General features: G+C 35.9%; 20 protein-coding genes and 2 pseudogenes across 39 annotated transcripts; 11 read left to right on the plus strand and 11 right to left on the minus strand.

Moving 5' to 3' along the window:
- Nucleotides 1-8,865: 8,865 nt before the first annotated feature.
- On the minus strand, nucleotides 8,866-12,938 carry LOC121243260 (probable receptor-like serine/threonine-protein kinase At5g57670). 2 transcript variants are annotated; one of them, XM_041141361.1, is made up of 11 exons: nucleotides 12,584-12,935; nucleotides 12,365-12,462; nucleotides 11,859-12,108; nucleotides 11,512-11,766; nucleotides 11,020-11,481; nucleotides 10,667-10,915; nucleotides 10,400-10,563; nucleotides 10,233-10,312; nucleotides 9,928-10,075; nucleotides 9,671-9,820; nucleotides 8,866-9,515 (listed from the first exon to the last, which is right to left on the minus strand). In XM_041141361.1, the coding sequence occupies exons 1-11, from the start codon at nucleotides 12,762-12,764 to the stop codon at nucleotides 9,273-9,275; spliced, it is 2,280 nt and encodes a 759-aa protein (XP_040997295.1). In that variant the 5' UTR covers nucleotides 12,765-12,935; the 3' UTR covers nucleotides 8,866-9,272. The 2 variants fall into 2 exon arrangements, with proteins under 2 accessions (XP_040997295.1, XP_040997294.1); XM_041141360.1 differs by having other exon boundaries at nucleotides 11,020-11,766; nucleotides 12,584-12,938.
- A 14,720-nt stretch (nucleotides 12,939-27,658) lies between these two features.
- On the plus strand, nucleotides 27,659-31,915 carry LOC121243025 (glutathione S-transferase TCHQD). 7 transcript variants are annotated; one of them, XM_041141078.1, is made up of 4 exons: nucleotides 27,692-27,893; nucleotides 28,629-28,663; nucleotides 29,634-29,908; nucleotides 30,979-31,915. In XM_041141078.1, the coding sequence occupies exons 3-4, from the start codon at nucleotides 29,700-29,702 to the stop codon at nucleotides 31,568-31,570; spliced, it is 801 nt and encodes a 266-aa protein (XP_040997012.1). In that variant the 5' UTR covers nucleotides 27,692-27,893; nucleotides 28,629-28,663; nucleotides 29,634-29,699; the 3' UTR covers nucleotides 31,571-31,915. The 7 variants fall into 7 exon arrangements, with proteins under 7 accessions (XP_040997011.1, XP_040997012.1, XP_040997015.1 ...); XM_041141081.1 differs by having other exon boundaries at nucleotides 27,697-27,893; nucleotides 29,706-29,741; XM_041141077.1 differs by lacking the exon at nucleotides 28,629-28,663 and having other exon boundaries at nucleotides 27,659-27,893.
- A 1,260-nt stretch (nucleotides 31,916-33,175) lies between these two features.
- On the minus strand, nucleotides 33,176-65,292 carry LOC121243496. Of its 6 annotated transcripts, none has more exons than XM_041141619.1 (18): nucleotides 65,045-65,290; nucleotides 61,833-64,780; nucleotides 61,416-61,623; nucleotides 59,626-59,792; nucleotides 59,391-59,470; nucleotides 47,355-47,486; nucleotides 47,139-47,255; nucleotides 46,404-46,496; nucleotides 40,561-40,638; nucleotides 40,167-40,223; nucleotides 38,705-39,491; nucleotides 38,559-38,614; nucleotides 37,943-38,022; nucleotides 37,689-37,771; nucleotides 37,489-37,568; nucleotides 36,408-36,487; nucleotides 35,130-35,175; nucleotides 33,176-34,950 (listed from the first exon to the last, which is right to left on the minus strand). In XM_041141619.1, the coding sequence occupies exons 2-18, from the start codon at nucleotides 64,618-64,620 to the stop codon at nucleotides 33,697-33,699; spliced, it is 6,186 nt and encodes a 2,061-aa protein (XP_040997553.1). In that variant the 5' UTR covers nucleotides 64,621-64,780; nucleotides 65,045-65,290; the 3' UTR covers nucleotides 33,176-33,696. The 6 variants fall into 6 exon arrangements, with proteins under 6 accessions (XP_040997553.1, XP_040997556.1, XP_040997554.1 ...); XM_041141622.1 differs by having other exon boundaries at nucleotides 61,416-61,569; nucleotides 61,836-64,872; XM_041141620.1 differs by having other exon boundaries at nucleotides 61,836-64,872.
- A 5,363-nt stretch (nucleotides 65,293-70,655) lies between these two features.
- Nucleotides 70,656-73,248, minus strand: LOC121243512 (agamous-like MADS-box protein MADS9). Its single transcript, XM_041141640.1, has 7 exons — nucleotides 72,861-73,248; nucleotides 72,608-72,677; nucleotides 71,887-71,948; nucleotides 71,698-71,800; nucleotides 71,553-71,582; nucleotides 71,310-71,354; nucleotides 70,656-71,132 (listed from the first exon to the last, which is right to left on the minus strand). The coding sequence occupies exons 1-7, from the start codon at nucleotides 73,046-73,048 to the stop codon at nucleotides 70,989-70,991; spliced, it is 642 nt and encodes a 213-aa protein (XP_040997574.1). The 5' UTR covers nucleotides 73,049-73,248; the 3' UTR covers nucleotides 70,656-70,988.
- A 4,952-nt stretch (nucleotides 73,249-78,200) lies between these two features.
- Nucleotides 78,201-102,572, plus strand: LOC121243510 (NAD kinase 2, chloroplastic-like). Of its 3 annotated transcripts, XM_041141637.1 has the most exons (10): nucleotides 78,201-78,214; nucleotides 93,636-93,957; nucleotides 95,007-96,959; nucleotides 97,704-97,825; nucleotides 97,923-98,064; nucleotides 98,151-98,375; nucleotides 98,608-98,682; nucleotides 100,461-100,562; nucleotides 101,057-101,098; nucleotides 102,125-102,572. In XM_041141637.1, exons 2-10 carry the CDS (start codon nucleotides 93,736-93,738, stop codon nucleotides 102,326-102,328), a joined length of 3,087 nt encoding a protein of 1,028 aa, XP_040997571.1. In that variant the 5' UTR covers nucleotides 78,201-78,214; nucleotides 93,636-93,735; the 3' UTR covers nucleotides 102,329-102,572. The 3 variants fall into 3 exon arrangements, with proteins under 3 accessions (XP_040997571.1, XP_040997573.1, XP_040997572.1); XM_041141639.1 differs by lacking the exons at nucleotides 100,461-100,562; nucleotides 101,057-101,098; XM_041141638.1 differs by lacking the exons at nucleotides 78,201-78,214; nucleotides 101,057-101,098.
- Nucleotides 83,153-91,938, plus strand: LOC121243163 (ubinuclein-1-like). The gene is given in 15 exon segments (XM_041141229.1): nucleotides 83,153-83,716; nucleotides 84,787-84,873; nucleotides 85,136-85,228; nucleotides 85,363-85,438; nucleotides 86,409-86,439; nucleotides 86,501-86,916; nucleotides 86,919-87,097; nucleotides 88,271-88,364; nucleotides 88,464-88,573; nucleotides 88,730-88,813; nucleotides 89,306-89,431; nucleotides 90,260-90,397; nucleotides 90,483-90,530; nucleotides 91,096-91,197; nucleotides 91,293-91,938. Coding segments are annotated over 15 exon segments (2,310 nt in total). The 5' UTR covers nucleotides 83,153-83,467; the 3' UTR covers nucleotides 91,770-91,938.
- Nucleotides 102,573-103,413: 841 nt separating the features above from the next.
- On the minus strand, nucleotides 103,414-104,912 carry LOC121243282 (1-aminocyclopropane-1-carboxylate oxidase 5-like). The gene is given in 4 exon segments (XM_041141377.1): nucleotides 103,414-103,868; nucleotides 103,871-104,022; nucleotides 104,379-104,605; nucleotides 104,725-104,912. Coding segments are annotated over 4 exon segments (921 nt in total). The 5' UTR covers nucleotides 104,827-104,912; the 3' UTR covers nucleotides 103,414-103,428.
- Nucleotides 104,913-121,535: 16,623 nt separating this feature from the next.
- Nucleotides 121,536-124,748, plus strand: LOC121242704 (putative pentatricopeptide repeat-containing protein At3g25970). Of its 2 annotated transcripts, XM_041140636.1 has the most exons (3): nucleotides 121,536-121,671; nucleotides 121,776-124,322; nucleotides 124,599-124,748. In XM_041140636.1, exons 2-3 carry the CDS (start codon nucleotides 122,189-122,191, stop codon nucleotides 124,604-124,606), a joined length of 2,142 nt encoding a protein of 713 aa, XP_040996570.1. In that variant the 5' UTR covers nucleotides 121,536-121,671; nucleotides 121,776-122,188; the 3' UTR covers nucleotides 124,607-124,748. The 2 variants fall into 2 exon arrangements, with proteins under 2 accessions (XP_040996570.1, XP_040996571.1); XM_041140637.1 differs by having other exon boundaries at nucleotides 121,560-124,342; nucleotides 124,599-124,746.
- LOC121242705 (ribosome biogenesis regulatory protein homolog) lies at nucleotides 124,602-130,361 on the plus strand. 3 transcript variants are annotated; one of them, XM_041140641.1, is made up of 8 exons: nucleotides 124,602-124,751; nucleotides 125,137-125,192; nucleotides 125,748-125,810; nucleotides 125,908-126,035; nucleotides 126,288-126,405; nucleotides 129,087-129,270; nucleotides 129,358-129,471; nucleotides 129,586-130,361. In XM_041140641.1, exons 2-8 carry the CDS (start codon nucleotides 125,137-125,139, stop codon nucleotides 129,751-129,753), a joined length of 831 nt encoding a protein of 276 aa, XP_040996575.1. In that variant the 5' UTR covers nucleotides 124,602-124,751; the 3' UTR covers nucleotides 129,754-130,361. The 3 variants fall into 3 exon arrangements, with proteins under 3 accessions (XP_040996575.1, XP_040996573.1, XP_040996572.1); XM_041140639.1 differs by having other exon boundaries at nucleotides 124,605-124,751; nucleotides 125,042-125,192; XM_041140638.1 differs by having other exon boundaries at nucleotides 124,605-124,751; nucleotides 125,042-125,192; nucleotides 125,748-125,799; nucleotides 125,907-126,035.
- Nucleotides 130,362-131,184: 823 nt separating this feature from the next.
- On the minus strand, nucleotides 131,185-132,639 carry LOC121243405 (annotated as a pseudogene).
- A 3,953-nt stretch (nucleotides 132,640-136,592) lies between these two features.
- On the plus strand, nucleotides 136,593-140,408 carry LOC121243164 (amino-acid permease BAT1 homolog). The gene is made up of 7 exons (XM_041141230.1): nucleotides 136,593-136,703; nucleotides 136,855-137,034; nucleotides 137,625-137,744; nucleotides 138,360-138,551; nucleotides 138,872-139,177; nucleotides 139,274-139,456; nucleotides 139,539-140,408. The coding sequence occupies exons 1-7, from the start codon at nucleotides 136,593-136,595 to the stop codon at nucleotides 140,028-140,030; spliced, it is 1,584 nt and encodes a 527-aa protein (XP_040997164.1). The 3' UTR covers nucleotides 140,031-140,408.
- Nucleotides 140,409-148,391: 7,983 nt separating this feature from the next.
- Nucleotides 148,392-152,035, plus strand: LOC121243076 (amino-acid permease BAT1 homolog). The gene is made up of 7 exons (XM_041141136.1): nucleotides 148,392-148,682; nucleotides 148,826-149,005; nucleotides 149,637-149,756; nucleotides 150,197-150,388; nucleotides 150,699-151,004; nucleotides 151,098-151,280; nucleotides 151,359-152,035. Exons 1-7 carry the CDS (start codon nucleotides 148,572-148,574, stop codon nucleotides 151,848-151,850), a joined length of 1,584 nt encoding a protein of 527 aa, XP_040997070.1. The 5' UTR covers nucleotides 148,392-148,571; the 3' UTR covers nucleotides 151,851-152,035.
- A 2,564-nt stretch (nucleotides 152,036-154,599) lies between these two features.
- Nucleotides 154,600-158,108, plus strand: LOC121241981 (amino-acid permease BAT1 homolog). Its single transcript, XM_041139852.1, has 7 exons — nucleotides 154,600-155,249; nucleotides 155,441-155,620; nucleotides 155,928-156,047; nucleotides 156,224-156,415; nucleotides 156,785-157,090; nucleotides 157,182-157,364; nucleotides 157,459-158,108. Exons 1-7 carry the CDS (start codon nucleotides 155,073-155,075, stop codon nucleotides 157,948-157,950), a joined length of 1,650 nt encoding a protein of 549 aa, XP_040995786.1. The 5' UTR covers nucleotides 154,600-155,072; the 3' UTR covers nucleotides 157,951-158,108.
- Nucleotides 158,109-158,667: 559 nt separating this feature from the next.
- LOC121243197 (protein translocase subunit SECA2, chloroplastic) lies at nucleotides 158,668-209,477 on the minus strand. Its single transcript, XM_041141278.1, is given in 37 exon segments — nucleotides 158,668-159,125; nucleotides 159,373-159,562; nucleotides 159,638-159,712; nucleotides 164,017-164,140; nucleotides 164,242-164,431; nucleotides 164,548-164,617; nucleotides 164,700-164,754; nucleotides 164,878-164,957; nucleotides 165,181-165,261; nucleotides 165,410-165,527; nucleotides 165,975-166,030; nucleotides 166,188-166,477; nucleotides 180,511-180,574; nucleotides 180,643-180,738; nucleotides 186,238-186,351; nucleotides 186,543-186,621; nucleotides 187,765-187,850; nucleotides 187,937-188,032; nucleotides 188,179-188,271; nucleotides 188,380-188,463; nucleotides 190,416-190,506; nucleotides 190,843-190,958; nucleotides 191,091-191,159; nucleotides 191,321-191,408; nucleotides 191,484-191,548; nucleotides 191,725-191,790; nucleotides 192,095-192,186; nucleotides 197,789-197,909; nucleotides 198,035-198,099; nucleotides 198,197-198,266; nucleotides 198,356-198,490; nucleotides 204,632-204,760; nucleotides 204,913-205,032; nucleotides 205,480-205,716; nucleotides 205,828-206,097; nucleotides 206,903-206,958; nucleotides 207,787-209,477. Coding segments are annotated over 36 exon segments (5,466 nt in total). The 5' UTR covers nucleotides 209,447-209,477; the 3' UTR covers nucleotides 158,668-159,125; nucleotides 159,373-159,397.
- A 91-nt stretch (nucleotides 209,478-209,568) lies between these two features.
- On the plus strand, nucleotides 209,569-214,099 carry LOC121243196 (protein KRTCAP2 homolog). Its single transcript, XM_041141277.1, has 5 exons — nucleotides 209,569-209,692; nucleotides 209,881-210,039; nucleotides 211,471-211,522; nucleotides 213,276-213,342; nucleotides 213,767-214,099. The coding sequence occupies exons 2-5, from the start codon at nucleotides 209,884-209,886 to the stop codon at nucleotides 213,855-213,857; spliced, it is 366 nt and encodes a 121-aa protein (XP_040997211.1). The 5' UTR covers nucleotides 209,569-209,692; nucleotides 209,881-209,883; the 3' UTR covers nucleotides 213,858-214,099.
- Nucleotides 214,100-215,769: 1,670 nt separating this feature from the next.
- LOC121243671 (probable receptor-like protein kinase At1g11050) lies at nucleotides 215,770-218,157 on the minus strand. Its single transcript, XM_041141789.1, has 2 exons — nucleotides 216,203-218,157; nucleotides 215,770-216,058 (listed from the first exon to the last, which is right to left on the minus strand). Exon 1 carries the CDS (start codon nucleotides 218,020-218,022, stop codon nucleotides 216,217-216,219), a length of 1,806 nt encoding a protein of 601 aa, XP_040997723.1. The 5' UTR covers nucleotides 218,023-218,157; the 3' UTR covers nucleotides 215,770-216,058; nucleotides 216,203-216,216.
- Nucleotides 218,158-228,308: 10,151 nt separating this feature from the next.
- On the minus strand, nucleotides 228,309-232,974 carry LOC121242964 (amino acid permease 3-like). 2 transcript variants are annotated; one of them, XM_041141008.1, is made up of 7 exons: nucleotides 232,797-232,974; nucleotides 230,463-230,592; nucleotides 230,071-230,304; nucleotides 229,871-229,964; nucleotides 229,550-229,764; nucleotides 229,302-229,441; nucleotides 228,309-229,211 (listed from the first exon to the last, which is right to left on the minus strand). In XM_041141008.1, exons 1-7 carry the CDS (start codon nucleotides 232,800-232,802, stop codon nucleotides 228,555-228,557), a joined length of 1,476 nt encoding a protein of 491 aa, XP_040996942.1. In that variant the 5' UTR covers nucleotides 232,803-232,974; the 3' UTR covers nucleotides 228,309-228,554. The 2 variants fall into 2 exon arrangements, with proteins under 2 accessions (XP_040996942.1, XP_040996943.1); XM_041141009.1 differs by lacking the exon at nucleotides 232,797-232,974 and adding an exon at nucleotides 230,830-230,960.
- Nucleotides 232,975-244,348: 11,374 nt separating this feature from the next.
- Nucleotides 244,349-249,332, minus strand: LOC121243531 (chloroplast processing peptidase-like). The gene is made up of 6 exons (XM_041141659.1): nucleotides 248,541-249,332; nucleotides 246,322-246,384; nucleotides 246,163-246,228; nucleotides 245,796-245,882; nucleotides 244,921-244,988; nucleotides 244,349-244,742 (listed from the first exon to the last, which is right to left on the minus strand). Exons 1-6 carry the CDS (start codon nucleotides 248,766-248,768, stop codon nucleotides 244,673-244,675), a joined length of 582 nt encoding a protein of 193 aa, XP_040997593.1. The 5' UTR covers nucleotides 248,769-249,332; the 3' UTR covers nucleotides 244,349-244,672.
- Nucleotides 249,333-253,804: 4,472 nt separating this feature from the next.
- Nucleotides 253,805-256,219, plus strand: LOC121243291. The gene has a single exon (XM_041141390.1). The coding sequence runs from the start codon at nucleotides 253,915-253,917 to the stop codon at nucleotides 256,072-256,074; it is 2,160 nt and encodes a 719-aa protein (XP_040997324.1). The 5' UTR covers nucleotides 253,805-253,914; the 3' UTR covers nucleotides 256,075-256,219.
- Nucleotides 256,220-262,347: 6,128 nt separating this feature from the next.
- Nucleotides 262,348-263,232, plus strand: LOC121243165. Its single transcript, XM_041141231.1, has one exon. It carries the CDS (start codon nucleotides 262,348-262,350, stop codon nucleotides 263,230-263,232), a length of 885 nt encoding a protein of 294 aa, XP_040997165.1.
- Nucleotides 263,233-270,026: 6,794 nt separating this feature from the next.
- Nucleotides 270,027-275,193, minus strand: LOC121243166 (annotated as a pseudogene).
- Nucleotides 275,194-279,657: 4,464 nt separating this feature from the next.
- On the minus strand, nucleotides 279,658-284,580 carry LOC121243292 (cyclin-A1-1-like). 2 transcript variants are annotated; one of them, XR_005936098.1, is made up of 12 exons: nucleotides 284,255-284,580; nucleotides 282,982-283,363; nucleotides 282,675-282,811; nucleotides 282,458-282,550; nucleotides 282,192-282,325; nucleotides 281,698-281,773; nucleotides 281,530-281,606; nucleotides 281,410-281,443; nucleotides 280,576-280,725; nucleotides 280,353-280,487; nucleotides 279,830-279,964; nucleotides 279,658-279,772 (listed from the first exon to the last, which is right to left on the minus strand). XR_005936098.1 is itself a non-coding variant. In XM_041141391.1 (11 exons), the coding sequence occupies exons 1-11, from the start codon at nucleotides 284,450-284,452 to the stop codon at nucleotides 279,902-279,904; spliced, it is 1,479 nt and encodes a 492-aa protein (XP_040997325.1). In that variant the 5' UTR covers nucleotides 284,453-284,580; the 3' UTR covers nucleotides 279,658-279,901. The 2 variants fall into 2 exon arrangements, 1 of the variants encoding a protein (XP_040997325.1); XM_041141391.1 differs by having other exon boundaries at nucleotides 279,658-279,964.
- Between the last annotated feature and the right edge of the window lie 3,778 nt (nucleotides 284,581-288,358).

The following is a 288,358-nucleotide window of genomic DNA, read 5'->3' on the forward strand; positions in this document are numbered from 1 at the left end:
AGATAAAATTGATTAATCACATATCGATGTATAGTATAAGGGATAATAAGTAGAACGTTTAAAAAAAATGCTACTTAGAAGTCATTTCACCTATAGCACACCAGATCTTGGAGAGCCATGTCACAGTTCGGTTGGGCCAAACACCCCTCTCCTGTTGCTTCTCTCTCCCATATGCTTCTCGTCTCTTTCATTATCAAAATGGCTTTTTGAAATAAAATAAAATAAAATCTATCAATCTAAACTCTCTGATCTTTATAGTTCTAGTTGCATATAATGAATTTTTGATTGTAATTATTTGATTTATCAGCTTCACAAACATACACCATAGTAGAGGTGGTTGCTTGAGACTTTGTCATCCTCTTTTTTTCTATAGAGGAATTATCGAAGGAAAGCAGGTCCTCAAATAGATAGTGAGTGGTCTATTCATCACTAGATGGAACCTCATGGTAACTACAGTTATGTACATTGTGATAAATTTGGTAATCCCCCTTCGCATGCTGGAGGCAAACTGCTCATAGGGGACGATGTTGTTCATGGCGAGGAAGCATACACATTGTGGGGGTGGTGGAGAGAAGTATGATCCTTCTAGGCATGACCTTTTCTTAGATGATTCTTTGCACCTTAATCCCTCAAATACTAGGGCTACCCAGGTGGTCTAGAGGGCAGACGAGCATAGTACTTATATTCCCTGACACCCAAATTGTGCATATTTATTTGTACTTTGAAAATCCCTCTTAATATTCCTTGTGAAAATCAAACCCAAGCGTATTGGAAATGTGAAGGGAGTATGGTTTAGAAATAAAGTAGGAGATGCTAGAGGAGAATGTGAAGGAGGAGGAGAAGGAGGAGACACTAGAGGAGAAGAAGAAAGTGTTCAACTGAGACAGGAGGAAAAGAGCTGACATTTGTAGTTTTGAGGGCAAAAATGGCAATTCATAATTGTTGACATGTAATGTGTGCGGTGAGCTCTTAAGTCAGCTTCCGAGTGGCATTTTTCATCAAAAAAAAAATCCTCCAAAATTCAATGAAAAATGCTCTCATAAGCCAGTTTAAGAGCTCACATCACCACTCACCCTACATGTCAACAATTATGAATTGTCATTTTTGCCCTCAAAATCACAAACGACAACTCTTTTCCTCCTGTCTCAGCATGCCAAACACTTTCTTCTTCTCCTATAACGTCTCGTTTCCCTCCAGTATCTCCTTCGCATTCTCCTTCAGTATCTCATTTTCCCATCTCCAGACCATACGCCTTTCACATTTCTAATATGCTTGGGTTTGATTTTCACAATGGATATTAAGAGGGATTTTCAAATACAAATAAATATGCACAATTTGGGTGGCAGAGAATATAATACAGTGCTCGTTCATCCTCTAGACCACCTAAGTAGCACCAATACTTGAGGGATTAAGGTGCAAAGAAATATCTAAGAAAAGGTCATGCCTGGAAGGATCATACTTCTCTCCATCACCCCCACAATGTGTATGCTTTCTCACCATGAACATCATCGTCCACTGTAAACAGTTATGCCTTCAGCATGCACAGAAGAATCACCAAATTTACCACAATGAAGATAATTGTAGTCACCATTATGATACCCTATATGATAAAGATAAGAGTAGGTGGTGTATAGGATCTCATATTGTTTGGGAATGAGAAGTTCTTGCTCTTTATAAGGTTCTAATAGAACTCCAATTGTATCATTGACTAATCATTTTGGAGTATAGGCCATGTGGTTTGGGCCTTCCATTGGAGCGTTACAAATGGTATCAGAATCTATCTCAACCAGAAATGTGAAACTTGAGCCATACCACCTACGACGAACTGGCCCGACGAGAACGCCAGGAATTTAAAGGAGATAGATTGTGATACACCATATGATAAGAATAGGGGTAGGTGATATATGGGGCCCTGCTGCCCACCCTTACTACCAATCCAGCATTTCATGCCCCAATAAAACAGATCGAAATCACTTCGTCTTTTCCAAATAGCTGCTCATGAAGTACCTATCCATAAAAGACCGGTTTGTAGATGTCCTTACAAAACCTTTACATTCTCCTTGTTTTGTCCTGCTATGGTATCAGAACCCCTATGAAAGTGGGCCCGGGCCATGCCTCGACATTGCCCTTGACATGCCAAGAAAGCCTTTTGACACTGTCATTGACACGCCAAGACAGCCCCTGACATGCCAGTGACATGCCAAGGCAAGCCCTTGACACTGTTGGTGACATGCTAGAACAACCTCATTGACACACCCAAGACAGTCCGGCAAGCATGCCACGACACTAGCCTTAACATGCCCTTAATAGCCCCCAGCGCCCAGCAGGCATACCCAGGGCATGGCATGCCCTTGACAACCCCCAGCAGAGAGCAGCAATAACCCATTGAGGTTAGTGGCATGCCTCAGCAAGCATGTCGTCCAGCGCACGACTCCAGCTTGTGCCTTGCAGGCGAGGTTAGTGGCATGCCCACCAGACATGTCATCCAGCACATGGCATCAGCTCGTGACTTGCAGCATCAACACCCAGGCCACCTGCCAGGGCCATACAAAGTCGAAGTCCAGGCCACCTGCCTGGGCCATGCAGCATCAACACACGGTACCATGTCATGCCCATCAACATCAGCGCACGACACCATGTCGTGTACACCAGCAAGCCCACGCATGGCACCATGCCATGCCCATTAGGGATAGCCCCGCTACCCACCCCGCTTCCGCTCCACCCCTGTTTAACAGGGCATAGCCCCTCGTCCATCAGAAGCGGAGGGCGGATGGCCCTACCTACATCTGACCCCCAAGACGGGGGCGAGATAGGGGCGACCCCCACCCCGCCCCACCCCGCTTATATATATAATTATCTATATATAAGTATGTATATATATATATAAAAGGCATGAAACATCGTCGTTTCATGTTGGGTTTTTTTTTTAAATATACAAATAACGAAACGACGTCATTTCGTCAATGAAAAAACGGCGTCGTTTCATTATTTGTTTAGAATCCCCCCTCCCCCGCGACATTACCCTACCCAGAATCTCTCTCTCTCTCTCTCTCTCTCTCTCCGCTCGGTCGCTTACTCTTTGCAATCTACATCTCCATCACCGTCACTGTCACTGTAGCCGTCGTCGTAGCCTTCCATAACTCTGTCTTCATCTCCGTCGCCGAATGTATGAAACCCGAAATCTACTTTAATTTTTCGTGATATTTATTTTATGGAATGGAGATTGGAGGAAGGATGGGGTTTAATCGGAGATGGAGGATGAGATTTTGTGAATTGTGTGCTGTGTGCTGTGGAGACTTGATTGTGCATGTAGTTTAAATGATTGATGAACAATATGTACTGTATAGTCGTGTGTGAATCTATCCGTGACTCCTTGGTTTAATTTTTCATTTTTTTTAAATATGCTAAAATAATTTAGGGGTTTCAAATATTGAAATCCCTAAATTAATTTAGGGTTTCGGACTAGGGTTCCAATCCGAAACCCTAAATTATTTTAGGGTTTTGATTCACCCTAAAATATGGGAAACATAAATATTTCCGAGGCTCTAACGTTTTTAAATGACTATTTTTTTTATTTTATAAATGAAAAATGTTATTATCAGAATATAGTATAAAAGCTAAATGATTTAAGGATGATGAAAAATATCGTATTACTTTATATAGACAGATGAAATTGAGATATTAGAGTCTTTTAGAGGTTTTATTTAAATTTAAATTCCAAATTAGAAAAACATCAAACAATTGTAATTGAGTATTTTTTTATATACTTTCACATTTTTATATGTTTATGTAAAAATTCTTTACAACTTTTATACCCCTTCGTGGCTAGCTAGTCCATATAGAAAGCTATGAGAATTAACCGTAGAGTATCCAAACAGATACATGGTGGGCAAGCATTTGGCATTAGATTATTATTTTTTATTACTTATATTTCTCTAATGTTTTTTTTATTTTTTAAATACTTTTTATTTTTATTTTGATAATGTCCAATAGCATACAATAATGATATTCATTTTCATCAATTGAATCCAACTAAGGGTGTAAACATTTTCATTTTTTTTATATTTGATGTTTGATCATTGATGTTTGATTTTCCAACTTTCAATATATATGTTAATACTTGGATGTTAATTGTTTGACTATAATTTCAGATTTTTTGTTTGCTTGAATTCATGGATATGCCAGCAGATTCTAGTGCAAACTCTCATTTCCATGCTCAGGGTACCCCTACCCCTATCCATACTCCTACTTCTACTCCTACCCCTACCCCTGGCCCAACACCTACTCCTACGGCACTTTGCCCTGTCCCCAAGCCCAGCAAGAAACCTACTTTCATAGTTTGGGCTCATTTCACCAAATTAGAGGGTAGTGACCCCTATAACCCCCAAGCTAAGTATAACCATTGCAGAAAAATTTATGGATGCTACTATAAGAAATATGGCACCTCACAATTAAAGGTGCACTTAGAAGAGCAATGTAAAAAAAGTTTAATATTAAGATCATTACAAGAGAAGAGCTAATCTAAACTAGAAATTGAACTTCAAAAAATGGCGGATGGGACTAGTGGGGGTGCAACTTTGAGGGGGTATACTAAGTATGATTCTGATGAGTATAGAAGACACCTAACTCGTATGGTCATCATGAGCAAGCTACCTTTTCAAGTTGTTGATGGGAAAGGGTTCCAAAAGTATTCTTGCTACTTTGAACCAATGTTTAATATTTCTTCTCGTCACATGGTGGCAAATGATGTAAAAAAATATTTTTGGTCTGAAAAAAAAGAAGTTGAGGGGTGAATTGGCGGGTCAATTTGTTTGTCTTACCACTGATACTTGAACATCAATCCAAAATTTTGGCCATCCATGTTAGCACCATAACTTTAGAGTCGGCCTTTAGCACTGGAGGGCTTGTATTGAATTCATTTTGAAGTTCATTAGCTCTTACCACTGTGGAGGCTTTGATTTACACGCAGAATTGGATCAAGGGAATTCCAATTCATGTTTTGGATGTTCTTGAGTATGAGGAGGTCGACATCCAGGAGGAGGATGGTGATAAGCCTAGATCTGATATTTATTTTAGTTTCATTTTCTAATTTCTTATTAATTTATTTATTTTCATTTAATTGATATTCATTAACTGCATTTCAAATTTAATTGTTATAGTGATATATGAGACGGCCTCTACGACTACCTCCAATATAGTATGACTTTGTATTGGATCACCATTGTCATGGTTTGCACATTTTTTTCCTTAGTTGTTTTTTACATTTATAATTTTATATCATATTTTAGTATCTAATTATTTTGCTTGTATGTTTTTTAGTTTTTATATTCTTAATATACATATGTCGAATCCTAATGACCGATCTATACTCATCTGTCTCATTTTCATCTCAAATTCCAACTGCCCAATCCCTATCTCAGTTTGGTTAATACTTTTAATATTTTGTATTTTATTTTTTTTAATTTTTGTTTCATTTTATAACTTTATAATTCTAATTTGTTTTATTTTTAACTTATTAATATTTCAGGTTTTATAACTTATTAATTTTTATGATCTTGATTTTTAGTCTCACAGCAGTCAACACAACTCACCACTCAGTGAACTCACCGCCACAACGCCACTCCAAATTGATCAAATTGAAAAGTTATGAGTTATAATTGTTAATTTACAATTAAGTGTAATGTTGCTACAATAGTTAATAGTACAATTTGTAATATTTAATATTTTTAGAAGAGTTTGTAATATTGTAATAGTTTATTAGTTCTCTTATAGTCTTAATTTGTGTAATTGTAAATTGTAATTTGTAATAGTTTAGTGCCTTAGTGATAATTATTACATAATTAATTAATAGTTAAAATTTAGTATATAGTTAATAGTTCTATCTCTATATATGTATTTTTCCAATTTTTAAATATATATTTTTTAGTTAAATTCCATGCCCAAATTGGTCCAAAAACAGATTCTGGGCCAAAGTGACCCAAAAATATATTTTGGGTCATTTAGGGCTCAGAAAATTGAGTTGGGCCGAAGGGCCAGTAGAGGGGGCGGAGGGGGGGGGGGGGGGAGGGTAGACGGATGGGGGTCCAGCCCCACACCCCTTCAAACAGACGGGGCACCTCACCTCGGCATGGGCAGGGGTGGGGTAAGGGAAACAATTTCCCACCCCCGCCCATGCGGGGGCGAGGTAGGGGTAGGGGTAGGGGTAAGGGTGGCCTTGCCTCGTAAGGGGTTGGTAGCACCCCTAATGTCCATCAGCAAGCCATGCACAACACCATGCTATGTCCACCAACAACCATGAGCCAGACCAGACCAGCCCAGCCATGGGCCATGAACCACACTAGCCATCCATGGGCCACCATGGCCCTTGCAAGACTATTTTATTGTTTTCATTTATTTTTATTTAAATATTTTCCAATAGACTTTTTGGGGATTTCTACTTTGTAATCTCTATAAATAGGATCCTTAGTCATTTAGTTTACATCTTTTAACAATTTCTCTAGAGGACGACTATATTGTTCTTGAGATCATATTTTCGGTACATATGCACTTCAGCTCTTTTTGGTGCAATTCGTGATCCCTAAAGAGGGAATCACACCTTACAATTTTTGAATATGTGATTCATTTTATCTAATATATGAGATTTCTTTTCAACTTTGTGCAATTCGTAAATCGAAGTTGATTTGTTTATCTTTGTGTTCATTCAAAGTTCTTCAGTGTTCATATATTTTCCATTGTGTTCATACACTTTCTTGCATAATTCCCACCTCCCAAACACCTCCATACGTCTACCATATTGCCAACCCTACTTACCATATTTTGGTACATCCCTAAAACTCCCTTCTTCCAATCCCTTTGACTATAGCCGAAACCTTACTTGCCAAATTAGGATTCTTAAACTTGGAATCCTTATTTCCTTCCATTCCCCACTTGACCTAGCCGAAATTCCACTTTTCATATAAGGTTTCCTAAATCTTAAGAAACCTAATTGCCTTCCACATCCATATCCCTTAATCTTTGGTGATTGGTCATACTTACTGTAGTTGATCCCTTAATTTTAGGAATCATCCTAGAATAACTAATTCTTCATATCAATCAATTCCATCTTGCTATAGTTGAAATCCATCACTCCTAAATTGCCTCCTACAATTTTGGAAACACTCTTCCATCCAAACCCCAATCTCATCACAAGTGGCGCCAACTCCAAAAGTCTCTACTCTAGCCGTGCCACACTATTCAAGTGCTTGAATTCATCACTTAGATCACCATTTTCATCATCATCATACATCATTCCATCACTAAACACCAAACCTCCATTAACATAGGGACCCATCATTGCCACGTTTTGTTCAATGCCAAGTAAGAGGGCTAGCCACTTCAGTGATCACAAGGAGAACCAATACGTGGATAACATAGTATTTAGGGACTAAACCAAGGTCCCTAACATACAGGCCAACCTCACCATCATAGTCTCACCGCTCTACCGTTGAGTTTGCAGAGATGTGTTGAGACATCCTCACAAGAGACTAGTACAAACTCTACAACTGTTCCAAATATCTCTCAGCCAAGCATCTCTCAAGATAAACGTCAATTGCAGCAACAAACTTAGTTGAATTTTAAAAATACTAAGCTTTAATTTTGAAATACTTTTAAATGTTTTTATGTTATCATATCATCTTTTGAATGTATTTACAACAACTATAAATATTTATATAAATAACAGGTACCAATCTCACCTAGATTTGTGACCTTTTTACTTTTACAGAGAACAGTAGATTGAGAAAAAGAGGAGACTGAGGGCATGTTTGAGGATTGTATCACAAAATATGAAGAGGTGAATGTGGGTGTCGGTGGCCATGGTTGGTGCATGCATGAGACCTCTTGACTTGAAACTGTGACAGTAGACCAGGACATCACTACAGAGCAGTAGTTCTAGTTTCTATAGCAGCCGCTTTCGTGGGGAAGACACTCTTCAGACTTTTAGCATCTAACACTATGTTTGGGAGGCATTATTCCTTTGCTGGGTTGCAATTATATTTTCCTGAAAGATGGATTCTTCTGAAAACATTAAGGTATTTAGAAGATGGTGATGGAAAGTGAAGAGACTCCGTGTGGTTGCAATTATAATCCAAAATTTCACAAGGACGTTCATAATCAGGGAGACATATTACATGAGCAAAACCCCACATTAAAGGAATAAACACAAAGGGTTAGAACCACGTGAGGTTCGAACATGCTTTGGGCCCAATAATGTGGGAATGCAAAAGAAGATGTTGATTTAAGTGGAGAGGAGTCCAGGACAAAAGTGGCTTTGGAGGAAAAAAGCAGACACAACGTGGTTCGATAATAATTGCAGCAAGTTGAGGGATGACCATGACTTTTGAAGATAGATTTTTTAAGACGGGATAAGATAGGTTTATTACTCTTCTACCACTATATTACTACTCTATAGTGTATTTGAAAGAGTCCCGTTAAATATATATATATATATTGAAGGTCCATTAAATATATATTTGGATTCAAAAAGTTTTTAAAGATGTTTTTATTGAGATTTGAAAAAAATAGAGAGGCCTATTAAAAGTCTGTTTTGGTCCTTGGAAGAATACTTTTGTGAGAGGTTTTGAGTTTTATGAAAATTGTTTTGATTTTTATTTCTTTTCAACAACGAGATGTATTAACGATTGAGATAGTTTTAGCTGTTTGGAAAGTAAGAAAATTTTGAGAAAATTTTAAACACCCTTTGATCCTGAGCATAACTTTAGTCTAGTCCCAGGAACAGACCTTTCGTGAGCAAAATAATCACATCAAAGTTAGCATGCATCAAAGGTCAGATAACAAATGTACATATGCATTCAAATCATTAATAAATTCAAGCATGAGAACAGCCGAATTTCTCTTATTAGAAATGACTTGTGCTCACTTTAGGAAAGAGTTTTCTAGAATTACAACATGTCCATCCTACAAAATTAACATATTCCACTCTCGATCTGCCTGAGATCTAGGAATAAAACTGACACTCTTTTTGAGTTTTTTTCCTCTCTTTTTCTTAAAGAGTAGACAAACTCCCAACAAATGGGGACAAATTTCTCAACTATCAAGGGAAGGAGGAGGGCACACCCACAAACAACCTCTCATCCAAAACCCTGCAAGATGAAAGAAATCCAGGGGGCCAAAGGCCAATGCAAAGGAGGGGAAAAAGCAAAAGGATATACAAAAGAATCACAGAAACTTTCGATGAACATTTTTTTTTTACTAGCAAATTGCCAGTAATGTGGTTAGTCAAAGCTTGATGAGCGGCTCCACCTGCCTTGTAAGTAGTCCTCCAATGACACACGTTGCTCAATGCTGCTTAAGGAGAGTGAGTCATCCTCCACATCGAGGAGTGCAAGGTTCAGATGTGACTGCAGGTTAGAACGTGGACAAGCTTCACCATCAAGCATGTCTGAATCCTCTGCAGCATTAACTTGTAGTCTTGCCCACTTGGTAACCTCATTATCACCATGAAGGAGCTTCGAAACCTGTGTCCAAGAAGAATACAGGATCTAAACTTGTTAACGATATGTTTGTCCCATGAGGAAATCAAATATTTATTGACAGGGTAAACCAAATTTTATGTGCTAAGTTGAAAGTTCAATTGCTAGAGAAATATGAAGAAGAATTAGAGATGACTTACAAGGCTCATTTGTGGCCGTGCTCTTGGAGCACGCCTGATACAAAGTCTTGCTGCTATAACCATCCTCTCCATCTGGTCTGGATTGTACTGAGTCCCCAAACTCGGATCTAATAATTGTGACACTTTTCCACCATTTAGAATTGGCCTAGCCTGGACAGGGAACGTGGATATATATAAGTGAATCCATCTTTAAGAGGTACTATCAAGAGGTGAGTTCAGTGCTGTTAATAGATCCATGAGTAAAGAAGAGGACATACCCACATGACTAGGCTTTCTTGGCCTTTCGGATAGTCATTGCTTATAGGCTTTCTTCCCGAAAGAAGCTCAAGGAGTACAACACCGAATGAATAGACATCAATCTTGTCATTCACTTTTCCATACATAAAGTATTCAGGAGCCAAGTAACTGCAGCAAGAAGTATTGTTATAAAATAGTTAGTGATAATTTTCATTGTTATCTAGGGGGAAAAAACTCAAAATTGGGACTGTTATTTCTTTTGGGGAATGCTAGGTATTCCAGATAGGACATGGCCTCTAAAACTATTTGAGTAGAAATTACAAACCCAAAGGTGCCAGCAACATCCGTGCAGGTTATGTGTGATGAAGAGGTTGATGCCCATTTTGCAAGTCCAAAATCACAGAGCTGAAGAAACGAAGTAGAATAATAATGAGCATTGCCAAACTCAAAAGAAACAAAGTAAAAGATTTCGATAAATACAATATACACCACCTGTGGCTCAAAGTCATCAGATAACAGTATATTTGAAGATTTAACATCCCTGTGGATCACAGGTCGAGCACAGCCACTATGCAGATATTCTAAGGCCTCAGCTACACCCACAGCCACTTTATACCTCTCACTCCAACCAAATGCAAGCGGGTCTTTCCTATTCCCTGATTTAGAAGGAATCAGAAACGTTCAAAAGTAAATTAAAAACCATTCAGTGATTAAAATAGCCTCATACTTCATATAGTTTAGAATAACTGCAATAGGTACCGTGAAGGTTCTCTTCAAGGCTTCCTCTTGATAAGAAATCATAAACCAAGAGAAGATTGCGATCCTCAAAGCAGAACCCCAGAAGAGAAATAATGTTCTTATGGTTTAAGGTAGTAATAATCTCTATTTCCAAGACAAACTCTTTTAAAACGTCTTCAGATGGCTTTAAGATCTTCACAGCGAGTTCCTTGCCATCAGGAAGACAGCCCCTATAAACCTGACTGCTGCCTCCTTTCCCAACCAAATTATCTGGAATTACAGAGGGAAATCAAACCTTGTTTAAGTAAACCATATTAACAGAAAATGGACCTCAAATAAACTATTTCAAGTACGAATTGTAATCCATGACAAACCTGCCACGAAATTCGATGTTGCTGAGATAAGTTCCTCGTAATTAAACAATCTGCAAGTGGATGAGTATTTCTCATGAAACCCCTCAAGCTCCTTTGGTAGCCTCTTGGAATTGTATTCAGGAGAAGGAGGAGCAGTCAATGTCTCAGTACCCACCGGAACAATTGCGCCACTTTCACTGTCTAAACTCGTTGACTGATCTTCACTTTGATGACAACTAACTTTTTCATGATCCGAATTACTGCTAAATGAATAATGCCTGCTTGGCAACCGCAATGCCCACTGAACCACCGAAATCTGCCGCACCAAAGACCTGTCAGAAGCTTTTCGATCAGGCAGAGTAGCTCGACGGAGTAGTGGCCAACCGGGTTTTAGTTCAGGCAATTCTTTGATCAACATGGAAATTGAACTACACGCAACATCTTCTTTCTGAACTGGCACTAAAGCCAAAGACTTATCTTCACCTCCGGTTAGAGCCAAAGGCTTATCTTCACCACCTAAACCGGAGGGCTCTTCTGCAGATTGCCTACAAGAGTTATCTGGAAATTCAGAGTTAGGTGCACAAATTGAGCACTTCTGCTTTACAGGACTGTTTGTACAAGCCAGAACAACTTTAGCAAAGCTTTGCTCTAAATCGTGCTCTTTTAAGCTCATGTTGGCATTGCCCTCGTTCACAACTTTCAAATTCTTACTCCATGTCCCTTGCATCATCATGCTCATTAAACTATTGGGGCCATATTCTTCATTTCCTGCATTAAGTACATAACTAAGAGAAGTGTACTATAAACATGACACAATTCATTAAAAAGGACAACAGCAAAGTACCAAAGATATACAAAACCTTTTGAGTGACCGACAGTCTTTGGAGAGCCTTCTCTCTTGAACACAACTTTCCCATTATTAACAGCAAGAACCCAACAATCCTTGGACAGTTTTCTAGCACAGTACTTAGCCACCGAGGTTGATGACCGGATTTTATGGTGGTTCCGAGCAGTTCCGACAATAATCTCAGTAGCAGAATAGGATTTTGCTTCCCGAACTAAAATTTTTCGTTTCGATGTACCTCTGCAAATCTTAAGCTTGAGATCCACCTGCAGCATTACCACCAACCCTCTCCACTCATTAAAAGTATACGCTTTCAGGGAGATAACTACAATTTATGTCTTTGTCCAGCATGGGGACCGAAAAGAAAATATATGAGAAACTCTGATTTTCATTTTCTGTTATGCTCGGTTTTCTCACTAAACAAGAGACAGAGCAGGTAAGGTAGAAAACTTCAATGGATGAAACAAGAAACCTAGAAAAAATCACCAAGTTTCAAGCTTAAAAATTTGCAAGAAACCCTACCTGTTTCAGATTGCAGAAACCTTCATAGACAGCAAGAACAGAGTCAAAGGCTTTGACAAGCGAAAGCAGAGACGACTTCCCATCTCGATCCACAATTTCTACACATATTATCAAATTGAACCAAAACCAGTTATTCCCACATTCCAACTCATAAAAAACTATAAATTCAACGAAACGAAAAACAAACTATGAAACAGAACGTTTTTCATTTTCCTTTACCATCCTTCCCAAGGACGTGTAGAGCAACAACAAGGTCACCAGGCTGAGCCACCTTGACAAGAGCCCATGTCAGCAGCTCTCTGCTGGGCGAGTCCAGTTTCACCCCCACGACTACCGTCCGGCCACCGGAGTCGCCCGAAGCCTGGGCTTCCGCTGCTAAGCCTGTTTGCAGCATTTTCATCAGGTGTTTCTTCCTCAAACACCGTAATTTTCCCGGTCCAATTCCGACCACCTCGTCGTTTTGCTGCCGGTGATCACAGTCATAAATATATGCACGCTTTGATGGGTTTGGTTCTTAACATTCAAGTTGGTTTGCTTTTCAAGCTCGCGCACCAGACTACGAAAGAGAGAGGTGGGGGAGAGGGAATCTTTAGTTTACACTCCGTTCTATTTTAGCTACGAAAGATCGCTTTTAGATTAAGATATCATCACCGTTGCTTTAATTAGTCGGTTTACACCTTTTAGCCAATTGATCCATCCGTGTTCATCACCTTTTTTTTTTTTTTTTTTTTCCTCCGAAAGAATTCTCCTTGACAAACAAAATAAAATAAAATAAAATAAAATAAAATCCTCTAAAAATTCTGAAAGATCTCAACCATTGAGATAGCTTTTAAGAAAGATAGTTCCAAATGTAGCGGATCATAAAAAAGACTTCCCATTAATAAAATATTTTTTTCGACTTTATTTATTTTTTTAATGCATCCTCTTGATAACATTGACTGAGATTTCTCATGGGCCAAGGAGGGACCAATAGAATGTGTTCATTTTACCTTATAATTCTTCAGAGTGCGGCGTTTTTAAGGTTTTTTTTTTAACATTTTTATCTTTATTTTTTGCAAGAAATGTTTGATATGGTCAATCTAATTTTCTTTTTTTTTTATTATTATTATTAAGTAGTTGAGAGATTAATTAACTATGTACAACTTGACAACTTTCCTTAGATAATTTTGCATTATATACATGGTTCGTCCATACACCATCATGATCAGTACTTGGTGCCTCTTAGGATATGCCAATTAGCTTTAACTTTTCTTTTCTTTTCTTTTTTATTTAAACATCTTTAGCACCAATTTTCTAAGCTAATTAGCTCCTAAATTTATTCCTTTTGTGACAAAAAATAAAAGAATAACACTACATACAGTCGTGTGTAACGCTCCAATAGAAAGCCTAAACTACATAGTCTATATTTCAAAAGTACGAGTTAATGATACAATTGGAGTCCCACTAAGAACCTTAAAAAGAGCAAGGACTTCACATTCTCAAGTAATGTAAGATCTTATACACCACTTACCTTTATCTTTATCATATGGGATATCAAAATCTATCTCCCTTAAATTTTCGACATCCTCGTCGAGCCAGTCCGTCATAGGTGGCAAGGCTTAAATCCCACATTTCTGATTGGGACAGGCTTTAATACCATTGATAACGCTCCAATGGAAGGCTCAAACCACATGACCTATATTCCAAAAGAACTAGTCAATGATATAATTGGAGTCTTATTAGAACCTTATAAAAAGCAAGAACTTCACATTCTCAAGCAATATGAAATCTCATACACCACCTACCACTATCCTTATCATATGAGGTACCACAATGGAGTGCTCAAATGCCATACAATCGTTTTGAAAAAGAGTAAGGTCCACTTTTAAAAAATTATTTTTTTTTCATGTGAGTCTTATATTTATTCATTTTTTTCAAAAGGATTATGCGGCCCTTGTGCACTTTACGACTACAAATACCATTTTTCAAAATAAAATGGGAGCCAAAGAAAATAAAAACAATAATTAAAAGCTTTTTTTGTGCGTATAAAGGATGCATGTATGAATGAGATTTTTACAAGATGTCAATATATATATATATATACACAGTATTCTCATTCTATTATAGGTATCATATCATTTAAAGTTAAAAGTTATGAAGTAATTTTAATGATACGGCGTTTTATGATAAATTACAAATATTACTTAATTCGAGATTATCTAATAATTTACTTACTAAAATATGCAACTGATAAGGATATTACGTCCAAGTAAATGGTTCCAATATTCTACGGGCTCTCAATTCATATATATATATATATATATATATATATATATATATATATATATATATATATATATATACTAAGTGAAAGTAACGTGCACGTTTATTTAGTTTATAATTTTTTTAAGAACTAATTTATTTATAATTTTTTATCAAAATTTTTTTTATTATTAGTCTATAATCTTGAAAAAATAAAATATTTCTCTTAAAATATATTATCGATTTATTGTTGATTCTGTTCGAATACAATACTGTCCTTAAACACAACACCAACGAAGTCACAAACACAATATTAAACACAAAAGTAATAACTCAAAAAGAGAATTTTTAGATGCTTTTTTAGATGATTTTTACAATACATTCGCAATTTATGTTAGGTTGTATATATTGTATGTTTTGCTTAGTTTTTGACAAAAATCATTTTTGCCAAACTTGTCCAAAACATAGTATGTGACAATAACTTTTCCAAAACACTTACAATTCGATAAAATAGGAAAGAATTATATAACAAATGATGTAACAAAAAAAATAACAACATACACTTAAAAAGATTATAAGCAAAAATGTTCAAACTCAACCAAAAGACCTGAACAAAAAAAAAAACTTAAGAAGTTTAATAATCATTCACCCAAAAAAAAAAAAAAAAGAAGGAAAAGAGGAAGCCATAAAAAACTAAATTGAAATTTTTTACTTTTGAAATATGTTATAACCTTAACTTATTTTACGCCTCTCTTTCTCTCTCGCTTGAAAGCTCTTTTTTTTTTTTTTTCTTGTTCTTCGCAAACAACATTAGATCTAGATGTTTTAGTCTAGAATCGAGAAATTTCAACACCTATTTTTTTGTGTACTGACAGATCTATATCTATTCGTTTAGATCTTTTAGTTGTTTATTTTTTTTTCAACTAATTCGTGTTGATGGGTGTTGATTTGTTGTTCCTTTTTTTTTTTCTTAGGTTGTATATATTGTATGTTTTGCTTGGTTCGTGACAAAAATCATTTCTGTCAAACTTGTCCAAAACACAGTTTATGACAATAACTTATCTAAAACACTCACAATTCAATAAAATAGGGAAAAAATTATATAACAACTAACGTTACAAAATAAATAACAATATACACTTACAAAGATTATAAGCAAAAATGTCTAGACTCAACTAATAGACCTGAAGAAAAATTAATAAGCATTGCAGTAAAAAAAGGGAGAAAAAATACAGAAAATACTATACTTCAAACATAAAATAAATGGGAAAAGAAAAAATTACAAATAAAATTAAGAAGCAAAACTTTTTTTCTCATAAAATCACATGTAATAAAGAACAATATGCAAAAGGAAAAGGCTAGTAATTGACTAACTCCCAGACCTTTTTCATGTGCAGCGTTTTCTGTTCTCTGAATGTGGTGCTGGACTGAAATATTGAAGAGAATCATGGATTGACGCTGACTTAATGACAATTTTTCATTATCCTGCTAAATGTATGAATCTGCCTGAACCGAAGAATATGCAAAGTAGTTTAGTTTTAATTTCTAATTTTTTTACTGTTTAGAAATAAATATACTATTTATTCTGTCAGTGTAAATCTCTATTTTTCTTTCATTCCCGATGATAGTTGCTGCGTATCTTGAGCATGAGTTTTTTTTTTTTTTTTTTTTTTAAAATACAGATGCATGAATATGCCTTAATAGAATAAATATGAAGAGTTTTTTGTTTTTTTTTTTTCTATTTTTTTTTAACCGAGATTGCTTTTATAATGAGATTGCTTTTATGATGGCTGACAGATGGGAATTTTATAGATAACGGACAAATTGACAAATTTCGTTAACTTTAACGGAAAACCAAAAAAAAACGTTAAACCAACAATTTCTATTAGATAATCACTTTATATATATATATATATATATATATATATATATATATATTGCACTGCTATTTGTATATACGATTCTCTATATATAGTTATAAATTATTACTTGATGCCTTCATAGAATTATGATAAATTAATCATTGTTGAGTCGTGCAAGTAATTTAGTTTTTAAGACTTATTGCCCGTCACGCAAATCACGTACAAAAAACGCCTATGTTGTAAATGTGTCATGATGTGTTTGCTTGTGGCAAAAACTAAAGACTAGGAAGATACATGCATTAATATTGTTTTAAGTAAAGTAGTTTTAGTATTCTTTGTCTCTTAGACATATTTTAGAATCATATTATTGGATACAGTCTTAATTTGAGTAAGTCTCGTGCACTTCCTTTAAAAAATAGTAACAGATCCTATGCGAGACTTGCACAAAATAGAACTGTAAATATCATTTTTTTATATTTTATTTTCTTAATATCTTGTACCTCAAAATTGTTTCTATTTATTGTTTCAGATTCATTTGTTGTTTTTCACTAATGTATTTCATTTTAGAGTCAGGCTACTTTGAGCAGCAGAATAGTCCACTCAATCTGACAGCTAGGCTAAATTCAATATTTTATTTTCTTAATTTTTTATTCATATTTTTTTATCATTTTAAAATATTTTAAAAAAATATAAAAAAAATCAATACACAAGTAGTCACTTCCTTAATTATTAAATAAAAAAATTAAAAAAAATAAAATATTTGAGGTGTCAAAATGAGGAGATAAAATGAGTGGGCAAACTAGCATTTTTCTTCATTTTATTTCCTTAAAGAAAAATGTATTTTATTATCCTTTTAATCATAAACATTTTATTTTTTGACCTAAGATTAAATAACTAATAAATAGATCGGTTAGCGTTGCATCAAGGGAGGCAAAGAGGATTGCAACTTCGAAGTAACACATATTGCTGTATTAATGATTTGTTTTAGTAATATCATACATTATTTGTACATAGAGTTTTTTAGAATTCTTGATCAAATTTTAAAACCTAGTATTGAAGAGAGGAAAACATATAAAATGAATCTCATAATATTTTTTAAGTATTTAAAATTATCAGAGAAATTTCAAATCGGTATAAATGTTGTGTGATTCAATTTACGTATCTATCTCTCTCCCACATAAAATCTAATAATTAATTATAAGAAATATAAATTCTTTCGGCTAAAATTTTTTTCTCCATATTAAAAAAATAAAAAAAAATTTGGAAGAAAAGAAAAGAAGAATTCAAATATAAATAAATTTTTTAATAATATTATATACAGTCATAAATTATATAAATATCGTATATTCATATTAAAATAAAAATAAAATCTATTATTAAAAAATTAATTTATATTTATTTATTTTTTTTAAAAAAATATACGATAATTACGTATTTCATGATTATAAATATGATTTCTCAATATTTTTTATTCGAACAATGTTACAATGGCATTAATGGTAGAGTTTGGTCGGTGGAATGGATTGAATGTGCCCGTGAGTGCACCCCACCTTAAACGTACCACGCTCCATTGGTTGTGTTTCAATATTGCTATTCACGTGATTTCCCAATCAGATCTCAGACACGTGGCAATCTTCATTGCTTGTGAGCCCCATCTCTACCTGCCCCAACACGTGCACCACAAGCTGACGGCCACGTGCTCACCTCCAGTAGACAGTAGATTTAGTACACAAAAAATGCCCATGTCACAAAAACTGATCTATTAAAGTTAATTTACAATGTATTTGTTTTTTAAAAAATAATGCCCATGTCAAGTCAATTCCTTTAATACATTTATTAATATTTTTAAAAAATTATGATTTTTTGTTAAATCTAATTTAAAAAGCTGCAATCCCTTCGTTTGGAACTATTATAGAGAAAAGGAGCCAATAATTGTCCAAAATAAATATATTTTTAATGTCGATCCATTGGAAAATTATGAAGGGTGTCGGACCTGTCGGTGGCACTTGGTGTTTTAAGAGTTCTGCTGTATAATCACTTTTACATATATTTTTATATATTTTATTGATATAATAAGTCAAAATAATTATTTTATATTAAAAAAATTATACAATCAATTATATTAATAAAATACGTAAAAAATATATAAAAATAACTGCATATAAAATTTTACATGCTTTAAGTATTTCCTTTTTTATTCATTTTTAACTTGACCATCAAACAACGAAAACTCATGATCTTCCATTTTAATATATTATTCTTTCTCTTTTTTTAATTATTTATTTGTATTACTATTTCTAATCCATTTTTCTATGTTTTTTGTATAAGTCTTATTACGGATACAAAATTTCATAAACTGATGTGACACTGTACCACGTCAATTATTTTTTTTTCCTAGAAGTCGTTAGCCATTCCCACTTCTATCCACAAACCCAATCGCCAACCTAGTTCGTTGTTTGGGTTTCGTCATCTCGCTACTACTATTTTTCCCATTAACTACCTGTAGTATACCCCACCGACCCAAAAATTACAAGAAATGCTACAAAATTAGACCCAGCTTATTTACGTCGCGTTTCACACGTCTTTGAGTCAGACTCTGATAACTCAGGTATTTTATAATGAGCTTGTAAAAAATATGATGAAAGACAACTAGGAGAAAGCAACCTTGGGACTGGAGAGTCTCTAATATCAAAGTTAATAAATTATTTCGGAAGTTTACAAATAAGTGAAAGAGTGTAGGGATTAGAGAGCTTTTTGGAGCTTGCTATTTATATTGTGGGTTGGGGGATATGCAGATCGTGTTTATTTCCACGGAGTTCGTGTCCCTCCTACTGTCAGAATCTTTTAATGTGACGTGGTTCTGTGATGGCACCATAAATTTGATGTGTAGCTTAGTAGTGACGTCATTAATGCAGCATGGTTTTCAGGCTTTACTTTTATCCATTGTGAGCCATAGATGTTCTAATGTCAATGGATCAAGGGTCTTTCACATTTTTCGCTATGTCCCATGTAAGTTCCCAGATTTAGAGAGCGGCCGTGTGATTTCAGGCTGACCTGTCCTATTGGTTACTCGACTCCTTTTCTTGGTAGACACTTTGCTCCTAATACGGTCCTGTGACCCTTGAGCTGAGACCCAGTGGGCTTTGTGAAGTGGAAAAAATCCCATTACACAATAGATCCAGCATAAAAAAAATCATAGAAAATCACAAAAACTATAAATAGAAATCACAAAAACTATGAAAATTATACCCAACATCAAAAATTTATATCTTCAAAACCATCTCGAGACAATATAACTACAAAACCATAAACAATCAAGCCTAAACAATCATTTGAGCAAGCCTAAATTCTCATACCCAATCCAACAACGATGTATAAATTAGGGCAACTCGAATATGGAAAGAGAGAGATATTTGGCGTTGGCGAGGGCTTTACTTTGTTAGGTCTGTTAGCAACGGTTGTGGCAATGGAACAACCCAGGAGACAGGGCTCTAAGTTTCTGTCTATAGGGGTCTAGGAGGAAAAGAGTAATGATAGATACATTTATGGGTTATGTAAACACTGCACATTTCTTTTGAAAAAGAATGAGGTCTATCATTAAAAATTAAGTTTTTCATATGAATCTCGTATTTTTTTAAAAAAAAAAAAATTAAAAATATTATTTTTCTTTTTACAAATTAAGACTTATGCAAAATTTGAATTTTTTAAATTTGTAACTAGTATTACTTGTAATTTAATACTTTTGTGTTTAAGTCATGGACTATAGGCGAAAATAAAAGAGTCATGGACTCGTGGGCTCCACGTAGGATGGATCTAACTGCTCATGAATGTGGGGTCCACCACCTTCCCGTTGTAGTGACCAGTCCCCTTCGGATAATTTTATTATATAGTTTATTAATTTGTTAGCGGGGTCACACATATCAATTATAATATCTATATTATTACTATATATATTATATATATATATATATATATATATATATATATATATATGATGTATTGAATCGTGAACATGAAGGTGCACTGTCGGTGGCTTGAAATATGAGATTTTTCACGTGTCAATTAGGAACAAACATCTCACTTAATTCCATGTACGCAAATAGATCATTGATATATGGTCGTGGGCAGTACTTGTACGTTACATTTGTACATGCTTCTGCCCAATATATACCACAAAATTCAATTATTTTTGCTCTGAAAATGGCGCTGTTTTAGCCAAGGTGACCTGAAAAAGACATATATAGATATCATAGTTATACGTACCTATATAGATAGAAAACAGATCAAACTGTAGAACATATATATATATATATATATATAGAGAGAGAGAGAGAGAGAGAGAGAGAGAGAGAGAGGTCATGTTTTGGTTGATGGTACTTGTTTAATATAAAATATGAGATATTTTTATCATCTTACTTATGAACAGTCTGATGATCAGTCTTAGAAATACAATATCAAGTGAATTAATCGAGATGAATTACTGATCTTCTCAAGACTTTCATGATGTTTTCTCGATCAACTTAATTTGTTAATCCCACTCAGATAAGGGTTTTCGATACAAGTAAAGTGATCATATGTAAGATCAGGTTAAAAAATACATTAAGGTACGTGCGCGTGAGTGATCGGTGAATATATATATATATGAGAAGTAATATATTATCAAAGAGATTCGTTAAAAATAAACTCACAAATTAATATGATTTCATATGATACGTTATATATATGAGAAGTAATACATTATCAAAGAGATTCGTTGAAAATAAACTTACAAATTGATATGATTTCATATGATACGTTAGATTTATTTTATAATAAAAGTAGCTTAATTCACAATATTCTAACATACTACATCAAGTCACGTTAATTTGTGAATTTATTTTTATAAAATTTTTTTATAGTTAAACTATATATATATATATATAATATATATATATATATATATATGCATGCACTTCCATCGCGATTTCATATATATATATATATATATATATATATATATCTTTTATTCACACATGGAAGTTGTTCGTACGGATCTTGGTCCTACCGAGACCACTGCTTTCAGACAAACGTATCAATTTTGATATCAGATCATATATTGATGGGCCTAATAAGATTACATATTAATCTATGGTTCTGATTTTTTATAATAATAATAAAAAATAGACCATAGCTGACCATCAAGCATTGTGGGGTTCCAATAATTTTGGCCCTTGCATACCATCATTTCATGTACGTGAATTTTCTGTGAAGATCAGTGGCTTTCCTTTTCGTCACGGACGGTACAGCCAAAAAAGGCTTTGGATTAGCGGGTAGGTGCCTCCCTCCTCCTCTAAGGCCCCATTTACGTAATGAGTTAAATTGAGATGAATTAAATTTTTTTATAAATAGTAATAAGTTAAAATAGTAAAATAAATTTTGTGTGACTCATTTATAATGAGTTTAGATATGTTTTGATGTTATGATGAGTTTAAATATATTTATGAAAAATTAAAAAAAAGTTATAGATTCCGCGTGTAAAGAAGTACAGAATTGAAAAAGATTGTGAGTTCCACGTGTAAAGAGGTTTTGACTTGAGATGAGTTTAGTAATTTGAGAGTTAGACATTTAGATATCAGACTCAGCTTAAAATTAGATTGAACTGATCTAAGTTCCAAACGGGGCCTAAACAGTGCATGCATCTCACATTTCACCTCACATTGCTTGAGTGATCCATATGAATTATTATTTAAAGTTTTTGTACATCTGAATTTTAAGATTTAGTTATGTTTGAGAATATAACCGTTCTCAGATTTTTTTAGACCACTTCATTACTATTTACAAATTATTCAGTACTATTTACAAACTATTTATTACTATTATTTACAGATCATCTGAGATACTCATATTCAAATTACGGAGCCATAAAGTGGCCGAGAGAGATAAATAAATAAAGTGAATCTTAAAATACTTAAATCTTATGATATATTGATACCTGAAATAATCAAGTCGAGGTTCGGATCAGAAAGATTGGCAACTCAATAATATTGTACATAAACAAAAGTACTACTTCATCTTATATATAATATTCTGGTCAGCCCCAAAACTTTTAACATACATTATTCATGATATACCCCACCAAAGATTAATCAAAATGTTTGATTTAGTTCTTTGCAAGCAATTTCACAGCAATTTGTAACCCTAAACTTCATTAATGTGGGTTCTAAGGGTCCCTTCTCATTGAAGCATTGCACCCACCAATTAACCCACTTTTTAGCCAAGAGGTTACTCCATCAACATATATATATATAGAGAGGGAGGGGGAGAGAGAGAGGGAGAGAGCTGCAAATTTTTCACAAATTTCTCATAAATTTAATTGGATTTCACCAAACCACTACAATATTACTTTCACATGACGATTGATATGAACATGAAAAAACGACATGACTTTGGGGGCATACCCAAATCTCTGCCTAATATCAGGAAAAAGCAATATAAATGAAGAAATTAACGCTAGCTTGCATGAATATGGTTTCTAATTTCTTGTGGCGGTTACGTGTAATGATTCTTGCTTAGATCAAGCAGCTTTGAGTCAGTAGTATAACCCCGACAATGGCCGTTAGAAAAAGGTGAGTTTGGAAGAGCAAAACGACACATTAACCTAAAAAGAAAGAAAACGACATTATAAACTAATGCAACAGCAGCATGCATGCAAGAGACCAGACGTCCAAATCCTCCTAATTTTCGTGATCATCTAATTTAATTCCTGCCCTAACATTTTGATCTAACTAATGCAGATTGCAGAAAACGAAACGTAACTTGACAGTTGGTGGGCGGGCGGGCTAGTTTATAACTTCCCATGCCAGTTAAACTGTACGTTTGTTTCTCTATAATAACAATTAACGTAAGTTGCAGACTTTTCTTTTCTTTTTTTTACTTGGCTAAAACGTAATCTACATGAGAGTCATGAACTATACCTAACTTAGAGTTGGCTGATCTGCCTTTCAGGCAACAAAGTTGGATGATTCATTGCATCTTTATATAATTTATGTAAATGGATGGATGTTGAGTCAATTAAGTTATTTATTGAGCACTTTAGCTTCTTAGATATATATATATATATATATATATATATATATGTTGAGTTTTCAAAGTCAATTAGCCTACAAAATACTTAGATATGTAGGAAGATATTGTAGATTTAATTATTTGTATTATATTCTTAACACTCTCCCTCACGTGTGAGACATATTCCCTCTCAATAAGTCATGTGTCCAATATGTAGAATATTTAACTAAATAGAGTAGAGTATAGAGTTAAGGTTCGAACTCAAGACTTTTACTCTGATATATACCATGCGAAATTATTAATTATTCCAAAAATTTAAGCTGATGAAAATATATAGATTTAATTGTTTGTATTATATTCTTAACAATTTATTTAAGCAAGTAAGAGATTTTTTTTTTTTTGGGGGGGGGGGGGATCCTACAGCCTACAGCTTCAATAAGTTTTTTTAACCAATATTCTTAATTTTTTTTGGAAATCCATTTATTTTTATATTTACAAGGCACTAGAATAATAAATTCTAAAATGTGGAAAAGGTAGATTTCTCAAAGAAGTATTAATACTTTGCTGTAGACATAAAAGTCTACCGCCAATTCAAGCCTAGCCGCAGCATTTGAAATATATGGTCCTAGAACAGTGTCTTGGACCCAAAAGAAAGATATGTGCAGAAGATAAAATTGGTTGGGGAGAAGGACTGAAGGAGTGTTCTTTTTCAAAACATTAGATAGGAGAGGCCTTAGAATCAATGTGACCACGTTTTCGTTGGTTATGGGTCACAGCATGACCTATATTTATTGCCCAAAGCTATCAGTAGGTCTATTTCTTTCTCAATGCATGTGAGAGTTTTAGATATTCTTTTCTAGAAAAATGTTAGATATAATTATAGATAAGTTTGTAAGCGTGCCAACTCCTATTAAAAAAAGTGAATAAATTTAATATTTATATAAAAAAATATTTTTTTAATAGTGGACTTTATTTTTTTAAAATAAAATAAAAATAAAATGCACGACGCTGGCATATTTTATGACTGTATTTAACATTAGTCTTCTTTGTGAGGTTTTGTCCCTCAAAATGCAGCTTATTACTCATATCTTAAAACAGGTTCTACAAGAGAGGATTGTTCATTCTTTATAAACATGCTCAAGACCTTGTCTACATGCAATATGATATTATTCCTCAACAGCCTCCCTCACGTATAGACCAGTATTTTTCATAATTCTTGTTACGGAATAAGTAGTGTGAGTTCCCTATTCGTCCTGTGACAAGTTCTGATGCTATAAAAAAATTTATAAGACTGCATAGCTATGCTTGCATTATTGTGTTTGAGAGATTGATTATTTTCTCTCCTTTTATTCTTCCTAATATTATTATTAAAGAGATTCCCATCCTAATAACCTTATTGAGCCATTCCCTTCCTCTGCTGATGAGCGTATAATTGCATGATATTTGATTCTTATTTCTTATTCTAGAACAGTTTAATGATACAACTTCTTACCTCAAAGTGCACCCTTTTTAACAGGAGTGGATATGAAGAACTAAATGAGGATGGGACAGGTTAAGGTTTATCCAGGATTCATTTTGTGAGGCCTGAGGTACAGCTTTGGAATTCTATCAGGCCCAGTGTAAGGCTTGGGCATCACTGAAAAGCCCATCAGTGAAGCTGCTGCATCTGGGCCACTCGTTAGGACTCCAATCATTGGTTTTGAAACAGATTTTTTTTTTTTTTTTTAAATTTTAATAGCAATTATTGTCACACACAACTCATGGAACTATTTCTCACACGCAAGCTAATTATGAGATATAAGGGCCAACCGCATGTGGTCTGATTGCACAAAACCCACATCTCTAAAATGAAAATCATGGGTTCAACGGCCTTTTCCCAATGTATAAAAAAATAAAAAATAAAAATTATGAGATATAAGACATTATTTATCATTGATTTTAATGATCATTATTGGTCAAAATGTTATTGGTTAGGTATTAATATTTAAACACACATGTATCGATGTAAATATGCGTATTTAAACAGAATAACAAAAATAACAAATCATATGATGTGTAGTGTGGGATGAAAAGTAACATTTCTCTATTTCAAAATGACAGTTTTAATCATTGGGAAACGATTTATACAATTCTATAATGTATAAGATATACACACACGCTTTGAAAAAAATAGGTAAATTTATGATCCACATAAAAAAATCTACTAATTTTAATAATGGTATTATTATTTTTATTTAAAAAAAAAAAGAGTGCGCGTAACATGACTGTATCTAATAATTACTGTAAATAATTTAGAATGAAAAAAAGGATAAATCTATTTCAAGAAAGCAAAAAACTCATTTTAGAAAACAAAAAATAACAAAGGAAATATAGCCACAGGAGAGAATCCATTGAATTTTTATCATTTATTAAGAACCTACCTAACTTCAAGAAGTGTCCAGATTGGGTTTCTTTGACCTAGGTGTTCCAACTTCCCCATATCTCCAATTATCAATAATAATAATAATAATTTAATTGATAGATTGTCACAATAAACCTTTTAAGTCGGAACTTTTACGCTAAGATTGCGTATATGCGCACCCAGAATTTGCCCCCACGATGTTCCACATGTGTCCAAACTCCAACCAAAGCTGTTTGGTGGCCTAGAAAAAGTTATTCCTCCTTTAACCTTTTATATCAGCACTCTGCCATTCTCACTGGTGTTAGCAAAAGAACTTCCACGGGTCCCACCTAATCGATATCATAATCATCATAAAAGTTTGAGATTTACAAGTAGTGTATTACTTCTAGTCATTTTTACGTATTTTTTACGTATTTTATTGATGTGATTAGATAATACAGTTATTTTTTATTAAAAAAGATATGATATAGTCAATCATATTAATAGAGTGTCTAAAAAATATACAAAAATAATTATATATAAAATTTTTAATCCTTCAAACAATATTCCAATCATGACAAAAGCAAGAAGAATATATATCATGACACCATGTGTTGGTTGACTTATTGATAAAAACTTGATGGTAGGAGGTTATTGGATCAAGAAAAGGGTACCTTTTTTAAGTTTTAGGATTTTGAGTTTCTTCTTAAGTTTTGGCATTGACAAAGCAATTACAATCCATTGTATATTTCATGTTTGAACTTCATTTAGAGTTTATTTGGATATAAAAATCATTTCACTTTATATTATTATTATAATTTTTTTAAATTTTTACACAAAATATAATAAATAATTCAACCTTTTTAAATCTCAAAATAATAACAATATTAAAAAATAATATTCTAACAATATTTTATTCAACTTATATAAAACTATCTCATCTAATCTTATATTATCTCACTATCCAAATGAGCCTTTAGGGTACCGAATTTTATATAAAAAAAGTGACGAAATCTATCACATTAGTAGAGTGCGTAAAGAGTATACAAAATTGACTGCACATAGAATTTTTATATTAGTAATTATCATTTTTTTCTTTCAATCGAAGGAAAAGTAAGGAGAAAGTTAGTTCTCTTGACAAAGATTAGGTCTCGTTTAGATTCAGAAATTGTTTCATTTTATCTAATCTTATTATTACAAATTTTTAAATTCTCACACAAAATATAATAAACAATTCAATTTTTTTAAATCTCAATTCAACTTTTTCAAATCTTAAAATAATAATAATATTAAAAAATAATATTCTAACAATATTTTTTCAACTTTCATCTTTCATCTAAAATTATCTCTAATCTAAATACAAACCAGTAATAATATGTTAATGCATGTTTAGATTTCGTTTATAATATAAACTCATCTCAACTTATCATTATAACTTTATTAAATCTCAATATAAAATATAATAAAAAATTTAACTTTTTTAAATCTTAAAATAATAATAATATTAAAAAATAATATTCTAATAATATTTTATTATCTCAACTCAACTCAATTCAGTTTAACATTGAAACGCAGCTTAAACTATCGGAAAATGGTTGGATTTCTGAAGGCCTTCACAGTAGAAGTTACCATGCAGAGAATCTGGCCAACACGTACACGTGGTCAGTCAACCTTAGCGTATACGTCTTGACTACTCGTATCCAAGCGAGTAGCCCTACATTTTCTACCTTCTTGCCTCTTGAGACATTAGCGTATGGATCATAGTAGATTCTCTCGCTTGCATTTGGAAGCATTCTTCCTATTGTATTCTTCTCTCTCTTTTACCTTTTTTTTTTATTTTTGGCGCTCTCTCTCTCTCTCTCTCTCTCAGTCTCTCTCTCTCCTTTTAATGCCTTTCTGAGTCCTCCAGAAAGGGGTCTTTTTACTAACAGCTCTTAAAAGGGGTCTTTCTTTGTGTGCTTATCTCATACCCGTCACCTGTGGACGTTTCCAAGTCTTCTGGGTAAGTCTCTGTCAGTCTCTTGCACAATTTCAAGCCATAGATTTTCCTAGTGGCGATGTAAAGTTGATTATTTTACTACTTGTGTTTCTCGGTTTGTGTGCTTTGACTTGAATTTTGCTGTGAATTTGACTGTGATCTTTGTTTCTTATTTCTGAATCTTTCTCCTGGTTGGTTTGGAGGTTAATCTGTGATTACTTTATTATTTTTCTTTTCTCGTAACCCTCTCTGGTGAAGCTTTTAAACTCTGATTTTGCATTTCTATTTTAGTCTATTGGGTTTGTTTGTATTTGGCTACTTGCAAGTAATCTTTGTCGATCAGTTCCTGCTTATTCGGAGAGGTATTGTGTTTTGCATGATATGCCATTGAATGTATTTCTGAAACGCGGGTGCTATCTTCATTTTGTATTTCACATGATGTGCCATTGGTGTGTATTTTCCGCATGAACTTGCTTTCTGTATTTGCGTTAATGACATATATTATTTTCTTTCTCACTTTGATCGAACTCAAGCTCGTATCACCTAGAAATTCCTCTTCCATTCTGGAGTTGATGCAGGAACTGTATTAATCCTATGCTTGGTTGACGAAAAGTTAAAAAATGAACAGAAAGAAAAGAAGAAGAAGAAGAAAACAAGATTCTTATATTGCAATAGGGTAGATGCATTTATCGTATTATTGACTTATGTTGGTATTCGGAGTCAAGAAGTTTTCTGATTGATCATCCCTGATTGGTGCAGACTCCTTGTATGATCCTATCTTTACTAGATTTCCGGTAAATGAAATCCTTCTTACTCTATCTTCTCACCTTTTGTTTTTTCTTATTAGCCGCTATAAAATGAAGATAGAAGAAAAAATTCTAAGCTACGAAATATTATGATCAATGATTATCTCTTTGTTCAATCTCGAACGATTCTCAGCTTAAAAGTTCATTTGAAAATCTTAACATATACTAGGCCTTCATGATCCCCCACTTTCTGGTTCCTTAATAGAAGCATATTTTATGACATTTTTGGAGATGTAAACTCAGAATGAAGAGATGATCTATGGAACTTGTTCTGCTTCCTCTCCCTCTCACATATCTCTCCCCCTCACTCACACTCTCTCCTTCCTCTTTTCCTTTTTAGTGGTATATCTATTTTTATAAATTTATCTTATGCACAAAAAAGACACAATGAGCACAGCTATACTTTTATTTGTAAACTGTTGCAGTAGTCTTATTTGCAAGCTTGATATTAATTGAGAATGTTGTAGTACAAGGTTGTATGTCTCCACACTATAATTTCTTAGGGTCTGCTTTAACAGAAAGATACAATGAGACCAACTATATTACAAAAGCTCTAACTTTTAAGTGTGCAAACTGTCTCTGGAGTCTACTTATTAACTTAATATTACCCAAGAATCTCATAGTGATAAGTTGTTGGATTCATAGGGGTTGAGACTGATAGAATGCCTTTTTTTTTTTTCTTTTGTGGATAAGTACGATGCCTTTACTAAAACAGTACATGTAAAATGAAGAAAACATTCTTTGTATAATATTTGTTGTTGTCTCCACTGCTACTCTGGAAATGTTATTCCTTAGCTCTATATTTTCTTATTAATATTTGTGGGCTTATGTGTGTAGTATTTTAATTTCTTATCCATTTGCTTGGAGAAAATTATCTGCTAATTGATCTCCCTGTTATCGTTCAGTTGCAGACTTTTATTTACTCTCTTTTCTTGATCCCTGTGTATGACGTCTGAAGTTGATATGAAAGAGCTCGACTTATAACAGTTCCTGTAACGTCATAGGAGCTGATGTTAATAAAATCATGCAGCTATATCATCACCCCTACTCTTTGGATAGCCAAAAGGTGAGACTTGCTTTGGAAGAGAAAGGCATTGATTACACGTCATACCATGTCAATCCCATAACAGGCAAGAATATGGACTCCTCATTCTTCAGAATGAATCCTAGTGGAAAACTTCCAGTTTTCAAGAATGGCTCTCATATCATTTTCAACACTATTGAGATAATCCAGTATGTCAAATCCTTCACTTACCCTTTACTGTTAATCTTAATGTCGAAAATAAACATCATGACATTTTAACTTAGTTATATTTTTATAATAATAATAATAAGTAGTTATATTTTATGATGATAATAAACAAACAACAACAATAATAACCTTTAAAGCCGTTAAAGAGAATTGAAACATGTCGATGAATAGGCATGGGTCTGGATCCTCTCAAGTTAGTCTATAATATGATGAGTCATGTTTGTTGAATCTCTTCAATGTCTTCATACAATGTTAAAACTAAACAAGTCTGTGGGAAATTACTCACCAACAGAACAAAGCTTCACTTAAAAATAATTTCTCCCACCGAAATATACAGTAAAGCATCTCTCTGGTACTCCCTGGCCCTGGAACTTACTCTTATAGACTCAAACTCTGTGTTGCTGTACTTTCTCACTTCACCTCAACCTGCATATTGTGGCTTGCTTTATTCTATTAGAGGTTTTGGACTGGCTTCATTGACTCTGTTGTGGATGTGGTTTCCGGAACTGCAAGTGCCCAGTGCACGTCTTCTTTAATTCTTGATTATGTTAATAATCCAATAGCCAGTTGTCCATCGTGGTTGGTTTCCAGATCTACTATGATGAAGTTGATATCATGGGGAAATCATATTTTCCATGAAACGACTAGATAAGGTCATTTTAAATTAAGAACTTTATTGACAAAGCTTTACCTATAGATAAGCTTTTGCATGGCTGAGATCAACCAAACATGAATTTCTTATGTTATAGGCTAACATGATGACACCTAAATCAATACAGTAACTTTGTGGTTATATTTATTTCCATATTGAATTACCATTTTCAGTAAACTTCTTCTGGGAAATAAGACAAACTTGTTGTGTTAAGATTTAGCTCTGAGTTTCGTTAATCTGTATGCTTGCTATTACCTTTAATGGCTCCCTCTCCTCTCCCATATATCTTGCTTCTTTCTTATTTTAGGTGTGTAGAAGGCATTCATACTTGATATTGTCTCCACTTTTACTTTGCCTTCATCAAAGATGGGGGAGATAATAAGTTAGAGAATTTTTCAGGTATATAGAAAGAATTGCTATTGTCTCGTCAGGCGGTGGTGTTTCCTTTAGTGGCAGAGAAGTTGTTGAATGGATGCAGAAGATACAAGACTGGAACCCAAAGTTCTTCACACTTTCCCACATCCCAGAGAAGTACCGCTTCTACGTGTCCAAATTCATAAGGCGGGTGGTGATTGCTCGGATGGCTGAAGCTCCTGATCTAGCAGGAGCTTACCATCATAAGCTGAGAGAAGCATACGAGACAGAAGACGAGTTGAAAAACCAGGATGTTTTGCGAGTGAACAAGGAGCATTTAATTAGACTTCTTGATGAAGTTGAAACACAGTTGAATGAAACAGCGTATATAGCAGGGGAAGAGTTTAGCCTGGCAGATGTAACGCTCATTCCAGTACTGGCTCGTTTAGTACTCTTGGATTTGGAAGATGAGTATATAAGGAGCCGGCCAAACATTGCTGAGTACTGGCTTTTGGTCAAGCAGAGGCCTAGTTATAAAAAGGTTATTGGGAAGTACTTCGATGGCTGGGGAAGGTACAGAACGCTAATAAGAACATGGTGCTTTGTTCGTATCAGAAGTATGCTAAAAAGATATTGACTGAAGTACTCATAGCTCTGGGTTGATAGAATGAATAGTGAGATAAATGTAAGGGAAAATTCCGAGCTCGATTTTCTTCTTTTATCTCTTTCTCATGGTGTTTCTCTTTGTTGGTGGTAAAACATGGATTTGAGTCAGTAATTAGAGATGAAGTGTGAAAAGGAGGTGGGTTATTAACACCATATTGGAGGATAGATCTTGCAGCAAAATTTTTTATGTACTCGTGAGATTAAATACAGTGAGAAAAAAAGTGCTCGGAGATTATGTATTTACCTTTTTTGTTTTCCTCACAGAACTGAAGAACAGGTGACAATTACCAAAGATATAATCGATTGATTGCTCCAACCTGATGGATCAAATTTCTCTGTTCCCCATCTCCCCCTTCATTGTTGAATACAATCTTATCATCCTTTTAGCATTCATTTTTTTATTAAACATTTGACATATTACTGTTGTGATTGCTATGTGAGAGTTTCATACCAGACAATAGGAATAAGATTGTGATGGTTTAACCCAAAAGCTTGTTTGTATCAAGGTTTGTAGGGAGTTTGAGACTCCTGAAATCTCAAGCTGTCAGCCCTCTCACTTTGAATCTCATTTTAGCACAATCTTCATGATGCTATTCTAAGTTGATTTCTATAGAGATTAGCCTTTCCCACCTGAATCTAACGAATCGAATGTTCTTTGCATATGCATACCAGTAAAGCATGCTTGCCCACATGTATAATATAAAAGCATATAGAAAGGCATTTCCTGAATGCTGCAAGAGTTGCAATGATTTTTTATTTTTTATTTTTTGACAAGGAGACCTGAAAGGTGCTCACATCACACAGAATTGGTGGATTATTGGTTGTTTGATTTGGCAGATTATTGGTTTTTCACCACTCCTAAATATTGTTTGCACTTTGCATACAATGGTTTGAACTTTGAACCACCAAGATTCTTCCCACTTGAGCCAACTCCGGTTAATTTTGACACCATAATTTGAGTTGAGCCTGATTTAGACGACTACTTACTATAGAAAAGTAAAGCGTGGCAAGGAGTAGCAAAGCCTAACGTGAAAAAGTGAACACCCTTATTCATGGCTGCTGATAAGACGTAGAGCGAGCTAGCTTTCTCTATCTTTCGTGTAATTAGGACCGGTTTGTTTTTGCAAAAAATAAGATGAATTGAGATTAAAGGTAAAAATTGAATAAAATATTGTTAGAACATATTTTTTTAATATTATTTTTATTTTAGAATTTGAAAAGATTGAATTGTTTATTTTATTTTATATGGAGATTTGAAAAAGTTATAATGATTAGACGAGATAAGTTGAGTTGACAAGTGTTGTGAAAACAAACGAGACTTTAGTTTCCTTCATATTCTCAGTAGAGAATTGATCAAACGAGAAATGCTATGCATAAGCTATTATTTACTTTCACACCCCACACTTATAATTTTTTTTTTTATAGTAAATGATTTTTATAGAATATTGAGTATTTTTTATAAGGTGTGAGTAGTGAATAGTAACTAATGTCTGATCAAATATATCACAAAAACTATCAGAATAATACACCAGATTAAATGAAAAAAAGGAAAGAAAAAAATAAAAATCAGTATGTTTTGTCACAATCATTTCATTAGACAATAACTATCCTTTTAATCCCTTTACAACAAACGACTCAGTGAACTGATCAATAATACTGTTTTGAGTTTCAACAGGCTATTAGAGATCCAAACTCTGTTTGAAACAAATCCTTCCAACATCACAACAGTCAAAACAATTCCATCTTCTGTCCTGTGCATCATCATGCCCAAAAAAATAGGAGCATAACTTGAAGACACAAAATAATCGATCATGGTCTCTTGTTCTGCTCATCTTAAAAATGCACGAGCCTTCCAAATTTCAATGAGAAAATGATACATACACATGAATGACTCACTTCGAGGTGTGGACTGTTGAGTTTATTATTCGGTACTGGAATTGGGGTAGCTTTTTCCGCCTGGGTATGGTATAACAGACTAAGAGGACTGGAATTCTGAAATTAATTAAGATTTCATTAGATATAAACTTGGAAACAAAAGAATTGAGAATGGAAAGTATAGAAGAAATCAAGTAGGATCTTCAGAATTTGTTCTATAAATCAATGATGATTTTGGTTCTGGGAATGCTGATAAAAATTATTGCCAGCTTTTTCTCCTCCACAGCTCACATCCTCTGGTAAATATGAGTTGGTCGCCTCATTTGCTACATTTCCTATACGTTTGCTAAATGAAGAACCTCTCAAGCTGTCCGCCACGTGTCCCCACCCATTCCTTTTCCGAAGCCATGGGGGCCTTGCTTTTGTAGTATTCCATTTCTCCGGCCTGAAATACCTCCTTCCCGAGCTGTATGAGGATTCCCTTGCTCGCTTAAATGGCTGTTGGCTATATGAACTTGGAATGTCCAAATTTTTAAGGGTTTCATCTGCGTGACAAGGGCTGGGATAATGGCCGTCCCTTTGTCCTACTGCAGGTTGATCAATCGATAAAGGATTAGAAGCATGAGAAGTTGGTCGATCTTTGTTATCCCGGGGAAATGGAGGCAATGGAGGAAAAGGATGAAAAGGCATTCCAGGAGCAATAAACCAGCCATCTACACTTTCTGCATTGGGTGTGCCAAAAGGCTGTACGATTGACAAGGGCATTCCATACGAGACAGGCAAGCGAGAAATGAACTTCCCCTGTGGCTGTCCAACAACTGCATCAAAAGGATGCTTCATATGGCAAACATTTTGTCGATGGAGATCTATAGCAGCTGATGAAGCATATGATAAACCCTGAGCTTGGGGAGATGAAAACCCAGGTGGAACATCGTCAGGGATGTTCTGCCTTCCCTGGTCAGCCCTAAGAGCATCATCTTGCTGAGAGTGATCATCAACACAACCATGGAAATTACTATTCTTTCTGCTTACTGTGTCCGTATGACCCAGAGCCTCCTCAACACTGCCTCCTTGTAATGGCCAGGATTCAAATTGCTGTATCAATGAAGACTCAATCTTCTGTTCCTTCAGGGGTGATCTCGAACCTGGGTTTGTCTCTGCTGGCTGATCCCATCGGCTTTTACGTTTACGTGTTTTTCTCTCACTAGTCAGGCAACCACCTACACAAGGAGCAGAGCAACCCTCCTGGTTACCAGAATCGTATGAGGGCATTGCAACCATTGATTGCTTCACACAATCAATTGCCTCCGTAGGTCTTGCATCTTGATCATGCCAATAGTTGTTTGATGGTAAAAACCTGTTGCAGTTTGAACCTCGTAAAATCTCCATCCTCCCATCATCTCTGTCCAAGTAGCTAACTTTTCGAACGGGTCTAGGAATCCACCTATCTCTGAAGTTCCTTGCAATTTGATGCACCTGCATAGGCATATATACAGTGAATATTCAATCTCACCCAAGAGAATGCATAGACAGAAATCAGTTAATGAATTCTGAAACGATCTGATCCATAAATATAAGATAAGACAAATGACACAATTATCGCATATTAAATGAAATTCAAAAGGCTAAGGAATTAGTTTGCCAAAAAGAAAAACCTGTTTGTCATCATGCTCTGTCAGTGACAAGATTGATTCCCTAAAGCTGCAAGAAACACACGCGTCTCAGGGATATATAATAAGAGCAGCATGCCTATCATAATAATTCATTAAATTAAGTAGGAAAAAAAATCATCGGTTTGAGTTGGCACGGAAAATCTATGATTTGGCCACCCTCAGACCCATATATAAAAGAATTTTTTTTTTTTTTTTTAGCACCGGGTGTCCAGGAACAACGTCCCGACTAATCCCGAGAGTGCACAGATCCTCAGCAAGGAGTTTCCTACAAGTACACCTCGGTTAATTCAAGGGAAAAATCCCCCAGTTCAATGGTTTCTAGAGATTGTTTGCACCTAAGGGGATTTGAACCTTAGACCTGGGGGAGCATACCCCCAAGCCCAAGGCCTTTACCACTTTTCATACATAAAAGTTGTTAACAGAGTCAAATGCAATGTCCTTCCACCAGCCACTTTAATTACAGTTACACGTGAGCATCACAGTGATACAAACTACGAACAAAAACATGTTTCAGGATAATCTAAACAAGCAATAACATTCGAGCTTTTGGAGAGCACTTGGATGCCATCACATCTTGGATGCCATCACATCTTTGCAGAAAAATATTTATATCCGACATTCACCAAAGATCCAGAAATTCTTAGTCCTATTCTATTTTCTTTTTGGCAAACATGTATCTTTACAACCAAGAATAAGCTGGGGAATAATTATAAGCATAAAGAAGTCCATTCAGAATTCAATGGGGGATGGTAATCAGCCTACCTCAACAATTTAAAAATGCTTCAGATACAGTAATTTCAATTGGGCAATTTTTTGTCTCATGCCTTTATGCCTATTTATGTTCAACAGGCTAGCAGTAATTCTTACGTTATGACCATGGTGAAAGAAGCCTATATATAGGCACAAGCATTAAAATATTTCTGAATTTGGTTTCCTTCTGTTTTGTAAGATACAAAAAATTCACTTCCAGATTGGGGCCAATCCCTTTGAAGTTGTCAAAAGCTACATCCTCTCCCCCACGTTATATTTTAAATTTCCATACTCCTTCCCCATTTGGTTTTCAGTTAAATGCCCCTTGAAAAAGTCCCTCCCTCTGTGCATGTGCATGCGAAAAGTGGAGAAAACTTGTAGCACCACAAGTTTTAACCACCGTAATGTAGTTGGAAGGATCTTATAAACAAACATATTAACAATCCAGGGGCAAGGCCAAAACATCATAGTAGGAAGATTCAATTTAAAAATTAGATAATATCTTCTAACCTCTCCATTCCATGACAAGGTGGACCCCCATTAATATGTTCAGGCATAAGTATGTCCCTCACTGCCAAATACTCTAAGACCTGCACAAATGGAACGTCAGTTTTCTATTCCCCATTCAAAAGCCTAAAGACAGCAATCCCATTAATTAGCTTCTACTAAAGCCCAATCAAACTCTTCAAAAAAGCCACAAAGACAACCATACATGCACACACGCAGAAGGTTCCCAGCGACAAATTAGAACAGGCAAAATATTGGCCAGTCATTTGAAAAACAGTTTAACCCTCCAGATTGAAGTCTGACCCATTTACAAACAGCATGCATCATTTAGTCCATTGGTAAGGTAAGACTAACACAATCTTTAAAACAATTATTTTACAAGTTCATTATTTTTTATGTAGTGATGGAGTGGCTAGCCAGCATTACACTTTGATACCATCAACTATTATTATGAAAAATGGAATCTTATCAACCTAATACAATGGTGGTCATAAAAGATTCCTTCATCATCAGAAAACATAGTACGATGCAACATTCATTGCATCTTTATTCTGCCAAGCTATAGAAGACATTCATATTTTGACCACTTTGGTAAAAGGCATGCTTATGTGATGTTCGTTTTTTGTTTTTAATAAGTAACCTCATGTCATGTTCAAAAAAATGTTCTGAGATGGTATTATAGGGTCGAAAAAAATGCAAAAGAAACTTCTATATTACCTCATATAACTTTTACAGCCATAAAACCCCCCTTTTTTTAATGATGAGGAACCTTGGAGACCGAGCAAACACAACATGTCTTTTCCTTCCAGGTAATGTGTCAAAGTCTATCTTTTTTCATTCTTTCCTGAATTACCCCTTCTTATAGCTTTCTTTTCTTACCAATTGACAAAATGATAGAATTATGAGGTATACGCCAGGAATCAAATTTCCTTGAGAATTGTGCAATTTCCAAAGGCGGCATTAATTTCTCAATTAACAGATGCCAACCAATTTTTCATGCAAAAGACTCTGCTATTCTAATTCCATAGTCATGATCAGAGAAAACTAAATCCATTGAGATATCCAGGGTCCCCAATGGAAGCACCTTGAGAAGCTTCCGGAGGATAGGAATCTTTTTGAAATCCCTCCTGTAATGCTTCATCATGTTGTGCAGCATCCGCAACCCTGAAAAACAAAGCAGCAGTAATCCTTTAAAGGAATGCAGGCACCACTACAGTATCTTTAATTCCCCCAACAGCACAGAAACTAGTTGTAGAGTATGTGACAAAGCACAGGATGGACTACCGTTTTTGTTGATTATATCAATCAATACTGCACGCGATTTTGTTTTCAGAAGACCATCAAGGATCATTGAAAGATCTCGATTACTACAACAACAAAAAAAAAAAAAGGAAAACAAGTGATAAAAAGTTATCAAATAAAACACTTGCACATGCGCACACACACACATATATAAATCAATGACCTATATACCATGAGAAAGTGAAGTAAATTACAATGTAACAAAATCCAATGAAAATGAAAAATATAAAATTTACCTCTGAATTGCTTCACCATTGCCGCTATCACCTGATGCTGCAGTGAGAAGCAGAAGCTTCAAATAGCCTTTAGTGGCATCCTGCACGAAAATAACATCGCTTAAAACATCGAGCACCCACGACTTTACATGCATATATGAGGTACAAATGAAAAAGATGTACGTATTAGTTGTAGTGAGACTAAATGCTTCAGAGAAAGGAAGTAAATGCAGGGTTCAGCAGATTAAAAATTAATAAGTACTAAGGGTATCAAATTACGAGTTATACAGAGTAACAGGACATGGAAACACACATTTTATTGTCAATATAAACGCCCTTGAGGTGTAATAACGATTTTTCAATTATTTAGACACATAATGGTCATAAAATAGTAAAAAAAAAAAAAAAAACAAATGATGATCATAAGGGATCTAAAGAATGAAACAGGAGATAAGCATACACCAAGAACCACCCAGAATTCTTCTGCCAATATTTGAAGTGACTGAACCAATAGTAAAGCGAGAGACACGGCATAAAAACAATCTTCTATGCAAAATTGTAAACATCATCCTTTGAGCTACCTAAATCAAATCTATCAAATCAAAGTATCAACTTGAATAACATTAAAATTGCATACCTTTCGTTTGCTAATCCCTCCATCATTATCCAGCAACTCATTAAGTTTCTCTTCAACTGTGAGCATTGCAGGGCACTAACCATTAATATAGTATCCCTTTTGAAATGAACGAATAGTTGAGACAAGTGAAATAGAAAGTTGCAAACCTGCTTCACAGCGGCTGTTAGAAGAACTTGCCAGTAATTTTTTTGGTTTAATAGACAGCAGCTGAGATTTGGTGGCTGTCATCAGAACTCTGTTGGTATTCAGAGAATTGCTACTCACTTTCCCTTTTTTAACAGAACTAGATGATCGAGAAACTCTCATCTGAGAACGTGATTTTGATGAAACTCGCTTGTGTTCAACTGTGTCAGATTTGGACTTCATATTAGCATCAGCGCCATCAAATAATGATCTGCTAAGAGTCAATGTTGGAGAAATTTCTAATCCATCTGCATAGGATGAGGCTTTGTTCACAGTCTCCTCTTCTCTGAAATTCTCTTTCTGAACAGCAGGCATTGGTTTGCTTGTTACATCTTCAGTTTGTTGGGATATCTCTACTGGTTGAACAAAAGATGGTAACCTTTCCTTGGATACCTCCAGATCCAATGAGCTGGGTAATTGGGAAGCAGCAGATTGATTCATAGCATCCTTTTCTATGGTACCATCCAATTTCCCAACATCATTTGTGGCTTTATGCATTCCACGTCTAGCCTTTAATATACTCTTGGCAGTTTGAATCTTGGTACAATCAAAGCTATCTACACTTTTACCATCTTCAAGAAGCATCACAGGTTCTGGAAATTCCTCATCCGAATCACCTTGAACAATTACTTCAGAATTAAGAAGATCACCCCCAATATAGCCCCTACATTGAGGTGCACCACAATAACACTTTTTGGCAGCAGCCCCAAACACCCTGACATAGTTGTAGTCAAATGTCACCTCTTCATCCTGACACAACATCTCAAGCTTAATAGGGGATGATAGTTATAAATGCAAATAACAAAGGGAGAAAACGATTAGGCAGTAACAATGTCTCCAAAGGAGAGACCGTGAAGAGCAGCATCAGACTTCCAAATGTGTCAAATACAATTATAACCTCTCAGTCTCAATTTGTCTTCTTCAGGGCACCCTCAATTATTCCCTTGAAAAACATCTTTATTGTATACAGATTTCACTTGTTTCTTAACCAGAATATTTTACAGAAAGATCCTAGCACTGATCCACATCATATACTTAAATTCCTTGATGAATTCTTGGTTGGTTTCGATGTCAAAAAAGTGAATCTTGATGGCTTTTCTAGCAGCAGGTTGTTTGAAACTAATTTGGAAACAAAAGGAGAATCTAGCCAAGGCAATCACACCGAGTTGTCCTAGGCAATCAAACCTTAAGGGCGAGGAAATCACACCTTAAAAGCTTCGGAAAATTTTATAAGTTCTTATCTGAATCACACATATATAGCTCAAAAGTAAAATTTTCTGAAACAATCCCTGCTGATATGTGGTTGCAATCTGTGGGATTGAGATATGGCTATACAGAAATGTCAACATAGAAATATAGCGTGTTCATGGGGACAACAACCAAAGATCTAGGGATGAAAGTAACTAATGCAAGGTGCAAGCATACCTTCTTAATATCCCTTAATGCAAATAGTCCAATGCAAATTTCTCCATTCACCATCCACTGCTCAGAAAGCATTTAAAAAAAATAAGTATTTATAAGAGAGTAGGAAAATTGATTAATAATAACATTTGGGGATTCAAGCTCAAGCACCTGAGACTAATGAAATGAGGTTGAGGTGCATTTCAAAACAACAAGGAAACCCAATGTTCTTACATTTCAAAATGCGATAATAGAAGGGGGGGAGTGCATCACAAATAGCATTTATGCAAAGTTCATCAGTGACAACCGTCAGCTACCTTAATTTTTTGTGATAAGGAAAGTTGTTGCAGTATCAAATAACAAGAATGTAATAGCAGAAAGTTTCTTCATCCTTAAGTCAGAATATAACACAATTCACCTTTTCTGTACGGCAATTAGGGTCACAGCTATGGTTAATGAAACGGCCCAAATTTCCTTTTGCACATGCATCTATTACCTGAAATAATGGAAATCATGAATGACTGATAATCACGAGAGAGAAATGAACTAAGCACATTTTATGCACAACGTGATGCAGATCAAGATATGAATAGCTAATGCCAAAATATGTTATTCTTATATTGATCCGCATGTAGAAAAGCAAATGGTGAAGAGTAGCTGTATTGGAGGAGTATAATCTAGCTGTTAGCATTAGCTGTTCTTACTTTGCTATCAATGTCATATGCACAATTTATCCACAATGTGATGCAGATCAAAAGAAGAATAACATATACATACTACTACATGTAGTAAATGCCATGGTGGAGATTTGACTTCAAGAGAACTTGCTATCATTTTCATGAAAAAGAGGATTGTTAACAAATATATGTTTTCTAGCCCAAGGTCCATGTAGCAAATCTCAATCCATGGTCTTACCATTGTGATTACACATATGACAGCAACCAACAATATGATTCATATCTTTTTTTCAAGTACAATATGATACATATCTTTGAAAGTTTTCTATCATTAGTAGCTTGCCTAAAGAAACTGTCCACATGGATAAAGCTAGGTTGGACTCTTACACATATATAGGTCCTATGTTGTCCCCATCAAATACTAGTATTCAACTTGAACCTGCTCAACCTGTCACTTATACAAAATGTCCAAACAAGCATACCAACTCTAACCAACAACTCACACCATCCTCACCAATCTCAGACCCCAATAAAGTTTTCCCACGTGACCAACTCAGTAATAGTCACTATAACATCCATAACAGAATCAAATAAGAAAACACCACAACAAAACATAAGATCCGGCTGAGAGCTCCAAATATATTGCCCACTGCTACCAGTGCCTGAAATCTTAGCACAAACTTAACCTTCCTAATACTTGTCTCAAAATTACTAAAGTTGACAGCAACATGCTTATCTCATTTATGGGAAAAATAAGCATTTAACCAACAAAAAAGGTCTTTGTGCAATGTCATACCCCCAACTACCACTTTTGACTCATTGTGCCCTCAAAATCTCACTTTTGGTTCAATATCACCCTCAATCCAATTTTGGCTGTTAAGATACAGGGAAAATACGTGATGCAACACAATTTAATTGTTGGATCTTAACGCAGGGTGCATATTGGAACTTTTGTGCCCCATACCTGTGCCAAAAGGAGAGTCTCCCCCTAGAGCCTACTGAAAAGCAGGGTGCATATTGAAAAGTTTGCTGAAAAGCAGGGTGCATTTTGGATCTTAACGCAGGGTGCATATTGAAAAGCTCTTCCCCTGAAAAGCTTGGAGAATCTTCTCCATCCAGCTCTAATATTTTTCCACAATCCCACACCACGTCCCCCTAACTTCATTAGAACACCAACACCCCCCCCCCCCCCCCCCCCCCCCCCAAAACCACCCTCTATGACTTCCTTCCACAAACCCTCCCCTTCCATATCTCCACAATCATTTCCCTAAACGCGCTTTGTTGAAGACCCTCACATTTCGCACCCCCAACCCACCGCAAGGTATCGGTGAGCAAACTTTATCCCAACTAGCAAGATGGAACTTACTTTCCTCCCCAATACCTGCCCAAAGAAAGTTACGAAAAGTTTTCTCCATACGAGAGGCCACACTTGCAGGTAACAGAAAATAAGTAGAGAGGTTAGATAAAGTGCTCTTGATGAGAGTTAATCTTCCACCCTTAGACAAAAATAATCTTTTCCAACCATCCAATCTTCTTTCAATTTTTTCTAGATTTTGCTTTGAAAACAGCCCCCAAAGGAAGACCGAGGTATTTCAAGGGCAGCAAAGCAACCTTACAGCCCAAGATATTTGCCAACCCTTGAATATTGTACACATTACCCACAAGAACCATTTTAGACTTCGAGAGATTTACCTTTAGGCCTGAAACAACTTCAAAGCAAAGTAATACAGCCCTCAAATACTGCATATGATCACGGGCTAGCTCACAAAATAGTAGTGTGTCATCAGCAAAAAGAATGTGAGATATATTAACACCTCCAATTGAAAATCCAGCAAGGAAACCTCCATTAACAGCCGCTCCCAACATACGACTCGATGCTTCCCTAACAATGACAAACAACAAAGGGGAGAGGGGATCCCATTATCTTAATCCCCTAGAGCTGTTAAAAAAGCCTTCCAGTGCTCCATTCACCAAAACTGAATAACGAACAGTGGTTATACAATGCATAATCCAAGAAATCCATCTATCCCCAAAACCACACCTTCCAAGTAAATAAGACAAAAAATCCCAATTAACATGGTCGTAAGCCTTCTCCATGTCTAGCTTGCACAAGAGCCCGGGTGTACCCTCCTTGATTCTATAATCTAGGCATTCATTGGCAATCAAAACTGAATCCAATATTTGTCTCCCCTTCACAAAAGCATTTTGAGATTTTGAAATAATACTCATAACAGAGGGCACGTGACTTTTGTCTCCATGAAATTTCTTTCATTAGTAGCACCTTTTCCAGCTCTGAAGTGATAGATAATTTCCTACAAGGGTCCTCCTCAGAAAGAGGAGCACTCACCTCCACTTCCTCCAAATCCTTTCATTTTTCCATAAGGGGCCATTTTTACTATTAATATGTCCAAAGACTTCTGCATTCCACCTCTTCAAGTCCCTCTTCAATGCTTTCAATTTCCCAGCCAATATAAAACTTGGTGAACCTTCTAAAGAATACAAGGACCACCATGTCCTAACTTTCTCCACAAAACCCTCAACTTTCAGCCACATATTTTCAAACTTAAAGTATCTTTTACCCTCATGAATGCCTCCGCAATCTAGTACAATAGGGAAATGGTCCGAACAAACTCTATCGAATCTCTTCTGTAGCAAGGTAGAGTGATGAGCTTCCCATGAAGGAGACACAAAAAATCTGTCCAAACGAGACCAAGCCCTATTATTAAACCAAGTGTGCACGCCACCAACTAGTGGTAAATCCACAAGGTCCCATATCGAAGATAAATTAAGAAAACTCATTCATTGCCTGGCTATGCCAGACTTCTCCCAATCACTAGGGAACTAAGTGATATTAAAGTCACCACCAATACACCATGGTAAGTTCCACCAACTGCCCAAACCCGCAAGCTCCTCCCATAAAACCTTCCTATGTTTGTTCACATTTGGCCCATACACACCAACGAAAGCCTAACAAAAACCATCCGCCACATTTTTAAACAAACACGCCACCATATAGTTTCCAACACACTCCTCGATAGATCCAACCACCCTTGAGTCCAACATAATAAGAATACCCCCATATGCTCCCTCAGAAGCAAGGTACACCCAGCTCACAAATGAACAACCCCAAATACTAGTGATGATGCTACGATCCATGAATTCAATCTTGGTTTCCTGCAAACAACCAATATCCAATTTCCAGTGGCGTAAAAGATTCTTAACCCGAATGCGCTTATTGGGATCATTAAGACCCCAAATGTTCCAAGAAAGAATTCTAGGCTTCATGGGAAGAAATAAGCTTTACCTTAGATCTTTTTTTGCTCGTACTCCCCTCCCATCGGTCATAATTGATTGAACAAGTGAGACGCTTCAGCTCCTTCTTTTTCCTAGAAGCAGATTTAGGGGATTGAAAATGACCCGCCTCAACAACAATGAGTAATGCCTTGAATCGCTCCTCAAACTCATAACAAGAAATCTCCACACAATCTTGAATATCCTTCACTTTCTAAGTCACCCAAACCGATGGTGAACCTTCTGTTACAAGGGAGACAAGGTGCACAACAGCTCTAGGTCCACCTCGGTCTCCTTGTACACCATCTGAAGAATATAGTTCACGTGCTCTAACTCAGACAAAAAGTCAAAAGTCATTGACTTCTCCTCCCGGATCCCCATACCATTCTTTGCCCTAGGTACCGTCCCTTGAACTACCTGAAGTTGCCTAGAGACCTTCACTGGAGAGAAAAACCCCTGAGCCTCTTCCCTACTGGTGGGGAGGGGGGGTGGTTTAAGTTTAGGGTCCCCCCCCCTGCGAAGTCACTTCTCTCTTTCTTCCCCCCCCCCCCCTCTTTTCTCTCTGGCTCTCTACGCCGCTACTCTCACGCAATCGCCTTTGCGGCACGGCCCGCGTCCTCTTCTTCGCTCTTCCCCCCCCCCCCTCCCTCTCTCTCTCTCTTTCCTCTCTGGCGGCGTGGCGAGAATCTGACGACATTTGCATTCGAAGTCACCAGATTGTGTATTGTGTTTAGGTTTTTTTTGCTAGTTTAGTTTTTTTTCTTGTTGTTTCCGTTGTTCCAATTCAATGTGTATTGTTGTGGATTTTATTTGTATTTTGTAACTTTTTTCATTGTTGTGTTGTCGTATTTTGTGGTTTCCAGTGTGTTTGAATTTATTTATTTTTTGTGATTTTTTAGTTGGGACAGTGGTGGGTAGGTGGTAGATGGGGCGGGCGGACAGACCATGGGTCTGCCCCCCCATCCTGACACACGGATGCGGTGGATTCAAAGAGGCCAAACACTCCCCCCCCCCCCCCCCCCCCCTCCCCCCCCCCCCCCCCCCCCCCCCCCCCAACCCAAGGATGCAGGTAGCACCCTTATGCCCAACACACAACAAGCCTACCACCCCCACCTCTCCACTGTGCACTTGCTGTCCCAAAGGTAGGTGGAGCCTTTCCACCCCTGTTCTGCACGATGGGATGTATAGGTACCTTTTGCTACACCAAAGCCTCCCTATACGAGTGACTCTGTGGGTGGTTCACCGTCACCAATGGCCTGAGGCCTCTACACTACCCCTCCTCCCACAATGCATCCGCCATTCTCCTCCAGTCCTTACCTCCCAACACTTCAAGTATGAAAATGAAACTGCATCTGCCACCACCACCGTACTCCACTAGAGACACGTAGCAGCTACGGGGCATTTGAACACCTTTGTGCAATGAAGCTTCCGCTACCCTCCCTTGAGGTTGTGTAAAAATCCTCATTTTCCCCCTTCATGCATTACTCTAGTGTTTTGGCAAACCATTGCACCGTAGGAATTCCAAGCCTCATCTCTTTCACCACCCTCCAATTCCTCTCAATAATGAACAAGAAATTTCCATCCTTCAACAAGGCAAAAACCTTTTACTCATCAAAAAAAAAAAAAAAAAAAACCAAGGCAAAAACCTTTTGATTCTATCATTGTGTTTCGGAAGCCCCAGAATCCCACTAATCTTGCTTAAAAAATTCAACTCAATAGTAATCTCATCGTTGAAACCCAACAAACCTCATCGGAAACAAGGTTGTACGGAGAGAAAATCCAACTCTGAAAGACAACATTGTTAACCTAAGAAACTGAATATCTAATTCCAGGAGCCATAGTGTTAAGTAGCAAAGCAATTGGACATCATGAAGAATGATAGATAGATCATTGCTTAAGTTTTTTTTTTTTTTTTTTTTTTTTTTTTTGACAAGTAAAATAAATTTAGGCATAGCCCAAGTACATTGGTAGTATACAAGAGAATGCACCTAGTTAGAGGCTACATATAGATACGAGGAAATCATGGAAACTGAGGCCATTAAAATCTATAGCAAAAGCCCACATAAATAAAGTCTTAAAGAAAATACTTTTGCTGAAGCTTCCACATAAATGTAAGCATTTAGAACTTAAGGTAATGAAACTACTCTCATTGAGGACTAAACCTTGAGAAGTACTAAACATGATATAGAAGAATTTTGAATCACAACATGCTACCAACAAATTTGAATCAAACAAAAAATGTACTTGAATTAAAATAATAATAATAATAATAAGAAAGAGGACAGATCCAAACCTCACTGCCATTCAATGTCATGAAATAGAAATGTCTATGACCCTTAAAAGCATAATCCTTTTGCCGTGCTTCATAAGCATGCATATCAAGCACCTGTAACCATATAACAGAAATCTTTGTCAGAGAAAGCTATGTTACAGATACACAATACACCTCCAAGTCTACATGTGAGCGCACACACATCAAAGCATTTGAGTAGTTGGCACTTGAGTGTATATAGCTGGGTCAAAGATAAATTCCTATCCCTTAAATATTCTGCTCTTATAAAACACTAAGAGATTCATTCCATTAAGGAAGAAAGTCCAGTTTTGTGCCAACTTAACTAAGCCTTGACCCACTTAATTGGGCTACATAAATTTCTCCTTTCGCCAATTGATCTGTCTGGTGCATGCAGGTTGACTGTGCAGAAAAAAGTGAGGGGGTACGTCACCACCAAGTTCTCATTCTACTTATAGACAGGTTGGAGGGAGAGAGAGGGACAGACAGACAGACAGAAAGCTCATGTGGAAAGCAAACAAACCTTCATATGAACTGGTTTTGTTCAACGTTTGCAGAAGTATAGCACAACCACGTTAAATTAATAATTAGTGCAAAGAATCAATATATTGTATTTCATCCACCAATAAATTCGATGTAAGATTTTAATCGAATGGCAGCCCACATCATCCACTCCATACTAGTGGGGACTTATCACTAGGAAAAGACATGGAGAGAGAGAGAGAGTTCCTTAATTACCTCTCCAACATATTCAATAAGAAACTGCCCTTTGGATATATCCTCCACCAACTTTAGCCCATAACCCTTCTTCCCACTTCGAAACCATTCCAGCTTAGCATACCTCTGTTTTTGGAACTGCAATCAAGCATTTGGACTAAATAATGCCCCTTACATGCAATTAATTTCACTAAGAGAAACAAATACATTGCTAGCAGTAATAAACAGCTAAAATACCTGTTGATTTGAACAAAGCTCCCCACATGGGCAGGTACCTTGGACACATTCAATATTAAGCACTCGGTTCAGGCATTCATCTCCACAACCCAATAGGCCTTTCGAAGATGGCTTGCAGTGACAAACCATTATCTGAAGAAATTTTAAAATATATAAACATAGAAAAAAATAAACTGACCTAAAGAGCCATGCCTTTTGCATGTAACAAAACCATCATATCAGGAGCACACACCCAAGTTTAGACAATGGGAAAAATAATTAAAACAAAGTAAAGTTTGTGATGTAGTCAGGATAGATAAGTGGTTGTTGACTATGCTGGAATATAAAGAATAAAGAACATGTACAATAAAACTAACAATATCAGGAAATCAACATCATTCACAGAAAATTCATAAGTAGAGAATATTCAAATGTCCATGAAAAGATAAAAGAATTAAGGCAATTGAGGATGATCTGAACCAGTAGTGAAATTAAACATTCCACACAGAGGAGGTAGAGAGAGAGAGAGTAATTGCATCAAGCACTATATTTTCTGCAAGAGGGGAAAAGGAATATCACTTATTTGTATACAAATTTAAAGCACTGATACTGTGAAGATAATAAATGTAAAGCAGATCACATTAACCAAAATCTATTGGTACCAGCTTCATTAGTTGGGTTCAAAATTAGCCCATCAAATTGCCAATTAAGTGTACCTTTTTTATTTTTTTATCAGTAAAGTGTACCTTTTTATTTAATATTTTAACAATGCAATATTTTAATTTGGTATGCCATAGGACATGTCAGTCCACATAAACAATAACTTATACATATTTCATTCAATAGAAAAATAATTCTCACAAACTACACTAGTTAAAATGGAGGCAATGTTGAAATGTTTTGTGCAAACATTGGATGTTGAAAACTTTTTTTTTTATCAGTAAAAGATAGATATTATATATATGAATGAAAAAGGTATAGCCCTTGTACACAAGAAGTATACATAAGTGCTCCTAAATACATTCTAAGAACGATAAATTATAGACAAGAAATCCTGAATATTGTCCCCATGCAAAACAATAGTGGAAAACCAACACATTAGAGTGTGGAGAAAAAAATTCTTCAACTCGGTCATTGTGCGTTCCTTATCTTCAAAGCACCTCGCATTCCTTTCCATCCAGTGGATTGGTGCTATAATACGCCTTGACTGTACATATCTTGTGATTATTAGACCTCCACTTCAAGCTATCTCGTTGTGCCATAGGAATCTCCGTGGAATTTAATAAGCTGAAAAAAACTGAGACACTAGGTAATTCCCAATCATGGAAATCCCTATTAAACAGAATATTCCACTAGTGCGTACCATGAGAAAATAACCACACATCCGCCACTGAAGCCTCCCTATTAGCTGCAATACGGTATAGAGCCAGAAAAACCCTTTCCAATGCCCGTTCTCCACACCACACATCTCGCCAAAATCTGATTCGATTGCCCTTACCAACTACAAAACGAATTTGATTTGCAAAGCATGGCCACCCCTTCCTTATATACTTCCATAATCCTACACCATACCCCCCTCTCACTTCATTAGAGCACCAACCACCCAGACCAATACCATATTTAGCGTCAATAATATCCTTCCACAATGATCCCCCCTCCAAATGATATCTCCAAAGCCATTTTCCTAGTAAAGCTTTATTAAAGGTTCTCAAGTTACACACACCCAACCCCTCATTCACAACTGAGCCACATACAGTCTTCCAACTCACCAAATGAAATTTTTTCTCCTCCCCCATGCCTCCCCATAAGAATGCCCTAAAGAGTTTCTCCATTCTGTTCACCACCCTTACAGACGTAGGAAACAAAGATAAAAAATAAGTGAGGAGGTTAGTGAGAGTACTCTTGATAAGAGTGAGACGGCCCCCTTTTGATAAATACACTCGTTTCCAGCCAGCCAACCAGCCAACCTATTCTCTATCTTCTCCACTACCCCATCCCATATAGCTCTATTCTTGAAAGTTGCTCCCAACGGAAGGCCCAAATATTTCATTGGTAAAGAATAAACCTTACAATCCAAAAGGCTTGCTAAACTATAGATATTAGGGACCACACCCACAGGAACCATCTCAGACTTGCCCAGATTCACCTTTAGCCCTGACACTGCTTCAAAGTAGAGTAACAGTGCTCGTAGAGTTTGGATCTGGCTTCTATTCGCTTCACAAAAAACTAGCGTATCATCTGCAAAAAGAAGGTGTGAAATGATAGTAGAACCACTAGAACCATTGCCCACCTGAAAGCCAGATAAAAACCCTCCCCCAACAACAGTCTGCACCGTCCTACTTAAAGCCTCCATAACTATAACAAAAAGAAGAGGAGATAGAGGATCTCCCTGCCGTAGACCCCACGAACTGTCAAAGAATCCAGCCGGTGTGCCGTTAACCAGAACTGAGAATCGGGCGGTTGAAATACAATGACGCATCCATAAAATCCACCTATCCCCAAAACCACATCTCTCAAGTGAGTATAATAGAAACCCTCAGCTCACGTGATCATAAGTGTAACATACGGGTCTAAATTTAGGGTTTAAAATTAGTATTTTATTTATTCATTTATTGGTATTTAATTTCTTTATATTTATTTATTTATTTTAGATTTTGTGATAACAGATAGATCGAGTTAGTGATTCCTTTCCTTTTAAAACTTCGAATATTCTATCCACTTAGTCCCCGTGCGAGTTTCGGTTTCCAGAGTTTGAGCAACTCCAAGTCAAACTTTTCAAACTCTGTCAGAAACGGTATCCACGTGAGAATAGGTTCCTAAAGTCTAGGCAATTTCAAATTTCAACCAATCTCTTCACGTTGCTTCCTCCCATCGCCTATAAAAGACTCTCAAGCCTCTGTGATTCATACGTTGATATATCGAGAGAAACAACATTCCCGCTTAAACCATACCTCTGCCCAACCATCGTCGACCACCCCGGGACGTCGGAGCCCTACCCACGGTGCCAGAAAACGCCGGCCAACTCAACCCCGTTGAACCCACCCCCTCAGGTAAGCCCCTGCCGCCGCGCGCCACCTTCCTCCCTTTCGGTTGTTTGAGTTTCAAACCCATCTCTCTCTAAACTCGCACTGTTTATCTCTCTCTCCCTCTCTCGGTGTCGCACCACCATAGGGACTCCCCCAGTCACGTCGCCGGTCACTTCTAGCCACCTAGAGCCGCCGACGCACTCTGCTCTCCCTTGGTGAGCATCGCACAGCTCTCTCTCCCGTAAGCCTTTGTTTTACTTCTTCTTCTTTTATTTTATTTCTTTTCTTTCTTCTTTCTTCTTTCTTTTTCGTTCTTTCTTCTTTCTTTTTCTTTCCTTCTTCTTGTTTTATTCCGTGTGCTTCAGTTCCCAAAAAGCCCCCCATTAATTCTGTAATTCCATGCATGCCCTTTTGACCCGTGAGGGTGTAATTCCCTGAGTCTCGACTTCTTGGGGCCTTAAGTCAGTCAGATAGTATTTTCTTTAAGTGGTTAATCTCTGGGTCGACAGAAACTGGTTTACAATTTTAAAGAAGGCTAGTATATTTTCAGAAATACATTACCTTTACATGGGCTTTATCTAATTGAATAATTATCAGCATTTAGACACAATTTCTATAAAATATTTTTAAAGGATTTCAAAGCATTTGTTGGAGTCTATTAGTAGTTAAATTCCTTATACGTATTTAATTACGTAGAGTATTACGACACGTTTTGCTAGGAAGTTATTAACGTCTAGAATCTCGTTTAGGTAACGCGCTACAAGTTGGAAATCAGGAAGCAGCGCTAAGAGGTAAATAGTATAATCATATTAATAAATACGTATTGTGAATATTATTATTATGTATAAAAAAAATGTGATGTGCTTATGATTGTTAACTACGCTACACTAAGAGGCAAGTCAAGGTTAGTTTACTTTTCAGTCTTGATGAAATATGAGATTATACTTGAGTGAATGAATTTATTGTTGATTGATTTAATGTTACTAAATTCACATGAAAGCCATGAAATGTTGAAGTAGTAGTTCAAAGTCAAGTATGCCATGTAATAGTCAGATTATGCAAGCCATGTTCATGAAATGCTTAGGCTATATATATGCCATGTTTGTGTAATACTTAAACCATGTATGCCATGTTCAAGTAGTACCTGGATCATGTATGCCTTGGAACGTCATAAAACATTCATAGCATGTTATGTAATATCACGTTATACTATGCCATGCTAAATCATACAAGAATATGCCATGCTAAATCATACAAGAATATGCCATGTACAAAGATATGTCATGCTAAATCATACAAGAATATGCCATGTACAAGAATATGCTATGCCATGTCATGTTACGCTATACCATGTACAAGATTATGCCATGTTAGAGATGTTCATGAAGCAAATCTCATGCATTAAGAAAGATAAGAAATGTAACGGTACCACGGACTCAAGCGTGGTTAACCACAAGTTTAGTGAAACATGGACTCAAGCGTGTTTCACTTCATGATATGCAAGTTTAGTGAAATACGGACTCACGCGTGTTTCACTCCATGTTATGCAAGTTAAGTGAAATATGGACTCAAGCGTGTTTCACTCCATGTTATGCAAGTTAAGTGAAACACGGACTCAAGCGTGTTTCACTCCATGTTATGCAAGTTAAGTGAAACACGGATTCAAGCGTGTTTCACTCCATGTTATGCAAGTTAAGTGAAACACGGACTCAAGCGTGTTTCACTCCATGTTAATACAAGATAACTAGGACGTTATGCATTCACAATGACATGTTTTGATTATATATGTTTCCGCTTATGTTAATAATGAAAATGTATGCCATGTAAATCTGTGATGATATATGTATGTAAAGTCTTCCAGAAGATCATGTTACGTATTTGATTGAAATCCATGAAGTTGTATGTACGTTCTGAAGGGTATCCTAGAAATGAATTGTATGTTAGGCAAGGACTATATTTTACGATACGATGTACTACTTACTGAGTATTCAACTCATTATTTTTGTGTGTTTCTTGTTTCTTCCATGTCTAATTCTCGCAGATGATGTCTATGTTGATGAAGAGCTGGATGGCCAGGAGTAGATCTAGTACCAAGACTTAGGAATGAATAAGTGATTTTATCACCAGAATTAGATTTCTTTTATGTCATGCATAGGATTAGTTATGTTTCTTTATATTTCGTTCAGTTTCCAAAACAATCATGTTCAATTCAGTTTTAACGTTTTGATGAAATTCAATAAATGAGGTAATTCAGGATATGAATCTCTTTACCGGGCATTGTGTTTTAAATGTTGGTAATATCTCTATCCTACGGGAATGGGGTGTTACAATAAGCCTTCTCCATATCAAACTTGAACAACACACCTGAACCTCCCTCCCGTAATCTGTGATCCAAACACTCATTTGCAATGAGTACTGAGTCAAGAATTTGTCTCCCACGAATAAATGCATTCTGAGACTTAGAGATAACTTGTTCCAACACCGGACTAAGCCGGTTAGCAAGAACCTTCGAGATAATCTTCTAAACACTACTAACCAGGCTTATAGGCCGAAAGTCTTCAATAGTCAAAGCCCCGTGTTTCTTAAGAATGAGAGCAATAGAGGTCGCATTTAAGGATTTTTCAAACTTTTGAAGAGAGTAAAATTCATTGAAAACCTGCATAACATCACCTTTCACAATGTCCCAACAAATTTGAAAAAAACGTATTGAAAAACCATCCGGCCCCAGCGCTTTATCTTTAGCCATTCCAAATAAGACCTTGTAAATCTCCTCTTCAATAAAAGGTCTCTCCAAAACACTCACACTCTGCAAGTCAATTGCCTCAAAGTTCAAGGCATCAAGCTTCGGCCTCCAAGGAAAGGATTCTATGAGGAGAGTCTCATAGTAATGTACTATATGGTTTTCTAACTCGGGAGGAGAAGAAAACACCTGAGAACTTGATTGGAGTGACTCGATAGCATTATTAAGCCGATGTGAATTAGCCACTTTGTGAAATAACTTTGTACACCTATCACCTTCTTTCAACCAAAGGGCTCTTGTAATGACCCGATCCTATATTTTTAGGGATAAATTACGGATAATTTTTTTAGCTCAATAAATGAGTTAAAGTCCATATGAGAATTATCAAATGATTTTTTTTTAAAAACCTAGAGTTAAGGCTTTATTATTATTATTATTTTATCTTTTATTTATTTATTTTATTTTTTACTCCAAGCACGTGTGTTAGAGTCCAAACACTATTACTATTCTTATTTCCTCTTCATATTAAAACTCCTAGCTACCGGATTTTATTCTATAAATTTCAAACACGCACGAAATCTAATCCACTTCCATGCACGTACGTTTCATCTTCTTCTTCATTAGGGTTTTCATTAGTCTATATATAGAGGCTTATTACGTCCAGTCCGAACCATTATTTCCAGCGTGATCAACCGGCCTCTTCCTCAAGCTGAAACCAAACCCAACAACCCACGCCTCCTTCCCCACGCCGTACTCAGATCCGCTCCACACCAACCCAAACAGCAAGCCCCTCGCCGCTACCCTCCACCACCGTCGCTCAGCCAAGCCTTCACGTGCACCACACAGAACCACTCAACCCGCAAGTCCATCTCCGAGAGAGTCTAGTTTTTTATCCACCTCCAAACACAACCAACCACTGCACAACCGCACAACCGCACACACGGCAGTACACCAAGAACCACCAGCTTTACCACACGTAGCAACCACCACACGGCAAATAGAGTCTTTCCGCAGCCCATGTAAACGGCGCCAACCACCGAAACGTTTAGAGAGGGTGCTCTGTTTTCACCATCGAAAACAGGGGATTTTTTTTTCTCCCCACCGTGAGCCACAGCCCAACCACCCCACGGCACCAACTCCCTACACGTCTTCACCACACTGCACAGGAAGTGCCGCCGGGCACCTCATGCCAGCCCAAGCCACCGCTCCCTTTCGGTAAGCTCACGACGTGCCCACTGGTTCTCTCCGATCCCTCTCCGATCCCTCTCAGATTTTCTTTCTTCTTTCTCTCTCTCTCTCTCTCAAGCTTTATGTTTCTCTCTATCTCTCCAGCCTTGAGCCACCGAGGAACCACCCAGCTCCGCCGTTCAGCACCACCAAGCTTGAAAGCCTCACACCTAGCTCTCGGTAAGCTCTGCTGTGTGTCCGTCTACGTAGTTGCATGGTTACGTTTCAAACAAAATGCCAATAATAGGTTCTAGTTTGTAACAATGACAATTTTGCCCTTTTGAGTTTAGTTTGTAATGTAATTAGCCTAAGCAGGCGTATTAGGATCTTAATTAGAATTGAGTTATTTTTTAATTATCATGAAGATAAACATGTATGTTATTAGGCTATATTCGGGTTCTAAATCATTTTGGGCTTGATAATATTTTTATTAGAGCGACAGTTATATTACTTAAGTGGGATAGACTTGTTTCTTAGATAGACTTGTATTGAATTAAATTTAGGGTAAGTGAATATCATTTATATGTCAATGAGTTTAGGGAAATGATGGTATTTTAGGGATTAGGAGAATTTTAAGTATTGAAGAATTAAAATAGGTTAATTTTAGCTTTTCAGGGTTAAATATTTTAACACATGTTCAATTGGAATATTTATGGAAATTACACGCTCATTGTATAGGTGACTGATTACGTGCCGAAAATAGTGGATTAGCGCTGCAAGGTAAGTAGCATGATCATACCCTTACATGTATGTACGGTAAACGGCATGTCTTTTATAAAAATATTATGCATGTACGCCCTCCATTGAAAGCCCCTTTTTACATACCTAAATCATGATTTTATGTGAAGATTTATGCATTAAAGTATTTTATGAAAGTCATGATTTTATTTGAAGGTTTATGAAAATTAATGATCTTATGTGATAATTTATGCAGTTATGGAAAGTCATGCATGATTTTATGTGAGAGTTATGCATAAAATTATTTAGGAAAAGTCATGGTTTTCTGTGAGAGTTATGCATAAAATTATTTATGAAAAGTCATGAATTTATGTGAGGAAACATATATCACGACATTTATGAGAGAATGTTATTTCATTTGAAATTTATGATATGATATGACAAGTATGTATGTGATTGCTTTTGAAATCTATGATATGAACAAATATGTATGCGATTTCCTTTGAAATTTATGAAATGACAAGTATGCAAGTATGATTATGATAAGATATGTAACGGCCTATGTTATGATATGAAGACGGTACCTATGTTATGGGCATATTGCATTGTCAGGTCGTGCATGCTGGTAGTGCACCCAGTATGTCTTCCTTATGTATGGATTCCACAACCCGCGGCCACGGGCGGAATCAGAATCTACTTAGATTCGCTAACCCTAACTCACGGGGGTCAACAGTGGGTAACGGCCTATGATAAGTGAAAGATAAGTTAATGTTCATGCTCATTTTCATGTTATTTATGTATGTATTTATGAATATGCACGTTTTTCAAGAAACCTTATATTTATTATGTTTACTGTATGATGTGTTGTTTATTGAGTATTCGACTCATTTTAGTTTGTTTATATATTTTTTAAACCACCACAGGTGATGACATTTATGAGGATGGGACTGCAGGACAGGACTTAACCCCGGGAGGCGAGACAGAGGCCTAGACAGATTATGCTATGATTATTTTTATGGTTTAAGGTTTAAATAAATTATTCTGATCAGCACATGAAACTTCCGTATTTTTTTTTTTTTAATAAGTGCTTCCGCAGACTATTTTGGATTTTAAGTATTTATTAAATTTTGTTTTATTTATGGAATCTTTCGCATCTGGCGCTTTATTAAAAAGAAAAGTTTTTAAGTTCAAGTTTAGTAGTAGCACACCTGCTCCTCAAAAATTCTAAAACGTCTTTTTGGGAAGCGGGGTGTTATAGCTCTGGATTTTTGACGCCATGAAGTTTCCTCTGACAACAAAACCCTCTCCAAATTTGCCATAACCATGCCCTTCCTCAATAACATCTCCTCTGAATTATCTCCCAATAACTCTTTATCCGCCAGCTCTTGCAGTTCCTCCAACAGTGTAGCCTTCTGATTGTCAATGTGACCAAAAACCCCCAAATTCCACTTCTTCAAATCTTGTTTCAATGCCTTCAACTTACTTGCAAGAATGTAACTTGGGGTATCAATGAACTGATATGAAGACCACCAAGCACGCACCATCTCTACAAACCCACCAGCTTTTAGCCACATGTTTTCAAACTTGAAATACCAACGCCCCCTATGTATACCCCCACAATCCAAAAGGATAGGAAAATGATCAAAACTGACTCGAGCTAGTCATTTCTGACTAACTTCCAGATATTGAGCTTCCCATGCAGGAGATACAAGGAATCTATCCAATCTCGACCACACCCTCCCATTTGACCAAGTGTATTCACCCCCTACCAAGGGGAGATCCATGAGGTCAAGATCGAAGATGAACTCGCGGAATTCATCCATGGCCAGAGAATTCCGACAATGCCCTGAACGCTCACTAGGAAAGCGAATAGTATTCAAATCGCCCCCATACACCACGGCACATCCCATAATGAGTATAGACCAGCCAACTCCTCCCACAACCTTCTCCTATCCATATCCACGTTAGGGCCATATAAGCCTGCAAATGCCCATTCCCAACCATCCACCACATTTTAAAATCTAATCACGACCGAGAATTCTCCGATACACTCCTCGATCGACTCAACAACTCTTTTGTCCCACATAAGTAACACTCCACCTGAGGCTCCCAAAGAAGCCAAATAAGTCCATCCCACATACGAGCACCCCCATACACTTCGCACAATTTTCCTATCAATGAAACGCATCTTTGTTTCTTGAAAACACACAACATCACCCTTCCACATCCGCAATAATGATTTGATACAGAGGCGTTTATTGCGATCATTAAGCCCCCGTACATTCCATGATATAATCTTAGGCTTCATAAGAAACTATATTGCCCCTCCCTTTCGATCTGTCCCTTCCACCGCTCCCTTCTTTCACATCATAATTAATGAAACAAGTTAGCATTTTAAGCTCCCTATCCCGCTTTGTGGCTGACTTCAAATGACTAGCCTCAAGTGCTATAAGAAGAGCCTTAAATTGTTCTTCATAACCTCCAAAAGAAATCCCAATAACATCTTGAATCTCCTCTACCTTCTTAAACACCCAATTTGACGAACAACTCCCATAAGTAGAGCTAGGAGGGAGTGTACACAAAGGAGTTAGGATGGCTCCCTCCTCACCTGTGCTAACGGGAGAAAATAAAGCCAGTTCTAATCCATACACTGAATTTGACTCCTCACTGGAAGGAGCAAGACCCATCAGAGACCCCAATGATGAAAAGCCATGTTCCGAAATGACTGACTGCACTGGATTCACCACTGGTCCTCCATCCACCACGCACAGACTTGTCTGTGTATTTTCCAGCAATAGCCCAGAAGGCAGCGACGTGAAACCCACCAAAAACCCCTCCTCTGCCGATGGTACCTGCACAGGAGCAACATCTACTCCTTCGACCACCACTTGCGGCTGAGACTGAACACTCTCCAACAAAAAACCAGCTGACGGCGACGGGAAAACAGCCCTCGAAATGAGTAGCTCCTCTGTTACCTCGCCGTCGTCCCCATCTTCCCATCAAAATGGCCCTACCGGCACACCATGGTGGTCGACCGCCACCAGCGGTTCTTTCTGTGCTGGTGTGGGAGCCGGCGAGACACTTATCGGCACTGGCACAGTTTGACTCGGGCCAAGGGCCGAAATCTCGGGCGTCACCCGATTCCTCTGTTTCCAGCGTTGTTTGGGGCCTATGACCTGGCCCACACCAGAGCCCATGCCAGAGCCCATCACAGGCTTCCCCTTTCCAGCACCCAAGCCCAAGCCCAAGCCATCTCCTTCACGGCCCATCCCAAACTACAGCACCTCCTTCCCCTTAACACTGCGTTTCAACCAGAGAATTTCATCCAATAAAAACCCAACTTTTTCCTCCATATTACTCAACACCCCTAGTATACTTTCCTCATTTGACCCCAACCATACGTTGCCAACTACCCCACGATTCTGCACAATCTCTGGACAGGCCACGGCTGGCACCACAGCACTCACATCACGCGACTGAACCTTTTGTGTTTGAAGCACCTCATTGTACGACCGTGAACCACCTGCTATTAACGATGGAGCACCACCTTCTTGCCTTAACAACTTCAAGTTTCCTGCCTGAAAAGCGCTAGGTGCTCTGTTTCTCACCTTCGAGACAGAGGAAGAGAATGGAGGACTGAGCTCCTTCACTGTATCTCCAAAATTTCTCCAACCCTCCCCCTTCCTTCCTTCCGGCACAACAATCATACCTCTTCTCTTGTCATGCCCAAATTCCGAGATGGCAATAAAATTCCCATAATAATTACTACCCCTCCGTAACATCAATACCATATTTCCTTTTCTACGAGTTCTCAGGAACTCTGCAGAACCCAGTGATGCTGCACATTCCTTCACCATAGAGCCCAACCATGCCATGGTTTCATGATCCAAAGAAATGTATTTCACCACACGACGACTGCTCTCTGTGATTCTCCACCACCTTTCATTCTCCTTTCTAAACTCAAAAACCTTCTGATCAATAACAACCTCCCTGCACAACCCCATCAAGACCAACCAATACGGTGCCCAAACTGGACTAAAAACTCAAAACTCTCAAGTAACCTGTTGCCATTAACACACCAGTACCAACAAACCAGAAAAAAGAAAAAAAAAAACCAACGAAAACAGGAAGTGTACGGAGAGAGAAGTTTTTTAGAGAGAGAAGAAAAGAAATTGCATGCTATAACCATGCAAAGCAGAATATAAAAACTGGATGTTGAAAACTAACAAAGGGTTTGCTTTGTTAGCAGCATAGATTATGCTACTCAATTACAGTACATATCCTATTTAAGGAGAGCTAGAATCTTGGAAGATCTACTGAAAAATGATACATGAGTATTGAAATGAAAAATAGCCCAACAATTCAAATTAAATGTCAATTACATACCTCGTCAATAGTCTGAGTTTTACGCCTACGATGCAAAAACTCATTAGTAGAAATACGCTTAAAAGTTGACTCTTGGTAACCTGAGGGCAATAAAAATAAAAATAAAAAAAATAAGAAGGTGGTGTCACAAATCAGAATATATAAACAGAAAAGGATGGCATGACCTCAATATAATCCTGGCTTCAAGCTTGTATTTTAACTTACCAATCCGCTATCACTAGCAAATACCACATACCTGTTGAACGCTTACATTCCAATCCCTTATATTTTATAGGTGCATCATTAGAATCTTCTTCACCAGAGGCATCAGATATATCCAACTCTACATTAATATCTGCATTTGACTTCTCTTGAGGTATTGAGCAATCAGCAAAGGCTTTATCCAGGTTGTCCTTACATGTCCTTTAAATATAAAAATACACAAAGCAAAATCAAATGCTCAATTCTAAATATAAGTTTGAAAAGACAATAATATACTGGAATCGATATTAACTATGTAAGCCTTAAAAGTTGAAGGTAGTACATATAGCATACTGAAATGATGGACAACTAATGATTCCATGTACCAAAAGTGAGAGGCAAAAACATATAACAAATAGAAATAATGAATTGCATCTGATTGGATGTACAAAAGTACTTAAATGAATGAAATGACATCTTCAGGCTAAATGGTACCAATAGTTTCGGAATGGCAATGAGATTTGGAAGTTCTGAAACGGGTGAACTCCAACCAGCAAGGAGAAAACTCTCTTGTGCCCAAGAAATTCATTGTTTGAAACTTTATTTTCTTTTTGATAGGTAACATTGTTTGAAACTTTATATGCCTAGCTTCATTTTAACTCTAGCTCCAAGCATTTTTCTTCCATGAGAAGCAGACACTCCTAACGAAATTCTCCTCCCCCTTAAATGAGATTTATAAAATTATAGGAATGGGTTGCCATTATGGTAAGATAACACATTATTTAATGACCTCGCTTCAAACGCCCCATGCTTTGAAGGGGCCCAACAAAGTTTGTCTTCACCATTCCTTCTCAGCCTCCCAATCTTGTGCAACTCTGGATAAATCCAAATCCCACCAAGAAAAATCACTAGGAAACTGCAAGTGACCCACCACAAAAGCTTCCTTAAAACAAGCACAGTTGAATAACTTCGTTTACTAGTAATGGGCTTCCTTACTAAAAACATTAGGTGTCCAAATCCTATTGAAGGCATATCCCAAGCCAAGATTTTCTTTTTTTTTTTTTTTTCTTTTTTTCTTTTTTTTTTTTTCTTTTTTTTTTTTTTTTTTTTTTTTTTTTTTTTTTTTTTTTTTGCATAGGGTGTCCTATGTAAAGTCCCGACTAAATCTAGAGGGTGTACAGATTCTCGGCAAGGAGTTTCTTGCAAGTGCACATTGGGTACATCAAGGGAAATTTCCCACAGTTTGATGGTTCCTAGAAATTGTTTGCACTCAAGGTTTCAGACCTTAGACCTGGAGGGAGTATACCATCAAGACCAGGCTTTGACCCCTTGAGGCAACCCCTAGAGGTTAAGCATATCCCGCGCCTAGATAAAGCCTGTGTGATAGGACATTTGACATACTGAAGTTAAAGAATTTCCAGTATTATCTAGCTACATCATGAGAAAAGTGTTTGCTTGCCTGGGCTTTCTTTTATTCAGTTAGTCAATAAATCATACTTGCGTTCAGAAAATTTTCAGCCATCTCTCATGGATTGAAAGGATGTAATTGCCAGCACCAAACCAAACCTGAATAGAATCAAGTTATTCACATATCTTCCCTACCAAGTGATTTCATCCCAAACATTTTTTGTTAAGTAATCACTAAGCCTTTTTATCCCAAACTATAGATAAAAACTCATCAAAGATACTGTCTCAATGAATAAAACATGTATGACAATCTACTTATAAAAAAAAATGTATTAGAATCTAATACACTGATAAAGATGTGAATACCATGCTTCTTAAGGTTTCTACATTACTATAGAACGTTTGTAATGGTAAAGACAGGTATAAAAGATGGTGTACCATGTGCAATTTGTTTTATCAATTAAATCTGCAAGCAGAGCTGGTATACGACGCCATTTATGACACACGTCACATAGAACCCAGGCCCTACGGGGGGGTGGATGCTGCTCCTCTAAGCCACCTGGTACCACGTCCAAGTTAGATTTGTTTGTGACTGCAATATTGTCACCAGTGTCAGTTTTTCCTACGCTATCAAGATTGTGATCACCTACAATATCAAGTCATGCTAAGTAAGAAGCAGACTTTGAACTGCCTAATTTAAAAGTATCTCAAAGGGAAGAGTTAAACAACATCTATTGCTGAGCACGTGTACATGGTGACGACACATTTACAAAATTATTATTCATTCAGGGGAGACATTGCCAGTCCTAAAAAGGATAAAAAAGAAAAAATACATGGCCACAAGCAGAGTATTACCACCTTCTGGCTGACTTTCCACTTTGTGAAAGATTTTATTACAAACAACCTTCTCCTCGACTTTGCACTTATTGGCAGACTTCATCTGCTTCTCCCTCTTCTGTCTACGCACATTCCCTCTCTTGTCAGCTGATTCAGAAGCTTTGGACCTGCCTTTGCTCACTCTACCAGATTTTGAAAGTTTACACCCCATAGCTTTCGTAGGAGGAGGCAAATTCTTGGAATCATGTGACTCTGACATTTCAACATCAACAGGTGGGATGGAATGCGTTTTGGCTTCCATAGCACTTTCCTCTTTCCAAGCCTCTCCAAGCATTCTGTGTTCTGTCTCTTTTGGAAAAGCCAATGGTTCCATAGACAATTCCTTGTTGCTTGACGAGTTGCCTGAAGCAATTGTGCTGGTTAGTGAGGTGAAAATCTCTCCAGAGCAAAGTCTATCGCCCATATGTTGTCTGCATCCTTGTTTCTTCGATGTTTTAGCTTTGTTTATGCAAGTTGGACCAGGTGGTCCATCCTCCAGAACAGAGTTACGTGAACGAGGGATCCTGTTCTTCTTACCCCTCTTACTTTTAGTATGATGTTCTTGAGCAGCAACATCTTTGGAGGAACTCAAAAGAGCGTCATGCAAATCTAAATGATGTCTTGTAGTGACTTGGGCATCTGGAGTCAAATTGATTACTTCTGAATCAGGCGAAGTTCCAGAATCTATACACCTATTCCCAATTGCCCCTCCCAATGCATCGACCAATACATGGGAAGGAACCCCAAGATAATTGTCTGCATCACCAGGTCCCATATCTATAATATTGGCTCCCTCAGTGTCTTTATTTGCAAGTTGTCCATCTTCCTGTGATTTATCTTCAACAGCACTGGAAAATTTCGGAAGTTCTAAACCTGCTCCAGAAAACAAATCAGTCCCATAATCACTAAAGGTAACATTGGAGGATACTGAAGTATCAACAAACTTTGGATCTATATTTTTCAGACAACTTTGAGCTGCTACTTTTCCCACTTTAACCTTCAAACGAACACGACTAGTTGAAGCACGACAATTTCCCCTTGACCCTTGTGAGTTTCCACTTGCTTGCCTCTTGTTCTGCTTTCCACTTCGTCGGCCACCCCTTGCTTTTCCCAGTCCTTGCTTCTGTACTTGATCGACCCCATAGATCCCATTACTCCGCTCAAAAAATTGTGTGATATTCTCCAATGATCCCCAAATAGAAGAACGAGCTGGTTTTGACAAAGAGCTTCTTTTCAGTCTTGCAGCCTCCAAAACAATTTTGATACTTCCACACGGGTGTAGAACATGGGATGTGTTCTTACGTTTCTTTTCAGCCCTCTTTTTATTAATCTTTTGGCTTGATTTATTTCTCTGGCCCTTCCTTCGAGAAGATGAGGACACAACTTCAGGACATTTGGTTTCAAAACCACAACCAACACCGACAGTATCTTTTCCTTCATTATCTGTATGTCCAGAACATTCAGCCACACTGCTAGAATTAATAGAAGCAATAATATCCTCATCTGTCTTGTCCTTTGATGTATTAGGATTGGCAATACTAAAGGGTTGACAAGATGGGGGAGAAATTGATTTCTCAAAAGTACAGTTATGAGTTATATTGGCAGCACCCTCCTTAAAATTGCAGGAATTTTCTTCTAATGGTAATATAGTGGTACACAGTTCAACAGTTGCAATATCACTTTTATCCTCCACAACCTTTGGAACCCTTTCTACATAGACACCACAAACACCATTATCATTCTTCCAATCATTTTGTTGGGCAGAGATACTTGGTAATTCAGACGTATGTGAACTTTCCAAGGCCCTTTGGCATCCCTGTGGAGGCAATACTTGAAAGGATGTATCAATATCACTTGTTCTTTGAAAAATCCCACTAATACTTTCTACAGAGAGATCGCCAACAGTCTCTTCATCACTCTTATCACACTTCTGCTCGACACTGCTCGCCAAGTCACCTGCATGTAAGACTTGCAAAGGAATTTCACCACCCTCTGAAGGCGAAATCCAGTTGCGAACATCAGCTTCTGTCCTTGCTGACGAATCACTTTTCTGATCCATAACCTCCAAAGGAAGATCACCAATGTTCTTAGTGTCCTCCTGCTCCTGCTGCTGAGCATAGCTGTTTGGGAAATCAGTCGTTGGTATTAATTCCAAGGGCATTACATGACCGTCTGAAGAAGATATTTTATTATGAGCATCAGTCTCTAACCCAGCTAAATCACCACTCTTCTCATCGATAGCCTCCATGACACCTGGAGATGAAACGCTGACACTCCTATTATCTATCTCATCCAGTTGAGCAAAATTCCCCTGTGAACCAGTCATCTGTACAGACACGAAGGGCATTTCACAGTCATACTCACCTTGAGATCCTCTATTCTCTAGGCACGATGCACCATTTTGAGTCTGAATCTCAATCATACAGTCCCCCCTTACACTACATTCACTGCCCTGTACATTCTCCAGTATCAAATCGCGCACATTCTGTCTCTCAATCACCAACCCATCGCTATCAGTAGTAAAAGCCTCCTTCGCCTCCGTAATCTCACTGGAGCTCACACCAGTATCACCAACCATACAAAAATCCGGGCACCTATCCACAGCATTTGGGGGGTCAGCCTTAGATTCAAACAATCTGTAAGCCACCTCCAAGCCAGACCGCTGCTCCGATACACATGGCACTGAAAATTCTAGGTTCAAATTCTGCATAAGAACTGACCCACATAACGGTTTCTCTATTATAGCCAAATTTTCACATGAGCCCATCTCAAACTCAAGAAATTAATCATAATCCAATGCAAACCCAGTACTTTATTGGAAAATCCGATCAATATAATATTCCGAAATCAATTATAACCGGGGCCCAAAAAATGCAATGCCCCAATCACCGTCCAATCAAGCCGTGACCCTGTTAACAATCACCAAACTTCTTCAAATTCAAACAAAACCATAAAATCAGTACCTGCAACGAAGCCGTTTGAATTCTAACCGCATAGAGAAAACCCTAGAAAAATCACTCTGCACATTTAAAAAAAAAAAAAAAAAACTGAAGTCGGATTGTCACCATAATGCGGTTACTAATATCGACATATGTATACACATGGAGATTAAAAAATACAAAAACAAAGCCCCACCAATCCGAAAAAGAACAAAAATATGACGCGCAAATAGAATTGAGAGAAGCAAATACCTGTGCACCGTGCAGGCAATAGATTGAAAGCAAAAATAACGAAACAAACAAAATGGGTTTCCTATATTATGCTATCTCTTCCTTCTTCCTTTCAGCGCGCGCGCGCGCGAGCTCGAGCGAGAGAGAGAGAGAGAGAGAGAATTGGTTGGGGTGGGACGTCGGGGTCGTCGACAAAAACGGTCAGAAGAAAGCAGAAAGAGAGGTCTCCGACCGGTCACTAAATTCTGAAGCTGAATCTGCAGATAGACCGTTTTAGCCCTATACAACCAATTTCTTTAGGAGTGTCTGCGTGGATTTTGGGACTTCGACGACACGTGTCCTACAAGGGCTTTCCAGGCACTGCACTTTATATCATTGTCTTCGACCTTCTTTCTCTTTTCTTTTTTTTTTTTTCTTTTTTTTTCACTTTTTGTTTGATGGCGTCAATTGTCAAATTCCTTTGAAGACTTTGAGAAAGTCATAAAACAACGAATGAAAAGCTCCTTTTATTTAATTAATTTTAAAATCTAGAATAAAAGAAAAACGTAATATATATCAAGTAAAAGAAAAGCAAATAAACTTGATTAAATTTATCTAATTCCGTTTGTTAACGTCGTATTTTTTACACCTTTAGACCAAGTTATAACAATTTAAATTTTTAGAATTAGGCCTGCAAAAATAGAAAAGAAGACAATTGTGAAAGGGTAGCCTTTGGACTGGAGCCTTCGATGTCAAAGCCAGTAAAGTTTCTTGAAAGTTTGTAAATAAGTAAAAGAGTTTAGAGATCAGTTTCTCATACTTGAGAGTTACTATTTATACCAGGAGTCTGGAGGGACAAATCGTGTCTGCCCCTATGGAATCCATGTCATTTGTAATGTTCATTTTGTCAGAATCTTTTATTGCGGCGTGACTCTGCAACAGCGTCATTAATGTAGCAAGTAGCTCGAGTAGTAGTGTCATTAATACGGCGCGGTTCCCTGATTTGCTTTATCTTCGGTGGTCTGTTGATATTCTCGTGTCAGAGGATCAAGGGTTCCCCATCTTTCTAATTTTGCCCTATACAAATCTCTATGATTAAGGATGTAAATTTAAACCAGAAAACAGAAAAATCGGTCCGGATCGGACCGAACCAGACTGGTTGGTTCGGTTTTGAATTGGTCCGGTCCGGAATCGATTCCTATATTATGAAAACCAGTCGGAACAAGTCCGGTTTCGGTTCCGTAATTTCTGGGACCGGACCGATTGGAAAAAATATATGTAAATTAATTTTATATATTATACAAAATATTTATATATATAAGTTTCATATATAATATATAATTATATATTATATATATAATATATAATTATATATCATATATGAAATAATTTCATATTATAATTTATAAAATAAAAGTTTAATCTTAAATATGAAAATTTAATTGATCATATGCTTGAAACTTAATATATATATTAAATTATAATGACATTTTATAATAAGAAGTAATAATTTATTATATATTTTTTACATTTTAAAAAAGTACAAAAAGGGGATTGGACCGGACAGAAAACTGGTAAAATCGGAGAGATCGGTTTAGGAGGGTAACCGGGGCGTAATCGATTTTGAAAAATTCAAAACCGATAAATACCAGTTCGGTCCTACATTTTGTCCAAAACTGAACCGGATCAAACCGATTACACCCCTATCCATGATCAGATGTGGCCGAGATTTGTCAAGCCTATCCATTCCATTAGCCACCTCTTTACCTTTTCTTATAGGTGTCTTGCTTCATGGGTAAGCTTGGACCCTAAAGCAAGGTATCGGGCTAAGGCACAGTGGACTTGTGAAGTGGAAAAATTCCCTTACATCCTTGCTTCCTTTTGTATAAGATATTCATTCACTATAAGTAAAGACTAATCAATAAAATTGGAACACTGCCCTCTTTTTAAAAAAAAATATTAAGTAAATACTTTTAATTTCTTTTTTTCTCAAAAAATAAACATTTGTTTCTTGAGAAACATATAACTCTTTCATAAGTTGAGAAGAGACAAGTCATTAAATTCTTCCTTTCTCTCTTTCACACCTCTCGCTCTCCCTATGTTACATTATTCTCTCTCTATTTTCTCAATTTACCTGGTTTGTGCTAATCCATATATTATTTTGGTCGAGGTTTATCAAATTTGGCATTGCCTACACTTCACCACCATACACGCTTATAGGTTACATAATCCCCTCCTCTCAATATATCAAAATGGGTCAATTTTGTTCCATTTTGGTCAAGTGAGGTTCACATGATTAATACTGTTCATCTAGGTTCTGACCCGAGAACTCGGGTTTCAAAATAGAAACCTGGATTGAAACTAGTTTTTAAAAACTCAGAACCCACTTTTTTTAAATCAAAGCCTACATGTTCTGAATATTTTTTCATGAAAAAAATGTTGACGCAACATTCAAACTCTATTTATTTAATTTTTTAAATCAAAACTTACATGTTCCTTGACCACAATAAAAAGCCACATGGATAAAAGAGCAAAAAAAAAAAACATAAAATGGATGATTCATTGGATATAATATGCATTTTCCTTTTGAGTTTATGTCCATTTAGTTGTTTGAAAGGAAAAAAAAATAAAACATTCAAACCGGGAAAAAAAAAAAGTTACGGGTTTAAAACCCAGTACCCAGATTGGGTGTATCTGGGTTTTTCTATAAGGGTACCGGCTCAGATTTGTTCCGGGCCGGAACTCGTAACCGGAACCCAGATGAACAGACCTACATGTGATCATTCTTGTGAAGATCATCATGTATGATAGGAAGAAACACCCGGATAGCTGTTCATCCGGACCGAGTTGGAAAAAAATTTAGCCCTGATGAACAGGCCTACACTTGATCACTCTTGTGAAGATCATCACTAAAATTTTTAACATCGTGTTTTGTATGTCTTTGGACCAAGTTCTAGCAATTCAAGTCTTCAGAATTGGGCATGCGAAAATATAGAAGAATGCAACTGTGAAAGGGTGGCCTTGGGGCCGGGAGCCTCTGATGTCAAAGCCAGTAAAGTCTCTTGGAAGTTTGTAAATAAGTAAAAGAGTCTAGAGATCAGAGAGATTAGTTTCTCATACCTAGGAGTTGCTATTTATACTAGGAGTTTGGAGAGATAGATCATTTGTCCCTCTGGAACCCGTGTCCTTCGTAATGTTCCTTTTGTCAGAATCTTTTAATGCAGTGTGGCTCTGCGACAACGTCATTAATATGACATGTAGCTCAGGTAGTGGTGTCATCAATACAGTATGGGTCTCTGATTTGTTTTATCTTCCATTGTCTGTTGATATTCCCATGTTAGAGGATCAAGGGTTTCTCATCTTTCTCATTTTGCCCTGTACATATCCTCATGATCAGAGTGTGGCCAAGATTTGTCAGGCCCGTTCGTTCCTTTAGCCACATGTTTATCTTTTCTTATAGGCGCATTGCTTCATGGGTAAGTTTGGACACTAGGGCAGGGTATCGGGAAGTGGAAAAATCTGCTTACACCCTTGCTTCCTTTTATATAAGGTATTCCTTCACTATAAGCAAAGACTAATCAATAAAATTGAGATATTGTCCTCTTTTTTAAAAAAAATATTAGATAAGTACTTTTAATTTCTTTTTTCCTCAAAAAATAACATTTGTTTCTTGAGAAACATATAACTCTTTCATAAGTTGAGAAGAGACAAGTAATTAAATTCTTCCTCTCTCTCTCTCTCTCTCACCTCTCGCTCTCCCTATGTTATATTATTCTCTCTCTATTTTCTCAATTTACCTGGTTTGTGCTAATCCATATATTATTTTGGTCGAGGTTTACCAATTTTGGCATTGCCTACACTTCACCACCATACATGCCTATAGGTTACATAATCCCCTCCTCTCAATATACTAAAATGGGTCAATTTTGCTCCATTTTGGTCGAGTGAGGCTCACGTGATTAGTACTGTTCATCTGGGTTCTGGCTCAGGAACCCAAGTTTCAAAATTGAGCTGGAACCCGGATTGAAATCGATTTTTAAAAACTCGGTACCCTTTTTTTTTTAAAAAAAATCAAAACTTACATATTCTGAATTTTTTTTCATGAAAAAAATGTTGATGCATCATTTAAACTCTATTTATTTAATTTTTTTAAATCAAAACCTATATGTTCCTTGATCACAATAAAAAGTCACATGGAGAAAAGAGTAAAAAAAAAAACATAAAATGAATGATTCATTGGACATAATATGCATTTTCCTTTTGAGTTTCTGTCCATTTAGTTGCTTGAAAGGAAAAAAAATAAAACATTCAAACGAGGGGAAATAAAAGTTTCAAGTTTAAAATCCAGTACCCGGATTGGATGTATTCGGATTTTTCTATGAGGGTACCGGCACGGATTTGTTCCTGGCCAGAACCCGGATTTGTTCCAAGCCAAAACTCGTAACCGAAACCTGGATTTGTTCCGGGCCGGAACTCGTAATGGAAACCCAAATGAACATGCCTACACATGATCATTGTTGTGAAGATCATCATGTATGATAGGAAGAAACACCTAGATAACCGTTCATCCAAACCGAGCTGAAAAAAAATCCGGTCCTGATGAACAGGCCTACACATGATCACTCTTATGAAGATCATCATGTATGATAGGAAGAAATTAGTTATCTTTCAAGATGGCTATATATATAGTGTTACATATATATATATATATATATATATATATATATATATATATATATAAAAGCTTTATTCTTGGTTATATTTCGATCGACCAAACTTTGAGTTGACTTACTCTTGATCATCAATTAGCCATTCCTAGATTACAATTGATATTATGATCTAGATCAGATTATTAATTAGTCTAATGGACAACTTGGAGCTAGGATTCTAATTGGAACAGTTTAAATATTACTTATATATATATTAATTATAAGCTATACATACTTGGATCAATAGATTGGAGATAAATTTTCATGAAATCCTCATTCTACAACAAATAGATTGGAGATTGGCAATGCAGAATTCTACAACAAATATTTGAACAAATAAATTATGTGAATACTTAAATGTTTTTGGGTCAACATGATCAAGCTGATTGGCAATTTTTCTGCGACTGCAATCAAAATTACCAGGAAGACATTCAGAATATTTAAGGACATGACTTCCACATTTGTGTGGGTGCATATTATATACTAGTAATTAGCTAGAAACAAACTGCATTTCAAAGAAAGAAAAACTCGTAAAAATTAACATATATATATATATATATACACACACACACACAGCTCTCGCACATCGATTAATTATGAAGGTGATGATCATAAAATCAATGATGGGTAAATGCTTGATCTTAACCAATAGTTTAACAATTGATCAAGCTGTTAAAATATATAGCACAATAAATGTATATATATGCTATATCTTATTCCACTCGATCCTCCTATCAATCTGTATTGACGTGATATTACTTACCATCTCTTAAATTTTTATTTTTATTTTAACATCACTTCAGCATGGTACGTATAATATTAGGAGTAGTACGTGATCAGCTACAAGATATGAGGATATTATGCGTAGTTCATGTCATATATATATATATATATAAGTAAGTAGCCCCAAACAGGTTCATATATAATTAATCTAGATTATAAAATTAGGTTGAACATATATACCAATACCATAGTAGGTCTACATGATGAATTAGTAGCCGTACGACAATCCAAGTTGATCACACACTTTAAATATAAGAGGCTAGCTGGGACGTTTAATTTAGTGCTAAGTACTTATAATAATTATAAGCTTAATTATAAGCTAGCACAGCAGCTAGGCATGCATGATCAAGTCTAGCTAGCTAGCTAGCTATTACAAACCATGGAAATTAATAAAGCTATTTTAAAGTTATTTTTCAAGATATTATAGCTAGCAAGCTAGAGATCGGAGCTTAGATCCATATATGCCATCAGGAACATGAGTAGTACTACTCCGATTACATCCTTTCCTGTAGATTTGGCTGAATTGGCTGCACACGGAAGGCAAAAGGCATCTGAGAATTATAGTCCCTAATCACTCGCTGCTCATAATCATCCGCCACATCTCTGCTAATTGTTCCCATGGCAATCTCCTGTTGGTGCTGCATGCAGAAAATTAAGCAGGGAATTAGCTAGCCAGGGTACTGTTAAATATGGAATTTGCAATCGATATGAAAGTTTTTATGTTCATGACAAACATGAACAAGGAATACTTGATAGATATCTGCATATGCGCAGACATGCTTGAAGAAAAATGGGGATCTCAGAATAATGAATACCAGAATCAAATTAAGGTGCTTATTCTCCTCTTCCAAAATCTTCTCCTGCATGCGCAATATCCAGGTAGAAATGTCAAGGACAGGCCAGCAAAGATCATGAGCAAATATTTCATATACATAGTACTTTAGGAAGATTGACAAGCTCTTTTGCATAAGTAACTTCAACAACTATCATTCATAAGATATAAAATAAGCTCAATCGAGGCAATATGGTGAAGTCGTTCATTGATGATCTTCACGTACATTTTTCTTAGCCATCTTCAAGAAGTCCATCTGCCATGCATGCACAAAAAAAAAAAAAAAAACAAACGGCAGAGTTAAACCATCTCTTTGATCTATGCCCTATAATTAAGACCTTAGGCCAAATAACTGGTATTTGGATTCTAACCTTCCTCTCGCGGATACTGGAAAGACCATTTTCAAGGGCTTCCTCCAGGAGCACGAGCTCTTTTGCGTCGTTCATTGATGAGATATCCTCCCCCTTCAAGTGCCTGAAACACACTTCAACACGAATAAGTGAGAGAAAGAGAGAGGGAGAGCTAAAGCCATAAGGAAAAAAAAAAAAAAAAAAAACCACCTCAGCTCAATCTGCATGTTGTCGTTCTCTTTCTTGATTCTATCAATTTCATTGCTGAGGTTCTGTGAGTTTGACACGGTTGCAAACCCTAAAAATTAGTTTGTCTCAACGGCAAAAAGGAAAAACAAAAATAAATATACAAATTCTTGGAGAGTCAGACTTTATTTATCAGATCCGCTGGTTACTTTTTTTTTTTTAATTTTTTGAAAGACCAAATTGCAGATCTGATAAGTAGAAGTTGTGTATCTGCTAATGTTTACTATGCTTCTAGTCAAGAAACTGCATAAGACAGACGTAGATCATCTTGTCCACGAATTTAATACATTAATTATTATATGTAACGGCTATCCTGCATGCATTCGGTTGTTGCAATGTTTTAGCAAGGAAAAGGAAGGTGGGGAATAATGTTTTGTTACCAGATCTGTTTATAGATGTTACAAATCATGTAGCTTTTAGTTTTCTTTCTCGATCGGTGTAAAACAATGGAATATTGTGCTTGTGTGTGTGTGTGTGTGAGAGAGAGAGAGAGAGAGAGAGAGAGAGAGTGCATATCATTTGTGGATCTGTTCATAAAGTTCGTAGTTCATGTTTCTTAACATACTTTTAGCAAAAAACCAGGTCATTTTCCCATGGACAAAGCAAGAACCATGCATTAGAAGTTTTTAAGTAAAAGATTGACAGAGAGTACCGGGGGAGAGAGAGAGAGAGTATCGAAACCCACCTCATGCTTCGCATCCCACAACCTGATCTTCCCAGACTGCTTATGGTAATTCTCCAACAGATCGACCAGCCTTCATCATCAAAATATAATATTTCCCATATACCCCAAACCCCCAGAGAGAGAGAGAGAGAGTCAGAAAACACCTTTTTTTTCATTTTTCTCCGGGAAAACAAAGATCAAAGAAAACCCAAGCACCCAGAGATCAATATATATATAGGAAAACAAAAGTTAAGAAAGAGGCCGGAGTTCATACGAAGTTGAAGGGCTGCAGTAGTCATGCATCTTTCCGGAGCTCCCTAAGATAACAAGGGAAACTTTAGCATCACATAGAACACTGATTTCCTTGGCCTTCTTTATGATCCCATTCCTCCTCTTTGAGTAGGTGACCTGCCTGTTGCTTGAGTTCTCTATCCTCTTGATCTCAATCTTGCCTCTCCCCATATCTCACAATCTTAATTACTTCTCTCCTCCTCCTCACTAACCTTTTCTTCTTCTCCTTGTTTGTGAAATGTAGGAAGGAGAGAGGAAGATATAGAGAACTTAATAAAGATCAGAAAGGCCAGAAAGCAATAGATCAGGACCATTTCTAGTTTGAGTTGGTGGACAATAAACTTTCTAAGTGATACAGAAGGGGAGGTTTTGTTTATGGGTCCTGAAAAAGCTAAGCCGACTGCTTTTATCTGGTGTTCATTGGCCTTGTTAGTTTCACTGCACCTTCTTGACCATTGGTCTCTTATTCTCTCTACCTGACTCTTTCCCCTTAACTACGCGGTGACTGATATCAATTTGATGGTTTTTTAGGGTTTCAATGAAACCAACAAAAAAAAAAAATCCCCCTTTGACTGAAACACTTTTTAGTTTTTAGGGCTTTAAAGTCGGGCTTTTTAACGTGTCAAGTTGGGAACTAAGACCAGGACAGGTAACAAGTTTATGTTTGGTACGGAAAACGTGGAACTACTGCATGTCGTACATCGAACTAAATAAGGTGATCAGGGGATTGTATGCATTCTGTGAAGGTGATCATGTCTTGCGTTTGAGTGATGGAACTAAATAAGGTAGAACAAACAGATCTAAACCATCAAATCAAAATGATCATTTTGTACACTAGTGACATTAATATTAGTGAAGTGATAAAGAAAGGGTATATATAAAGATGAACGCCTAATTTTAAATGAGAAACCCCAAATTCAAATGAGAACCCCAACTTTAAAAAATCCCCAATAAATGTTAGAGCACAGTAATAAAATTAATAAAATTAAAATTTGGCCAAATTTTACATAGATCGCATAAAAAGAAGTTGTAGTGAACTCGATAAAATTACAATATTTTTAGTTCTTCTTCAATTTCACTTGTCAAATCTATTAAGCTCCCACTTCTAGTTAAAATATTATTTTAGCATAAAAAATTCATCTCTCGCGTGCTTTCTTTCGTGCATTACACTTGAAGAACGAATTTGCGAGGCTTCCAATTTCTCAGAGATGATTTAATATGCTTGGGCTTGAAGTTGTTGATCTTTTTCGATGTTGTTGATGTATCATATTTTTACCAAGTTATTGTGTCTATGACTAAAGGCATAAATTCTTCATCTCCCACGTGCTTTCGTTTCACACATTCCACTTGAAGCACGAATTCGCTAGGCTTCCACTAAAAATTAATACAACAATAAATATTAATATAAAAATAAGCATTAATACAACCATAAACATTAATACAATCATAAACTTTAATACAATCATAAAATAACGAATAAATATTCAAATTACAATTAGAATTAAAATAAATGAAAATATCAAAATTAATATTTTAATAGAATAGTTATTGAGTCTGTTATTTTGTGTTGTTGACAATTGACTAATTAAATTTATAAAAGTGAATTTTTTAACTAAATTTTGGCCAAACTTTGTTGATTCCACTACTAGTGCTCTTATTTGTAAAACTTTAACAGTGGTGACAACGTGATGAGAAAAAAATTATCGAAAATTATATATATGTGGCCATTTTGCTGCTATTTTTGGCGACTTCGTGTGGCCGAGAAAATAGGTTTTTCTTGCAATTTTAGATTACTCAATGATACAATTATTGTGAAAAATGATGACAATAATTGAAAGTAAACACGAAAAGAACAATCACACAACACAGATTTACGTGGTTCGACAACTTGCCTACATCTACGGGAGCTGCAGATGATTTTTATTACTTAAGAAATCACAATCCAATAGTGGGAAAACTACTGTGCAAGCACTGTACAGCCACAGTAACACAAAACACAAATATATAATAGGGTACACGGCGGAAACCCTAAAATTTCATAGAAAGCGATATTCGCTCGAGCGGCGTGTTGAGTATGCATCGAGCGAATATGTTTCCCGTCAACTGCTCGAGCCATGTGTTGAGTGGCTCACGAGTGAAATTTCTGACTTGAATTCAGCTCAAGCGATATGTCAAGCGAGTGTCGAGTGAACTCTCTATATCGCATCCACTCGAGCTGCCTATCGAGCGGATCACGCATGAACTCTCTATTTGATGTCTCCGCTCGAGCAGATTGAGCCCAGCTTCATAATACTCAACAACAATTATATCAACTTCTTTGAAATTATTATAAAGAGTAATTATAACTTATTATTCTCAATCATTCTCAATCATGATAAGGGTAGGTGGGATCTCATACACCAAGTATCCTAACCTATCACTTATCAATCAATATGAGGTATCACAATAAAGATCACCTAATTAAACCGTTTGGTTATTGGCAACCCCCTAGCAAAGTTGTACGTTCATGTCCTGTAATATCTATGGGGGTTTGAACACTGTGCAACCCTAATTAGTAACACTAACAAATGGATTGGGAAAGGTCCCAGATTGTTTTCACATAAAAGATAAATAACACATGATGTAAATGGAGAGAAGAACACGAGGAATGAGCGATATATGTTATGTACCTAATTAGAAGAAGTTTGCGCCCACGACATGCATATAAAGCAAGCCTAATGATTAATGAACCACATACGTCTCGATTAGTTATTGGTACTTAATTGATGTCTTATAAGTGAGTATTAAGACCCACCAAATTTGTGCATGTCAAAACAAAATGTTTACATTGAAGGAAGTTATATATGCAAAATAAATGGAAAGAATTAAACCGAAATTATAACTAAGAGAAAATTGGGGGAGAGGGATGGCAAAATAAATGAGCTAGAAAGTACTGGAGGCAATTGAAGATAAACTCCGGAGTTATTTCTAGTGAAAATAATTATTTTCTGTCAAAATAAGTCTATTTTTGTCGTAAATAGTCGTTATTATCACAAATAATCCGTCACAAATGTTTATTTTTATTGTAATGCGATCCTCTCAATCCAACTTGCTTCATTTAAGGAAAAAAAAGTGCTAGGAAATTAATGAGTTGAATATTTTCTACAAGGGAAAGTATGTTTTATATTCATTCATGTGCACTTTTAGGCTTTGAAACCCTGATTCAAAAATCAAGGGTTCATTTTGAGATCCATTTTTACCTTTGATTTGTTAAGCCTTCCACGTGTTTTTTAACTCATAAATCATGAAATAGTGTTAACTATCCTCTTTATAAAAAAAATAATTTAAAAAAATGACTATCTAGACACCACTCATTAATGAACAATGTGGACATTCTTTGCCACCTATCAACCCGTATGGCGAGTACTAGTGTTGCATGAGGTGGGAGCTATATATATATATATATAATATATATATATATATATATATATATATATATAGGTGGGAAGTGGGGTCAGACTTTTCTTTGATAAATAGACAAAATATTTAGAATATCGGATTCGATCGAATGAAGTACGGAGTCAATATTCGAATTGAAGATTATTACTCTAGTATATAATTGGGAGCCTAATTCTATTTTGTGTTGACCCAATTTGATGACCCGACCCGATAAGAATACGGGTTGCTACCATTCTTTCTCCTCACGAGACTGATGCAATTCCTCAAGACCAAGTTTCCGATTTTCTCCTGTTTGTTGCACTTTTCTTCGATAAATAGACATAATATTTAGAATATTGGATTAAATAAAATGAAGTACGGAGTCGATATATATTCAAATTCAAGATAAGTACTCTAGTATGTTGGGAGCTAGCCTGGTTCTATTTTGTTGCGACCTAATTTGATGACTCGATCGGAAAAGAATTTGTTGTGATTTTTTTGTAAATTTTCAATGAGGCTTGGGCTATGAAGCGCAGGCTTGGGCCGATAATTTGTTACTAAGTTTTAGCTTTTGGACTGGTCCAACCCGACTCTTAATTAGGGTTTACACCTTAATAATCCTAATTAGGGTTTCACCATATATAAAATTTTGTACGATCGCATATTGTACTGCTGCACTGTGTATTTAACTTTTAAGATAATAAAATTTTCTGCAACTCTGTGGATATAAGTACGTTGCCGAATCACGTAAATCTTATATTTGTGTATAATTGATTTTGTTTTTTGCTTTACTTTTTCTTTTTGTCCTTCCTAACATAATATTACAAAGTAATGAGTATTTTTACCATTTCGTATCAATTCCAACTACTCCCCTTAGTTGATCATAACACAAGTAATCGAAACTTCTGATTTTTTACCACATTCCAAAAAAACCCAAATGATCGGAGGAATGAACAGTGACGGCTAGAGATAGCATCTTCCGATACTGCAACAAATCGACCAGAAAATTGAAGCCACAAAGTAAGCAAATTGCAACACTGTAGGCACCTGATGATTTCGTGGTTGCTGGTTCAAAACTAGATTACAGCAGTGATGATTCTCAATGTGTAAGATAAGAGCAAGAAATTTCTCAGTGCCTCTTGTGGGTTTCGCCCAAAATGAAAGTATGATAGGGAGAATGATGAGAAGAGACGGGAAAAGTCCTGCGGGTTGCATTTTTCTCTATTTATATAACCCATTTATAACAGCGAAAGCTAATCGTCACACAAAGATGCAGTCATCAATATAAAGGGAATGATAGTTGCGGCAATTGTATATGTTGCTATAACACATAAAAAAAGGCCGCAAATGACTTCTCTCAGGTCAAAATTACTTGTGTCATTATTTTTTTACCGATAATAATAAGTATTATTGACAACTTCATCCTCAGTTTCTGGAGACTTCAATATTGTGAATAAATGTATCTATTTACGGCAAGTTTTTGTCCATGCAGGAAAAAAAATGGTGGCAAAAAGCCCAATATTTTGTAGTGTGTTTACATAGCAATTCCACACATATTGGAGAGTTTAAATTGTAATAATTTAAATAGAAAGATAATGACCAACATAATAATAACATAGATTTGAACTTGAAGCTTGTTTATTAATGTGCAAGTTTTGAATTTCCAAGTATCTTCTTGATCATGAGCTTTTTTACATGATCTTGCTGGATCGTCGGGATTACTTGCATGCACTTGTCACACACGATCTGATCCTCATTTACGTGCGAGACATGCAAGAACTCCCTCCCATGGCGATTCTAACTCCACATAAGGCCAAGTGGCTCCCTTGCGTGCATGCGTGGTGAGACGTGACCTCTATGACGACGTTGGTGGTGCACAGCAGATCATTAGATATTGATTTTCCCCCACCCATATATATAGTTTGGCCACATGATCATCATGTGGAAGCTGGTTCGCATGTGAGGTACGTAGGTCGATGAATAATTCGATGATAGATATATGCCCCTTCCTCCAGTCGCTGCCCATCCTATGAAGTAACATAAACGTGGAGGAAACCGCCTAAACCAACATATATATGACATCTCCATCTGGCCATTGCAGATTATGGCTTAAAATTAGGAAGGTCGTGCATTTGAAATCCGCAGAAGGAACGTCATCGCCATATATATAGCTGTCGATCGCTACATCTTCAGTACTTCCTTTTCCAGTCAATATAAGATCTAGCTAGCTTCTCCAAAGGGACCTGGGAATATAAGAAAGCTCAATCCTAGCTTTACGTGCAATCTCAACTTTATCAGAGTTATAAGGACGAGTAGTACGTACTTAACTTGCTTGTAGTTTACGTACTCAGCATGCAATATTTCTTCCTGGTTTTCTGCTTTTCTAATCAGCTTGCTGATTCCCCATGCACTTGCCTCGCTTATTAAAGCCAGCCTTTGAATCTAGATCGATCGATACTCTTCATTGTCTTCAAAACCCAGATCGAGCAGATCAATAACCCATGTTTCTTTTCCTATATTTGAAGTGGTTACGAGGGACAAAGCCATCTTCTGGAGCAAGGATTTTTAAGGTTTTTTTGTTTTGTTCTGAAGTTACTTAAGTAATATTTATGAAGCTTCTTGGAAAGTGCATGCTGTCTTTCATGTTGCGTAGAAAATAGGTTGTTTTCTTTTCAGAACTACACCAAAATAGTAAATGTTTTTCACAGATAACAAAAATCATGTTAGTAAATTCTCCCAAACCGCTTAAAAAATAAAGTAAATTAGCTGTCTAAATCAGGCCCATCACAAATTGGAAAGTTTTAGATAAATACTCATGTAGACAAATTACTGTTTCGACCTATTTTTATATATAATTGTCCCCTAGCTCATGCAGATTTCGCACTGTTTAACTCGAAAATGAAGACACATGATGATGATATTCAGGCTAGGCTGACAATTCCAAATCAACTGAAATTCGTGCCACTCTTTTTCTTACCAGCAACTAGTCGGAGATCAAATAAGTATTAATTAAGAAAGTGATTAAAATATATAAACATAGAAAAATATTTTAATAGTAAAGAGATTATATAAAAATAAACTCATAAATTTATGTAGGTTGATGTATTATATCAGATTATAAAATTATTTTTATTATAAATTAAATTTAACGGATTTTATGAAGTCACGTCATCTTGTAAGTTTTTTTTATGTAATCTTTTTATGTCTATAGTAGTTCTCATAAACATATATAAGAGATGATTAGATACTACAGAGTATGATCTTGATTTTCCTTGGTATATTATATGTATATAATCTCTTTACCATTGAAGCTAGCTAGCTTTAAGAAATATATATATTTATATATATATATATAATATATATGTCAATTTCACCTCACATACATAACCCAACGTGAAACTTAGGCCTCAAAACCCACCTCAACTTCTCATTACAACTTTCTTAAATTCTCACATAAAATATAATAAATAATTCAACTTTTATTTTACTATTCACAAACCATCTCAACTTATCTCCGAATCCAAACCACTCCTTAATTAGTACTGCAACTCTCAAATGTTAATAGCATATATATATATATATATATTGTATTATCAAGGAAAACTAATTATTTATGAAGTGTTATTTGAGATAATAATAGATTTATTTTAATAAAAAATGATCATTTTTATTACAAATAGTTAACACATATAAGTATTTTTTTTTATAGTGATATATGTGTACGTATATACACACACACGACGTTAGTTTTAGCTTTGGTCTGCTTGTAAAAGAATAGCAATGAGGTTTGTCAAACTTTTTTGACTACTTATATATAGCTCCAATATATATGTTCAAGTTAGATTAAGAAGTAAATAAATTGGGAATGTGTATATATATATATATATATATATATATATATATATATATATGGATTTGCTAGAAGAATTTTAATGACCTTGAGCACTTAGCTAGGGTTTTTATAACAAATTTCCTTGGTTCAAAGCATCAACTACATGCGCACTCTTGAGAGCTCTCCTGATCCTCCTCGCATGTCTTCGTTCGTCAATATCTGAGGGTAGGTAGGGACTTTTACTGGTCTGCATATTGAATATGTCTCCTTGCTCAAACCAACTTTTGTCGAAATTTTAAATATTTAAAAATAAGAAATATTTTAATTATAAAGAGATTTTATAAATATATATAATTTAATTTAATATGTTAGATTATAAAATTATTTTAATCATAAAAAATATAACGTATTATATAAAATTATTTTTTTATAATTATAGTACTACTATTTAAAAATTTTATCCTATGCTAGTTGACGCGGGATTTTATGTTTTATCATATTTGTTTTTAAGGATAAAATTCAAAACTTTAGAAATTTTAAAAACTTTCCATCTCATTACTCCAATTTTTTTAAATTTTCACATAAAATAAAATAAATAATTTAATTTTTTTAAATCTTACAATAAAAATAATATTAAAAAATATATTTTAATAATATTTTATTTAATTTTTTAATTTTAATCTTCATTCATCTTATCTCTCAAAACAAACGTATCCTCTTTACCATATTTCAAGTTAAATACGTTATTTCTTGCATTGAATGCTCCACTTTTCGACTCTCATACTAAATATTAATACTTTATTAATTGAAACATCATGAGTCCATCATGCCCTGTTAAATTTTTTAGATTAATTCTAGATCTAATCATGAAGTGCATAAACATCACATAATCGTTTTGAAAAATAATAAGATTTATTATTAAAAATTTAATTTTTTTTATGTAGATCCTATATTTTATTTATTTTTTTCACAACGATTGCGCTACGATTATATAATTTACAATTACAAATATCTTTTATCAACTTTTTATTACATTGAGATCCATTTAAATAGTAAAAATATCTCATCTCACTTTATTTTATTATTATATTCTTTTTAAAAATTTTCTATAAAAATAAGAAATAAATTAATTTTTTAAAATATTAAAATAATAGTATTAAAAAATAATATTTTATCTACTTTTAATTTTAATTTCAACTTTCTAACAAGACGATATGTTATCTATATCACGGTTTGCCTATTACAAAACTCCCCTTCGCTTTTGGGCCAATGTCTGGTGACCTACTACCTATAAAAATATAAATCCATTGATATCAATCTAAAATAACATACATAACTGAAAAACTAAGAAATTCAGGATACAAAGCTAAATGGAATTGAATAAAGTGTGGAGTTTGTTTACCATAACACAAAGCTGCTATTGCTTCCCAACCCAATATTAGAACATCAGAACATAATGTTACATACAACATAATGTCAGAAATTTGGTTTGGTCGATTTTTCCGGTTCAGTCCGATAGTCTTACCTTCATAGTGACAAACATACTAAATAGCCGTTGATGTGTTAAATGAAGGAGGAGAAGAGAAAAAGAATAGAAGATGGCGAAGAAGTTGGAAAGGAGAGACATGAGAGGAGAGAGAGAGAAATGTAGTATTTATATTTGGGATTTTTTTGTTTGTTTTGTTTTTCTAATCTATATGATGTATATTTTATTTATATATATATATATATATATATTCTTTTTTATATATTGGGTCGGGCTTTTGAGTGAAATTCGGGTACGCCCAAGGCCCAACCTCGCACCCTTCCCTTGGCATTTCAAATCGGCTTTAAACCGTTTGTTCGCCCACTGTATGCTAGCGGATGCCCCTGCCTGCCTCAGGTGGGGCCAAAAGGGATGGATGTCAGGGCCCGCCTTGTTGGCCTAATTCTTAGGGTGTGTAAGTCCTGCGTAGTCTTTTAGAAAAAAAGTAGGTAAAACTGGAATCTACATAAAAAAAACTCAAGTTTTAATGGTGGGTCCAATTTTTTTTTTTTCAAATAAAGTGAGCAAAACTTACATACTTCATAATTGTATATAACATTATTTTAACTTTTAGTCTCAAAACAATTCCGTGTTACCTACTTTTAAACATTTTTCATATATTTTAACCCTTAGAATTGGATGAAGGTGCTACTTATTAGTTTTTAGTAGTTTCGGCTTTGGTGGCTTGTAGTGCAAAGTTTACATATCTATTATTTAGACATCGTTTAGATGTTGAGGTGAAATAAGATGAGATTAGAAATTTGTGAATGTAGAATAATTTGTAAATAATAGTGAAAAAGTTTGGGTTAAAATATTTTATAGAGTTTTGAGCAAAAAAAAGTTGAATAAAAATATTATAAAATTAAAATATTGTTAAAATATAATTTTTTAATGTTAATTTTGTTTTGAGAATTGAAAAAGTTAAATTATTTTTTATATTTTATTTGTAAATTTGAGAAACTTGTAATAATTAGGTAATGATTATATAAAAAAGTTGAAAAATTTAAATTAAAAAGTACTGTTTGTCTTTATATTTGTGGTATTTAAATATTGAGTTGAGATGAAATCGGATGGGATGAGCCATCTTGCAATCCAAACAGGGCTGTGGAAAGTGTGTGTCCATTTCTTTAAATAATTCAAGGTTGTTTAATAATTTTTTTTTGGCCCATAGTTTGGTGTTATGTTAGATAGAAGTTTTGAAATATTTAGGATATTTTTTGGAGTAATTATTAAAGTACTTTTTTCCTTTTGAAAATTTCAAATTTTCAAATCAACGAATAATATAAAAAACTTTTATGGGACATAAAATTTATAAAATTTTATAATAAAATATAAAAAGATCTTCCTTATTCACTTTTTCAATGGCTTGGAAATTTTAAGAAAGAGCTGTTTTTTTTTTTTTTTTTTTGTTTATGCTGCAATCAGAACTTTATTTATTTATTGTATTTATTTACTTTTTGGATAATAAAAATATGTAAGGGCTTATATTGGAAGTTAGAAGAGGCCGAATTCTGACCGGGTTTGGACTTTGGACCTACCCATTGCCTTGCCCCATTCTCACTTTCTCGGGAAACAAACGGCAAGAAAATGTTGCAGTTAAAAATCATTTTAATACTCGTTCTTTATTAATCAAAAATTAAAACCCTCCACTAAAACATTTTTGTATCCCGCGCAATCTCTCTCAAAACCAATTGCCTTTCCCTTCCTTTTCCTTCGGTCTACCTAGGGCTCTCGTATGTCGTCTCGTATACCAATTCTCGAACCTTAGATCCGGACACCATAGAATTCTTGACCCGCCGCCGTCTGTTTCGTTTTTATGGAGGAAGAGAAGGCAGTTGGCGGTGGCGGTGGCGGTGGCGGTGTTGAGTCGTCGAGGGCTTCGTCGTCGTTCGTCAAGGCGGGAGACCGGCAGGTTTTCACGGTGGAGCTCCGACCCGGAGAGACCACCATTGTATCGTGGAAGAAGCTTCTGAAAGACGCTAACAAGGTCAATGGATCTACCTCCTCCTCCGTTCCGGAGCCGCCCGCCAACGTCCACCCCGCTCTCGAGTCTTGCATCGTTCCGGTGGGTCCCTCTCAAACTAATATCTGCACATACATGTAATACATACATACACTCACACATATAGATTCATCCGTGTAATGTCTATAATTGTGTACATAATTGGGTTTTTGTATGTTTGGCATGGGTTTGCATGGGGATACGGTGTAATTGAGCTTTGTCCGGAAGACGTAATGTTTGACTTGTTTTTGTGAAACATTTACGCCATATTTACCGTTAATTGTGTTGCTGTTGATGGGGTATGGGCGATTGTTATTCTCATGTATTCGTTTGGATGAAACTAAGTCCAATGCTTAGTTTGTTTTGTTATTGTCTCCGAGTACGTGTAGTTTTAAGGTATTGTTTTGAACTTAACTGGAGGGATTGCTGTTGTTAATAGCGGGGTTGGGATAAAGAAAATGCCTTACTAGATTTTTTTTTTTAATTTTTTTTATGGCTAGCTTAAACTCAACTCAGCTTCACTCAACTAATACTTAATCCCAACTTATTGGGGTCGGTTTAACAAATATCTCTTCAAGCAATCGGTGTCAGTTGCATATATCTTCATAAATCAAGCTATTTCAGGAACTGATTTCAGCAATTATACTGTTGATCCTACCGATGGAGCTTGATGGCTGAACTGGAGGTTGGTTTGGCATGTTATGTCCATCGTGATCGAGTAGTTTTTTTTATAAGTTAGTGATCGATTAATTACTGCATGGTTCTCTAGAATTTTTTTGGACTAGATATTCCCAAACTCTGAACCTAATCCCACTTTCATTCTACATAATATCTTCTCAAATTCTTGCCTCATGATTTGTTATACATCAGGTATTGATGTCTTTACTTTGGATGGCTATATGCATATACGGCAGCATGAAGACAAGCATTTGGTCTTTTCACAATTCTATATGGTTGCATGCTCGACCTTGTGGGTGTTAAGAGTGTGAACTCATCTTCATTTACATCAGCATAGACTCCATATTGGTTACGACAAACATTGTTGTTCATTCATCGGCTTTTGTGTCTTCACTGCACATGAAAACTTGGTTTCATTATGCACTTTAACTTTTTAGTTGTGCCTCACCTTCTAGGGACAGCCAACTGAGAATGAAGAGAATGATGCAGCTGCTCCAAATCGTTTTAGTGCCGTCATTGAGAAGATTGAACGTCTCTACATGGTATGTGCATGTCCTTTGCATTTTGTTCCCTTTGTTATTCTTTTATCTAGGATGCTTTTGCAGAATCATTGATTCTGAGACATATAAGATGAACAATTGATTCCAAGATATTTATCTTTTGTCTGATGTGCAAGAGAATATTAGCATATGTGCAATATAATATGATAATATGAATATGAATAATTAACTATCCAAAGAAAAAATATATATATATATATATGAATATGAATAAAAAAATAATATGAATATGAATAATTCTCAGGGTAAGGATAGTAGTGATGATGAAGATTTACGCAATCTTCCTGATGATGATCAATATGATACGGAAGACTCTTTCATAGATGATGCTGAGCTGGTGAGTATTATCATTTTTTTTGTATATCTGGGTTTATTGTCTTGCAGCTCTAAGTGGTAGGATTCTTCTTATGACATTGATGTCTTAAAAGGTATATAATGCTTATGTAATGTCTCTCTCTATCTTTTCTGCAGGATGAATATTTTGAAGTTGATAACTCAGCTATAAAACATGATGGGTTTTTTGTTAATAGGGGAAGTTGGAACGCATGTGAGTTTCTATGAACCTTTTCTTGACTCTATTACTCTTATCAGAGTCACATTAGTTAGCTATACTCTATTTTTTTTCCTGCTTTTAGGTTAGGGCACATTACCCAAACAGTAGGTCCTTTCCAATGCATTAGTATGTAGCCTTAAGTTTGAGGTTACATTGCCCAAACAAAGAAGAGGGGGATGTTGAAGATTTAGTTTAGCTATCAGGTACAGTGGAGCAGAGTGGAAGGTTGAGGACAGAGCAGATTCACCACTGAATTGTTAGTTTTGCCCCCTTTTTTTCGCTTAAATCGACATATTAAAAAATTTAGGGACCTGTTAGTTTGTCAAAAAGATAAAAAGAAATCCTGGTGTGCCTTTTGTATGACAAATTATAGTCAATGGTCAATGTGTCTATTTCGGCTGATCGGATCTATGTGTGCTTATAATGGTATATGATCTCTAGCTGCTTTCCCCCCCACCAAACATAGATGATGGATGGCCATATATTACCATGGTGGACATTTTTGGTAAAAATAAAATCACTAAGATAGGCTATCCTATGCTCACACAAGCAATAAGCTTCAAGTACAATAAATCCTTAACCATGGGGAATTCACAAGGTCTGAAAGAATGATTCAATTCCTCGGCACCCTACAAGCTCTATACTTGAAGCTTTCTCTACAAGAATATGGCGTACGCCTTGCATTCATTGTTCTCCTACATCTCTTCCCAAGCGTAACAAATGGGAGCATGCAGAACTCCTTGTCAGGAATTAGTATTTCAACTGGCAGACAATCATTTCAAATCACCAGAGTTACCATCATTCATCTTTTTATGTTTCCTTTATAGTTGAGTTTTGGTTAATTTATTATATGTCATTATTTACCTAACTCCTGGAGTTACTTGTTGGTTATGTTACGAATGTTATTGGTTTTTCTTTTCTGTTTTTTTAATCTTTACCAAGATTCTGTTTGACAATTTTTTAGATTCTGAAAGAATCAAAGAAAGTGAAGCTCTGTTATCTTTGGCTTTTTTTTCCCCATATAACTGAACTGTTTTTTTTTTTTTTTTATACAAGAAACGAACCTACTGTATTACCTAACCAGCAACCAAAGAAGAGGCGCAGAAAAGATTTGGGAAAGGGTCATGGTGGAAATGATGAATTTCACGCATCATCTAAACATGTAAGGAAGGACAAGACGGCAGCTGCAAATATGAAGGACTCTTCTAGTCCCTCACAAAGTTTGGCTGTAACAAGTGAACATTTTCAAGATGTGAAAATCCAGAATCAATTGGGTGCTACTGGAATTTCTTCCAAAAAGAAATCTGTTGATGTTGATACCAAAATGATATTTGATCCCTCTGTATCTCAAAAAGTTTCTAATGGTGATGCTTCTGTATCTCTAGCTGAAGTAAGGGATGTTGATAGGCAGAAGACAGGAGTCAGTCAATCTAGGAACCTTGTTGACAAATTGAAAGAAGCAAGTGCATCCTTTGAAGCTTCCAGCAGAAATACCTTGACAATAGTGATCATGTACAATCTAAATCTCTATCTGGAAGGCCATCAAACAATGATGATCAGTTGGAATTGTCAATTAGGCCGAAAGAAAAGAATGGCATCCGTGAACCATCTGACAACAAATTTTCTGTGGATAAGTATGCCATGCAAATGACAGTAAGTTACTATTTATCTGATTAAAACAAAAAATTACCCTTTCCCTTTATTAATGCATTGATTGCCATCATATACAGACCATGCATCATGATGGGGACATTTTGTGCCAGGCTAGGCAAAATCTGAAAATCTATGTACTGGGATGAGGATTCATTTGTATGCACTGCATGTTTGCGTGCACACATTTCTATATCTCAAACACGTTGGTATTTTAGCTGGTGTATGCTTGATCTAAATCCATTTGGCAAATAAGAGAAGGGCATACAGACATAGCCGTTCCAGTGTTTGACAGTGCGGTCGTGGAGGTTAACATGTCTTTTTGAGATGTAAAAATCTCATATTTTGATCTGATCTCTTGATGCATTGGTTGATTTTTTATGTTATTTAAAAACATCTGCCATTTATATTTTTGTTTTTGGTGGTTATAATTCTGTTTTAATTTCCAAACTAAAGTGTGGAAATAATTTTTTTAATTAGATTTGAAGCATAACGAGAAACAGGATCATAAAACTAGTGCATCAATTTGTCAGAAGAGAAACTAATATATGTTATTTTTATGAACCTCGTCTTCCTTTTTCCCCTGTTGATTAGGCCACATTTTATGAATGATGACTAGAGAAGATGAACATTTATGCAAGGTTTCAAGAGGAGCTATTAGTCTTATTTTTTAGCTAGGTCAATTTTCTTTGGATTAAAATCATCTCCTTCCTCCATATGGAAGGGATGGAAAGTGAAGCTACAGTTTCAATCCCATATGGTTCCATGAGTCATATTTACTTATCAAAATATTTATTTTTTCTAGGCTTTACAGAGAGCGACTGAGGTCTGAATAAATTGACATATGGAAAACATGTAAGGACAATCTTGTAGAAGTTTAGGTTTTGAACCCGACCATGGAAAGAGTACGTGAAGCTGCATGAGCCATACTTTTTACCTGGCATTTCCTTGGTGCATTCTTGAAATAAGCTTTTTTATTTTTTTTATTTTTTTATCTCCTTTTCTTTTATTTGGTTGAGTTCAAGGAAAACTAGAAGATGCTGCAAATAAGTTTTGGATATACTGGCTCTTTCTGACAAAGTGCTACATTATATTCTTCTTCAAAAAATCATGGTAGTTTTTTCCTTGTATATCATGTCTGTGTTAGTCTTGATTTTGTTTCTTAACTTTATGCAGAAATCAACCACACATAGAAAGGATAATACTAGCGCTAGGCCAAAAAGTTCACTAGAAAAGGCTATCCGAGAGTTAGAGAAGATGGTTGCTGAATGTAAGTCTTGAAATTATCATGACAACTCTATCTTTTACAAAAGGTAATTTTTGGAACTTCTTGCATATAATTAATTGCTGTTTGTGTAACTTATTACAGCGAGGCCACCGGCTATTGAAACTCAAGAGGCAGATTCTTCATCCCAGGCAGTTAAAAGGAGATTACCTCGAGAAATAAAGCTGAAACTGGCAAAAGTTGCTAGACTAGCGGTATTTAAAAAAGAGCTAAAATCACTTTTAACTTTTTGGCTCTTGGTTTTGTGCTGTTCTGGGAATTTTCATCATGGCCGTATATTTGTATACCCTAAGCCTCTGACAAAGTTCAATAAGCTTATTGTTATTAATAATATTATTTGGTTGCAGCAGGCAAGCCAAGGGAGAATATCCAAGGAGTTACTTAACCGCCTTATGAGCATTCTTGGACATCTAATTCAGCTCAGAACATTGAAGGTATTGCCATCTGTTATAAAAATGATATCGCTCTTGGTATCTAGTGCTCCATTTTCCATTTGTCATGTAAAGGCCAGATTGTTTACGTGTTTATGTTGTATACTCTCTGTGTACATTGATAAAATCTTTATATTATTGATAAAGTCTTTCTTACCTACGACTTATCAAAAAAATTTTCTTACTTCTAAAAAAAAATAGCAATTTTATGTCTCTTTTACTATCTACCTATCAAAAAAAGATTTTGGATAGACTTCTTTGTTAAATTATGGAACTTTTTGAATTTGTTAGATAATAAAGTTTCTTTGTTATTGTTGTTTCTCTAGATAAATACAGTTGTATTGTATTAATCTGCATGTGTGTGTGTTTGTGTGTTTTCCTTCTAACTAGTGGTATTCTTTGATTTAACTCATTTGGGTTTTATGATATGGGTTTTTAATTCTTATAAAACAACTGAAAAATGGCTAGCACTTATCCAATGCTTTTCTTCTACAGAGAAACTTGAAAGTCATGATTAGTATGGGTTTGTCAGCGAAACAGGAGAAAGATAATAGGTTTCAACAGAGAAAGAAGGAAGTAGTTGACATGATTAAAATGCGGGAGCCCTATTTGGAATCGAAGGTATGATTGTTTTGTAATATCTCCCCCCCTCCCAACCCGCCCACCCCCCCCCCCCCCCTCCCCCCCCCGGCGGCGAATTCTCCCATCTACACTTGTGCCTAGGAGTCTTGACCCATGTGGTGTGTTTTACTGCTATAGCGTTTTTTTTTTTTTTTTCCAATCTATTTTCTTTTAGACGGATGAGAGTTAATATATGACAGATAATTGTGGACTGAGCTTCTTTGTCTTTACGTATCTATTTACTTTTGAGGTCCACTTAGCTCAAAAGCATCTCATGGTCAGCATCAATTCTTTTTTCCCCTTTTTGAGCTTTATGTAGGATCCTGCTCTTATGCTAAGTTAGAGGCTTTTGTGTCTTTCACAGTTGGAATGTCTTCTTTCTGGCTTTTTTTTTTTTTTTTTCTAATCCTAGAGGAGTGTCCAACATTGTTTTCCCTTGCTGGTGCGGTTATTACTCTTTCTTTCTCCTGGCCAAACCATCTTTTTGTTATAGTTACAACTTTTTATTAATAGTAAAAAAATTAGCATTGTCCAAGTACATAGGATGTATAGAAGAGAAATCACCTATTTAAGAAGGAGAAATAGATACAAGAAAATCATGAAAGTTTAGCCCATCGAAATCAATAACTACTGCCCATAGGAATGATGTATTGAAGAAGAGTCCTGGCCAAACCATCTTAAATTTCTTTCTTTCATTTATCACTAGTGAAGTAATAATAATTTTATTTTATTTCTCCGTAAAAAGATGTGTGTATTGGAGCAATGCCGGATTGATTGTTTTCTTTGATGCTTGTGCTGAAATCTTAGTCTTGATTTTTTTTTTCTCAGGCATTTGTGCAGCAAGCTGGAGCATCAGATGACTTTCAAGAATTTTGTTCTGAAGAAAAAGGAGTCTTTAGAAAGAAATTTAGTATGGATGCTGCATTAGAAGACAAAATTTGTGATCTCTATGACCTTTTTGTTGATGTACAGATTTCTCTGCCCTTGCCTGCTAAATATGTTGATTGGTAGTGGAGGGAACTTTTCTTATTTTTTCATATGCTTAATCTAGGGGCTGGATGAAGATGCAGGTCCACAAATTAGGAAGTTATATGCAGAGGTAATTCAATTTTTACTTTTAACTGTCAGTTTCACTGTCAGCATTTCCAGACTTGTGCCTATCTTGCTGCTTCTGTCACGTTATGTCTGAAATTTTAATGAAGCTACATGAAATGACCATAAAAATGTGCAGAGAATTAAGAAGTCCAAATCAGCTCCTCTAGTTGTTTCCTTGTGAGTTTATACAGGTTTTGTGTTTCAGCTTGGTTTACTTGCACAAAAAATGTCTTTTGCTTGATATGGAACAAATGGTCTCTCTTCTCACAAAATTTGAATAATGTTGACTGGCAATTTTGTTTGACAAGCTTTCTGATTTCTCTCTCTTTCTTCATTTCTTTTTGTCTACCTGTCACCTAAAATTTTTGATACGCTTAGATTTGTTTTTTTTGGAAAGGAAAACTCACTATACTATCATTTAAATACTCTTGAAACACTTAAGACTCCTTCATGTTATGATTTCTGTGCTTTTGAAGTTGATTTCTCTATGATTATAGTGTCATTATGATTGTCAACATTCCTTAGTAATTTCCAAGTTTTTTGAGTCAAGAATCCTCTCTGTGGTTCAGCTTGCAGGATTGTGGCCAGTTGGTTTCATGGACAACCATGGGATCAAAAGAGCGATTTGCAAGGCAAAAGAGAGGCGGAGGGCACTGCATAGCAGACATAAGGTATGTGTTCTGCATTCTGTCTTGTTGGATGTTTGCAAGGCTATTCACGCTTCAAGTTGATTAAAAAAATTGGTATGCTGTTAATATGTATTCAGGATCAGGAAAAAATCAGAAGGAAGAGGATGCTGGCACCTAGAATAGAGGAGACTGTTCGAGCGGAGGGTAATTCAATTGTGCAGCCACAGTCTATGCGTGAGCGCATATCTTCAGAAACTGGCAGCCATGGTTTAACTTCAGCAGACAGGCCAGTTTCTAGTTCAACAGCAGCAGTCAGGATGCAGAGCCCCTCAACATATGGTCCTCTTATCTTGGACAGGATAAAACAAGAGAAGTTAAAGGGAACCTCGAGCAATTCCCTGGATGATGCAAGGGTGTCTGATGGTGGAATGATAAAGAAGAAGGTAAAGCGGAAGCCAGAACTGGACCTAAACGAAACCCATTACCGGCCCGAGAAGTTACCTTCTCAAACGGGAGAGGAGAGACACAAGTCCCTCAAGCAGGCTGCTGCAGGTCTTCCCGGCCATAAATCAAACCTTCAGACAACTCCTCCAAACGTTGAGCAGTCAAGCTGACTTTGATTATAGCTCGATTAGAAGTTTACATCTTAATATCTTCGTGTAACACAAGTATTTTTCTTTTCTTTTCTTTGGTGGGTGCGTCATTCATTATCATGACCATCAGATTTTTACCATTTTTGTAAGTATATGTTCTTCGATGGAGCCCTGTGGATTAAAGATTTTATCTTCAATAGAGATAGCAGCAAGCTATGATTTTCTTATGCAGAGATGATCTTTTGTTATTTTCTCCTTTTTTACATGTAGCTGTTCATATCATTTCATCGTTTCTTTTTGGAGTATTTGTAGAATGCAACGGATCGCTCATATTTTTGCAAAAATAGAATCATTTGACAATTTTTTTAAGATCCCTTTTAAACGTATATGAGGTGGGAGCTTAATGACTTCCCGTTTGGATAGTGAAATGAGATGAGATGAATTGAGATGTTTTGTAAATAATAATGTGATTATAAGTTAAAATTAGATGAGATGAAGTGAGATAGTTTTATTTCACATTTGAATCCAAACAAATCGTTTAATAAAAAAATAATACCAACTATAGAAAGATTGCAAATCCTATCAATAATGTCAATGACTATACCAAGATGTACAGAAATAATGGTCAATAATTTCATTCTTGAAAATGGTCAATAATGGGATAGACACGTGCTTTTATTTAGAGACATGAGTTTTTGTTTAAAGATAAACATATAAAAAAGATTATTATTATATAAATTTACTAAACAATATTATATGCTTAACAAAATTTATAAATACAATTTGCCAGTTTTGATACAATTCGCGAACTTTTTTTGATATGAATTATGAATTATAGTTGAGGACTCTCACCGGTTTCAATTGAATAGATCAAATTAATATGTATAATTATTTACTTCAGTCTATAGTCACAGCACACCATGTGCTGAGTTAAAAAAAAAAATATATATATATATCATGTGAGGTGTGCGGAGAGTGCGGCTGATATATAGCCGCACTCAACTAATATAAACTTATTTAAACTCAATTCAATTTATAATTCGTTTACAAATGGATCTCACAAAATAAATTTACAACTTAACGTAATTTAATACAATATATCTAATCTAATTTCAGATAATCAGATCAAATCATCTGAATTCATATATCTAATATTTCTCTTTCAAATTATAAATTTTTATTATTAGCTCTAGTCTCGTTTGTTTTCATAACCATTCTTTCATCTCATCTAATTATTATAGATTTTTTAGTTTTTTACACACAAAAAATTAAGAATTTAACTTTTTCAAATTTTAAAACAAAAATAATATTAAAAAAAATATATTCTAACAATATTTTATTCAACTTTCAATTTTTATCTCAACATATTTCATTTCATCTCATTTACGAAAACAAACGAGACATTAGTCAATGTCCCGTCAACAATAATAAATGTATAATCTTTTGATAATTTTTTATATAATAATATTTATATATTATAAAAAATTATAAAACGATATTATTTTTATAAATTATTTTATAAAAAATATACTTTATTTAAATAGGATTATGTAAAATATCGTGAAAATTACGTGCATTATTTCCCTTGAAACAAAGTTCGCAGTTTGATGATCTGAACGCAGAGACACGTATGTATGACCCGTGGTTAAGGAGCCGAAAGCATCACGTCAAGAGACTGGATAATGCCAATCCGAAACTCGAAAGGAAGGAAGAATATGAGAGAGAGCGAGCCAGAAAGCAACGAAAAGAAATCAACCAATAATGTTACAAATCCAACCGCCAAAGATATTTTCCACCACATCTAAATTTTCTCATCTTCCAATCACCGAATATTCTTACCATATATATATATATATATATGGAAAACTCTATATACATATTATAAAGACTAAACAAAGAAAAAAGAAAACGAATATAGAAGTTGATTCACAAATCACACGTAGTGGCACGTTGCTTTTTGTGCCACTTGACGATCTCCGTCGTCGACATGAACCACTCCTCTCCGGCTACCGGAATTTCATCACGATCATCATCTCTAGGATCCCATTTTTGTCCATCTAAAACATCTCAGTTTTCGGTTGGTAGTCTAAAGCTTTGCGGGTTCGGGTTCGAGTTGAAGAGAAAGGACTTGTTGAAGAGACGGCTTAAGTTCGTAGTCAGTGCGGAGCTCTCGAAGCCATTCTCCCTCAGCTTCGGGTTGGACTCTCAGGTTTATTGCTTTCCCTGCCACCCATTCAGCTGTTTGTTGTTGTGTTGTTGGGTTTACTTTACACGTTCTAGATCTTCGAGCTCGTGGATATTTGATTAATTGACTGAGTGAGCTGAGGATGATATTTTTGGGAAATTTTGTTGCTTGAAGATGTGGATTGTGTTTGTATTGTGAAATTGTAACGGGTTCGATCAAGCCTTTTTTTTTTCTCGTTATTGTGGGCGGAGAAACCGTTGGCGGATTGGTGCTACCGGTTTTGGTGACAAGATATGATATACTTGTGGTCAATTTTACTAATGGAGGCCATGGTTGGAGAGCAGTTTTGAATTAAAAAAACCCACTCGTTTTCCAGGCTGGCGCTGTAATTGGATGTCTTTGCATTGTGAATTTTTGTATTGCATTAGCCGATGTTCTGTTTTTTAAATGTTTGGAAGCCCAAATTGAGCTATTACGCCGCTTTGCTTTGCTTTGAATTGTTTTTTATCATCACAAACTAGAGCAGTTGTCTGTTTTTGTTATTTATTTTTTCTGCAATTAAGTCGCAAACAATATAATATGGCCTCTATATCTGATATAAAGCGCAATCTCCATTTGGTCTGACAATAAAGTTTGCCCTGCTGCGTCTGTGCCTTATAAATGCCATTGTTGGTAAGCCCTAGGGTTGGTCAAGTGGTAAGGGCCTTGGTCTTGTCTAAGGTTCGAACCCTTGGAGCAAAAAATTCTAGGGGCCACGTCCCATTTGTAAAAATTTGGTAATTTACCTGATCCGTGTGGTTTGGGCACATTACATGGATTCGGGGTTTGATTAGATAAAAGACATGTTGCACGGTCTTTGGGTTTCCTCATCATAAAAAAAGAGGACTACAATGCTGTTGTTGGTCATTTTATCTTAGTTTTAGCACTCATTTCCTTCCTCTGAATGGTATATCAGTTTCCGAAATTTCCTGGTTTGATACTTGATCAGTTGCTTTCTTTCATATGTTTAATGGAGATTCAATCCCTAAGATGAGTTTCATGTCATAGACTGACTGCTTTATTTGCATGCGAAGACCTTTCGGTCTCATGACCCATCACAGGCGCCTTGGATTGGTCCAGTTCCTGGGGATATTGCAGAGGTTGAGGCATATTGTAGAATCTTCAGAACCACTGAATGGCTTCATGCTGCGCTAATGGATACATTGTGCAATCCATTGACTGGCGAATGTAGCATTTCATATGATTTCACTCCAGAGGAGAAACCACTATTGGAAGATAAAATAGTCTCTGTGCTTGGTTGCATGGTGTCCCTTCTTAACAAAGGGAGAGAGGACGTCCTTTCTGGAAGATCCCCGATTCAAAATTCCTTTCGGGTTGGAGATGTAAGCTCAGTTGAAGATAAACTTCCTCCACTTGCCATTTTCAGGAGTGAGATGAAAAGGTGTTGTGAGAGCTTGCATATTGCTCTTGAAAACTATCTGATGCCTGACGATGATCGAAGCTTGGATGTATGGAGGAAACTTCAGAGACTGAAGAACGTCTGCTATGATTCTGGTTTTCCTCGGGGGGAGAATTATCCATGCCATACGCAGTTTGCAAATTGGAATCCTATTTATTTTTCGACTTCTAAAGAAGACATATGGTCCAAAGATTCCGAGGTAGCTTTTTGGATGGGTGGTCAGGTAACAGAAGAAGGCCTGAAGTGGTTAGTGAAGAAAGGATACAAAACAATTGTAGACCTTAGAGCAGAGACTGTAACGGACAACTTCTATCAAGCAGCCTTAGATGATGCTGTTCTATCTGGGAAAATTGAACTGGTCAAAATTCCTGTTGAAGTTGGGACCGCACCTTCAATGGAGCAGGTCGAGAAGTTTGCATCTTTAGTTTCAGATTACAGCAAAAAGCCCATATATCTTCACAGTAAGGAAGGAGTAAAGAGAACTTTGGCCATGGTCTCCAGATGGAGGCAGTACATGTCTCGCTGTTCACAGCAGTTTGTCTCTGGTCAACACGTAGCTTCCAATGGTTTTTTATTACAAGATGCTGATGGAATGAGAAAAATGCAGGAGTCTTGCATTGTTGAAGAAAGCTCTCTGCTGGGAAAGGAGAGTGGGTTGATGCAGGAGTCTTTGGGTTCAAATGGTGTACCCTATGAAAAAGTCTCTCCATACAAGGGTAAGAAGCATCAAAGCAGTAATGGGGCCCTCAGCAGCCTTGTTTCTGTCCAAGGTATGCCATCAGAATTAGCTGATAATGGAGTAGGATCCCCAGCAAACTTCACCATAGATATTGACCCTCTGAAGGTTCAGGCTCCTACATGCAATGTTTTCTCCAAAAAAGAAATGTCTAGGTTTTTTAGGAGTAGAAAGATCTCACCTTCTACTTATAAAAATGACCAATTGAAAGGATTCCAAATATTACCAATTTCTAGAGATGCGCATAATGGAACAATGTGGAAAGGTGATATTGTTCGTACTGACACTATGTCCCAGCCTCTGGAGTCGGGAGGTCCCAATGGGTCACTCAATGGAAAGACTCTTTCTCCAGAGACCCAGAAATCACCTGCTGATGATGAGAAGAATTTGATTGGTGATATTCTGGTCTCTGTTGGTCCAGTTGTGAATGGACTGGACCAAGTGGATAGGCCTTTTGTGATGACAGAAACTAATATCTCTACCGTTGTGAATACTAACTTTGATGAGACTGTGAGATCCCAATCAATACTAAAGGATCGGAAGAGTAATAGCGGGGCTGCCTTAATTTCAGCCAATGATGATCTGGGGCCAATTGAAGGTAATATGTGTGCTTCTACAACTGGTGTTGTAAGGGTCCAATCAAGAAAGAAAGCAGAGATGTTTTTAGTTCGGACAGATGGACACTCTTGTGCCAGAGAAAAGGTGACAGAATCGTCTTTGGCCTTCACTCATCCTAGTACCCAGCAGCAGATGCTTATGTGGAAATCAACACCAAAGACTGTATTGCTGTTAAAGAAACTAGGGCAAGAGCTCATGGAAGAAGCAAAAGAGGTACCATTAGATATCTTATTAGTAAATGACATTCTGTTTATGTACAAGAATATGTTTCTGCTCCTTTGATTATTTTTTCTCTTTCTTTCACTTTTATGTCTGTAGATTGTTAACGGAATTTCTCTTCTTGGTATAGTAGGTTTTTTTAAATATATGTTTTAAGCTTCCAGTCATAGATAGAAATGTACTCACTTCATCCCATAGTTGATGGGAGTTCACAAATGGCATACAGTTTAATAAAGAAAAATAAACATTATATTCCTTAAAATACCTATCAAAAAATAAAAAAATTCTGCGGTTCAAATAAAAGGAGTGTTCATAACTGAAAAAATTGGGTTCACTTTTAAGGGTAATATGGAAAGTTAAATGGAGAAATATATCCATTTTTGGAACCTTGATATATTTTGGGGCACCTCAAAAAGTAAAGCACCTCATTTTTGTTTGGAACAGAGAGGGTTGGATACACATATAAAACAAATCAAGCAATAGGGATGTGACCACTTTATTTGTAAAATTGAAATGAAGGACTAAATTAATCAGCAAAGGTTCTTAGTGGTACTTCTCTCGGGTATGGGTGTTTTGCCTAGCAACTTGGTATTCAAGAGGAAACACCATTACCAAATTCTGCGGGTCTAGTGAAAGATATCGGTCTATTTGTGCAAGTGGTCATGGTTTCTTCCACATTCACCTATTCAGTCTTTTCATGGCTATTTCTTAACTGTATTTATTGCATTGGGTTTTCAGGTTGCCACTTTCTTGTATTACCAAGAGAAAATGAACGTTCTTGTGGAACCTGATGTGCATGATATATTTGCTAGAATCCCAGGGTTTGGATTTGTTCAGACCTTTTATAGTCAAGACACCAGGTAGGGAACTCTTTGATTTAATAACAAATAATTGAAGATTTTGTTAAGGTCCCTGTACTTCTGGAGCTTGCTGATCTGTTGGATGCCCTTAATCTAGTGATCTGCATGAGAGGGTTGACTTTGTGGCATGCTTGGGTGGTGATGGGGTTATACTCCATGCATCAAATTTATTTAGAGGTGCTGTGCCTCCTGTTGTCTCATTTAATCTTGGATCTCTTGGATTTCTGACTTCCCATGGTGTAAGCTTCTGAACTCAACTTTTGTGTTTTTCTTTTCCCACAATCAGCTATATTTTCTGACTCCTAGTATATTTCTTTTGTTATAGTTTGAAGATTATAAGCAAGACTTAAGACAGGTCATCCATGGAAACAATACTCTGGATGGTGTCTATATAACTCTCAGAATGCGTCTTCGATGTGAAATTTTTCGAAATGGTAAAGCGGTGCCTGGGAAAGTATTCGATGTTCTAAATGAAGTTGTTGTTGATCGGGGTTCTAATCCATATCTTTCTAAAATTGAATGCTATGAACATGACCGACTCATAACCAAGGTGAGATTAGTGAATTCATTTCTTAAGTAGGAAAAAGAAATTCATGCCCTTGACTCTTATGTGAACTGAGGAGTTGTTACCTGCTCTCTCCAATTATGAAGTCCAACATTCACTTAATCTAAAGCAGTGGTCAACATTTATGCCACATATCATGTTTAAAACTTTGATGCAAATAAGAAAAGATAAGTTTATGAAATTGCCAGGCTTTTAATGACAAATACTATTTCTTTAGGTACAAGGTGACGGAGTCATTGTAGCCACCCCTACAGGAAGTACTGCTTACTCTACAGCTGCAGGAGGTTCCATGGTAAGCTGTGCTTTTTATTCGAGTCACGGTTATATTATTATTGGTAAATGGATATATATTGATTGCAAATTGTCTTTTTAGTTTTCACTAGACCTAAGCTTTTAAAACAGCCATTTGTTTGTTTTTGTTGACCTGAAGATAAGAGGTCAGAACTGCCATCTGTGTTAGAAAAAGCTATTACATTGTGTCGGTGTATAATTTAAAAGCAAAGTAACATCATTTAGTCTGGGAGCCATCAATTTACTTTGGTGGGTAGAAATATGTTCTTAATGCAAATCTCCCTCCCTGGTCCCCCTCTCTTTTATGATTATAATTGGTAGCTTCATAGTTGGTAATGACATTGATGTGGTGTTTGGTGCACGGATTGATTGGGTTGGGTTCAGCTTACTCCTAAATCTTGTTTTTTTTTTATAAGTAAAAGGTAAATTTCATTGATACGAATGAAATAGGCATAGCCTGTGAACGCATGGAGTATACAAAAGAACACCTAAATACATTCTAGGAACTATAGATTAAGGACAAGAAGTCCTGAGCATTGTTCCCATTAAGTACAATAGCAGAAAACCAAAGCAATAGTGTGTGTATAAAAAAATTTTGAAGCTCCGCCATTGTGCGCTCCCTATTTTCAAAGCACCGCTCATTCCTTTCCGCCCAAATACACCACATAATGCACGACGGAATCATCTTCCACACTGCCGCCACTTGATGTCAGCCTTGAATCTCCTTCCAGCAAGCCAATAAATCAACCACCCTTAAAGGCATTACCCAAGCGACGTCAACTCTTCTAAAGATCTTATCCCACAACACCCTTGTCACCTCACAATGCAATAATAAGTGATCCACCGATTCTCCTTGCTTTTTACACAAGTAGCACCAATCCATCACAATGAGTCCCCTCTTTCTCAAGTTGTCCGTGGTCAAAATCTTCCCAAGAGCAGCAGTCTATACGAAGAAAGCTACTTTTGAAGGCACACGAGACCTCCAAATATTACTCCTAAATCTTGTTTGGTGGCTATTAATCTTAATGGCCACAAGTCCTTGATGACATCAAAGATATCTAACCATTATAGGAACCCCAGTGGTCGGATGTCTGCAGAAAATGCCTTCATCCTCCTTATGCACAGGCTTAGCAGATATTTCTCTTCTAGTTGATCGATCATCTTTTGTTACATTGTGAGGTGGCTAGTGTTTTATGGAATGCTATTTTTGGAACGCTCTGAAAGATCAACCTTGTAGGGTGGTTGATCTTTCAGAGCGTTGGAAAGATGGTCTTGTCTTGCCTCTTGTGGTGTCTTTGGAGAGAAACCAATGGCTGAAATTCTAGGACAATGAGAAGATGGTGGTGGAACTTCAATATTTCTTCTATAGAACCCTTTACATTTGATGATTGCTCATTCCACGTTGGACATGTATCTGCATCACCAGTCAATTTCTACCTTAGGAAAAGCACATTTTTCTTAGAATTTATCATCCGGAAGGTCTTGAATTCTCTGCAAAGTAGGAAGGAAGAAGAAATATCCCTTCAGCAGCTACATATCTACTCTGTCATTTTGTCACATTCTAATTGCATATATTAAATTTCAGAGGCGTTTGTTTTACGTAATTCAATAAGTAAATTCCACTATTGGTGTGCCTCTCATACTCATTGCAATGTAAACAAATGTTCTTATTGAAAAATATATAAGTTCGATCCGGCAATTACAAATACTATCACTGGTTGTTGTTCGCTCTTTCACTTTGTTCCTATTAGTAAGGCCATTATGAAAATCTAAATGCAGGTGCATCCAAATGTTCCTTGCATGCTCTTCACACCAATATGCCCACACTCCCTCTCATTTAGACCAGTTATACTTCCAGATTCTGCAAGGCTGGAATTGAAGGTATGCTATTGATTATCTAGGAACCAGATATTTTTGGATCTTTAGCTCTTAATCTGGAGATATCTTAATGAAAATTTTGGCTTTAACTAAGTACTATCTTTCTTTTTGCCACCTCTAGTTCTTAAACTGTAGAAAAAGGGATGTTGCTTTTGTTGAACTGAGTTGGCACTTAGAGAGCATAGTGTGCTTTTGATGTCGAGCAAGAAAATTCTCTCTACTCATTTCTGTTTATTCATCTCTTTTCGAATTGGAAAGCTTCTTTGCAAGGGTGATGTATGCACTTACGAGAAAAATGGTGGTTATGGAAAATCAATATCAGATCACAGTGGTCCCAAATCCCAAACCATAAGAGGGGAGCTGCTTTATTTCGTTCAAGGAAATGCCACATTTTGGAAGAAGCAAGAAGGAACATAAATATTTTGTTTTCTTTACTTTTCTGCTATTTCTGTTCTTTTGTCATGTTTATAAAGTTCTGTTAAATTTCTGCATGTTAGATCTGGGGATTCAATCTTGGAGCTGCCCTTTCCGATGCCCATGTACGCTAACATCTTTTTGAGGGGATCTTTTCCAATCTCTCTGATTCTGATGTTGCTTGTTTCCATACTGAACCATATATCAGGAATCGATCAAGTGTTGGAGAACCAAGCTAGTTTGACTTGGTTACTTAAATAGTTCTAAACAGTATGCATTTAGAGCTCTAAATCATACAATGTCCGTATTTGTTCCTGGATTGCAAAAAGGTATATACAATTATTAACATAATGACAAGTGCAATTTTGAAACTCAACTTGGGAGGTGGTGGGCTTTCTGAGGGAGGCATGTTGCTTTATGGGAATTCCATGTCTAGTTGTGGATTTTCTGAGTTAGATATATGCTAAACAGTTTGGGATGAATCCAGAAGTATGTCCTTCTGTCAGTCATCTGCCAGATCTGGTTTTCCCTTGATCCTAATCCCAGGAATTTCATAAAAATATGTTCTAATAAATTACGTCCAGTATCTTTGTAGATAGTCGTCAGCCAAATTTAAATAGATAGTCATTTCACTCTCTTTTTTTGGTTGTGGAGTGGTAAAAGGTTTACGATGAGGGTGGGACAAGCAGTTATGACTTGGTTCCTCTCTCTATGGAAAAAAAATGACCATGAGGCCTAATGAACTGTAAGAACAAAGAATCACCTTTTGTTTCTTTGTGAAAATTAAGAAAATGGTTAGAAAACAGAAGGCCAAATGGGGGTGTGACCCCAATACACAAAAGAGTAGTTCAAAGTATTCTGTGTTCTGTTACTTGTATCCATATGTTAGTTGTTATACTTGTATTCGTGTCCGTTTGGTAGTTCTATTTCATCTTTTGTTTCTTTAAGACGGTCTCTGGGAAGAACAAAAACTTTTTATGCCAAATTTGATCTCAGGTCTAAAACCATTCCACATCCCATGAAGTTGCCTCAAATATGATACAATAACTTGCTATTCCATGTTTTACGTTGATAGGAAAGTTTGGCTCATTGATCATGTTCTTGCCAGTTATATTCTTTGTTAGTAGTATTAAAATGGTTGTATTTGACAGATTCCAGAGGATGCTAGAAGCAATGCATGGGTTTCTTTCGATGGGAAGAGAAGGCAGCAACTCTCAAGAGGAGATTCTGTACGAATACATATGAGTCAACACCCACTTCCGACAGTCAACAAGTCTGACCAGACATGTGATTGGTTTCACAGCTTGATTCGCTGTCTAAATTGGAATGAGAGGCTTGATCAAAAGGCCCTTTGAAGAAACCTAATCTCTTGCCATACCAGAGTACTGAGGTTCTTGTAAACATACTGTACATATTATAAGTTGAGATTAAAGAAAGAGAATTTGACTTTACAAATAGTAAATACGATCCATTCCCACATTGGCTCCCACATGAAGGTAGGGTTTGCCACTTACCTCAGTTTTCCTCTTTCCAGTATGACAAAATGTAATTCATGTTAACTGCCATGATCTGTTACACAGCAATAAAGATCTAATTTTTGTATGTCCTCTATGCAACTGAGAGTTGATCCATGTTTGTTTGATCACTTCCTGTATCATTAACTTACTTTATTTCTTTGTGAAATGTTAAATAACACCACATAAGGATCTGTGGACTATTATTATACGACAGGGGAAGTTATTTTCATGAGGTTTTTTTTTTTTTTTTTTTTCCTTTCAGTTTCCTCCCATCCAAACAGTTTTATCCGATTATTATATCTAGTATTTATGCAAACTGAACAGAGCTGATTCATTTTCTATTCTCAGTTTTTCCATATTTCTATTGCTATTTTTCAAATTTTGGCTTAGCTGCAAGCTGACGAGGTACTGGAAGAAACACAACTTGTTCAACAAGTGGTTGGCCAGGTACAACAGTTTTACCATGTCTTCCTAGAAATAGACCAATTAAATTTGTGTTTAAAGACAACATACTCAAAAGAACTGAATGTACGACCAGTCTTTATATATTATTGCTAATGAAAGAAAACGACCTTAAGATGGTCCTTTGAGCATTATTCCATCTTCTGTAGCAAGAAAAAGAGACCCTCGAAAGCGATATATACCCAAAAGCTCAATTTATATAATTATATTATACAAAGCATGCCTTGCATCATGTGGATTTAAGCATCCCATGATTACATAACGAAGAAAGAAAAACAGCAATCGAAAACAAACACACTAATACCCACATTAGCTTTCTGTCCTCCCTTAACGAACGTACAGAGAGACAAGCCAGTGGTATCCTTTGCCTGTTGGCAAATCTTCATCACTAAGCCCATAATAAACTAAAAAAAAAAAAGGGTACATATAAGTGTCATATATATGTAATCTTGTAGGAAGATTAATGTTTTTGCTTCTTACATGGCCCTCACAGCTTGGAACCTTGGTTCCTTTGGGAGGAACTTCTGCTCAGCATACACAGACATATAGTCACCAAACACAAACTTGGGGTAAGCTTGATCCACCTCTTTCTTAAGATTCTCCACCAGCTGAGTTGCAGGGGATATGGTGGCCTTAAGGGAGGGATTGTAAAATGAAGCAATTGATCTTCTGTTTCCATCTGGTGTGGCCAAAACTTGGTGCCAGACACTCTTATATCGACCATTGCTTAAGACCTCAATCTGATCTCCAATGTTGATGACAATGGCATTTGGCAATGGCTGAACATCGATCCATTCTCCGTCTTTGAGGATTTGAAGACCTCCCACCTTGTCATCTTGGAAAAGTAGGATGACACCTCCAGCGTCGGTGTGAGCTCGGAGACCATTCACCAGCTCTGGATTTGGACATGGGGGTAGTGGCTTACCTTGGTGCCAAAGAAGGCACTGCCTTCTTCACCATCAAATGCTTTCTTGATGGATCCCTTGGGTAAACCTAAATTCTCATCCATCACTTCCATGACCTTCACGCCCAATTTTTTCAGTTCTGTTCGGTATTCAGCCATGGTTTCCCTGTCATCAGTGTCAGAGGCAAATGATATCAGCATACTACTGCACAAGTTATTCGAGGATGAGTCATTTCTAACTACTAAAATGAATTCCTATGAAAGTTTCCATGCATGGTTTTGGCTAGAGTTGAATATGGCCATATTGTATCATTATTAATTAACAAATTAATGAAAAAAAGTTAATACTAGAATTTAGAGTTCATAATTTTGAGCCTTTTAATTTCAATCTGTCAGCAACCAAGTTTCTGTGAACTTGGAGAGAAATGATCAGAATCTTCACTTTTCAGCCATACGTGTTTCTTTACTCAGTTCCAGCTCAGTGATCATTAAGAAATACATGACGCATGCAGTACTGCTTACTTGAATCCCGGGGTTTCAGATGTCCGCTCGTTATCGTCTAGGAGAGTGAAGACATCTTCCCAGTCCTCATTTTCCAACTTGTTGCCGCTCTTCTTTTCAACTATCTCATTCAACAGCTTCACTGGTGTTGAGTTCTTGAATTTTTCTTCTCTTTCCTGCTTATAGCACTCAGAACAGACCTTCTTCACCCTTTCAAGGAGCTCCTCTGGAATTCCATGGTTCACCAGCTGTAACAATAATGATGGTGATGAAACCTTAAAAATTCTTGTGACATGTGATGTGGGGCATGTGGTAGACTCATTGCAGATCATGAGTAAGCAGTGATAGAGAAAATTAAAGCACCAACCTGGAAGAATCCCCACTCCTCGCATCCGTTGGCGATCTCAGCCATTGTCTTGGCCCTCTCCTCGCCGTTGAGCTTTGAAAAATCAATCACTGGGATCGTCATTGAAGCAAAACAAGACTAGGCAAAGGTAGAGAGGGAAGGAGAGAGATCTAAGTTGCAGCTTGTTCTAGTAAGTAGTACTGTATGTGCCTAGCTAGCTCTATTAGTTTGCACAGTTTTGTGGTTTGGAAGAGAGGGTCCTTGAGCCTATTTATAACAAAGCTTCCCGCCAGCCATGCATATTACCACTTAATTTTTAAGCATTTTTTGGTTTATTTTTTTAGAATTAAGTTTATTTAATTTGTTAGGGGAAAGGTGGTGTGGGACGGTGACACAATACGTTTTAAATAAGATACAAGAAGGTCAATGCCTTTTGAAGTACTACCTGGTAACCCACAACACAAGCATACTCACGATCTGCTTTAATTTAATCCATAACATGATGATGCAGGTCATTTTCCTTAATTAGGTCATTAATTACATAAGCCAATTTGATTAACTGACACGTGGAGATCAATATATATCATGGTAATTTTCTTAAGGTAGTTCATTATATATATATATATATATATATATATAAAACAACGGAAAGAAAGAAAAATCGAAGCTGACCGAAGAAGAAGAGAATGAAGGAAATGGAAAAATCAGAGTAAATTACACAATAATTAAATTATGCAAGCACAAAATAAGCAGGCGGTTAAACCGACCATATGCATGAATGAGTATGCAAAATTAATTGTAATAAACATATACGCTTTATTAAAATTAACAAGTTTAAAGTGATTACAAGCACAAGGTAGTGCAGATTTGCACTTACAAAAATCAAGGTAAATAAGGAGATTCAGTTTTAGAGGAAGATGATCACTCTAATGGGGGTGCATGCATGGACGTTACATCTAATATTGGATTTGAGCCCTCTTTTTCTGATAAAAATGGCTTGAATAATATAGAACTAATAGAGATCAGAAAGTTTCCCTAATTACCAACTAATTATTAAGAAGTGTGAAGCCATGGATCAGTTACATGGCACAAACTTAGGAATTGGTTTATTATTATATATATTGATCTCTTGGCATGCTGACATGCATGCATGTATAGCCAATTTCCAAAGAATCTTTTCATAGGATTTTGCTATTTATCATCCCCACACACCACATATGTAGTATTACACTTATTTTAATTATTTTTTTTCTTTTTAAATTAGTTGAATTCTTCTACTCATCATCTATATACTACACATTTAGTAAGAGAAAAAAAATTAAAAAATTATGTATGGTGTGTGATGTGTGAATCGGGATGATAAGTAAATTTTTCTAAAAACAATTAGTGTAATATAGTACACACACACATACACACACACCATTATTAATCTTGATCTTGCTCAGGATAATCACCATGGATAAGCTTGGCATTCCATACATTAGACGATGATAGATGTTTTCTTTTCTGGGATTTGTTGGCACACAAGTTTTGTTTATTTTGTAAAGTCTCAGGTGTTTTATTTTGTTGCCACGGTATTCCTCTTCCATATATAAATGAAGATTTTTTAATAAAATTGAGAAATGATCACTATTGAATAGGTGACCTCGATTCTTCTAAAAAAATAAAATAAAGTCACCATGTTCAACTTTTCAAGATATACACATATATGTAGTTTTACTTGCAGTTTAAACATCTGCCGACTAGCTAGATCAGCTAGGGTTCATCGATCGTGTTGACTACTTGCATGCATTATATATATCTTGTAAATGCTAACCTCCCTCTGACTTTTTAGGCAATATTGAATTTTTTTTTTGACGAGGATCAGTTGTTGCAATATCATCAAACTGACCTTATACTGATTTGTAGGCATTGTTTGTGGGTTAAGGAAGGCAGCAGCATTAAGGTGAAGACTTTATATATATAAATATATATATATATATATATAAATAAAGCTATATATATAGCATCCACAGCCCTAATGATCTAATTCATATATAGATAGTCAACTTAGCTCTGTATAATATTATATATATATATATACAAGTACTTTTTGCGGGAGAGAATATTTCTTTTCTTTTCTTTTGTTTTAATTAATCAGAAAATTAAATGATCTGCATCTTTGTTCGAAGCAGCGCGCGGTTGAATGCATCATGACCAATTGGGCAGCGTATCGTTGGCCATGTTCGGGTACTTGTAGTAGTACTACTAGTCCTCCTCCAAAAACCATATATAGTTGACTAATTCGTGGCGTCACGGATCGAATATCCTATATATATATATATATCTGTTGACTTGTTCCACGTTGCATATATGTTCTATCTCTCGTGAGATCATTATTGGAACGATGTTTATTCCTAAATAACTGTATTATTTCTCCAACTTATAATTTAAACCTAGCTAGAATGATGTTGGGGGCATTGCTCAGTTTGGAAGATGAATCTCACTCATATTAACTTATCTCCAACTAATTATTGATGTCAGCTTCTATTTTTTCAATTTTTTATAAAAAAAAAACTAAATACATTTGAGCCTACTTCATACATTTCATTTTAAAATGTTAAACACATATCAACGTAAACAGAGTTAAATCCATTTTAATGGGACGACCTACAAAATATTACTATTCATAACTCAACTCATCTTAATATTTAGTAAGATCATGAGATCAATATATAACAAATTAGAGGGATACTACTCATCAATCGATAACAGTTTGTCAATTACATCAATGGATCATCATCATGCAGATCAGATAGAGACGAAGTAGAAAGTTTTTTGCGGCGATTTTTCGATAATTTACGACGATATACGTCGTCGTGTTTGACTTTTCCCAATGATATTGCACCAAACAGAAATGCTCTTTTGCGGCATGGCTTGACATTATTTGGGGCGAATAAAACTCGCCGGAAAAAGTGGTTTTCTCAGCGAGTTTTGCCTTTCGCTGCGATGTATCAGAAAATGCATCTTTATTTCGTCGAATGACTAGCGATCAAAATATCGCTGGAATTGATCACCTACAGCGATTTGGGCATGTATTAGCAGCGATTTTGAACGCTGCAAAAATCTTTTTTTCTTGTAGTGTACGCAATCTTTTGCAGTACATGAGACTTTCTATGAAACTGATCAGGACATGATCACGAGCTTCCTTTTGTTGATTCTTAAAGTTATCTACTTTGGTCATGATGATTAATTACAACAACTAGCTTATCGTTTTCTTCCGATTCCGAGGCATATAATAATTTGTTTGCCATCAATGATTTATATATATATTAAAGTCTCATTATTTATATTGTTTATAAAGTATTAATTGGTTTCCGTCTACTACATTTTTTTTTTTTGAATAATTGTCTACGACATTGAAAATGACAATTATTGAAAGAATTAAGCTAGCTGTTGGTGTAGAGCAGAAAGTCAAGAGATCGATGCAACCTTTTCATTTTTTTACTTTTGGTATTTTTCTATTGATGGATGCCAAAATCAGATTAAGGATACGATTGGATATTAATGAATAGTAGTAAAATAGTTGATAAATAACAATAAAATAATACTGAATAATAGTACTGTACTGTTTAATTGTGAATATAATAGTGAACTGTTTGTAAATAATAGTGAAGTATTCTGAGATGGTCTTGCCAACCAAACACAACCTAAGGCTTATTAGAGTTTCTCTTCAAATTCTAAGGTTTAAAATAGGAGAGAGATAAATATACACATAAATAATGCGAGGTACATGCATGATATATTTTTTGTATTTATTTTAAACGCTATATCATTTCGAGCAAGAATTTTATATTAATTAATCCACCAAGATTTTACCATACGAGATCATTAAATTACAGCTAATTTTTTTTCAACTTTAAACACAAACCATGCATTAATGTCATGCACCAAATTATTTTCATGGCATTCAGATTAATTTTAATGATATTCTTTTTTAAATTACGTATTCTTTCAAGGAAAAATTCTTAAATTTCTAGCTAGCTAGTGATCTCCCTTCTAATAATAAAAAGGGTAAAAATATATTCTTTTTGACATTTTAAATTAGCTTTTACAAAATGGTGGTCACTCCTCCTAAAAAAAATGCGAGTGCAGCTAGCCTGCCTCAGCTTCTCCATTAAATTAATTTCTACCTAATTATCATGATCTCTATGATCTATATTAATATCGTCACAAATATTAGCTAATACGATATGTATCGTTTTAGCCACCTGAAAACTAAAACGATAGCCATCTTAAGTTTTCATTGAGCGAGAAGCTGATAGTTACAAGCCATCCAATATAATAATCTTCCTCTATATATATATTATTATTTTTATTATTATTTACTACTATTTACAGATCATTTGAGATCGATCAGTATATAAATCCAAACTGGTTAGCTTAATTCATATAATTAATTCATATAATTATTTTTATAACAATATATACAATAAATAATTATCATGTTCTGAGAGCTAGCATGCATATGGCACGTAGGTAGCAGGATCGATCGATCATAATATTCAAACGATCTCATGAATTACTCCCAAATAGAAATGCTTTTGTTTATAACCGAGTGGACATGCAGTACTGCGTCATGTACTACGTGAGTGCCACTTCAACATCATGCATGGTAGAGTTCAAATCTTCTCATGCATGGATGATCCACTATATAAAAGAAATAAGTCTATTTCCAGCTATCAAAGTCGCTGGAAATACTATCAAAACTCGCCGCAGTTGATTAATTCCGGCTAAAATAGGCTGCCATCCAGTCACCGCTTCTAAAGAATCAAGCAAAAATTTTTCTACCAACTTTTGAAATTGATGGAAATACTAACCGTTACTGGCGATTAAACTAGACGGAAATAATTAAGATAAATGATCACCAGAAAAAAGTTTGCCACTATTTTCTAATTAGTCGCTAAACTGTATTTTCGGCGATTATTAGGCGCTGAAAATAATCTATTCAACATTTGCGACGAATATGTGTCACTGAAAATATTTCCCACACATTAAGGGCGATGCTTGCCTTTCGCCGCTAATGTATCAAGATAATTACCTGGAGCTTATATATCTATAATATTTGGTAATTAATTTATTATATATACTTTTTTGTACCAAGAAATTTTATTTAATAAAGGACATGAAGATCATCAAGATAATTAATATATAATATGATCATCTCTGGCGGCCAAAGGCCGGTAATTAAGTAGTCTCATGTTATATGTATATATATTGTTCAGATCGTGATGATCGTGATGATCTCTATTTTGTTCATATCATGATGATCATACAGAAATGAAACCCTAGCTAGTCTAAGTTAATTTGATGCATGGTCAAAGATTAACTCAACTCGAATTAATTATTCATTTTATATATTCCATGACCAAATTACACACACATTCACACATCTTATAATTAAGATATATATATATATATATATATATATATATGTATATGAGAAAATCTTATAATCAGTCCGACCGTAGGCTTTCCATTTGAACTACAATGTGACCGCACCCTAGGAAACACTCTCACACTCAGATCTCAACTTCCCCCTTGCTCCCCCTCTCACATCTACAGCCCATCTCAGTCCCTTGCAGCCCATCCCAACCCCTCACAAACGATGGTGAACACAGAGATCTAGAGCCCCTCGCCGGCGGTGTCTCGAAATGGGTCTCGTCGAGGAGTACTTTAGAAACGAGGTCTTGGAGCTTGCAGCGCTTCTCCTCGGAGAGCTTGGGCTCCCGGTGCTGCTCCTTAGACTCACGACATCTAATTGTGAGAGACCCTCTTTCTTTTTCCTCTCTCTCAATATTTATTTCCAATAAGCTTATTCAGCTTTCAGATTTTCAAGGAATCCAGAAAGTTCTTAATCAAAGAACATTTTTTTAATTTTTATTTTTAGTTTCCGACAAGTATATGAAAATCTCTCTGCTGTATATTTCTTCTTATGTCCATTTTGGAATTGATCTTATTGAATTTAGTTTACGTTTTTCCTTTTGTCTCTGATTGTTGTTTATGAAAATATTAAGGAAAAAAAAAATTAAATTAGGATTTCTGTTTCAGCTTCTATGACATAGATTTTCCCGCAGTATATGTATTTTATTTGGTGTTTGGATATAACCGTTCTGTTTGGTTGCTGAGAAACTGGAGGAACACAAGAATTTGCATTGGTGTTTTGTATTTGGGGTGGTGGCTTTTTCCTTTGTTTTTTCATGCCCAAAACCATTGTCGTCGGATTGGTGGCGGTGAAACTTTGGATTTCTAACGTGCGGCGGTGCTAAGAAAACTAGAAGCACGGAGGATTGGCGTATCTCCTTTTGTTTCCCATGTGAATGAGTGTATTGTAAGTTTGGTATAATTTCTGAGGTGGCAACATATGTGTGGAAGGCTGTTAAACAAAGAAAATCAACTTGACTACTTTGAAGCGAATATATATACACGTGCAGTTTGATCGGAAAACCCTATATTCGAGGTAAATTAACCAAGCTAGCTTTGCGCAAGCATTCATATATGTTTCCGAAATGAATATCATGCCCAATCCTTATATTAAAATATTAATTCCCGTGGACAATGGTATGTTTTCATGGAAAGAGATGCATATAGTACTTTATATATATATATATAGGGTATTCTGCATGCGCAGATACATTCCCCTAAAGGATAGTTAGGCTTTGAAAGATGTGATCAATTGAATAAATAAGATAACGAAGCAATGCTAATTATAAATTGGTTTTATTTAATTAATTGAGAAATTATATAGTCATAAAGAAATTACGTAAAAATAAATTTATAAATTGATCATATAATTTCATATAATACGTTAGATCTATTTTACAATAAAGATAATCAGCTTACTCATGTTAACGTCCAAAAACGCGCAGCCTAGAAGAGAAGAAAGATCCATTTCTAGACGTGTTGAGGTGCGTTGAGCCTCGATCGGTATTGTTGGGAGCCTCGACAGCGGTCCGTTGCGGCTATACGGTGTCGGTACTACCATATCAAATCACATGATTAGTTTGTTGATTTAATATTCTTACTAAATCATTAACGTGGTTCGACTAATTAATCATTTGTACGTCTAATTCATTATTGTAATTCAATCCCTTACGTACATGCAAAGGACTCTCTACTTATAGATTTCTATCTCTGTCTCTGATGATCTTTGATCTCTCTAGCTGATCTCACCCACGACTCTCACACATACATGGTGCTGAGTAATATTTGTGTGTCTGAGAAGGTATTGATCGAGGGTGACAAATTAAGAAATGGCCTGGGGGACTGTACATGTATAGATTTGGTTTGTGGTCTTTGTCATTCGCTACTTTTTTTTTTTAAACTAATTAATGATCTTGACGCAATCATTGGTAATATTTTATAAGAGACAGAAAAATTAATTAAAAAAAGTAGTCATGTACATATATATATATATATATATAATATATATATATATTATTTATAATTAAGCTAGCAAATCAATCATGGCATGGCCAGCCAGATTTAGGTCCCATTTGGATATAGAAACAGTTTCATCTTATAATCTCATATCATTATTATAATTTTAAATTTTTTAAATTTTCACATAAAATATAATAAACAATTCAACTTTTTCAAATCTCAAAACAATAATAATATTAAAAAATAATATTATAACAATATTTTATTCAACTAATTTTAACTTTTATCTAAAATTATTTCATTTCATCTTACTATCCAAACGTGGCCTATATATGTTTTTTTTTTAAATATTTCTCTGCTAAATTTTCAAAAATCATTGTATCAGAACCATTTGCGTTGGATTATATAACCATATTGGTTTAATCGAAAAAAGCAACATATATATTTAATCAATCATGCATTAATCTTGTTTGTAAATATTAATCAATGAAAATACTTAATTCAATGGTTATTATGAAAGAGTTCTTGATCACGTACCGAAATGCCCTAGTAACTAGTTTGAAGATTTCGAAGTTATTTTTTTTATTAAATTTAAGGCATCGTTCGTTGTTTGGTAACCTATATAACTACCCATGACAACCGTTAATGGAGTTTGGTAATATTGATTATGAAATTAGGCTATACAATAACATAGATAACCTATACAACTACCCATGACAACCGTTAATGGAGTTTGGTAATATTGATTATGAAATTAGGTTATATAATAATATAGAGAAATTATACATGAAATCTGACTTTTACCACACATCTCCACCTAATCAATATGTGATTAATTTATCATTTTTGTCCTTTTATCTTAATGCTTAAATATGTGTGTGTTTAAATAAAAGGACAAAAATGACAAATCACATATATATTAATTAGATAGTTATGTGGTATGTGGTGTAAAGTTAATTCCTTGTAGCATTTATCTCAATAATATATAATGTCTTTTAATTAATTAAAGGTGATATTCATGCATGCCTCCAAGCTAGCTGATCATCGATGGAGATTAATGTTTTATTTTTCTAAATTTCATTGTTATAAAACTTTCATATATTATAATTAATTTACTATTTCTATATATAATCTTCCGCGCGCGAGACGACTTTTCTAGAAATTCTTTTTTAATTTTTTGATTAAGTTGGATTTTAATCAATCATAAGATAGAGAGGAAAAAGAAAACAAAAAAACAAAGACGTACCCTTGACGTCGATCTCTTCATTACTAGGCTAGGAAAGAAATAATGGGGTTTTTTTAATATTATTATTTTTTAAATCAGATCATTATTGTTAGACATTAATATTTGAAAGCTTCCCACGACTTTATTTACATAAATTAGATGATGTTAAAAAAAAAAAAAAAAGACTTCCTTTTCATTTAGCCCTAGTTTGGATTGGAAACTTATTTCAACTCATCTCATTTCATCATTACAACTTTCCTAATTGGAAAATGATTTACACAACATTTTTTGCAATACTTTACACGGCTCTGTTTTAAATGAAGGGTATTTTTGTAAAATATATTCTAAAAGTAACATCATTTTACAAAAATATCCTCATTTTATAACATTGTTGTGTAATGTAGTGTAGAATGTGTTGTGTGTATATCATTACTCAATATTCTAACAATATTTTATTCAACTCATATAAAACAATCTCAACTCATCAATAAAATTGCAATAAGCAATCCTTTTACATGTACATGATCATACTCATCACGATTCTTATCTAGCAACTAAGGCTCTGTTTGACAATAAAATCATTTTCAAGTATTCTCAAATAAGTAATATTACATACAGTCGTAGAGTACGCAAACGCCGCACAATCATTCTGAAAAGAGTGATATCCACTATTAAAAAATTAATTAATTTTTTCATGTGGGTCTCTTATTTACTCAATTTTTTCAAAGAGATTGCACGATTCTGCATATTCCATGATTGTAAATATCATTTCTCTTATTAGATATTCTCAGATATTTCATTTTCAAACATCATTTTAAACACTACAAGAAATTATATTTTTTCCAGCGATTTTAAGATCGCCGCAAAAAAAATACCGCTAAAAGTACTTATTTGCGGCGATCTTTAAATCGCCGCTAAATTTTAGCGCAAAATTGACGAATGCGGAATGAGAGTTTCTTGCTTATTTTTTACAGCGACTTTTTCTATCTTTATTTGTGTCGCCGCAATAGAATATCGTAACTGTAGCGACTTTTTATTTCCGACGAATTAAAAATCGCCGCCATAGTTACTTTTGCCAATGAATATTGTTGCTGCAAAGTCATTTTCTTATTAGCGACGAATCAGTTGCGCGCGGAAAAAACTAATAAAATTAAAATCCCGTGTTTTCCTCTCATTCCTCTAATTCCCTCCAGCCATCTCCTCCCCCCTTCCCATCTCTTCCCAAACCCTATTCTCCCCGATTCCCACTCTTCATGCCTCCACGCAGCAGCCACTGCACGCCGCGGTCAACTCACCCTCACCGTCCACCTCCATCGTCGCCGGCCAACCCAGCCAAGGCCCTCCCTCGCGGTTTCTCTCTCCCGCAGTTCTCCCTCGCTCTTCACGATCGAAGTCCTTCTCCCTCGGGTTCCCTGTGCCGCGGGTCCTCAGCCGCCACACCACCTCCATATACCGGCGTAGCTACCCCCCCAAGGGTCCGCAACCCCTCCACCGAAGCTTTCCCTCTCTCTCACCGTCGATCTGCTCTCCTCCTCACGGATCTCGCTCAAGCTCCTTATACAAGTCTTGAGCTGCCTTCCTCCACGGTCGCGGGACCACCCCATGCTCCCCTGCCTCCCCTTCAAAGCCGTAAGTCAACCCAGAACAGAGCACTATTTTTGTTTACCAGCATATAGGAAAGTAGCTTTTATCTCAAATTAAGCGAAATTGTTAATTGGTTTGGAGAAATTCTTAACTGTTTACAAAGTTTGTATCTCCCATTTTACTCAAGTTGTTGATAGCAAGTGATGATTGATATTGTCGTGGAACTTTGATACCTCCCATTTTACTCAAGTTTGTATCTCCCTCGCTCTTAACTATTTTTGTTTACCAGCATATAGGAAAGTAACTTTGATGGGGAATTTGTAGCTGCATATCAATCATTTTTCTTTTGCAAAAAATAATAGAATTTTTGTAAACAATCTAAACTAGTGTAAGATTCCCCACTTGTGCTCTCAATTATGTACACGGGTCTATCTTCTCCCTTTTCTTTTTTCCATTTGATTTGATTTCTTTATCTCGGACCTCTAATTTTTTGTCTAGGTTTTGTTTGTGCCGTCAAATTTAGTGGGTATTTCCTCTATTTCCCATATCTTATTGTTGTTTTACATACATCCATGTGATGAACCGTCCAATATGCTTTCTAAAAAACATGAGTTTTAGATGTAGTTGCCCAGATCTAGGTTTTGTGTGCTCAGATTTGGGTTCTTGATAACCTTTTGGGTTCTAGATGTAGTTTGCTCATATATGGGTTCTGTGTGCCCAGATCTGGGTTCTTGATAAATATCTATGGGTACTTTTTCTATAACTTTCTTGCACTGAGTTATATTCAAACAATGAAACATGTTAATATTGTAGTGACTTGTCTATGGTGGTCGAGGATCTAGATCAGACAATGAAACATGCTAATATTGTAGATGGAAAGCATATAGCAAGGTAATATTATATACTCACTGCTTGTTAGGTATTCTGTTTGGGTATTCATACGCTGACATTGGACAAAACTTCTTATATTACCTTAAACCATGTCAAATAATTACAAGTGCTTGCTTTGGATGCCTTTCTGTCAGATTGTTACACAATTTACAGCTCTTAATTGCTATTTGGACAAGTGAGAGCAAAATAAAGTTCCAGTATAATGTTTTGATATTTTAATAGAATGTTTTATTTTGTTTTTATATTGAATTTGAGTCACTAACCTTAATAAATACTACATTTTGTCTTCAGGAACTATTGAAAGCTCTATTGGTTTTACAATACTGGATATATATATATATATATATATATATATATATGATTTTGATCGAAAGAGGGTATAATCTTGTACTCATTCTAACAGTTTAATTGACCTGATCTTTTTTCAAGGACTTTGGACTTAGGGTGCCATCATGGCCTCCTCTTTCACCACATTTTAGTACTTATGGCATCCAAAAATATTACCATTATTATCTGCATGCACGAGATATTAACAGATGAAATCATTTGACGTTGTGTTACAATGATTAGCCAATATGTTGCAAGAAATTTTGTAACCATATAAGCTTCAAAGTGGGAAGCAAGGATTCACATTCAGTTGTGGGAGATTGCATGATATAAATAAATCTGCTGCTTGTTCGTAAAGTTTGAGCAAAGAAAGTAAGGCATTATACCCACGTGTCTTCTCGGCCCAACATTTGGTCATGTACTGTACCGAATGTGGCCCAACCAAATGAGGCCAGTCTTTAACCTTTTTGTAGGCAGGGGGTTCAATAATGTGCCATACACCAGGAGCTAGCTCCTCATATAGAAATTCACTATACTTGATGAAATTTTGGATTTGATTTGATTTGATTATAGGCTTCTTATGCAACTTAAATAGATTTTATCAGTTAAACCAACTGCTGCCCTTGCTTTCACTGTAGTTGGGATCTTTGCTTTTATTTTGGTTGGTCGATTGACGACGTGCATGTGATAGTGTGACATGTTCAGATAGTGACTGAGATCTCCCTTTGCTGAAATGTAACAGTGCTGACGTATCAATAGGCAGTGAAATGTTTGGTGGTGCATCAGATATCACTGTGGAGAACCTTCTTGTCTGGAACTCAAGGCGTGCTGTTTGTATCCAGTCAAAGGTCGAGGCTTTCCCTGTAGTATTCAACCCAAAAAAAAGGTAGAGTTCCCTATATGTATGCAGGGCCTAAGTACCACGTTTCCCCTAATGGGTACAACTTATTTCTATTTCTTTCATTTATGTTCTATTGCTTTTAAAGAAATGATTGTTGATTGGTTGTGCCACAAAATAGGTGGAACTTGCGTAGCTATTGATAATAATGCTTATGTGCATATATTTGTTGAGCAGGTTCATACGGGAAGATAAACTAATAATCCTCGTGCTTTTTTCCTTCTAATTTTCTCTAGCAAGTGTTTATGTTCCCAGAGGAAGGTTAGACCTCACGTATAAATCCTGCACATGTTTATGTATCTGCCCAACCCATCCTCCCAAGTCCCAAGTTTGAAGAACTCTAATGAAAAACAACTCTCTCTCTCTCTCTCTCTCTATATATATATATATATATATATATAATGACGTTACTCAGTAAGTTATTTAAGCATTTATCTGATTAATATGAGCATATGAAATGATTGTTTGTATCTATTTTAGATCTTTGTGAGGAAAGTAGGCATTTAGCTGATCATATGGGTTCTAATCTCGTAACATCGGCTCAGGTAAGCTTTATTTATTTTCTTCAAATTAGAGAGGTGATGTGAAAATGTCAGCTACTTGCTTAGAACTGTTGAATGCTCATAACCAGTTTTGGGTTGCTGCTTATAGTTGTATAATTTTTTATTTATTTTAATGAATAACTAAGAGGTTCATTGTCTTTGGTTTGTACTTTTTGGTCTAACCTTGTCCATTATCGGTCTCTACAATTGCTGTTCTGCTATGCAGAATACTGGCTCTTACCATTGTTGTGGTTGTCATGATCTTTTTGACATTTCTTGAATTTTTCAAGTCTTTTGTGATTTTATAGATTAGAAGAATAATATTATCATCATATGGCTTATTATAATAGACATATATTATATATAAGGATCTCTAATATGTATAGTTTGGGTATAGTCATCAGGGTTAATCTTGTAGAATTTTTATTTTTAATTATTTTGTGAAATATCTTTTCCGGCGATTAAAATTCACAGGAAATTTTTTTTTGCAGATTTAAATTATTTCAGAAATACTTTTTAACGGCGCTTTTTATACTATTTGCGGCGATTATAAGTCGCCGCAAATAGTTTTACAGCGACTTCAGTTATTCGTTGGAATAGAGCTTATTATTAGTAGCGATTAATAAACTTTTAACGACAACTATAATTCGCCGCAAAAGTTTTCCCGGAGATTTAATAGATAAACGAAACGGGTATTTGCAGTGTTTTATTTGGAATTTGTGGCCAAAAAAAATCACTGGAAAAGATAGCATTTTTCACAACGATTTTTGGCTTCCATTGTGGTAGATCAGAAGCGGAGGGATAATAACGACGAACATGCAGCGATTTTTTAAATCGCTGGGTAAAGTCAATGACGGCGATTTAGGAACTTTTCCCAGCAAAAATAATCACTGGGAAAAGTCACTTCTCTTGTAGTGAAACATAAAACACTTTCAATTTCAAATCTTTATCCTTTTCATTTATATTATCATTACAACTTTCCTAAACTTTTAAAGAAAACACAAAAAATAATACTAATTTTTCAAACTTTAAAATAAAAATATACAATATTAAAAAAAATTATATTCAATCGTTTTTATTCAATTTTTTCTCTCTCATTTTTTGAAACCTAATAAAAACATTTTAACTCAAATTATTTAACTACTATTTATGCGTAGATATATTGAGATATTCTAAATATCCAAACGGGCCCAAATACAATATCTAGAAGAAATAAAAATATTAATAAATGCAAGTCAACAACTAATTAATTCTTTATTTTGCATTCTTAATTTATATACCGATTGAGATCAGACATTGATTGGAAGTATATATGGTCTCGCAGCCCTTTACATCAATCGATCATTTTCATTGATTTGTCATGATCGTCAAGTTGATCTAAATAAAAGTTTTGTACGTAAGCACTCTAGATCATTACATCATGGCATGGCTCGAATATTATTCACTACAAAAAAAATAGATTTTTGTGATTAATTTATTGCAACCAAAAGACTTTTCGCAATTAATTTTAATTGTAAATAGTCATTTCGCTGGAATTAACTGACTGCAAATATACAGTTTTCTTGTAATGATTTTAACATGAGTACCATTGATCGATCTCCATTTCATGTACATTCTTGAATAAATGATATTTATATTTAATTTGAAACATGTGCATGATATCTTTATTTTTTTATGATAAGTTTTATTTAAATCGTGAGAATTCTCAACAATTATCTTCCTGATCAAATGCTTTATACCTTATTTGGTTTGAGAGATATATGTACTATATAGTCTAAGCATTGGATAGTACTGTAGGGTTTACATGTTGTATCCATCTCTCTCAAAATTATATATAGAAAGTGTTAGAATTAGAAATTAATTGTAATAATATTAAATATCCTAATACGCTAGATTATAGCCTAATTAAGCCCTTTTTATGTCAACAAATATAATTTTGTTATTAAAGAAAAAGAAAATACATGAGAAGGGGGCGGGGTTCCAAAAACCACCAAGAACACTAAAAATAATGCAGAAAATAAAAATCAAGTTGTGCCACGTCAAGAGGATCGTTTGAGTGGTAAGTTTCAGATGATCGAGTAAAATCATTCTAATAGGATCGATTTGGTTGTTGGAACAATCTATTAGCTAGAACTATATTTACTATTTAGCATTACGTATTCCAATTTTGGGTGTAGAGAAACACGGTGAACTATAATAGTGCGGTGAGTCAGGATCTAACAGTGCTATCCTTTTATTGACTGGGAGTGATTTGAAGGTACATCAAATTCTATTGTTGTGAAGCCCAGCCCCAGTTAGAGCCCAAGAATCCTTAAAAGAAGCCCAGCCCACTACCTTAAAACAAGCGTCGTTTTACCATTCGTCCCCTTCCCTCCTTCCCTCTCTTCCCTCCCCGACTCCCTCTCTATTTCTCAGTCTTATCTTACTCCCTCTGTTTCTCTATCTCTCTCTCTCTCTCTCTCTCTAGCCAACTGAAACTTGTGTTGAGTTGAGTTGAATTGATCTAAATTTTTTATAAAAAATAGTGAGTTAAAATGATTGAGTGAGTTTTATTAAACTCATTTAAAATGAGTTTAAAATATATTTATATATTAGGATGACTTTAGATATATTTATAAGAAGTTATAAAATTATTAGGATCTATCATAAATATCTAATGTTTACTGACATTACTGTCTCCCAATAGTGTGCCGAACTTGCAAAAAAAAAAAAAAAAAAAAAAAAAAAAGTAGTTTTCTACACTTTATTTTGGCACAAGGATTAAGGAACAAATGTCATACTGTGGGTTTGAGTTGTGGGGCCAACAACACATGTTAGTGAGTAATGTACTTGAAATGCACTGTCCGACCGATGTCAATTATCAGCTCATGTTTGGGAAACCATAAAATCCCTTCCGGTAGTTGCCGATGCTATTTACGTGGGACCTAGTCAATGAGTTCAAATTAAACTGCACTCATTTATGTATTTATATGTCCAAAACAGCTTAAAAATGAAGTACACTCAGCTACTTTTTACATCCAAATGCAGCCATATTCAGCTCAAATTTTATAAGATTGACATACTGCAACGTAACAAACAGACATTACTTTCCGACTGCCACGCGCCTCTCCAATGGTCTCCCAAGCTACCGATCTGTTGGACGGAGGAGGAAAATATCCAGATCAGTGGCGCGTATGGCTCATGCACGGCTTACATTGCGCGTTGTCCTCACGCGTCGCCACATCAGAAGGGATTTCCAGTTGCCACGGCGGCACCACAGTGGCCAGCGGCCTCAGATCTTTTAGATTCGCTTGCTTCTTTCTCGCTCAGTGTGGCGAGTGCCATACACTCGCCACTGCCATCGGTGGCAGTCTTTTGCCGGTGTATCAGGTCTTCTAGTTGCTATTCTCCTATGTTCCTGTTTTTCCTAACCAGCGATTAAGATGATGTGATCGTGATAGTCTCCTACAGTTGGACCAGATCAACAAAACGCAGTGCACCCCTCTCGACTACGGCGTTTAGTCACAGGTTTATAGTCTGTTTATCAGACTATGTTAAAACCGCTTTTGAGCGGCATCCCCTTGTGGGACTGAGTTGGAGTCAAGCCTTTGACTTACCCCGTTTTTCTTTTTATTTTATTTTTATTTTGGTGCTACTTTTTGTTTGTTTTGGAAAGATTGTCGGGGACTCCCACTCCACTGAATCTTGTATCCTTGTAACCGCTTAGTTTATCTATGCTATGTTTAACTTGCTAAAAAAAAAAAAAAAAAAAAAAAAAAACAGATACTACATGACAAAATAGATAACAGGCTCTGATGTTGGGCTGACTGGTCCATTGGACTAAAAACATAAAAGATAACTGGACTTAAAATACTTGGACCTACTGCAAATAACATGGACTAAATTTATAAAACAGCCACCACTCGTCGGCCTGTGAACAAGCCCAGCCCAGAAGCCCGCTTCCTCATCAGACGACATAACCCTCAACTCCCTGAGTTCTCTTGTCTCGAACTGAACTGCCCTTCGAAGTGTGACACCAACCCAACCAGAAACGCCGTGCCTTCGCCGTCTTCCGTCTGCCGTTGGACTTAAGGCCGCCGGTAAGTACTTCAATCTGCCGTCTTTCTCTCTTTGTCAAGTGTCTCTCTCTCTCATACTTCTCTGCAATCCCGTTTCCGTCGCCACTCACGTCGCCCGCCCTCAGTTTCCGTCGGTCTGTGCACGACGCCTCAGAGCCCCCTTGCGTCGAGCACCTCTCCCCGCCTTCCAAGAAGACAGGCCCCACGCCGTCTGTCTCGGTCTCTGCCACTGACTTCTCCTCTGTCCCTGCGCCGCCGTGTGCCACCAGGCTGTCGCCGGGCTCCTCTGCTGCCGTTATTTACTTCTCTCCGTCCGCCTCTTTCCCCTCTCTCTCTACCCTCTGTTTGTCCCCTCTCCGGAACCGCGACTGTGACCAATGGAGGCCGCCACAAGCTTCACGGCAGCAAATGGGAAGCACCACCCAGCTCCTTCTCACGGCAAAGCCCATATTAATCAGTGAATGAGTTCTTTGATATATTGCTTTGGAAAGTTTCTCGTGTAAATTGTAGATTTCTGCCTCTTTATCTATGCTAATGAATGAGGCCATTCCACTCTCTCATCGAGAGCTCTGCGTGTGCTTTGTTCAAGGTTTTAGAAATCCATTGTTGGGCAATCAAATTAGGTTCCATAGCTGACATCTACACCGCGAACAATATTCTAAGTTTGTATGCGAAATCCAGGGAGTTATGTTTTGCCCGCACGCTGTTCGCGGAAATGCCCCGCAGAGACACTGTTTCTTGGAATACAATGATCGCTGGGTATGTACATTGTGGGAACTTCGAGACTGCGTTCGAGATTCTAAGAACCATGAAGATATGTGGCTTTGATTTTGATGGGTATACATTTGGAAGCATACTCAAGGGGGTTGCTTCTGCTTATCGGCTTGATATTGGGGAGCAAGTGCATTCGATGATAGTCAAGATGGGCTATGCTGCAAATGTTTATTCGGGTAGTGCACTTTTGGACATGTATGCGAAGTGCGGGAGAGTTGAGGATGCATATGTGGTGTTTCAGTGCATACCAGAGCGTAACTCAGTTTCGTGGAATGCACTGATAGCTGGTTATGTGCTGGTGGGTGATCTTGGGACTGCATTTTGGCTGTTAGATTGCATGGAGCGGGAGCATGTGGAACTTGATGATGGCACATTTGCTCCGCTTTTGACATTGCTCGATAATACTGAGTTTTACATGTTAGCAATGCAGATTCATGGTAAAATCATAAAACACGGGCGGGCGTTTGACAATACTGTATGCAATGCCTTAATCACTTCATATTCAGAGTGTGGGTCCATAGAAGATGCCAAAAGAGTATTTGATGGTGCTATTGGCAACCAGGATTTGGTGACATGGAATTCCATGCTCGCTTCTTACCTTGTACACAATAAAGAAGAACTTGCATTTAAACTCTTCATGGATATGCAATGGCTTGGGTTTGATCCAGACATCTATACTTACACTAGTGTCATTAGTGCTTGTTTTGATGGTGCACATAAAAACCATGGGAAATCCTTGCAGGGATTGGTAATAAAAAGGGGACTGGAACAATCAGTACCGATATCTAATGCATTAATAGCCATGTATCTCAAATCAAATAACAGATCCATGGAAGAAGCATTGCTCATTTTCGAAGCCATGGAGTCCAAGGACCGTGTTTCTTGGAATTCTATTTTGACAGGACTTTCACAAATTGGCTTGAGTGAAGATGCCTTGAAATTCTTTGGACACATGAGATCTGTGGTAGAAGACATTGATCACTATACCTTTTCAGCTGTTCTTAGATCTTGCTCAGATATAGCAACCCTCCAATTGGGTCAACAGGTTCATGTCTTGGCACTTAAGTCAGGATTCGAGTCCAATGAATTTGTTGCAAGCTCATTGATCTTCATGTATTCCAAGTGTGGGATCATTGAAGATGCTAGGAAATCCTTTGAAGGCACCCCCAAAGACAGCTCAATCACTTGGAATTCGATCATTTTTGGGTATGCACAACATGGGCAGGGAAATGTTGCACTTGACCTCTTCGACCTAATGAAAGAGAGTAGGGTGAAACCTGATCATATAACATTTGTTGCGATCCTAAGTGCATGTAGCCATATTGGCTTGCTAGAGGAAGGATGCAGGTTTCTGAAATCTATGGAATCAGAATATGGGATTCCACCAAGAATGGAGCATTATGCCTGTGGGGTTGATCTATATGGGCGTGCTGGGTGTCTCAGTGAGGCAAAAGCTTTGATTGAGGCAATGCCTTTTGAACCTGATGCAATGGTATGGAAGACTTTACTTGGGGCCTGTAGGATTTGTGGTGACATTGAATTAGCTACTCAGGTAGCAAGCCTTTTGCTAGAGATAGAGCCCGAAGAGCACTGCACTTATGTTCTTCTCTCGAACATGTATGGGCGTCTTAGGCGGTGGGATGCTAAGGCTAGCGTGACCAGGCTTATGAGAGAAAATGGGGTGAAAAAAGTCCCTGGTTGGAGTTGGATAGAAGTTCACAATGAGGTGCATGCTTTTAATGCAGAAGATCATTCCCACTCCCATTGTGAAGAGATATACCTTGCATTGGGTGGACTAATGGAGGAAATCAAGAGCTTGTGTTTTGTTACTAGTTCAAAGGTTTTGATGCATGATGTTGATCACGTGGATGAGTGTATTGATTCAACACTTTGTTTGGGTTAGCTGCTGTGACTAATGGTAGACAAGTTGTAGTTCGGAAGATACTATTCGTGTTTTATTTGAAAAAAGATCGTTCGAAGTTCAAATTTTGGAGCTTAGAGTTCAACAGTGGGAACTGTTTTTGATGGCATTTTCTGCAATAAAGTTCCTCTTGTTTACTTTAAGGAACAAAAAAAAAAAAAAAAAAGTTGCTCTTATGCATAGCGTGTGGATCAGCGGATGGGGTGCCTCTCCATTAGTGTTCTGATTTAGTTGCTGCTTGTTTTCATTGTAGGGCTCTGATTTAGTTGCTGAACTACAGAGCTAAAGCAAATAGCACACCAAGGAAGAAGCGGTCGGAGATGGAGGCGTCGCAGTTCGAGATCGACCTTGGCAATCTCTTTGCCTTCAATCGTCACCACCAATTTCCCTCCCTACCTTCATCCAGGTTAGGTTTTAAGGAAAGAAGCTTCTCTATGCACATGACGATATTGAAATCTATTACCTCGTGTTTAATGCCTCAAATAACGTGCACATGGATGTTTAACCTCTATGTGGTGATAACCCTTTTTGTCTTACATTTTTTAGAGTTCTGCAAAGTTTTTTATTTTTCAGATCCTCATTCTGCGTGGAACGTTGCTTCTTTGGTCTGAGTCGGGAATTTTATATATCTGTTTTTAATTAATATTTTAAACCCTATTACACTTATCAAAAAATTAATATTTCCAATCATCATAGAGAGGAGTTAGTGAAGGAATGTCTAGAGAAGGGCACTGAGTTAGTTCAAGCCATTGCAAATACTCTGTTCAACTTACCTTCAACTGTGGACGTAGATGGTCCCCTGGTCAAGTTGCCCCCACCAACAACAAGACTGCCCAGAGAGAAGCCTGTGAGTTCTTCCTTTTATCTATATATGTATCTCTATTTTGTCTTCTAGATATATGTATTTCATATATCCGTACTGCATCTTTGCCATGTAATCGATACCGTTTCTGTGCGTTCTTCGGTTGGGCTGAACGTGAGAAAACATAGATCATAACTTCTTTTCATAAGTTATCCGTAGTTCGTATATAAGTAAGATGGCTTATAATTGGCATTGTTAGAACTGTCTACCTTGTTGGATTTCTGTTGCCAAAATACACTATTACAGTAGCTTCTGCAACTTTCTAGTTGGGGAACAAGGTTTTTGATGGCAACTATTTTGAGAGAGAGGTGGATGTGTTAATGGCACATGGTTTGGTTGCTTAGGAAGCTTCAAGACCACTGAAGGAAACTACTTCTGCAACTTAAAATATGAGGAGATGCATGTTCCTAGTAGAGGAATCTGTATTTGTTCATCATCTCATTTTTGAGAACTAAATTGTACAATGTGCCATGCAGTTCCTAACTGTGTATATATAGCATATACACTTGATTGATTATCTCAAATACATTGTATTTTCAGCTTCCAAAGCCTAAACCTCCTACAAAATGGGAACTGTTTGCCAAAGCGAGAGGTTAGCATCTTTATAATCACATTCAACCTATATGGGTTATCAATTATGTGATCTATCATGGGTAAGTTTTGATGTCCTTGGTTATGAATTTTTGAGATACCTTGCAGGTATAAAGAAGCGCAAAAAAGACAAGATATCATATGATGAGCCAGCTGGTACTTGGAAACGTCGTTATGGATATGATCGGGCAAATGATGAGGAAAATATACCAATCATTGAGGCCAAGATAACTGATGGTAAATAATTTAACAAGACCTTACTGTGTTAAAGAATCATTTGTTGCAATTAATAGCTGTCTATTGGTACTTTTTTTTTTCTAAATGGTGAAAATAATTACAATATAAAAAAATTAAAATTACTGTACTGAAGTTTGATATCTAATTGTGATATCATAACTATAAAGCAAGAATCTTTTATCCACTAATTTACAAGCATCAAAATATCATATCACATTTTTGTGTTATGACATGGTAATCACCTTTTTGTAGAGCCAGGGGAGGATCCTTTTGCTAAAAGGCAAGCAGATAAAAGGAAACGTGTTGAAAAGCAAGATAAAAATCGGCTACAGAACTTGAAACAAGCAGCAAAAGTTGGTGCTTTACCAAGGTTTTCCATTTTATAACCTTTCTACAGATCTGAAAGTATATATATTTTCTTAGTTGGAAGTAAATTGGGATTTCCTTCTATATTTACTGGGTAGGTGTGGTTTTGGTGAAAGTTGGAGGTCTTGGACTAGCTGGTGTATATCTACGGTAAGGTTCTTTGTGTTGATCAATGGCAGTCTTGAGGGTTTCTTCTAGGGTTCTCGTGGTTTGAGACAAGGGGATCCGTTGTCTCCGTTACTTTTTGTTATTGTTATGGAGGCACTAAGTAGGATGATCGCGGCTTTGTTGGCTAATGGGTTTGTTAGTGGTTTCCAGATTGGATCTCCGAGCAGGGGTATTATCTCTATTTCTCACTTGCTTTTTGCAGATGACATGCTTATTATGTGTGAAGTTGATCGAGACCAGTTGCGGGTTGTGAAGGCATGTTTGCTTTGTTTTGAAGCAGTGTATGGTTTAAAAGTGAACTATGATAAATTCGAGTTGGTGCCGATTGGAGAGGTTCAAAATATTAGGGAGTTGGTGGACACGTTGGGTTGCAAGATAGCATCTCTTCCGATGACTTACCTGGGACTACCGTTGGGTATAGCTTCGAGGGCATGCTCGATCTGGGATACAGTGATTGAAAAAATAGAGAGGAGACTAGCAGAGTGGAAGAGAATGTACTTGTTGAAAGGGGGCCGGATCACATTGATTAAAAGTACACTTTCTAATCTACCCACTTTTTTTTTATCCTTATTCCCTATACAGGCAAGCGTGGCGGGTCGTCTTGAGAAGTTACAAAGAGATTTTTTGAGGGGTGGCTTAGGAGAAGAGTTTAAATTTCATCTTGTCAGGTGGGAGATGGTGTGCCGTCCTATCTCTAGTGGTGGTTTGGGTATTAGAAATTTAAGGTTGTTTAATCGGGCGTTACTTGGCAAATGGTTGTGGCGATGTATCAAGGAACCAGAAGCCTTATGGAAAATTGTGATCGAGAATAAATATGGTGGTTTAGGGGAGGGTTGGTGTACTAGAGAAGTTAGAGGGGCACATGGAATGGGGCTATGGAAGCATATTAGAAAAGGGTGGGAGGTCTTTCATCAACACACTAGGCTCCAGTTGGGTACAGGCTCCAGGATTAGATTTTGGGAGGATGTTTGGTATGGCAACAGTGCTCTTTAATATTTGTTTCCTATACTTTTCTTGATAGCAAGTGCCAAAGATGCCACAATGGCGGAAGTTATGGGAATCTTAGAAGGGGGTATTCACTGGAATATCAACTTCAACCGGGCGGCACAGGATTGGGAGATGGAGAGTTTTGCAGATTTTTATAGTCTCTTGTATTCGTGTCATCCAAGTATCCAGCATGAAGATGGCTTGTGGTGGATTTCTGCAGAGAGAGGGATATTCACTGTTCGGTCCTTTTATAAGGTCCTCACACAAGTGCCGGAGATATAGTTTCCCAAGAGAAGGATCTGGCGACACAAGGCTCCTCCTAAAGCTTATTTCTTTGTGTGGACAGCATCATTAGACAAGATTCTTACTACAGATAATCTGAGAAAGAGGAGGATAATCATTGCAGACTGGTGTTGTATGTGTAAAAGAGGGGATGAGTCGGTGAACCATTTACTTTTACATTGTGATGTAGCCAGAACTCTCTGGAATGAAGTGTTTAAAAGGATGGAACTAGCATGGGTTATGCCGGAATCCGTAGTGGATATTTTGGCATGTTGGACCTCTATTCGAGGTGTGTATCAGATCAAAGTGATTTAGAAGATGATCCCTATTTGTATTATGTGGTGCTTGTGGCAGGAGAGAAATGAGAGGACGTTTGAAGACAAAGAGAGATCTATGGAGGAGCTAAAAGTTTTATTTTTCAGAACTCTTTGTTCTTGGGCCATTGCTGTGGACTTTAATGGCATGAACCTTCATGATTTCTTAGTTTCTAATGTGTCTACGTAGATAGGACATACTTCGTTATTGGCAATTGTTGCCCATTCTTGGATTAATAATACTTATTTTACTTATAAAAAAAAAAAAAAAAAAATTTCTTAGTACAAGTAATTTGCTTTGATTTACCCCTTGTCACTCCTCTTTTCCATTGCTGGACTCCCCTAGACACAAATGGTGCTTTCACCTTTGCAATTTAAGAGTGAATCAATGATCGTGCAATCTCCAATGTTGTTGGTGCTTATAGTCTAGTTGTCAGCCTTTCAAGAAAATTTCTTTGATGAGTAGCTGAATTCTGGTTGCTTCCATGTCACCCTATTGGTTACACTCACAACCCACATAAGACAATGCAATTATTCTTCAGTATTATGATGGAATGCCTAGATCACCTCCACTGAACACCATAAATCCTTTTCCCAACTATTCAAGAACAACTAACTTGATTTTGTGGAGTATCAATTTGAAAACCCTGTTTCTTGTCCATTCTGATGGCCTAACTATCCCAATTGATCCTTTGTCTTGACTTAGTAAGGACTATCCCAAGTTCTTGTGAATCTAGTCATTGTCAGCCCAGTCTTCCTTTTCTTGCCCATAATATATATCTCGTTGGCTTTTGGCTTTTGTCATCTTGACAATGCTGTAGGAGCAGTTCTTGGCTTAGTTACTTTGGTCAAATAGGCTTTTATGTTGTGTTTTCTTATTATATTTCCGTTTCTTGTATTGCAACACTGGACCTTGAGGAAACTTTTTCTGCAGCCATGTCCAACTAGCTGCCACAGCGTTGCCTATAACAGGAACCCAGACTGCACCCAAGAAAGTCACTAAAGATGAACTAGTGAATGTAGCAGGAATAGCAGCAAGTGCAACAGCCAGTGGTGGGAAGTTTGACAAGAAGTTGCCCGGAGAAAAGCCTGCACAACATAAAGGGAAATATCGCAAGGTTTGTTAAGTTTACCTGCAAATGCTTCTCCACCAAAAGTTGTACTCGGTAATGGAGTGGTTCAACATCTTCTATATGTCCTTTCAGTTCCTCCCTGTTGTGGAAGGAAAAGGGATAGGCTCACAAGAGGAGGAGCAAACTGAGAAAGTCCTGAACAAGCTAATCTCTAAGAATTCCCACGAGATACTCAATGTAGATAAGGTAATCTTTAGCCATTCGGGGTTAATATTCCCTTGGTAGTTTAAATCTTCAACTTTGTTAGTCAAATGAAGGTTTGCTTATCATATATGTGGACATGTAATGCTTGGGATCTAGGCTGTCACCATGTACAACGTGAAAAAAGAGAAGCGAAAGAACCAGAAAGGGAAGTCTTCACCAACCTCAAGCAAGTTGAAACCAAATTTAAAACCTCATAAGAAGTCCTTAAAGAAGGGATCTTCATCCTCAAAGAAGGGATCTTCCAAGAAAACAAAGGCAAAATGAAAGTAATTGAGTGAAACTCTGGAAAGCTTGTAGAGTAGCTTTGAGCCAGGTACTACAAGTTTGTTTATTGGGGACGAGATTGTTTAATTTTTATATACTTTTTACTGCAGGTTTTGTTCACCGAAATTCTGTCATTGGGTACTTTGGAGGAATTTTGTAGTGCTGCATCTTATCTGTACACGAGGGTTGGGTTTCTATACCCTCGAGGAATGTCAGAGAGGTTTTTATACATTTTCAAATTGTTCTATCCGGAGAAATGGTGTGGAAGATCACACTTATAGTGGTGTTGGAATGGGATTTTGTTGTAACTTTTGATTGAGTGAGACGGGTCTCACCCTTTCCTATGGCCATGTCCCCCTAACATCTTTCTGAGGGGATATTTCCCAATCTCTCTTGTAACGGATTCTGATGTTGCTTATTTCCATATTGAACCACATATCAGGAATCGATCAAGTGTTGGAGAACCAAGCTAGTTTGACTTGGTTACTTAAATAGTTCTAAGCAATATGCTGTCAGAGCTCTAAATTATACAATGCCCGTACGTGTTTCTGGATGGCAAAATTGTATATTTAGGATTTATGCAAACTGAACAGAGCTGATTCGTTTTCTATTCTCAGTTTTTCCATTTTTCTAGTGCTATATTTGTAAATTTGGCCAAGCTGCAAGCTGATGAGGTACCGGAAGAAACTCAACTTGTTCAACAAGTTGTTGGTGAGGTACAATAGTTTTACCGCGTCTTACTAGAACTAGACCAATTAGATCTCGGATTCAGAAAGTGTTTCGTCTTATCTCATTATTATAATTTTTTTAAATTTTCATATAAAATATAATAAACAATTCAAAATTTTTAAATTTCAATTTAATTTTTTTAAATTTTAAAATAATAATAATATTAAAAAATAATATTCTAACAATATTTTTTTCGACTTCCATTTTTTATATAAAATCATTTTATCTCATTTCATTTTTGTATTAGTCCTTAATATGCTCAAAAGAACTGTATCTACGGTCAGTCTTTTTTTATATTATTGCTAAGAGTAATGAAGAAAACGACCTGAAGATGTGATCATTTTAGCATCCCATCATCTCATGTAGCAAGAAAAAGAAACTACCCAAAAGCTCAATTTATATAATTATATTATACAAAGCAGACCTTGGCATGTGGATTTAAGCATCCCATGATTATAACAAGAAAGAAAAACAGTATAGCAATCGGAAACAAACACACAAATACCCACATTAATAGCTTTCTGTCCTCCCTCACCGAACGTACTGAGAAAGACAATCCGCCGGTGGTATCCTTTGCCTGTTGGGAAATCTTCATCACTAAGCCCATAATAACATAATAAACTAAAAAAGAAAAAAAAATTTCCATATATATATATATGTTATATTTATGTAATCTTGTAGGAAGATTAACGTTTTTGCTTCTTACATGGCCCTCACAGCTTGGAACCTAAGTTCCTTGGGGAGGAACTTCTGCTCATCATAAACAGACATATAGTCACCAAACACAAACTTGGGGAAAGCTTGATCCATCTCTTTCTTAAGATTCTCCAGCAGCTGAGGTGCAGGGGATATGGTGGCTTTAAGGGAGGGATTGTAAAATGAAGCAATTGATCTTCTGTTTCCTTCTGGTGTGGCCAAAACTCGGTGCCCTACACTCTTATATCGACCATTGCTTAAGACCTCAATCTGATCTCCAGTGTTGATGACAATGGCATTTGGCAATGGCTGAACATCGATCCATTCGCCGTCTTTGAGGATTTGAAGACCTCCCACCTTGTCATCTTGGAAAAGTAGGACGACGCCTCCAGCATCGGTGTGAGCTCGGAGACCATTCACTAGCTCTGGGTTTGGACATGGGGGGTAGTGGCTTACCTTGGTGCCAAAGAAGGCACTGCCTTCTTCACCATCAAATACTTTCTTGATGGATCCCTTGGGTAACCCCAAATTCTCATCCATCACTTCCATGACCTTCACGCCCAATTTCTTCAGTTCTGCTCGGTATTCAGCCATGGTTTCCCTGTCATCAGTGTCACAGGCCAAATGATATCAGCGTACTAGCTAATGCTCAAGTTATTCGAGGATGAGCCATTTCTAACAACTAAAATGAATTCCTACGGATCGAAGTTTCCATGTATGGTGTTGGCTAGAGCTGAATATGGCCATATTGTATCAGTATTAACCCACCAAATGTTATTCTAGAATTTTGAGTTCTTAATTTTGAGCCTTTTCAATTTGTCAGCAAACCTAGTAGTTTTTGTGAACTTGGAGAGAACTGATAAGAGTCTTCAGTCCTACTTGTTTTCTTTCCTCAGTTAATCCAGCCTAGCCATTGATCATTAAGAAATACATGCAGTACAGCTTACTTGAATCCTGGGGTTTCAGATGTCCGCTCGTTATCGTCTAGGAGAGTGAAGACATCTTCCCAGTCCTCATTCTCCAACTTTTTGCCGCTCTTCTTTTCAACTATCTCATTCAACAGCTTCACTGGTGTTAAGTTCTTGAATTTTTCTTCTCTTTCCTGCTTATAGCACTCGGAACAGACCTTCTTCACCCTTTCAAGGAGCTCCTCTGGAATTCCATGGTTCACCAGCTGTATCAATAATGATGGTAATGAAACCTTAAAAACTCTCGTGGAAACACAAAAAATATGCATCAAACAAAATAAATCTACAAGCAGAGGCTACATCCATGCATGGAAGAGACATGTGATGTGGGGCGTGTGGTAGATTCATTGCAGATCATCAGGAAGTAGTGATAGAGAAAAGCAGTACGTACCTGGAAGAATCCCCACTCCTCGCATCCGTTGGCGACCTCAGCCATTGTCTTGGCCCTCTCCTAGCCGTTGAGCTTTGAAAAATCAATCACTGGGATCGTCATTGAAGCAAAACAAGAGGCAAATTAAGGTATATCTAAGTTGCTTGTTCTAGTAAGTACTGTACGTGCCTAGCTCTATTAGTTTGCACCGTTTTGTGGTTTGGAAGAGAGGGTCCTTGAGCGTATTTATAACAAAGCTTCCCGCCATGCATGCATATTGGACGTCAACCACTTAATTTTTAAGCATTTTTTGGTTTTTTTTTTTAGAATCTTATTTTGTTAGGGGAAAGGTGGTGTGAGACGGTGACACATTAGGTTTTAAATAAGATACAAGATGGTCAATGCCTTCTGAAGTACTACCTGGTAACCCACAACACAAGCATATATACTCATGATCAGCTTTAATTTAATCCATAAGCCCATTTGATTAACTGACACGTGGAGAATATATATCATGGTTCTCTTACATTTCATCCTCGATCTAATGGGGGGTGTGCGCATGAATATAATGACTTCTGCCCTGTTTTCTGATCAAATATATCTTGAATTAATATAGAATTAATGGAGATCAGAAAGTTTCCCTAATCAACTAATTATTAAGGAGGGTGAAGCCATGGATCAGTTACATGCATGCATGTATAAAATAACGATCGAGCTAGATGAACCTCTTAGCTAGGCATGGTGACATGCATGCATGTATATATAGCTAGCCTGTTTCCAAAGAAATATCTGATCTCATAAAACAACGAGTACTGGTACTTAAATATAATACACACACACACACACACACCATTAATTAATCTTGATCTTGCTCAGGATAATCACCATGTTTAACTTTTCAAAATGTACATATATATATATATATATGTAATTTTACTTGTAGTTTAAACATCTGCCGACTAGCTAGAGCTAGGGTTCATCGACTATCGATCATGTTGACTAATTGCATGCATTATATATATATATATATATATATGTATGTATATTTATATTAATGCAACCCTCCCTCTTGACTTTTTAGACATTGAATTTGTTTGTTGATGAGAACTAGTTATGTTGCATCATTAAACTCATATACTGATTTGTAGGCATTATTTGTGGGTTAAGCAAGGCGGCAGCAGCAGCAGCTGCAAGGTCATGAAGACTTCTTTTATAAATAAAGCTATATATATATATATATATATATATATCATCCACAGCCCTAATCTAACACACACACACACACACACACATACACACACATATAGTACGCTCAACTTAGCTCTGTATAACATACACACTATATATATATATATATGTGTGTGTGATCATGATCAGGTTTTTTTTTTCAAGTACCTTTTGTGGGAGAGAATAATTTTGTTTTTGTTTTTGTTTATGTTTAAATTAATCAGAAAATGATCTGCTACTTAATGGCCATGTTCGGGTACTTGTAGTAGTTGTCCTCCAAAAACCAAACATAGTTGAATAATCGGCGTCATGCATGCAGGATCGATCCTATGATCTGTTAAGTTGTGCCACGTACGTTGCATGCATATATATTATATAGTGGCTGAGATTGGAACAATAATGTTTCCTGAATTATAATATTATTTCTCCAACATATTTACATATTATATATGATGGCAGCGTCTGCATGGATTCTGGTCTAGGGTTCATTAATCTTTAAATTCATATATACGTAGTGAGAACATGATCATGAGCAAGTTGTTAAAGACCTAGAATGATGTTGCGGGAATTTGGTCTCTCTCTTTCACTCCATTGAATGTTAAAGACTCAACCAATGATCCAAAAATCTTTGGACTCATGTATGTTGGATACTAATTTAGTTAAACCTTTAACCCTCAGGATCATAACATTCTACCACGCTTCCGAATCAGACGCGTCCAAGACGACCCACTCTATTAATACTGACCCAGTGGTAGCCCTTTCCTTTTTGGCGGCTTTAGTACTCATCTATCAATATTCAATGACTTTGGTACTATGTTTGACCATACATAATACCAAAGTAATTTAATATAGCTTACAGGTCGCCCCCTCCGTGACCTAAACTCGTGATGTGGTTCCTACTCTGATACCAATTGTTAAAGACTTAATCATTAATAAAAAAATCTTAAGACTATTGGATACTAATTTGGTTAAACCTGTTGGAAATATTTTCAAAATAATATATATTATATTTATTATTAATAATATGTTGGGATTTATTTTTTGAAGTTATGAATTATTTTGGAAAAAGAGAATTATAAGCTATGAATTATGCTTATAATGAATTGGGTCTACACAAGTCAATGGCTCGATGATATTGAGTAACACCATTGATCCTCATGGTGAGAGTTCGAATACCCCTTTTACAAATGAGATTTTTAGTGATTTATTAAGAGGATGGACCCCAAGGTGCAGCCAGCAGTTGAGAATTAAGGAAGGAAAAAAAAAAAAAAAGGTAAAAGAAAAAGAGTTCATGCATGGTAGTACTGAAAATTGTCTGATCCTTCAAGTCAGGTTGTATGGAATTACAAAGATAATGACCACTGAAGAATATGGTTGTTAAATATATTTATGTAGTTATATGAAAAGAAATGATTACTTTTGCTTAGTTCTTTTCTATCCAAGACAATAGCTAGCACAAGTACAAAACAACTTTGAAAGCCAATGGTTTATAAGATCCCGAATCCTTGAGCTGAATACAAAGGGTCAAACACAACTTCAAAGGTTATTTTTCACATCTTTGTGCTACAACTCATCCTATGAGTTTTAGTTAAAAAAAAAAAGTGATACAGATATAAAATTTTTATAAAAATAAACTCACAAATGAACGTAGATGTTTCATGTGATATGTTACATTTACTTTACAATAAAAATAATTTAACAATTTAACGTACTACATCAAATCATAGATAAATCATTTCTTTTTAATTAATTTGCTTGAGCTATTGGTTCAAAGGCCCAACATGGTTATAGGCCTAAATCATTCCCCAGATGTTAAGGGTAGAGCTTTGTTTTTTTAGGACACATTTCCATCCAAATTAACAACAGTACTTTTTGACTATGGGGGCAAAATGATACCCAAACTTTAATAAGAGAAATTTAAAATTTTTAATCTAACATATCAAAGATGAAAATGATGTGAAGTTTTCAAATAACAAGTTTTGCCGGCCTTTGGATTATTACAGTAAACGAGAGTCTACATATAAGACAGAAATTACAAGTGGCGAGAATGGCGTTCGGTGCATATAGGAAGTTGAGTCAACTAAGCAACAAGGAATATTATTTTACTCTCTCATATATATATATATATATATATATATATATATATATATATTATATCCTCCCAGAGTAAAAGTCTTCATGTCACATGACATGCTGCATGCTGCTGATCATGACTGATTCATCGTTTACTTTGATCTTTTATTCAAATAGGCTGCAGAGATGAGTTTTATTTGAATGCAACCTTAAATATCTGCCATTGATAAGTTTTATATATTTTGATGCAACCTTGAATTACCATGCCATTGATCTTAATTAGTAAAATAATAGCAGAAACAGAAAACAAGCATGCACTTAACCAGGCCAAGTTCTGCCATAAACTAGAAAGCTTGTAAATTAAAATAATCAGTCTCATTTGGCTGAATTAAAGTTCATTGAATAATATTATAATTTCTCTCAATTATTCAGTCAACTTTCTTCTTCTCTCTCACAGCGCTTACTGCACGTGCAAATCAGGTGTGGGCTTGGTACTTGTATTGGCTAGTTATAGTACAATCTTCTAAGATCAAGTTTTATGTTCAAATTAGATTTATTTGACTTTTCATACACTTTAATTTGTAGGCCCCAACTTTTTGGGCAAAATGATACCCAAATTTTGATAAGAGGATTCTAATGAGAAGGTAGAGAACCGAGTCATACATGCATGAGAGTTCAACTTGGCCGGGATCAATGCATGCATGAGAGTTCAACTTTCTCCCATCTTAACATGTTTTGGTAGATAAGATACTTCTACCCATTGAAGCACAGCCCATATGGCTTTTAGAGAGGCACATGTTGGCTTGAATCCCAGAGCTATGGAGATTGATTCAGGAGAAAAGCGGCTAAACGAGCTTGGATACAAGCAGGAACTCAGAAGAGAAATGGTATATGACCAGTTTTTTCAGTCCTTTTATCTGTTTGATTCCTTTTAATTACATGTTTTCAAGATTATTAACATGGACCCTGAAATGTTTTCAAGATTATTGACATGGGTTTTGCTCTCTCTCTCTCTCTCTTTTTGGGGTATTAATGCAGAATTTATTCAAGACATTTGCGATAACATTTTCGACCATGGCACTTTTCATTGGAACTCCACTGTACGGATCTAGCCTACTATATGCAGGCCCTGCAAGCATGATATGGGGTTATGTTGTGGTCACCTTTTTCACCTGGTTTGTAGGATTTGCCATGGCTGAGATCTGCTCATCTTTTCCAGTATGCATCATTCTTCTTCTTCTCCTTCTTAAAGAATCTGTTGTTTTTAAGATTCCATATATTCTCATTACCATGTCTTGATTACTAATGATCACTCAATCATGACATCTATAATTAATAAAATAAGAGAAAAGATATTTACAATCCTGAATTATGCAAATATCACGTTATCACTTTGAAAAAAATGAATAAAAATATGACACCAGATGAAAAAAAAATAATTTTTTAGTATATTCTACCCCACCCCACCCCCACTCCCGCACGCAAACATGACATGACGTCAATAAACAACTTACAAAGGGAATTTTCTACTTAATCAGATGCCATGACTTACTCAAATACTACCAGTTTTCCTCATTTGTTTCTCAAACAGTTACATGAACAGGGGATTTATCATAATTAATGTAACAAGCAAGGAAGCAAATTTATAGTGGATGTAGGCTTTTGATTCAACCGAATCGATCGCTCATATCTCCTGGTGTAATTTTTCTATCGGCTGTTTGATATTTGTACATATATATTCACTTTCTTTTTCATCTCAAGAGTCACGATTCTTCAGATATATGAACTGATTGTAAGTCATTAAACAGACTACTGGCTCCCTTTATTTTTGGGCTGCACACTTAGCTGGACCCCGGTGGGGGCCATTTGCATCCTGGTGCTGCGCTTGGCTAGAAACTATAGGTGTCGTTTCTGGAATCGGTGCAACGGTATGTGCTTAATTCTCCCCATTCAGCACTGAAGTCTAAGGTGAAAAACACACTTTACATTGTGTGTCCCAATCGATCCCAATCTATCAAAACTGATACATTGCATCCTCAAAACTATTATATAGTCACAATGTGTCAAGCCCGTTAACATAAAATGGTTAAGATTGTATTAAATCACTTTTTTCTATGGACAGTGATGTTATTTGTCAGGTTTTGAAGTTGAAAGATGCAATGTATCAGTTTTAGTAGTTTGTGATGATGTCAAATGCAGACATCTAAAAGTAAGAGGAGGGAAAGTGTATTTTTCAGGAAGTTCGGTGATAATGTTAAGTAGTTAGTTATCGATGTGTTCATGATTCCAAATAGAGAAAATATTTGCAACCATGAATTGTACATCTGCCGCATAATCGCTTTGAAAAAAGTGAATAAAATATGGAACTTACATGAAAAAAAATAATATTTTAATAGTAGACCCCACTCTTTTTCAAAACGATTACGCAACGTTTATACATTTCACAGTTGCATATAGAATTACTCAAACAAATATGATGTTTGGTTCTCATCGCAAAGTTTCTATATTGATCTTCATCTTCTTTTTTTCCTTACTGTTATCAGGCCTACTCTGGAGCACAGGGATTGCAGATAATAATTCTTTTGTCCACTGGGACAAACAAGGGTGGAGGCTACTTGGCAACAAGGAGCGTATTTTTGTCTATGTATATAATCCTTACCTTAATATGGGCAGTGCTGAACTCCTTTGCATTGCAAGTCGTTGCATTCCTCGACATGATTTCTGTATGGTGGCAGGTGTGCTCTTAATTTGAGGTTCTGCTTCTACATACATACATACATACATAGATACATATATATATATATATGTTAATATCATAAATATTCTGCATGATCCAACTCTGACGAAAAACAAAGTGGAAAATGTTGTTTGTGTGTAGCTTAAAATAATGGATATTGCTCTCCAACAAATCAGTTATGTTTCATATAATAGAATATGTTTTTAAGAGTCTAAAACTGATCAAAGTAATTAAGACTCATATACAACTTGAACTCTTAATTGGAATATATAAGCAAATTAGCTTTTCTCACAATCATGTCACCAAAGCAAATTGCAGGTCATTGGCGGATTTGTTATAATAGTAGCTCTTCCCATGATAGCAAGCCCGACACAATCAGCATCATACGTTTTTACTCATTTCGAAACATCTCCCGAGACAACAGGCATACATAGCAAACCTTATGCAGTAATAATGTCAGTACTTCTAAGCCAATTCTGTTTGTATGGCTACGACACTGCGGCTCATCTCACTGAGGAAACCAAAGGCGCTGACAGAACTGGTCCCATGGCCATTCTTTGTAGCATAGGAATCATTTCAGCATTTGGATGGGCATTTATCTTAGCCCTTACTTTTAGCATCCAGGTATATATGCTTGGTTTGAAGATTCTGGTAGATGATTTTTATTTCTATTTTTGGGCAGAGAACATTATATAGATAATATTAAGGTTAATATTGCAGGATCCTGCATATTTATATGATCCAAACAACGAAACAGCAGGTGCACTCGTTCCTGCACAGATAATTTATGATGCATTTTATGGAAGGTATCACAGTGGTACTGGAGCAGTAATTTTTCTCTGTATCATTTGGGGAACCTACTTCTTTGCAGGGCTCTCAGTCACTGCTAGTGCTGCTAGAGTAGTAAGCAAACCTGAATCTCTCTCTCTCTCTCTCTCTCTCTATCTCTAACAATGACCATGCACGTATACTCTCTACTTTCTAGGTCTATGCACTATCCAGGGATGGAGGAGTTCCATTTTCAAAAGTCTGGAGAAAAATACATCCAAAACAGAAAGTTCCAATAAATGCAGTGTGGTTGTGCACAGCCATTTCCATTATCATAGGACTTCCCATCTTGAAATCCAATGTAGTTTACACTGCTGTCATTTCCATTGGTACAATTGGATGGGTGGGAAGCTATGCTGTCCCAATTTTTGCCAGGCTGGTCATGGATGAGAAGGATTTTAAACCAGGTCCCTTCTATTTGGGAAGAGCAAGCAAGCCAATTTGCTTGATAGCTTTCTTATACATATCTTATACTTGTTCAGTCTTTCTGTTGCCAACTCTTTACCCTCTACAATGGGATACTTTCAACTATGCACCTATAGCTATTGCTGTATTATTGACACTGATAATGCTTTGGTGGGTGTTGGATGCAAGGAAATGGTTCAAGGGACCAGCGAGGAATATTGAATTCCAGAATGGAGCCATTTAAAACTGTTCTACCATTCATAGAGGACAAAATTTCATATAAAATAGAGAAAGAAAAGAAAGAAAAGGTTGTAATATGCAGTAGATGTACTTCATTGTCTTAAAATGATCTTTTCTATGCCTGCTTTATGTAAACTGGTTGGATAGATTGGCATTACATCTACACTTTGTACTATGGTATTTATTGGATTTGGGTTCCTATTTTCAATGGTGATATGATGATCAATTTTATATTTCCCCTGTTCTTCTCTCCTTATTCTTTTTTGTTTCTAAGTAAGATAATGGAAAACCTCACAAATTTACTTTAGTGGAGAGAGACTTGAAATTCCAAGTCTTAACATAGTCTGCGAAATAACAGATATTAAAAAAACAAAAGTAACAAATTTTGAAACCATCGGTTACTAACTAAGAAAGCATCAGCCGAGAAAACTAAGGCCTCGTTTGTTTTCAGGAAACATCTCATTTTATCTCACTTCATCATTACAACTTTCCCAAATCTTCACACAAAATAAAATAAACAATTCAACTTTTTCAAATTTCAAAACAAAAATAATTTTAAAAAATATATTCTAACAATATTTTATTCAACTTTTTAACTTTAATCTCATTTCATCTCTGAAAACAAATGAGCCTTAAAACAACACGTACTAGGAAAATTACAACCCTTAAATGAAAATTACTAATGTAATTAGATAAACTCTTAAATTTAAATTACTGATGTAATTGGATATATTATTTTTCATTTAATTTTTTTTATTTGAAGCGGCCTCGAGTGGCAGTAGTCACGGAAGGGGAAGCTAAGGGGGTTCCAGGGATGATCCCAACCTCTGTTGAGTCTCTATCACTAATCAAAGGAGGGGAAGCATGTTTAAGGTATGCGCATGCGTGGCACTGAAAATTGAATGCTCAACATACGAAGGAGCATCTCTAGTGGAAAAGATTAGGACCCACTCGTTTAGGCCCCGTTTGGAACTTGAACTGAACTCAGTTCAGTCAAATTTTAAGTTAAATCTAACATCCAAATGTCCAACTCTCAAATCATTAAATTTATCTCAACTCAAAACCTTTTTATACATGAGACCCACAACCTTTTTTCAACTCAATACCTCTTTACACGTTTTAGTTCCGATGTTTAAATTAGTTTCGATGTAGGAGATAAATCAGGAAGATAATAGAAATGTGTGTAGATGTAAACCTTTTCGTCGGTTGTAGGAGTCGTCTATTTATACCTGCAGGTCTGGTCTCCATGGTAGTGGGGTGTTGCTCTGTAGGAGATCAGATATTTATGTTGCCTACTTGTCGTGCTATAAGGCACTTAGGTTTGACGTGTGCGTTCCGAACTCTGGGTTGTATTGAATGCGACATACTTTCTTCTCTAAGTCTCTCCTATCTCATTAATGCGGCGTGCCTTCCTCTCCAAGAAACCCTCATTAATGTAGCGTGTCTTCCTCCCTAAACTTCTCTGTCTGTTATGTTTGAGCGGTGATATTTTCAGTCGGCGAGCACATCTGTTTGTTGGTTAGTGGTTTCTGTTTGGCGTATTATGATTTTTCAATAGATGGGATAATTAGGTTTGAATATTTTAGTAAACCAAGTAGATTTTCACCTGAAAAATTTATGAGACAAGTGTAATTTTTTTTAGGTTGAGTTGAGGTCCAAAACTTAGAGAAAAATGCCATGCGTTAACCCCGTTCAAGATCCAAGTCGTGGGCCAATTATTTTCGGATTAAAGAGCCCTAGCCCGTGAAAATAATTTCGAACTCCCCGTTCTACACTTTGACGTCTGTTTACTCACTGCATGCACGGCTTCGATCACGTCCGTTTACTCACTACATGCACGGCTTCGATCACGTTTCGTTTTCCCTCGGCATGCATGATTCACGTCTATTTCGTTCACGTCCCTCCTTCCTTCATCTCTAGGGTTTTGCTTTTAATTTTTCAACCACTTATATATATATATATATATATATATATATATATATATATATATATACACGCTTATCCCTCATGCATGATGAAGCCCCAAGTTACCGCTACCCTCTTTTCATGACCTCGGCCAGGCAAACTTTCTAGAGCATCTACCCTCCTTTGTGAACCACGACGATCACCCAAACTCCTTCTCGAAATTGTTCCCAGCCATTGGGCATCGCAGTCGAGCCTAGCCCGACAAGCAACCGGTAGTTATTCCGTGCATTGTTTTCTTAAAACCAACTCCCGTGCGACCTCACCATCAGCGGAAGCAACCTGGGTTGTCCACCGCGTGTAACCAACTGCCTAAACCACCAAGACCGTCGCCCAGCTGTTAAAGGAAACACCACCCACGAAATACTCTATTTTTTACCTCCGAAACAGAGGAAGTAGTCTTCTCCCATCGTGTGCAACCAACCTGCCACCTTACGCCGCCAACCTCTTCCTCGACATCGCCTCCGCACAGAGAGCATCGCCGGGCGTTGCACTCCATCCAAGTCTGTCGCTCTCCTCTCGATAAGCTACCCCTGAACTCACCCACTTTCCTCTTTGTCTCTTTCTGTCTCTCTCTCTTTTTCTACGTGAGGTTCCTTTCTCTCTCTCATTAGTTGGTCTCTCTCTCTAACGATGTTCTACCGCTGCCCCCACCATCGTAAACAACCGCCCAACTCGCCGCCTTCGTGCCCTGTATCGCTCGGTGAGTATGGCTCCATACAAAGTTATACTATTCGTAACATGAATCTCTGTCATTCCAAAAGAGTCCTTATATGTTTTGTTTAATCCCTAAAACACCCTTAACATCATACTAATTATAGGTTTATCATGTTTTGGTCTATATATATTAGTAGGTTTTGTTTTAAATACAAGATTTTATAAAGAAAATAGAGAAAAATTTGAGATATATTATTAGTGATAATATATTTTTAGAAGCACATAGTAAGTGCAAGATTTTATTTTTAAACCCTTTAAAAAAAACTAATTAGTCTATTTTTATTAAATGAAATTTTTACTTTCCTAACTTTTAATCAGTTTTGTTGTAATTATGTTAAGAGAATTTTTAAACTAGAGATGTATTTTTATGGCATAGTTGTATTTAGTATAATATTATTATGCAATTTAGAAATGACTTAAGAGTATAATAGTGAGAGGAATTAAGTGGATATTGATGGTTTTAGAAAATGATGATATTTTAGGAATTATGAGAATTTTAGGTTTTGTGGATTTAAAATAGGTTCTTTTAGTATTTTAGGTTTAAATATCGAAATACGTGGTTGATTGGAAATTTACGAGAATTAATTGATTATTTTATAGATGACGATTGTTAATTGTTCGATATTTTTTAGGAAAATTTTGAAAAAACTAAGAAGTCCAGGTAAACGGGATTCCTATGCTAGACTTTACATAAAAATAAAATGGGCTAAGGTTGATTTTTGAATAGTATGCATGTTTTGTTATAAAAAGAAATTTGAGCTACCTCAGTTATTTGTTATGCATTATTCATGAAATTCTGTATAAGAATAAATTATTTTCTGACATGACTGGTGTAGACATGAGCTATTTTGGCATTTTGTTTTTAAACTTTGTGCCTAAATTATATTTTTGTGATAAGATTCTATTCTATTCTAAAGATGTTATGTACTTTGATATAATATGATATGATTTCTGAAAACCTCTGACATAACATTTTGTTTATGTTTCTGTTCTGTTCTGACCTGACCATGGGTGTAAAACTGTGGCCTCTGTTCGGGTTGGTACCAACTTTTATGTTTCTGGTACACCCACTTTGGAAACAAAGTTGTTTTATGCGTGGTCTTTCCTATGTGCACACTCGGGGCTCCGAGAATGAATAAGGAGAATATTCACATTCTGTTTCTACTCTGTTAGCTATCGGGGTTTGCACAACCCTATCACGATGGTTAAATATGGTATCTGTTATGATATGATAAGATAAGATGAATATGTTCAGTTATACTCTGCCAAATAAAATTTTGCATAAGAATGTTTTCTGGAAGTTTCATTCTTACATTTTTGTTAATATGTTATGATTTTGCATTCTGAAAATAAGTATTCTGATTCTGCATTCTGAAAGAAAATATTTTGTTCAGCATTCTAAATTCTGATAGATGCTCATGTTTACACACTAATATATGTTTTCTACTTACTGAGTTGTTGATAACTCACCCCTTATCTCCAAATATTTTTTCAGATAATTTTGCTAGTTCAGCTGCAGAACAAGAGTGGGAAGTTTTAGCAAGGTGTGATGATCGTAAACTCTAGAACTTATGCATCTCTCTATTTTGTGCAGTCCACTTTGTGTATACTAACCACATGGGTCATCTTGACAAAGTTCATTTACAAGCACTGTGAGGAACTTATATGTATGTTCATTATAATTAAGTTTCATACTTATTATTGAGATGCTCACCATAGAGTGAGTCTATGCCTTGAATTGACTAATACTAGTTAAACTCAATACAATAATAAAATAAATCTTCCCTTGCCAAACACAAATGATTGATCTATTTAGAAAAAGTCAGTGTTGAATCATTGCAGAAAAGGATAAACACCCTACACGAATCTGTCCCATAAATCTTTATAGAAATAATCGCTGCGCAAATCATCGTGAAAAAATATGAGTAATAAAAATAGACATAAAAAAAGGGTTGTGCAAACTAGTGTTTAGAAGAGATGCTCATATATCTATACCCTAGCATAAAATTTGACTTTTAAGATGAGTGACGATCTCTTTAGAGCATCTATAAGAAGAAAATACGTACAAATAACATTATGAAAAATATATTGAAAAGAAAAAGAAATAAAGAGTTAATATTCTATGTAGGTTTGCTCACTCACACACTCACATGAATTTTGACATTGATGATCTTATGAGGTATGAACATCCATAGTAATTGTTGCAAATAAGAGGGTGTACTCTATTGAATTTTGTTTATGAGTAACACTATGTTTGAACTAAGATACATCTAGGCATGTTTCTTGTCTCATTGCTTATATATTAAATTTTCTTTGTTTTTATTTTTTTCTTTATTTATTTTGGAGTATATAAAATAAATATGAAAATATAAAATATATTTTGGTTTGGGTCGGTGTTGCATTTGCTTCTTCTTTGTTTTTATTTTTTTCTTTATTTATTTTGGAGTATATAAAATAAATATGAAAATATAAAATATATTTTGGTTTGGGTCGGTGTTGCATTTGCTTCATAAGTCTAACAGACATAGAATGGGCATTTGTTTTGCGCCTAAGTCCAAATGGGACTCTAATGCACATAGCACGTGCACGGCTGCTAGTCACTACAAACATCCCCCCTACTTTCGGGAATTCACCCAAACACATAACACTCTCCATTCTCAAACCCTAGCTATATCCCACTTCACAACTTATCAGTTTCGTGTTTTTCGTGAGTAAGACATAGAATAAATACTTCTAATCTATGTTTTTTCATCACGGTAAGGTTTTTATCTTAGTCAAATCCTTCTCACTCTCAAGTTCTAGGGTTCGGCGTATATCTATGGAAATTGGATTGTTGAGTTTTGTTATTTGGAGTTTGGGGCTTGGATTGTTGTTGGGTTATATATGCATTTATTTCTATGATTACATGAATCTATATTTTGCATGTGTTGAGGATGATTTTTGGTGGGTTGTGGCATTCTTGATTTTGGCTTTTAACTAATGCCCACCAAGTGTTTGTGTTTATTAATACTTATTTACTCATAATTTTTTGTGATTCTCGTATTCATACATTTAGAACATAAGAGTGGTTGGTTTTTGTGGAGAGTTGAGACACTTCGTACTTCCGAGTGGTACATCATGTCATGTACTTAATGGTTATCGGATTCCTCTAATTCTGAGCATTGTTATTTTTATTCTGACCTGTTGGTATAGTCAATATGACATATATCATTGGAAATACAGCAGGTGTTGGATATTATCATTGGAAATATAGTGATTTTGTCAGATTAGTGACAAAAAGGAGTGGAGAGAAGAGCTTTAATTTTTTTGGGAGTTGGAGTAAGTGTGTTGTTGAGGATGAGTTGATTTTTTTTTTTTTCTATTTAAGATAGTTTAATATTGAGGGGGAGAACTAAATTCTGATTTGAAAAAATTACTATAGAAACTTTTACTTGATGGATGATTTCCTTTAAGTTTATTTTTCTGGACATAATTTTGATGTTGGACCAGAAATGCTTAGATTTTAAATTTTGTGAATTTTGATAGTACTAATATTAGTCAATATTCTATGTCATTATTTTTTATTCTTGATTATTGTCTTGGAATTTTTACTCGGTTTCTTGGTCTGCTGATTATGTTGATAGGTCTATATTACATTCTTCAAAATTGATTTTGTCACCAATCCGCCAAAAAGGGAGATTGTAGATGAAAGAGTTTGTCACCGATCCACCAAAGGGAGAGATGGTAGATACAAGAATTTGGCTAGGACTAGATAACTAAGTTGATAAGTTTGGATAGGATTAGATTACTAAAATGATAAGATTTTTCCTATCATTGTGTTTGTAATTGTGGATGAATGTAAAATATTTATTAACTTTATCTATAATAATATTAAGTTTATCTGAAAGTCATAGAGTTTGTTTAGATAAGTCATAAGTGTGAAAATCGAGTCCCAAAGAATCTGCTCTTATCCAGAAAAGAAGTTGAAATGGGTTCAGTTTCTGAGAGAGAATTTATCACAGGTGTCAGCATTCCGTCAGGAGAATTCTTCACGACAGATTCACTCCATAAGCAGAGTCCTACTGAAACTAAAACTTCTTTCAGATTGTTTATTTAAAGAATCATATTGGTTAAGATCTATAGAGATTCAAATTTAGATATTTTCTAGAGTATTTTTCAATGCATATTTTGGTGAGAAAATTTCTTTGAGTATTTTCATATTGTTTCTCTCATAAATTGTGATCATGCTCCATATTGGAGATTGAGTGATTGTAATTCAGCCAGTGGAGTTCCAGGAGGGAAGTCAATAGTTTGAAGATCGCCAGAAGTTATGGCTGCTACTGCGGTAGAAGACAAACGAGTCGTTTGTCTGGTCAAGTAAGAAATCAAGTTATTAAAGTTTTGTAAATGAGAATTACTTGTAATTGTTTTTCAAATAATAAGATTGATTTTTCTGAATTTGGTTATCTCAAAGGGTTTTACCTTTAGAAGTTCTTCAAAGGATTTCCCTTTAATTCGGATCTTAATGTTATGCAATTTATTTATTTTACTTTATTGATTAATTATTAAATAATTACATGATTAATAATTAATTAATTTATTGAGTGAATTTATAGATATTTTTGCTACATAAGATCTAAATACAGAGACAATTGGATAATTTCACAAATGGCAACAAGAGAGAATGGCGTTCGGTGCATATAGGAAGTTGAGTCAACTAAGCAACAAGGATTATTTTTCTCTCTCAGATATATATATTATATCCTTCCAGAGAAAAGTCTTCATGTCACATGACCTACTGCTGATCATGACTGATTCATCGTTTACTTTGATCTTATTCAAAGAGGCTGCAGAGATAAGTTTTATTTTAATGCAACCTTACATTTCTGCCATTGATAAGTTTTATATATTTTGATGCAACCTTGAATAACTACGCCATTGATCTTAATTAGTAAAATAATAGCAGAAACAGAAAACAAGTTGTGAACAGTAAAATAAAATATTATAGAATATTATTTTTTAATATTAGTGTTGTTTTGGGATTTGAAAAAGTTAAATTTTTTATTATATTTTGTATGAAAATTTAGAAAAGTTATAATGATGAGATTTGATGAATTAAGATGAGTTGGAATGACTTTAGAATCCAAACAAGGTTAACCAGGCCAAGTTCTGCCATAAATGATGGAGCATCTAAGAAGGAAAATTCAAAAACTAGAAAGCTTATAAATTAAAACAATCAGTCTCATTCGGCCGAATTAAAGTGCTTACTGCACGTGCAAATTAGGAGTGGGCTTGGTACATTTTTTTATTTTTATTTTTTATTTTATAGAAATAATTTCATTCAACCATTCACAGTCTTACAAACAAAAGTGTAGGAACTGCTTAATAATTATAAACAACAGGGTGAGTCTATACCATTATGGAAATTTAACAGCCATGGAAGAATTGAGATGAGGGGTATTTTACGACAGAAACTATTGGAAGTTGTTCATTGTACAATAGAATGCGCGCATCGATTGAAATCTCGATGTATTTTTCTGATTTGTCAGCTTTGGAAGGACTGTAATGAGTTCATGATATCTTGAAGTAGTATCTGGGCTTGGTACTTGTATTGGCTAATTATAGTACAATCTTCTAAGATCAAGTTTTATGTTCAAATTAGATTTATTTGACTTTTCATACACTATAATTTGTAGGACCCAACTTTTTGGGCAAAATGATACACAAACTTTAATAAGAGGATTCTAATGAGAAGGTAGAGAACCGAGTCATACATGCATGAGAGTTCAACTTGGCCGGGATCAATGCATGCATGAGAGTTCAACTTTCTCCCTTCTTAACATGTTTTGGTAGATAAGATACTTCTACCCATTGAAGCACAGCACATATGGCTTTTAGAGAGGCACATGTTGGCTTGAATCCCAGAGCTATGGAGATTGATTCAGGAGAAAAGCGGCTAAACGAGCTTGGATACAAGCAGGAACTCAGAAGAGAAATGGTATATGACCAGTTTTTTCAGTCCTTTTATCTGTTTGATTCCTTTTAATTACATGTTTTCAAGATTATTAACATGGACCCTGAAATGTTTTCAAGATTATTGACATGGGTTTTGCTCTCTCTCTTTCTGGGGTATTAATGCAGAATTTATTCAAGACATTTGCGATAACATTTTCGACCATGGCACTTTTCATTGGAACTCCACTGTACGGATCTAGCCTACTATATGCAGGCCCTGCAAGCATGATATGGGGTTATGTTGTGGTCACCTTCTTCACCTGGTTTGTAGGATTTGCCATGGCTGAGATCTGCTCATCTTTTCCAGTATGCATCATTCTTCTTCTTCTTCTTCTTCATCCTCCATATATTCTCTTTACCATGTCTTGATTACTAATGATCACTCAATTATGACATCTATAATTAATAAAATAAATATATATTATAAAGGTTTCCAAATCCTTATTACAGATAGGTACTTGGAATTGAAACGGGTAACCCTACAGCTTTCATGAGTTGAAAAGTACAACCCAGTTTTTAAAGTTATTTTGGCTTTGTGAACAATCCATTGCATGCTCCTCTTCCCGAGCGTGAACACAATGGATATTCTATTTTCAGTATATTCTACACCACCCCACCCCCACGCACGCAAACATGGCATGATGTCAATAAACAACTTACAGAGGGAATTTTCTTCTTAATCAGATGCCATAATTTATTCAAATGCTAATGTTTTTCCTCATTTGTTTCTCAAACAGTTACATAAACAGGGGATTTATCATAATTAATGTAATAAACAAGCAAGGAAGCAAATTTATAGTGGATGTAGGCTTTTGATTCAACCGAATCGATCGCTCATATCTCCTGTTTGATATTTGTACATAAATATTGACTTTCTTTTTAATCTCAACAGTCACGATTCTTCGGATATATGAACTGATTGTAAGTCATTAAACAGACTACTGGCTCCCTTTATTTTTGGGCTGCTCACTTAGCTGGACCCCGGTGGGGGCCATTTGCATCCTGGTGCTGCGCTTGGCTAGAAACTATCGGTGTCATTTCTGGAATCGGCGCATCGGTATGTGCTTAATTCTCCCCATTTAGCACTGAAGTCTAAGCTGAAAATCACACTTTTCATTTTGCGTCCCAATCCCAATCTATCAAAACAGATACATTGCATCCTCAAAACTATTATATAGCCACAATGGGTCAAGCCCGTTTACATAAAATAGTTAAGATTGTGTTAGATCACTTTTTTCTTTATCTATCTTAACAATAAGAATTGGACAGTGATGTTATTTGTCAGGTTTTGAAGTTGAAAGATGCAATGTATCAGTTTTAGTAGTTTGTGATGATGTAAAATGCAGACATATAAAAGTAAGAAGATGGAAATTGTATTTTTCAGGAATGTTAAGTAGTTAGTTATCGATGTGTTCATGATTCCAAATATGATGTTTGGTTCTCATTGCAAAGTTTCTATATTGATCTTCATCTTCTTGTTTTCCTTACTGTTATCAGGCCTACTCTGGAGCACAGGGATTGCAGATAATAATTCTTTTGTCCACTGGGACAAACAAGGGTGGAGGCTACTTGGCAACAAGGAGCGTATTTTTGTCCATGTATATAATCCTTACCTTAATATGGGCAGTGCTGAACTCCTTTGCATTGCAAGTCATTGCATTCCTCAACATGATTTCTGTATGGTGGCAGGTGTGCTCATAATTTGAGGTTCTGCTTTTACATACATACATACATATATATATATATATATATGTTAATATCAGAAATATTCTGCATGATCCAATTATGACGAAAAACAAAGTGGAAAATGTTGTTTGTGTGTAGCTTAAAAGAATGGATATTGCTCTCCAACAAATCAGTTATGTTTCATATAATAGAATATGTTTTTAAGAGTCCAAGACTGATCAAAGTAATTAAGGCTCATATGCAACTTGAACTCTTAAGTGGAATATATAAGCAAATTAGCTTCTCACAATCATGTTACCAAAGTAAATTGCAGGTCATTGGCGGATTTGTTATAATAGTAGCTCTTCCCATGATAGCAAGCCCGACACAATCAGCATCATACGTCTTTACTCATTTCGAAACATCTCCTGAGACAACAGGCATACATAGCAAACCTTATGCAATAATAATGTCAGTACTTCTAAGCCAATTCTGTTTGTGTGGCTACGACACCGCGGCTCATCTCACTGAGGAAACCAAAGGTGCTGACAGAACTGGTCCCATGGCCATTCTTTGTAGCATAGGAATCATTTCAGCATTTGGATGGGCGTATATCTTAGCCCTTACTTTTAGCATCCAGGTATATATGCTTGGTTTGAAGATTCTGGTAGATTTTTATTTCTATTTTTGGGCAGAGAATATTATTTAGATAATATTAAGGTTAATATTGCAGGATCCTGCATATTTATATGATCCAAAAAATGAAACAGCAGGTGCACTCGTTCCTGCACAGATAATTTATGATGCATTTTATGGAAGGTATCACAGTGGTACTGGTGCAGTAATTTTTCTCTGTATCATTTGGGGAACCTTCTTCTTTGCAGGGCTCTCAGTCACTGCTAGCGCTGCTAGAGTAGTAAGCAAATCTGAATCTCTCTCTCTCCCTCTCTCTCTCTATAACAATGAACATCCACGCATACTCTCTACTTTCTAGGTCTATGCACTATCCAGGGATGGAGGAGTTCCATTTTCAAAAGTCTGGAGAAAAATACATCCAAAACAGAAAGTTCCAATAAATGCAGTGTGGTTGTGCACAACCATTTCCATTATCATAGGACTTCCCATCTTGAAATCCAATGTAGTTTACACTGCTGTCATTTCCATTGGTACAATTGGATGGGTGGGAAGCTATGCTGTCCCAATTTTTGCAAGGCTGGTCATGGATGAGAAGGATTTTAAACCAGGTCCCTTCTATTTGGGAAGAGCAAGCAAGCCAATTTGCTTGATAGCTTTCTTATACATATCTTATACTTGTTCAGTCTTTCTGTTGCCAACTCTTTACCCTCTACAATGGGATACTTTCAACTATGCACCTATAGCTATTGCTGTATTATTGACACTGATAATGCTTTGGTGGATGTTGGATGCAAGGAAATGGTTCAAGGGACCAGTGAGGAATATTGAATTCCAGAATGGAGCCATTTAAAACTGTTTTACCATTCATAGAGGACAAAATTTCATATAAAATAGAGAAAGAAAAGAAAGCAAAGGTTGTAATATGCAGTAGATGTACTTCATTGTCTTAAAATGATCTTTTCTATGCCAGCTTTATGTAAACTGGTTGGATAGATTGGCATTACATCTACACTTTGTAATATGGTATTTATTGGATTTGTGTTCCTATTTTCAATGGTGATATGATGATCACAAATCAACCAGTGGGTGGTGGATATTTACCCTTGGTGGAGGAGTAATCTCTTGAGATCAAAGAAGCAAGCATGCATAACTTACTCAACCATGACGGCTAAGTTTATAGCATTGGCTTCTTGTAGCAAAGAGATAGAGCGGCTAAGAAATTATTGATAGAAACCTCGGATTTGGCAAAAATCAATGCCACCAATATCTTTGCATTGTGACAGTCATGCTATATTATCACAGGCCTAAGCCATATATATAATGGCAAGTCGAGGCATATTAAGCCAATTACTCACAGATGAGTAATTACAATTGATTTTATGAGATATTGTCGGAAATGACATATCCATTAACTAAAAAAAAAAAAAAAAAAAACTTGCAAGAGATTTGATGTGAGACATCAAAGGGATGGGTTTAAAACCAAAACAATAAAATCACCAATAATGAATACTCAACTCAACTCTTGAACATATCTGAATTCAATGAGCAAAGTACATTATATATTCGTGGTTTGCAAGCATTGTGATATTAAAATTAGTTTTCAAACTAATTTACCATCCCAAGGTTTTAAGTGCTTGGTACTGTAATGAAAAATGAGAGGCTCAGCAATAAACTCTTAATATACTTATAACATGGTTTTGTTAAAGTGTTTAGTTACATGACACTTTCGATAAGTCTACATATATGAGGTTGGGGGTGGTGCCGCCTCCTATGCAAATTAGGTTTTGTCTTTATAGTGCTCGTGAAACCAAGATATAGACACAAGACCAATCCATGTGTCGGCTTTTATGAACTACCCAAAGAAAAGAAAATTTATATGTGAGATATTTCCCGCTAATCGTATAGAATCGCTAGTTCAAAGCATGTCGACTATGTGATTCTAGTTAGCTTTGATGTATTTTCACTATGTGAAGGTTCAAGTCCAAAAGACACATTCATTTATATATAAGTTTTCATATTTTAACCAGGATGTATTTTGAAAATGGTTGGAGATTGTTGGATATATTTTCAAAATAATCTATATTATATTTATTATTAATAATATTTTGGGATTTATTCTTGGAAGTTATGAATTATTTTGGAAATTGAGAAATTAAGGAAAGTTTATAAGCTATTGCCTATGGTTATAATATTTGGGATCAAACTGTGCGGTCTCCTTGGGAAGACGCAACATGACCGTTGGACTGGGTCCAACAATTATGTCATTCGGTAACAGGTATAGATATATACCCTTTCAGAACAGATTACAGAAAAATGAAAAGTTACAACTTTTCATTCACATCCTTTGACCGTCTATAAATAGACTCATTGGCCTATGAATTGGAGTATGACAGAAGAATGAAGAAAGCAATTTCAAAATTCTCTCTCTCTCAAAAGTCTTCTTTTCTTCAAAACTTATCATTAGGATCTGTTCATTCTGCATTAATTTCTTGGTTGAATAGCAAAATCTGAGGATATTCGAGGTCTAATTTCGTGTGTGCATAACGTAGTTAGACAAATATACTTGTTCTGGGCTTCATTGTATTTTGGAGGCAAATTTACTTGTAACCCGTGTGCATACCGTTATTGATAGAGGCAAATATTGTCTTAAGAAAAGTGACATTGTAACGCGCATTGAAGCAAAATTTTCTCTCGCTATTTTCTCTTTTGCAGCCCCTTTTGCACCAACATCGAGATGGTTGACATGGAGCATCCTTGTAATGAACAAGCAAGGAAAAGACTCTGATCAAATGTAATAACAATGCATGGCTGCCATCTTTCACGCTATCTTCTCAACACTTGACGCTGCTAATTTTGACACCCCATGCTTTTGTTGCCACCGCTTTGTATGCTTGTCATCACCTACGTACCTGCTTGAGGAATAAAAATCTGGAACAAACAAACTTCACCTGTTTCCTTTACACTGGGACGACATGATCACCAGTTTCACCTGGTTGCTCACCCAAACTTCCATCACCAAGATTCTCACACACCTTCGTAGATTTAGGCAAATCAAGAGAGCAAGTTTATGTTTTATTTAATTGCTTACATTATCAAATTTTAACTTTAATGACAAATAGTAGGAGGTGAATAAACAGGAGCGAAGCTGATCTGATCTTCAAGATAATATCTAAAGGGTCTTTTTTCTATTGATCTTTTCTATTTGACTTGGCAAATAATAAATGGTTGCAAACCTTTAGACTTCAAATTTATGTTAAAAAAAAACTTAAAATAAAATCTGCTTCAAAAGAAGATAGATTTTTTACTAGATTTCATTTGGAAAACCAAACAACGTGAACGGCCCGGCATTGGAATAATTTACACATTTTTCATAAGCAAAAGTGCGAAAAGTATTTTCTTTCTTCATGAAGTCATACGATGTTGATATTCCCTCATCATGAACTCCAGTGGCAATTTAAACTCTTTTAAGGGAAAGAGAGTAAACCAGTGTGCTGACCAAATCCAAGCATGTGCTTTGAATTTCAAACTGTGACCACATACATACATACACATATATATATATGCACACACTTCTGTTGAACCTTATTGCTGAATTCTTTAATGATATTTTTGCTCCACCGCTAAGCTTTCTTCATCTGAGTAAACATGGTGTAGACTCCTTTCCTTGGCCACTTCCATTTTTTTGGTCAAAAAAAGCAACTGCAATTCTACCGCTTATACTTTCTTAGTCAAATAAAGCCACTACGTTCCTTTCCATTTTTTGTTTTAACTATGATCAGCTGCTTCCACTTTCTCATCCTGTTCTGACCTTTTCTAGAAACTTGAGCCAATGTAATATGGTTAATTATATTATATCAAGCACTGATTCTCGTGACTACCAACGAAATATGGAACTTAGTCATGACTCATACACTCGAATCTATACTCTAACAGTAGTGTTAATTAATGATTTGTTCATAGATTTCCACCTGATCCTCCACCATTTCTGTTTTTCTGATTCATACATTGACTGGAGATGCTGACTATTTCAAAACAACCAGTCTTGTTGTCTGACTTTCCCTAGAGCTTGGAAATGTATTTAACGATTTTCCTGTCTGTTTGCCTAACAAACCTTGGCAATAGTACTCCAAGTATGAGTTCCAGAGAAGGACATGATCAATTAGGCGTCAGTCAGCAGGCTTTGGAAATGGATTCTGGAGAGAAGCGTCTCAATGAGCTTGGATACAAGCAAGAGTTGAGAAGAGAGATGGTTTTCTCAATTAAACCTTCCTTTTCTTGATAGTTTTATATCATTTTAATTCGAAGACTACCTGGAAAAACTTTCAAATGTTTTTGTTGATGATGAAAGATATAAGCTTGAAACTTCCCAAGTCTTGTAAAGAATCTAACACTTAAAACGTACTCGCTCTTCATTTTTTTTTCACTCTTGGGTTTCTTCAGACTCTATTCAAGACGCTTGCAATAACATTTTCGAGCATGGCAGTTTTTACTGGAACGCCACTATATGGCCCAAGCCTACGTTATGCAGGTCCTGCAAGCTTAATATGGGGATGGGTGGTGGTCACCTTCTTCACCTGGTTTGTTGGACTAGCCATGGCTGAGATATGCTCCTCCTTCCCTGTATGTATATCCACCAATTAGTAGTGGCCATTCACAACCCACATACACACATAAGAAAAAAGGAATGACTTTGATTTTCATGAATAATCAATCGTTTAGATTTGTGGTAGAGAATCTTACAGTTCCTCCAGACAAAATTCTTCATTTTTTTATCATTTTTTTTTTCAAATGAATATAACAATCTCAACTTGCGCGCCCATGTTGGTCACCCGTCAAGGAGTTGCTTGTTTATTCTTTTTTGTTCTTTTTTTAAGGTTTCTTATTTCCCCAGTTTGGAATTTGCTTAAGTTAAGATGATCTTGAGCAGACTACAGGTTCTCTATACTTTTGGGCTGCCCATTTGGCTGGACCAAGGTGGGGTCCATTTGCATCATGGTTTTGTGCATGGCTCGAGACCATTGGTCTTATTTCTGGAATTGGAGCACAGGTTTGGCAACTTCCTTTCCACATATTTTCAGTACTGACATAACTGCATTACCAAATTCTGAATTTTTTATACAATAAGTACAACAACAATCCAGAATAGAAAACAATAGCTTGCAATGCTATCAAGAAATGTTTCTTTCTCCACTTTAACTTAATGTCCTCTTTTCTCCACATTAGGCCTATTCAGGAGCGCAGGCACTGCAGATGATCATTCTTTTGTCCACTGGAACAAACAAGGGTGGAGGCTACTTTGCATCAAGAAGTGTATTTTTGGCCATGTATATGAGCCTTACCCTTATATGGGCTATACTCAATTCATTCGCCTTAGAAGTAATAGCATTCCTGGACATAATTTCCATATGGTGGCAGGTGAGGCCATCTAACCATTCTGTTTCTCAAATATCTTGTTTGTAGGAGCATGTTTAACTTCATACGAACAGGTTCATAAAGATCAACATTTATTTGGCTGGTAAATAACTTCTTTTATCTTTGTAATCAGTATAAGTTCTAGTGTCATTGTTTATTGTTTTCGGAATTACAGCTCCATTTCCTTCTGCCATGTTTGATTCTTAGCAAAAGGAACAATAACCCATGCAGAACTAATGCTGTGCTGTATTCATCTTTCAGAAAAAATTATCAAAGAGCAAAATAGAACCAACTGCATCAAGTAATGCTAGTTATAGAGTTCCTTACGAGATTCTTGTGGTTTTCATTCTGTTTTCAACTACGAGCATACAGGTAATCGGTGGTTTAGTGGTGATTATAATGCTCCCTCTAGTGGCACAGCAAACACAACCAGCTTCTTATGTGTTCACTCACTTTGAAACATCCCCTGAGGCAACTGGAATACGCAGCAAACCTTATGCAGTGATACTATCTGTGCTTTTAAGCAACTACTGTCTATACGGTTATGACACTGCAGCTCATCTAACTGAAGAAACAAAAGGGTCCGACAGAACTGGTCCTATTGCCATTCTTTCCAGTATTGGGATCATTTCTGCATTTGGGTGGGCTTATATCTTAGCTCTTACCTTCTGCATTCGGGTATGCCTTTAATGGGGGTCCTTTTCTGTTTTTGTGATAAATTTGGGGAAATACAGCTTCAAGATGACTGGGTGTTGTGATTTCAATGCAGGATCCAAACTACTTGTATGATGAGAACAATGAGACAGCTGGTGCCCTTGTACCAGCACAGATCATTTATGATGCATTCCATGGGAGGTATCAAAATTCCACTGGAGCTGTTGTATTTCTGTGTATAATCTGGGGATCATTCTTCTTTTGTGGGCTTTCAGTTACTACTAGTGCTGCCAGAGTTGTGAGTATAAGTGGATCTCACTTCATCCCTCTGTGTTTTTTTGGCATATTTTAGGAATGAAAATAAACAACAAGGTTTCTTCCGTCCTTTCTAGGTTTATGCACTATCTAGGGATAAAGGAATTCCATTTTCACCAATATGGAGGAGAGTTCACCCGAAGCATAAGGTTCCGAGAAATGCTGTGTGGCTATGTGCAGCCATATGCATGATCCTTGGCCTACCCATCCTGAAGTTAGATGTAGTTTTCACAGCTATCCTTTCCATAAGTACAATCGGATGGGTTGGTGGCTATGCTGTCCCAATCTTCGCCAGGTTAGTCATGGCAGAGGAAAATTTCAAACCAGGACCTTTCTATTTGGGTAAAGCAAGAAGGCCAATTTGCTTGGTAGCCTTCCTGTGGATATGTTACACCTGTTCAGCATTCTTACTGCCAACTCTCTACCCTCTTCAATGGAGAACTTTCAATTATGCACCAATAGCCCTTGCTGTAGCTTTGACTGCAATAATGCTTTGGTGGGTCTTGGATGCAAGGAAATGGTTCAAGGGGCCGGTAAGGAACATTGATATACAAAATGGAGACATTTGAATGTTAGTTTCTGAATTGAAAGCTTTTCCATGGAGAAGTCTGATATAACCAAATTCAAGAACTCATCATCTTGATTGAATCACAACTCAAGTCCCATAATTAATTTTGCAATAATGTTCAGTCTTTTATTGTACTTTTAAATTAGGAGCGGGGGTTTGTTCTGAACATCAATTTCTAGTTAATAAGCACAACAAATTGTCTACCAGCATTTTGTTGAAGCTGCTGATAAACTCACAAAGGATAATACCTGATAAAAAATAGTAACAAAATGATACATTTTAAAAGTTTTACAACACTGCCAAAGAGAGAAAACCCCATGCTAATATATGAGGAAAACTCTTGGCACATATCTGGGGCAGTGGGGCAGTCAACATAGGTGAGATTGTAACTTCTGCTAATACAAGTTTTGACACAACCAAAGCTATAGCAAGACACTGGAAAGACACTAACAGTATAGTGTGGCATTTGATTTTATAGCTGAGCTGAAAAACCAAAGAGTCAAAATAAGACATAAGACACATTCTTTTGGCTAAACCATAATTACATAGGCAGATAATGTATCACGAAGGTAAAGGCCAGCATGCACAGCAGCTGCAAAACCGCTTTGAAGCATTGCCATGGCCCATGACAGAAACCCGTATCTTTGAATTAACAAAGTAACTTGACCAGATTGTCTGATCATGTGGATCAACATTATCCTGAGCTCTCTTATATTCATTTACCAACCAAAAAAGGAGTAATTCTCATTGCAATCACCTTCACTCTAAATCCTAAAAACGAATTTATTTTTAAAGGACAACCTCAATTTTGTCACCCCAATATCCTGTTGTACAAAATTTCCTTGAGTGTGGGGTGAAACTTGGTTTGAACTACGTTCAGAATACAAGAGTACCAGAAAGACTTTTTTTTAGGACATTGAACCTCACAAAAGCAGAGCCCTTGGGACCCATCCTTGGCAAGTAAACTCCAGATACACGACCAGGTAATGCATGGCAATTCTTAGTGCCACAACGAATCCGAGATATGCAAGTCTACAGTTCATTCCAAGCCCACCTTTTGACCACTCGGCTCCACCCTGCCAGGTACCAGCAAGAGAACTACATGCATTTACAGAAGAATATAATCTGAGGCACGCCATCCCACCAAGAACATCCCATTAAAATCTCCAAAGCATCCTGCCAACCAAGAAGTAATGGTTCTCATCCAGACTATGACATGAGCTTTTGATATGGGTCATGCAGAGAAAAAGAAAATGAAGGGTTAGCGTCCTTTACTACATACTTCATATAGAATGAACCCAACTGACAATATTATGGGGCACACTAACAGAAACATTGAGTTTAGACGATCTTATGATAATTTCTATTTGCAAAAAATAGAGACAAAAGTAGAAACTTAGGTAGAAGAAGCGCATATACATGCTAATAGCATGGAAATTATTCTGACTTTATGAGAAGAATAGTTCTTGAGACTCCGATGGTGATGACCAATATCGCAAGATTGATTCTACGGTTAGCCTTCGAGTTGCACTGAGCATGGAGATGAAAAATCGACAGCCATCAATTTTGTATTCTTCAAGAGGATTCCGGTGCCCAAAACTCCTTACATTTACCTGCCACAAAATTTATGTAAGCCTTGTGCTCACAGGGAAGTCAAAGAGATCCAAATTAACAGGAATGTACATTACCGCTGAGCTAAGCCTGTTCATGTTTATAAGATGATCTCTCCAAAAACAATCTAGAGTCTTAACAAGAACTGCTCTCTGCAATTCAAATTAAAAAAATTATGGAAATGATAAAGAAAACCTATAAAACTTCTTCAAGCAGGAAAAACAACAATCAGCAGCACCTCCAGGAGCAAGAAAGTTTTTATCATCCTTTATTTTCCCCTTTCAAGGCTTTCTGGAAGTTGTTACAAAGTCACTACGCAAAACAAAACTGCTTCGCTATAAATTGGCAATCAATAGATCACCAAATTCATATCTCAATAGTTTTAGAGAAAAAAACCTATTGGAACATGTTCTAACTTTTTTATGTTTTCAGTAATTGTTGAGACGTGCACACCAATTCCAGTCTGAGTTTAACTCATTTCATCCAATGGAAAGATGCTAATCTATCTAATACATTATAATTTCCAAAGCACGGAGCTTTGCTCCAATGAAGCTGTTAGTATTTTTAGTATTGGCTAAATTCGGTTTCAAAACAATGGTTAAGGTTTGTTTTTTGGTTTGAGTTGATAGATAAGTTTTATCTGTAAGGATAATGGTTTGGGTTGAAGGCCTCAAGTGCGTAGGCAAAGGGCATTTCGACACCATTACAGATAGGGTTGTTGGTCGCCGGCAACACCATTCACGCCAGTGTCACTCAGGACATCAGTAGCTGGTCTTCTAACTGCCCTCAGTCACCAATTGCAAATGGGGTTGGTACTTTTTTCCAGGGTTCACTTTCAGTTGAAGATGGGGGTCCTTCCAGGGTCTTAAGCACTTTGGAAGAAATAGACGAACCATTTTTAGAAGATGAAAATGAGGTAACAGAAGGTAGTGCTTCCCCTACCTGTTCTATGCCTCCTGAGGGAGCAGTAAGGTCTGACAAAGTGGCACAAAAAGGATCGTCAAGGGGCACAAAAAGGATCGTCAAGGGGTGGAGCACATACAAGCAATGTCCTCGTCGATGGAGGGGAGGAACCTTTAATGGTGACAGCAACAATGGACAGCAACCATATAGCTGTTGAGGAGGTTTGGGATTTGAATGCAGGATATAGCGGGGAGGAAATTATGGGTTTTCCGTTGGTGCCTTGTGAGGAGGAATGTCTAGGATCGGGAGTGCAGTTGGGTACTATGTCAGGGGATAATGTTGTTCCCCTGGTTTCTCTTCCGATAAATAATATAGCGGGTTCACCATCGGATTGGGTTCTACACGAGGTTAACGAGATTCAGCATATCGTGGGGCTTTCATATGGAGGATGTGAAGACCAATTTAATGCACTACTCATTGCGATTGAGGCGAGACACTCGCTTGAAATCAAACCAAGTTTTAAGAAAAACAGGAAGTTAAAGCGTATTTCTTGGGCAATCAACTACGACGCTTAGGGTGGTAGCTCTAGTCGAGGGCTAAAGGGAGGGCATTATTAAGACGTTCTCGTAGAGGGAGTTTCGGGTGGAGTATTAGTCTTACGGGAAACAACGGGTTGGGGTTGGGGTTGGGGAGGTGTGTTCTATTCCAATTCGGGCTTGGAGTATTTTGGGTAGTTTTTCACAGGCTTTTTGGGTCATTAGAAGCTCTCTAGTATGAGCTAGGTGTTTTCTTGTATACGTCCAGTGTACTTCATTATTCCTATTGATATATATATATATATATAATATTTTTACTTATAAAAAAAAAAAATCTATAAGGATAATGGGTAAGGTTTGATAAGAGATCAAATTTCTCACAATGCTCTATTTGAAGAGATAAATTTGAGTATTGGATTGAGATTGCAAAATTCGAAATTTGGATAAAGGCCACACTATCTGGAATTCTGAAGAAGAGTTAATGGTCCAATGGGAACCTGTCACAGCAGGCCATCTGTAGATTTTCAAAAATGTGATTTTGAAATTCAAAAAGAGTTTGATCAATTCAAGGACCCTTAAAGGGGCACGAATTGGCCTATAAAGTTACCCAATCAGATATTGATATAGTATCCAAGTGTGCCAAGAGAGAAAATGAGTTTTGGGACTTTTACAAGAATTATCTCTCTTAGAGCTTTTGTAAGCCACACAAAATACAAGGATATTGATAGTGTGCTTGGAGAAGAATTCAGCAACTAGAGGTTCTAGGAGAAGAAGCCAAGTTTGAAGATTGCCAGATGTTCTGGTTGCTACTACAGCAGGGACAAAGCGGGTTGTTTTGTCATGGCAAGTAAGGGATTCATATTACAAAGGGTTTGTAAGAAACTTACTTGTATAAATCTTCAAATAGTGTAATCGGCTTGTTCTGAGTAGGCTGTCCCGGAGTGGTTTTATCTTTAAAGAGTTCTTTTTAGGGTTTCCCTTTGTCACCAGAAATCATTGTCTTGTGGTTGGCTTGTTTTGCTTTATCATTCATATTTATACTTCTATTCAATATTGCGATTTGATGCATGTGAGCTAATTCAGAAGTTCATAAATTTTATTAATCTTGACATGAGTTAAATTGGACAAAGAATTGTGACATTCACCTATTCACCCCCCTCTAGGTGTTATTTAGGGTCAATCTTGTAATTTCAGAAGCCACGTTATTAACTATCCCATCAAATTGTTATTAAAGGAAAACTAGTGCTATAAAACCACATCATCCACTCCCAATTAGTGTTATTATTAAATGAAAATTAAATAATATATATTAAGTCAAACTTATAAAATGAAAAATGATATATCGCATTATGTTACCAATTTTTTATTTAAAATTAGTATTCTTTAGTTTTCTCATCGCATATCTTTTTTGTCAACTTATGCCTTTTAGTTTTATAACCAATAGATTCAAAAATGTTATTGAATTCTAAAAAGGTTAAAGAACCTATACACTATGAGTCTTGATGATCAGAGTTACTTTAGCACACTATATAAATAGCTCTTGGTCTCTCTCTTCCTTCAACCAAAGTTTGTGAGGTTTCTCATCATTAATATTGAAAAAAAGGAGAGTAAGAGGATAGAACACCAAGTTTCTCAACTAACATTTTGGAGATCAAAGTGATAGCATTGACACTCTTTTTTTTTTTTTTTATAAGTAGCACTGATTCTCTTTTAAAGGTTCTATTTATCATATAATGCCTCAAGGTACACTAACTTTCATTTAACAAATTCGACTATTTTTATGCGTGCTGCAGGTCTACGAATAGTTACATACAACTATAATGTACCAACTATTTCCAGATCCAATTTGCACCAAACATTTCACTTCTAGTTGGCCTCACTCATGAATGATCAGGAAATAGCAATTAGCCAGTGTTGCATGTGCAAACCCATGGGGAAGTCTGTCAATAAATTCTTCTAACTTACATGGTTGCTAACAAGTTTCAGTCTTTGCTTTTATATATATTTTTCAGTCTTTGCTTTTATACATATATAGTGTATCTTAGATTACTCCAAGATCCTGAATGATTTGAAAGCTGGAACGGGCCCAAGGGGATGGAAAGAGTAAGGAGGTATTCTGTAGTGAACTGCACTGTTATGCTTGATGTGGAGCATACAAAATGAGCAGAATAACAGAGATTTTAACGGCTTTGAGATTATCGTGCATCCAGCACATAAGCTTGAGATTTTTCTTCTAACCATTTCTTTCTTGATTTTCATATCATCCCAGATCCGGCTCCTCATCAATTTCAGGAATTTTTTGATTATCTACAATTTAGCAGTTGTCAATATGTATTCTCACCAATGATACATTGCTCCTCTTAATTGTTTGCACCCAAGGGTTTGAACCTTAGACCTGGGGTTTTGGGGGGTGGAGCATACTCCCAAGACCAAGATCCTTACCACTTGAGACAGAAAACCCCTAGGGATTATCTATACATACAGATAAAAAAAAAAAAAGTTCTGTATTGATTCACATGCTATATTGTGGGATAGAGACAGATTGGAGAAGACAGAAGATTTCACACAGTATTTATGAGGTAAAAGGCAAACCTATGAGACTTAAGGAATGATGGAAGGGAATTTGAAAAAAAAAATTGAAAAAGAAAAGAGAGGGAAAGTATGAGGAGGAACTGCCAAAGTGTAATATTTGTACAGATAACAATACCTGGACCAGATTCTACAGGATCTAGCCTAGGAAACTTAAGGAATGATGGGAGGGAATTAAAAATAAAAAAGAAAAGAGGAGTAAAGTATGAAGACGAGCAGCCCACATTTAATATTTATACGATTAACAAAACCCAAATTGAACAAAACTCAAAGACAAAAATTTTAAATTATACCTACTACTCTGTTAGGTTGACTGACTATAATCCGCATGCAAATCACAATCAATTCTTGGGGGCATGGTCAATTTTCACAAAGGAACTAACTTTTACTCCATCAGAAAGAGTGCATTGAAAAATGAAGGACCTTACCTCAATTTCCTTCACATATACATCATCATAACCTGATTCTTGTATAGCATTTAAATATGAAGCAATTAGAACATCTCCAAGGTACTTGCGAAGAAGATTAATAGTAGTCCGATACCTTCCGTTCCTATATTATGCATAACAGTGTATTTCAATAAATTGTAAAAACACACAATTGAAAGGGAAAAAAAAAAACTCAATTATCTGTATATTATCAAGAGTACTCACATAGTCAAATCATCAGAGCATATAGCGAGCCAACGTCTCAATGAAGTGCTCTTCCTGCGTATTCCCCTGAAGGAATTTGGAGGTCTTGGCAAGTTTGGAAGAGAAAAGTTATCAATATCAATCGATCTAACTTCATGTAGTTGTCCAAGAGATTTTAGTAACGCATCCTCAGTTACCCCTGCAAATGAATCTTCAAAAATTCCATTGGTTGGCATATTTTAACAAAGCATACCGCCTTTCATAATTAAAAACAAAAAAGTGAAAAAAAAAAAAGAGGACCAAAATTATTGTAAAAAATCATCTCACCATCCAACTGTTTCCCCACTATTGAGGTGAACTCATTCAAGAGCTTACCCAAGCTCCATCTCCTTGGATGCTATCAAACATAAATAAGGAGATAAGTAAAAAGCATCAGCACACAGCAGTATATAGAACAGTCACAGGAAAATCTCAACTACCATCTGTGGATCAACATTTCCAGAAACAATTTCATCCACCACTGCTTGCATGTACCTATACACAAATTCTTTCAGAGAACTCAAAAGAAAAATAATCTGGAAAACCAACATCAAAATAAATATACAGCGATCAAAATTCAGATCTCCTAGGACTGATTGAGAACCAAAAGGCACTCACTGGATAACGTGTTGGGAACAACTTTCACTGTCGCCAGTTAAAATTAATTGCCTAAGGTCATAGACATGCTTTCGCTGCACCTGATTAAAGAAAATCAAATAAATTAGTAACCCACCAATAGGTGACTGGAAGAACTTCCTAAGAAGCCAATGTCGAATCAAAAGATTGTTTTGCAAACTGTGAATGAAAAATTTAGGGAAATTAAGTATCTTTTGCAAAGCAGAAGTCATATTAATTAAAAGAAGAAGAAGAAAAATAAAAAGAGGTGTATGTTATATCCAGAAAAGGCACTGCCATGCAGACCTCTAATACTTCATCAAATTCAACCAGGTTCTTCCTTATGGCAAAGAAGAACTTCTCCACGTTGATTTGCAAGGACAAGAGCTACAAGTATTTGATAGTTTCATGTTAGAAGTAAAAGAGTGATTCTAATCAAACATGAAACAATAAATTAATGAAAAAATAAGAAAAGAAAGATAGTATACGAGAACGAGTAAATGAAAAGGTAATGATGGAGAGATAGGACTATAACCTGCTTAACAACTGCTTGGCCCTCAATTGGTACATCCTCATCATTTGTAATCTTGGATATAAGTCTCACTGCCCATTCAGTATCCAAATCAAACTTTTGAAACATCTCATCCTGCAAGCTGTCACATGAATACATAAGATGAGACTTTATCTAAGGTATGTCCCAAAAAAAAAACCAAGAAGAAGAAGAACAAATGGTAGATTATCAGGAAGACAGGAACATCATGGACCCCAAACTTAGATCCTAGAGCTTTACAACTTCAAAGCATTAGCCTTGAAAGCTAGTATAGCACTAAACATATAGTACTAAGAGTTTGAACCCCTTTTAACTCAAGAAGAATTTTTCCCGTTTCCATCTTGTTCAGTGCTAAAAAGAAAATGGCAAAAGCAGAACACATGTAACCAGCTCCAAATCTTAGGGTAAGGACTTGTTGACTAGCACAATAAAGTCACCCCTTTTAGCCCCAAGTTAATAGTTTATATTATGAAGTTGGGATCGGTATTATAATCACTGACTAAAGCCATGTAGATTTAGAGGAAAATAAACCCATTGAACAGTACACTACCTCACCATAAACCGTGTTGATCCAGGATCCCCTTGCCTTCCTGCTCTTCCACGAAGCTATAGAGATGTATCACCATTTACATATCAAAACCATGTCATAATATGTAATGCATGACAAAGATCTAGGATATTATGATTTTTTGGGGAGTGAATAAGTCACCGGAAAACACCTGGGCACAACCCAAATATAAAGATAGCACAGTTAAGGACTCACCTGGTTATCTATTCTCCTTGATTCATGCAAGGACGTGCCAATCACATGAAGCCCTCCTAGTTTTTTCACCTCAGCACCTTCGCAGGAACAGTGTACTTCACTATCCTTCAGGACTGACAGGTAAGCTAGTGCTATAGTAGGGCCAAGAGGATACATCTCAGCCTCTTCATGAGCAAGTTTTTCTATTTCTTTCAAATCCATTGACTGACTCAATTCCACAGCTTCTGAGATCAAAGACTTAGCCTTCTGATATGTCCAGCTCTTACCCTCACTTTTGCGCACATATTTAGCTGGGTGACTCAATTGAAACAAACAAAACATATCAAGCTATATATACTTGCACAAAAAGGTAATACAAATACATATTTCATCCAAAATGAGCCTTTAAAATATTTCTTGGATAAAGAATCTTTTAACTAGCCTTCTGATATGTCCAACTCGTCGCAAGCCACACGTGCAACGCTAGTGAAGCCCACACCGTTCCCCACCACCAATCCAAGACACGGCTGCGAACTCCGACCCCCCAACCCTCGGGAGACCATCCCTCAAGCCTCCTCTCCTTCTCTCAAATCGTGTTCCATTGCCTCCCTCACCTCCAGATCTACCCTCCGTAGCTTTTAGGAGTGATTTTCCCCTAGCGCCGCTATGAGCCACCACTCCTGGCCGTGTTCTGCAGCCGTGCGACCACCTTATGGTCCTCCCCTTCCAATTCCCGCCTTCCTCCTCCCCTGGTTCCACCCAACCTGTGAGCTAAAGCTCACCGCAGCCACTACCTCGCCATACCCCACCACGAAAATCCCCTCCTTCACCCACTAGCACATCAGATCTGCCACCCTTTTTAAAAGAACCCCTCCCCCCCCCCCCCCAATTTTAGCCCCCCTGTTCTACCCAGTTTCACCATTGCTACCGTGCGCCGTCACTTTCGCCGTTGTGCTTCACCCCTCTAGACGCCACAACAATAAACCTTTATGCCTCTTGCCGCATGCTTTATTTTTTAGTGTGTTCAGATTTAATCTAACCAACTATGTCCATACGCGCAGCAACATGAGCACACACTCAATTGCAGATACTTTAAGCCATCACGCTCGATCATCCAGAATTTTGCCTTCCGCGTGGTAAGTAAACCTCCATATCGACCCTTGATTTTCTAACGTGGAATTATCGCTAACTTTGTTGCAGTCTAGTTGTGATTAAGAAGTGGCTAGGGGCCCTGTGAAGTGTTGGGATAGTAATGACGTAGTTGTCGGAAATATGTGCCAAGGGCCAGATGGAGACGTGTGTAGTTGGGATTTGTGGAATTGTGACTTGTGTTGTTGTGTGGTTGACTGTTTTGTGCTATGTCATGCCATCCAATAACTGCTTGTCATGCATCTGCATATTAATTGTCATTAATATCTGCCATGATTTATTTAACTGTGCTATGTTCTATGTCATGCTGCGTAATCTGAAAATTGGAGTTTTGGTGTCATCGAAAATATATTTTTGTGTGGGTGCGTGCGTGTCATGACCCCAAGCCGAAATAGGGTATTATCTCGGTGGAGCTCCTCTAATCACTCGGGAGCGTGTAAAACTGAGTGGCATCCCCAAGACTATCGCCAGGCGACGTCAAGCTCAACCAAGACGGTAACGCTCTTGGTACGACTCCAGAGCCCCTTTACTGACGGAGGCTAGAGGATACCTAGTCACATTACGCTCCGGGAGTCACGCGCGATTGTTACCTGTGGTATGGCGAAGGGAGCCAGGGTGTGCAGTCCCAAGGGGAGACCATGGTGTACACTGTAATAAATGGTTGTGAACTGGGTACAAATGGGATTTTTGGAGTGAGTGGCTGTAATTAAATGATTTTTGGGAAGGTAGTAAAAATGGATATTTTTGGGTAGTTGCTTTCATAATTGCTGAACACGTTTGCTTGTATAATTTCATGTTTGATGGAAGATGGACATTATCTGTTTGCAAGAAACAAAGTTAAAGATTATTACAGGAAGAACCATTCAGAGTATTTGGAGCTGCCCATATGTGGGATGGACATACTTACCTTCAAAGAGGGCTTCGGTTGGAATTTTGGTCATGTGGGACAAGAGGGTAGTGGAAAACATTGATAAATTTGTGGGAGAATACTCAATGGGATGTTCGTTTAAAAATTCTGTAGATGGCTTAGTATGGGCATTTGCTGGGGTGTATAGCCCCAACTTGGATAGTGAACGACGGTTGCTTTGGGATGAGCTGGCAAGCCTATGTACTTGGTGGGATGTTCCTTGATGTATTGGTGGGAACTTCAATGTGACAAAATTTCCCAGCGAAAGATCGGGGTAGGGGCGATAAAATCAAGCTATGGTGGAATTCTCAAATTTAATATTCGAACTAGACTCATGAACTTACCACTTATGGGAGGTGACTATACCTGGTCTAACAACCAAGCCTAGTCAAGGCTGAACAGATTCCTCATTTCTACTTCATGGGAAACACAATTTCCAGAGTTATGTCAGAAAAGACTTCCTCGGGTATGCTCGAATTACTTTCCCATAATGTTAGATTGTGGAGGAATTGCAGTGAGTAGAAGACCGTTCAAATTTGAGAATATGTGGTTAAAAGTGGAGGGGTTTGTGGAATTGGTTAGGCAATGGTGGGATTCATATCAATTAGAGGGCACTCTGAGCAAGGTCTTGGCTGGAAAATTGAAAACTTTGAAGGTAGATTTGAAGACATAAAATGTACAAGTATTTGGTAATGTAACATTACAAAAGAAGAATCACCTTCAAGAATTGCAAAGATTGGAAGGTGTGGAAGAAGAGAATGAACACAAAGGCCAAGTTGTCTCAGAGGTAGAAAGGTTGCTATTAATGGAGGAGATCTCGTGGAGGCAAAAGTCAAGGGCATTGTGGCTTAAAGGGGGGATAAATGCACAAAATTTTTTCATCGGGTTGCAAACTCACATAGGAGGTTTAATATCATAGAGTCCATGACCATTGATGGAGGTTTATCATCAGAACAAGTAGAAATTAGAGAGCATGTGGCTGGACACTTTGAACAACTGTTGACGGAACCTCATGCATGGAGACCAAAAGTTGATGGCCTAGCTTTTGAGGTCATTGATCAAATCAGCATAGCTTGGTTAGAGACCATTTGAAGAGGAAGAGGTACGACTAGTGATCAGAAAAATGAATAAGGATAAAGCGCCGGGTTTGGATGGCTTTACTATGGCATTTTTCCAAACTTGTTGGGAGGTGGTGTTAAGGGAGATTATGCAGGTTTTTCAGGAATTTTTTTTGTCTGGAAAATTTGAGAAAAGTTTAAATGCTACTTTTATTGCACTTGTCCCTAAAAAATTTGGTGCAATAGAGGTGCAAAATTTCAAGCCCATTAGCCTTGTGGGCAGTATGTATAAGATAATTGCCAAGGTCCTTGCCAATAGGATGAGCACCATTATAGATAAGATTATTTCTAAGTCCCAAAATGCTTTTGTGAGAGGTAGACAAATTTTGGACTCAGTTTTTATAGCTAATGAATGCTTGGACAGCAGGCTTAAGTCGGGAGTACCGGGTATTTTATGCAAACTGGATATGGAGAAGGCTTATGACCATGTCAACTGGATTTTTCTATTGTATTTGTTAAGTAGATGTGGTTTTGGGGAAAGATGGCAAGGGTGGACGCAGCATTATGTGACAACAGCTCAATTCTTTGTTTTGGTAAATGGTGATCATGTGGGCTTCTTTAATAGTTTGTGGGAGCTACGACAAGGTGATCCACTATCACCACTCTTATTTGTGCTTGTGATGGAGGCTCTTAGTAGAATGGTGTCGGTTGCGGTAGAGGGAGGGTTTTTGTCAGGATTTGCAGATGATATGTTGCTATTTTGTGAGGATAGGGCAGAACATATTCAATCTTTGAAGGTCATCTTACTATGTTTTGAAGCAGCATCCGGATTAAAGATAAACCTTGCTAAAATAGAGATGGTTGCGGTGGGTGAGGTAAGAAATATTAGAGGATTGGCCAGCATATTGGGCTATGTGGTCTCTTCACTACCATTGAAGTACCTTGGTCTTCCGTTGGGAGCAAATTTCAAAGCCAAGACAATTTGGGAGGAGGTGCTAGAGAAATTAGAGCGAATGTTAGCCAGGTGGAAAAGGTTATACTTATCGAAAGGAGGGCGAATCACACTTATAAAGAGCACGCTTTCTAATCTTCCCACTTATTTCTTGTCTTTATTTCCCCTTCCGCCGAGCATTGCATCTAGGATTGAGAAACTTCAATGCGATTTTCTGTGGAGTGGTCTAGGGGATGAGTTCATGAGTTCAAATTTCATCTAGTTGGTTGGGATAGAGTGTGTACTCTGTTGAGAGATGGTGGGTTGGGGGTCCGTAATGTTAGGTCTTTTAATAAGGCTCTATTAGGGAACTGGTTATGGCATTATAATCATGAAAGGGAAACCTTATGGAAAAGGGTGGTTGGTGCGAAGTATGGGAGTGCAAGAGGGGGTTGGTGTTCTAATGATGAGGGGAGGGGGGCTTACGGGGTTAGGTTGTGGAAGCATATAAGGCAAGGGTGGGGGATTATTCGAGAAACACTCAGCTGTGTTTGGGGGATGGCAGAAGAATTAGCTTTTGGGAGGATGTGTGGGCGGGAGATTCAGCTCTTAAGGATGCTTATCCTAATATTTTCAAAATTGCACGAGATAAGGAAGCTATGGTGGCTGATGTGATGGAAATTAGTCATGGTTTACAGGTGTGGAATATTAACCTCACTAGGGAGGCACAAGATTGGGAAGTGAGTGTGTTGGAGGAGTTCTTCAGCCTGCTATATAACATCTGTGTGGGAGATCCAGCTGAAGACACGATGGAATGGAGACCTTCTAAGAAAAGAAAATTCTCGGTTCGCTCTTTTTATTATATGCTTTCAGCTCAAACTAGGCCCTATTTTCCATGGAAGAATATCTGGGGGATTAGAGCACCTCCCAGGGCTGCATTCTTTGTTTGGACAACAGCTCTAGGGAAGATCCTAACCGTTGATAATCTAAGAAGGAAGGGAATTATAATTATTGACTGGTGTTGTATGTGCAGAAAGAGTGGGGAATCGGTAGACCATTTACCATTACATTCTGATTTTGCAAGGGAGATATGGAGCTACTTTTTCAGTAGTATGGGACTAGCTTGAGTAATGCCAGGAAGAGTGGTGGAACTACTAGCTAACTGTCGAGGGATCACAGGGACACCACAGATTGCAGCAGTATGGAAGATGGCTCCTATTTGTATTTTCTAGTGTATTGAAGCGAATGAAATGATAGACTTTTTGAGGATCATGAACGTTCCTCAGAGGATTTTAGGAGTATTTTTGGAAGAATTTATTTATGTGGGCAATTGCTTTAGAGTTAAATGGTCTCAGCTTCCAAAACTTTCTTGTAACAGTTTCTAGTCCTTAATTTGGTATATTCTTATGTATACCTCCGGTGTACTTGGGCTATGCCTATCTATATCAATACAACTACTTATTACTTATCAAAAAATAATAATTTCATGTATGTATCTCTTGGTTGTTGTTCTGTTGATTTATTTACTGAGATTGCAAAATCTCATTGTACCATGGAACCGTAGACTTTGATGCAGAGGATGGGTATGAGCAAGAGGGACCGACCCCACCTCAGGAGTGATGGCTTGGACTTTACATGTCGTTGTTGAACCTTTTTATTCATTTCTTTGATACAGCTGGATGATTGTATTAAGCTCTTGGAGGACCTTTTGTTGGGTTGTATTTGCTTAAACTTTTCTGATACTTAGTTTAAGACTGCTTTATTATTTTCCTGTTGCATTATATATTGCACACATATTGCATGTTCGCACACACTTGCACTTGGCGATGGGGTGTGTGAACCGAGTGGCCATCATCCTGGTGTCACGACTCTCACCAAATCACACATGGGGGTTGAGGGCGCCACAATTTCCAATGTTTGGCACTTTCCATACTTCATGGGTGCAAGGATTTTAGTAGTAGGCGGCATCCCCTCTTAGTTTTGAGTAGGTGGAACCATTCTGTTTTGGTTCTCCACATTCTAACCCAGTGGTCAAGGCCAATGATTTTTTCAACTGAGGTTTCGATATGAATAGTTAAAGACATATCTTAATTTATATAAGTTACTTGGATTGCTTCACCTCTCTAGGCTCCACAATAGCCCCCCTATAAAGAATGAAAAATGAGTCTTCTCCCCTCCACTATAAGAAATCCAAAAGGAATTTTCAATTCCGAAGGATTACCCTTTTGCTTGAGCAGGGGGCTCCGAGTCCTGTGTTGATAAAGATCAGATAAGATCCTGCTATGATCTTCGATCTCTTCCTGAATATTGATCAACGTTCTATCGATATTAAGGAATTGCCCACATGACCCTCATCCATTAGTGCATCCATCAAGTCAGAAATGTTGTATTCAGAACCTCGTAAATCAAAGCCTTACTAGACTAGATAGGGGGCAAAGAGGAGCTATGAAATCATCTTCAAACTTTATAGGATGAAGGCATACTGTGACATACCAGTTTTGGTTTTAGGGTATATAAGTAATTTTTCCTAGTAATCTTATATTTTTAGAATTTATATTTGTTTTTATGATTATAGTTTTATCAGAATTTATATGTACTTTATCTTTATATCTTCTATTATAGTTGCGAATTATGATTTGTTAGAGTTTTGTTTTAATAAGGATTTCTAAAGTGTATCAGATTTTGTTACTACGGTTTTGTTTTGAAATTTAAAGTTTAATTTTTCTTCTAGTCACCGAACCTCATCACTTTGTTAACCTCTGTTGAGAACTTCAAACCACCCAACCCATATGTTTCTCTCGGTGATTTTGTTTGTTTTGATAACGTCCTAGTGGAACACCAACTCTGTTGCCCAGTATCTTCTATACATGCACGTCTCCACTCTCTTGCACGTGCACGTCTATGCTCTTCTAGGGTTTCTCTAATTCTCTATCACCTACCATTATAAAACGTGCTTACCTGTACATGAGAAGACAAACTTGTGAGTTGCGAAAAACCCCTGTTGCCGAACCAGTGCCGTCGCCCCTTCTCCTCGGTGGCCACCTCAAGAGGCGCCGAACCTCTCCTCGACGACACAGAAGCCGCCGACCCACAACCCCCGTCGAGCCACTCATTTCTCCGGTAAGGCCTCGGCCGCCACAGCTCTCTCTCTCTCTCTTGGTTTCGGTTTAGTAGTTCCTCTCTCTTTCTCTCACTAGGTGCCGCACCACCATAGGAACCCCCAGTCGCGCCGCCGGCCACTCCCAACCACCCAGGGCCGTCGCCGAGTCAGCCCCTCCCTCTTGGTGAGTTTCGGACCATCGCAGACCCTTTCTCTCTACTCTGTGTTATTTTGGTTGCCGTGTACTCGTGTTCTTGAAGAACCCGTAGGTTTCTTTTTGGTGGGCCTTGGGCCTTAGGCCCGTATGAGGTTGGGATGGGCTTATTTCCTGTTTGGGCTCATGTAGTACAGTATTATATTTATGGGCCAGAGTTTTGACTTTTTGCAGATTATAATAATGTTTGATTGAACTTATATTTTAAGTTAGACTTGATCTTATTTTGTTTCATTAATTATTTTAGTGATTTTATTGAGTTTAATATTACTTGTTGAGTTTATTTTTGTTAAATAAATATAGTTAGTTAAAGCTTCATTTTAATAAAATTTCTATGTTAAGAATTTAATGGAATTTATTAAGTTTCTTATAAGATTTAATAATTATGTTGAGAAATGAAACTTAGTTTAAGAATTTAAGTTTTTGTGAATTATTTTAAAATAGCTCGAGTATTTCTACTAAATTATAAATTAGTATTTTAAGTAATTTAAATACTATGAATTATTGATTTTAGTGTTAAACAAATATTGGTTTGACTATATTTTAGAATTTCGAATTTAGTTAAGTAAGATATTAGCATTTATTTATTTTCCAAACAATTTAGTGATAGTTATTTATTGAATATAGGTCTCAAGTTACGAAGTATTATTCAAGAAGACACGCAGCGAGGTAAGTAAATTTGATCATAAATTAGGTCATCACATTTAGCTTATATGTATGTATTATTCAAGCCAGTTCTTTGATAGCTATTATTTATGAACCGTTCATGTCATATGCAAGCATGTCATCTAGCATAGCATACGACCATGTCATTCCGCATCATGTTTAAATTCAGAATTTATGATTATGTATGTAGTATGTCATGCATCTCATGTGTATAAGACACGTAAACCATCTTAAATTCAAGTGTAAGATAATATCAGATCAGTTAATAAGATGGCCATTCAGATGCATGGTACCAATGCAGTTCAGTTCAGTTCAGTTCAGGGTGGTGTGCAAGCCATGAACTTAGTCGTGGTCCACCATAGTATGCTAGAATACTATCAGAAGTTCCCCTTGCTGCAGCGGGATGTGGGGCTGGTGCACAACCTTGCACACAGGGTTAAGTGTGTTGGCCAGTCAGATAAATCAGTTAAATCAGTCAGATCAGTCAGTTAATTCAGTTAAAACAGTCATACATAGCATAAGCATCAGTATGAACAGTCATGAATTTTTAAGCTCAGCATGAAAGTTGTTATGAAAATCTTATGTTTATTACATTTACGTTGTGATAGATTTCTTACTGAGTCATCGACTCATTTTAGTTTGTTTTCATGTTTTTTTTAACCACCCAGGTGAAGATGATGATTACGAACAGGCAGGCCAGGAGTAGAAGGAGCATTTACTTTTAGTTCAGACTTACTAAAATAAACATGTTTTTATGACATGAATTTATTTCAGTTTATTTTATTTAATGTTTTGGAAGACAGTTTTACTAGACATTTTTCCGCATAATAAAAGTTCAGTTTTTTTTTTAAATTATGAAATCATGGGATCTATTACCGGATTATTTTTATGGAAAATACGTGGCACTCCTAGCCTACGGGAAGGGGGTGTTACACATACAATCGTCTTGAATGGGATTTACTGGTTGCAGTCATGGGTTAGTTTGGTTTCTCAAACACTTTCATTGATCTCGTAAAAAAAAAAAAACACTTTTCTATATTGGTCAATGGATCATCTTATGCTTTCTTTAAAAGCTCAAGAGAATTTTTTCAAGGTTTGGATTTCCACAAGAAGTACTTCTTGATACTGTATTTGAAGTCTTGAGGTTGATGATAAGTGGTATGCTCCTGAAGGAGGTGACTCCGAGGTTGTTAAGCCATGCCCTTTGGGTTTTGACGGTGATATTCTACCCAATGGTAGTGGAAGGGATGGGTTGTTGTGGGGCCCTGCTTATGAGGATTATTGGTGGGATGGCAATCCCTATTACCCTGTATATGACGAGAATGGTTACTTGGAGGAGACATATTGAACTGTCTCGCTCTTGGACCTTTTATTCCTAGGAGTAGAGATTTTAGTAGCACAAAACATGAGATTCTTTCATTTTGTTCATTCAGTCGAGGTAGGCTACTAACTCGCTCATTAGAAGTAGTTAACTAACGGAAATAAGGCCATTGATGTCTACAAGTGAAGATTGGATGGATGCCCACTCCTTGGGCATGCTTTCAGAAGAGAATAAGATGTTGCTCCCTCCCTCTGTCTTTTCTCGCTTTGCTAATCTTCCCCTCTAACGCGGGCTAGGCGTCAGCGGGCGCGGGCGCGGGCGTGGGAGGAAGAAACCTAAGGCCTTGTTTGTTTTCACATCCATTCTCATCTCATCTAGTCATTACAACTTTTCAAATTCTCCCACAAAATAAAATAAACAATTCAACGTTTTCAAATCTCAAAACAAAAATAATATTAAAAAATATATATTCTAACAATATTTTATTCAACTTTCAACTCACATCTCAACTCATCTCATCTCATATCATATGCGAAAACAAACAAGGCCTAAGAGGAGCGATAGACATCAAGAGGTTGATATTATCCCCCTGGGACCAGAACTTCTTGTTTCAAAGGGCGAATCTATCAAACTTGATCAACCATTAACAAGTAATCCTAATGTGAGGATTTCGTCAGGGGGATGCTAAAATCGTACTTCAAGATCCATTACCTGTCCAAAGCCTTTTGTTCTTCTTGGCATCTGTTATGAAACAAAGGAGGTAGATTCGTGAAAAATCTTGGAACAAGGGCAGTGGTTGGGTTTAGGAGAAAATGGAAGGAAAGTGGCTTGGGAATGAAAGTAGGTTTTTCTATTTATTCTATTTTTGTTACGCTTCCGAAGAAAAGACTTGCTTACATTTGCTATCTAATTTTGTAACATAAATCGTACCAATTGTTAGAATCAATAGATCTTCAAATCATTCATTTGAAAAATGGAAACCCTTCTTATTGGATGATCATGATACTACCCAGAAATCGAGATTCTTGATCAATGGAGGAACAATATCTCCATTTTTGTTCAATAAGATACCAAAGTGGTGGATGATTTACTCATTCCATACTAGAAATAATTGCAAGAAATCTTTTGATAACAGGGATTCCTATTTCTCAATGATGTCCCACAATCAAGACAATTGGTCGGGGTTAAAATCCCCTCCGTAGCAAGAAGCGAAAGTTAGATATCGCAACCAATTCCCAGATCTTGAAGATTTAACTTCGTTACAATTTGCCCCCTCTAGAGCCATCATCTTAGCTAGCTCAGTATCCCCAATGCCTAAAATGATGGCTATTGCAAAAACTCCACAACAGCATCCGAGTCTTTTTAGGAGAAGGTGGAGCCCCTTTCCAAGTAGGAGGGATTGGAGTTTTTGCAATAGGCTATTGCAATCTAGTCCAAGTACCCAAATATAAAAATAAGATAGACCGAGTACGATTAGAAAACTTGAGAATATATAGAGAAATCTTTGTTCAAGGAGCTTTGTCATGATATTAGGTTGGATTTATGTTCATTCTCTCCTCTCGGAACGGCATACCAAAAAAAGAAAATTTGAGAACCAAATTACACTAGTCTCTCTATATGGTTGGTTTACAGGTACAACCTTTGTAACTTCATGGTGTACACACGGATTGGCAAGTTCCTATTTGGAAGGCTGCAACTTCTTAATCACTGCAGTTTCTACTCCTGCTAATAGTTTAGCACACTCTTTGTTGTTACTATGGGGTCCAGAATCATATTGAATATTTGACGATACATTTCGTACCTTGCTAAAATACCGATCATTGTTTACCAACCACACATTATCTAACCAAATCCGATTCTCTCTCAATATGTTCCTCAAAAGATAGTCCACGATCAAAGTATACCAACAGTCGTCTAAGTACAGGTGGAATAGCTCATTGTGGAGGGCACATAACGTGGTAGGTGCATTGGTGACTCCAAAAGGCATAACCAAATCAAATGCCCCTTTATTAGAAAGGTTGCTTGCTTGTCACGCAGGTCATCTTTGGCTTGTCTCCTTCTGCGATATACACTTGGTAGTAGCCCGACTGTAGATCCAACTTCGATAAGTCTCACACTTATTGATTAGGGAGAAGAAGTCTGCAATGAAAGTGGATACTTGTTCTTGATGGTTAGGTTACCTTGTTGAGTGCTTGAGCTTATTCCGTCACCCGAGATCCAAGGCAGCACCGGCACAGATCTCTTGATTCCTTGCGGCCAGACCAACTTGGAAGCAAGCTACCTCTCGCCTATCCCACCCCCTTTCTTATTATTAGTAAGATAGGTTGCCCCTTTCCCCTTTCTCTAATAATAAGGTAAGCTTTCAAAGCTCCTTCCTTCAACTAGGTGAGCCTCTGCTTTTTGGATCGTCTTCTGCCCAATGCGGTACCCCCCTTTTTTGGTTCCCATTGGGTTTACCTTATTTACAAGTCGACCCCATGGCAGCAAGAAAAGGCGATCTTGTGCTATACTTTGGTGATCTCTTTCCTACCGAGGCACACAAACTCCCATCGTGTCCCAGATCACATTCTGTTCGGTAAACTATTTCTGCAACAGCCTATAAAATCATATCACGTATTTTTGAATATTTCGTTCCGTCATATTCAGTCTTAAATTTTTATGTTTATGCCATGCCTAGACAGAGGATGGGCACGACTCCCCCTCTCCTCGTTCTACCGTCCAAAACATGTCTGCCATTCCAGGAGATGCACATGTGCCTTGTTATGGCAGTCTAATTTGTGTCAACCAAGAAGGTGAAATTCAAGTGAAGGAAAAGATATAGCTATGATTACCTTTGCAAGAAACCTACACAACGATTTTTCAGAGTTTCACTTATCTTTTCAGAACAACATTGAATAGGAAAAAAATGGGGGTGAATACAATGGAAAGTGATTTGAATATGTTACCATTTAATGTGAGAAGGCATAGTATGAGGAGAAGAGCTTACATGCAATGGTTAATTGCTTTCGTCAGCATGCAATGGCATGCCAACAAGTAGCACAAAACTTTGCTAGGTAGGGAGCAGGGTGTTGACCAGGGAATCAAATGGTTACGCATGTATTAGTTCATATGGTTACGCAATTCTTTTGTACCAAAGAGGTGGCGACCTGGGAATATAATGAGTGCCTTCAGCATACTCGGGGCACCTAGGAGTAGGTAATTGAGGTACTCGCTGAGGGATCCAAATAGGGGGCTAGCGGGCATTCTGTATTTTTGAGTGAGAGATCTCATGAATCAGAGGTGCTTTTGGCCAAGCCTATGTTGTGGGCTGGGCTTAGGGTAGGGTTACTTCAATGGGTCTAAAACATTATGTTTCCTTGTGGAGGCAATTGGAATGAGGCAACCACCCTAGAGGGAGGTTAACAAGGAGATACTTTATATGATACACCATATATTAGTTGTTGAAAACAGCTCCTCTTCTTCTACGTACTCAAAGACGAGCAACAGCTCCACCTACTGCATATAGTAGTTCCTTTGTGGATCGGATCCATATAAACATTTCACATTGATAATTGCGTAGAACGTGTCACCTCTCTGAGGTCAGATGTGAACCGATTAGGGTGCTCACAAGGGTGCGCATAGGAGCATCATGAACTACCCACACGTAGCCTAGTATTAAAAAGCATGGCGGGTGACAAAGCTCCATGCCAGGATGGCTTCTCTATGGCTTTTTTCCAAACATGTTGAGAAGTGCTCAAAGAAGACATATTGGGAGCCTTTCATGAATTTTATGAAAGTGGAAGGTTTAAAAAAAACCTTAATGCAACTTTTATTGTGCTCATACCAAAAAAACCTGGAGTTCTAGATGTAAGAGATTATCGTCTCATTAGCTTGGTGAGCGGGATATACAAGATTTTCTCCAAAACTTTGGCGAATAGATTGAGCAAGGTAATGGAGAAGTTAATATCAAAGCCTCAAAATGTCTTTGTCAAAGGTAGTCTAATTCTTGACTCGGTGTTTATTGCCAACGAATACTTGGATAGGTTTTGAGTCAGGAGAGCTGACGCTTTTGTGCAAAGGAAACTTGTGGACAAGTTTATGAAGAGTATCACTACTCAAGGAAACTTATCAACAAGTTTATGGTATAGCAAGTATGAAAGAAGCCTCAATTGTGGACCTCTTCATACTCTCTAATAGCATTCCCTAATGGAATGTTACATTCCTTAGAGATGCATAAGATTAGGAAATTGATGCTTTTTCAGAGTTCTATGACCTAGTGTACTCCACTCGTTTGTTGGAGGGAATCGAAGACAAGATCTTTTGGTGCCCTCTATTCTCTAAGAAAGGGAAGTCTACTGTCAACTCTTTTTACCATGCCAAAACAACGCACAATACAAATCCATTCCAATGGAAGAGTATTTGGAAGAGAAAGGCGCTCTTTAAGGCAAAATTTTTTGTATGGATGGCTTCCTTGGAGAAGACCCTCACTCTAGACATCCTAAGGAAATGTCAAATCATACTCATGGATTGGTGTTGTATGTGGAAAAAAAGGGAAGTCTTTTGACCATATACAACTTCATTGTGAGATTTCAAGGACATTGTGGAATTAAAAGTCCTTGCTCAGATGGGATTAGCTTGGGTGATTCCGAGACAGGTAATTGACCTCCTAGCTTCTTGGAGAGACATTCAAGGTAACTCTCAGATTGCATCAGTTTGGAAAATGGTTCCAATAACTTTATGGAAGTGTATTTGGAGGGAGAGGAATGAAAGAAGTTTTGAAGATCAAGTGTGGTCAATGGATGAGCTAGAAATTTATTTTTCAATACTTTACTCCATTGGTCGATTGTAATTGATTTTCTTGGCATGTCTTTTCATGAATTCCTTGTATCTCTAAACTAGCACAATTAGGCATTGCTCGTGTATATGTCCCGTATACTTGGGCTTTTGCCTATTTTTTTTTTATCAATAAAATCTTGTCTACTGATTAAAAAAATATATATTTCATGTATGGTCACTCACCCATTAAGGTTGTCTTAGCTAGCAATGCTGCTGATGATGATCCAACCTTTATCTTTGACAATACCTACACCAAAAGATTGATTAAACACATAATTTATAGTCTACAGGTGCTAAGGGACCACAGTGAATTACCTTTTGTGAAATTGCTTCACCATCAACTTCAACATTAGGAGCTTCTCGTGTCAAAGATGAAAGTAAGTGGTCCTCAAGAATTTCTTTTGCAAGCATCTTTACACATCACAGCATAAAGACAACTCATCATCAAGGTGATACTCCAAACAAGGAAATATGAAACTAAAATTGTGTGTACATAAATAAATATGCCCATAAACTTCAAGTTACCAAGAAGTGATGCTATGATTTATGCTTTGCATTGAACATTGGTGATAATTATGTAACAAGCACACCTTTTTTTGATAATTAATAAGAAATTTTATTACCAAGAATAGGCACACCACACACCAATCAGCTATACACAAACCACGTTTTCTAAGGGGTTATGCATGGTTAATACTTTCCCTAGAGCCACCACCCAACTGAAGAACGCCACCTTAGTAGGTACCTTCACTCTCCAAATGCTTTTCCAACACAGCTAGAATGACAAGTAAGCAACTTATAAAAAGAACTAACTGAAAACCTGGAATTTCCAGCATGGTCCCATAGTTTCTGTCCTCTCTTCCCTGCATCACTTTTGAATTATAAATTCTTCCCAAAAATTCTGAAACAACATTCACTTCCCAGTCATTTGCATCTCTAATAAACTCAATATTCCACAGAATATTATTATCCATATGTTGAAGATAATCTGCCACAGCAGCATTTTGATCCCTTGCAATCCTATAAAGAGAGGAAAAATTAGATTTGAGAGCTGATTTCCCAAACCAAATGTCATGCCAAAAAATAATCCTCTTCCCTTCCCCCACCTTAAATTTAATATGTTTAGAAAACTCCCCCCAACCTTTCCTAATAAACTTCCATAAACTCACCCTATACGCTCCTCTAACTTCATTAGAACACCAATCCCCCCACCTACTCTCATATTTAACAGCAACAACATTCTTCCATAAAGCATCTCTCTCTACATGATATCTCCAAAGCCATTTTCCAAGAAGTGCTTTATTAAACAACCTCAAATTTCTCACCCCCAATCCTCCACAAGAAACCGGTTGACAAACCTTGTTCCAACTCACCAAATGAAACTTCTTTTCCTCTCCTATTCCTCCTCATAAGAAATTATGATAAATTTTCTCAATTCTTCTTGCTACCCCAGCTGGCAAAGGGAAAAGTGAAAGAAAATATGTAGGAAGATTAGACAACGTACTCGTTATCAAAGTAATTCTTCCCCCTACAGACAAATATAACTTTTTCCATCCAGCCAACCTTCTCTCAATCTTCTCAATCACCCCATTCCATATCAAAATAGATTTGTGAGAAGCACCCAAGGGAAGACCAAGATACTACAGCACCCACTCATACAATTTCAGACTTGTTAAGGTTAATCCTGAGACCCAAGACAGCTTCGAAACATAACAACAAAGCTCTCAAGGTTCGAATATGTTCTCGGTTGGGCCTACTGAAAATAAAAGTGCCATCAACAAAAAGAAGATGAGATAATTTAATGCTATTTCGATCCTCATTTCCACCTCAAAACCCAACAAGTGCCTTCCTCTACCGCCGCTTCAAGCATTCTACTCAACACATCCATGACAAAGACAAAAAGAAAAGGAGATAGCGGATCTCCTTGTTTCAGGCCACGTGAACTATTAAAAAACCCAATCGGGGTACCATTCACCAAAATGGAAATCTCGACGTCAAAATGCAATGTTTGATCCACATACACCATTTCTCTCCAAAATCATATCTCCCAAGTAAGTACAAGAGAAAATCCCAACTAACATGGTCATATGCCTTTTCCATGTCCAATTTGATCAAAATTCCAGATTCATTTGATTTAATTCTGCTATCCACGTGCTCATTAGCAACTAAGACCAAGTCAAGAATTTGTCTCCCCTTTACAAAAGCATTTTGCGATTTCGATATAATTTTTCCCAACACCACACTCATACGATTAGCTACCACCTTAAAGATGATCTTGTATACCCCATTCACCAAACTAATATGCCGAAAATCCCGCATCTCCACAGCCCCTACCTTTTTGGGAATAAGTGTGATAAATGTAGCATTGAAGCCTTTCTCAAATTTCATAAATGTATAAAATTCAAGAAAAACCTTCATAATATCATCCCGCACTATATCCCAACAAGCTTGAAAGAAAGCCATTAAGAAACCATCCGGACCTGGAGCCTTATCCCTTGCCATTCCTCTAACCGCATCAAGAACTTCATCATCTTCAAAAGCTCTCTCTAACCATTCTGCACTTGCCTAATCAATGGAGTCAAAAAACAGTCCACCAAGCTATGGTCTCCATGAGTATTCTTCCCTGAACAACTTCTCATAGAAATTGACAATGTGATCCTTAATGACCTCTTGATTTGAAATGATGTTTTCACCATCATGAAGAGCCTCAATAGCATTATTTCTATGATGAAAGTTTGCCATACGGTGAAAAAATTTCATGCACCTGTCACCTTCCTTCAGCCAAACGACCCGGGATTTCTGCCTCCAAGAGATTTCTTCCTTTAAAATGATCTTCTCTAATTCATCCACCACCACTTTTTTTTCTCTCCAATTCCTCACCGGATATGTCCCCCAACAGCTCCCTTTCCTCCAAACTCTGCAGTTGCTGCATCAAAAGTTTCCTTTTATTTTCCATGTTCCCAAACTCCTCCACATTCCACTTCTTCAAATCTGTTTTTAAGGCTTTAAGTTTGCCAGCCAGTACAAAGCTCGGAATACCAGAAAGAGTACGAAGACCACCATGACCTCACCCTATCCACAAAACCCTCCGCCTCCAACCACATATTTTCAAATTTAAAATACTTATGTCCCCACTCTCCAACATAATAGGATAATGGTCAGAACACATTCTCGGTAACCTTTTCTACCTCAAATCAGAAAAACAAACCTCCCAAGAAGCTGAAACCAGAAATCTGTCTAGCCTAGATCATGACCTTCCATTGGACCACGTAAAATCCCCACCAACCATCGGTAAATCAATCAAACCAAGCTCAAAAATCAGATCTGAAAAAGCGTTCATCGCATGAGAGAAATAATTATCCTCCACTCACTCGCTAGGGAACCATATAATGTTGAAATCCCCTCCAAAACATCAAGGAACATCCCAACAGCAGCAAATACCTGCAATTTCATCCCATAAATTTCTCCTACTATTATCCACATTAGGATCATAAATCCCCACAAAAGCCCATTCAAATCCATCATCCACACTCTTGAATTGACAAGCAACCATAAATTCTCCCACATAATGATCTACCATCTTCACTATCCTCCTATCCCACATAACAATAATACCACCAGAAGCCCCTTTTGAAACTAATTCAACCCATCCCACAGATTGACAGCTCCATAAACTATTCACAATTGTTTGATTAACCAATTTCAGCTTGGTTTCTTGGAAAAAAATAACATCAGCCCTCCACTTACGAATCAAATTCTTTACCCGAAGACGTTTTCTATATTCATTCAGCCCCCTCACATTCCAAGAGATGATTGTTAGTTTCATTGATGACTATAAACAACCCTCTCCTTGCCTTTATCCCTAAAGGCACTTCCTCCCTTTGTATTATAATTAATAGAGCATGATAATCTCTTCAATTCCCTTTACTTCTTTAAAGCGGATCTAGCCAATAAAGATTGACCGGCCTCTATAACTATTTTTTTTTTATCGGTACCGGCCTCTATAACTATTAGAAGTGCTCTAAATTGTTCCTCAAAACCGACATGAGATTCCCACGCAATCCTTGATTTCATCCACTTTCCTCAACACCCAATCAGATGATGAATTGGGCCAATCAATTTTAGGATGGACAGAACACAACAGATAAGGATCCAATTCATCATCAAACTCCCTCAGCTCCCCTGAGTCGCTTGCCTCAGTTTCCTCCTCCCCTCCAAGAATCATCTGCAGCTCTAAATTAAACATCTGGGTGCAAGGGACCCCAGAAGCAAACTCCTCGATAGACCCAGAGGCATTACCTCTCATTTCCACAACTCCCTCCTCCACTTCCACCCCCTCTGGTACCTGCTCAGTGCCTCCAAAACATAGCTCAGTAGGAGCCAGTAACAGCTAAGATGAGAATCTCCCATAGCCGAGATGAGAATCTCCCATCAAAACCTCGGGCTCAGAGGAAGTCAACAATCTCCCTTTCGGCAAAGTTGAACTCACCGCCTGAGTACCCCCAGAAGATTTGACAACCACCCTCGTCCCTTTCTGTGAAGAAATCACAACCTCCTGAGTCATCAAGGGTTTAATCTAGACCTCCTCAGTGTTCCGATTCTCAGATCCATGTAAACGAAGATTCGTCGTAGGATAAGCCCCCGTCGGATAGCCTCTCAAAGACTGGCCTACTGCCGACGACCTTGTTTGTGACGTCAAAGTACCTGTTGGAGCCACTGAACCCTTGGGCTAGGCCTCCACTCCTCTCGAGCTTTTGGAGCCCTGTTTCTCACGTAAGGGCTTTGCCCTCCAATGACCAGGTCTGTTTGCTGGGCCTCGATCCAGCCCATCTGCTTTCTTAACTTTAACACACTCAAGCCCACTCCGCGACTCCCCCATCCTTTTTCCCTCTTCCTTATCCACTAAATTTAGGCCCAAGCCCATAAATAAAGCCAACCCTTCATCTACCTTCTTCAACAATAACTCCAACCTCTTCTTCCATCCAAATTACACTGCCCTTAACGTGTCATAGAGACCCTTCGACTTCTCCAACTTTTTGCAACACCTCAGCAGGCCAACCATTCTTCCTTCCATCAAATTGCTTCCACCACAAAATATCATTCCTTTTGCTACCATCTAGCACCGACTCATCCCTCCAGAATTTACCATTGCCATAATTCTGTTGAGGATAAGAACCCTCCTGCCCTGGATTCGTTAAAGCCAACATATAAGAAACTTCACGATGATGATTAACACCTTTCGAAGATGTATAACAAATCACCTTCTTATTTTTGGAATCCCATTCACCACCACCATTCATTAGGACAACTCTATTTTCAGAAACTAAGACAAACTTCCTAGAATCAACCATCTCTCTCATTAATCTCACAAAACCTGCCCAACCACCCCTTTCCTCCCTTCTAGAATCACTATGATTCCATTCCCTGAACCAGTGCCAAACTCAATCAGCTTCACAAACCTTCCAAACGCATTTTGACACTTTTGAACCATAAAAACTTTATTACCCTCCCTTTTTGTCTGAAAAGAATCCTTATTAACCTTCCAAATAACCATTCCTCCACTGAGATGAAGGGACTTGGACATCTTCCTGCTCCTCTCAGTAATACAGAAAAAGTTACCACCTTTCCTACTAAACACAAACCTCTTAGCTTCAATCCAAAAACTACGATCCATCTTCATCTAACTAATGAAAAAACTAAAAGAAGAAAAAGGGAAAACGAATCAGGGAAGTAAAGAAAGATTAAGGATTATCCCCGGCGAGAAGCACCAGGAATGGAACATGAAAGATCATACCGAGAGAGAGAGAGAGAGAGAGAGAGAGAGAGAGGCAGATTATGAGTAACTTACTAATCAAAAATTAAAATGAGAACTACAAATTGAAACGAGCGCTATGTAACAAGCGCACCTACTTTTGGATTTCCTCCTAGGATTATATCCGTGCCTCTACCAGCCATATTTGTGGAAATGGTGATCGCATATTTTCGCCCTGCCTGCGCAACAACTTCAGCCTCCTTTGCAGCATACTGATGAAGAAACAGAATTGAAAGGTAACAGGAGTATTCTTAAAAGACAGAAAAAACAAAAAACAAAAAAACAAAACAAAACAAATAAACAGGAGTATCCATAAAGATAAAAGAAATGCCACATAAATAAGCATCATTTCTCAAAAAGGAAAAACTGTGCATTTAACTCTAAGGTCATAAAATCAACAAACCTTGGGTCGTGCATTCAGGACATTGTGAGGTATATTCCATTCCTTCAGCAGATCACACAAATGTTCAGAATTCTCGACACTGCATTGAGAAGATTAGAGTTCGTAGTCAATCAGCTTTCCTTGTAAGTTTTAAAAGATTATATTAACCAACACTTGAATCTTTTTTCTTCTTCTTTTTTTCGATAAGTAATCAAAGATTTTATTAAAAAAGAGGCATAACCGTGGTGCATTGGACATATACAAGAGAAACACCTGATTTTTAACAGAAAAATATATACGAAAATAATAGAAAAGTCAGCCAATTAAATCTAGAGAGGCTGCCAAAAGGAACAAAGTATTGAAAAAGAAAGTTTAAAACTTTTCAATTGTCCACTCGCGATCCTCAAAATTTCTATTATTCCTCTCCCTCCAAGTTCACCACTCTAGATAGACTTAAAATCTTACACACAGTAAATGCATGAACGGTGGAGTTTCATTATCCAAACTAAGCCCAAGTAGCCTCCAGTAGTACCAAGGCAAAAAAGCATCCACTAATATAGCTTGATGGGCCTAAAGGTAAGAACTGATGGCATGAAACAGCTATATATGACATATCCATTAGCAATTCATTATTTAAAAATCAATAACCTGGAAAGGGATCCAATCATATCACAAAACGCATTATCATATCAAAAAAGGGAGGAATGTCGTGTTTTTCCTTCCTGTATATTCCACTTCCAGTCAATTTTGTTTTAAGGAAATCCTATAAGTGCTATTGATGGGGAAAGGATCCACTCATGCAATGTTCTTCCTGTTGATAAATGTCTTATGCAAAAACGATTTCAAGATTTAACTTCACAGTATCACAGGAACATCAACCTCATCTTATACTTGGTATTGGTGGAAGGCACTCATGAGGATATGGGTATTCTTGTTGCTGCGACCAAGTTTTTATATTGTCAAAATTGGATAGCCACTATGTATAGAAGGGCTGGCATTCCATAAAGACCTTATTTCAAGGGATACAAGTTATCAATATATTTCAGAACTCACTTAGTCCCCTTATACTGCCTTCTGCGGAAACTAAATGCAGCAGCATGCAACATACAGTATATTGCAATCAAGTTAAGAGCTCCAAAACATTAGGATATAAACAACATTGAGGCAGCTTAAATTAGTCACATTCAAAGCCAGGTGTAAGATTATTAAACAAGTTATATTGACAGGTAAGCCAGAGATTTACCTTGTGGTTCCAACTAAAACTGGACGGCCCAGTGTAAACATATGTGCAACCTCTTGACGAACATGTTCCCATTTTCCACGGGCAGACTAAATAGCATGTGACCCAATGGACTAGTCAAGTTTAAATAAAGCAAACCTAAAACAAAATCAAGTATAAATGTGGAATGCCCTACAGCAAAAGCTTGGATTGGCAAATCTTTACGAATATTTGGAAGATTAGTGGGCACTTCAATTACTGGTGTCTGGAACATTTTCAAGAACTCTTTCTCCTGCAATGATAAGAATGCAATTCTTTTACATGAGATCTCTATCACAAAAATAAGCAAAACGTTGGATTCAAAAACTGGTTAATTTTTTTTATAGATAATTCAAAAAATGGATAAATACAATGTCATGATCCATATAGAGGCCATACTTCCGTTTTTGCAGTCCCAGTCATCCCTGAAAGCTTTGGATAAAGCTTAAAGAGTGATTGATAGGTGATTTGTGCCACAACAACTGAATCAGCCTAAAAAAACATACAAAAATTAAGCTTGAATCAGATAAGCTTTCATATATATATCATGCTGTGTACGTGGGTTATACCTATCATTTTCATCAATAAAATTCTTGATACCTGAATCTTCAGACCTTCTTTAGCCTCTACAGCCTGATGAATCCCCTCAGACCATCTCTTTTTTTCTTCAATTCTGCCTGTCAGCTGCAAATTGTTTATGAAAATTCCGTTCAGTCATAAAGGAGATTCCTTCAAATCCTATTTGCCATTGATATATCCCACCAACATTATCACAATAATAATTTGTAAAATATTTAATGCCTCAATCGCCAAACTAGGTAACATGATTCAAACTCTCCAACCAAGCAGATAAATGGAGCTATTGTTAGTAAGTTGCATTTGAGATCTTCAATGTAATAATTATATCATTTTAGATATAGATGAAGAATACAATTACAGAAAATGGTCATAATTTACTGAAAGAACCTAATCAATCCAGTTTTATGAGAAGACTTTGGAGCTTTTGGGTGATGGTAATGAATAGTCTGCACAAAACTCCATTACCTTAAAAAGCAATGATCTAGTGGTACAAGTCGAGCCATCAGAAGTATTAGCTCCAATCGTCTAATTCATACCATTACTCTCTATCTCTCTCCATGGTTTTGTTTGAAAATGCTTCCACATCCAATTTTATCCCACCTCCTTGATCAAGGTCCAGACCAAGAATTATACCCCTTACCGTAACTAGCTGAGCTAAAGTCAGAGTCCTAATAGAAGAAGCCCTCATTCTATGAGATCAAATGAATCTATCTGCTGCAAACCTGCAGTTCATTTTGAGCAACAAATTCTTTGCTGGAAGATTACCATGAAAGTATTTCCTCTTAGTTTAACTGGTGCATATTGTTCCTCTCATGCATATGGGATCTCATTCACTACCCTCCTATGCTTAATTTGGCATATCATACATAGTCTCGTAAAGTCCCAAAACTTAACCTTCTCCAGATTTCAAAGGCTTAAATTAAAGAATACATAATGTATACTTACAAAGTATTGTTGCATCTGGAGCAAAGTCTAAAGCTCAAGTGACTTTCAAATTAGGAAGAGGGCATTGTTAAAAAAACATGCTTTAGCATGCATATTTTGTTTCTATTATATGCTTTGATTAGTTTCCTTCTCATTTTCCTTAAACTAGGGGACCAGCTGTCATTCGTCAGTGCTTAAGCCTATCGCATTTGATGTTTATTATTATTATTATTATTTTATTGGCATCGGGTGTCCGAGAACAATGTCCTGACTAATCCCGTTAAATACATGCGCCAACTAATTTTTCATTAAAAAATTATCACTGACTGCGTACTAATATTGGAGATCTTCGTATCCCTCCTGTAAATGTCTACAGAAATTGGTTATCAATTAAAAACTTTGGACACTGCTACACCTACCGAAGAAAGCCACCGAAAGTTCCTACCGAATATGCAATTTTTTTTTTCAAACATTTTTTAAACCCCTTGGACATTTAAAAGATAAAATCACAAACTCATTAAAAAACACTTCCTTAACCATTAAGGTCTCGTTTGTATTCAAAACCCACCTTAACTCATCTCATCTCATCATTATAACCTTTCCAAATTTCCATACAAAATATAATAAATAGTTCAACTTTTATTCTACTATTCACAAAACATCTCAACCCACTTCAACTCATCTCTGAATCCAAACCACTCCTAAGTAAGTAAAAACACAAAAAAAAAAAAAAAAAAAAAAACAAAAACAATTGGTAGGTTTTGTCGGTGATATTCCTCGGTGGGAATATCATTTCCCAAAATCTTTTTATTCACTGATGCTGTGATGAGCATATATTAGGTAGACTTCAGTTTAAGGTAGGGTATTTAGAAGTGGAGTTAGATTCTTGATCACTCTTACTAGAAATATTCACTATACTGTAGTAGAAACACCTCAGAAAAATGTGTCAGGCAAATCTAGAATAATCTGAGCACATGCATGAAATTTTATTGTAGAGAAGTTACGGTAACCATAACTCAAAACACGAAGACAAGCAAATAACACGGGTTAAAACAAAAGGCATAGCAGCTGATTATCTGATAAAATAACATTCCAACGAAAATTAAAAATGCTGAAATACATATAAATAATACCTCATTGATTATGAGAGCCTTCCCATCTCTAACAATATATTCGACATTGCGCCGATAGAACTCTTTAGCCTTCAAAGCATTCATCACAAACCTGTGATAATTCAAGGCTAACTAAAAAGTTGGAAGTTGAAATACATAACCCATATTTGCCGATTGATAAAGCAGCTAGCGTGCAATACATGTTCAATTAAGTTCAATCACCAAGGGATTGTTAATCAAACAAATTAAGAGTTGCTTGAAAATCTGAAGGAAAAAGGAAAAAAATACTTGGTTTATAACTACGAAACAGAACAAGCCAAAAACAAAATAGTAGAGAAAGATGCAAGAAAGAACATACAGCGGAGGTGATGTTGATGTGCAACAAAATATCTATCAACAACACCAATAATACTTAGTGACCACAAAAGCAAGAGAGATCAATCTTCACCTGGCCCAGGGATCATTTTCATCCCATAGGTCATTGGTATCAAGAGCTGTCTCTGCGAGTGCAATCCCTTCCTCAGTCAACTCCACAGAATTATCTTTAAGCACCACTTTGTAATGCTATCAGAAAAATTGTTTTAGAGAGCAGTTTTGTTAACATGTAATATGGTGCACTCCAAAATGCAATTCTGCTGAACTGCTTGAGAACAGCAATTTTGTAGTTTAACAAAACATTAAAGCAAAAAACTGGACTCACAAGCCCTGCACAAGCAGCTCAGCCACTTTCGCAGCAACAGGATATCGTGCGGCATCTTCACTAGCCTGAGATACAGGAAACAAAGGATAAAGTTTCTTTTACATCAGGAAAACAAAGGATCAAATGTTAACAACATACTTTAATAAGTTTTACTATTGCATTGACTTCTACAATTATACATTTTTTTATTTAAATAGCCCCCACTAAAAGAGTGTCCCAGTATTACCTGCCCACTGATTAGCAAAGGATTTCTTCCGTCATCTATAAGGACTGAATCAACTTCATCAACTATTGCAAAATGAAATGGCTTTGGCCTGTTTTGCAGAGATTATTGTGCAACTTCAATAACACAAATAAAGATGAAACTGAATTAATTTCATGAAATATACCATCTCATCACAAGTTGTCCACTATTTCTCGCAAGATTATCTCGCAGATAATCGAAGCCAAGTTCCTGAAAGCACATTCAGAAAAACAAAAGTCAGAAACAAGGAAAATAAATAAAGGATATACAAGTCATTAATCAACTGCACGAAGAAAATTTCAACAAGACTGTCAATCAACCACTGCAAAGCTGTGAAACACCAGCAAAAACCATTGAAGTTCAATATGAAAGTGGATACGACTTACTGAGTTATTGGTGTATGTTATATCACATCCATAGTTGGATCTTCGCTCTGAAGATTTCATTCCCCTCTATGTATGCAAGCAACAAAAGATCAAAGCTAATATTAAGTTTCAGTATCAGAAATATTAATAAGTTGCAGTATAGATGTACATTTGTGTAGTGAACTACACCTATCCTCAATGTAAAAGAAATTTACTGTAAATCAGACCCCTTTTTAGGTCCCAACATTACATCAGTACGATCCAGGTCCAAGCCCAGCTTGCCCCAGCACTTTTGAAAATTCACATTTACTCATAGGAAATCACCTTTTCATTTATCATCTCTTCTTTTCTTTTTTCTTTTCTTTTTTTGGTTGGATTCACAGGAAATTACCTGAATAAGACCCACAGAAAGACCTAAGAAACGATGAACACAACCCATCCACTCAGCATCACGTTGAGCTAAATAATCATTAACAGTTACCACTGCGGATAGAGAGAGCAAATAACAACATTAGCATGACCTAGAGACAATAAAAAACATCATCCACATTAATTTAAAGAAACGACCCAATGCAACACCTATCCCGCCAAAGCCTTGAAATGATCATAATACTAAATCTTTTCTTTTTTTATAAGTAATCAAGAAATTTTATCAATGAAAACATTAGGCATAACCCATGTACACAGAACATATAAAAAAGTTACACAAAGTACCAAATCATTTCTTCAAGACTGCAGCAGAAAGCATTCAAACAAATTACCTATAACTTTAGTACCCATAAGAAGAGAGACACCAAGCACTCATCTTAAATTCTTCTAAAAATTAAGCACTTACCTTCTTTTTATAAGTATTAAGCACTTGCCTGTTAAAGAAAATAATGAACACACATGCACATGCATTTGGGCTTTTTTTACATAAACTTATCTCCACATATGGGTATTCGTGTGTTTCTCACAGATTCTTCTTTTACAAAACTCTTATCAATAATATGCAATAGGAGCCTAATACCAGCTACATTAGAAATCTCAATGCAATCAATATATATTAACCCTAATGCCTCATTTGTTTTTGCAGATGAGATGAGATAAGATTAAAGTTAAAAGTTGAATAAAATATTATTAGAATATATTTTTTTAATATTATTTTTGTTTTGAGATTTGAAAAAGTTGAATTGTTTATTTTATTTTATGTGAGAATTTGGGAAAGTTGTAATGATTAGATGAGATGAGATGAGAATAGTTGTGAAAATAAACGAGGCTAAGGGTTGGCTCAAGTGGTAAGGGCCTTGGTCTTGGTGGTTTGCTCCCTCCAAGTCTAGGGTTCGAACCCTTGGGTGCAAACAATTTCTAGGGGTCATCAGACTGGGGGAATTTTTCCTTGAATTACCCGAGGTGCACTTGCAGGAAACTCCTTGCCAAAAGCCCATGCACCCCCGAGATTAGTTAGGACTAGTTCCCAGGCAACTGGTGCCAATAAAAGAAAAATAAAATAAAATATAACAGCAACTTCACTTGATGGCAACCCTGAGGAAATGCATGTTTCTCTTTCCATTCAACAGCATGGAAGGAACAAATCTAGGCAATTCTTCTAACTCATGCTTTAGCTGATAGCACTCAGAAAATCTAAAATTACATCTATCTGATAACAATACTTACTCCAAGGAAGCCTATATAAACTGAATTAATTTTTTTTATAGGTCTACATAAACTGAATTAATTTTTGTTATAGGTCTATATAAACTGAATTAATCCACAATAACATTGAGAAAAGTACTCGCATAAAATTGCTTGGACTTTCTTTACCATGTTTTTCTGGCATAACAAGTGAATAAATAATTGTCTTGATTTTGAGGGAAAATGTTCTCATTGTGTGAAAAAAGCATGCAAAAAACATTCAAATGCTAATGAAAAAAAAAATTTGATAAGTAAAAGTAAAATTTTATTGATAGGAAAAGGTATGGCCCAAGTACACAAGGAGTATACATCGATTATGCCTAATTACCACTAAGCACTTGTGAGAGATACAAGCAAATCATGAAACTTGTTCTCATTACAAGAAAAGGTCGAAGTCCAATAGAGTAAAGTATTATTTAAAAGATCTCTTCAACTCATCCAAAGAACGTTCCCTGTCTTCAAAGCACATCTTGTTTCTCTCCATCCACAAACACCACATAATACAATGAGGTATCATTCTCCTCACAGCAGCAATGTGTGGAGAATTGTCAGAGATGAGAATTTTCCCGAAAGAGATGCAATCCATATAAAGAAAGCAATCTTAGGCGGTACCTTACAATTCCAAATAGCCTTTCAAGGAAAACAATGATCATTAGAGAATCCCAAGAGAGTGTTATAGAAGGAACACCGAGAACTTATTATTACCACCAGGATTCCAAATCATCCTATCCTCCAACACATTAGTAAACGAAATAGCATACAATGAGTCCAAAAAATCAGCAAACATATCCAATTCCCAATCATGAGCCGCTCTTGAAAAACTAACATTCCAATGGACAGAACCATTGGAAAACACCAATAAATCAGTCACAACAGCCTCTTTGTCACTAGAAATCTGGAAAACCTGGTTAAGAGCCCTTTCACCACACCAAACATCATGCCAAAAATAAACACCATGACCTCTTCCGATTGCAAATCTGAAAAAATTGGAGAATCTCTCCCATCCAGAGCAAATATTTTTCCACAGCCCCACACTATATGTCCCCCTAACTTCATTAGAAGACCAGCCCCCCCAATACTCCTGTATTTTAAATCTATGACTTCTCTCCACAAACCCTCCCCTTCTCGATGATATCTCAACAACCATTTCTCCAAAAATGCTTTATTGAAAACCCTCAAATTACGCACCCCTAAACCATCACAAGATATCGGTGAACATAGTTTATTCCAACCAACAAGATGAAAATTAGTTTCCTACCCAATAACTCCCCAAAGAAAATTACGAAAAGTTTTCTCAATATGAGAGGCCACACCTGCAGCCTACAAGTAATGGAAATAGAGAGATAAAATATGTAGGGAGGTTAGATAAAGCTCTTGATGAGAGTTAATCTACCACCCTTTGACATATAGATTCGTTTCCAACCCACCAATCTTCTATCAATTTTTTCTAACACTCCATCATCAAATAGATTTCGCCTTGAAAGCAACCCCTAATGGAAGAGCAAGGCATTTCAAGCAATGATTTGAATACCGTACCGGTACCGGCCGTACCAGCCGGTATGTACCGTACCAGACAGTAACCAATATAGATGAGATAGGAGTTTTGAACCGGATCAAATACTGGCCATTTTGGCGCATTTCGGTCAATACCGCCTAGTTTTCGGTATATACCGGCCGAAATTTTATATTTTTGTATTTTTAGAGTGCGTTTGGATGTTGAAGTGAGTTGAGTTGAGTTGATAAAATATTATTAAAATATTATTTATTATTATTATTATTATTATTGTTTTGGGATTTGAAAAAGTTGAATTGTTTATTATATTTTGTATTGGGATTTGAAAAAGTTGTAATGATGAGTTGAGATGAGTTGTGTTTCCAAACGAAGCCTTAATGTATTTTCATAATTTTCACTCTAATTCTCACATCTAAAGATTATTTTCTTAACTTTTTTTAATTCTCTTTTCTCGAGAACCGAAAATCAAATCACTACTCTCATTTTTGTGATGAGGTGGATGAGTAATTATTTTTTTAATAGTTGGATTGAGATCTTACAAGTATTATTGAGTTTTATAAATATGTATTTTAACTTTTTAAGACTTGCGTTATGTTATCTTGAAATATAATTTATACATATATAATTAATTTATCTATATATAGACTATCCCAAAATGTTACCGGTACCAAAACATTTTGTTCCAATATCTTAACCGAAACGGTCACTGAAACGGTATTCAAAACTTTGATTTCAAGGCCAGCAAAGCAACCTAACAGCCCAAGATATTTGCCAAGCCCTCAATATTGTACACTATACCCACAGGAACCATTTCAGATCTTCAGGCCCGAAACAGCTTCAAAGCAAAGTAATACAGCCCTCAAATATTGTATATGACCACAGTCCGTCTCACAAAAAAAGTTAAGTGTCATCAGCAAAGAGAAGATGAGATATATTAACACCTCCCACTGAAAAAACAGCAAGGAAACCTCCATTAACAGCTGCGCCCAACATGTGACTCGGTGTATCCATAACAATGACAAACAGAAAAGAGGAGAAGGGGTCCCCTTGTCTTAAACCCCTAGAGCTATTAAGAAAACCATCCGGTGCACCATTCACCAAAACCGAATAATGGACAATAGATATACAATGCCTAATCCAAGAAATCCATCTATCCCCAAAACCACACCTCTTAAGTAAGTAACACAAAAAATCCCAGTTAACATGATCATATGCATTCTCCATATCTAGCTTGCACAAGAGCCCATGTGTACTCTCCTTGGTTCTACAATCTAGACAGTCATTGGCAATTGAAACCAATCCAAGATTTGTCTCCCATTCACAAAAGCATTCTGAGATTTTGAAATAATACTACTCATAACAACACTCATACGATTTGAAAGCACCTTTGAGATAATCTTATATACCCCATTAATGAGACTGATAGGTCGAAAATCCTTCACCTCCAATGCTTATAAATTTCCTCGACGCTATGTTTACCATATATTCATAGCATGATGTGGAGTGCATGGACCATTACAATTGCAGCTACAACATGTGAAATAGTTTTTTGATGCAGTTAGCTAGAAATATTAAACTAATTTTCTTCCAGAAGCAAAATTAATCATGACTTGTTTTTCAGGAAATGGAATCTTGCAAAACAAATGGAAATGGTTGATGATCGATAGTACAAACTCTTCCTATGTAGCTAGTTTTTTTTTTTTCCTGTTATCACTATTATTGTTTTTGTTGTGATAGTTGTTGCTGTTATAGCAATATTACCTTTTCCTTTCCCAAGCATTTAAATTCAAATAACTTGCACATAAAAAAAAAACCTCTAGATAATGCTAAAACTATGCTTTATCACTAGTATGTGGTGAATTTACTAGCCTATTGGATGTATGTTGGGCGGCGTCTACCCATTGCAGCCATTTGGAAAATGATTCATTCGTGCTTGATGTGGTGTTTAGAGCATTAGTAATGGACTAAACAAAGTTTGAAATTTGGCTAGAGAATTCACTTTTATAAGTTTAGCTAGCCACTTTCAACAACACCAAATAACACTTTCCAAATCTATTACTATTCTATTAAATTATTGATTTCGATCTTTTCATTTATTTTTATTATAATTGTAATTTGAATACTTATTCATTATTAAAAAACTACACATTAATTTTCTAACGTTGATATTAGATTTTAAAAGAAAACATTGGCATCAACTAATCATAATATTACAGAACTAGAACTTGAAGCACTCAAGCAAGATGATGCCATATCATTGAAATGATGATTGATAGAGACTGGCCTCCTTTTGTGGTTGAGTTTGGACTTTGGGCGCTTCATGCTTTTGAGACGAAGAGAAATTTTCTGGAGTTGTGAGCTTGCGCGAAACGAATAGCACTCCGGAGAGGGAATTTTTTATGCCAAAATAATATTTGGCCAGCAACTTGGACTCAACAGATTGTCCAGTGAAAATTATCAAAGTTAAAAATATTGTAGCTTTGTTAAGTCCACTACAGTGAGTTTTTATGCAATATAGTTAAACTTTGGCCAAAATATAACTTTGTTGAGTCCACTACTAGTGCTCTTATGGCTAGAAAGGAATGGGAGATGTTTTGAAGACAAAGAACGATTGATGGAAGAAATTAGGGAATTTTTCTTTAAAACTTTGTCTATGCGCTAAGGCTAATGTAATGAATGGTGATGATGTGTTGGAGTTAATCTAGTTTTTTCTATCTTTTTAGTCGTTGTGTATAGATATTTCCTCTTGTATACTTCATGTGTACTCGGGCTAGGCCAATTCATGGTAATAAAATTCTTATTAATTATCCAAAAAAATTTAGAAACTTTCCATACCATAATCTAAATTCCCAAAGAAAATAAAACCATCTGCTAAACAGATTATGATAGACCACGTACCATGAACACCCTCGCCACTCAGGGCATTAAGATATGCAGCTAATGTGGATACCAATGTCTTTCCCTCCCCTGTTTTCATCTCGGCAATAGATCCATCATGAAGCACCGCTCCACCAATAATCTATCGTGAATGTGAAACATATATAAGCCTATTCGCACATTTTAAGCAGATATACCTGCATGTGTGCCAGAGAGAGAGAGAGAGAGAGAGAGAGAGAGAGAGGGATGTATGTGTATAAGAGAGACCTGCACATCAAAGTGACGCATTCCAAGTTTCCTCCTTGCAGCTTCACGAACAACAGCAAATGCCTCTGCAGAGATTATAATTAAACAAACATCAATACTATTTTTATAAAAAAAATTAAGATTCAGCTGTCTAAAAGTGTGAAACTCAAACAGAAGTTTAACCAGCTTGAATGTGGGCCAGCGTCTCCCCTTGCCTCAATCGGCCTCGGAACTCCTCAGTTTTTGCAGTCAGCTATCACAACAAATGCAACCCCCTTATAAAGTAGTACACCAAAAACAAAAAACATAAGGCTTGGCGAAAACCAATTTAAACCCAGAAACCTGCTCATCGGAAAGACTCCTAATCTCTGGCTCGAGAACGTTCACGGACTTCACTAGACGGACATAGTCGCGCACAACCCAGTGGTTTAAACTCATGATATCACTCCATGTCTTACTGAGACGACCCAAATGCTCCTAAACAGAACAAACGGAGCGGTTGAATATATACACAAACGTATGGACAAACAAATGGTGGGCACGAACAGAGTAGAACCTTTACTGACGCAGCAATTGGTCTAGTTGCAAGAACTCGTTGTTGCAGCCGACAAAAAGAACGACGAGGAGGAGGACGAAGAGGTAGGGTGAGAAAGGGGTTGGGAAGGGAGAAAGCGGTTCTTCTCTCGGGAGGTTTTGGGGAGAGGAAAGAGGGGTTCAGGAGAGCATGCACCGTTGCCATGCGTGCGGAGCTGGGTTTCCTTCTTTTTTGTGCGCTTCGATGGGCGGCCAACTGGGAGTAATAAGCTTGAAAGCTATAACCATTGCTTCACAAGTTCCTTGGTCCCATTTTAGTTGGGTGATTTTCCATCTTTTGGAAATTTTTACCGATTACTATTTTCTTCCTTTCTTTTGATGAATAAAGTTTTTATAATTCGTCTCAATTCATTTCATTTTATTTTATCTAATTATTACAACTTTATCAAATTTTCATATAAAATAAAATAAACAATTTAACTTTTCAAATCTTAAAATAAAAATAATATTAAAATATATATTTTTTAACAATATTTTATTCAACGTTTAATTTTAATCTCAACACATCTTATCTCATCTGCAAAAACAAATGAAGCCTAAATTGATGAATTCTTTTTTTTTTTCCTAATCAAGCATATATTATAGAATAAACTGAATCACAAAATGTTCAAGGTGGATCATTTTCACTATCAATAAGTAAAAAGCATCGAGAGAGATTATCTAAAGGTATGCATCCAAAAGCTTAATTGGTTTCTGCCCATTGCGCCACTGAGTGTGCAAATCGATTTTGAAATCGATGGATTTTGGCTACTTCCATCTTTGATGATGGCGGAAGATTTGCAGAAAATTTGCAATGATGGGGGAGATTGTCCAAAATGTGGACGGATCCGAGCTTTCAATGGTTGTGATGACAGATTGGGCGTCGCCTTCAATTATTGCTAAATTTTGTTAATGTTGTGATGCCATTTTGGAAACAAAAAGTGTCGCTGAAGCTTCGGCTTCCAAAGGGTTTGCCATTTTAAATTTTTTCTATTCTAATCTCCAGGATGTCCCCATTGTGGTCCCCGCACTGATGTTACTAAGAACTCATCTCTAACTATAGCGTCGAAGGAAAAGCTTTGATAATTTGGTGGCGGAGGCTTCTAGGCTTCTTCTTACTTTTTTTGTTTCTCTTCCCTTACTTTCTTGTATTCTTCATATATATAGTTCAAATGATTTTTTGTCGTCTCAAGAGATAGGGAAGCATGGTTATGAACTATATCATTTCGTTTCCTCATATAAAATCCATTATAATTACTGAAAATAGCTGGAAGTAGTACTTTTCTGTGTCCATAGTCCCAACTCATGTTCTCGGTATAAGATCATCTTTATCCAATATGAAATGGAGCGTATGGGTAGATTTGCTAAATTTAATGGCCAAGGACTTTGTTGCCATAGTATTTGATTTATTGGACACTCTATGAAAAGATATAGCAAGGTTTCTTCTGCCTGATTGCACAATGGACATTCTTAGAAGCCAAGTTAGGGAACGATTGCGCTTAATATTGATTTGGTGAGGAGGATGTTCTAGAGTATTTTCAAAGTAGCAACCTGTGATGGTCATGGATTCTTAGACTCCATAGGGGTTTGAAAAGGGCTAGTGTGGGAATTTGTTGAGCTAAGTCTTGGTATTGATCGTTATGTGCTAAGTTGTTTTAATCAAGAAATTTTCATTATGGTTCAGTATCCCAATTATCTTGTCTTGTCTTTGAGAGATTGTCGACAATGGAATTTTTTGAATTTCTATGATGCTTTATTGGTTGAATAGATTTTGCATTTTTTGCGTATCCCAAGACCGTGGATTTTCTATGATTATATCTAAAACCTTTAAGGAATGGTAGATCTGATCCATTCCTTGGATCGGATTTGGTTTGAAATTTTCCATTGAGAGAATCCACATTTCTAACCATATATTAACCGAAAGCCCATTATTGATTTGGTAGCATCTTCCTTTTTTGAGTATGTCTCTTGTCTGGAGAAAACCTTTCCACAAGTAGGAGTCTAGTGATTTTGGTGCTGCGTTCTAGAAACTCGAGTTTTTGAGATATTTTTCCGAGAGAATTGAGTGCCATAGACCATTTTGTCTTTCACTTATTTCTCACCCTGTCTTTGCTAATAAAGCTTGATTCATTTTTTCCATCAGTCTGAATTTGAGCCCTTTTAATTTTTTTGGTTGGAAAATTAATTTCCATGATTTTAGAATCAAGTTGTGGGTTTTGTCTTTTGGGAATCCCCACCAAGAATTTGTGAAGCTAGTGTCGAGAGCCTTGCATACTGATTTGGGAGTTGAAAATAGGTCATATGGTAAGATGGGATGGTGCTTGCTACTGATCTGATCAACATTATTCTCCTTGCTTGTGATAAAAGTTTTGATTTCAAACCTTCTAGTTTTTCCCCACTTTACTAAGCAATTCATTGTAGTTTTCTTTTTTGTTCTTACTAAAGGAAGTTGGCAAGCTCAAATATTTCATTCTCACTGAAGATGCTTTGTAGGTTTGTAAGGAAGCAATTGAGTGATGGTTGATTTGGTTGCTGAATATGTATTCCGTGTGATGAAGATGGAGGATTTGCTCAAGTTTATTTTTTGCCTCGACCACTGCTGATACTTTGCTAAGTTTTCAGAGATAACTTGAGCATTTCTTTCAGTAGATTTCGCAAAAATGATTGTGTCATCCACGAAGAGTAGGTGCGAGATGGGTAGACTATTTCTATTAATTTGTATTCCTTCAAGTGTGGTGCGAGATGGGTAGACTATTTCTATTAATTTGTATTCCTTCAAGTGTACCTTGCGCTTCAGCTTTTAACATAACTCTTGATGATGCCTTTGTGACTAGTATGAAGAGAAAGGGTGAACTCGGGTCTCCTTGTCTTAGTCCTCTTTGTGTTTTAAAAAAACTCCTTGGTGAGCCGTTTATAATAATAGAGAAGTTGTAGTTGTTACACACTCTTTTATTAGATTTATCCATCCTTGACTGTATCCCAATACTGTCATTACCATAAAGAGAAACTCCCATACAACAAGGTCGAAAGCCTTCTCCATGTCGAGCTTTATAGCTATTAAACCTTTTTTTCAGTTTTCCTTTTGAGGTGGTGAAATAACTCGTGGGCAATTATGGTATTTTCTTTTATGTTGCGGCCTGGGACATGTCTAAAGGGGAGAGATAATATTGGCTAGTGTGGCTTTAAAGCGATTGGCCAATATTTTGGTAATGATTTTATAGTTAACATTTGTGAGATTGATTGGGCGGAATTGGCTCGGGAACTTGGACTTTGAGTTTTTGGGATGAGAGCTATATTGATGTGGTTGATCTGCTTCAAAAGTTTCCCACTTCTGAAAAAATTTTGCACTGCCTGGATGACCTCTTTTTTTATAATACTCCAATAATATCTATAAAAGAGGGTTGTCATACTGTCTGGACTTAGCGCTTTGCGATTTGGAATTTGTTTTAAAGCTCCAAATATTTCTTATTCACTTGGCACCACATTGAGTAATTAATTGTCTTGGTCTGAAACTTGCTTCTCAAAAGGATTTTCTATTTGCTCCGAGATTTGCTGATTTGGTGAAATATATATTGATCTAATTCAATATGAAACAACATGAAATGGTGGCTTCAAGAAAATGAGAAAAACTAAGGAAAAATGAAAGAAAATTAAGAGATGAAGGGAAAGAGAGAACTGTTAAAGGAGTAGAAAGGATGGATTCTTCCTTCCTCTGGCTGGGTTGCTAGTGGTGAGGGTTTTGGGTTTTTCTTTTTTTCTATTTTTCTATTTTTGGGGGAGTTGTCTTGATTCTTCCAGCGTTCTTTGTGAGGTTCTTTCTTGCTTATATTTTGCCAGGGCGTTCAAGGTTATTTTCTGTGAGTAATCCCTTCAATACATGCAGTCTCTTGTTTCACATGCGTAGGATAATTGGCCAGATCATGAAGGTAGTCCTAGAATATTATAATGCAATTAAAATCTCAAACTCTTTATCTACATTATTTGAGATGTTTATCTAGTCTCGATTTGTTCCATTTTTCCTTAAAATTGTTCCTTTGTTGTTGTTGTTGAAGCCCGCTAGGATTGGTCTTTTTTTGTTAATCATTTCTTTGTGCTTGCTATTATTTCTCAAGGAAGGGAGAAAAAGGCCGGAATTAGAGTAGCATGCAACAACATGCAAGGATGCCAAATACGATCACTGTTAATGGAAAGAGTAATACTAGATACAATCATAGATTGTAAAAGTACCGTGCACTTTTTAAAAAAAAAGAGTAGAGTCTATTATTAAAAAATTAATTTTTTCATGAGTCCCATTTTTACTCATTTTTTCTTAAAGGAATGTGCATCACTTGCGCACTCAGATTGCATCAGATTGATTCAAATGCCCGTATCCTTATTTTTTCCTTTTTGTGCATAAATGTTTAAAGATTGAAAATATTCAATAGCCTAGTAATGAAAAATGGGAAAAAGAATAAAAATATCGAAAATCTAATGAGAGACTTTGAGGCTTGAAAGGTAGGCTCACCTATGGGTGAAACAGAAGAGGTAGTCTGTATAAAAAGAGCAACATGGATCTTTTCTAATTTTCAACTATCAAGCCAATGAGTCTATACAATCTTTTATTATTTTCATGGTACACTTCATATTCACAATAGAGGAATGTTTGTTATTCATCCTGAAATTTTATAATCCTCAGTCACACCGGTTAATTTGACACATTTTATGTGACTTTCTTTGAGTGATTGACATAAGAAACCACCAATGATACATTGAATTGCTTGACCAAATTGGAAAATCCAATGAAGAGAGAGATAAAGCATAGCAATTTAATGCTCACGTAGAGTCCATATTGCCCGAAAATCCTTTACGGCAATTTTCGGACAACATTAAATATTGTAGAATCTACATATGTGTCTATTTCTCTCCAGAATTGGAATATCCAATTTGGTTAGACAATTGAAGAAGATCTCTATTTAATTTGGAAGCCATTTAAAATGCCCCACATTAACCGGTGTGACTGGAAATGATAAAATTCAGAATGAGAAAAATACCTCACACTTTACATCTTAATATATTTTGCTTGTGGAAATAATTACAGAACCTGGTATTACGCTAAAACCCACCGGATCTAGTGATCGTCTTTCGGTAACATCATCAGAGTGCATTGATCGCATTCGACATAATAACCTGGGGAGTCAAACTGGGATTCACAAATCCAGCATGACACCAAAATTGAGCAACTCAATGAAACTGCGAAGAACTGAGGCTGGCACTGCTCGATGATGTAAAGGAAAGAAATAACAGCATACTAGGTGACACTATGATCACTTTCCATAATAATACACCTGGGACAATCGAATTAAGATTTAGTGACTTAGCATTAATATATGGCAAAATCAAATGTGAATCTCTAATAGAATGGCTATATGGAATGCTTATCTCAACCAAAAATTATTGAAATAAAAAAGCTCAAATAGTTTTTTTCTTTTTGAATTCCTTTTCCAAGCAAACTACAAGAAATTAACAATGAAATTGGTTGTTTCTTACCACGAGCTAAGAATACAAGCTCAGGGTATGCATTTCCATCTCTATTTCCTATGTAGTATTAACTCTCTCTCTCTCTCTCTCTCTCTCTCAAGGTCTCTCAAGGTCTTTCCTTTGAACGGATAGTCTAAAGACTTTCTCTTGAACACCAAATTAACCAAAATGGAAGGACTATTTCTTCAAATGATATTTAACTTTAGCAGAATAAAAAAAACTCCAATATGAGCAGTTAAAAGGAAAAGGACAGAGAGACAAAGAAAAGGAAAAATAGAGAAAAAACAAAGCGTGTAGAGTTACGATCAAATTCCATGATCAGATAAAATGTATAACATATTGATTAGTTTCTAGAGGACACATTCCACGAAGGGAAAAATAAATCAGAAACCAAGAACATTTGTTATGGTCATCCAGGAAAAAAATGTAGGTACAATATCTGTAGATATTTACATCTCTTTTAGATTGCCCAAGAATGCCTGAAGTGTGAGTCTCTCGTAAATTTATATGGCATAAAATGTAGCATACCTTCATAGACCTATCAGCATATCCGACTATAAGCTTTCCTTTCCAGCAAAACAAAGCTGTAATCACAGAATTGCAAGGGATGGATCCAGTTGGTATGACATCTATTTGAAACTCATCTCCTGATAATTCCTACAAGTCAATACCAAGTTAATGAGTCTCAAAAACCCGGAAAATAACTCAAATTCATGGGTGAAAGAAAGCCAACAGCAACAATGGATCAGCTACATTTGAGAGTTCATTCTGTAATATTTAGTGGCATCTGGAAATTCTTTTATGCGTACCTGTACTTTGACATTTTCGTCCCAACCTCCTGTAAATAGCCATTTACCCTCCACACTAGCAGTAAATATAGCACCATTGTGTAATTTTGTCGATTTCATTAGTACATCATTCTTCCAGACCTGAGTGGAGTGGCAAAAGCATATGATTACTTAGCAATGAAGTCCATCAGTTTAAAAAAAAAAAAAAAAAAAAAAAAAAAGGCAAATCCTTATTGGCTTTGAAGGGGATACTAATAGGCATACCAGTCAACAAAATGCAAATATTTATGTTTTAAGTGCTAGAAATTTCCCATCTGTTCATTAAAGTTTGGGCATAGAAGAAAGTTTCTACTTTGTCTCATAATTAATCTGAAATGAGTTTAAACATCTTATAGCACTTAAACAAACCTAACTTTCTTTGAATGTATGTATACAAAGCAATTTTAGGATGTTGACAAATGGAATGACTAATTATTTTAGACAGGCTATTAAATGACCATGTTTCAAGTCTAAATTCGCATCCAAGTGATGTCAAACTACCAAATGACTAAACTAACCCAGCTCATGCAAGGTTTGAGAATATAAAACCTTGATACATCCATTTTCATGAGCTGCAACTAGCATGTGCCCATTAGCAGCAAGGGCCAGGACAGAGGTCACATTTCCAGGCATATCTTCCCCCAATACTGCTAATGGACTATGATCACTAAGACTCCATAATCGGATTGTTCCATCCCAACTTCCACTGTAAAGAATCCCATCACATACTGCAAGAGTGGAAACTACTGATTTATGTCCAATCATTGTGCATGATAGAGTGCCATCCTGGGAAAGACCAAAAAAGAAAAAAAAAAAAAAAAGAGTTCATATATCTTCACATATCATTGAAAAATACGTATGCAAAATCACATATCACGTGATAATACAAGGAATCACCCGCAATGACCATCCTTTTATTGATTTATCTCCACTGCCAGAATAGATATGGCCATTTCCTGAAATGGTCAGGGCATGAATACCACTATAGCGCCAATCTTTTTGCTCATACCATTTCTTTAAAGGATCCTGCCCTAGAGGGACAGTACTACTCCAGACAAATATACCACCGCCACTATCACCACTTATGCACAGTTGTTCTTCATCCACATAAACTAGAGCCATGACTCTATGTTCGTGGCCTCTAAATGTGTGTACATGAGAGAAGTCCTGCATGATATAAATGCCAAAGAAAATTATTAGAATTGCAATCACGAAAATTTAAACATAAGATTAAAAATAAAAAATAAATCAAATCATTTTTTTTATGTAAGTAAGAGTAAAACTTTATTGATACTTATAAAAAAAAAAAGAGTAAAACTTTATTTATAGAAAAAGGCATAGCCTGGATACATAGGAAGCATACACAGAATACACCCAGCAACCACAAAGCACTAGCGATAAGTTTTTTTTTGTAAGTTTTATTTTGCAACATAATTCCAGCTATTATACATGGTTTTCCTGAGCTAAAGACGAGTTGCAAGACACTGAAAAAGGATCTAAGTTAAATGGTCAAACACACTTTCAAATTCACGTAAAAAAGCAATCAGCACAGATGCAGGCAGCATCAAGACCCATTATAAGCCTTCTGTTCAGGTTGAAACTCTTTCTATTAATGCAAAGCAAATCCCAAAAAATGGTTCTCATATTATGTTCTAGCTTTCACATATCCAAGTTAGCAACTCCCTCTTTCATTCTGGAAAGGCAGTGCCCCCAATTAATGTGCAAGAACTCATCACTAAAAGAAAGTAGACAACCATATGCCAATACTTCATTTTATTTTGTAGGGATTTACTTACTGAATCCACTCGACTGAGATGCCGAATATTACATGTCTAAGACAACTGAAAATTTTACTTGATAAAAATAGTTAAGTGGAAACTAAAAGTAAAATAAATTACTTAATATGATTCCCTACAAGTTGAACTAGTAGTAAAACTGGTAACTTCAAAAACTGTGCCTTTAGAGTCTTTACCTGCAAAGACCATACACGTACAGTTTTATCAAATGAGGAGCTAAACAGAAAATCCCCTACAAGATCAGAAGAAAAGTAGTCATTGAAAGCAATATACTTGAAACAACAAAAGCAGTGAAGCACCACAGTGACCCAACATTATTCATTTTCCTCTTTCTGCGAGCACATAAAAGTTTCGACACTGTGAAGTCACAGCTTCACACCTTAAAGGATTAATTATATGGGTTTGAAGTAGAATATTCTAATTATGCTTAAAAACCAAGCTCAAAGCTTGCATTTGTATCCATGTAAGTTTCATTAAAATTTCCAAGCTCTGAATGCAAAATAAAGAAAGGTGGGTGATCTCCTACTTAGAAGCCTCTGATTCATCCTGTTTCTAATAAAGGAGAACCACCCCATGTCAAGACCCACGTAGCTTTTCCCACACTTTCACCATAATTACAGACACCAATATAGTCCACAACTTAACCCTGAGGGGTAGCTCAGCTGGTCCAGCCTTGGATTTGCTCTCCAATGGTCACCAATTCGAGTCCCCCTAGGGCCACTGGAGATTTACCTGGTCGTTAACTTTAGGGCCCCATGGGATTAGTTGAGGTGTGCACAAGCTGGCCCGGACACTCACGGTTATAAAAAAAAAAAAAAATATAGTCCACAACTTGTCATAGAAAGTAAGGGGAACTAAGAAACCTCATAGTCACGACCCTGTGCAAACATCTGAATGGGTATGCAGATTTGCAAACATCTTAATTCTCAAGTTCCAGATTTTTTAAGGAAGTCTTAACAGCCAAAACAACTGAATGGGTATGCATGGATTCTTGTCTAGTATTGAGAATAAACTTGAGATAGCATATTTGGAATCATACAAATCCACTTATAATTCATACCTCCAACTGCTAAACCTGTAATACAATCAAGATGGCCCTGAAGATCTTTAAATTTGGTAGCTCCTTTAGAGAGAACTTCAACAAAGTTTCGGTCAACCCCCTCATCACCTTGATCAATATCTTCCCCACCATCTTTTTTGTACATTTCTGCACTTTTAGTGGGCAACCGACACAGTTTCCCAAGAATCAAGCAATGCAAAGTTCTGTCCCCTTTTACATCCTCAAGACCACCTAAGGCATCAAATTGAGGCTTGATTAACAATTCCCTTAGGCATCTTCTCACATCAGTTGCAAGTGGGCGACTTTCTGGATCCAAATTCAAACATTTACAGAGGATCTGACTGGATGAGTCATATTCTGAACCCAAATTTTTCTCGAACAAAGAACTAACCTTCTCCACCCACCTCAGGTAAAAAGCAGAATAATCAGAACCTTCTATGCTTATTTCTGAAATCTGTTCTGTGAATGATTTTCCAAGTATAACCATCATTAGCACACAAGCTAATGACCAAACATCTGAGCTAAAACTTAACGAATAACCTGAGGTTCCACATTCTACTGCATTGCCCTCTTTTTGCAATAACTCGAGCAACAGCTCCGGGCTCAAAAAAACCTTGCTTTTTAACAAACTACTGAAAATCACTCCCAATGCATTATCATCAATTCTTGACCTACCAGAAACGGCTTCTATAACACTCTCATGAACCTTCATTCCTGCCATCAATACCCCACTCAAATCAACATGAACACGACTGAAATTGTCGAAACTAAAGCATGAAAGATCCAAACTACCCAAAAGCAACCCTTCCAAATGCAAACTAATTACTGCCTCACAAATTCCCGCACCGACCAGCGAAAAACCAGACATCCCATCTTTAGTTAAACCCTCCCCATTACTGAATTCACCCAACTTCTCCAACAAATTCCCTCTCTGTCTTTCACACACTAAATCCAAGAACCCACCATCCAAATCACCCCACAAGCCATAAACTTTATGCATCCCACTCTGTTGTCCCAAAGATGCTCTCAAGATCAAACCTAATTCATCTCTTTCCGTCTCTTCCATTCCACTCAAACAATTCATAATCCGCGCAACATAGTTATAATCAAACACAGAAGAGTCACTCACAGTAGGTAAAGAAACGATCCGTACAAGACTCACCATTTGGTTCTCTCTGAACCCGCCTCGAATCGACAATGAAGAAGCAGAGGCAGTTCTCCCATGTACCACAGCACAAATACCTTTGCCTTCGTCTTCATCGTTTGGTTCAACCAAAACGGAATCGTACGGGAGGACCCAGTCCTTCCAAAGAGAATAGAACTCTTCAGACCAAAATCGAGGTAAAAACTGGTGGCGATCACCGTAATTCTGGGAGCGTTCCTTGTTTTCAATTTGGGGTTTGGGATTCGGGATTTGAGGAGGACAGATACGGAGGAGGTCGATGTTCTTGGGCAGAGCGGAGGGGCCTTGAGCAGGGTACTTGACGAGCTGGTTACACGCCGGGCAGCGAATCGTCTGTGGATACCTTTGGGGCAGGTTCCCGAGGCAAGCCTCGCAGGCCGTGTGCCCACAGCCGAGCACGCGTGGGACAACGCTCCCGTCGTCGTAGTTCTGGAGGCAGACCGGGCACTCCGGCCATTCCATTACACACGACTCCATTACAGCGGAGGAGGGAGGCAACGATAAATCTCACAAATACGACGCCGTTTGCTAAATCAATTTAGATTTCCATTTGGCAAACGACGCCGTCTGTGGCGCTTTATCATCTTGGACGCATTTGCCCCCCTACATCTCGCTTAATTTCGATACAGCCTCTTAATATAGAAGAGAAGGGGATCTGGGATTCTGAGGTACGATCCTTCTCGCTCTTCCTCGCCAAAAACCCTGTTTGGTTCCGAGAAAAATGTAAGTCAATAAAATTGACAAGCTATTGCGTGAAATCTCGTATCTCTGGCACTCTATTGGGCCTAAAACTCTTTTTCGTGATTATTGCAGCTGGTTCTACTAATATTGGAGTTGCTTGTTATAATTAATCGTCATTGACTGAGATGTGTATTTTTTTTTTTTCTTTTGATTGTCTTTGCAAACCGAAGTCCATGGCGGGGCCAGGGAGTTCTATGCTTTATTCCATCCTTCTGTTCACAGTCATTCTCTCGCTTCAAGAAGTGTATAGAGGGAAGTTAGCGTCGTCAGAGTTGTTCACCATACTTGGGGGGTTCACCAGTTCTCTTCTATTTCTCGTTCTCCTAACGGTGAGTTCTGAAGCTCCTCATTGGCTTTTGTATTTTCATGAGTGACAATATCACACTGATGTATTCGTATGAAACCAAATTTATTTCTGATTTGAATCCGACTTTATACAATCAAAAGATATAAGAAATTAATTGACTTGTATTATTACTCATCAAAGAAAAATTTAATTGTGTTGTCGTTTTCATGGGCGCTTTTCAGAATCACATCTTAATGTGAGATTTAGTTACAAGGTCCATCCCTCGTTCTAAGTTAATATCAAAGTAACAGATTATAGAGGCGGGTGATGGGATAGAAAATGCTAATCAGTATATATTTTGATATGTAAATGAAATATTTTTTTTTTATATGTAAGAAAAATTTATTAATCCTCATGATTAGGCAAAACCCAAGTACACAAGTAGTATACAAGAGAATATTCCTAATTACAGCCTACTAGCAAAGAAAGAAGCATACAAGTCATTTAAGTTAGCCCCCTCTAATACAATGGCCTTAGCCCAAAGCCCAAAGTAACAAAGATTGATAAAAGAATATACAAGAGAATATACCTAATTACAGCCTACTAGCAAAGAAAGAAGCATACAAGTCATTAAAGTTAGCCCCCTCTAATACAATGGCCTTGGCCCAAAGTAACAAAGATTGATAAAAGAAAGTTCTAATACACCCCCCCCCCCCCCAAAGTAAATGAAATATCAATTATGGCAGAAACACTAATCAATATATCTTTATCTGTTAATTATATGAGATTTGTGCACCCACCACCATGCATGTCCTGCATGCTAATCTGTTAATCTTGATACTAATAATTTTGATGGTGGGATAAACATTGCAAGTTAATAAAAAACTAAGAGTGCTTTACTTATCAAAAACAAATAATGGCGTTGATTGCAAAATTTTTGTTTTAGGGGTCTCATTGCAATTAACTCCGTGCTTTAGGTTGGATTGTTGTAATTAACAATATATTTTATGTTGTATTGTATATTTTCTATCTTAATGAAAATGTTTATGTTTAGAAAAGAGGGAAATAGGGGGGAAGTGGGGGGAATCGCATGTACACAAGTTAGAAAGCTGTTACCCTATCGTTCTTGGGAAGTGTGACTCCATGCTGCGACATTTTGAATGAATGTTTAAGAACGGAAACAACAAAATGCTCATTGCCGCACTATATACAAGTACATGCATGCATGCATACGTATTCGTGTAGTTAAGAAGATGTACATGCTTTATCATGAATGCGTGTGTTTACTTTTTTTGTTCTACATTATTTGTTTGCATTGTAGAATAAATTGGTTTCTATTGCCTTAGTCCGTCACAAATAAAAAAACTGAGCTTGCATTGTCTTTTATTGTGTATGACTCAAATAATTGGTAGAACATATTGATGTGTGTGTGTGTGTGTGTGTGTATATATATTGATTGGTGCTGTTCCTGCAGTTCATTGGAAATTTCCAGGAAACATGTGGCATGAAGACTGGGTGGGGTGCTGGTGAGTGTGCTTTATCTTTGTATATTGTTTGTGCATCTTATTGTTAATGAGATAATATTATGAAACCCTTCTAAGTGATATAGAATGGAGCCTTTTCAGTTTCCTACCCATGCAGTTTCTTTTGTCAAATCAAAGAGATTTGTTCATGCAACGTTACTCAAGTAGGGTCTTTGGCCCCGTTTGGTTTCACAGATAGTCTCAACCCATCTCATCTCAACTTCCAAACACCATTCAAACACAAACACTTTTCAATTTCAAATTTTCAAATTTTCAACTTAATCATTACCTAATCATTACAACTTTACCAAACTTGCAAACAAAACACAAAAAACAATACAACTTTTTCAAATCCCAAAATAAAAATTATATTAAAAAATTATATTCTAAAAATATTTTAACTTTATAATATTTTATTCAGCTTTTTATCTCTCATTTCTCAAAACTCCATAAAACATCTTAACTCAAACCATTTCATTACTATTCACAAACTATCTCACTACTATTCACAGATTTCTCATCTCATCTCATATGTGTAAACGAGGCCTTACTTTTCTGGTCTGTCGGGGATCGCACATGCTTGTCTGCAAGCATGGTGCATGTATTTCTGACTGGACTGACTCGGGGAAGGGTCAATCTCCTCCGGAGCATGCTGCACAGCCACTCATTGGTCCCGAATCACATCTGTGAAGCCCACTTTTCAATCCAGGGTTTGTTTAGTGTATGTTTGTATGCGTGTGAACCATCATCCATATGCCTGCTTTTCTGTCCGTGTGCGAATGTCTCTAACTATCTGATCAATATAACCAATATAACCAAGTTCACTCGTGTGCCTGTCTCCACCTTTTTTTTTCGGGGACAAGTATTTAGTCCACTTTCACCATCCTACTTGTTCTAGTTTCAGACAACTTTGTGCATGACCTGGTATTCTACTAACTTTTGTGTACATTTGCATTCTGGAGTGGGAGGTGTTAAAGATGAGAACTACTCTACAGATTCATTAGAACAATAGTAACACATACAGACTACAGAGATTTTTCAAAGCATGAAGACCTTATATATATTTCAAGCTGTTGGGACCGTTGCCCCAGTCATTGTTTGCTTGTGTTGAGGCCAGTTGGTTCTTAAGTTTTAGAATTTTTATGATCCCAAGTACTCAAGAAGAATGGTGTGAAATAATTGATTTTTTCCAGTTGAATCCTTGTATTTATGATCACTGGACCTCTAAGTTTGTTTCAAGTTTGGCCCACTTCTGATAAATATGAAAGCAGCTAGAGGATACCTTTGCAGGATGAAATTGTCCCAAAATTCAAAAGGCTGAGAATTAATGTTGTCATCCATTTTTCAATATTGATTTGTCATTAATGCTCTTTCCTAACATCTATTACACGCACCTCATTTCCTTGAATATACTATTGGGGGAAAGAAACTAAATTGTATTTTGCATATGCATTCAATAGCAACTGAAGCATCAGCCACTATTTGCTACCCCACACCCCACACCTTATGAAAAACACCCCCACACTCTATGAAAAACACCCCTACACCCTATGAAAAAGCTGTAGGTGTGGAGTGTGAGAGTGAATAATGGCTGACGAGTAGAATTCCTCTACTTTCAAATATCACTACATACAGTCAGGAAAAGGGGAGAAAATGTTTCACCGTGTACAGACAATTGTTACTTGTAGGCTTCTGATAGTAGACATATTATACTTGGAAGAATAACTGAACCAGTCCTGTTTACCTCTTTTTGCAGTCATTATAGCAGAAGCCATTGCTCTGATTGCTGCTAGCACAGTCCATCGAGTTTGCATCACAACATGGTATGTAATAATTTTGGGACTAGATTTTACTACTTGTTCTTAGAAAAATCTATAATGTAGAAGTTAGTTATTATAGAAAAGAATAAAATGGGAGCCCTTGCAAAGAGTGAAAGTCTCTATTTAAATTGACTTGGAAAATTGTTGGCTGTTGATTATGTCCTAGTCCTCATTTTATGTGCAATCGTATCCTTGAGTATGAATAGATTCACGTCATTGTAAATGCAACAAAGCAATGTCTCTGTATTAGTAATTGAACAAAAGGGGTTACAACTTACAACATGCTACATTCTAGAAAAATAAGGCCAAGCAGATGAACTGGCGTGGGATACTCAATCAATTGAGTTTAGAGCATCTGTTGAAAATTTGAGACTAGGAGATATACATATGTTAATGAAATATTTAATGTTTACATTGCTTGGTGCAGTTTCCTGTTCTCAGCTGGATTGTTGTATGAGATCAACAAGCTTTCTGTGATTACGCTCTCCAAAAGTGACTCAAAAACAAAAAGGCTCTGAGTGGGGAACCAAGGTTATGACGATCTTGTCTTTCATTTTTGCCGTTCCTCTTTGGTTTCAAGTATCATATGGACATTGTACCCAAAAGGGAAGGAGAGTATATCTTAGAGATGTATAAGATTTTTATCAGCTATGACCATTTTTGCTCGGAGGCGATTACCGACTCCGGGAGAAAACTATATCCACTCTTATTTGTTTTAAAATTATGGATCATCGACAGGTTGATAAAGAAGTCATTTTTTTATAAGCTCCTTGATAACTCAATAATTAACCTTCATAGCCGCATACTTATGCGAACATGATAAGTATAATAAGGCTTGATATGGGTGAACAATGAACATGGCCCTACGCGAGCTAGCGATTGGTGGCACGCAATAAAGCGGGTGCCTGACATGGTGCATGAGTGAGATGTTTGAAAAAAGAAAGATTACTATTGTAAACCTGAAATGAAGAGGAGTAAGCAAATAAATCAAAGTTGACCACAAATCAGAATTTAGTGCAAGGTTGTGGTTTGGAAGAGAATTGTGTTACCGTTGAGTGAATTTGCGTTGCCTTTCCAAAGGAGGTGGGGATGGTTTATCTCTGTTTTATACAAGAATGATACTCTCAGTTGAGAGTTTTTAAAAGTTAAGACCATATCCGTCGTAAAGAAATTTGTGTGCAGGAAAGCATATAACAGATGTGTAGTTTGGCTTATATCTTGAGTCACAACTGTACCTTATTTTCTTCATAGAATGAAATGATGTCTATTTTCTATAAAAAAAAAAAAAAATCAGGAATGCAACAATTTTAACGGAGCTTGGTCAAGATTAAATATGTAAATGAACCAGAGATTTGTAAATCGAGTGATTGTCTCAAGAATCAAGAGTACTCGAAGCTTTTCGCAATAAATCTGTGTATTTATTCACAATTCGTGCTTACCATTGGATTGATATATTAACGTAGGGGTGGCAATAAGTGACACGATCTGTGAATCTAATATAAGCACGACATGAATTTGATAGGTTTAGGTTTGATATAAATGAATTCGGGTTGACCCGTTAGGATACTATTAATAAACGGATCAACTTGTTTAGTCTGAAATCAACTTGTAATAACTTGTTTAAGTTTTATTTCAAAATTAAAATTTTATTATTATTGAGTTATACTATTGATATCTCTTAATATACTTATGTTTTATTGTTAGGATTATAATTTTGGACCTATGTTGTTATTATTGTGCTTGTAATATTAGTTTTGTTATAGATTAAAATATGAAATATTAATATTTTTTGTGAGTAGGTAGTCTTATTTTATTTTTTTAAGATATTGTGGTTACTAATAAATATAGATTTTAACTTTTATGCGAAACTATATTAATCAGGTCAAAAGAGTTATTCGGATTAGTTCAACCCATTTACATGAAATGAGTTAAAATAAGTCGTGCCATGTTGACCAATTTCTAATTAAATATTAAACAAGTAAAAATGGGTGACATAACACGATCCGTCATTAAAATTGATCGTGTTAGAGTTTGAAGTTCTGACCTGTTTAACTTAATGGGTCGTGTTTGAATTGACCCATATAATCGAATATTTATAACTTAACATGACATGAACACAAATTATCACCCCTATATCAACAAGTGAAAATAGTCCTATAAATTCATTCATAAATTACAGTATTCCCTCCTGAATGAAAGTTCCCTCGTTCATATGAAGAGATGCCTAATGTCAATTTGAAATATAGAAAGAAAATATGAAAGAAAAATGATTTGTATAGTTTTGGTGTGTGTAAGCCTGCTGCGCATATTTTAAAAAAGTTGATAAATTTAAGACTTACTTTAAAAAATTTCTTTTTTAAAGACGTGGCCAACTTTTTTTTAATAAGAATATATAGAACTTAGACAATTGTATCTAACATTAATAGTATAAAAAATAAATTCCATTTATTTGATTACATATGAAAAGACACTTGAAAAAGTACAGATCTTCGTAGTTCACACAAAGACATTCGAAGTTTGTGCGAGTTACCTGTCACATTGCTTGCTAACAAAGGACAAACCCAAAGGTAGTCCAACAGTTTTGAAATCCATTTTATTCCTTCCTATCTCTTTATTATTCAGAAGCTGTTCTTATAGTCGCTTCAGATGTCTAACTTACTGCTCCTGTCCAATTGATTACATGCCCTGCAGTGTCATTGCCGTGCCATCAAACAAAGATCTGTTAGAGGAAGCATCCATTGTTAGGATGATTTCATTACTCAAAACCAACTTCAAATTTCACTGAAAAGTATAAAAACACAGCAGTCCAGTTAAAAGTATTAGAGGAAGCATCTATTGCTTGAGCTGAGCTTTGATCTCTCACTTGTTGATGTACTGTTACTGCAGAGAAGATCTAAATGACTGGTGACCAAGTAGCAATGGCCTGTCTGGTAATCTAGGAATATCAATGTCACCCTCCAACATTTTAAGCGCCTCAGATATAGTAGGCCTAAAAGCAACCATAAGATGAGCACAAAGCATTCCAACAAGAACAAAGCTCTCCATGACACCTTTCGGCCCTTCTTCCCTTATGGACTCATCATAAATTTCATTCACATTTCCTGATTTTGCAAGCATCCAAGCCCAGTCAGTGATCAATGGCACTGTGGAATTTGATGTTTCCAGCACTTTCCTTCCACTCATGATTTCAAGAACAACAATTCCAAAACTATAAACATCACTCTTCTCTGTTAGTTGCCCGTAGAGAGCATACTCAGGTGCTAAGTAACCAAGAGTGCCAGCAACTCTGGTGGTGAGATGAGATTGGCCTTCACTGCTTTGCTTGGCCAACCCGAAATCGGCCACTCTAGCTTTCATTTCTGAGTCTAGAAGTATGTTGGTGGCTTTTATGTCTCGGTGATAAATGGCAGGTTTGATTCCATAATGCAAGTATTTAAGCCCCTTGGCCACATCAAGAATTATATTCTTGCGCTGAGGCCATGTTAATTTCTTCCTACCATGTTCATGAGCTCCAGAAATGCACAATTGATCGCTGAGATTACCATTTAACATGAAATCATAAACCAAAAACCTCTGATTCCCTTTCAGAGTGTCGCTTGTAACGCAACAACCACGAAGAGATAGAAGATTTCTGTGCTTTATTTTGCCAATGATCTCAACCTCATTGCAGAACTCTTCTTCCCTTTTCGAGTCCAAATCAAGAATTTGCTTCACTGCAACCCAAGTGCCATCTGCAAGAGTTCCTCTGTACACAATCCCAGATGAGCCTTGACCAATAAAATTCATCTGAGAAAATCCATTGGTGGCTTGTTCAAGCTCCGATACATGAAACCATTTTGCACCTGTGTTGGGTAACACGCTCGCTTTGAAACTACTCACATAGTCTTCATGCGCACCATTTTGCCTTTCTTTCTTGTCCCATCTCTTATACAGCATGATCACTATAAAGGCAATCAATAGACCAATAATCGCACCCAAGCATCCAAAAATCAACATCGTTGAAGTTTTTCTGCTCCAATGGGTTGATGACTTGTCCGCTGAGCTAGACAATGGCACTGCTAGAATGCAAGAAGCAGTCCCTGCATCCTTTGGACCGAACTCGTTAACAATCCCTGCAGCGTATAAGATTGCAAAGTAAAAGCAAATTGTGCCATTCGGGTCTAGACGTTTCAACATGGAAGTCACCTTCATGCCAGCATCCAAGCAGGCGCCACACCGAGTTAGCGCGTTCATGTCTCCCCGGCAATTTTCGTCCAATGCAGTCATTGGACCGAGCTTTTTAGTCCAATCTTGGGTTGTCATGATTCCAGCACAAAGGGAAGGATTAGCAACGAACTGGGTTGAATTTTTAAAACAGATAGGGACCCAAGAGGGCTGGACTGACAAGGCGGCGAGCTTGGTTTGGAGATTGGAAAGGCAAGAAGATGAAGAAGCTGCATCAGGGAGTCGGAACATGGATGTGTCTTTGAGGTGCTGGGCAATTCCCATGCCAAGAAGGCTGCGAAGGGTCTGGCAACAGTGTTTCCCATTAGGCTGTTGGCACTGTGAAGTGTTCCATGGGAAGGTTTCGACATAGCTGAGATCTATGGGACATGAGGAAGTGGCTGAACCGTTTGAAAAACCGATGCAGAAGAGGAAAATGATAAACGGAAAGGAACTAGGAAATGAAAAGGACTCACCCATATCCTCAAACTTTGTGTTAATGCAAAACAAAGTGCTAGGACAACTTGAAATCCTTGAGTTAGAGAATGGGCTTTTGAGCAATAAACTATCAACGTTGACTTGTGTAGACTTGGGATATTCCTTACAAAAGCACAATTTCGGGCAATATCTAGTAATGTTTTCTGTTGAGAACAAGATGGAGATTTTTTCAAAAGATTGAGCAGACTTATCGTCAACCCACCATTATTGCTTCCCCCTCTGCGTCTTTCCATGAAAGGGAGGGAATTAGATAGTCACGACTCACCGCCAGAATTCATTTCCTTGACAGGGAGGAAAAAAATGGAAAAGCCGATATTCACATGCAAGGCAATTTGTTTAATGGAAATGGTGTAAATTGAGACGAAAATAATTTTTGTGAGATAGATAAATTTTTTCTTGTTCTTTCCAATAAAAAAAAATTATTTTATTGTTGGTATGCGATTTAGTGCGCTAAACTGCTTGTACCTAGCAATGCTCAGAAAAAATACGGTATCTTGGCATAGTTTAGTAGACTTATGGCTTGTTTAGAAATATTTCTCATTTTCAAATTTTCATCTCATCTTATCGCATCTCATTCTTAGACATAACATAAATATAAAATTTTCAAATTAATCATTACAACTTTTCTAAACTTTCAAACAAGAAATTAAAAACAATTCAACTTTTTCTAATCTCTAAATAAAAATAATATTATAAAATAATATTTTAATTTTATAATATTTTTTATTTAACTTTTCCTTCTCATTTCTTAAAATCTAAAATATACTAAACTCAAACTATCTTACTACTATTCAAAAATTATCATTTCATCTCACTCCTCAAACGAGCCATTTGTTTGGAAATAATCTCATTCCAAAATTTTCAATTTCATTTCATTTCATCTCATCACATTCCCAAATATAATTTAAATACAAAATTTTCAAATTAATCATTACAACTTTTTCAAACTAATTATTACAACTTTTCTAAACTTTCAAACAAAAAATAAAAAATAATTCAAAATTTTCAAATTTCCAAGCAAAAATAATATTATAAAACTATATTTTAACAATATTTTAATTTTATAATATTTTTTATTTAACTTATTACTATTTACAAACTATCTTACTACTATTAAAAAAATTATCATTTCATCTCACTCCTCAAATGAGCCCTTAATCTCATTCCAAAATTTTCAATTTCATCTCATCTTCTTTCCAAATATAATTTAAAAATAAAATTTTCAAACTAATCATTACAATTTTTCAAAACTTTCAAACAAAAAATAAAAAATAATTCAACTTTTTCAAATCTACAAACAAAAATAATATTATAAAACTATATTTTAATAATATTTTAATTTTATAATATTTTTTATTCAACTTTTTTTTAATTATTTTTAAAATCTAAAAATACTCTATTCAAACTATTTCTTTATTATTTATAAATTATCTTATTATTATTTATAAAATTCCGTATCATTTCATCCCACTCACAAAACGAGCCCACTTGTCGGTCCCCTGGTAATAAATTTCCTATGGCTATGGTTGCCTCCCTCTCGATCAGGGTCCCTGACTTTTTTGTCCCAAGCTCACTCCATCTTTTTGACGCGGTGTTACCTAGTTTATTTAAAAAAATAAAAAAATATAAATGTAAAATAAATAAAAGAGATGCTACTCTGTGGCTCACTATCGCTATATTTATCGCTAGTTCAATAGTTTTTTTTTAATTTTTTAATTTATATTTTTTTATTATTTTAAAATATTTTTAAAAAATATAAAAAAATATGAATACATTAATAATCATTTTTTTAACTATTAAATAAATAAAAAAATTAAAATATATGAAGCGTCAAAATAGGAAATATTTTATTATTAAGAGTATTTATATATCCGAGATTAGTCAGGATTTTTATCCCAAACACCTAATAATACCAAAAAAACAAAAAAAAATGGTATATTAGTTGAAATTTCTAACCATACTAAAAGCAACACAAAACACTACTAATTCCACCTTACTTCATGTCACAATTTAAGTCTCCAAACTTGATAAGGAATTAGATAAGACTGAATCACTTAAGATCTCGTTTAGATGCAGAAACGGTTTTATCTCTTCTCATCTAATTATTATAATTTTTTCAAATTTTTACTCATAATATAATAAATAATTCAATTTTTTCAAATTTCAAAACAATAATAATATTAAAAAATAGTATTCTAATAATAATTTATTCAATTTTCAATTAAAGTCATCTCATCTCACTATCTAAACATGGCCTTAATCTCACTCTCCCCCTTTGTTATTAGCTTGGATTTAGTTTCAACTGTGTGAGGGATTTTGTGGCTGAAAAAGGCTAGTGCTTTCTAAAGGTGCATCACACTGTTGTTCATCCTCACTTAGGTTCATCCATTTTTGAGAGATCACTTTCTTCTATTTTAGGGGGTCTGACTAGACAAGTTATTCAACCTATTATGTGCAATTAGCTCTTCTGATTTTGCTAGTGATAGAGATCTCTTTAAAGTAATGTGATGCCAAGAGAAGGAAATAAAATCTAAGTAAACAATAAAACTTTTAAGTTACTCTACTTTGTGCCTGTTTGGGTTTGGAAGTTTAAAAAATATTTATAATGGATTAAAAATTCTTTTAAAGAAAAAATATGGTATGGATAATAAATTTATAAAAAATGCTTTAAGTACCTAAAAAAAACTTGAAATTCCATTTTTTTAAAAAGTACCAAAATGGCTTTTATTTAAAAGTTTCACAGATAACTGTACTTTTTTTTTTTAAAACTACCGTAACTAACTTTGAAATTGTTTTAGATGCATCTTTATCAAATACTAAATAATTTTTTTAATTATAGAACTTTAAAGTAAAGTTATAAAAAGATGAATTATAAATAATAATAAAATAGTTTGAGTTAACTATTTTTTATATTTTAAAAAAAAAGAGAAAAAGTTGAATAAAAAATATTATAAGTTAAAATATTGTTAGAATATTATTTTTATTTTGGAATTTGAAAAAATTGAATTGTTTTTTATTTTTTGTTTGAAATTGTTGGGTTGTAAATGAACCAGTCTGTTTGATAGCCCGCTCGGTACTCACCCGATTAAACTCGAATCGAACTCGACTCGTGAAAAAAAAATCTCTCCCGTGAAAGTAGATATTCATTAAGGCCTACTCATTTATGCTCAAGTCGACTTGTTAGCTCAACTCGATTAAAATTCATTCATATATTGATAAATATATACATACAAATATATGTATACATGTACTAACTAATAATATAAGCATAACACTTTTATAATTAAATATATAATATGTAACCTAATTATTTATGTCTATATATTGAATATATTTCATAGCTATATTTTATAATTTGTATAATAATTAATCGATAAGATTAATAATTTCATATACTAACATGTAGGAACCATATATGAAATGGATAAATGCTATCATATTATGTGTATGTATTAATACTTTCTATAAGTATATAATATATTGTTATTATGGATAAATATCAACTAGCTAGATATTAATTATTTATAAATTTTTAAAATCTTATAATTCAATAGAGATTCTACTTATTAGTTGTATAATTTTAATATTATATTTTTTTTTATTTTTTTTATCTATCTAATTTATTAATTATTAAATTTTATTCAAAAAATAAAAAAAAATAAACAATTCGAGCCGAGCTGAACTCGTTTGAGCTCATTTTTTACCATTTTTGGAGGAGATCGAACTCAAGCTCGAATTGAGAATTTAACTTATCGAGTCAATCGAACAAAGAATACATAAAAATCTCGAGTTAGGCTATTTTGAGTCGAGCCGAGCTCGACAAGCCATAGACCGGCACGACTCAATTTGATTACAATCCTATTTGAAAGTTTAGAAAAATTAAAATGATTATTTTGAAAAAGTTATAATAATTAATTTGAAAGTATTTATATTTGAATTGAGTGCGATTATACATCAGCCGCACTCTCCGCACACCTCACATGATATATATATATATTTATATATTATTTGTGAACTCAGCACATGGTATGCTGCGGCTATAGGCTAATGTAAATAATTATACATTTGAATTATATTTGAGAACGAGATGAAATGGATGATTTCAAACATCCGCCGCAAAGAAACAGAGACATTGCTGTGAGATTTAGATCCGAGAGAAGTTTCTCCTACAAATCAACATTCCCTATCTTTCTTCATCACCCAATTTTCGGCAGTCATTACTCGCCACCTGAAGCCCCGAAATTCTCTCCCTGTCATTCATCTGTAACTTCGTAAAAAAAAAATTAATGATTCTCTTTCAGATTATCCGCGCAAAGATTACTCGCACCCATAATTCAGTTTTTTCATCTCAGACGCAAGATCCTATGGCTTTTACACAACCCATTTGTCAAAGTTTGGTTGAAGCACGTGGGTCCGTTGTCATTTAGTCTTAAATTACGATCTAATTCTCGATAACTCGATTCACAATGACCAAAAACATGAACGAGTTTGGCGTCTTGACAGCGTTTCTGCTTGAAACCTCAAGGGAAAGCTGCTCCAATGGCAGCTTCAAAACTACCCACCAGCTCCAGTACTGTCCAAAGCCAAAGTTTCAGTTTTGATTCCGGCGTAAATTCCAAACCGCCCTCCTATTCATCGGTATCTTCTCATCATGTAAGTATAATAACCCGGAATCCTGGAGGGTTTGATGATTACAGTGATTTATTATTTGAAAGGCCCAATAAGACAACGAAGCAATCAGATAATTTATTCGACTTCGATTCCTTATTTTCCATTAGTTAGAATCGAAAGTCTTCTTCGTCGCCTAGTTATGATGATGACGATATATTTGGTGGAATGCCCGGGCTGAGGAGCTCGGTTTCTGATCACAATGACGATATGTTTGTCTTTCGCCTCGCCGCCGAAACAGAGTTCTCCAGTTAACGACCTGTTGGCCGTTGGGTATTTGGGTGGAGTAGAGGCAAGATCGAATAATTCGAGCAGGAATGGATCGGTTAAATGAGATTGAGTTCGATGATTTCATTCCCGGTTTTGGTCCTCATAATGGGTACGTGAAAAGTCTTATCGAGTATTTGAATGGCCAACTTTAATTTTAGAGTGATATTACGGACAGTTCTAAGAATCGCACAGTCGTTTTGAAAAAAAATAAAATTTATTTTTTTATTTTTGTATTGTATTTATTTATTTTTTTTAAAATAATTACGCGATACTTATACAAGCACGACTATAACTATTATTTTTTTTTATTTTAATGGCAGAGTGTGAATGCTTTTAATGTCAACGCTGCATGATTTTTGTTCTCAGTAGCAGTTTCGACACTTTAACTTTGGAGATGACCATGACGACGACGACGATGATGATCGTAGTAGCTTTATCTAAAACCTCGTGAAGAGATTTTGATTATTGGATAAGTTGTTGAATTTGCTACGTATGTTGGGGAAATGTGGCTGTCAATAATTCCAGACGTATCGAAGAGAATAAAGTGCATCGCTATATTGTTTGGCAATGGGGTTGGGTTTCAAATTCTCTCCCTCTGGGGCCTAATTCACCTTACCGAGGCCCACGAACATGTAACCAAAAGCCCAATAAATAAGAGGTAAAGGGACACATCAAACAACCACATAGAGAGCCTACCAAACTCCATTCCTATCAACAGCGGAGAAAAGGCATAACCGCATGATTAATCATCACGATCTTCCTAAAAAGGATAGCCATCCGAGATACTCGCCCAAGATGGTAGCTCCTTTCAAGATTATTATCTATCTAAAGCCTGATATTCAACACTCCTTAAATCATCGGAGATGATCATATAGCTATACGATTTTCATTGATTAAATAATCGTCTATATAAATGATAAGAACAAATGATTCAAGGTAACATCCAATGACCATACAAATTCTACCTTCTTTCAATTCTAAGCACTAACTTAAGCGTCGGATGTGTCATTGACACACCAAACCTCCACGCCTCTTTTGATATAGGTTGATTGAGACCATTGACGGTGGTGCGAAGCACGTCCTCAACAGTAAATGTCACATCTCGCAATTGACACCATCACTTATAATATGTTTTCTTAACCTCTGGATTAAAGTATTTTTGTCTAAATGCTGCTTATGTATGCATATATGTCACTATATTTATCACCTTGTGGTCACATGTTTGTAAGGTGGCACTTGATTTACAATGATTTCACTATAAGAAAACTGCTTATTTGTGGCCAATTAATTCTAATGAAATGACTATTTACAGTCAAAATGAGTCTGTTTTGATCACAAATGGTCTTTTCGCCACAGTTAAATGGCCACAAAAGCCAATTTTTCTTGTTTTGTTTATTCGTTGATTCAAGAAAATTGGATTTGAAATCAAGCAAAAGAAATTTCTAATTACTAATTTAAACTAAACATCTTTTTTTTTTTTTTAAAGTTATCATATCTCAAGTTCCACAACACTTATTCTTCACAACTCTCACATGAAAAATAGATAATAAGTGGATGCCATAGCATGTGCACCTAACACTAGTACTACCACATATAATAGATTTTCTTAACCTCTAGTATTAACTCCATTGTTTGTTTAAATGCTGCATATTGTGCATATATGTCAGTCACCACATATTGCATCAGTACCTAGTGGGCACTCTGTGGTAAGGTGGAAAATCAAATTTGCAATGATTTGTTCATTGATTCAAGCAAATACTCAACTCAGCTTCAGACTATTTTCTATGAATCAGTACCTTGGTTAAAGAAAAACCAGAAAAATGACAAAATGAGTCGATCATCATGATCTATGCTTTGGCTTTATTAGAACATTAACAAGTTCCAAGTCAAATTCTACAGTACATTTGGAAAGAAGTTCTAGCTTTCCCTTGAATCTTGGAGATTCTTGTTTATCTCTCCACTACTAACAAGTAATATTTATGATAATTAAGGAAAAGAGAACAGAACATGACTTTTTCATCTTTGCAGGCAAAGGAGGAAGATACTTCCTAGAGAGCCCACCCAACCAACAACCCATTAGTTGTCACGAGCTTGGACCCTTTTAGAAAAGTATTAGAAGAAATCTTTGGATACACCCGATGTCTACTACTAGAAACACACCACTTGTCTTCCAATGGCGGCGGGGTTGGCCGCCAGCTTTCAGCACTACCGCCTTTTCCACTACAATCAAGGAAATCTTTTCAAGTTCTAAAGCAGCACTTGAGGCACGCACGCACTTTGATTACATTATATATACCACTTTATCTTCTTTTTCTTAAGCTCGTGTTAAAAAGGGCAGCTCTTGCACATGCATGTATATCATTAAAAGATATTTTGGTTGGTGTATCTCAAAGATTACATTGATAAACTCTACATACACTTGTATATTCATAATCTCCCTCTACCCCCTACTTTCTGATTGTTTAATGGGGAAGTACCTTATCGCAATTTCATGCATATCCTGATCCATATGCAGTGCGGATCGAAAGGGTGTGCTTACTGAATAAAACTAATGCAACTATCACAAGCTGCTTCTAATGCAACTACCACGAGCTGCTTACTGAATAAAACTAATGCAACTATCACGAGCTGCTTCTAATGCAACTATCACGAGCTGCTTACTGAATAAAACTAATGCAACTATCACGAGCTGCTTCTAATGCAACTATCACGAGCTGCTTACTGAATAAAACTAATGCAACTATCACGAGCACTTTGTGCCAAGGCCTGAGGGAGATATTTTGAGTTTAGAAACCGGAGAGATGATTTTGAGTTTGTGTAATATTAAACAGGAAAAACTGGTCTAAATTTCCACCCATTAACTTTTTCTCTCCTTTTTTTTCTTGTCAAATAGTACTTTAGCACAGACACGCGGGAATTATTATGGCCATGACGGATGTAAATGAGTTGGCTAGATTCACTGATCTGAGGGTTCAACAAAGAAAAGGTGGAAGTAAAGATTCCAAACAACTATATACCTTGTTAGTAAATTCTCCATATATTTTGTAATTTGCTGTACGTGTACAGCAAATTACAAAATGTCTCGGGCTAGATTCCTGAACCTGTAATCTCGATGAACATGTACATGGAGTAGTTGACTGTAAAGTGATCAGTACGTAGTGCTTTCATGTCTCAAGATCCACCACTCAATCGAAAGATTCTTCCTTTTTTTTTTTTTTCATTTCTTTGTTATATTTTATGAGTATACAATGCTTTTTAAGCCGTTCAACTATGATTAGAGTTCAAGGCCATTGTCAGCTTGGAAAATTATCATCCCTAAACGGAAAGCATTCTCTAGGTGTGCTTTGTTCCATGTATGGAATTTCATTTTCATGTGGTCTTTCTCCACCACCAAGATTCATAGTGGTGGTGGGGCTTCTCATTTTAGACGGATGGTTAATGGCTGCTGAAGCTGAGCCGTCTCTTACTGTTTGGGGCTTTACCAAACGACCCACCTCTTGGATTCTCCTGCAGTAGTTATCAAGTTGTACTTTCGGTCTTAAGCTTCCTAGTCTAGACCCATCCCTTAAGATCCTATCACTTGTCCATTGGTCTAAAATCGAACGAGCTTTGTTAGTATTCATCAAATTGTCTTGACTCTACAAAATTTGCACTTTAAATGGTGCTTAAGGAGGTGCCATTAATTCTGCCACATCTTTACATTTATGTTGGCTATGTGATGGGACCTTAATACATGACTCAAACATACCGTGCTCATTTGGATTAAGAGATGAGATGAGATATTTTAGATGAAAGATGAACGTTAAATAAAATATTTTTAAAATATTATTTTTTAATATTATTATTGTTTTAGAATTTGAAAATGTTGAATTATTTATTATATTTTGTATAAAAATTTAAGAAAATTGTAATGATGAGATGAGATAAAACACTTTCCGAATCCAAACATAACCTAAATTACTCTGATATTTGTTAGATATTTTATTCACCCTTCTCCAATAATTAGTACCAGTATAGGAATCAGCATCAAAAGGTTTAAACCAGGACATAGTTGAAACCCCACCACCTGAGGCCAAGACAATGAATAATGCAACTAGACCACTCGACTTAGTGTTTGCAGTCACAACACTTCTTTACATCCTAATTTTGTGGCTGTATGGACTATGCTGCTTTCGAAGACATCAGTATGACTGGAAACCTCCTCGCTGATTTCTGATTGACAGGGCAGATCATGCTGCCATCGTAATACACCTGCAAGGTGCATGCCATGTTCATTGCCAACCCCTTTACGCCTTCATCAACAGAATCAAACCAGAAAGATTAGCTATTTGGATGAAGATTAGTGCAATGAAAATTGCTCAATAATTCTAAGACAGGGAAATACTTGGTCCTTAGGATTTCAATAATTGTTATACTGTTAATAACTCAACACTGACCCATTTCTTGGATGCTTCGATAAAGGTTACTGATCATAGTGGTACTTATGGTCTCAGCCAGCCAGGCCATCCCCCACCATCAGATCATGACATGTTGAATGGCTTCATCATCGATCAGTTTCTGTTTGATCGAACAAGCTTTGGCGGCCGTATACATTGGATGGTCTTGATTGTTCATGCCATGTCCCCTTGTTTGTTGGTGGTGCATATAACACTTAGGATAATGATACCCTTACACCTCATTCATTACTATTTTACTATCCACATATATTTTTTTTCTTTTACTATTTGAATCTAGATTAAAAATTTCAGAATATAACTTTCTTGCATAATCTAGAAGAAAATAAATTCAACCAACCAACGTAATCATGTAATTTAATTTAAAATAAATTCAATTTTATAAAAATTGACTTTCCTTTCAAGAGTGTCATGTTATAAAATTTTTAATTCAAATTCAAAGAGCAAAATGGGGAAAAAAAACAGTTGAGTAGTCAACCAGTAGTAAATGAGGTGTAATGATATCATTACCCTAACAATTATTGCACTTTCAATAATGATAGGCTTACTACCTTCTACCACCCATTTACTAAGCCTATCATTATATACCAATTCTTCCATATATATGTAGGTTGTGGGCTATGGGATGGGACCTTTTAGCCTTTTAGGATTGAAACATTGTGTGCACATTCAACTACTTTGATGACTAGTTGGATTAGTAGATCACCACACACCACCAATTAGTAGTAAGAATCGAGCATCATATTCCATGTAATCTTGTTACCTGCACCAGCAATTTGATCAAAAGGATCTGAACCGTTTATTTCATGGAGAAGGAATCTTTGTTTTTTGGAGTTGTGCAATGGTAGGTATTAGACATTGTTGGTGATGATAGTCTGAAGGAAGTAATTAGATTTGGACAGAACTTTTGCTTAATTCCAATATGTTACATACAGGGTGACGTCTTTCTTTCCTTGAAAACAGTAAAAAGAAAAACAGAAGTCTGCTAAGCAATAACCTTGATAGTTAACAACATCCATTTAAGCTTGTCATGAGCATGAACAAGAATTGAAATTCGAAAGGCTGTTTCTTTCTTTGCTTTAGATCAGTTGATGTGCAATGATGATTGCGTTGAACTTCAACCTAGTAGCTGGTGGCGAAGGGCTTATAAGACTTGAGATCGAGAACAACCCCCGCAATTGAGCCAGCAGCTGCGGCTATGGTGATGATGAGGCAAGCACCACTCAGGATTTGAAGGCAAAGCCATTTTGTGCTCCACTTGGGTATCTTCTTTTGCACTATATACATCTCCACAGGGAAGTAAACTGTGAGAGGCCAAAAACCCAGAGCCCCAAGAAGTCCTACCACATCATTAAAGAAGGGTAGAAGCATTGATATCACAGTGGTTATGATCACAAAAATTGTCCTCCAAAACAACCGGAAGAGGTTGAGTCTGTAGGGATGATGGAAACCAGGGATCGGGATTATGATGTCTTTGTTGACAAAATCACTATCCGGGAATCTTTCTTTAGCGCTTTTCTCAATGAATGCGTACAGGGGTTGGCAATAAACTTGGTATGCACCAACAAGGTGGATTACTATGGCAGCATTTGCTATGTCCAGAAGCCAATATGGGTTATAGAAACCAAAACCGGTGAGGAGGTTTCCGGGGGCGAGGTCCCCAAAAGCAGCATAACCCATGCACCCACAGAGCATGTAGAAAAGGGTTGTGACTGCAACACTAAGTAGAGTGGCCTTCTTCATTGTCTTGGACTCTGAAGGTGGGGATTTAACTGTGTCCTGTTTTTAGCCAGTATTAGTTAGTTCAACATGTAAACTCAACTATAAATAGAAAATAGAAATTATGAAAATTTTGGCACAAAAATATACCTGAATTTCAATAAGGATCATGGAGTAAGAGTACGCAAAAGCTATGTCCCCCAGTGCTTGGAAGCTCCTCCATATCTTTTGTGTTTGAGTCACAGTGCCAATGCTTATTCCAGTCAGACTTCCCCTGAACTTTCCAGTTTCTGATGATTGATCAAGTGCAGAAAAAAACCCAAGTTAATAAATATGTCAAGTTTCTGGAAAATGGAAAAGTAAAAAAAAAAAATGATATGAAGGAAGTTAATATGTACCTGCAACTTTGGCCACACCAAGGCCAAGACCAATTGTTGAATAAGTGAAGGACATCACAGCTGCCACAATGGAGAGCCACCACAACTGATCGAAGTCTGGAATTTGAGAGAAAAGTATTTCAACAACGCCAAAAGCAATCATGTATGGGTTGCTGTTGATTTGGCATGGATCATTGCCTTGACTGCTGTGGAAGCAATTAGACCTTTTGATTGCCCTGTTTGATCAAAACCAAAATGACCCATTAAGCGCGCCCTATAGAGTTCCAAACACCACTATTAACAACAAATGGAAATCCCATCTCCACATGATTTCAAACTTACATCATGCTTATGGATGATGCTATGGTGTAGCCAATGGCTACTCCAAAGAGGTTCAAGTACTGAACTAGCCCACATATCTTGACCTTTGCTCCACCTAGAATATTAAAAAAACCACAAACAGATTAAGATTTAAAACTTCAAAAACAATCGCCTTTTTTAGTTTAAGCCAAAAAGAAAAAGACAAACACTGGAAAATTTACCAAGGTTTGATCGCACAGCATCCATGTAGGTATAGTTTCTCTTGCCAGTGTGACGGTCCCCAGAACGATAACATGCAGAGAGGAGTGTGGAAGTGTAGTAAGTGACAAAAGAAAACAAGAACATGACTGCAGGGCCAGCAACCCATCCCAGCTGACCAATGGCCCAAGCCAAGGACAAAACCCCGGACCCAATCACAGCTGTAATTATGTGAGCACTAGCAGTCCAAACCGTCCCTGGATGAGTAATCACATGGAAAACAATCGAACAATTAGTAACAAACACATTCAAACTAGAACTATTTTTGTTTAGCATTTATGGGAGGTACTTTTGCTGCTCCAAAGAAAGAGCCCAAATATTTAAAATTACTGAAGATTGTGCTATGGAAATTTACCCGTTCGCTTGAGACGACCATCGTCGTCGAAGCACTTGGAGCCGCCTTGTGGATGGACGTCGACTGAGACATCGAAAACTTGGTGGTGGGAAAGCTGGTTTTTTGCTGCAATGTTCTCACCCATCTTTGTCTATGAAAGGAAACCAACACGAAACAAGCCTTTTGTGTGAGATACAAAAGAAGCACCAATGTCCCCCTTTTTATTTTATCTCTAAAGTAACCTCAATAAAAGTCTGTGCACTGCTTAATATGCAAGTGAAAGAGAGACAGAAAGACAGAGAGAGAGAGAGAGAGCAGAAACAGTTGGCACTGTATGTATGTTTTTAACTCTTCACTGATATCAACTGACACTGAGATTGATACACACCCCAAGAGTCACAGAAACCCAAAGAGATTCAGAAAACTTGAAAGGGTTTGCTGTAAAGAGACTCGAGACCAGCTTGGTGTCCCTGAGACTCTGCTGTTGAAGACTGAATTGAATTTGGCGAGGGGGGAGGGGGTATATATAGCTGTAGCTCTGCTGCTACGAATGTGAGCTTGAGAGGTGGGACAACGGCACAGACCCACGTGGTTAAAAGACTCCAAGAGTGCTGTCTTTACGTCAACGATCGACTCTATATTTTCGTGTTCCTCACACACGCACGCGCCCCCCACGGCCATAAGGCCACCCCACTTTGACTCGAACCAGCTTAGATTTTCTCTCTTCTTTCCCTTTTCTTTTCGCTTCTTTCATTGTCTGGATATAATATAATATAATATATATATATGAAAAAAAATATTTACAATTATAAAATGTGTAAATATTATATATTGACTCACATAAAAAAAATTAATTTTTAAATAATAAATCTTATTTTTTCTTAAAAAAGTGGGTGATATTTATACAATCTATTACTGTATTTAATATTACTATATGAGTGCCCAAGCCTTCGTAAAAAGACAACTTTTCCTGCGTAAGCACTCTAGTCTGATCCGAACCGTAGTATTAATGACAGTTAAATCTCTTTGAGAAAAATATCCATTTTTTAAACTTTTATCGAATACTATTAAATACTTAAATAAATATTGTAAGTCTTATTTGTTTGTGCTTACTGCTTACACAGGGAACCTTGAGTTTAAAGTGAGATTCCTCAATGCTAAAAAAAGTAATATTCATTTTTCTATGAGTGACACTATCACCACCGCTCTCAGCTATCGTTAGGAGCTATCGTTAATGATTTTAAGATTTTTATTTTTATTTTTTGTATTTTTTTACATGCATTTTTTTACACATTTAAATATTTTTTAAAAAATAAAAAAAATTTATAATATTATTTAGTACTTACTTAATCATTAAGTAAATAATAATAATAAAACAAAAATAAAAAAATCACAGTGGTAAAAACAAACGGTAGAAACCATTGGTAAGAATAGTATTATTCTTTTTCTATTGAAAGTAATGCACACTCTATTTGAAAAACAGTAAAATGTTTCATGTGGATATTAGATTTGTCCTTTTTTATTTCAAAAAGAGTTTACTGTATAAGGATTTGTTTGGATAGTGAGATAAAATAAAATGAGTTGAAATAGTTTATGAATAATAGTGAGATTATTAATTGAAATTAGATAAGATAAGATGAGATGAATATCACATCTATATTCAAACGGACCCTAAATCATTTTCTTTTACCAATGGCTTCGTAGTAGTATTATGTAAACATTTTTTTTGGGTGTTTGGAGGGTGTCATACTTTCGTGTTTTCATTGTATCTTTCTTCCTCTTTCACCTTCACGTACACATGAGCAATGAATTTTATACCCTTCATAAATATGCAAGCTTTTATGCTTCAAAAATCATAAAACCCTAGTTAGACCAATCTTTATTTGTACTCATCATATAATCGGTCACTTAACATTTAAATAGAAGCTTCTGCATTGAACCAACCAAAGATATCAATAAGTAATTAATCTTTTCTACTAATAGAAGCTCAACCAAGTTGGATTTTACAGCTAAATTGACCTTGATTTGACAATTTTAAGTACATTTTCACATACAGTTAAAATATATAAATAACGAATAATATTAAATACAAATTTCAAATAAAAAAGTTACATGCAGACTTTTTATAAAAATGTGGATATCACTAAAAACAAATTATTTTTTTACACTTTTTTACAGTAGGATCCACTGTTTTACTAATGAAGATTGCACGAAACTTGTCTATTTGAATCTTATACAAATAATTTCTCATAAGTAATTAAAGTAAAATGATATTGCTTGCATGCATGCTAACAATGGTTACAAAAAGCAATCAAGAAACAAAAGCAATCTAGAAACAAAAGCATCAATTCTTACCTTCATTTTCACCCTTCTTTCCCTATACAATATATGCAGGTTCCCTTTGTCTAAATGGCTGCAGCAGCTAGCTAGCAAGCCTCAAGACACACTTAAAAATAATAGCTGTATGTATTGGAGGGGAATAGAGAGAAGCTGGATTAGCTGTGCATCTCTTGGAACACTTCCACACCCTTTAAATAGCAGAGCTCTGAGGAACTAAAAAACAATAATTTAATATATCTCTTAAAAAGCCAAGCTTAGCTTTGAATTTTATAAAAAATTCTCACGTGTGTTGCCTCTCGTCCACCCTTACTGAAAGATAGAATATGGTTCCCTAATAATTCAACCAATATGCATTAATATTTTAAGAGTATGAATGCCACTGAAAGGAAATCCATAAAAAATCAGTCAAAAATGTCAGAAATAATCGTAGACCATCACTCTTGCCAGAAATGATTGCTATAAATATATATTGATAGGTAGGTGGACAGGACATGTTGTTCTTATTCCCTGATCTTTTGTTAATTCCCAATGACTTAGGAAAGAAAAGTTATTAGAACAAAACCACAAAGGCATTGCATACAGCATGCCCTTAAATCTTTACAGAGTACATATATAAGAAGTTCGATCCTTTTCTTTTTTCTTTTGTGCGTGTGTGTGTGTTTTCTGCTTTCTCAAATTATATTTATTTTTTCTTGTTTCTCAGTTAGTTTATTTTATGCTAATCCTGATGATCAAGGACCGAGATATCCATAAATGGGATGCTAATTATATTCTCACTTAGAAAAATGAACTCACAAACTGACGTGATTTGATGTGATACGTTAGATTATAAAACTATTTTAATCATAACGTATATATGAAAACTTACTAATTTGTGAGTTTATTTTTGTGAAATCTCATTAGTATAACGTATATATTGACTGAGGAATTGGATCATGTTTGATTCATAATTGGTTCATCAAATACAAAATTTTATCTTCTGAAATATGGTTCCCTTTTTTTTTTCAATAATATAATTCAAATATGTGTGGGCGCATCACAAAGACAAAAGAAATAAGAGTGATGCAAGGCTGTCGCCTATCGTTGGGCGTCCCCGTCTAGGCAAAATTTATCTTTTTTATTTTTTTATTTTTTCTTTTCATATTTTTTTAACATCTTTAAACATTTTTAAAAAATAAAAAAATATATCAATACACAAATAGTCATTTCTTTAATCAATATATAAAAATACAATTACAAAAAAAATTAAATACATAAACGATCAAAATCAAAATAAAAAGGCAAAATAGCAATATTCAATAAATAAAGCTACAGTGCTAGCTCCCCAAATATTCAACTAGAGATCTATCCATGCCAATTCAAATTTATAAGCACCACTAATGCAATATTCATGTAGTACTGTTGCAAGAGAGAGATTCGAGTGGCCCTGGTTTTTTTGTCGATGGAAAACCCATGTTCCAGAATCAATATATAGAAGCCGGATGCCTCATTGTTATTGTCCCAGCTCCCACTACAAGATTATATTCATTAAAGTGAGTAAGGTTAATTTTATTTATTTATTTATTTGAGTTTGAGGAGGGATTTTGAACTCCAGATCCTTTTTAGAAGCTGTGGATTATGCCAATCAGGTTACATACCTTCGGCGTGAATAAAGTTAGATACAGTTTTTAGACGTGTAAGTCTAGCATATTCTATTTAAAAAAAAGATGGGGTATTATTAAAAAAAAAATCTTTTTTTCATACGAGTCTCAAATTTATTCAATTTTTTAAAAAAGAATGCAAAATTTGTATATTTTAAAATTACAAATATTATTTCTCTTAAATTAATTAATTAAGCATTAATGTGGTACACATGGCCGTGAGAAACCAGCTAAAACACGTACCAACGAATTAAGGGCTTTTCACCCAATTATTTAATCTCCTATATTTTAATTTTCTAATATATTTGTTGTTAATTAATTTATTTAATTTAGGAAGTTAAATTTTTAATATATAATAATCCCAGCTGGCTGGTGCTGATCTTAATTGGTAGCCGCTGTAATTGAAATAATTGACAGGAAATTAATTAATTAATTAATTAATTAAACTAGCTAGGGTAATCATGAGTGATATTTAGGCTTTATTTTACCACCTCACGAAGTGCTACGTACATAGTATTCATTAGGAAAAAAATGGATTAGGGATTGAAAATTATAAACATTGATCATAATTAAGCCAATTAATTTCAAAGTGGCCTGGGCCAGCTGGGTTCTCCTAATTAATTATATATTTCGGATTATTAATAATAATATATAAATATTGTTGTGCCTTAAAGGAACCTCAACCATTGAATTAGGTAGTACTTAAATATTACCAAACCATCAAGGGAGTGGTATCGAATTAATGAATAATAATAATAATAATAATAAATAATATGTTGAACTTTCAAATCAGAAAGAATATTGACTGTGACCTTATAATTTTGCTTCAACTAAATTCAATGATAGTGGGTACCTTTTTTTTATAATAATATTTTGAGGTTTTAATTATGTAAAATCCAAAATTCAATTTTTAAAATATTTTTTTGTCATAAATATTAGATAGCATATGAGCTTTTTTTTTTTTTTTTTTTTTTTTGTTTTTTTAAAGAGATTACATGAGGACTTACTTTAACTGGTTTGCAGATTAGTGAGATGAGATGAAAATTTTGTGAATAATAATAACTAATAAGATAATTTTTGAATAGTAATAAAATAGTTTGAGTTGAGTATTTTTTAGATTTTGAGAAATGAGAGAAAAAAAATTGAATAAAAAATATGATGAAGTTAAAATATTATAAAGATATAGTTTTATAATATTATTTTCGTTTGGAGATTTGAAAAAGTTAGAATTATTTTTTATTTGAAAGTTTGAAAAAGTTGTAATTATTAATTTGAAAAAGGCTGTAATAATTAATTAGTTTGAAAATTTTGTATTTGAATTATATCTGGGAATGAGATGAGATGAAACGAGATCATATCAAAATTTTGTGTTTCATCTGAGTCTCTAAACAAACCCTTAAAACTGTATCTAATATTATTCGACCTTTCTCGCATGTATATACACGGTACTACTCAACCCCAATAATTGGTGTTAAGATGTACAATATTCCCAACACGCATAATGTAATTACGACAATAATGGTGGTACATTAATAATCACAAAGAAACAAATTAAGGAGTGAGCTATGTCGGTATCTTGTCTGGTACTTAATTATCCTAATTAATTAATTACGAGCATCTTATTATAAATTTTTAAAGCCCGCCAGAATCGATTGTCTCGTTATGCTTACAAATTAATTATTTATATGATCATGCAGCGCCCTGGTAATTTAATTTTTATATATTTGAGACAAATAATTTAAGCCAATAAAGTAATTTATACACGATCATGAGCTAGCAGCTATATATATATATATATATATATATATATATATATACGTTGTTAATTAGGCCAATAATTAACTCGATGATCGGCAATATTCTGCGTGACATACAGAATTTATTTATATATAAGTATTTTTTATATTTTTAATTAATCTTCAGATTCTGTAGGTGTTGAGTTTTCACACCATTTGGCATGGTACTTGGAATGAAAAATACCATAAATAATATATAAGATCATAGCAAAGAAATTAAGATGATGATGATGATGATGAAGAAGAAGTACGTCTCTAGCTACCGATCGAGACAAAGTAATAGGAATATATAACATCATCTAATAACGTGAACTTTTAAAACACACATACATATATAGTAAGCATCTACATGATCAGGACTTTGACCGATCGATAGGCATCCCATGTTTTTCAAGTCGGTACTTATACTAAATAATATAAATACAGTCTGAATTATATATGCAAGCACTGCACAGTATTGTTTTTGAAAAAGAGTGAGATTCATTATTAAAAAAAATTAATTTTTTCATATGAGTTTTATATTTACTTACTTTTTTTAAAAAAATGCATGTACGACGCTTACGTATTCTATGCCTGTAACTATCATTTAATTTTTTCCAAGTGATTAGTCTTATAGCTAGATTTGGTTTTGTTTGTAATTAGTATAGGCCGCTGTATAGCTAGTTAATTTTCTTCTTTATATGTATAGGTTTTCAAGCTTGGCTTTTTCTTATAAACGACATTATATATATATTATTCCTCCACCAAAAATGACGTTTGATTAACAAAATTGAGTTTCATCCTCTCAACAAAATCATGTGATGTTTCGAAACATACGAGAAATGTGTAAACTTCAATCGAATTGATCAAGTGTACAGCTAAATAGTACTTAGAAGTTGGTGATATTTGAACAAAATAATATCATGAGCTAGGTAGTTGATCATCTCTATAAACTAGTAAATGCATGAACTTGGGCTAAGATATCACTATTTCATGAACTTGGAATCAGTCAAAAAGGTACTGATCTTCCACTATCTATCTACCTGAATGCATGCAATGTTTAAACAAAATGGCTGGCCTGTTTTTTTGTCCTGAGAGATGCATGAGAGAGTGACCCTGGCCAAGCTAGCCCTCCATGCAGCTTCGATATCTATATCTCCAAAAGAAGAATCAGAATAAGTGCTTATTCAGTTGATCTTCCACTATATTAATTGCAGTGTGAAGAGATCACAATCAGTACTTGTACTGTAGAAAAAGGTTCTAAATCGATAACCCCACAAACCCATTTCAGAATCTTTTTTCAAAGATCGAGAGGCTGTTTCTCATGATCATCACGATGATCTGCAATCGTACGTTCAAGTTAATTTCTCATGAAAGCTGGGCGTACTGGGTGTTAGGTATTTGCTGATCTTCTTCTGCCTATATATCTATCATGATCATCATGTGCCTTTTGAAAGTTCTGAAATGTGGCATTATGGGGAAAAATATCTCAAGCAAGACCTAATTTTTATAAGCCTCCTTTATAACCTGCCTTAATATATATATATATATATATATATATATGTATATCCACTATGTATTCTCTATCACCCACATCCCCATGCACGCTGTGTCTTGTATTATATGATATATATCCTTTATCCACTATGCAAGTACTTGCCATGCATATATATAAGTGGATCAGGCATAATATAAAAATATCCAGCCATGCATTCCAATATATATATATATATATATATATATATGAAAAATAACATTTTTTCCAAAGAAAAAAAAAATACAAACCAGGATGAAGGATTTGCAATTAGGAGCTAATTAAAAGTCCTCAAATTACAAGCTAAGAGAGATGTATAGCTAAAAGATCTGCATGCGCAGTAGGTTCATCATCCTCATCTTTTGAATGTGTTGATAGATATCATGTCAAGCTGATCATCAAGAGCATCAATTCTGGGCTAATTACTTGATCTATACAATTTTATAAATTCCATTCTTTGCCCGTTCAAACGGATTGACCGATAATATTGTACATACCTATCCATCCACTTATGCTTTTTGCTGTCTATTATTAGCATATATCCATTTTTTTTTTTTTTTTGAATTTAGCATATTATATGTATATATCCATGCAGATTGAGTGCACTTAACATCTCCATTAATTGACATATTTATTCTTATACCAATCCAATATCCATATACTTCAACTCACTAGCTAAAAGATGATATTCAAATTAACTACGCGTACGTACTCCTTTTGCCTATCTAGCTAGCTAATGGATCATGATCCTCTTGCATGCAGGCTTGAAAAATTAAAAATAAACTTCTGAAAACACTTGAAGAATATATGTGCCGTGTGTGAGTGTGCGTGCTTATGTTCGTGGCCGATCGAGTGTGACATGCATGCAGTAGTCTTTGTGTATGAAGTAATTTCTAGCGCCTAGACATGATGCAGATCTCTCATTTTTCAAGGTTTCGTGTACGGAAAGTACTCCATTCTAAAGTTTGAAAAAGATTTTCAAGGTTTCGTGTAACACAACGACTTATATGTAGCAAAACTCTATAATTACCATTTACTAGTTAAGACAAAATATAAAGATCATAAAAGAATCTTTTAAAATACTATAAAATTGAAATAAAAAAACTCTCAAAGAACCCATATTGAATTCAATTTAATTACATCAATTAATTATAAGTTCATGATATGGCAGAAGCATATGCATGTTGGTGAAGATTTGAATGGAGATTTGTTAGCTAGCCATTATTTTTCTCTGGACAAGGAGATTGTTGTCTACTTTGAAGAAGACTAAACTGAAAATCAAACAAATTGGTACGCGTTGAGAAGGGCCCCCCCCCTTCTGCTCCTCTATTATTTCATTGCAAAAATCAACACTTTCATGGCCCCTGCCTAGCTAAGCTAGAATTTTGTTGACTTTGATGCAAAAAAGTAGTGCCTTTTGCTTGTATCAATGTTAGACCTTATAAGTAATGTAGACATGATATATATATGTATATATATATATATATATATATGATTGATTATTAGAATCATTCAATAAGTAGGCAATGCCATAGTTAAATAGTCAAATTTATAGCCTCACCAACCACATTTTCTTCGATCCTATCTGTCTTTTCTTGGGTCTAAAGCTTCTCTAACCATGATCTCATAGTTATGCAAATTAAGGAACCATTGTAATCCAAAAGAACTTTTTCAAATGAGCTGAAATAGATCATGCCCTAAATGCTCAATAATGTAATTGACTTTTGAGAAAATAATAATCCAATATTTTACCTTTTTTTTGGAAAAAGAAAAAAGTGAAAAAAGAAAAGATGAGGGCAAAATATAATGATAAAAAAACAAGCACAAAAGAGTGGAAAGTCATACACCTTCATTAATATATATTTTGAGTTTGCATGCAATATTTTGGGATTTGTGATAATCTCTCTAATTGATTTCTTAAAAGATAATTAACAAGAGAATTAATGCTACAGCCATAAAAAAATTTCATAAAAGTGAATCTACAAACTAACATAGTTTAACACGATATGTTAGATCTACTTTATAATAAAAGTAACTTTACAATCTGACATGCCACATAAAATCACGTAAATTTGAATGTTTATTTTTGTAAAATCTCTTTGTGACTAAAGCAGTTATCATTCAACAAAAATAATAAATCTTGTAGTGGCAAAGCATTTCCCAAACGCAAACCCTAAAGCTACTAACGTACATCATCTCAAGATTGTCTTAAACTGATAAATATTAAATTCTTATAACTTCGACTTTTAAGGTCCCAATTGTAATGGAATCACATGCATGAATATGATTTTAAATGTGTTTGGTAGCAAGTTAAAGACAATACATGAATGAGAATCCTTGCTCAAGTTGTAAAACATCTTACTAATATATATAATTCCTATAATATCCATCTCAAAAAGAGTAATATTGTTAATCGAAAGAGCTAGAGAAAAGTTCAAACAACATGCACTTATACCTTACATTAATCTTAGAGTAATGCTATAAATTACGTTCGATCCTATCTCACTTTTTTCTCATTATGTAAATTGTGGCACATTTTATTATACTTGGATTATGTTTCATATTTTTAAAAGAAAAATTCTAAAGTTAATGAGCTATACCACATCGTCATATATATACTAATTAAAGCGCGCGCGCACACACATATATATATAGCGTGTGTTTATATATATATATATATATATATATATGGCTTTTAGCATTTTCTCTATTATTATACGTACACACAAAATATATATAAAAAGAAATGAGTAAATAATCAGGGCCGTCCAAAATTTTGGTCCTCATTGAATGGTAAAGATACAGTCAAGTACTAGACATTGTCGTGGGACCCACATAGGAGGACGAACACGCTTCAAAATAAAAGAAAGTGAATAATACGACCAAGCAGTCAACCATATAATATGGCGCATTTTTGCCGCATATATCTCACATGATAGGAAGAAATGAATGGGACTTGTCTTATCAATACGTATTGTCACACTCTTTTGATAGCAACGAACTTTGTTCATATTACTAGCTAGTTGTTGTACGATGCTTCTTTGGTAATAAAGTAATGCAACTTGTTTAATTAATAATTTGATTTTAGATTGAATGGAATCCATGATTGATTGAGAAATTCACTTAGAAATGCAATTTCTTAATTAATTTGATTGAAAAATGATAAATCCACGATAACGATCGATCTTGTATTTGAATAATACAAGATTGAGATGTTTTGAAATTATTATAATTGAATTTTTTTAAAAAAAATTTGGATGTCGAATATTTTATGAAGAAAGTTTTAAGTCAAATTGAACTCAAAGCAAAGTAGGGAGGAATTCAGCTCTTGTTTTTATCATCTTCTTCACGTTTAATTGATCAATAAGATCTTCCCTTACATAATTGAATTATCTTTCCTTTTATTTAACAAGTTATGCTAAAAAGTACGTAAACATCGTATAAATGTTTTGAAAAAGAGTAGAATTCACTATTAAAAATTAGTTTTTTTTTATGTGAGTCTTATATTTACTTTTTTTTTTTCAAAAAAATTACACAGCGTTTGCACATTCCACGTTTGCAAATATAATTTCTCTTATTTAACAAGCCTTATACTATAAGAAAAATAATTATTTATGAGAAAAATAGCTATTTATGATAAGAATAGATTCATTTTGATAAAAAAAAAAAAATACTATCAGTAGTATATTAGATCATTAAAAGAAAAGAAATGATAGTTGTAGTCGTAAGTGCACAAGTGCCGTATAATCATTTTGAAAAAATAAATAAATACATGACCGATATAAAAAAAATTAATTTTTTAATAGTATATCTCACTCTTTTTTAAAATGAATATGTGATATTTTTATATTTTATAACTATATATAACATTACTTTTAAAAGAGAGAAGATGAGTTGAAGTGTGAATAAATAAATTAGATATAATATCTTTAAAAATTGATAAAAAGAAGAAGAAGAAGATATTAAAGTAGACGTGTGGTTGACGACATGCTAGACTAAGCCGGAATTCTTTATTCTCCGGGTTGACTCACGTGTTCATGCGGCGAACTGGCTCTGCTCGAGTCATGACTCACGAGTCAACACATCCACCACGTGTCTCCTCCTACATATGTTTTTGTAACCACAACAATGTTGGTGTTTTGTCTTTGCAGTTTGCATCATTATATTTTGACTTTTATTTTTTTGGCCGGCCTTGGGCCCTACTTCAGTTCCTCACTCATGAAGAAAGCCCATTATCAAGTCTATTTCTGTTTGGTACTAAATTGTAACTAAAAGTAATTTCATAAATTAGTATAATTTTATGTGATCTGTTAGATATATTTTATAATAAAAATAATGTTATAATTTCATAAATCACATCAGGCCATATCAGTTTGTAGAATTATTTTTATATAATCTCTTTGTGGCTAAAATATTTCTCCTCTTTTATTAGACCCAACCTATATGTCATAACGAAAGAGTAAGATTGTGTTTGGATATTGAATTGAACTCAGTTAAGTTGAGTTCTTTATGAATAGTAGTGAGTTGAGTGGTGGATGAAGTTATGTGGGACTCATCTAAACTTAGTTTAAAGGTGTGTTTAGATGTTAAGATGAGTTTTATACTTTTTATAGAAAATTGAAAAAGGTTATAAGCCTCACGTATAAAGATGTTTTAAGTTGAAAAATATTGTGAGTCTCACATGTAAGAAGGTTTTGAGTTGGAATGAGTTTAGTAATTTGAAAGTTAAGTGTTTAGATGTTAGACTTAACTTAAAGTTAGATTAACCTCAACCAAGCTCAGCTGAGTTTGAGAATCAAATGTAGCCTAATTCACCAACTGAACACATGGAACTAATATCACAACATTCCAAAACTGTTGGGAAACGAGAATTTTCAAACAATTGGAGTCACATGATGGGGGGATTTCATTTCTTCAAACTTGAATGGGATGATCCCATATTATAGAAAGAATATAGTCATGCATGTGGATTTACTTGAATGGAGCTTTCCCATATTTTTTATACAAAGATCTTCGGCATGATCATCCATCCAACTAGGTAGGCAAAACTGAACAGCTCAAAAGCATATCCATGAAAGATTTAACTCATCTATCAATATTAGGTGTCGTCAGATAAAATCTCATGGATCAGTAGAAGATATTTTCTTGCTTCTTTTCGTTTCTGCAACTCATAGCTAGCTACAACCCTTTTTTCACGTTTCAACGGAGACTTTTGCAAGAAATTTTTGTCTGCATTGTTGGCATACATCACCTCATACCTTCCAGAGTGCGCGCATGCAAAGCGTAGTACTGGGAAAGTTATAAAGAAGTTATAGAAGGGTCTCATGCTTCTGTGGGTGGGTGGAGACAGGTCTGCCTCCATTTTTCACGTTCCTGGCTAAGGCTACGTTTGGATATTGTGATGATATGTGAATAATAGTGAAAAAGTAGTGAATAGTTTTTTTAATAGTAATGAATTTTTTGTCAGACTACTTCACTTAACAAACACAATCTAAGAGAGCTTAATGCATATTCCAACCAATTTTGCAGGATTATTGATGGATACCAAGTTGGACCAAGTCTTAAAAATCGTTTACAAGTTTCAGATAGGGCAATCATAAGATTGAGAGCTAAGAAGTGCAAGGAAGCAATGCAAAGATTAGTGCAATCTACTTAGGACGAGTCTAGCAAGAGCTGAGATTTCATTCTCATGGGTTCATATCATTTACTTTCCAAATAAGTAGTGGTAAAACCATTTGTGCCTAACTGATGGAGATGACACCACTGCAAAAGATGCAATCCAGGACACTTCAAAACCATCCAATTCATCAGCTTGTCATCCCCATCCAACTTGCTGAGAATTTTGGTGACTCCAACAAGCTTTGGTCATTCAGATTTTAGGTGGAAAATCATAACTAGTATTCTCAAATTGAACCAAAAACAAATTAAGGATAGATGCTGGATACCATTCTCTATCATGTACTATCAGGTTGATGGGTTCAGAAAAGTCTGGAAAACCCCACTATTTTGGTGCGTTTCTTAGGCATAGCCAGAGACAAATTAACCATGCATATGCTCAAGATAAATCACATCATTTCACTTTTTACCCTCTGCACTAGCAGCTTCAAATCATGTAATCTTTTAAGAATAATTCTCTCTCATTTGCCACTATTCACCCCCAAACCCTACATCCTATGAAAAAAAAAAAAAACTATCAGATATGAAGATAAATAATGACTGATATATAGCAAAACCCGTTTAATTTTACGTCTTAAACTACCTACATTGTTTAATCCTCAAATAAGATGTGGCCCTTAAAGATGGAAGAGAGAGAATTTGACACAGCACAATCTTATCGGTCAAGTAATAAAAATGGCTAAGGGAAACTTATTGGGAGTTGATGGTGCAAATTGAAACCTTTTGTAGTTTTAAGGTGCAAAATTAAAAAAATGGGTGGTATCTGTGGGTGAAAAATATAATTTCCTTCGTTTTAAATCAAAGTTTAACATAATTGCTAACATATAAATGGCTAAAGAAACTAACTTCAATAGCCTGGAATTAGCAAGTGAAAACACAATCGCAGTGAACTCCAAGTACGTAACATTAGTTACCCCGAGAGACACAAGGTGCATGCTATGATTTTGGACAAAGCGGGATGATTACCATTTATACCTTGTAAATGATCATGGAATTAGTATATAGCAAAGGGATGGTATAGTTTGTACCCCTTGGACTAGAGATGATTTGCACCCCCAAAAGTACTTTGAACGTAAACATAGTTTTCCTCCGCCACAGGTGAGGGTTTCTTAATAAGACTTATGGGGTCTCGCCCTCTTTAAAAACAGTATATATATATAATATAATAGATTCAATCGCCTTCTAATAATGTCCCACTCTAATCTGCCAAAGTCTGAGTGTGTTTAAAATTCAAATCGCTCTAGCTCTTCTTCCATCATTGCTGAGTCAATTGTTTGAAGGTCTGTAACAACACATAACATATCTTCCAAGAATGTTTTTCATGGGAAGGGGGCCCCTGTACATCAATCAGACATGAATCAATCAAATTATAAAGATAATGAAAAAGCTTAACTTTGACACCAACATATCTAAATAAAAATATCAGAGCATCCAAGAGGGAACTCCCATGGAAAAACACGTTTTCCTTCTGAGAATTCTAAGGTGAAATAAGTCAAGGACTGAAAAATACTAACCAAACATGAGAGTCATAACTGTTGTTCCGGTTGTCACCCAGCACGTAGACATGACCTTGAGGCACACACTGCAAAACCCAAAATAGGTAAAATTAGGTATCAAGCAACCAACACCAAGGATGGTGGCTCGATCGTCCTATGATTACTCCCAAGTGGTTTGGCATATACTAGGTCATGGTTTCAAGTCCGAATCTGAATTCACCTTCCTACCCTTTTCTTATTCAGCAACAAAAGGAAAAAACTTATATATTGTGCCCAAGTGAAGAAAAAACACATCCGGGCTGACCCGGCATTTTATGCACCATCCGAAACCTATGAAGAACCCAAATAGCCAGCATCTTTTCTTTTCTTCAATTCATGGGCCAATCAAGAGGCCCAACCAAGATATGAAAACTCCTATAGATGCTATTTTTATTGGTAACAATAAGCATTCTATAGGAAGAAGGCCCATTCATTATGTAATATACTGACATTGGTTGGGGCCCATTAGGCCCATGGAATCGTGGACTAGACATAGGAGTAAATTCTCTGTTTTGTTAGCCCTGGTATAGGTGGGTTCAATCTCTCAAGTCCTTTGGATTTGTTCAGTAAAAAGATATTATGTTAGCTGAGCTAGCTCACCATATAATCTATTTTCTCCCAACAGATTAATCATGATATACATTCAAATCATGTTTGAGAAAGAGTCTTTCTTCAGACAACATTAGTATAAAATAGTTTTATTTTAAAATATTTAAGTTTAATTCCCATCAGTTACTCGGCCCTTCATGACTGATTACTAGTTCCACCCCTGGTTCTGCTGGCATAGCAAGATGCCGGAAAGACTGCAAGTAAAATGAAAACACAGCAATAACGGATAGCGGTAGGGAGCATACTGTTAAGTTTGATTTGTATGTTGGGCACCCTGAAATAAAATCTTCCTTTTGAGCAATTCCATTGACATAGAGCCACCCATGATTGACCTGCAAGGTTTTAGGAACAGGACATTAGTATTGCTTCCTTTGGTTATATTCAATATGTTGAATGATAAACATAATGGGAAGTCCATTGTCCAGTTGACTATTCAGCAATGCACAAAGTATGCACAAAAAGCGATCAATCTCATTGAGTAAAGAGTGACCAAAGGCATCTGTGGTTAATCTGGATTACCCCATAACTACCTAAGAACAAAAATGCAAGGGCCTGCTTTTGCAACAATTCAAGCATAATTTGGAGTAAGAGGGTTCTACAGAGCGATTCTACCTGAACCAAGTCTCCTGCTTTTGCAACAATTCTCTTTATGAAAACACCTTGCTCTTCTCCAGAATGCTACAGACAAAACCAAGACTGTAATTGAACTTAACTGAAAAGTTAACCAGAAAGCAGGGGAATGTAGCTCTTTTGTTCAATATATTTACAGACCTGTGTTGGATCTTTGAATGTTACAATGTCGTGCATAGCAGGACTTCGAATGTAATATGTGGCCTGAAGAAGTTATCAAGTGACCATAATCTTAGTAAAGGTGCTGAACAGTTTTAAGTGATGAAAAAAATGAAAATGAACAGCCATTTAATCATTACTGTTATTCATGATCATAGTATTTATCAACAGACTTCTAGTTTTTTTTTCTTTAACACTATGATTAATGATGGGTTCTGCTTACTCCAGTTTTTCAATGGAAATTCAACAATTGGAGTACAAGACATAGGAGAAGACCCATGCTCAAAAGCTTATAAAGGAAGATCAATTGCATATGCATCATTGAATAAGCATGTGTTTCTGTGAAACCTCAATTTGCTGATACCCAAACATGTCTTTATGGGTATCCAAACAAACAATCCTTAATGGGTATCCATTGTCATCACCTAACAAACTTCTCTCATCTTTTCAGAAAAGAGCTGCAAGAATGTAGCCACTGACCATTCCAGTGACACTATTTTTCCACTCGTACAACATATCCTTCAAATTTCCTCGATAACAATCTAAAAGACTGTGCAAGATATACTATCAGGAAAAAGAATGAAAAGAACGATCACTCCAAGACATATATAGCCGGAAATCAACCTCGAATAAAGACCTCAAAAGGAGTTTCTGTAGTCATGGATCATGGAAGACAGAAATACTATGAGAGAAAAACTCCCTTTAGAACAAACTTGAGGTGTGACAGTATATCTAAAAAATTCTCAAGGCCCTTTGCCTCCAACCACTGCCGGTATTTCCTTGGAGCCTCAAGTGAAAAAGAGACGAATATCATTGAGGGAAAAACTGCCTAAGATATGCCAAGCCATTCTTGGCAAGGCCCACATATTTCAAATAGGTAATGAATCATCAAACAGTCAACTAACAGTGGAGTCCTAACACAAAATCTTTGGAAGAGTTAAGTTTTCAAAGGTGAAATAATCAATTGCCAACATTGGCAAAAGCTTCAAGCATAACAAATATAAGAATTTATAGATGGTAGGTGCTTTCAAATTCAGCCAAAGTGAAAAACGCAAGAATTCCGACAAGTCATTTAGCCATAGACAGACTCGTATGAACATCAAAAGAATTGTGAAACTGTTTTTCTTACTCTGTTGGCCTTAATTGAATTTCATATAACACTTCCATTAACTGCTTGACTTTGACTGACACTCCTAAACCTAAACCGTTTTTTGACAACTGTAATCTGATTAAAAAGTGGAAAGGGGCACAACCCTAGTACACAAGAAGTTTATAAGAGAACAAACTCACTCCTAAACTAATAACAAAGAAAAAAACTCACAGAATTCACAAGCCTACTATAAGTGACCAGACTACCCCCAATAGTTTCTTATATACAATGATGCCATAGAAAGTATATGGATCAAATTAAATGACCAACTTAAAGACTGCGAAAAAAATTTCTGCAATCATAGTTGGGTACAGGCGTTCATAGAACGATCATAAACTCTCGTGTGGGGCGGCTGCCCCCATCTGTAAACTCAAAAGAGTGGCCACCATCAGGCTTGCCTAAACTTGAAACACAAGCAAGCTTTTCATTTATAACATTTATCAGACTGTTTAATAGAGATTTCCACCTACTGCCATCAGCATTGCATATGATTCGACAGTACGACAACAGTTTTAGGTAGAGTGAAGCATACATTGAAAAACTAAAGAAGAACCTTAGCTCTTCCAGCGCGACTTGCATTACTATGTCTTGACACAAGTGGGAACATTTTAAAGCAATTATATAACCTCAAAATTTTCAGTGAGTCCTTGTAGACGCTGGACCAAACTGAAATTTCCAAATCAGTACAAATATACATGAAAGCTAGGGCTACAAGTGGTAGCATCAACCAACAGAACCAAAGTAGTCAACAACTAAATCTGATGAGGAACTCCTGACAAGGGTAACAGAGTTACAGAGGCAGATCAAAATTAACAAGAAAACTTTCGTATAAAGAGTGAAATCATCCAAGTTTGGCTATATAAGCCAAAATCGTCAAAGAAAGAAGATTAGATATCAATATGGCCCTCCAAAGTGGAATAACCTAGCACTGACTCCTAACAATATGCTGATCTCTATACTCATACAGCGGATAATGCAAAACCTCCGAACCATTTGTGGTAATGGCCATTATAATTAAACCGATGCAGATGCATAAAAGTCAAAACTTTACCTTTTCAACAATGATCCTGTCACCAACACGGAGAGTTGGGTACATAGAAGAGGAGGGTATGTGCCGAATCTCCGAAAACGTGGACCATAAAAGCACCACCACCAAAAGCCTCAGGAACCCATCAAGCCCCGGCCACCGGAGAAACCCCCAACTCTGGCACGGCATCCAACGGAGCGAAGGGGAGGCGATAAGGAACTGGTACAATGCAGAGGGCCTCAAGAAACTCATCGTGGGAATTCGGGGAACAGCACAGAGAATATGATTAAGACCAAAAAGTTGAGAACCCAAGTAAATAATTCAAAGAAAACAACAACAATACGAAAGATTGAAATAATGAAGGTTTCAAGCTTTAAAGGGTTTGAAGTGGGAAGTAAGAACCAGAACTCTTTGAAGCCATGATTGTACGCTGGTGATTATAGTGAGCAGAAGAGTACTGAAGAGAGTGAGATCGTGGGAGGCGATCAAACTACGTCGTTGAATTCAGTGATCAGAAGTTTGAACTTGGAAATATTCAAAGAAGAAGTAAGAAATGGATTTTGATTGAACGAAAAGATCGAAAGAGGAGCAAAAGCTAGAAAGGAAATGGAGAACTACAAGCGTGAAAGTACGAATGGGTCTTCCATGGTCTATGATAATTAAGGCTCAAAAGGGGAACCCATTAAGGTGGGTTGTCTTTATCCACCATGAGAGCTCTTCTTCGTCTCTAAACAGGGAGAGGGAGAGGGAGAAGGAGAAGGTTGATGCAAATGGGAATTATGGTTGACAGTTGACCAGGTGTTTCTTACGAAGTAAGCTTCGTACAGGACCCAAATTAAGGCCCCAAGAAGTCCAACCACGTCCTTAAAAGAAGTGCATATAGGACCATCGATATCATAATGGTTGTGATCACAAGATTTGTCCTCCAAACCAACCGGAAAACAGAGACATATATGGCCTTGAGGGACATGCTGCATGCAAAACCCAAAATAGGTTAAAACTGTTTTTACTATGAAGCAATTAATGCTATGCAATGCACCGTTGAAAGAAGAGCATATTGGCATGGTTATTTGATTGGGTAGTGATAGAGTTTTTATTTTATTATTATCTATTTATTATTTATAGTTTATTTTTAATTTTTAATTTTTTTTATTATTTTTTTAAATATTTTTTTAACATCCTTAACTATTAAAAAAATTAAAAAAATATATATAATTTTACTAATAGTCACTTTCTTAATCATTAAGACTGCGTTTGGATGTTGAACTGAGTTGAGTTGAGTTGAGATGATAAAATATTATTAGAATATTATTTTTTAATATTATTATTATTTTAAAATTTAAAAAAGTTGAATTGTTTATTATATTTTGTGTTGAGATTTAAAAAAATTTATAATAATGAGTTGAGATGAGTTGAGATGAGTTTATGTACCAAACAAAACTAAGTAAAATAAAAAATCAAATATAAAATGAATAGTAAGATTATTTTCCTATTTGATTTCCTACTGCTAGGAGGCCGAATATAATCAATTCATACTTCAAGTCTATTTATTATTAAATGAGTCATGCTATGCTGCGTTCAGTAAACATAGTTGGCGTGCTGCCTACTACAAATTTATATTTTAACTTTTTTTATATTTTTTAACATATTTAAATATTTAAAAAAAATACATCAATATATTAAAAGTTATTTTCTTAATTATTAAGTTAAAAAAATAAATAAATAAATATATAAACCATCAAAATGAAGAAACAAACTCAAATAAAATTCTAACATTTTCCTTATTAAATATTGAGTACTAATCAGTTCAATGCTTTATGCCAAATGAATATTCTTTTAATAAGCAAATTGCATTGAATTAAAAGCAAGAGGTATAGTCCAAAGTTTTAAAAATCGTTTTGTACCGGCCGGTTCGGTTGATATTTTCCATACTGGCCATTGGGCCGGTACAGATACTACCTGTATTTCGTACAGGCTTAAATACCGATCGTTTCGGCCTAAATTTCGGCCTGTACCGGCCGATATTTCGGCCTTCATTTTTTTTTCTCATTTTTTCAAATTACAAGTTCATTTTTTAACCCACAATTTAGACTAGACTATTTATAATTTATATATATGTATGTATTTATATATAATTTATTCATATATAAACTATTATTTTAGAATATAATTGTTATATATATTTATATATATAATTTATTCATATATCGACTATTTCGAAACGGTACACGAAACGGTACCAATATCGAAATATTTCGTTCCAGTGCCTTGACCGGAACGCCATCCGGTACAGTATTCAAAACATTGGTATAGTCTATAGAGAAGAGGGTGAGGTACTTCGAACAAACGACCCCTTATAATGCTTGCAACAGTTAAACAGAAAAATAAAAAGGGCAATGGATTAATGGTTTAGGCCCTCTTTTACTTTCATAACTTATTTCACCTTATATAATTAATATAATTTTTTTAAGTTTTCACACAAAATAAAATAAATAATTTAACTTTTTCAAATTCTAAAATAAAAATAATATTAAAAAAATATATTATAACAATATTTTATTCAACTTTTAACTTTTATCTCAGTTCATCTCATCTCATATACGAAAACAAACGAAACTTTGAAACACAAAACTGTAAAAACTTTTTCAAGTTTTGTACAGTCAGATACTCTCTGAAAACAAACACTCATTTTTTTTTTATCTCATTTCATCTTTAATTATTTTATTACTATTCATTAATTATACTATATACAAAAAGCTATCAGTGGAGCCTTTCCTTTCTCTCTCTCATGTTCATCTTTCGACAGCAAAACCTACTAGTGGAGAACGTGCTTTCAGCTATTCGCTATCTGCATGTCTCGTACGGGTCATCTCTCATTGGTTGAATTGACACTCGTATCCTTGAGTATTTAAATACCATTTGTCTCATATGTGAGAGCTTATATTAGTGGGTCCCAATTTTTCTTCTTTATCAAACACTAAAAAAAAAAAAAGTCAAAATCTTTTCATCTCATTTCTATAAACAAAAACACACATTTTAACAAAATTATCTCATCTCATTTCAACTCATATATCTCAACACATTCACATATATTTAAAAAAAAATTCATCTCATCTATAAAAACAAACGAAGCTTGTCGTCAAAGGCTACAATCGGGGGACAATGCAAGCAACCATTTTAATTCTTTTGTTGGAGATTCTCAATTCATTATTTTGATCTCCTAGTTCAATGAAAGCGCCAACATAATCAGATATTTAGAGTTGCCAGTTTGGTTATATAAAATGAAACTATTTTATCTCATTTAATATAATTATTATAAATTTTTTAAATTTCTATATAAAATATAATAAATAATTTAATTTTTTTAAATTTTAAAATAAAAATAATATTAAAAAATAATATTAAAATAATATTTTATATAAATTTTAATAAAATATTTTATCTTATTTTATCTCAATCAAAAACTTGTAATTCACCAGTGTCATATGTATTGGGGCATAGCGGTCACGCGCCGGCGGTAGAGGGCGGCAAAGGTTGTTTACGAAAGATAATACGAATGAGGAGTCGAGTGAAACAATACGTGTACAATTTACAAGCGTTCATGTTCAAAGGCGTGTGAGAAACACGCATAGCTTTCACCACTACGTGTAACTCACATGCTGTTCCATTTGGAATGTTGTTTCTAAATATGTTGGTGGTGCGCTTGCATCACTTTGATGCTCGAACATCTAATTATTTTTTTATCGAATAGAAAAAATCGAGAAAAATAAACAAAAAGATAAATTAGATTTATAAAGAGCATTCTCAATATCTTCTTTATTATATTCTTTAAAATACATTATTAAAATCTATTTTTTCTATTTTACATTCTAATTTTTATAATATGTCATATATCAATTTATCTATTTTTTATTTATATCATTTAAATATTATATTTTTTAATCTTTTTTATTTATTTCAAATATTATATTATCTACATATCATATATTTCAAATAGAGCAATACTAGGTACAGTCTCTCTTTGGAGACTGCAATACAAGTTTAGACAATTTTATCTTTAAATTTTTTTAAAATTACAAACTTATCTCTCTTAAAATGCTGTTTTTTCTGATTTAATAAATGGCCTGCACATACAGTCGCCAAGTGAATACTGCAAATAAAATTTCTCTTCAAAATATTTCTCTATACACCATATATTTTAATATTTGTAATATTTCTTTATGTATAATGTAATATTTTAAATTACTTAAAAAAGAGTAAAACGATAAAAAATTACCTATCTTTATTATTAACAATAACAAAATTTCTGCATGTATAAAAGTTGAAAGAACTATAAACATAGTGTTAGAGAGTAAATGAGAGATAAAAGAATGGGGCATGTGCAAAAGTAATAAAAGATTAAAATGGAAATAAGATAAAAATGAAAGAGGATAAAATAAGAGAAAAATAATAAAAAAATTATTTAGAGAAATGAACAATAATCTCTACATGCAGAAGATTTGTTGTAGCTAAATGTAAAATATAAATATAATAGATAATAAGAACTTTTGACTATTTTTCTTTATATTTCATAGAGGAGGATATGGACGATTTGAGAGGTCATGTTTCCCAAAAGAGAAGATAACATAGTTTTTTCTTTTGGAGGTTGGAGAGCGTGTGTGTTTTGTTGAAAAAAATGTGGGAAAGGAATCAAAGGTGTGGGAAGGCAAGATACATTGAAAAGGACTTTCTTATTAATAGTCTACACCGTATACTATATTTATTTTAATTTTTTATTTAGTTTTTATTAAATTAATTAATTTCTTCTACTTATATTCTTATATAATATATTTATTAAGAAAAAAATCTAAAATTAAAATAAATATACTGTAGAGATGATGACTAAGGTGTCGTTTGGATTCAAAGATGAGTTAAGATGAGTTAAGATGAGTTGTAATTAATAGTAAGATAAGTTGTGAATAATAGTAAGATTTGTGAGTTAAAGTTAATAAATAATAATGAATAATAATAAGATAAATTATGATGAATTGGGAGGAATTATAAATATAAACCGGACATAAAATTTCTCCATCCAAAAGATATGGAATAATACAAAAGAAAATTACTTGATCTAATCATTGACATGGCAACATTTTGTTGGCTTATAAAATCCAGGCCCTATCTCCATAAATTTGTTTAATTTATGGACTAAAATGTCCAAACCAAACTAGATGATTCCCCATCCAATGGACAAAAATTGACGTATCCCTCGTAACCTTACAGGATGACGCGTGTTCTGAAAGTGGGACCCAACTCTTATCCTGGACCACAAGCTCTATTTGTATTCCTAAAAAATAAAAGAAAGAAGAGAAATGATACTTTGTTGCAGCTAGCGTTTAGTTCAGTCTGTCTCCGAACGATGAACCCCAAAGTTCTTTCCCTCTGCATCTTGCTCGTATTCCTGTCGATCCTTTTAGCTTCATCGGCGGACCATCTCGCCTCGACTTCGACCAGTTCCAGCATCATCTTCACTACGCTCGGTAGATCTGACTATGCCTTCGACATCTTCTCCCTTCCGGCGCTGGACCCCCCTTCAATCTCTGACGAACTCAGAATTACCGACGGCGAATCTGTTAATTTCAACGGCCACTTCCCTTCTTCCTCATCCTCCATCCTCTCTTTATTGGCCAGAGAAGGTGGTATTGAAACCAGGGTGCGGCAGGACCCAACTTCCCTCCAGCTTATCTACGTGACGGAACGGAACGGGACCTCGAGTATCTACTACGACAAGGTTTATCATGGTGCTCATGTAAGCAGCAGGTCAAGGTCCGCCCTTGAAGTCCACGATCGGGTTCAGGTTCCGCTGTTGGTTTCTGCAGATGGGAAGAATCGGATTTCGATGAAGGATAGACCGAGTTTGACTGGGGATGACTTGTTGGTGTACGTGTCGACTCACGAGGACCCTGGCAAGCCAAGGTCGAGTTGGGCTGCGGTGTACTCAACGGAGTTGACAACGGGTTTGACTCGGAGGCTGACTCCTAATGGTTTGGCTGATTTTAGCCCGGCTGTGTCGCCGTCTGGGTTTTGGACTGCGGTTGCATCGTACGGTGAAAAGGGTTGGGCCGGTGATGTCGAGGAGCTTAGAACGGACATCTATGTTTTCTTGACCCGTGACGGGACTCGGCGAGTTAAGGTCGTTGAACACGGCGGATGGCCGTGCTGGGTGGACGATTCGACTCTATACTTTCACAGGAGAGGCGATGATGAGTGGTGGAGTATTTACAGAGCGACTTTACCAAGTGAGGGATCGATTTCTATTGAGTCAGTGGTTGTTGAGCGAGTCACTCCACCTGGACTCCACGCGTTCACACCAGCTACCTCACCAGGAAACAAGAACTTCATTGCTGTGGCTACGAGGAGACCCAGCTCGAGTTTTCGTCACATAGAGCTGCTCGACCTGATTAAGAACGAGTTCAAGGAGCTAACTCGTCATGTCTCGCCCCAGACTCACCACCTCAACCCCTTCATCTCGCCGGACTCGACTCGGATCGGGTACCACAAGTGCAGAGGCATAGGAAACGGAAGAACAAGCACCCAACTGTTGCTCGAGAACGTCCGGAGTCCCGTACCCGAGCTCTCCCTCTTCAGAATCGACGGCTCGTTCCCTTCTTTCTCACCCAGCGGTGATCGCATAGCTTACGTCGATTTCCCAGGCGTCTATGTCGTGAACCGGGACGGTTCCAACCGGCGTCAGGTTTATCCCGAAATGGCATTCACCACGGTCTGGAACCCGGTCGGGAAAGGGGTTGTGTACACTAGCACGGGGCCCACTTTTGCTTCGGAGAGCACCGAGGTCGATATCATCTCCATCAACGTCGATGAGGGCCCCCAACCAAGTTTCAAAAAGTTAACCAACGACGGCAAAAACAACGCCTTTCCGTCACCTTCCCCCGACGGCAAATGGATTGTGTTCCGTTCGGGTCGTACGGGTCACAAGAACCTGTACATAATGGACGCCGTGGATGGAGATCGAGTCGCGATCCACAGGCTGACGGAGGGTCCCTGGAGCGATACGATGTGTAGTTGGTCACCGGACGGCGACTGGATAGCGTTCGCATCGGACCGGGAGAACCCGGGTAGTGGGAGCTTCGAATTGTACCTGATCCATCCCAATGGAACCGGACTGAAAAAGCTGTTTCAGAGCGGGTCTGGCGGTAGGTCGAATCACCCGACCTTTAGCCCAGACGGGAAAAGCATAGCGTTTACTTCAGATTACGCCTCCGTTTCAGCCGAGCCAATCTCGAATCCACATCACTATCAACCGTACGGTGAGATCTTCAGGATGAAATTGGACGGCTCAGATCTGAAGAGATTGACACATAATTCGTTCGAGGATGGGACCCCTTCGTGGGGTCCAAAGTATATGGAGCCTGCTGACGTGGAATGGCTAAAAGGTGGGACAGGGTGCTCCTTTGAGGACTGTCACTGGCTCAATGAGATGCCAAACCAAGGAGCCAAGACTACTGCTGCAGCTGCACACTTGGTCTCAACCAATCCTCAATGTGGTGCCCCCCCATAAATGACGACTGTTTTTTTCCCATGTTTTTATATAAATATTGGTAGGTATTTGGTAACATGAGGTACCATGTTAATAGCTAGGATGAACCAGCCTTTTGTACCCAACCTTCTTGATGTTGAAATAAATAAGAATGTCTCATGGTCCTTGAGGTCAACGCACTACAAATTTCTACATCTTTTGATATAAAGAAATATTTTAATTACATAAATTTTATAAAAATAAATTTATAAATTAATATGATTAGATGCAATACGTCAGGTTATAAAATTATTTTTATTATAAAATAAATTTAATAGATTATATAAATTACGTCAGTTGTAAATATATTTTTATATAATTTTTTTTATATTTAATAATTTTTTTTAATATATATAAAGATTGCAATATGATATTTCTAATAATAATAATAATAAAAAAAACCCTATTCAGATGGAGATTCGATCTTATCTTACTGAAAAAGGTTGATGTACACGATGTCACGAACATATACTCCATTACAAATAAAATAAAGAAAGAAAAACATTTGCGGCCCATTTCGTGATCATTGCATTTTTGGTATAAAAATAAAGTAAATCGGTTGGTTTATTTCCCCGTTTAATAAGAGTTTTGTTAGGTATAAGCGAGTTCGTGTATCATATTATATATTGATAATTTTTTTAATTAAAAAAAAATGAAAAAATTTTTTTTGAGAGAAGAAAAAAATCTCTTATATCATAAAAATTATTTTCATCTTTAATTCACATCATTTCATTAAACATATGTATTATATATTAATATTGGTACACGAATTGGTGCACGAACTTGCTTGCAGTAAGATTTTTCCGTTTAATAATTAGGGGCTCATTCTAATTTCCAAATGAATCTACTGCTCTGCTTAATAGAGTCTTCTAAAGAATAGTTTTCTTCTTACAAAATCGAGTTTCGCCGTTGGCGTTGGGTGGCGGAGGATAGCTCCGATGATTAAAGTCTCGTTTGGATTCAGATATGAATTGAAATGATTTTAGATAGGTTAAATAAAATATTATTAAAATATAATTTTTAATATTATTATTATTTTAAGATTTAAAAAGTTAAATTATTTATTATATTTTGTATAGAAATTTAGAAAAGTTATAATAATGAGATAAGATGAGTTAATATGAGTTGATATAAGTTTCGAATCTAAACGAAGCTTAAGTTAGCACCATTACAATAAATATAATGCATTCAAATTCGATAGAAAGTCTGGAGGTTATCCCCTCTCATTCCCTTAAGAAAAATTTTACTTATCATTTTTTACATCACACGTCAGTATATTATTTGTTATTTTTAACTTTTTATTTAAATACATATATATTAATATATAAATATATATTTTAATAGAATAGTAAAACTAATAAATCATATTGATGTGGTATGGGCCAAAGGCCTGTAGCCTGATTGGCATAACTCCCAGACTTTAAAATGAAATTCTGGAGTTTGAAATCTCCTCTTCCAAATATATCAAAAAAAAAAAAAAATATTGATGTTGTATGGAAAAAGATAAATAGCATTTCTCATTCTCCTAATTCGCTTCGGAGATCGTGGATCGTTATAATCTCCTCCCGAGCCAATCACCGCTATCAATTTCTTTCACTTTTCCTGTGTATTGAGATAAGATGAGTTGATATGAGTTTCGAATCCAAACGAAGCCTAAGTTAGCACCATTACAATAAATATAATGCATTCAAATTGGATAGAAAGTCTGGAGGTTATCCCCTCTCATTCCCTTAAGAAAAATTTTCCTTATCATTTTTTACATTACACGTCAATATATTATTTGTTATTTTTATCTTTTTATTTAAATCCACATATATTAATATATAAATATATATTTTAATAGAATAGTAAAAATAATAAATCATATTGATGTGGTATGGGCCAAAGGCCTGTGGCCTAATTGGCATAATCTTCAGATTCTAAAATAAAAGTCTGGAGTTCGAAACTCTCCTCCCAAAATGTATTAAAAAAAAAATTATTGATGTGGTATGGAAAAAGATAAATAGCATTTCTCATTCTCCTAATTCGCTTCGGAGATCGTGGATCGTTATAATCTCCCGAGCCGATCACCGCTATCAATTTCTTTCACTTTTCCTGTGTATTGAGCAAACGGATCCTTGAAAATCTGTCGATCCTGATGGGCTTGTGTTCCTGTCCACAATCTTCTATTTGCTTGGTCACGATTTAGGGCCCACCAATAATTAAATTTTTAGAAATGATTGGTAGAGGTTTTAAATAAACAAGTTACGTACGTCTTACCACATTTTAAAAAATTGTAAAAAAAAGCATTACATTTTAGTGAAATTTATTTTTTGACAAAAAGTCTGAATGAGACTCGTCTATTTGGATTTGGTACCTACCATTAGTCGTAAATTTTATAGAATATTTTATAACAATAACTTCTAAATTTTATTTTTTTTGATAATTTTAAAAAGTTTTGGGAGAGCTTCAATGCCATGTCGTTCCACTTCCACCCCGCCACCATTCTTCCAACAACACTTCCTTGGAAATTACGATTATTTGGTAATTGAGCATGGCAAAAATTAAACCCAAATCAATCTTATTACAAGCATTGGTACGCACTATAAGAAAAATACTTATTTGTTTGTGATGAGAGTTATCCCCAGGGTCAACCTAGGAGAAAAGCTTGAGTCGGAGGCCGGATCAAGAGAAAGGGCTTGGGTAGGAACACAAACAAAAAGTCTGGGTCAAACTGAGCACACTAAGAGGACCCGAGCCCTAGACCAGATATGAGGTATGGGTCGGGCCATGGATACTTCAAAGGCCCAACTAAAGAAGATGAATAGATGGGAAATCATGGCGAACATATGGCAGAGAGGAAGGCATGCCGCATTAATGAGGTAGAAGAAAACTTAGAGATGAAGACATGACGCATTCAATGCGGCCCAGTACTTGGAGCGTATCGGGAGATGCCCTATGTCAGGAGTAGTCACCATCGAACCTGAACATCTTATAGCATAACAGATGGGCAACATAAGTGTCCGATCTCCTATCGAGCGACACCCCACTACCATGAAGGCCAGACCAATAGGTATAAATAGGCATCACCCACAATCAATAAAAAGGTTAAGTTCTATGTACTCCTTCACTACAAGTTTTTCATTAAGGTATTCTCTTTCCTTCACCAATGCCAAAACTAACTTACGCATCAGAGGTACAACGGATCTCGAGCTCTCCGTTCACCATCTCTGCAGGAACGATTCTCGAGCACCCGAGCGTGGAATTGCCCAGGCCACGAAACACGGCATCAACATTATTATCCGTTGTTTATTACGAAAATGACCACTTATTATCAAAATAAGTCAATTCTCGTTAAAAATAATCATTCTCGTTACAAATACCATTTTTTTGTAATGGGTTTAGACACCAAAATAATTGAGATTTAGAAGAAAGGATAAATACTAAAATTGTCATTGTTTTTTCTTTTGAACAGATTGGTCCCTATACTCTAATTTTGAACCCTTTAATCATTGTATTTTCAACTTCAATCATTTTCATCATTCATTAGGTGGTCGATCTCTTTTTGTTTGATTTTTATTAGAACAAGAGTCAAACTCAAACTTATCACTATTTAGTTATATTTTTTGTTCAAGAAAATTTAACTTATTTTCTCAATGATTTTTAGTTTTTTTACCATTTTCCCAATTTTTCAAAAATATATTATTTACATTATATCTCATAACTTTATACACTACTAATTTTTCCAAACCCGCCTTAGATTTTTGCAAATATTTTTATATAGTTGTTATATATTAAAGATTATATCAGAGTTGAAACAATTTTTATTGTATTAAAAATATGAATTTTTCTCCTTTATTTTAGAATATCAAAGATTATGAAATCTCCACAAGTCCCAAAAGTAGGTAGGGGGCAATTTATGTTTGCAAATTATGTTCGTTTTGTGTCAAGTTATAAACAATATTTGACTATATGGATCAATCCGAATTCAATCTGTTAAGTTAAATGTGTCAAAATTTCAAACCATAGTGCAACCCATTTAAATAACGAGTCATTCAGCTGTTTTGACTTGTTTAATAATTAAGTAGTAGTATATCAACACGATATGACTCATTTTAATCCGTTTCATGTAAATATGTTGAACTAATACGCATAACTCATTTGACCTAATTAACATAATTTTACATAAAAGTTAAAATCTATATTTATTAGTGGCCATAATATCTTTAAAAAATAATAAGACTACCTACTAACAAAAAATATCAATATTTTTCAAGTTTTAACCTATAATAAAACAAACATTACAAACCCTACAATAAAAAATTATGAGTATAGGTCCAGAATTACAATCCCAACAATATAAATATAAGCATTATTGAGAAATATCAATATTACAACTCAATAATAATAAAACTGTAATTTTGAAAAAAATAAATTAATTAACTGAATTATTGAGAGTTGATTTCGAGTTAAGCGGCTTAACCTGTTATTGACCCGTTTATTAATCAAGTATTAACGAGTCAACTTGTTTTGACCCGTTCCCATTTATATGAAACCTAAATCTGTTAATTTTGTATCATGTTCTTATTGAGTTCACAAGTTGTGTCACATGTGACCGCCTTTACCCAAAAGATTTAGATGATGTGAAGATATAGATTTATATATTTTAACTTCTATATTAACACTCTCCTCATGTGTGGCTTAAACTAATAAGAAGATATAAACTTATATATTTAAATAACATCTTAATACTCCCCTCAACATGTAGGCTAGACTCTATTTTAATATGTGGGCCAATATATACATAAAATAGTTAATTAAATAAGGTAGAGTGTACAAGAGTTAAGGTTTGAACTCAAGATTTCTACTCTAGCTAATACTATATGAAATTATTACTTGTCCCAAACATTTAAACTTATCATAGAGATGAATTTATATATTTAAATTATATCTTAGAGCAGTAGCACGAGATGAGTCTTGAAAAGAGCAAACAAAATTTTTTTCATTCAATTTTTTATACTCTTAAATATTTAAAAAAAATTATATTATTAAAAAATAATTCTTTAATCGCTAAATAAAAAATAAGTATAATTATCTTAACAAAGAAGTTGTTGGTGTGCATGTAAAGTTTAAATGTAGGTTTAAAACTTTTGAAGAGGGAAAACAAGCACCCGGCCCGCAAAGAGATTATGACCACAAATATAATGTGTAGTAGGTGGCAATCCATATCTATTCTATAATGGAAAAAACTATGTTGCCCAAAACTTACTCTCCATTTGACCGTTCAATAATTTTTTATTTAACTTAATGATGAAAGAAGTGATTTTAAGTATATTAGTATATTTTTTTATTCTTTAAAAATATTTAAATATATTAAAAAAAATGTAAATAAAAAAAATTAGAAAAACAACTAGCAATTCAGGCGGCGGAGTAGCACTGCTCATTCATGAAACGTGAATGGAGATTCAATGAGACGTCAAGTCTGCGCTCTATATTCAAAAATCAAATATACTGCTCTTAGAGCACTAGTAGTGGGCTCAACAAACTTTAGCCAAAATTTGACTAAGGAATCCACTTTTACAAATTTAGCTAGCCACTTTTCAACAACATCAAATAACAGGCTTAACAAATCATGCACTATTCTATTAAAATATTGATTTTGAACTTTTCATTTATTTTAATTCTAATTGTAATTTGAATTTCTCCAACGGCTATATTTTTTAACGGATATATTTTTCCAACGGTTATATTTTCTAACAGATATAATTCTCCAACGGCTATATTTTCTAATGGATATAATTCTCCAACAACTATATTCTTCCACTATAAAATATAATATTTCATTAACAATTTCATTCACTTCAACTCAAGTGTCCTTGTGAAACTTTTTTTTTTTTTTTTCATTTCCTCTCAATGGATGATCGTTCACTTTTTCACAAAATGACACTTATCGATTCAGATTCTGACAAATAATTTGAGATAGCGAGACAACTTGTGGAAGAAAAAGGATCAAGCTCACGTGGTTCTTCTAAAAAATCACGTAAATTCATAAGGCGCGATCGATTGCAAGCCCACCAAAATCTTTTCCGTGACTATTTTGCTGATCCTCCAATCTATCCTCACAAATATTTTCGAATGAGGTTTCGAATGAGTCATTCTCTATTTCTTTGTATTTAAGCTGCGGTAGAAGTCCATAAACCTTATTTTATCCAAAGACGAGATAATTCTGGAAGGCTTGGTTTTTCTTCCCTTCAAAAAATAACAGCTTCTCTACGGATGCTTGCATTTGGTGTCACGGTTGATTTTATGGATGAATATTTGAAGATTGGAGAGACTACGACATTAAGAAGCCTAAAAATGTTTGTCAAAGCAGTTGTTTCAATTTTTTCTAAAGAGTACTTAAGGAAACCCAACAATGATGAGATTGCTAGACTGCTCGCAGTTGGTGAAAAATGTGGATTTCCAGGTTTGTTAGGGAGCATCGATTGTATGCACTGGAAGTGGAAGAATTGCCCAACTGCTTGGCATGGTATGTACTCTAATCATATCCCCGAACCAACAATTATTTTAGAAGCAGTGGCTTCTTACGGTTTATGGATTTGGCATTATTTTTTTGGATTACCGGGATCTCATAATGATATAAATGTGCTTGATAGATCATTTATATTTTCTGACCTTGCCCAAGGGCTTACTCCAACTGTTAATTACACTATTAATGGTCATAACTATGCAATGGAATACTATCTTGCTGATGTCATTTATCCGCAATGGGCAACATTTGTTAAGACCATCTCATCTCCTCAAGAAAACAAGAAAAAATATTTTGTTGCAGCCCAAGAGTCCGTAAGGAAGGATGTGAAGCGTGCTTTTGGTGTGCTTCAAGCACGATTTGCTATAATTCGTGAACCTGCACGGTTTTTTCACATTAAAACACTCAATGATATTATGATGACATACGTAATTTTATATAATATGATCATTGAAGATGAACGGGATGACAACGAAGAAGAAGAGTTCGAATATGATCAGTTAGCAGAAAGCACACATGATCCTGTGTCAACTGGCCCTACACCTGAATTTAGCGAGTTCATTCAACGCCATCATGCTCTTAGGGATAGGAAAATTCATTGTCAACTCCAAGCAGATCTCGTCGAGCTCTAACGACAACAATATAGTGCCTCATAATGAGTTAAAGTCTATGGTTGTATTAGAGTCTATGGTTGTATTAAAGTTTATGGTTGTATTAGAGTTTATAGTTCTTGTTTTATGGTTGTATTAGAGTCTATGGTTGTATTAGAGTTTATAGTTCTTGTTCTATGGTTGTATTAAAGAAGCTAACAAACATAAATGTGAATATAACACATCAAGTAGCACCTTCCTCCATAAAACATAACCAACAAGTCACAAATAAAACATTACTCCATAAAATACATAACCAACATTAGAGTCAAAAAAGGCAACAAACATAAAACACTCATAAGTTCAAATCACAAATAAAATATTACTCTATAAAATACATAATAGTTAGTTTTTCCTAGTACGACTTGCAAGTATTTCCATTTGTCGTTGAAGATAGTATTGTTGTAGCATTAGAGGCATGGTACTTGTATTTAATGCCATAATTCTTTCATCTTCTTTCTTTTCTTCATTTTGTAACTTCTCCTGCTCAAGTAGTACATTTTCTTTTTGAATACGCACTTCTTCTTCCCTAAGACTCACTTCCGATTGTCTAAGACTAACTTCCTCTTGCCTAAGACAACATCTTATTGTCATAATCACATGCTTCTTGCATAAGTACGATTTTACTCTTTCTAATTTCTTTCATCTCATTTAGTACCCCGAGAGAATTGGACTCCGTCATTTCTTTTCTCTTTTTCTGCTTTATGACCAATTGGTCAATTCAAATTTGAATATACTGCATGAAAATCCTCATCTTCGCCTAAATTTATTGAATTTGGTGTCGAACCATTCGAACTTGGTTTTTTCTTCGGCTTCACTATGTCCATATGTTCCACCCACTTTGGATGGAATCTCAACACCCGCCAACAATAATCAAAGTTAAAAGTTTTCTTCTCTAATTCTAGGAACATGACATTTGCCTTGCCAATCTACGTATATAAAGCACCATGGTTACTTCATAAGATCAAGTATTTTAATAAATTACTAGCATGTTAAAAAGTCGAAATAAAAAGTGGAGAACATACCTTGTCTTGCTCGTTAAAACCACTTAGATGCATTCTCTCGACTTGTGCCAAGTAACCACAAAACTTATTTACCATTTGTTGAATCGTTGACCACCGATTCATTAGAGATGAGTAGTTACGTAAAGAGTCAAATTTCTCGTTTTTCTCAAAATATTTATGAATTATTTTCCATAACATTGTATGCTTTTGATCTTTTTCTTGCACCGCATCTAATGAAATTTCAAGCCATTCCTCCACAAGCATCAAATCTTCCTCGCTAGTAAAATTATTACCTTGTTGTGGCTTTCGTCCACTCGGTTCAACCTCAATAATCTCAACTCGGGGTGGAGAGAGTTGAGATCTATTAATCTCAGTTCTGGTACTCATAAAAAAGTCATTGTTGTTTAAAAGATTTGTGAAGTAGGCATCACGGTGAGTGGATGGATCCATTCCTAACAAGAGATGTGAGAATTGATAAAATTTACAACTTAACAAAATTTCTTATAAAATGGAAATGTTGAAAAATGATGCCAGCCGACTCGTAACAAGACTTGATGAAGTGGGAAAAATGCTTATCGGTTTTAGTAAAAATAAAAGGAAGTGGGAACAATGCTTATCGGTTAAGGAAACTAAATTCTTACTTTCTTGACCCGTAGCAAGACTTGATGAAAAGTCTATCAATAAATAGAAGAATAGGATATATCTAACAGGGTATATCAAAGTTTGCTCTAGAAGAAGTCTGCTCTAGAAGAAGTTTCCCACATGTTCGAAACTATGGAGCGTTTTCACAAGCACATAGAAGACACATGCGAAAGAACTGAAATAAAAAAGTCTTGGGTCAGAAAAAAATGTGATACTGCATCTTGGCTACCAAAAAAAAAGTCTTGGGTGAATACTGAAATAAAAAAACTGAAATAAAGTCTTAGTTATTATTTTCCATATCAAATAGTGTTGACAATAAAAATCAACCCAAGGGTAGAGAAAACTGAAAGCCATCTCCTTCATCCTCTGCTAAATGATTTTCCCATCACAGCCACTATTACCGCAACCACCTACCCAACAAAGAGTCTTTTCCATCATGTGTGTCTTCATTCACAAACACCACCAATCCCACGAATACAACATCAACCCACTCGAAACACCGACCAACCAATCAAAAAGGATATAGATAGATAGAATAATTAGGGGAGAAGGAAAGAAATTGTAAAAGAGAGGAAATAAATTGCAACAGATTATCACACCGAAGGGAACTTTTTCCTTGGTTACCTGGGAAGGTGGGGTTGAACATTGAAGATGTCTTGCTGCATCGAGGCTTTTTTTTTTTTTTTTTTTGCAATCCCGGGCTTTGTTCAAGCTACGTTGGAAAGGAAGAGAATTGTCTGAAGTTTGTGGATTTTTTCTACTACGCGGGAGAGAGAAGCAGCGGGAAGGGAATATTTTAATCAAAAGTAATATTTGGCTAGCCTCCTTTGGCTCATTAAATTTAGCCAGCCAATTCATCTAAAGCTAAAATTACTGTACATTTAGCTAGCCCATTACTACACATTATTTTACACTTTAGTTATTCTTTGGCTAAAATTTGATTTTAGTTAGCCCACTACTAGTACTCTTAGCCCAAGCCCCTCCTCCAAGAAAAGGGAAATAAAACTAGCCTTTCCTTTCCTCTGATCCGGCTTCCACCCACCCTTTGGCCGCCCCACTCAGCATTCCTTCCCCCCCCCCCCCCCCCCCCCCCCCAAAACAAAAAAGATAGGAAATTAGATGTTTCCAGCACCACAACAAGGTAAAGAATAATCAAGTTTCTTTTGATCTTGTTTGAATTTAAAACCCACCTCAACTCAATTCATCTTATCTTATCATTACAATTTTTTCAAATTCTCACACAAAATATAACAAATAATTTAACTTTTTGAAATTCTAAAATAATAATAATATTTAAAAAAATAATATTTTAACAATATTTTATTTTACTATTTACAAATTATCTCATCCCATTTCAACTCATCTATGAATACAAATGAATCTAAATTTTCTTCCATATAGAGAGAAAGAAGCTGGGCGCTGGTCGTCCCATAGTCCATAACAATTAAAGTAATTCAACCTAACCATGATAGCAAATAGATGTTCTCTTTTGTTGTTATTCCAGATCATGGATAGTCAATACCATAAACGTATTATATACATAAAGTTAAAAAGACAAAAAAAATTTACAATCATGTTTAAAATTAAAAAATAGGCAATAGTATGAAGGATATGGACTCATGCAGAGTCACGTCTCAAGGCTGCCCTCTCGTAATTGTCTTTTTTTCTATCTTTCGCATATTCAAGTTTTGAAGATTTGAGTTGTCAAAACCAGATCCAAAGGCGTACGAAATATGACGTTAACAAGATATATTAGATTTTGTGTTTAGATTGTGATTAGATAATAATTAGATACAAAAAAAAGTAGAGAATCCCTTGATAAATTTAAATAAAAACCTCTAAAATACTCTATTTTTTTTAATCTTTTTTCTCAAAAAAAGGGAAAAAAAAAGGAGAAAAATCCGTGAAAGTTGCATCTGAATTTTAGTATGTGCTACCAAAATCTCTAATAATTACTTGTTAGAGGAAAAGCTTGGCCTTTATGCTTTGCATTTTCCCTTTTGCCCTTTTCCTGACAACAATGTCTAATCTTTGGATAACGTGACCACATTTTATCGAATATGAATTCGTATATAAAAATGCAGTACTAGCACTTAATCGTACAATTCATCTATCACCAATTCAACCCATTCATACCAGCTGCAAGCTGTCGAAGAAACAGAGGCCGACCAAGCTTACTTGAGAATATCTAGCAGTACCCGGCTGGCCTACCCTAACCTATCTTTCTTGCCCGCAGCCATGACTGTTCGAAACGCGTCGAATCTACCCCGAAACAGCATTAAAACACTGGAAGATCACTAGGTAGAGAATACCTAACTCTTCCATCGACTAGTTAGCTAGCTATAATATAATCCCATATATACTTATAATATAAGCCCATGACTATACCTAGCTAGCTTGCTGATCATCACCTTCTTTCTTCCTAATGGATTTATTTATTTAGTTTGTTTTGCCTATATGCATTTGTTTTTTTTTTTTTTTGGCGGAATAAGTCATGAAAAGTGTCAAAGTACTACACTCACAATATACAAGCCATGCAGGAAATGATGTGCAACAACCTCATATAACATAGCCTGCAGCAGATCATGCAAAGGATCACGTCCTTAATGCAAAACATGTAGACGTACAAAATGCAGACTCTAACCAAGCCATGATGTACTGCACAACAACAACCTCCAGATGAATTCCACTCACAAAGATGCTATCGACAAACCATCCGTTATAGCACTACTTTCCATTTTGTCAGTATTAGCTGTATTGAGTAAATATTCTACCCATGCACTCTTGAACGTGTATATATACACTCATTCCATTTGATTGTAAAGACAAGTAAATAGTGAATATACAGAGGAATTCTCCATAGCTCTTACTAAGTCTCAAGAATTCTAACGTGGTATCAGAGAATATCAAGGACTAATCGTCCAATTATGTCTAATTCTTCAGGAACTAGTTCAGGAACCGTTTCAGCCAATACTCCAACCTCCCTTCTCTTACCCAACTTCTCACACATTCTCTCTGTGAAACTCACCCCAGAAAACTACCTTCTATGGAAGGTACAAATCGTTCCCTACCTCCGAGGCCAAAGACTATACAAATACATTGATGGAACCTCTCCCTCCCCTCCTGAAACTCTTCCTAACGGATCTCCTAACCCAGAATTTGAACAATGGTTCCAGTAAGATCAACTTGTTATGTCGGCACTTATCTCCTCATTATCAGAGTCTCTCATTTCCCAAGTAGTTGGATGTAACTCTGCCCGAGCTGTTTGGTTGTCTCTTGAATCATCTTATGCTTCTTCTTCCCAAGCTAGACTTATCCAAACACAACTCAAACTTGCTTCTCTAAAGAAAGGTTCTGGCTCTATCTCAGAATATTTTCGACGTGCCAAATCCCTTGCTGATACCATGGCTGCAGCTGGGCGTCCGTTGCCCTCAAATGAATTTGTACCCTATCTCTTGGCTGGACTAGGTCCAGACTATGATTCTCTGGTGTCTTCAGTTACCACTAGATTAGAGCCTATATCTACTGACTCGTTATTGGGTCATCTTCTTGCTCACGAAGCAAGAATGCAACATCATGCTCTTAACTCTACAGTCTTCTCGGAACCATCAGCCAACTACATTGCTCGCAGTCAGTTTTCTGGTCGTGGACAAAATTCATTCTCAGGTGGTAGGCAAAACTCTGGACGTAATCGAGGTGGACGTCAAAACAATCGTGGACGTGGTTCTGTAAACTTCTCAGGTAACACTTTGACCAACTCCCTTTCTACTAGTCCTTCTGAACCTCGCCCCGTGTGCCAAGTTTGTAACAGGATGAGTCATATTGCACTCACATGCATTTATCGCTTGAACCAAGTATATACATATGTTGCTCCTGCCTCTGCCCATTACACTGCCTCAACTTATGCTACCGACGGTTCCTGGTACCCTAACACGACAGCCACAAATCACATAACCAGTGACCTTGCCAACTTTAATCTCCAGTCTGATGAATACCAAAGTTCGGATCAACTACGTGTTGGTGATGGTTCCTCTGTGCCAATCACACATACAGGTTCAACCACTTTTCCTTCACCTTCATCCAAATTCATCTTATCTAAAATGCTTTGTGTTCCATTTTTCACCAAGAATCTAATTTCTGTTAAACAATTTTGCACTGATAATAATGCTTATTTTCAATTTTTTTTCCGATTATTTCTGTGTAAAGGACTGCACCACGGGAACACTTCTACTCAAAGGGACAACAAATAATGACCTCTACACATTCTCTGAGTCACCTCAAGTCCATTCAAGTGCACTCTCATCTCTCTCATTGTGGCACTCACGTCTAGGACATCCATCATTCAAGCTTGTTCAAAATGTGCTTCTGCAGCATGGCCTACCTTTTGATCATCTTTCTTCTATTGAGTTTTGTAATGCATGTGCAATGACAAAACATCATAAAATACCAGCACCTACTAGAAAAACACAGTCTCTTGCACATTTCCAACTTTTGTTTAGTGATTTGTGGGGACCATCTCCTCATGTTTCTGAAGATGGTTTTCGGTTTTACATATCCTTTGTAGATGATTATTCTAGATTTACTTGGCTTTTTCTAATGCAAAACAAATCTCAAGCTCTGTCCATTTTTATTAAATTCAAGGCATTTGTGGAATTATAATTCAACACTAAAATTAAACAACTCCAAACTGATTGGGGAGGAGAGTTTAGATCATTCAAAGACTTACTCTCCAACTCCGGCATTGTTCACAGAATAACACGCCCCCATGCCCACACACAAAACGACATCGTAGAAAGAAAGCATCAACACATTGTTGATTCCGGTTTGGCTTTACTTGCACATGCATCCATTCCTTTAAACTTTTGGCCATATGCCTTCCAACACGCTGTCAGATTAATTAATATAACCCCCCCATCCTCACTTCATTAATCATCTCCATTTCTCCTACTTCATAAAAAAGAACCAGATCTTACAAACATCCATGTCTTTGGCTCATCTTGTTGGCCTCTCACACGCCCATATAACACCCACTAATTTGATTATAGGGCTTTGCAATATGTTTATCTTGGTGTTAGCCCAGCCCACAAAGTCTCCATATGCTACCATATATCCACCAAAAGAATCTACATTTCAAAAGACATTAGACATGATGAGGCCACGTTTCCCTTTACACAAACCAACAAACAAACAACCGGGCCCATCATCGAGCTTAACACCGTACCTCTCCCTCTTTTTAATACAGTTCAACTTCAAAACAATCAAACCCAATCCATCCTTGGCCCACCTCCGAACCATCATTTCAACCTTCATCACCTTCAACCTCCGAACCAGTCCCTGCGTCAAACATGCAAACCGAGACACAAACACAACAACCCATTGTTACCCGCTCCTAAACTCAGTCTTCCCAACCACGTCAATTTACTGATGGCACTGTCCGGTGGCCACCACCTTCACCACATGCTGCCCACATCTCCTTTTCTTCTACCATACCCAAAAACCCATCATGCTTCTCCACTACCCAGAATTTTCCTGAATGGAGGCAAGCTATGTCAAAAGAGTTTAACGCTCTTCTAGCCAATAATACTTGGAATTTAGTTCCTGCATCTGAGGCCACTAACGTTGTATCATGTAAGTGGGTTTTTAGAACAAAGAAATTTGCAGATGGAACAATTGAAAGAAGAAAAGCACGGTTGGTAGCAAAGGGGTTTCATCAGCAGGAAGGTCTGGATTATGATCAAACTTTCAGTCCAGTAGTAAAAGCCACAACAATTCGACCGGTACTCTCACTTGCAGTGACAAACAAATGGCACATCCAACAATATGATGTGCAAAATGCTTTCTTACACGGCCCCCTCTCTGAGACAGTTTACATGACACATCCATCAGGTTTTGCTCACCCTCAGTACCCTACTCATGTTTGCAAGTTTCGCAAGGCTATATATAGCCTCAAATAATCGCCTCGTGCATGGTATTCTCGGTTAAGTGAAAAATTACTTGATCTTGCTTTCAATATTTCCAATGTCGATTCATCTCTATTTGTTCGAATTCATCAAGGCTCAACTCTGTTTGTGTTAAGTATGGATTGTATTACTGGATTAGCTCATGCTTTACGGTCTGAGTTCCCAATTACAGATCTTGGTCAGCTCCATTATTTCCTAGGCATTGAGGCAACCTACACAGATGATGGCTTAATACTTACCCAGAAAAAGTATATTGCTGAGCTGCTTCAAAAGACCAACACGACTGCCTCAAAACATGTCAAAACAGCAATGGCCACTTTGGAAAAATTGAGCATTCATTGTGGCAACACTTTTGAAGATCCATCCCTTTATCGGAGTGCAGTTGGATCACTCCAATACTTATCTTTCACAAGACCAGACTTAGTATTTGCAGTAAATAAGGTTTGCCAATATATGCATTCACCAAAACTTCCTCATTGGCAGGCAGTAAAAAGAATATTGAGGTATCTCAAACATACCGCCAATCTTGGTTTGCAATTCACAAGATCATTGTCAATGAACATCACTGCTTTCTCAGATGCAGACTGGGCTGGATGCCCAGATGACAAGAAATCAACCAGTGCTTACTGCATTTTCTTAGGTCCAAACTTAATGATCTCTTGGTCATATAAGAAGCAACCGACTGTTGCAAGGTCTTCAACAGAGGCTAAGTTTAAATCAGTTGCCAATGGCACTGCAGAAATTGTGTGGGTTCAACACTTATATAGGGATCTCGGTATTAATCTTACTGCTGCACTGACTCTATATTGTGACAATTTGGGATCTATATATCTGTCTTCCAACCCAGTTTTCCAAGCAAGAACTAAGCATGTGGAAATAGACTTCCACTTTGTGCGCAACAGGGTGTTAAACAAATCCTTATCTATGGCTTTTATCTCGGGAAAGGATCAAATAGCCGATTCCTTAACTAAGCCTCTGTCATCTGCAATATTCCAACAACTTTGTTCAAGTCTACGCTTAAGGTCCCCACAGCTTGACTTGAGGGGGACTGTTAAAGCACCACACTCACAATATACAAGCCATGCAGGAAAGGATGTGCAACAACCTCATAAAACAGAGCCTGCAGCAGATCATGCAAAGGATCACGTCCTTAATGCAAAACATGCAGTCGTACAAAATGCAGACTTTGACCAAGCCATGATGCATTGCATAGCAACAACCTCCAGACGAATTCCACTCACAAAGATGATATCGACAAACCATCCGTTATAGCACTACTTTCCATTTTGTCAATATTAGCTGTATTGAGTAAATATTCTACCCATGCACTCTTGAACGTGTATATATACACTCGTTCCATTTTATTGTAAAGACAAGTAAATAGTGAATATACAGAGGAATTCTCCATAGCTCTTACTAAGTCTCAAGAATTCTAACAAGAAGCAAAAAGAAGGAATAAATTTACGATTAAATGAACACTAGATTTGATTTGTTTCATTTACTCTTGAATTGACTGAATTCTAATGGTTGTATACGGTATAGCATACTACTGTTACTTCCATTTCAATCTCCGTTTTGCTTCAATTAATTACTAGGAATCTGTTGAGTAATAATCTAATATTATTTATGGATAAGGTATTGGACATGTTTATAAGGAATAAACATTCATATCTTGCAAAACTGGTTTTATGAGATGAGTTAGGCCCATACATGAATTTCTTCATGGTATCAGAGTCTGCCACAGGACGAATGGAGACCCACAGAATGGGATAACTACTTACTCCGTGACAATTAGGACCAGGAAAAATACTGGTATGCACGTGAGAGAATATGTTGATGAATAATCTCACATTACTTGTTGACAAGGTCTTGTATATGTTTATAAGGAATGAACGATTACCTCTTGTAGAACTGGTTTTATAAGATGAGTTAGGCCCATAAATTTCTTCAGAATCGACAAAACCCACTTGCAAATTAAGATTCTTAATTCTATATATGTATTTATGTATGTATGTTTGTATGTATACATGTATGTGTATTCAATTACCACATTTGAGATGCATTAATCCGAAATAATACTCATAATAATTAAACAACGTACATACGAATTGATCATATATAAATAATAAATTTATACAAAGCCCTATATACAATTATTTTCTAAAAAAAAACAAAACCTTTATTTAACAATAATAGTAGCAATATCGTTTATAATTTATAGCTAGAATCGTACGTACGTCCATCAATGTAATGAGCTTGTTGATCCACCTAGCTAGCTAGCTAGAAATATTTGGGATTGATGAATGGATAATAATTGGACTCAACATGACTAAAAAGATCAACACTAGAGGCAGCAGCTGTCGATATGGTAACGATGAGGCACCCGAGACTAAGGATTTGAAGGCAAATCCATCTTTTGTTCCATTTTGGTATCTTCTTTTGCACTATATACATCTCCACCGGGAAGTAAACTGCGATGGGCCAAAAGGTCAAAATCTGTATGAGTTCAAGCAAGTCGAGGTAGATTGCTAGAAACATTGATAGCACAGTAGTTGTGATCACGAAAACTGTCCTCCAAACCAGTTGGAAGAGGTTGAGTTTGTAGGGACCAAACTGGCTGCAGCCTGTTGGGATTTTAATCTCTTTGGTGATGAATTCATTATCCGGGAATCTCTTTGCTAGGGTTTCCTCAGCCATGGCCAAAATGGGTTGCAAATAGATTTGGTATCCTCCAGCAAATTGGATTAAAATGGCAGCACTTGCTATGTTAAGCAGCCAATATGGTTTATAAAAGGCATCAAGGAGGAATACAGGGGAGTTATTTCCAAAAGCAGCAAAACCCATGCAGCCATAAGCATGGAGACAAAGGTTGTGAGTGTAAGGCTACGTCGAGTTGCCTTTTTCATTATCTCGGCTTCTGATGGTGGGGATTTAACTGTGTCCTGTTTTACATGATTTGGTTAATTAGTTGATCAACATGATATAATTAATCAAGCAAGTAAAAAAACAAAGCTATATATGAATTCATATATTTTGGACCTGATTGTATATACCTCGATTTCAATGAGGACGGCTGAGAAATCGTATGCTCGAGCTATATCCCCGATTGCTTGGAAGATCTTCAACATCGTTTGGGCTCGAGTCATAGTGCCGTATTTTAGGTCACTATGATATATCCCATTCACGCCTGACAAGATGAATATGCCGTATTTTAGCAAAAGATGGCGCAAAAGTAGAAAAACATTATATGAAGTATATATGTGCATGCGTACCTGCAACTTCAGCGATAGCAAGGCCAAGACCAATTCCTGAATAAACTAGGAACATCATAAGACACAGAATGGAGAAACTGCGCAGCTGAGGAAACTTGGGAATTTGAAAGAGAACTATTTGAGCAACGGCGAAAGCAATGAAGTATGGCATGGAATTAACATAACATGCATCAGCTGCGTTGCGACATTTAGAAAGCCAGTTGATATCCCTGTTTGATTGAAACAACACAAATGTCCCAGAATTAATTAGGCACTAAGTTAATAAAGGATTAATCAAAATGATAATTAAGATATTGTACACATGATTTCAAACCTAGCTACGTGCGTCATCATTAGGGCTCCAAATACAGTGTACTCGCTGGCTGCTGCAAGAAGGTTCAGGTACTGAATCACCAAGCATATCTTGACCTTTGCCCCATCTAGAAAGTAGTAAATTAAAACCATGAAAAGAAAAGAAAAAAAATGAGAATTTGAACTCCAAGATCAAAGCTGTAATTAACAATGCATTGATGATGAACTTTGTTAATTTGATTGGGAAAAAAAGTTACCCAAGTTGGATCGAATGGCATCCATGTAAGTATGGTTTCTCTTGGCAGTGACAGGTGAACGATAGCAGGCGCAGAGCAAGGCGGAGGTGCAGTAAGTCACGAGGGAGAAGAAGATGATCACGGCTGGACCAGCAACCCATCCAAGTTGTGCAACGCTCCATGCCAAGGACAGAAACACCAGGCTAGCCACAGCCGTTGTTATGGAAACACTTGCACTCCAAACCGTCCCTGCAACTTCTATAACTTGTTTATATATATATATATATATATATATATATATATATATATATATATATATATATAAATATAGAAAAGGAAACACATTCTCTGCATGGACCAGTTTGGACCTGCACAAACCAACCGATGACAGAAAAGATCATTTCGAACACCGGCCTGCATGCAAGCCTTAATTACCTGCTCGCTTCGGGCGGCCATCGTCGTCGAAGCACTCAGAGGTGCGGCTGCCTCGCGGGAGGAGATCGTGGTCGGGAAGCATCTGGTTATTTGTGTGATGCATCTCTGTGCACTGCATATATGGTATGCAAAGGATCTCAGAATTTAAACAATGCAAGATCAGTATAAAAGTAGTTCCTGAAATTGGAAAACAAAGAAAAGTTTCTTTCAACAGACCTAATTAATATTTATTAAGCTGGCTGATGCTTAGATTGAATTCAAACAGGATTTCCAAGAAATTAATGGGGAAACGAAAGTACAATCTCTTTCAACGGAGCTAAGTTGGCTGAAGCTAATGAATGAGATTAATGAATGAATGAAACTTCTCCTGATCTCACTCTCAGGATGATCAGTCTCAGAAATCTAAAGATCGATCTAGATTCAGAAGCAGGCCAGTGGCCGTCTTGAGATGATCAGGTGGCATGGGGTGCAGTTCAGAGATCAGAGGCATATATATATATACATATATATATATATATATATATATATATATATATAATATATGTTCCTGATCGACAGAGTCATGTGTGCATGTAGGATCGAGGTCGGTATCGTACGTGTGAAAGCTGATTGGTTTTAATGAGACGAAATTTAAATAGGGTTTAGAAATTAGAACCAAAGTATACGTTATTACGAAGTCAATAATGACGACAGCAAAACCAACACATGAAAAATGCTCCTTTCTTCACTCATTTGTCCCTCATTTTGATACCTAATGCAGTTTAATATTTTTTTAATTTTTTTCTCTTGATAGTTAAGGAAGTGACTATTTGTGTATTGATTTTTTTTATATTTTTTAAAAATATTTTAAAATGATAAAAAAATGTGAATTAAAAAATTAGAAAAAAAATAAAATGTTAAATTTGGCCTAGCGATCAGATTGAGCGGGCTAATCTGGGCGGCAGAGTAGCACGACTCTAAAACAATATCATCAATTATTCTGACAAAATAAATGCTAGTGATAAGTTTATAAATTGGTATGATTTGATATCATACATTAGATTTAAGAGAAATGTTAGTATATATGTCTCTTTATTTTGTTCCTCATATTGATAGTTTATATATTTAATTTTTTTAATTTTTTTTCTTAATAGTTAAGGGAGTGACTATTAGTGTATTGATATTTTTAATTTTTTAAAAATGTTTAAATATGTTTAAAAATATTTGAAAAAAAAAGTAAAAAAAAAAAAAAAAGTGCAATTTGCACTGGGTGGCAATCAGAGGCGGCATAGTATATAGCACCACTCTAGATCTAATTTAATCTAATTCATCATATAAAAATCATGTCAGTTTGTTAATTTTTTTTTTTTTTTTGTGTAATTGTTGTAACACTTCTTTTCTCAAAATTAATTATCTCTATCATTGTGGCAAAAATAAATAATTTAAGAGTAATATTTAATTTGCAAATTAAGGTGACAAATTCTTGATCCCTTGTGTTTATTAATTTTGAATTCAATAATTACTTGTTTTAATTTGAAATAGTAAGTACTTTAATTTTAGTGGCAATTGTAAATATATATTACCTCCGACCGTCTAAAATTAAATATTAATTATTTTAAATGAAATGCATATGCTATCTTCACAAAATAACTCTAATAAAAATAAATTATATACAAAACTAAGTAAGTTAATGTGATATGTCAAATTTACGTTAAAATATATATAAAAAAAAATTTTAAAAACTAATTTGACTAAATCCATTTTCATAAAATTTCTTTAGTACGAAAGCACCTCTCTTTAGAATGAGAACTGCTACATACACAAATACATAATACAAAATAAACTTTCAAACTGATGTAATTTTATGAGATCAGTTAGCAATAAAAGTAACTTTACAATTTGACATACTATATCAAACCACATCAATTTGTGAATTTAGTGTTGTGTAATTCTTTTGTCTCTAAAGTATTTCCCCGAATTAAATTAGCTTATGCTGACATGCCTGTGGAATTAATGGAGAATTCGAGCATCCTCAATGGATTAGTTAAAAGCTAAATCTATTGAGTATTTAACTATTAGAGTACAAAATGTAATCACAATGGATTAGCCAAATTCCAAATAATTGAAATTTAGTTACAATTACTTTCAAAAGAATTTTCAAATTTGAAGGTTAATGTACATACATCAAATACATATTTTATCAATTATTTATCTCTCTTTCTTTCTATCACATATTTTATCACAATGGCTGGGTTCATGTCTTGGGGGTCTGGATTCATGGATTGATATATTAATTTGAGTTAGTGATATATTAATTTAATTAGAATATAATTATTAATTAATATATAATAGGTATAATAGTAAAATATGCTAAAATAAAATAAATTAATAATTAAAAAAATTAAATATTTTTTAAATTATTAGTTACTCATTACTATATAATGAATAAATAGATAATCTAATGTGAATATTTGATATGAATAGTCAAAACTAAATTCATCTTATATTATTTTATTCTTATATAATGAAAAAATAATTATTTCAATATAAAAATTTATGTGAATAAAATAATTAAAAATTAAATTTTTCTTATATTCATAAAAATATATCTTTTAACTTTGACTATTTCATTGAGGAGCTCATCACAATCATTATTTCCTCTTTTGCTGTTTCCCACTAGCATGCATGCAGGCATCGTGTGTTTCACGTTCGGCATGCCTGTTTCTTTCTCGAACGTCTAACGTCCCTGGAAACTCTTGCATGCCTTCCCTGAGAATTAAGTTATAAACTACGATATTTCTTTGACGTTGGTAGATATAATTATAAATTGTGTAAATATCATATATTTTTTTTTCAAAAAAAGAGTGGATTCTTCATATCATTTCTATATTTACTTACTTTTTCGAAAAGAATGCATGACATATATATACTCTATAATTGTAAATATAATTTCTATTATTGCTTAGGAATATTAATTTGCGCCCAAATCATGCATTAAGCACAGGGAAACTGTATATATATATATATATATATATATATATATATATATATTAATTACGTATTCTTAATTATATATGAAGATAGATATATGGACGTGGAGCTCATGCACATAATGCATAAGATTAAGGAGAGGTTTGGATAGTGAGTTGAGATGAAATGAAAGTTGAATAAGATATTATTATAATATATTTTTTTAAGATTTGAAAAAGTTGAATTGTTTATTGTATTTTGTATAGGAATTTAAAAAAGTTGTAAGGATTAAATGAGATGAGTTGAGATGATTTTTGAATCCAAACAACGCCTAAGAGAGCCCATACTGTAAATTGTATCCTCCAATTATAAATAGAGTAATGCTAGATATATACAGTTTTAGGACGTATAAGTCACGTGCTATTTTTATTTTAAAAAAAAAAGTAAGATCTACCATGAAAAAGTTAATTTTTTCAAATGGGTCCTAAATTTTTCATATATTTTTTTTTTCAAATAGAGTGCATGGAGCTTTCATACTCTATAACTATATAAAGCATTTCCCTTATAAAAAAAACTAACAATTACTATATATGATCATCATCCAATTGTGAGATTATATTAGAATTAATGCAAATTATAAAAAAATTTTCTCTTTTTTCTTATCTTTTATGTTTTTAAGCCACAAAGTGTTACGAAGAATGTCAAAACCATTTTATAAAGCACATGTCTAAATAAGAAGAGAAGCTGGCAGGTCAAGTGAAAAGACTGGATTCCAACTAATTTGCTGATGTGGAACAGAGGACGGGTTGTATTCAGTCATAAAAGGAGATCAGGATGAGAAAAATACAGGAGAGAAATAGAGAGCAAGAAACGTTTGTAAGTTCTTCTAGAAATCAGTAAACACAGAGAGAGAGAGAGAGGCTTGAGGCCAGGGGGAGTCATGTGCTTGTAATCTCAAATAAAATAAAAGGCTCCTGACTGTTCCCGCCGTGGACGTAGACCATCTTGATCGAACTGAACCAAGTAAAATCCTGTTTGTTCTTTGTTTTAGTCTGATTAATGATTGCGGAAAGGAATCTGCATGTTTCTTGATAGTCTTGGCAAGTTATTCAACGTTAGCTAATTGTAGCTCGCAGACTTAGATAACCAATACCACCAAAAGATCGGCTGAGTCAAATTCAAGTTTTGCTCAATTCGTTTGGTAAATGAATTGATCGTGAACTTATTATAAAATTGCTCAAACTCACCTCGTTTTTCTTGATGACAAGTACCTCTAATCGACAGCAGCTTTGGAATTAGGGTGAAAAACGCATTCACGTTTTCGACCAGTTTAAAAGTAAGTCATGTATACATACTACTTTAGAAGTTGGGTTTAATTACGTGCACACTAGTCAGTCAACTTGAGTTACAAAAAGATTATATATACTACAGTAATTATAATATTAATTTTATTGTAAATAAAATTTACCGTATTACATGAAGTCACATCGATTTGTGAGTTTAATTTCGTGGAATCTCTGCGTTAGTTATGACTACAATTGGGTAAGGCCTCATGATCAATATGTTGATGTAGCTTTTGAGAGAGATTTAACTCTGGGATAAACTGAGAAATCATGTGAAGCAATCTCATACATACAAGCTTAGGAGCTCTGAGTGAAACAGTAGAATGATCTGTTTGAAACTCCCTAGGATGTATCGAGGAAATTAAGAAAACATTATTACACACATCAGGTGGGGGGGTGAAAAAACTAAGGAAAAGAAATTCCGCTGCTTTGAATCAACTGGCGGCTAAAATCATTAATCTGAAGAAGACTACATCCAACTGAGTATTGGAGAGTAATCCCCATGTCTCTGTATTCACTCTAATTCTGAAAAAACTCTGCAGGTATCGTTGGGGGGCAATACTTCTTCGCCACATATTTGTACTGAGCAAGCAATAGCATCATATGAGTTAAATAGTTGTTGATTTCATATATCAATAACTTGAAAGGGAGTAATAGATAACCATTTAGGAAAATACTTTAGTTACAAAGAAATACATAAAACCAATCTCACAAACTGATGTGGGTTGATGTGGGTCGTCATATTGTAAAATTATTTTTATTATAAAATAGAGCTAACAGATCAAATGAAGTCACATCAATTTGTGAGATTATTTTGTGTAATTCATTTGCGGATGTAGCAGTATACTAAAATTTAGGATAAAAAACAGTATTTATAAAATAAATAAATTTAAAAAAAAAAAAATGGTTGTGAAGGGTGTGGTGTGAGAGAGAGAGAGAGAGAGAGAGAGTAGGATACATTTTTGCTTACCTTATGTTGACTGTATTTCTCCTTGATAGCAGGTAAACTAGAAGTATGGCTATCACAGCACAGGCGGTGGAGATCTTTCACACAATTGCACAGATCAGAAGGCTTGTAAATTGTGTAATGCTGCAAGGTGGAATTCTGTAACAAAACAGATTGAAAACTAAGCCATCTTAAAAGAAGAAATAGAACATGAAACAGTAATCTATGTGGTTACACAAATACAAACCCATGGTTTCTGAGAAGGGAAAAGTATATATTTGGCCATGAAAATCGCCGAGGCAGCTAGAAGTGATGGAGCATAACAAAGCATGTTGTACTCCAACAGAGATAATTCCGCAATGTAGTTGGCTAAGCACTCCAACTGCAGTGATGGAACCTGCGAAATGGCAGATAAAAACACCATAAATAAGTTTCCAGTTACGGTAATTGCAAACAATAGCCAGCTTTGACATCAATTGAGATCTCCTCGATCGCATGACCAAATTGGATAGTCAGTCCAATGCATAAAATAGATTAAACGTGCCCCGTTTGGATTGAGAAGTGATTTTAACCCATCTCATCTCATCAACTTTCTCAAATTTTCACACAAAATATAATAAACAATTCAATTTTTTCAAATTTCAAAACAATAATAATATTAAAAAAATAATATTTTAACAGTATTTTATTCAACTAATCTAAAATCATTTCATCTCATCTCATCTCAACTCACTATCCAAACGCACAATATCAAGTCCACACTAGCTGAAAGTCCTGTACAAGCAGCACTAAATGCTCTAAGACCCACATGATGTGTCTATCTCCCTTTAGTTTGAAACATCTAGTTCAATGTGAGAGAATCTCTAATGACATATATATATATATATATATATATATATATATATATACACACACACACTAGAAAGGAAACGACTTAAAAAATGAGTGAAGGGAGTGACCAGTACGATGGCATTCGTTCTTTTGAGTGACCATTAGGATGGCATTCGGTTTTTTCAACCATTAGTTACTAATTACAAAATTTCTTAAAGGAACAGCCGTGAATAAAGCCCAAGGTAGGTACCTCATTTATCCCTTGTGCTGCACGAACAAATCGCCTAATCAATGAATCAAAAGTCATTAATTGGACCAGCACGTATGTGAAATAAATAGGTATAGTCAATAGTCATGAGTTAGCCCTTACCTTAAGAAACATTTTGTTGTTGGGGCTGTCATTTCGAACTTCAAGAAATTCAAAACAGCAGATTCCATTTGCAGAACCTGCATCATATGAAATGCTAATGCTTATGCCGCTTAAGCAAAAGGCAATCTAGGAAAGAGAAGTGCAGCCAGAGGAGGATATGACACAAACCTCTTCCTTGAAATAGGTGTTATCAGTTATGTAACAGAACTCTTCCACTTGGGGTGCACAAATCTCCTCATATTTGCTGGCAATATAATACTTTTTTCTTGTTAATATCATCAACAGGTAATTAAAAGATTTATCACATATTTAAATACGGATCAAGATTCATTTTAGTTCTTGTTCGAACTTGAGGGTCATAAGAACGAAAGAGATAGACGCATCAAGTAAATCCTACACCATTTATTACACATTTAATGCTGCCCGAAATATTTATAACGGGTAGTAATAAATATTGTGTAGCATCCACTCGACTTTTCTCTCTCCCAAATGATAAACACAAATCACTTTTCACAACACATTAAACAACCATATTTTAAAATAAGGGTAATTTAGTAAAATATTTTATACAAGTAACATCAATTTACAAAAATACCCTCACTTTAAAATATGTGTTGTGAAATATGCGGGTATCATTATACCGTGAGGAAATGTAGTCTTACGAGGCAATCATCATGCAAGCGACGCCAAGTAACTGTAACCGTTGCCTATTCATCACATTCCCTGAAAGATACCGATCTATGTAGTTTACAGTCAAATATAATGTGTCAGGTACAAGTCTGTACTCTTCAGCCACCTGCAGTTGGGTAAATTGGGGTTCAGAACAACAAGATAAATACCAAAAACCCTATTTTGAAAGGAAGTGAAAATGATCCTCACAAACTTCAATCTCTTAAAGCATGTACCCAGGGAATTAAACAAGAATTACCTCCACTAGCCAATCAATCAGTATTGCACGCATGCTGGCATTGATGTCCTTTTGGACTCTCTCCATGAAGTCTGTGGAAGGCCTTTTCTTTGCCTAAAAGTCCAAGGAATTAAACAGATCACAAGAAGAAAAAGAATGGTTTTTTTTTATACAAGTGAAGAAAAAGAAAATTTTGAACAAGTCCCGTGCCTACTAGTATTAAGACAAACAGACAAACCTCTGACGCACGCAAGTGCTTGTAAATATCACAAGCAAAAGCTGCACACAGCTGTGGATCCGTGTAATTTTTATCAATATTAACAATTTTATCATCTGTTTCCATTGCTGCAAGGATATCTCTATTGCAAATATTCCCTGCAAGTAAATCAATATAAACCACCATAGGAAGTCAAGGATACAAGAAATTATAATTGGTAGACATGAAACTTAAACAACATATCAATAATAAAAATTTATGGCCAATTTTTTACGAAATATATAATATTAGATGAATTTAAGTATATTTATTTGATGAAGTTAAATACCAATTTTTTCTTCGAGGTCTGAAATGTAGAGGTTGCCGAATGTCTTCCTTTCTATGGAATCAACTGCTGGAACATCACTATTGTCCATGTATTCAACTTCAGGACTCTTGAAAGAATCACAAGTAGACATTGATTCATCCAAAGAAACTGAAAGTCCATCTGATTTACTTGGAGAAACGTCCATGCTGAACTGTGCAGGAATGGCAACAGAGTTGGGGACAGTTCCATCGCTTCTAGAGAAAGATGTAACCTTGCTACAAGGAACAACTGCTGTTGATTTAAGATTCAAGGAGGCAGGAAAATTGGTCCTGGGGAGTCCTGTGCTACCGGTGTTTGCAGGAGGTCCCTTCTTTGCCTTGGCAATTTTACTTGCAGATGACACCTTCAAATAAAAAGCACAGTGCTTATCGTAAAGTTTAGAACCATATTTACCACATACAAGACAGGATGGAAACTGACATACAGATTATTAGTTCATTGAGTTTTATGGCATTAATATCAGTCACGCGCAGAAATAAAAATTCTTACAATGGGTTTGACTTTAATCCAAGATTCTATAATTTTAGCTCTTGTTATGCAACATCGGTCACCGCCATTAGTGGGTGCAAAAGCTTGTACAATTCAAAGCAAGCAATTCAAGACCGAGGCTCAAATATAAGAATTTAGTATAAAGAAAAATCAAGACGGAAAAAAAATAAATAAATAAATAACGAAAGAGTCCAGCTACAGAGAGTTAATTTTCGAACTGAAATGTACTAATCAGCCCTAAAAAACGGCTTTTTTGATTTCCTAAAAGCACGCACTGTTTATGAATGTCAAGAATTAGAGTCAGATTTTTTGTCTTTTGGTACAGTTCTGCTCTGGTTGCCAAAAGACTCTGTCAAACCAAGTCCAATTGTTGTGTTCTGCTTCACTTCCCCAGAGTTCTTAAGAACCTACTGGATCAGCGTCCATTTCTTGGAATGGAAAACATTACGAAACAGAAAAGGTAGTCACGGAACAGGAAGTATGACCAAGATAGATATTTAGAAACAATTAATGTGCAAAAGGCCACAAATCAAAAGCACCATGTTTTGTAAACGGACGAGAACCCCATAAACTACAAACATGCCAAAACCTCGTTGAAAGATAATGACTGATCATAACGAAAGCTTCAAACTTCTTTTCAATATCTATTTCTTTTCACCACATTTTCTTTGTTTCTAATAGTTTTTCGCACCGTTTTCTCAGCACCCAAACAGAACAAAAAATAAAAGATGAAGACGGTGAATACCAAAGCAGAATACGGGATGGAGCTCCGGGAAGAGACGTTAGCCACGTTCTTGACATTAGTCAGGTTACTGAGTGGCGCTCGCTTCTTCGCCAACGTAGCCTTTCCCATATTCTCGGATGATGAAGACGACGCATTCCGCTTCGCCAGTGACGAAGATGTCGAGGAAGAAAACGACGAACGACGATTCTGGGTCGACATTTTCCACGGAACCCAATTCAAAGCTCGGGTCCAAGAAGCTCAAGAACAAGAAAGCAAGCTTAAACCACCCCAAGAGCTTTGACAGAGATCAGAGCGAGGAGTTGAGGGAGGGTGATTTATTAATGGAAGGATTTTGAATTGAAGAGGAGTGCTAGCCGTTGGATCAACTCGGTAAATGTTCACGGGAGCGGGGGGGAAAGGGTGGGGCCCATATACGCAGACTGTGTACGTCCTTGCATGGGTTTAAAGGGAGCTTGTTATTCATCACAGACGAATGAATTGATGGCACGTAGGATTAAGTCGTCGGTCACTGTTAGGATGGTCACAGGGCCGTCAGGCTGGGCTTTAGGTTCAAAGTTTCGAATTTGAATTCAAACGGTCAGTGGATCTGTGGACAGATACACACAGTACCCTAGCCGGTCGGTCATACATGGGAAGTCGATATCTTTATACCAAAAGTACTCCAACATATTTTCATATACAATCATTATAACCATTTATGTTCCGATGAGTGATATGAAAAATCATTTTCAGAGCATACATATTAAAATAATTACGAGTTATAATTTAATTTAAACAATAAATTTTAAATTTTAAATCTTATAAATTAAGTTTTCCTATTTAAACATTGAGAATAGAATATCTCTTTATCAAATAAATAAATAATCTTTGTATAACTAGATATGATAGAATTCAAAATTCTTCTTTGAGTCTCAAGCAAAGGAATTTTTTTTATTCAAACTTCAAAATCTAAAACATAAGAGAGAGAGATATAAAATGAAACTATAATATTTATATAGTATTTAAATGAATACTCAATAAGTATAGGGGTGTCAAAAGATATGAGCCCCCAAAACTTTTGCCTTTAATGTCCTAATTGAAGTGGTTCTTTTTTTTTAAGAAAAATTGTCATCATTCATTCATCAGAAAAACTTACAATCATAATCAGATACATTATGAGAATCAGATCTGGAACCCACGATTTTTTTTAGAGAGAAAAAGAAGAGAGAGGGAGAGAGGGAAGGAGGCACTTAATTGAACTGGTTCTTGGAATATGATAAGTGTTGCTAAACTAGTATATAATATTGCTAAAAAAACTCATTTGGACAGTTAAAATAGTTATACGTATTATGGAGCATATTGTATATATCTATCTTTCTCACTCTAAACTTTAGAGTTTGGACAAGAATTATAATGGGTCTTGATAGGGGGTAAAATCCTCTGCCCCAAAGGCATCCCAAGCCTCCATCAAGAAGTAAGAGGAAAAGGATAAAGATGGAATAAAGAAAAGCAAGTGTCAGAAGGAAAACAATGAGGTGACGGGAAAGAGAGAAAAATGAGAAATGAGATAAAGCAAATGAGACATGCAAGAGAGGAGTGAGAAAAAACTTACTTCCTCACCTACTATTAATAGGGCTAGAATAAAATAGACTTCTTCTAGGCGACTAAAAGGGGGGAAAGAGAAAGAGAACAGAGGGATCATCTTCAACTTGAGGACGAGAGCTCCAGGGAGAGGATTTTATCTTAAAAAAAATTGAATCTGACCTCCAATGTATAGACAGAAATGAGAGACCACGAGAGGTTATAAAATAATCATATTATAGTGGATTTACCCTCCAAATAACCCGTGGACGTAGGTTTTATGCCGAGCTACGCAAATCTGTATGTCTCAACCTCTATTTATATTTCTTGTATTTATTTTCTATTTACTGTTATGGATGTACGTACAAGCACTGTACTACCACTCTAGACCGTCATCGTGGGCTTCGAACTGCCTCATCTAGTCTTGGATTACCTCAGTGGACCAAGACCAGGGTACCCTATGTACTTAGGGAACCCTACGTAGAGACACATCGTGGACCAAGACTAGGGTACCCTATGTAGAGACACATCGTGGGTTTCGAACTCCCGTTTCAACTTGTTGTATTATTTTTTGGCATTAAGAGGTCAAACTCTGAATTAGAGAAGTGATTCCACTAAATTGAAATTTGAAAAAGAAATGGTACCCTAAGTACTATTACAAAAGTACAGAGACTAATTTTGTGTGCCTACAAGGAATATGGACACCTCCAAGAACCTACTACAAGGCAAAATTAATCACTTACAAATCAATAATTCAAACATACATCCAACTTCAAACTAACTTGGTACCACCATGCTTGCCATCGCCAATCAGTTCTTTGGGTTATCTTCTACACACATTGCTTATAACACATTTATTGTCGTTTAGTTTTAGTATTAGTTTTACTTTGAACACCATTACTTTGGGGATGGGTTGTGATTTCAATGTTAAAAATGTATTAGGTCACTCTAAAGATAATATTTACACACAAAAAAGTGCAGCTGAAGAAAAATGCTTGAGATAGGTTTTGTGAGTTTGAGAGAAAAGTAAGTATTGGAGCTTGCCAAAGATTAAATACATAGTTGACAGTTTTTTCATTGCATTGGAAGAATAATGGAATCACCTTTAAGGAGTGAAGGGATTAGAGAGTCGATAATAGAAGTGAGCGGAATCATAGGGTAAACGATCTAGTAACATCCTGGAACATTAGAGTCAAAAAGAGGTTTTGATACTTTTCTCTTCCAAATGATGGCATTAAATAGCCACTGTAGTTTAGGATCGTGATAGACTAATCTAGAAAAGCAATAATTACCTAGATACAAACTAACAATTACAGGAATTCTAGTTTATTCTGCACAGCTAACAATATAGACAAATGTGGAGTCTGGACATTAGAGTAGCAACTTGGAGATAATTACGCCAGTTGTCCATACTCCCCCTCAAGTTGGTGCATAGATGTTGCTCATGCCCAACTTGACGAGACAGCTTTTAAATGCTTGGCTTGACACTACCTTGGTCAACAAATCAGCAAACTGGTCTTGAGATCAAACATGAGCCACTTCAATAAGCTTTGCTTCAAGTTTCTCCTTGATAAAGTGCCTATCAACCTCAACATGATTAGTTGGATCATGTTGAACTGGATTATGGGCAATATCACATGTTGCCTTGTTATCGTAGCATAACTTCATAGGACTGGTCTGGTTAATATGTAAATCTTGCATTGGATTTCTGACCCACGATAATTTTCATACTGCCTTAGCCATTCCCTTGTATTCGGCCTCAAGACTAAATCTAGCTACTACTACCTCTTGTTTTTTACTTCGCCAAGTAACTAGATTCCCACCTACAAATGTGAAATATCCAGATGTAGAATGTCTATCCTCAATTGACCCAGCCTAATCAACATCGGTATAGCCTTTAATATCCAAGTTGTCCCCTTTTGTAAATAGAATTCCCTTTCTTGGAGCTGACTTCAAGTAGCGTAAGATACGAATGATGTCATTCATATCTTCTTCACCTGGGGAGTGCATGAATTGACTAACAACACTTAGTACGGAAGCTAAATTAGGCCGAGTATGTGCAAGATACATTAATTTCTCAACTAGTATTTGATAGCATTCCTTGGTAGCAGAAACTTCATTTGGATGTATACCTAGTTTCAAATTTTCTTCATAGGGGTGATAGCTGGGCTACATGCTGTCATACCAGTTTCATTTAATAGATCTAAGACATATTTCCTTTGAGACAGGAAAATACCTTTCTTTGATCTTGACACTTCAATTCTAAGGAAATACTTCAACTAACCAAGATCTTTCATCTCAAACTCATGGGCAAGATGATCCTGCAATGGCTTCCTTTCTTCAGGGTCATTTTCAGTCACTATCATATCATCAACTTACAGAATAAGACTTATGATCTGTTCTTTATTATGCTTCAAGAAAAGAGTATGATCTGAGTTACTTTGCCTGTATCCAATAGACTTCATAAAACACGTGAACCTTCCAAACCACACCTTAGGGGACTACTTCACCATATAGGGACTTTCTCAATTTACAGACTTGTTT

This window comes from Juglans microcarpa x Juglans regia, chromosome 8D (assembly GCF_004785595.1).
Source record: "Juglans microcarpa x Juglans regia isolate MS1-56 chromosome 8D, Jm3101_v1.0, whole genome shotgun sequence".
NCBI lineage: Eukaryota > Viridiplantae > Streptophyta > Magnoliopsida > Fagales > Juglandaceae > Juglans > Juglans microcarpa x Juglans regia.

Bases quoted from the DNA above. Each gene is read 5' to 3' on its own strand.
- LOC121243671 (XM_041141789.1), bottom strand. From the start codon at position 218,022: ATGGGTGAGTCCTTTTCATTTCCTAGTTCCTTTCCGTTTATCATTTTC.
- LOC121243196 (XM_041141277.1), top strand. From the start codon at position 209,884: ATGGCGGGGCCAGGGAGTTCTATGCTTTATTCCATCCTTCTGTTCACA. The intron at 210,040-211,470 runs GTGAGTTCTGAA...CTGTTCCTGCAG, and splicing joins TATTTCTCGTTCTCCTAACG to TTCATTGGAAATTTCCAGGA. The intron at 211,523-213,275 runs GTGAGTGTGCTT...CTCTTTTTGCAG, and splicing joins GAAGACTGGGTGGGGTGCTG to TCATTATAGCAGAAGCCATT.
- LOC121242704 (XM_041140636.1), top strand. From the start codon at position 122,189: ATGAGGCCATTCCACTCTCTCATCGAGAGCTCTGCGTGTGCTTTGTTC.
- LOC121243496 (XM_041141619.1), bottom strand. From the start codon at position 64,620: ATGGGCTCATGTGAAAATTTGGCTATAATAGAGAAACCGTTATGTGGG. The intron at 59,471-59,625 runs GTATGTGGTATT...TATTGCCCTCAG, and splicing joins GGAATGTAAGCGTTCAACAG to GTTACCAAGAGTCAACTTTT. The intron at 47,256-47,354 runs GTATTTTAGCTG...GCTTGATTGCAG, and splicing joins AGCTTTGTTCAAATCAACAG to TTCCAAAAACAGAGGTATGC.
- LOC121242964 (XM_041141008.1), bottom strand. The intron at 229,965-230,070 runs GTAAATTTTCCA...TTAATATTCTAG, and splicing joins TGCTGTGCGATCAAACCTTG to GTGGAGCAAAGGTCAAGATA. The intron at 229,212-229,301 runs GTATATTTTTGT...GGCTAAAAACAG, and splicing joins TGATCCTTATTGAAATTCAG to GACACAGTTAAATCCCCACC.
- LOC121243076 (XM_041141136.1), top strand. From the start codon at position 148,572: ATGGCTTTTAGAGAGGCACATGTTGGCTTGAATCCCAGAGCTATGGAG. The intron at 148,683-148,825 runs GTATATGACCAG...GTATTAATGCAG, and splicing joins AGGAACTCAGAAGAGAAATG to AATTTATTCAAGACATTTGC. The intron at 149,757-150,196 runs GTATGTGCTTAA...TACTGTTATCAG, and splicing joins TTTCTGGAATCGGCGCATCG to GCCTACTCTGGAGCACAGGG.
- LOC121241981 (XM_041139852.1), top strand. From the start codon at position 155,073: ATGTATTTAACGATTTTCCTGTCTGTTTGCCTAACAAACCTTGGCAAT. The intron at 155,621-155,927 runs GTATGTATATCC...GATCTTGAGCAG, and splicing joins AGATATGCTCCTCCTTCCCT to ACTACAGGTTCTCTATACTT. The intron at 156,048-156,223 runs GTTTGGCAACTT...TCTCCACATTAG, and splicing joins TTTCTGGAATTGGAGCACAG to GCCTATTCAGGAGCGCAGGC.
- LOC121243292 (XM_041141391.1), bottom strand. From the start codon at position 284,452: ATGTCGACCCAGAATCGTCGTTCGTCGTTTTCTTCCTCGACATCTTCG. The intron at 281,774-282,191 runs GTAAGACTACAT...TTATATTGCCAG, and splicing joins GCTTGCATGATGATTGCCTC to CAAATATGAGGAGATTTGTG. The intron at 281,444-281,529 runs GTAAGGGCTAAC...TTCATTGATTAG, and splicing joins ACAACAAAATGTTTCTTAAG to GCGATTTGTTCGTGCAGCAC.
- LOC121243512 (XM_041141640.1), bottom strand. From the start codon at position 73,048: ATGGGGAGAGGCAAGATTGAGATCAAGAGGATAGAGAACTCAAGCAAC. The intron at 71,801-71,886 runs GTGGTTTTTTTT...AGTGTGTTTCAG, and splicing joins AACATGCAGATTGAGCTGAG to GCACTTGAAGGGGGAGGATA. The intron at 71,355-71,552 runs GTACGTGAAGAT...TTGCGCATGCAG, and splicing joins TGAAGATGGCTAAGAAAAAT to GAGAAGATTTTGGAAGAGGA.
- LOC121243165 (XM_041141231.1), top strand. From the start codon at position 262,348: ATGCTTGCATTTGGTGTCACGGTTGATTTTATGGATGAATATTTGAAG.
- LOC121243291 (XM_041141390.1), top strand. From the start codon at position 253,915: ATGAACCCCAAAGTTCTTTCCCTCTGCATCTTGCTCGTATTCCTGTCG.
- LOC121242705 (XM_041140638.1), top strand. From the start codon at position 124,666: ATGGAGGCGTCGCAGTTCGAGATCGACCTTGGCAATCTCTTTGCCTTC. The intron at 126,036-126,287 runs GTAAATAATTTA...ACCTTTTTGTAG, and splicing joins TGAGGCCAAGATAACTGATG to AGCCAGGGGAGGATCCTTTT. The intron at 126,406-129,086 runs GTTTTCCATTTT...CTTTTTCTGCAG, and splicing joins AAAGTTGGTGCTTTACCAAG to CCATGTCCAACTAGCTGCCA.
- LOC121243260 (XM_041141360.1), bottom strand. From the start codon at position 12,764: ATGAAAATGCTGCAAACAGGCTTAGCAGCGGAAGCCCAGGCTTCGGGC. The intron at 11,767-11,858 runs GTTTTGTATATC...TACTTAATGCAG, and splicing joins GACTGTCGGTCACTCAAAAG to GAAATGAAGAATATGGCCCC. The intron at 9,821-9,927 runs GTATGTCCTCTT...TTCCCTGTCCAG, and splicing joins AAGAAAGCCTAGTCATGTGG to GCTAGGCCAATTCTAAATGG.
- LOC121243025 (XM_041141077.1), top strand. From the start codon at position 29,700: ATGCAGCTATATCATCACCCCTACTCTTTGGATAGCCAAAAGGTGAGA. The intron at 29,909-30,978 runs GTATGTCAAATC...AGAATTTTTCAG, and splicing joins AACACTATTGAGATAATCCA to GTATATAGAAAGAATTGCTA.
- LOC121243510 (XM_041141637.1), top strand. From the start codon at position 93,736: ATGAACCACTCCTCTCCGGCTACCGGAATTTCATCACGATCATCATCT. The intron at 98,065-98,150 runs GTAAGCTTCTGA...CTTTTGTTATAG, and splicing joins GATTTCTGACTTCCCATGGT to TTTGAAGATTATAAGCAAGA. The intron at 98,683-100,460 runs GTAAGCTGTGCT...ATCTAAATGCAG, and splicing joins CAGCTGCAGGAGGTTCCATG to GTGCATCCAAATGTTCCTTG.
- LOC121243164 (XM_041141230.1), top strand. From the start codon at position 136,593: ATGGCTTTTAGAGAGGCACATGTTGGCTTGAATCCCAGAGCTATGGAG. The intron at 136,704-136,854 runs GTATATGACCAG...GTATTAATGCAG, and splicing joins AGGAACTCAGAAGAGAAATG to AATTTATTCAAGACATTTGC. The intron at 139,178-139,273 runs GTATATATGCTT...TTAATATTGCAG, and splicing joins CCCTTACTTTTAGCATCCAG to GATCCTGCATATTTATATGA.
- LOC121243531 (XM_041141659.1), bottom strand. From the start codon at position 248,768: ATGAGTTTCTTGAGGCCCTCTGCATTGTACCAGTTCCTTATCGCCTCC. The intron at 245,883-246,162 runs GTAGAATCGCTC...AAAACCTTGCAG, and splicing joins AAGCAGGAGACTTGGTTCAG to GTCAATCATGGGTGGCTCTA. The intron at 244,989-245,795 runs GTATGCTCCCTA...TGGGTTTTGCAG, and splicing joins CATACAAATCAAACTTAACA to TGTGTGCCTCAAGGTCATGT.